The sequence below is a fragment of the Pelobates fuscus genome, chromosome 7, assembly GCF_036172605.1.
Source record: "Pelobates fuscus isolate aPelFus1 chromosome 7, aPelFus1.pri, whole genome shotgun sequence".
Taxonomy (NCBI): domain Eukaryota; kingdom Metazoa; phylum Chordata; class Amphibia; order Anura; family Pelobatidae; genus Pelobates; species Pelobates fuscus.
Window position 1 is genome coordinate 62,144,668 of NC_086323.1, and position 288,358 is coordinate 62,433,025.

General features: G+C 40.8%; 3 protein-coding genes across 4 annotated transcripts in view; 2 read left to right on the forward strand and 1 right to left on the reverse strand.

Annotated features, from left to right (window-relative positions):
• The first annotated feature begins 42,172 nt into the window (after nucleotides 1-42,172).
• Nucleotides 42,173-161,160, forward strand: SNX7 (sorting nexin 7). The gene is made up of 9 exons (XM_063428341.1): nucleotides 42,173-42,391; nucleotides 89,606-89,788; nucleotides 94,844-94,954; nucleotides 108,491-108,655; nucleotides 110,217-110,415; nucleotides 120,462-120,661; nucleotides 121,294-121,380; nucleotides 126,023-126,175; nucleotides 160,699-161,160. Exons 1-9 carry the CDS (start codon nucleotides 42,248-42,250, stop codon nucleotides 160,777-160,779), a joined length of 1,323 nt encoding a protein of 440 aa, XP_063284411.1. The 5' UTR covers nucleotides 42,173-42,247; the 3' UTR covers nucleotides 160,780-161,160.
• Nucleotides 161,161-200,090: 38,930 nt separating this feature from the next.
• Nucleotides 200,091-286,381, forward strand: LOC134569364 (uncharacterized). 2 transcript variants are annotated; one of them, XM_063428343.1, is made up of 5 exons: nucleotides 200,091-200,160; nucleotides 256,404-257,248; nucleotides 261,052-261,150; nucleotides 266,047-266,225; nucleotides 286,161-286,381. In XM_063428343.1, exons 2-5 carry the CDS (start codon nucleotides 256,640-256,642, stop codon nucleotides 286,168-286,170), a joined length of 897 nt encoding a protein of 298 aa, XP_063284413.1. In that variant the 5' UTR covers nucleotides 200,091-200,160; nucleotides 256,404-256,639; the 3' UTR covers nucleotides 286,171-286,381. The 2 variants fall into 2 exon arrangements, with proteins under 2 accessions (XP_063284413.1, XP_063284414.1); XM_063428344.1 differs by lacking the exon at nucleotides 261,052-261,150.
• A 417-nt stretch (nucleotides 286,382-286,798) lies between these two features.
• The window catches only part of PLPPR5 (phospholipid phosphatase related 5), a 269,888-nt gene continuing 268,328 nt past the window's right edge, over nucleotides 286,799-288,358 (reverse strand). Inside the window, exon 6 of the mRNA XM_063428342.1 lies at nucleotides 286,799-286,886. Coding sequence (XP_063284412.1) covers nucleotides 286,854-286,886 — 33 coding nt within the window. The 3' untranslated portion in view covers nucleotides 286,799-286,853. The remainder of the gene's footprint in view (nucleotides 286,887-288,358) is intronic.

The window sequence follows — 288,358 nt, forward strand, 5'->3', positions numbered from 1 at the left end:
CCTCTTCCAGCCGCGCCATGCGGTCCGCCATACCCTGCATGTCCGCTCTCATCAGTTGGAGGTCGGCCCGGATCGAGGCATGGAGGGCCGATGTGGCTTGGGTCAGATCAGCTCTGGTAGGCAGTGCTCTCAGCAGGGCCATCCAGTCTGCCGGCGGGTGTTCAGTGGGTTCTCCGCTCGCGTCGCCGACCTGGGAGTTCGGGCTCATGGATGAGGCCTCCGAGTACAGGAAGGCCTCAGCGGAGGCCTGGGAAGATGGGTCCGGCTGTGTGGTCATGTATTGCCTGACCGATGCCTGAATTGCAGGTGGGCGGGTGGCCGCTGGTTTGGGGGTACCCCCAGCCTTAGTGTGTTTCCCCATATTTGCGTTTGGGGCAGCTTTCTAGCGATTTGCAGGGCGAGTACGGAGGAGCTCAGAGATTAGGCAGCCATTCCGCTCCGCTGCTAGGCCACGCCCCCCATATTTTCTGTTTTTGTTCCAATGCATTTGCTTAGGCTCTCCCTAACCTAAAGGGCAATCCAGACATGGCCCTGTGCTTACTGTGCCTAGAGTGGCATCAGCTTCACTTCACTGATGAGGCCCAAAGAAGGCCACAATAACCATCAGGGGTTGCTGTTTCTTGAGCAGAGAGAACTTGCCAGCAATTTAGTTCTGGACAGCCCATATGGGTGGGGTCAGTCTGATATGCAAATTATATAGGTTCTCTTTGTAATGGCACAAGTAAGCAAAAACATTTTTGAGACCTGAGAGGGGACTGAGCGAAAAGCAAGCTACTGAGTTTCTCTAAGCTTTTGCCCATTCTCAGAGTTCTATTTTTTTTTCAATACATTTATTTGGGCTTTCCCTGAGCTAAAAGGGTAATCCAGACATGGACCACATGCTCACTGTACCTAGAGAGGTATCAGCTACACCTCACTGATGAGGTCCAAAGTAGGCTGAAACAATAACTCCCTTTTTTGTTTTTCTTATGTGGGATTGCCATATTTAAGGATACCAAATTAAGGAGTTATCTATTAAAAACATGCACATATAACCACAGATATACACATACACAATAACAGATATACACATACACATATAATCACAAAACTATACACACACACAATCACAGACATACACAGATACATACACACAATCACAGACATACACACAAATACACATAATCACAGACATACACAAACAAAATCACAGACCCATACACGCACATGTACAATCACAGATCTTTACACACAATCACAGACATAAACACACATAATTACAGACATATACAAACTCAATGACCGACCCACAAACGCACACATACAATAACAGACCTATACACACAATCACATACATACACACAATCACAGATATACAGACACAATCACAGACACACACTGTCAGGATTCCTCCCTATTCTCTCAGAATTCTTCCATGTTTGATTTCAGCCAGATTGGCGCTACCCATACGACTTCCGGGTGTCACGATTCCGGGAACCAAACACGCTAACACACACACAGAAAAGGTGCAGTACCGGACCTTAGAGTGGCCGGGCTAAGCACACAAAGAATAGTCAGGAGACAAGCCGAGTAAGGGGAACCAGAAGACAGAATAACGAGAAACAAGCCGAGGTCAAAGGGTAGGAGAAAGTCACAAAGTCGGATAAACAAGTCAGAGAGTACGTAACCAGAAACACAAGTTCAGTAGCAATACTAGCAAGCAAAGACCACGACAGGGCAGAGAGGAACAGGAAAGGTAAGTATTTAAATCCATAGGTTAATTCTGATTGGATAATTTCCAATCAGAATTAACAATCACACGCGGGAGATATCTAGACCTCCCACTGTGATTGAGGCACTGGGTTTAACGCTGGGTCAGGTGGCTGACCCTGGCGTTTAATAAAATGGGCGGTCTCCCAGCATGCAGCGTCATGTATGCTGCCGCTGGGGGACGTAGAGGAAGACGCGGGCGGCATCCGTGGCTGGGAGGATGCCGCCCGCCGACCGCACACCAGGAAGGGGACCGCGGACGGCTGGAGGGTGAGTGCCGTGAGCGGACTGCAGCCTCCCCTCGCAGCCGCCCGCGGTATCCTGACATTACCTCCCCTCGAAGACCGCCCGGAGGGCGGGAAGCAGAAGGCTTCAAAGGAAACCGGGCATGAAAGGAGCGGACCAAAGAGGGAACGTGCAAATCAGAGCTCGAAACCCAAGACCGCTCCTCAGGACCGTAACCTCTGCAATACACCAGATATTGCAGCCGACCCCTAGAAACATGAGAGTCGAGAAGGGCAGCCACTTCGTACACGTCACTAGAGACAGTGCGAGGGGAAATGGGCCGTCCGAGAGGACGAGAGAACCGGTTACACAGCAAGGGCTTCGAAAGCGAGATGTGAAACGTGTTCGGAATACGCATGGAAGGAGGCAAGTCCAGGGAGTAGGAAACGGGGTTAATCCTACGTAACACCTTGTAGGGACCAAGAAATCTGGGAGCAAACTTAATCGAGGAAACCTTGAGACGGAGGTTCCTGGAGGACAACCATACCCTATCACCCGGAGTATACGAAGGGGCCGCACCCCTACGGCGATCAGCAAACTTCTTCTGAGCAGCTGCTAAACGAGACAGCGCAATATGGACCTGATCCCACATCTTCCGCAAAGAGGCGAGGTGCTGGTCCAAGGCGGGCATTCCCTTGTCGGAGAACGCACCGGGAAGGACAGAAGGCCGAAATCCATAAGCAACCTCAAAAGGACTTAAGCCAGTAGGCGAATGAGACACCGTATTCCTGGCAAATTCAGCCCACAGAAGGAGGCGAGACCAGTCGTCCTGGTGTGCATTAGTGAAGCAGCGTAAATACAATTCCACAGACTGATTAGCACGTTCGGCTGCACCATTAGATTGCGGGTGATAGGAGGAAGTGAACGACAAGGAGACCCCCATCTCAGCACAAAAGCCCCTCCAAAACCGAGAGACAAATTGAGGGCCCCTGTCAGATACGATATCCTGAGGTACCCCATGCAAGTGAAACACTTCCTTGGCAAACACCTGAACAAGCTGAATCGCAAAAGGCAGTTTCCTAAGCGGAATAAAGTGCGCCATTTTAGAGAACCTATCCGTCACAGTCAATATCACTGTCTGACCATCAGAAGGAGGAAGGTCTACAATAAAATCCATGGATAAGTGGGTCCATGGTTTCTTGGGTACAGATAGAGGCATCAGTAGACCCTGGGGTCTCACATTAGGAGACTTACACTGCGTACAGACCCGACAGGCCTGTACAAAATCCACTACGTCTCGCTTAAGTGAAGGCCACCAGAACTGTTGAAGGAGGCCCTTATAAGTCTTGGTAACCCCGGATGACCAGCAGTTTTGGCGGTGTGAAATAAAGTTAACAACTTTTTTCTGTCATTTACTTTAACGTATAGTTTACCAACAGGCGTCTCAGAGGGTGCTAGGGTTTGGTATGTCTTAATATTATCAAGGAAAGGAGACGAAACAACCAAACGGGTAGCAGCTATTATCTTAGACGCAGGTACAATAGGTTCAGGAGTTGGGTTAACAAATTCTAAAGGTTCATACTGTCGAGAGATAGCGTCAGCTTTGGCATTACGGCAACCAGGTCTATAGGTAATAACGTATTGGAAGTGCGAAAGAAATAGAGACCATCTAGCCTGCCGGGCGGACAACCTTCTAGCATCAGCTATATAGGAGAGGTTCTTATGATCTGTTATAACCATAATTTTGTGTCTAGAACCCTCTAATAAGTACCTCCATTCCTTAAAAGCTAACACAATAGCTAATAGTTCCCTGTTCCCAACATCGTAATTCTTTTCTGGATCAGACAACCTTTTTGAAAAGTAACAACAGGGATGGAGGGGTTCGTCATATGATAACCTCTGTGACAGTACTGCTCCCACACCCAATTCAGAAGCATTTCGATAACAAAGGGAAGAGAAGAATTAGGGTGGTGTAGCACTGGAGCAGAGGCAAATGCCTTCTTGAGAGTTTCGAAGGCCTTAAGGGCTTCAGGAGTCCAAACCCTAGGGTGTAGACCTTTTTTAGTCAGCTTCGTTATAGGGGAGATAAGTGGTGAAAAGTTTTTTATAAATTTCCTATAATAGTTAGCAAATCCTATAAAACGCTGGATAGCCTTAAGTCCTTGGGGAAGTGGACAGGTGTCAGGATCGGGACAGGGATCCAACACGCAGAGTACAAAGAGTGGAAAGGTACGTATACCGGGCCTTAGAATGGCCGGACTAACGTACCGAGAGTAATAGAGAATAGTCAGAGACAAGCCAAGGTCGAGGGAACGAGAAGACAGATAAGCGAGAGACAAGCCGGGTCAAGGGATAACAGAGAAGCAGGGTAGTACAACAAGCCGAGACAAAACCAAATAGAGCAAACTAGAATACCAGAGCACTGAGTGACTAGACAAGCTAGAACCACGACAGGGCAATGAGCAGAAGAGAGAAGTAAGCTTAAATACCCTGGCTCTGGATGGTAAGCACGCCTCTGACAAGTACCGATTGGATATCGGACACTTGAGTGACAGGTCGCTCGTAATAGCGTCATGACGTCACGTATTGAGCGTCCTGCTAGAAAAGGACGTGGATTCCTCGCGGCCGGTGTTTAAGTGACTGGATGAACCGCGAGGAACGAAGGAAACAGCTCGCCTGGACGGACAAACCACCAAGTCTCTACCTCCCTTAGAGGTAGAGGCCTCAGGTACCCTGACAGTACCCCCCCTCTTAGATACGCCCACCGGGCGGAAGGAACCGGGGCGAGATGGGAAGCGGAGGTGAAATGCTCTGCGAAGGCGAGAAGCATGAACATCCTCCTGAGGTACCCAACTCCTCTCCTCAGGACCATATCCCCTCCAGTTGACCAGATATTGCAATTTTCCCCTTGAGATTCTGGAATCAATGATGGAGCTGACCTCGTACTCCTCCCGACCCTCCACCTGAACAGGGCGAGGCGAGGAGACCTTAGAGGAGAATTTGTTGCAAATAAGGGGTTTCAACAAGGATACATGAAAAGAGTTAGGAATGCGTAAGGCAGGTGGCAGAGCAAGGCGATACGCAACCGGATTGATGCGAGTGAGAACCCTGTAAGGACCTATGTAGCGAGGAGCAAATTTCATAGATGGGACTTTTAGGCGAATATTCTTAGTACTCAACCATACCCTATCCCCAGGAACAAAAACAGGAGCCGCTCTTCTATGTTTGTCAGCGTGTTTCTTGAACAACGAAGAACTATGTAACAGAATTTGTCGAGTCTGATCCCATAATTTCTTCAGTTTGGCGACATGATCATCAACCGACGGTATCCCCTGAGAAGAGGAAACCGAAGGAAAAATCGAAGGATGAAAGCCATAGTTCATGAAGAAAGGGCTAGAGCGAGTTGAATCACAAACAAGGTTATTGTGTGCGAACTCCGCCCAAGGAATCAGACCGACCCAATCGTCCTGGTGTTCGGAAACAAAGCAACGTAGATACTGTTCGATCTTTTGATTGGTACGTTCAGCAGCTCCGTTAGACTGAGGGTGATAGGCAGAGGAGAAGTTCAATTTGATGCCCATTTGAGAACAAAAGGATCTCCAGAAACGTGAGACAAATTGAGAACCTCTATCAGAAACAATCTCCGAAGGAATCCCATGTAGGCGAAAAACCTCTCTCGCAAAAATCTCCGCCAATTCAGGGGAAGTCGGAAGTTTGGGTAATGGCACGAAATGAGCCATCTTAGTAAATCTATCCACCACCGTGAGAATAACAGTCTGTCTCTTGGAAGCAGGTAAATCAACGATAAAGTCTATGGACAGACAGGCCCAAGGTTTCTCAGGAATGTCCAAGGGGTGTAACAGGCCACATGGAGATGCATGAGGTAGTTTAGTCTTGGCACAAGTCTCACAAGCTGCGACGAACTCCTCAATATCTTTTCGAAGTGAAGGCCACCAGAAATCCTTGGATATCAGAGAGTATGTCTTGCGAATACCAGGATGACCAGCTATTTTACTTTCGTGAAAACATTGTAAGAGCTCCAGTTGAAGTTCAGGAGGAACAAAGTTTCTTCCCTCAGGAGTGTCTCCGGGAGCTAGATGTTGTGACTTCAGGATCTGGTCAAGTAGCGGAGAATGAATTTTAAGACTGGTATTAGCAATAATATTGCATTTGGGTACAATGGAGGACAAAAGTGGTTCAACTGAAACAGAAGGCTTGAATTGGCGAGATAGCGCATCGGCTTTAGAATTCTTTGAGCCAGGTCTGTAAGTCAGAACGTAATTGAAATGAGTAAGAAACAACGACCAACGAGCCTGCCTGGACGACAAACGTTTGGCCTCTCCGATATAAGACAAGTTTTTGTGGTCTGTTAGAATGGTGACGGGATGTAAAGTACCTTCCAATAAATGTCTCCACTCTTTCAAAGCCTTGATAACCGCTAGTAATTCTCTGTCACCAATGTCATATCTGCTCTCAGTACCGGACAATTTTTTAGAGAAAAATCCACATGGATGTAATGGTTTATCAACACCCAACCTTTGAGATAAGACAGCACCTAAACCAGTCTCAGATGCGTCTACCTCAAGTAGAAAAGGCAGGGAAGTGTCGGGGTGAACTAAAATTGGAGCGGAAGCGAAAAGCTCCTTGAGAGTTTTGAACGCAAGAAGAGCTTCAGTAGTCCAATTCTTAGTATCAGCCCTCTGTTTGGTCATATTAGTGATAGGTGCGATAATTGAAGAATAGCCCTTAATAAAGCGCCTATAATAATTGGAAAAACCAATAAATCTCTGTACGGCTTTAAGACCTTTGGGTAAAGGCCACTCTAGAATGGACTGGAGTTTATCCGGATCCATCTTAAATCCCTCCCCAGAGATCACATAGCCGAGAAAGGTTACCTGGGTTTGATCAAAGCTACATTTCTCCAACTTGCAGTACAAGCCATGCTGGAGAAGCTTGTGCAAAACCCTCCTGACTTGCTTGTGATGAGTCTCAATCTCACTAGAATGTATAAGTATATCATCTAGGTATACAATGACGCAATCTTGCTGAAATTCCCTAAGGACCTCATTTATCAGATCCTGGAAAACAGCTGGAGCATTGCATAACCCAAAAGGCATAACTGTATATTCATAGTGGCCATAGCGAGTATTGAAAGCCGTCATCCACTCATGTCCCTGCTGGATTCTCACCAAGTTATATGCCCCTCTGAGGTCTAACTTGGTGAAAATTGTAGAGCCCTTCAAACGATCGAAGAGTTCGGTGATCAAGGGAATCGGGTAGGCATTTTTAATGGTTATCTTATTTAGGCCTCGATAATCAATGCAAGGTCTCAAAGAACCATCCTTCTTTTGAACAAAAAAAAATCCAGCCCCGGCAGGGGAGGAGGACCTCCTAATGAATCCCTTGTCTAAATTTTCGTGAATATACTCCTCTAGAACTGAGTTCTCTTTCGTAGATAATGGGTACACATGACCTCTGGGGGGCATGGTACCAGGGAGTAGGTTAATTTTGCAATCAAAGGACCTGTGTGGGGGTAAGGTATCGGCTTTCTTTTTGTCAAATACTGCCTTTAAATCTAGATACTGAGGCGGAATTTGTGTCTCTGTAGGATTGTCAGAGTTAGCCAATGTGTTGGTTAATCCGAGAGGTGAGACCTTCCGCAAGCATTTTCCTTGACAATTCTGTCCCCACGAAACTATCTCCCCTGACTCCCAATTAATAATAGGGTTATGTCTCCTCAACCAGGAGTACCCCAGGACTACGGGAATAGACGGAGAAGAAATGAGCAGTAAGGATATGTCCTCTCTATGTAGGATGCCAACAGTTAAGTTAATCGGTATGGTCTCATGGAAAATAACAGGCTCAAGTAACGGTCTACCATCAATGGCCTCAACAGCCAGTGGTGTCTCTTTTAACTGGGATGGAATAGCATGCTTGGCAGCAAAACCCTGATCTATAAAGCTCTCCGCAGCTCCAGAATCGATTAGTGCCATAGTCTTAACTACTTCTCCCACTTTAAAGAAACGGGTAACAGAAGCCTGAGCTCTTTGTAGTTGTGAATAGAGGACAAAGTAGAAACACCCAAGGCCTGTCCTCTAGAGAAACTTAGGTGCGAGCGTTTCCCGAACGATTGGGACAATTTAGGCGTAAATGACCTCTGACTCCACAATACATACATAAACCCTCCCTTCTCCTGTACTGTCTCTCCCTTTCTGTGAGATGAGTACTGCCTATCTGCATAGGTTCAGGAATACGTAAGTCCTCGAACTCAGAATTTTGAAAGGTAGGCGTTAATTTAAAGGAGGGTCTACGGGACCTATCTCGAGTGTTCTGCCTCTCTCTTAAGCGTTCATCAATACGAGATATAAAAGAAATTAAATCCTCCAAATTCTCAGGGAGTTCTCTAGTAGCGACCTCGTCAAGAATTACATCTGATAACCCATTCAGAAACACATCTATATAAGCCTGTTCGTTCCACTTAACTTCTGCCGCCAAGGATCTGAACTCTAGTGCATAATCCACAAGTGTTCGATTGTCCTGTCTAAGGCGCAACAGTAATCTAGCTGCATTGACCTTTCTACCGGGAGGGTCAAAAGTTCTTCGAAACGCAGCTACAAAGGTATTATAATTATAGACTAGTGGATTATCATTCTCCCATAAAGGATTGGCCCATCTCAGAGCTTTCTCAATGAGTAAAGTAATAATAAATCCAACCTTCGCTCTATCTGTAGGATAAGAGCGGGGTTGTAATTCAAAATGGATGCTAATCTGGTTCAGAAAGCCACGACACTTCTCCGGTGACCCGCCATAACGTACTGGTGGGGTAATACGGGAAGAAGCACCTACAGTGGCTACCTCTAGACCTGAGATTGCAGGAGAAATAGAAGGAGTACGTGTCTCCTCAGGTGGATTATTAGCACGAGACAATAGTGCCTGTAGTGCCAAAGCCATCTGATCCATTCTATGCTCCATGGCGTCAAACCTGGGATCCGAAGAACCAAGCTGACTGTTTGTACCTGCAGGATCCATTGGCCCTGTCGTAATGTCAGGATCGGGACAGGGATCCAACACGCAGAGTACAAAGAGTGGAAAGGTACGTATACCGGGCCTTAGAATGGCCGGACTAACGTACCGAGAGTAATAGAGAATAGTCAGAGACAAGCCAAGGTCGAGGGAACGAGAAGACAGATAAGCGAGAGACAAGCCGGGTCAAGGGATAACAGAGAAGCAGGGTAGTACAACAAGCCGAGACAAAACCAAATAGAGCAAACTAGAATACCAGAGCACTGAGTGACTAGACAAGCTAGAACCACGACAGGGCAATGAGCAGAAGAGAGAAGTAAGCTTAAATACCCTGGCTCTGGATGGTAAGCACGCCTCTGACAAGTACCGATTGGATATCGGACACTTGAGTGACAGGTCGCTCGTAATAGCGTCATGACGTCACGTATTGAGCGTCCTGCTAGAAAAGGACGTGGATTCCTCGCGGCCGGTGTTTAAGTGACTGGATGAACCGCGAGGAACGAAGGAAACAGCTCGCCTGGACGGACAAACCACCAAGTCTCTACCTCCCTTAGAGGTAGAGGCCTCAGGTACCCTGACACCAGGACAGTATGGCTTCCAATTTAGCAGGATCCATACTGAAACCCTGTTCAGAAATTATATATCCTAAGAATTGCACAGAGGTCTGATCGAACAAACATTTTTCTAACTTACAATAAAGTCCGTTCTGTAATAACTTTTTAAGCACCATCCTAACATGATTATGATGTGACTTCAAATCAGGAGAATATACAAGTATGTCGTCAAGGTACACCACAGCACAGACATGCAATAGATCCCTAAGGACATCATTTATTAGGTCCTGAAACACAGCAGGAGCATTACACAGTCCAAAAGGCATGACCAGATATTCGTAATGCCCACTACGCGTATTGAACACTGTCTTCCACTCGTCATTCTCCTTTATACGGACAAGGTTATAAGCCCCCCTGAGTTCTAATTTAGTGAAGTACGTAGAACCTTTAACACGATCAAATAACTCAGTGATGAGGGGGATAGGGTAGGCGTTTTTAATCGTTATATTATTCAGAGCCCTGTAGTCTATACATGGCCTTAAATCGCCCTCCTTCTTTGCCACAAAAAAGAAACCAGCACAAGCAGGAGAGGAGGACCTTCTAATAAAACCTTTACTTAAGGATTCCCGTATGTACTCCTCCATGACCTGGTTTTCTTTCTCAGAAAGAGGATAGACCTTACCCCTAGGAGGCATAGTACCCGGTAACAGGTTTATGGCACAGTCATAGTCACGATGTGGAGGTAGCTTATCTGCCTCCCTTTTTTCAAAAACAAATGCAAGGTCTGCATACACAGAAGGGACAGAAACAGAAAGTGGTTTAGCCGTGGGCACGTTGAGTAAACAAACAGGACGTACATGAGCCATACATTCTCATTGACAAGATCCCTCCCAGGAGAGTATATCTAAACAACCCCAATCAAGTACTGGGTTGAGTTTAACTAACCAGGGAAAAGCCAGAACGATGGAAGCAGTAGGGGAGTCAATTATTTGGAAGGTTAACCTTTCCTTGTGCAAAGCACCCACAGACATAACTATTTCTTGGGTTTCATGGGTCACCAGAGGTTTCTCAAGTGGTCTACCATCTATGGCCTCAACGGCCAAGGGTGTGGCCTTTGGGATCAAAGTCAAGGCTGCGGTTTTAGCAAAGTTCTCATCCATAAGGTTGTCTGCCGCACCTGAATCGATCAAGGCTTTGGTTGTTATAGTGGTTTTATTGACCAAAAGAGAAACAGTAATAAATGGTCTGGAGATGGACACATGAGGGGACAAAGTCATAACACCCGAGGCCGACCCCTCTCTAGGCCTTAGGTGCTGTAGTTTCCCTGTAATTTAGGGCAGGTATTACAGTGGTGCCCCCTCTTTCCACAATAAAGGCATAACCCCTCCCTTCTACGATACGCTCTTTCAGCCTCAGTTAACCCCGTAGCACCCAATTGCATGGGTTCGGGGGATGGTTGCCTAGGAGTGGGTAATGCTAGTAATGCAGTACTGGGTAGAGCAGGTGTAACACCCGTGTATCCATCCGTCTTTGACTACACCTCTCTCTAATACGGTTATCAATAAGAATTATATAGTCTATAACATCATCCAGAAGAACAGGCAATTCCCTGGATGCTATTTCATCCAGTATGTAAGCGGACAAACCCTCCTGAAAGGCTGTTACGAGGGCGTCATTATTCCAAACCACTTCAGCTGCTAGAGTGCGGAATTCGATAGTATAATCCGCTACAGATCTGTTACCCTGTCGGACCCTAAGCAGAGCTTTGCCAGCAGAGGCAACCCTACCGGGTTGATCAAACGTGCATTTGAAAGCTGTCAAAAAAATCTGCAAAGGACATAGGAGACGTATTCTCCCACATGGGGTTGGCCCATGCTAAAGCTCTCCCGGACAAGTGGTTTATCAAAAAGGCAGTTTTGGATCTGTCAGTGGGATAGGAACGTGGATTCATCACCAAATGGATATCAATTTGGTTGAGGAAACCACAACACAATGCCGGGTCACCACTGTAGCGCTGTGGTGGCGTCATATGAACTACATGAGCAGGAACGGGTACCGGAGTGGGAATGGGTTCGGGCACAGCAGCAGCAGCAGCCTCCTGAACGGCAGGTTGCAAGTGTGCAGTACGAGCCAGTATGGTTTGTAAAGCTTGAGCAAACTGATCCATATGGTGGTCTAAACCATCCATTCTAGCCTCCTGATTAACTAGGAGCTGTGGAGCGTCAGCAGGTTCCATTTTGGCCCTGTTGTAATGTCACGATTCCGGGAACCAAAGACGCTAACACACACACAGAAAAGGTGCAGTACCGGACCTTAGAGTGGCCGGGCTAAGCACACAAAGAATAGTCAGGAGACAAGCCGAGTAAGGGGAACCAGAAGACAGAATAACGAGAAACAAGCCGAGGTCAAAGGGTAGGAGAAAGTCACAAAGTCGGATAAACAAGCCAGAGAGTACGTAACCAGAAACGCAAGTTCAGTAGCAATACTAGCAAGCAAAGACCACAACAGGGCAGAGAGGAACAGGAAAGGTAAGTATTTAAATCCATAGGTTAATTCTGATTGGATCATTTCCAATCAGAATTAACAATCACACGTGGGAGATATCTAGACCTCGCACTGTGATTGAGGCACTGTGCCTTTAACGCCGGGTCAGGTGGCTGACCCCGGCGTTTAATAAAATGGGCGGTCTCCCAGCGTGCAGCATCATGTATGCTGCCGCTGGGGGACGTAGAGGTAGACGTGGGCGGCATCCGTGGCTGGGAGGATGCCGCCCGCCGACCGCACACCAGGAAGGGGACCGCGGACGGCTGGAGGGTGAGTGCCGCGAGCGGACTGCAGCCTCCCCTCGCAGCCGCCCGCGGGATCCTGACACCGGGTGCAAGATATGTTCTCCTCTTATTGAGCTTAACAATAGGTTCTTTACTGAAGCTATTTGGGAAGGATAAGGAAATTACTAACTTTGCTTCTGGGATTCCATTTGCATACTCTAATTGAAAGTCTCATAAGCCAACTACTTACTCTTCAATTGTCTTATTCAACATTATTTGGAGTCTAAAGGACTATAACCACTGTGAAACCAGGATCTACCTAATTACCAGATTTTGTTGTATTTTTTTTAAAAGGACTGTATTATTTCATACAACAGGAATCAACTCAGCTGCTCTGTCAAACATTATATTGAATTCTATGGACTGCATGGACTGCATTGCCAACTAAGCATTTCCTTATTTTGTATATGCTATATTCTTGTGATGCAATTTTGAAACAAGATTACAAACATTCATGCATTATTATTTCAAAACCTTATTGCTGTAGAAGTCTGCCGAAGTTAAATTTCTTTATTTAAATAAATTATATTTTCTTAAGGTGACAGCTTCAAATGTATTTGTTCAACTGCAGTTCCAAATATTTTTTTCAGAGAAGTATTACACACACATACAATTACAGACCTATACACACAATCACATACATACTCTCATACACACACACACATAATTATATATATATATATATATACACACAAAGACATACACATACATACACATAATCGTACACATAATCACAGACATACACAAACACAATTGCAGACCTCTAATATTGCAAGTTAGCATGGAAATCTCCCATGTTAAAATTAGTGTAGGACCCGCCGATATTGGGGTACTGTGACGTAGTGGTGAGCTTAACACATATGGTTATATGGAACTGAATCACCATATTTGTTTGCTAAGATAGGGGATTTTAAGTAGCCTTGTAAAATTGAAAACTGTATTTTTTGTTTTGTGTGTGCGCTTTTCCTTCAATTGTATTTTGTATAGATGTTGGTCTTTACGGCAGGACAATTGCTTAGAAATGCATGTTCTGGGTGTGCCCCCATTTCCCATTTTTTATCACAGACCCACACACATACAATCACAGACACACAATCACATATACACATAATTACTGGCATACACACAAAAAAAACACATTCACACACACATTTAGTAATTAAGAGATCCACCAAACCTCCCTATCTTGCTCTGGTAGCACTGGAGTGGATCCTCTCCCTGGTGACAAATGGCTGCTGCTGTGATGGGATCAGTCTGCTCTTCCTGCACAGGTCCCTCATACCAAAAATGTTAGAAAATGTCTCCCTCTGGATACTTTCAGGGTTATTTACTAAAGTGAGAATTCAAAGTGAATTTTAAATGTAATGCCAGAGTATCTAAATTGAAAGCATGGCTGACCTAAAGAATGTTTCTAGTTCGGTTACTTGACCTTAAACTTTAATTCACTTTTGATTCTCACTTTTGTAAAAATCCCTGTCTGTTTTGTGAAAACAAAGGAAATACTACAAAACATAAAAATTGTACAGTTTAAAAACAGTTATTTTATTCCCAACTGACTTCAAAAACAGAATAATGCAACAGAAGGCAAGAAAATGTCAATAAAGTAACTGCAAAAATGTCAGAAAAAAGGAATAAGGAAATGAGCACAGTGATAAAAAGAACAGTGCATTACTCTATAACTGCCAGCATCGTTGCGGCGGCATTCGCACACTAAGGGGAATGCCACCGATCTCCTACCTGTTAGGTCCTCGCCCTCTGGGTTCGCTCATACCCGGTGGGCACGTCTCGATCCGGCTGCATTCCCACATGGTAAAGGGAATGCCGCCAATCACTCACCAGTGGTGGCTCCTCCTCTCTCAGCGGCCGGGTCTATATCATTAAAGACGCCGGCCGCTGCAACTGTGTTTAACTTAAGGGTTTTCTCTTTAACCCTTAAAGGGCCAGATCATTAAAAATGATGAGGGTGTGTTACACACACACGCATGGTCACATGTTTCCCTACAGCTTATCAGGGAACATCTTAAGCTATTTAAACCTAGTTTGAACATTTCTCGGTGCTCTGTCGTGGTTTCCATATTGGTTATCCAAGAGCGCGTTCCTTGTTTTGATTTCTTGTGTCTTGACCTTGGCTTCCCTTCTGACTATCCGATCTCTGTATTCCTTGACCTTTGGCTTGGCTCCTGACTATTCTGATTTCTCCATTCCTTGACCTGTGGCTTGTGCATCGTTTGCGTTATTTCTAAGTCTTGTCCTTACCCCGTCTTGTGTCCTTTTGCCTTTATACGTTAAATCTGGCCATTCTAAGGCCCGGTAATACATCTTAGGTATTTTCTTATCATCTACTTAAGTTCTGCATGTTGGGCATCTACAGTAATCCTGACAATAACCTGGTTGAGATGGTTATGTCCAAAGGTGATAAATGTTTAGAAATAGAATCCAGATTCAGGAATTGCTACTATCCAAGAAGGCGTGAAAGTGGGAAGAGGCAACTGCTACCTGGTTCTTGGAGGTGGAGAGGCGACGGTAACACTACTACTACTTAAGAGGCAATTTATTCTCATGAGAAAGAATAAAACAACACCTGCAAAGCTGGGAACACCAGATGGATTGTAGTGTTCACCAGAAAATAAGTCAAATGGCTTATCCAGGCATGTGAACAGCTGATAAATAGGAGTAATACAAAACAAATAGCTAACACGTTTCTAAATGCAAAAGGTCTTCTTACATTAGCACTGTATCTATCACGAGGCTAGCAAGGCATTTGGACACTTTTCGAGATGGGCACCAAAAAACAACGCACACAAACGCCCACTCGGACACCTCTGCAACTTTAACTGGCTATTGATCCCACCTGAGATATACCCTGCAAGACTGCAACTGTAGCAGCCAATGAAGCCCGCTCGTGCCTTTTTCTGTGGGCAGCGCTACAGTTGGGACACAAAAATTTTACTGGTGCCTAGCAGCAGTGACTGAGGTTGCAATTGCGACAGCGCCCTCTCTGTTCCACCTGTCATGTTCTTTTTTTGCAAGAAATCTATACATTTGCTAGCAATTTAACTAGAACAATGTTTGGATAAGGATTTCATTTCACGTAATAAAAGTGACATGTCCTAAGCCCCCATTTCATCCTCTAACCCCCACTTCAGTTTCTAACCCCCACTACTGCTTCTAAATTCCCTCTTAAACCCCTAAAGCTTTACTACTACTCACAACTTCAATGTTCATAAAATTTAACTAATTGTATCGGTGCAAAATTATGCTAGAACAAATGTTTGATCAGAATTTGACATGACCAAATTGACCCGTAGGCAGAAATCTTTACAGTGAAGCAGTGTAATAGTACATGTGCCACACTTACATGCCAAAGGCCATTCCCTTTTTGCCCACTTGAAAACCTGGCAGTAATTTAGTTTCCTGTTTCTATCCCTAAGGACTCTGTTAATGGAAACACAGCCCACAAGTATTTTTTAAATTAGTGCCCTTCTCTGGCTACTGGCCCTATTAATATACTGAGGGACTACTGCTGAGGACAATTGTATACCCATGCAAACTATTTATTTACTTTCACATCTCCTTATATTTTGAAGAAAAAGACAAACACCGCTTGACATCTACTGGCTAGTAATGGGTCTAAGAAGCTCTTGTTTATGTTAAATATATTAATTGTACATATATTATTATATATAACTATATTTTTTAATTACCGTACTTATCAAATTTGTTAGTACAGCTACGCCTCAGCAGTTCAAAACCATTCTTCAAGGCACATCAACAAGGTTATTACCTAAAGTCCGAAGTCCGAATGCACCGTAGCGATGGGGAAAAACCATCCAGTATACAATAATGTCAGGATTGTGTAATCCTGAATTGGCCTGAATTTGGTCCAGATTTCAGCAAGACTGAATGTCTCTGGACAGCTGAAAATTGGACAGAATGAATTAAATCCCGGACAGGAGGCTTAAAAAAAAAAAAAGGATTAATAATGAAGAAGTTCGCCAGTACTTGCTAGCCAGCTTCCACATTAAAAAAAAGTGATATAAATAAACAAAAACCCTAGGGGGATCAAGAAGACCTACATATTACTATAATGGAGGTATTTTACCTCCATATGAATGAAGGGTGGTGGTCCTAATATTAAAAAATAGGGGGTAGGACTTAGTGTCCACACCCTTGCCCCCAACCATCGCCCATGGATAAGGACTCTAATATTATTAATATAATGAGAGGGCTTCAAGTCCCCCCCTGGCTCCCACCCATGGACTTCGGGTGGGGGCCCTAATAATAATAAGGGGAGCCTTGCATTGTGTAGGCAATAATAGCATGTCCTTACCCATGTGACTAGGCGTCCACAAGCCTCTAAATACCCCTAAAATAAATGAGTCCATACCTACCCCCTCAACACAATAAATGTAAAAAGGGGGCCGATAAATGTAAAACCTGTTTAAAATAAATTATAATAACCATCAGAAGTACCAAAGAAGGCCAAATAAAAATCCATAATAACTGACCGCAAAAGAGCTGAAAAGCGCTATTATAAAAAATAATCCCACCTACCTTTGCTGGGCGTAACTGCGGAGTAAAAGGGACCTACACCCACATGTGGTGGCACTGCCCCACAATTAAACTTTTTTGGACGGACAACCAAACACTGATATCCCAAATACTAAGCAGACTGGTAGACCTAAACCCTTGGACATTCCTGCTAGCCAAGCCCCTCGACAACTGGTCCAGAACAACAATTGCTCAACAAAACAGCACTGGCAGCCAGAAGGGCACTGGCCCAATCCTGGCTACGACCCACCCCCCCCCCCCATGACTATTGTACTCAATAAAATTAAAGAATGTCACCTCATGTATAAATTGACGGCGCAAATCAGAGGCTCCACAAAAACATTCACTGAGACATGGGAACCATGGGAAAACTACATTGACAAAACATAAAACAGATAACTGAACAAAGGACACAATACTCAAAAGATGAACAAGACAAATCCCCCTCCCCTTTTCCCCCACTCCCCCCCCCCCACCCCCTTACCACTAGGCCGGGACAACCGGTATTCTGGCCTACAGTTCAACACACTACAGCCACCAAGACAAGATGGCAATTTAAGCGTACTGTTACAATACGTTAACTATGTTTTTGGTTAATATTCCTTCTCTTCTGTTACTTCTATTTGTATTACCTATAAAACCACTGACAGGTGGAGATTTAGTACAAATGTCATACATGATAAGTAATAAGGACCACATGCACTATTTGACCCAAATGCACGTTTATTTTTTCAAACCATGCATAGGCTTTTGCATAAGCCGTACAACTGCGATATGTGATTTCCTCTGTCATTACAAAATAAAGAATTATATATATATATAAAAAAAAATAATCCATCTTCACCAATGGTGGAACTCTATGGTGAAAATGACACTCCTATGTACAGAGCCCGCAGGTCTCTTCTACTGAAGTGGACACCGAACAAGTTACCACTCTTGGGACATATTTATTTCCTATAGAAGATAAGTCTACCTAAGATTCTTTATTACTTTGAGACCCAGTCCATCCAAGTAGATTAAGGTGAGCTTCAAAGTTTTGGGGGCTCTATGTTATAGGGGGCCGGTGCAAGGATTCTTGCCGCCCTAGGCAGCAATCCATTTTGCCGCCCCCTCATAAAGGCAACTACATTCTCTCACATGTTTATTCACTAAATTCTGAATTGCAATGAACACACTGCGTAGAAACACTCATCCAGTATATGCATCCATATAAACACACTGCCTAATACATCCATCCACACAGACTGCCTATTACATACAATCAACCATAATGCACATTACATAAATCCTCACACACACACACCGCCCAATAAATACATTCATACACTCATACTGCCGAATGCATAGATCAATACACATGTACTGCCTAATGCATACATCAATAGACACATACTGCCTAATAAATATATCCACACACTCTTTTTCTATGTATTTGGTGCTGTTTAATTTGTAATAATATTGAGATTTAATTAATGTTACTACAAACATTTTTTTGGTTTAACATAGAATTCTATTAATATACATTTTAAATATAATTTAATATATAAGTATCTAATTACATGGTCACTCTGACATACATACACATTTTCACTAACACTTTCACTGACATGCAATGTCACCTACACATTCTCACTAACACACACTCTCACTGACATACACAGTGTCGCTTACACACTCACTGACATACTGTGCCAGTTACACACTTTCACTAACACAAACACTGACATACACAGTGTCACTCACACACTTTCACTAACACAAACACTGACATACAGTGTCACTTACACATTCACTGACATACACAGTGTCACTAACACACACACAATGACACTCACACACTATCACTGACTTTCACACAGCTTCACTTACACACACGCAATGACACTCACACACTATCACTGACATACACACAGCTTCACTTACACACACACAATGACACTTACACACTATCACTGACATACACACAGCTTCACTTACACACACACAATGCCACTCACACACTATCACTGACATTGTAATGCCTTAACTATGGTATCCTCTTACTTCCTGGTTCCACGGAGCCTAGCCACACCCCTGTATGACACGGTCTGCCTATTTAATCTGACTGCACCAGCTGATCAAGGCTGGATTATTGAACTACGTTCCTTACTCACAACCCGGCTACAACTTCGTTGTGAAAGCCTATGCTACCAGACCGGACTGAAAGACTCTGCAAAGTTCCCTTCACCTCTCCTCATCCACGACTAAAGATTAAACACTCTTCATACGCCTCTGAGGAGATCTCGGGAACCAGTGTTCTATGTGCCGGAAGCTAAGTAAAACCAATGTGATAAGAGTTGCATCTAAAAGCTGTTATTACCTGTCTCCAAAAGTCCTTCGGTAAAAACAATCCCGTTACAGCTAACTTCAACTCATACTTCATATCAGTTATCTGCATCTGTCTTGCTTCAGTTAAAGTATGGAACAGCTATTGTAATTACTTATCACCTAAACCGTTAACTCTACTAAGAGACTCCTTATTGATTCAGTGTCTGCAATTTACTATCGTTTACTCCTTAAAGCTACAGTGCCTGTAACTGTGGACTTCAGTTATCATTTACTACTTAAAGCTACAGTGCCTGTAATTGTGGACTTCAGTTATCGTTTACTACTTAAAGCTACAGTACCTGTAAATTGGAATTAAAGTCTTTACCTTTTACTTTCTTTAATAAATTTTCAAACTATACGAAATCTGCAGTTGTGTTCCTTCATAACAAATGTTTAGACGTGACAGAATAATCCAGCCATTGTAATGGATCCAGCAGATTTCGATTCTACTATAGCTACGCTGAATCAAAGAGTTAATGCACTAGCCCAAAGTGTGCAAGACCTGCAAGTTACTAATGAAAGACTTCTCACTTATATCAGAGATTTACAAACTCATACTCCTCATACTACTCTGCACTCGGCTAGTGATCCTGCTGTGTGTAACCCTGAAAAGTTCTATGGAGATCGTTCCAGATACAGGGAGTTCCTCAACTCTTGCAAACTTTTAATTGCTTTGAAACCTAGATCCTATCCTACAGAAAGAACTAAAGTTTGTTCGGTTATTTCCTTTCTAAGAGGTGAACCTATGTCATGGGCTCATTCCTTTCTGGAAAACGATGACCCCATTTTAGATTCACTGGATGAATTTTTTGAAGCCATGTCTCTTCTCTATGAAGATCCTAACAAACAAGCTACAGCTGATTTAACAATCAGAACACTACAGCAAAGAAATAGACCCGTTGAAGATTACATTGCTGAATTCAAAAGATGGGCTATAGAAACGCAATGGAATGACATCACATTGCGCAACCAATTTCGAATTGGTTTATCGGAAGCTGTAAAAGATGAATTATCTAGAACAGAACTCCCTACTAATTTGAACGCTCTAATTCGCCTATCAATCAGCATTGACAGAAGATTAAGAGAAAGAAATGCCGAAAAAGCCCTTTCACATTCAAAAGACCGCAAACCTTTCACTCCCTCAAAAGCTCCAGATAAGACTTCCATACCAAGTGAACCTATGGAAATAGGGATAATAAGAAGTCCCCTCACTCCTGAAGAGAAAAATCGAAGACGTCAATTAAACCTATGCATGTATTGTGCCTCTCAAGTTCATTTAGTCTCTGATTGTCCTTCATTGAAACGGATAAAAGGCAGAAGGCAGTCTCATGCCTCTTCCATCCTAAGTGTACTTCCCTCTACAGCAAATACTCAAATGTCCCCTATCGTTCTTGTATTACAGTGGGACAATAAAAGAATTATAACCAAGGCTGTTATCGATTCCGGTGCAAATGGAGTATTCATCGACTCAGCCTTTGTAACAAAGAATAAAATTCCTTGTGTTCGTAAAAGAACTTCTGTACCTGTTAAAGTGATTGACGGGTCCCTCATCTCATCGGGACCAATACTTCATGAATCCATCCCTCTAAAAGTAACCATCAATCATACTCATACGGAAAGTCTTATATTTGATGTCATCTCATCACCATTATTTCCTATTATATTAGGGATCAACTGGTTAAGGAACCACAACCCTCAAATCTCATGGTTTCCCTTCTCTCTTGCATTTGATTCTGATTATTGCAAGAAAACATGCTTGCAACGTATTCCAATTCTCCAGTCTACGAAAGAACCAGCTAAAACCTCATGTTGTTCTGACACCGAACTGGAGTCTCCTCCTCCTACAGTCATTGGAATCCTATCTTCTCTTATCGACGATGTTAAAGGTCTCAGTGAAGACGCTCTTGAACTTCCTAAATCAAGTAAATTATCCAAGAAAAACGGTCTCTACTATTTTAAAGACCGGATTTATGTACCTCCCTCTTTCAGAATTAAAGTACTTGAAATTATTCATGATTCTCCTCTGGCAGGTCATCCAGGTATGAAAAAGACCCTTGAATTGTCTAAAAGATACTATTGGTGGCCTCGTCAAGACCAAACTATTGAATCTTATGTCAATTCCTGTTCTGTATGCCGAAGATCCAAACATGTGTCATTGCTAAAGCCTTATCATCCTGACCCTTTCCAAAGAAATGTCACTACTTCTCCTGATCCCATATTGGTCCAGGGTGAAGAAGAATACGAAATTCAAAGTATACTGGATTCAAGGATCCATCGTGGCTCCTTACAATACCTCATCAGATGGAAAGGATATGGAGTTGATGAAGATACATGGGAAAACTCCTCTGTTGTTCATGCTAATAAATTGATTTCCAAATTTCACAAGCATAACCCTTCTAAGCCAACTCAATAGCACCCAGAGGTTGCTCATTAGTGAGGGGGTACTGTAATGCCTTAACTATGGTATCCTCTTACTTCCTGGTTCCACGGAGCCTAGCCACACCCCTGTATGACACGGTCTGCCTATTTAATCTGACTGCACCAGCTGATCAAGGCTGGATTATTGAACTACGTTCCTTACTCACAACCCGGCTACAACTTCGTTGTGAAAGCCTATGCTACCAGACCGGACTGAAAGACTCTGCAAAGTTCCCTTCACCTCTCCTCATCCACGACTAAAGATTAAACACTCTTCATACGCCTCTGAGGAGATCTCGGGAACCAGTGTTCTATGTGCCGGAAGCTAAGTAAAACCAATGTGATAAGAGTTGCATCTAAAAGCTGTTATTACCTGTCTCCAAAAGTCCTTCGGTAAAAACAATCCCGTTACAGCTAACTTCAACTCATACTTCATATCAGTTATCTGCATCTGTCTTGCTTCAGTTAAAGTATGGAACAGCTATTGTAATTACTTATCACCTAAACCGTTAACTCTACTAAGAGACTCCTTATTGATTCAGTGTCTGCAATTTACTATCGTTTACTCCTTAAAGCTACAGTGCCTGTAACTGTGGACTTCAGTTATCATTTACTACTTAAAGCTACAGTGCCTGTAATTGTGGACTTCAGTTATCGTTTACTACTTAAAGCTACAGTACCTGTAAATTGGAATTAAAGTCTTTACCTTTTACTTTCTTTAATAAATTTTCAAACTATACGAAATCTGCAGTTGTGTTCCTTCATAACAAATGTTTAGACGTGACAGACATACACACAGCTTCACTTACACACACACAATGACACTCACACACTATCACTGACATACACACAGCTTCACTTACACACACACACAATGACACTCACACACTATCACTGACACACACACAGCTTCACTTACACACACACAATGCCACTCACACACTATCACTGACACACACACACAATGACATTCACACACTATTACTGACATACACACAGCTTCACTTACACACACACAATGCCACTCACACACTATCACTGACATATACACAGCTTCACTTACACACACACAATGACATTCACACACTATCACTGACATACACACAGCTTCACTTACACACACACACACACACACACTCACTGACATACAGTGTCACTCACACATTCTCACTGACATGCACAGTGTCATTTACACAGTCACTTACACACACAGTATCACACACACACACTGTCACTCAAGCACAAACTCATACCACTTTACATATAGTCACAATGTATTTACACCCACAAACACAGCAATTCAATACACCCAGACCAATTTACCATCATGCACTCATTCTCATAATCAGTTCCACTTACCTTCAGATGGATCATTCATAAGTGCTGTGAATGGAGCAGAGGGGTCCAGCCTGCAGGTAGCTGGTGCTGTTCCTGGTGGGGGGAGCAAGAGAGCCGTGGCTATTTCCTGTTCCCCTCAGAGTGCTTCCGGTGTTCACAGGCAGGGGGCAGCCAGGATACTAAGTCATGTCCCGGCTTCCCCTGCCTGCTGGAAGCACAGAGCTCTGCTCGGGTGCTGGGGTTACAGCATACCCCTCTTTTCCGAGCAGGCAAGCAGCTGAATGGCTGCGCTGGGGGGTGGCTAAGAAGCCGCTCACCCAGCACAGCATGCCCAGACAGCAGCAGCAGGGCAGCCCACCAGAAAACCTCTGGGTGGGCACCCCCCAGAGGCCGGCGCCCCAAGCGAATGCCTTATTCGCCTTAATGGTAGCGCCGGCCCTGTTTATATTTTCTTTGGTCTGGGAACAGGATGAGACTTTCTGTGAATAATTATGTTCTTACCTGGGAAGCAAGGATAGCCTAGGTGTTCCCGACCTCTTTCTCTATTACCAAGCCTCCCAGTTTGCTCAGGTGGTAATAAAGAGTTTCCCTAGGGGAAGATATTGTTGGGTAGATATCAAGAATGCATTTGCTTGCTTTTCTGATCTGATATGTCTCCCATGGATTGCTAGTCTGCTTTTAATAACTTCCTACCAAATACTGTCCATACTTTTAATCTCTGAAAAAAGCAAACATTCTTAAATGTGTTGGTTTGACATTGTAGGGCTACCTGCTACCTCCAATTCTATATAACCTAAGTTCTGTGTTTTTATCCACCAGAGCCATCTTATTTTTGGCTGGTGGTGGGATTACAATATAATTACAATGGTAGATTCCCAGTGTGGTGGAATTTTGGGAAAAATACGGTCTCTCTCTCAGCGAACTGATTAATTTTACACAAATTATGAACTATCTAAGGAATAAACCTTCTATTCTTACTTTAGTGACTAGATTATGATACATTTAGGACATGTAAGATAGGACTTCTAGGCTTCACAACACTCTAGAGGTACATAATAAAATGTGACACCCATGGCAGGTTTTTCTTGCTTAACAGTATATCTATTGTTGGTCTTCCACTCTGAGCCCAATTAGTAAACTCATACAAAGAATAAAAATAAATAAAAAGATGGAATTTATAGCGTTTATTCAAAGTCTGTAGCAGCTTGGACTTCCCAGAGTCTTCAGCTCAAATAAAGATAGAACGATACGCAAAACAAGAGGACAAATAAATCAATATAAGGTGTAGTATTTTAAATGCTGTGATTATAAATAAAATAAAGGAAATGCACTTACAGTCTTCTGGAGCTTGAAGTCAGCAACAGATATATACGCTTGGACCGTGGATATACTGATCTTGGTCTTAATCTTATGTGGAAAGCTATCCTTAGTCTGTTCAGCAGCATGTGGTGGTCAGCCTCCATAGAAATGGTGTCTATCAATATGCTGTTTTATGACAGTGAAAGTTCACTGAGTATATAAAATGAAAATAAAAACATAAGATGGTACTCTCTGTACAGCTAAAAAAAAAAAAATAATAATAAAAGAAGGTATACTGACAAACAAAGAGCACAGTATGCTCAATCCTGTATAGCTTAGGTGGTATCTTCCCCACCTAGGAAACAGAAGTGTGAATCCTCTAGGTCAAACTCTTCAGAAATAAATAAAATAAGAAGGTTCAAATTCGATAAAAAAATAGTTTTAAATTATTTATTTATTTTGCCAATAAAGGTTAGATTAGATTTGAGTAAATACAGTATATGTGTATCCCATATACCTATACCTCAGCTCAAATGCAGGTCCTCAATAATGGAATTACAACAGTTTGTATATGTGCCTCCCACTTTTCAAGGGACCAAAAGTAATGGGACAATTGACTGCTCAGCTGTTCCATGGCCAGGTGTGTGTTATTCCCTCATTATCCTATTTACAAGGAGCAGATAAAAGGTCCAGAGTTAATTTCAAATGTGCTATTTGCATTTGGAACCTGTTGTTGTCAACTCTCAATATGAGATCCAAAGAGCTGTCACTATTAGTGAAGCAAGCCATCATTAGGCTGAAAAAAAAACAAAAAAAACCCATCAGCGAGATACAGGGCCGGATTAAGAGCACACTGGGACAATTATGATGGGCCTAATTACGGAATCTTATCGACCAAAAACATTAAAACAATCATACCTCCCAAGCGTCATGTTATCTGATGGAGATGGTGCTGGAGGGTAACTCATAGGATGCAGCTATAAGAAAACACATACTGTATGCTAATCTCTCTCTAATTTATATCTTTTATCTTTCAATTAAATCCATAACCCTTAACAGCAGTGTCCAGTGAAGCAGGCAGTCAATGGGCGGGGTAAAAGGGTGGCCACTGGTGCGAATCACGTGACCAGACCTGCCAAAAGGGGAGAACATGCCCAAAAAGGGGGCATGTCTGTCCAAAGAATTTGAAGGACAGCCTGGCATGAATGCATGTCAGGCTGCCCGCCAATCATGCAGGCTGTCCAACTAAGGGTATACTATGCAGGCAACACCCTGAGCTTGACATAAATGCGTCTAATGATGCGCTCACTCAATGCTTTCTAAGGACTGTCCCCTAGCACTCGCTGGTCCACTTGTTTCCTTACCTTCTTACTAGCAGGCAGAAGTTCCTGGTATATAGTCTGAGACAGATAAAAGGTGTATGTAGTGAGTGTAGATGAATGGGGACATGCCACAGTGTTAGAGAGACCAACGTCTGCATTACCTAAACTAATTTTATTGTCAGCCAGTCAACACAAGTTTTGTTCCCATACATCCCTCTTAAGCTTCCAAACTTAAAGGTACACTATAGTCACCAGAACAACTACAGCTTATTGTATTTGTTCTGGTTAGTAGAATCATTCCATTCAGGCCTTTTGCAGTAAACACTGTCTTTTCAGAGAAAATAACTCCACTGGTCACTTAGATGGCTGCTAGAGGTGCTTCCTGGGGCAGTACTGCCTAGTGTGCAGCACTGCCATTCAGTGTCTCCACCCTCGGTATGCAGACACTGAACTTTCCTCATAGAGATGCATTGATTCAATTTATCTTTATGTGGAGATGCTGATTGGCCAGGGCTATGACTTGTGCTGGCTCTGCCCCTGATCTGCCTAGTTGACAGTCTCAGACAATCCTATGGGGAAGTATTGTAATTTGCTCAGACCACCACTTCTGATGATGTCAGGAGACAGTCAGTTCAGAGGCAGAGCCAGCAGCGCAGACTTGAATACAAGTTATATTTTACTATACTTAGGGAGGCAAGAAGGGGGCAGGGTGGTGGTTTTAACATAATAGGGTCAGAAATACATGATTGTGTTCCTGACCCTATAGTGCTACTTTAAGCAAGAGTATGTGAAGAGTAGTTAAGGTTGCCACCTTTCTTGGAACAAAATATCAGCCTTAATCCTTTGTATAATCACAAGGAGTGACATCAGAGAAAATTCTGTAAAATCACCAACAAACTACTCACAGTTTTAATCTGCTGTATAGATGGATTGCTCCCAGTGTCTCAGTCTCGCAAGTCACCCAGTCTCTCAGTGTCCCTATGTATCACAGTGTCAGTGTCCCCATGTCGCCCAGTCCCCTAGTCTCCCAGTGTCTCAGTGTCCCCATTTCTCCCAGTGTCTCCCAGTGTCTCAGTGTGTCCCCATGTCACTAGGACACTGAGAGACATGGGGACACTGAGAGACCCGGGGACACTGGTAGACATGGGGACACAGATATTTAGGGAAACTGGAAGAAATGGGGACACAGACACTAGGGACACAGACACTGGGAGACATGGGGACATTGAAACATTTGGGGACACTAAGACACTAGGGATACAGAGACATGGGAACACAGACACTGGGAGACTATGGGATACTGGGAGACTAGGGGACACTGGCTGGGAGACAGACACTTGGGGACACTGGGAGACATGGGGACAGTTGTGGACATAGACATGGTGACACTAGGCACACAGAGACATGGGGACACTGAGACACTAGCGACACTGGATGGGGGACACTGGGAGAAACAGCATCCCCATGTGTCTCAGTGTCCCCAAGTGTCTCAGTGTTCCCAGGTCTCTCAGTGTCTGTGTCCCCATGTGTCTCCTAGTGCTTCAGTGTCCCCATATGTTCCCTAGTGTCTCAGTGTCCCCTAGTGTCTCAGTGTCCACATGTGTCCCCTAGTGTCTCAGTGTCCCCATGTGTCCCTGCTGCCTTTCCCCCCCATCCCTCACTTATCTGAGCTGTAGAGCTGCTGTCTGGACTCTGTGCTGTGTTGCTGGTCCCCACAGATCAGTGAGTAGTACAGAGAGGCAGGGATATGCATAGACATAAAATACTAGACGCCGCATTGACTGCTACTTCCTATTGGCGCTGATGAGCCGCGGGGCCGCCATCTTGGATCGGTCACAGTGTGATCTGCAGCATAGACATATATAGAATATATATGTCTATGATCTGCAGAGCAAGGTCCTCAAAGTAAACATGGTTAGTCTTAAAATCCACCTGGAGGGTGTATAGATCCAGTAGCATGATGTTTAATCCTGGGATATTAAATAAAATTAACTGACATTTGCTGCTTTAAGACCTCTGTGGTTATTTATGTTATCGACTAAGTTTACTCAATACATTGAAATTATTTGAATTTCCAGACTGAAACTATGCGTTGCATTTGGATTTAGGTTTGCTAAAATTATAAGTTTAGTGAACTAACCCCACAATCTATCATCTTAATATACATGTTTTAAAGTGGGACTGGATCTTTGCCTGATTTGTAATGTATTTACTTTTCACCTATTTTTAACCAATATGGATTTTGGAACTGTGCAAAATAAAATGTAGATATTTACAACTCTGTATTATTGTGAGCTCTGTCTTTTGCACTTTGAAGTCCGCATGGAGATAGCATAAAGAGAATAGGAGAACAAACAATCACATCACTATTTACTAAAGTGAGATTTGTCACTAAGGCAAAGTAAATTAAAAAAAATTAGGGACAGAAGTCCTAATATATAGACATATAATACCACACCTGGTGACCGGCCCAAAATGGCGCCCGCATTTCATGGCCCCCCGAGGTCAATGCGGCGTCTAGATATTATATGTCTATGGGGATATGCTGTAACTTCCTATCCCTGCCTCTCTCCACACACAGTGACCCCTACTGGCCGGTGCTGGTATTGCAGAGTAATCTCCACTTATTCTGAGAAAAATACCTGCATTTGTATTGCCAGTATTACTGCAATACCGGCACGGCCAGGCAGTCTCAAATACCGGCTGTGCCAGTAAAATACCAGTCAGGTGGCAAACATAAGAGTAGTGTGTGTGTGTAAAAAAAAAAAAAAAAAAATGAAAAAAAAAAATGAAAAAAAAAAAAAAATTTTTTTTTTCAATGGGCCTATTCCATGGGCCTGGGCCTGGAGCTGCAGCTCCATCAGCCCCTATGCTAATCCGGCCCTGGCGAGATAGCAAAAACATTTGGTGTGGACAAATCAACTGTTTGGAACATACTTAAAAAGAAAGAACGCACCGGTGAGCTCAGCAACACCAAGAGACCCGGAAGACCACGGAAAAAAACTGTGGTGAATGACCGAAGAATTCTTTCCCTGGTGAAGAAAACACCCTTCACAACAGTTGGCCAGATCAAGAACACTCTCCAGGAGGTAGGTGTATGTGTGTCAAAGTCAACAATCAAGAGAAGACTTCACCAGAGTGAATACAGAGGGTTCACCACAAGATGTAAACCATTGGTGAGCCTCAAAAACAGGAAAGAGTTTTTTAAGGGATAGAAGTGGAATGTTGTGCAATGGCCAAGTCAATCACCTGACCTGAATCCGATTGAGCATGCATTTCACTTGATGAAGACAAAACTGAAGGGAAAATGCCCCAAGAACAAGCAGGAACTGAAGACAGTTGCAGTAGAGGCCTGGCAGAGCATCACCAGGGATGAAACCCAGCGTCTGGTGATGTCTATGCGTTCCAGACTTCAGGCTGTAATTGACTGCAAAGGATTTGCAACCATGTATTAAAAAGTGAAAGTTTGATTTATGACTGTTAATCTGTCCCATTACTTTTGGTCCCTTAAAAGGTGGGAGGCACATATACAAACTGTTGTAATTCTTACACCGTTCACCTGATTTGGATGTAAATACCCTCAAATTAAAGCTGGAAGTCTGCAGTTAAAGCACACCTTGTTTGTTTTATTTCAATTGTGTTGGTGTATAGAGCCAAAACGATTAGAATTGTGTCGATGTCCCAATATTTATGGACTTGACTGTATATATTCAAATGGCCATTGGAATAAAACTAAAGAGCCTCCATTTTGTTTAAATGTACATGGGGATTTAGGCCAGAGCGCAGGTAACATTCTCTTTGTTTTTACTCCTGGCATCATAACCATGACACCAGGCTGTGATGGCTACAATGCTTGGAGTGTTCCCTAACAAATTAAATTTACATGACTTATTTCTAGGCATCTATTAACAGCAACAAATACATGAAATTTGTGATTTTGAAGTATTTGTGCTAGCAATACATCCCAAGTTTCAAATACATGATCTGCTATTTTTCTTCTTTAAAAAAATATATGCTGTAGCAAAGAGATTAAATATTCATAATGGAGATGCACAAAAACTGATTCAAATTGGAAAATGTAAGTTAATTTAAAAACTTGAAAATCCAAAAAGCTATCATTGTCTAATGTAAAAATATGTGTATTCATCAAAGAGAAAAATATGGGAACCTTGATCTCTGCTATGCATTTGAGTTATGAATATCATGGGTTTATTTCTTGCAAGTTGAAAATCTTGTAAAATAGCCATAGCCAGTATATATATATATAGATCTTCATGTCTGCATATTTTATATTGACAATTTGAAAACAGAAGCCTTCATCACTAGTTGTTCAATAAAAGCTTTAGATAGCTCATATTATTCATCTTGGAAGAGCTAATCATCTATAATGCAGGATACTTTCAAGGTTTTAAAAGCATTCCTTAATGTACAATTGATTTAATTCTGTAACCAGAATGTTCACAGTAACAATAGATGGTCACTGTGCTTCTCTTTTCCTCTGTGCCCCAAAATATTCAGCATTTCCTACAAACAGCGACATGAATGCCTATTGGTGACGTCTGTCTTTGTCCAGTAAACAGTGCGATGTGATAAGAGTTTACAATTCAGTATGTTTCCAACTTCATTTAAATGGCTTAAACCTTGAGAGTCAGTTTTCTGCACACTGTAACTCCTTCTATGTAGAATAGTCCCATCGACTCACCTGGATTCTATCATAAGGGATCGGTTTATCACAGGCAAATACATATACAGAATTATACACAGAAATAATTCATGCAATCAAATTCCCACTACTCTTGGGGACAGCTATTGCATTCATCAGCCTCAACATAAAACCCTAAAAAGTTATCTGCGCACTATCCCAAATCCTTATGCACATTTAAATAACATAGGTTTTTTTTTTTTTTTTTTTTTGTCAATCTTTGTTTTATTGTGCAAATCATGAACAAAACAAGCTTGCTGCGCCACGACAGCGGTACAAGCCCAATTTTAACATACATGAGATAACAGTGTCATGACATACAGATTTCTTGCACATTTTTTGTGAGTGTAAGTGAATACTTGGACGTTGAGTACGTCTACTGTAAATAAGCAAAAACTAGTTAACATATAGCAAACCCTCTCGCAAGATAGTTATCAGTCGCAAAACTAAAAACATTAAAAACTTAGGAATAAGCTAGTAACACCACTGGCATTAAGTTGTCGCGTTGACATATGGCAGTAAAACAGTGTGAGAATAACATTCGCAGGACACATAGCTATGACACATGATGAGTGTAGCTGGTTTGGCTGTGGGGGGCAATAGCTGCCAGCATATTATGGGTTACATAGAGTTAGGTTCTGAAGCATAATGATTCGCCGTGCATGGATGTTCATGAGAGTTATCCTATGTTGGTATGAGCTGTGTTGCGTTGTGTGGAAGCTCGGGGGAGCCATAGATAGATGGCGTGAGAGTGCTTTTGATTGTCGGTATTAGTGTGGGTGCTCCTGTAATATGTACAAAAATGTCAACAGTAATACGTTTTGTCTGGTTTAAGAGTAAAGTGAGTGTAGGAAGCAGTGCTGCTAAGATAGGATGGTCGGCCTAGTGTGATGGGTGATCTGTGATAGGCATAAGGGTCACAGCCTAGTGCTGCATAAGACCAGACCTGCAACGTTAGACCTTTATCTGCCGATGTCACCGTTTGGTGGCGCGTCGCAGCTGAAGCGGGTCCAGTGGAGGTGTGGTACTGCGTAGGAAGCCCCTATGCTGTAAGATAGTGTGCACTGTGTGTGTCAACATATGTGTAGGCATGGACTTATTAGGCACGTTCTGGTGAGGTTAGTGAAAAAAAAAAAAAAAAAAAAGAAAAACTAAAAGATTAAACTATTTCCGTAGTGTAAAATTAAAACTCGAAATCGTTTCAGCTGTAACATATATAGAGTCTCATGCAAATGGTCGACGGTGGGGGTATTGTATGTCCTAAAGTGAGTCCCATATTATCGAGCTCCAGTTCATGTAGTGGCTGCCACGTAAGGGTTTGCAGGGGATCGTCGAGGGACAAACTCCGGTGCGGCGGCTGCGTTCCTCCCTAGTGGGCGCGTGGATCCAGCCTTGTCTGTCGCTGTAGTGAGCGCGGTCGTGGGGAGGTTCAATAGTCCTAGTGCCTCCGTGGCCTCCTGAATGTTATGGACTATATGAAAGCTGCCTCCTCGGTCAATCTGAAGGGCGCGCCCTGGACCCCAGCGGTACCGGACTTGGTGTCGTCGTAGGAGGGATGTGAATGGGCCCAGGGATCTCCTCCACGCCAATGTCCCCCCTGATAGATCAGAGAAGAAGGATAGTGTCATCCCCTCAAAGGTAAGTGTCGGTTGGCCTCTAACTGCCGCCATAATTGCCTGCTTGTCACTGATGGACTGGAACCGGACTATGAGGTCCCCTGTGGCGGTTGGTGGGGCTCTCGCTGACTTTGGTAGGCGGAATATGCCATCGAGGGTGATTGCCTTGGCTGCTTTCGGGGTCACTAGCGTGGTAAGAAGCCTTCTGGCCAAATGTGGTAGTTCCGCCTCTGGGACGGAGTCCAGGACTCCCCTAAGTTTTAGGTTGTTACGGCGAAGTTTATCCTCTTGGGAGGCAAGTAGCTGCTCGTGGAGCAGGGTTTGCTGCTTCAGGCTATGTAATGCCGTTTGTAATTCTGCGATCTGTGTTGTGTGATTGTTGGCGGTGCCTTCCACAGCTCCCAGTCTGGTTGTGATGAGTTTAAAGTCCTCCCTAAGTAGGGCCACATCTGCAGCTATCTTTCTATGGTGGTCTGCCATGAGTTCCCCTAGGGCCTCCATAGTCACTGGGGTGGGTGCTTTCATGGGTGGCTGTGCCTGTACCAGCGCTTGTACCTGTATGGTCTCGGGCTGTGGGTGGTCCCCATCCTCTCCTTCAGAGGTCCCGTCCGAGAAATCAGAGCATCCGCCATGCATGGCCGCCATGTGCGCTCCGGTTGCGGCCTGTGCTTGCCGCCACATCGCCCCGATATCCATGCCTTGTCGTGGTTTTTCGGCTCTCGCCTTTTTCATTTTCCGACCCATTGAGGATGTGTGGGTCTCGGTGAGTATCTGGAGCGTATGTGGGTCGTATTTGCTCGTTTGTAGAAGGGGTTTGTCAGCTCGATTGTCGGGAGCCCCGCAACCATGCGACCGACCGCTTTGCCCGCTAAGCTCCGCCTCTACATAGGTTTTAGTATCACTGCAATGGCCATTAAAGTGTGACATCAAGGCAAACGTCTCAAGTGAATCCTGCTCTACCATTTCATCTTGCTACTTTCAGCTAAAATCTAAAATGAGAAAAAAGGGATATTTCTGAACCCCTAGAAACAAATGAACTCTTATTGGAGCAAACATGGGGCGGGCAGAAGCATTATTCTACCATCACTGTTGTTTTGTTAATTTAAATACCCTTTTTCCCTGCATTTCTTTGTTTTGTATACCACAGTTAGTTTCACGGAGTTTAGTAACGGGCTAGTCCTTGTGTCAAATAAAATATATTCCAGCCACGGTCATAGAAACATAGAATGTGACGGCAGATAAGAACCATTCGGCCCCTCTAGTCTGCACAATTTTTAAAATACTTTCATTAGTCCCTGGCCTTATCTTTTAACTTATAGCCTTATACCTATCCCACATATGCTTAATCTCCTGACCATGTCTAAATTAGAATCCATGAATCCAGAGGCCTATACAAATGTAACAGGGTGGCATACGTATCCACAAACAATGCCCTCTGCAGGTTATACACTCTCAAGCTGATCAATCAGGCAACTTATTAGCACCTTATACTCACTGACATATCATTTCCTTAACGCTCCTAATAGCCCTGACCCAGTATTCTGGGATTCTCTGGAGTCTACTGTCTGTTCCCTCAGTAGTCGGGTTGACTTTAATGCGATGCCATGTCCAGCGGTTGACAGAAACTCCTGACCAGGGATCCTCCATCCCAGGGCATGGGAGGACAGGATAAACAAATCAATTTACCCAACACACAGGTCTCATTGATGCTTGGAGGGCCCAACACTAGAGGCCGCTGTGCGGAGCAGGCCGAATGGCTGTCACAGGGAGCCCCCGGAGCAGCGTTTATTTAGCAAGGCAGAATAGGCACCTGCTTATCCCAGAGGGCAGGTGTCTACTCTGCAGCAATATACCAGGCTGGGGTGAGGAAGGAGGCAGGCAACGGTGAGAGAGCGCTGTCTGTGCTTATGATCTTCCTGCTCCTCCCTCGTGCGCGCTCTGTGGTGATGCCGGGAGCCGGAATATGACGTAATTTAGGCCCTGCATCACTAAACGGTGCGAGGGAGGAGAGAGGAAGAGCATGAAATCCACTGGACCCCGGGGAGAGGACCCAGAGGACTCATAAAGGTAGGAGCGACAAGCAATGCAATTAATTTGTGAGTGTGTGCATGCAAGACTGTGTAAGTGTGTCTGTCAATAAATGTGTCTGTCATTGAATGTGTATCTGTCAGTGTTTGTGTGTTTCAGCGAGTGTCTCTGTCAGTGTTTGTGTGTGTCAGCAAGCGTGTCTGTCAAGTAAGTGGTTGTCTGTCAGTGAATGTGTTTGTCTTTCAGTGAGTGTGTGTCTGTCTGTCAGTGAGTATGTGTGTGCCAGTGAATGTGTGTTTGTCAGGGTTTGTGTGTGTGTGTCATTGAGAGTGAGGGCCAGCATTTGGGGTGTGCAAGTTGTGCGGTCATGCAGGGCGCCATGACAATAGAGGCACCCGACGGCCAACACATCTCGCAAGTTGGGGACACCGGCATATTAAATTCAAACGATTCCCTGGTGGTCCACTGGTGCTCACCAGCAGTAGGTGCAGTCAGATCATATCCTCTCCCTCGTGGTTCAGGCGCTCAGTTATGAGTCTGACCAAAGGCTTAGAGATTCTCAGCCTGCGCTCTGGCAACATTGAAAGCCGGAGCCGCAAAGAAGTTGGTATTATGGTCAGAAACAGCAGGACGTGCGCTTCCTGCTCTTCAATACTGGACTGCCAGGGAACTTATATAGGACACCACTGGACCACCAGGGTCATTTCAGGGGGCATTTGTGACTAAGCACTAGAATGACGGGGGTGCTGCAGGGAAGAGTGTCACAGCTTGGAACACGGTAGGACTCAGGAGAATGAGTGGCTGCTTTAGCATGCAGCCTTAAAAACCTGCCAACCCTAGAAACTCCCCAAGTATGTGGCTGGAAAATGAGCTGCTGAGTATAGGTGGTGTTACACCAATACTCTGCTGAGTTACTACCTACCTACCCTGTCACATAACCACACCTGAACACTAAATCAGTTAAGCTATCAATCAACCTGCTATAAATAAGCAGTCTGTGTGTGACGCTGTACCTGCTATTGTTGACCTATTTATTTATGTGACTGTTTGTGATTTTATGTGTAAGTATGTGACTGAGTATGTTGTGTGTTTTTATGAATTATTGCAACTTTGTTAATGCGTGTATGTCTGTGAATGTTTTTTGGTGCGTCTGTTTCCATGATGACGTGTTTCTGTGATGGTGTGTGTTAATTCATGTCTGACAAGGTGATTCACTAAAACTATTCTTTCATCCACTTGGATAACCACTATAAATTCCTGACAATTCTCACTTTTGTAAATAAAATAGTATGTATGTATGTGACTGCGTATGTTGGTATGTGCCTATGCATGTGACAGTGTGTGTCTGTGTATGTATGTGAATGTGTGCATGTCTATGAATGTATTAGATATGATCTGTGGATTTATATGTATATGTATTAATGTGTATATGGGGTGCATACATCACTGTACATATACGGCAAACTGAAATAAGGAAAACTAATTTACATAGAAGCTTTGCATTTATAAATAATTTATACAAATGAGTTTCTAAAGATAATTGTTTAAGAGGGCGTCACCAAGTCTAGAGCCGTTACTGCACAGAATGGAAGCAGGAAAGAATGCCTGCCTTCCCAAAACTAGACACCCTCTTCTCCTCCTCCCTCATGACAGCAAGGACTGTGTGTAGGTGACACTGAGTAAATGTTGTAACTTATATTGTGTAAGTATGTGAGTGTGTGACCGATACAGTGTCCATATGACAGTGTGAATGTGTGTGTATTATATTGTTTGTGACTGTCTAGGTATGCATGGGGCAGTGTGTGTGTAATTGTGAGATTATGTATGTTGTGATTTAGAACGCTGAATGCTGGACTTCCATGTTTTGTGTATCACGTATATCTGGAGATGTGGTGACCTCCTTAGTTTGAGAACCACATTTTTTTTTGCCTTTTATATCATTCAAAAGAAATGGAATTATGTAACTAGAGTGCAGTCCCTTTTATTCAATATTGATGTGTTCAGTTTGTGATTATCGTTATTTCCATATGTATATGTGATTGCATGTCTAGCATGTAAATGTATTTATGTGGGGACAAACAAAGGGTTTAAAAGGGATTAAGAGACACACAAGAAATAACAGTGGGTTAAGAGACAAGACTGAAAAAGGAAATGAGACAAACAAGGTGGAAAGAAGGGATTTGGAGAGACATTAATGAAGAATCAGGAAAAACGTACCACAGGTCAAGGAGGTGTAAAGTAACACACAAACGTTTATTCTAATCTATTGGCATGGTAAGGACTAACGGTCTATTCCAAAACAGCTGGAATGGAACAAATGTGCAATTCATTTCTAGTGATGTCACGAACATAACATTTTTGGTTCGCGAACGGCGAACATGAACTTCCGCAAATGTTCGCGAACGGGCCAACCGGGCCAACCGCCATAGACTTCAATGGGCAGGTGATTTTTAAAACCCACAGGGACTCTTTCTGGCCACAATAGTGATGGAAAAGTTGTTTCAAGGGGACTAACACCTGGACTGTGGCATGCCGGAGGGGGATCCATGGCAAAACTCCCATAGAAAATTACATAGTTGATGCAGAGTCTCGTTTTAATCCATAAAGGGCATAAATCACCTAACATTCCTAAATTGTTTGGAATAACGTGCTTTAAAACATCAGGTATGATGTTGTATCGATCAGGTAGTATAAGGGTTACGCCCGCTTCACAGTGACAGACCAAACTCCCCGTTTAACGCACCGCAAACAACCGCAAACAGTCCATTTACACAACCGCAAACTCCCCATTTGCACATGTTTTAGTGCAAACTAGTCTAACTACTAATATAGTTGAAACATGCTACTTTTATTCATGCCAGACAACCATGCAGGCCAGACTAACAAACATGCCAGGGCCAATCATAGTTAACCACCTCAGATAGTAACATGGCTCCCTCTATATACAGAGTAACATGGCTCCCTCTATATACAGAATAGCATGGCTCCCTCTATATACAGAGTAACATGGCTCCCCTCTATATACCGTGTAAACATGGCTCCCTCTATATACAGTGTAAACATGGCTCCCTCTATATACAGAGTAACATGGCTCCTGAGCTGCGGGTGGGTGCCCTATAAAAGAATAATGGGGGGGGGACCTACTGTCCCCCCCCCCGCCCCCACCCCTGAGCTGCGGGTGGGGGCCCTAAACAACAATAAGGGGGGGGACCTACTGTCCCTCCCGGCCCCCACCCCTGACCGGCGGGTGGGGGCTCTAAATGAAAATCCTCCCCTCCCCCATCAAAGGTGACTAGGGGTCCCCAAGCCCCATGTCAAACACCCAAATAAAAAAGCCCCTACCTACCCCCCTCACCCTAAAATATAGTGAGGGGGAATAAAATTACTACCCTGTAAAGTAAAATTCAACTTACTATTCAACGTCTTCTTTTTTCTAAAATCTTCATTTTTCAGCCCCAAAAAAGGCCAAATAAAAAGCCATCATACCCGTCGAACTTAAAAATAAAATAAAAAACCCGAGCACAAAAAAAAAATTAATCCATTTTCACCCATGGAGGGCTCCGCGCAGGTATTAACATATACTATTGTTACAATTGTTACTTGAAAAGCATGAGGAATGCCTTTGGGGTACCACATGCTCATTTGTTATACCTCCATGCACTACAAAAATAAAGAATAAAAAAATAATAATAATAAAAAAATGTATGCAGCTTCCAAATGAATCTAAAATGGATGCTGTCCAGGAGGTGGGAGGGTCTGCTAGGGATGGTGTGCTGCTGATTGGCTGGAATGTGTCTGCTGACTGTGAGGTACAGGGTCAACGTTTACCCAATGATGACGAATAGGGGGCGAATCGAACCGCGCATGTGTTCGCCCGCCGTGGCGAACGCGAACACGCTATGTTCGCCAGGAACAATTCGCCAGCGAACCGTTCGGTACATCACTATTCATTTTTTTTCAGATCAGCTGTATTGTCCAAGATATATTGCTTTGGCTTAGATGTTGGCATACCTTTAGGTAGGGCAAGGAAAAGGGCCAGGAAGGGGTGCTGTGAGAATTTGTTTTGTCAGTGTGTGTGTGTCTGCCAATGAGCATTTTTAAATCAGTGAGAATGTGGGATTGAGAGAGTCTTTCAATGTGCGTGTGTGTGTGTGTGTGTCTGTCAGTAAGTGTGTATGTGTGTGTCTGTCATCATTTGTGTCTGTCAGTGAGTGTTTCAAATCAGTGAGATTGTGTATCTGTCATTGAGAGTCTGTATCTGCGTATTGTTTCTGTCAGTGTCTCTCAGTGAGAGTGTGTGACTGTCACTGAGTGTGTGTCTAGATGGAGAGGGGAAGTCATTGCAAAGGAGCAGGGGTTAGTAAGATGACCATGCCCACCTGGGGGCTCCCAATACAATTCTGCACCTAGGCATCTGTGACCCTAGAATCGGCCCTGGGAAGGTGCATTAGGTCCCATAATCCTCAAGGTGCAGCGGACCTAAAGACTTGACCAACTTGTCTAAGCAGTCTTGTGACTCCTTGGTATGAAACACTAAGATGGTTTGTGTGTCTTTTTTGTGTCTAAAATGCACACTCAAACATAAAAATGGAGAGTGTAACGGAACCGCTGGCACCCCGACCGGGTACCCTCCGCTGACGGATGCTCCTAGTGCTTTCCGAGGTCTCCAAGCACTCCACCAGACACCATAACCACTGTAGACTCCCACGAACCGCCGCAGCTTGGTTGGGGTCTCGCCACGCTACCCACTCTGGACCCAAGACCAGGGTCTAGCTTCCAGTAGATGGACCTCTCCGAATTCCAGAGAGCAGGCACAGGAACAACTCTTAGCAGAGCTCAGCGCTAATACCCTGGGGAGTATAGTGATTATAGCAATCCCCAGAGTGTAGTTCTCCAATCCCCCAAACATGAGCCGAAACTTCATGAAGGTACAAGATGATCTGAGGTGCTAGCACACCCAGTCTGGCTTTTATTACAGTTGTACACTTACAGGCCACACCCAGGGGGAGGCATAAAACAACCAATCACATACATGGTTCAGCCCACACATCCCCTCCCCTCAGATAACAGTAAACCCAATTATACAGTACACATTTTTAACCAAGTTCTGGATGTACCCCAAAACCAGGGGGTACACCTTTAAATCCAGCATCGCTGGATAGCCCTTATTCAGGGGGACAACATATTCAAAATTCAAGTCATTCGGATGAACGGTTCGGGAGATATGGGGTTCCAAAGATTTGACCGACCGCATGGGTAAAGTATCCGAAAACAGTTCCATGCATTTTGGCCCTGCGGTCGGTCACAAACAAGGGAATGAAAACAGACGAATTGCCTGTGTTATAGAGCCTGGAGAGGGTTTGAATGAATTCCCTTGTTTGTGGGGTTCTTTCTACCGAACGGCGGGTCATTCGGTAGTTTCTATACGAATTTCTGGAAGTATGGAGGTCTCAGCGGTGTTTGCCTAGTCAAGTGTCCGATTTTAGTTCCAGACACTCGACGGCAAAACACGGCTGTTCGGTAGTTTAAGATGGCCGCCGCCACGTGTTTGTTTCCCGAATGGCGGCCACCCAGAGGACAAAGAATACATTACACTGATTGCCAATTACCCGTTTGCAACATTGTTGAAAACTGTAATTGGAGGCACACTTATTCCTGGGTGGTCTGGTTGTTCGGTAGTTTCACTCAATATAATGAATGGAGTGATTCTACCGAACAATCAGATGAATACTGCATACAAATCACCCAGGTTAAACTTAACACATAAATACATATACAATATTACAGGCAGTACACTGGAATATGCTTCATAGTCTTAAAGGGACAGTAGTCCCAAAAGTCCCAATCTGTTCATAGATGATTTTAAATGGCCAGTAGCAGCCATATACAGTACAATATGCCCCAAATAACCCAGGGGCCATAGTCAGTAGGTAGGAGGCTCGCAAACAGGCTTCTCCAGGGCCCAGTGGCGAGGTTGGTTTCGTCACAGAGAGCGTTGTGACAGAGTATTTGGATAATATAGTAAATAGGGTACATAATTTGGCATGACTGTGGATATTTTGGCAGAGTGAGTTGATTCTTTCCAGGAAACGAACAGACGATAGAAAGCCAGAAGAAATGCTATGGAGGTTCCAGATAATCTTTGATGGTTTAAAAGAAGGGATAGACAATGGGGGGGGGGGGGGGGGGTATTTTGTGCGACAAATAAGAGAGTTGTAGAAGTTCTATTTCAAGAGACTCGGAATGCCAGACCAGCAGAAACTTTTAGTTTAATTCCATTGTTCAGAGGAACCTTAATGCGCTCATGTATCTTAGCCAAGAAATTAAAAATACAATTATTGATTAATGTGTTTTAATGGATGTCCATTTACAAATAAGAAATACTTAAGCAGTGAAGAAAAAGGAGGGGAGTTAACAAATAAAAGACTAGACATAAAGCAACAAAAGCCATTAATACATAGCTGAATTATAAATATTTTCCAATATAGTGGCCACTATACTCTTTCAGTTCTGTAAGGGAACGAAGATCCTAGGAAGAGGGTATGAGGGATGAGGAATTAAAATCTAAGCTTTCTACTGACTTTGTAAGAAAAAAACAGAATGTGATGAAAGTGAATCAAGGTTGAAATTCAAGTTTTCTTAATACCCTATACTCCCTGGATTTCAATGTAGGCCTGCCAATAGAGGATTACATTTAGTAGTGACTTTCGAATATTCGCAAGGGCATCCTTGGCTGAAGATAGGGTAATTCTCACATTCTTATAAAGGAAGGGCCTGATGCAAAACGAAATCAATCCTGGTGGAGATACGTTGGTGCTACTGTAGAACTCCAATCTAACGAAAGAGGACCATCTTTTGCCAGTACATCCTATATCTAGGAAAGGAAAAAAATAAATAAAAAAACCTTGACCTATAGCTTGAATAGAGTCTTTTACCATGAGGCAGCTATGAAAAAAACAGGCAACAAGAACAAAAAGTGATTCCCTTGGCTGTTACGCTTAAAGAGCTTATCCAAAAAGAGATGAATCCAATGAGAGACCATCTGGAAAAAGTAGAAAGTAAGTACCTATAGACTGTAAGCTCGTTTGAGCAGGGTCCTCGTCAACCTATTGTTCCTGTAAGTTTTTTTGTAATTGTCCTATTTATAGTTAAATCCCCCCCTCTCATGATATTGTACAGTGCTACGGAATCTGTTGGCGCTATATAAATGGCAATAATAATTATAATAATACCACTGAGAGGAGAGTCTGGCACCAGAGGAGGCAGGGATAACAGCAAGTGGACCCCAGGCAAGAAGTCAAACTGTTACTGAAATGTTTGACTTCTTACATTGGCTACTACAGTGATTAGTATGGTCCTTTAAACTCACATATACCACTCACGTACTAGTAAAAATGCCCTGCAACTCATAAAAAGTGATGTATGATTTATTGAATTATGCTCTCAAATTATATTTTACGTTCCTTAACCCAACAGGTAGCAAAGTTGGTCCCTAGACAGGATTATTTACTAAAGTGGGAATTGCACTGAATTCAAAGTGAATTTCAAGTTTCAGGTCAAAATAGCTGAAATTGACAAAATCCTCCTAGTCAAAAAAACAAAGAAATCTCCAACTTTGGCCTTAAATTTGAAAATCTCTTTAAATTACTTCTCAAAAACTTATGGAGTGATATGGCAGGTCTGGAGGATGCACAGCAGCAAATAATGGACAGACAAAGCGATGTTGTTAGAGACAAGATGTGAAGAGGTCCCTGAAGAGCATGGGTCCTTAAACTCCGGCCCCCCAGTTGTTTTCTGAACTACAACTCCCATTATTCTCTGGCTATGTAATTCAAAGAATCATGGGAGTTGTAGTTCAGCAACATCTGGGGGGGGGGGGGGGGGGGGTGGTGAAGTTTGAGGACCCATGCTGAAGAGTTTACAATCTAGGAATAATAATTGCATCTTTTAAAAATCAAATACTTATTTCAGGAACACAATTGCAGATTTGTAGCAAAAGCTATTAAAAAAAAAACAAACAAACAAAAAAACAACAACTATAAAATGCTTTCTTACTAACACATAGCTATGGCTTGTTGCTTAGCAACGAAATCTCCGAAGCAGGAATTTCCGGTCCTGCGCAGTGAGCCGCCTGATGCCAACCAATGGAATCTGGCCAGGGGCGGGAGGGAGAAGCCGTCCCCCTGTCAAGTCTACGGGGGCAGCTGGAGCACAGTCAGAGCTGGCGATGGAGCCACATCCCGGGACACCGAGTCTCTCAGTATCTCCGGGCTGTATCACCCCGGGGCAGAGCTCGCTGCTGCCCTCGCTCCCCCTGTCACCGGAAACCCTGCACTTTGATGAAGACGACGACCTGGAGGTGTTCAGCAAGGTAAGGGAAGGCGGGACACCACCAGGGCGAACTGATTACTGGAGGAAAGTTTACTAGAAACCAGGAGTCTGGATACCGGACGCGGCTGTGTGAATATACCAGAAATAAAGAGCTCTCCAGCTGGATGGACATCGTGGTCATACTTTCCATCCAGTGTCTGGCTGAGCTTCATGGGGAGTGCAGTTCGAACAACTCTGTGGAGTTTCAGAAGTTACATATTAACTGCTGTATGCAATTACCAGCTTCTAATGACAAAGTCCCTTTCCTAAAGTCCCCCTATTTATGTATTGGATAGCAAGCAATGCCACGTTGTTATAGGATGAGCTCATATTGAATCATACTTGGGATCTGCTCCCAGATTGTCCAGTTATTTATATATATATATATATATATATATATATATCTCAGAAAAGTGATTAGTGGTTTCTATATTTATTACTACAGATTGTATCACCCTTAGCTGTCAAATACTAATGGAACTGTCACAAGTTTAATGGACCTCTGTATCAAAGTTTGAAATGTCAGTAATTCATTAAAGTTTTGAGTTGTAAACTTTAGATCAAAATAGCCAAGTTGGAAATCTAGGTGATTTTCAGTTTTTTGTTTGTTTTTTTTTATTTTGGCCTTTTTGACTTCCTGATCATTCGGGATTTCAAGTAAGTTGTTTTTGGCCTGGAATCTTAAATTCCCTTTGAATATGTTGAATATCTGTCAAATTTACATTTTTATTTTGCAATAGGGATGTAAACAACACTGACATAAGCAGGAGGGCAGCTAAGGTTGGGCGTTTAGTGTTGTGTGAAGGTAAATACAATGTTAGAACATTGAGGGGAGGCTGTAAATGTTGGGTAAAGTTAGATTTTCAGTGGGCTCTGGGTTAACCCCTTAAGGACACATGACATGTGTGACATGTCATGATTCCCTTTTATTCCAGAAGTTTGGTCCTTAAGGGGTTAAAGCCTTCCAAATAATGTTTAAAGTTACCCAAGCAATTCTTATTGATGCTGCAGACTAAAACTTCCATGATTACCAGGCAGGTACTCTTTAACTCTAAGTCCCTGCAACCCTCCCAAATACTGTAATTTAAAATATGGGTACAAAGCTTTACCCAACCTGATTATGGTACTGGGTACAACAGACCTCTATTTTAATGCTTCATTATAAATTGTTCTACAATGTATCTGCTGTGGTTTTAATGTGGAAGAAGAGATGTGATTGAAAGGAAAAGGTAAAGGAACACTCCAAGCACCATAACAACTAAAACATGCAGTGTGTATTGGTTCCCCACCCCCATGGAAGTTGTCAAACTATTTGCTAACCCTTTGATTTCTTGCCAGGGGCCTTTCTCTGCTGGAGCCAAGCCTAGGACTGCAGAGCTCTACTATAAAAGAAAAGGGAAAAAAAAACTAACTAGGAGCTTCTGGCAATCACTGGTGGAAGTGTCTGGAGCCCAGCAGACCCTGAGCAAGAAACCATACTGTTGAAGGCGCCAGGGAACAACTGGAACCATTACCACTACATCATATTGTAGTGCTTGTGGTTCTTGGAGTGTTCCTTTAACAGTTTAAAAATAGAATCTTTATGCTGAAGGAAGATGTATATGTGAGGTGGTCACACTGTTAACATTGGCATCTGGTGTAGATCATAATTCCTTACATCTGGCAATGTGTAGGATGTTTTCTCTACGAGGTGGTTTTGAAGTTTCTTTGGTAAACTTGGCAACCAGTTCATTTTCAAAAAGGTGAGTGAAACTTTATAAGAACTTTAGAAGTCATTACTATTGATTGGATGAAAGGTTGGTATCAGGGCTACTTAACTCGATCAGTATGTCTCTTGTGGTACTAGGAAATATACTAAGAATTATTATTTAAAATAATAAATCATGTTTGCATGATTGTATTAAATTTTATTTATGTATTTTGCTGACCTATTGTAGGTAAATATATTCCATTTTATTTATGTATTTTGCTGACCTATTGTAGGTAAATATATTCCATTTTATTTATGTATTTTGCTGACTTATTGTAGGTAAATACATAAATAACATTTACTTTTTTTTTGTGGCCATTTTTCAATGATATTGACATGCAGTTAATTCAAATATGTCACAGATGCACCAGTCCCCCACGCAATGTATCTGTATCCTACACATTGACTTAATGGATTAATTAAAGCACCATAACGACTTAAGCGGTGGTGGCTGGAGTCTTTTTGTGCCGCGTTTCGATATCATTTGCTATTGGAGGTGTCGGGGAGGGGAAGACCCAGGTAAGAAGGAAAAGGGTTATGTCCATTACCAGGGAACGTGGCCATGCCATCATAACCACTACAGCAGGCTATAGTGATTTTGATGCTTGGATTAACTCTTTAAGGGCTCTAATAGACTGTAGTCCTTAAAATATGGTTTAGTTTATTTTTGTGTCATTAAAATTGGGTGTTCTATTTGACAATTAATTAAAACTATTATAAATGTCACTGATGAGTCACAAAATAACTACTTTATGTTTAAAAGCTTTCTTTGAAGCAAAACCAAAGTGCTACGAATGCAAAAGCTGTGTTGAAAGGGTTAAAAACGCTTTGTCACTTACCCGGTTCCATTGCCAATGTCGTGCTGGGTCGGGCAATGTAAAAGGGAGTGGGAGTGGGGCTAATGCTCATGTGTGGTGATGCTGGATGTGCAGCGTCATTTAGGCATCCAAAAGTTGCTAAACCACCTGGAAGTGCCTCTAGTGGCTGTCTGGTAGAGAGCCACTGGAGGTGGAGGTAATTATAATTGCAGGGTTAAACTGACCAGGGGCACTGCACCTAGATCATTTTAATGAGCTGAAGTGTTCTGGGTGCCTATGTGTCCCTTTTAAGCAAGAGATTTTGTTGTCGTTGATCACTTTACTTGGTGTTCATTATACACAATTACCATATGATCCTGCCAATACCACAGAAGAGTTTGATGCTACAGATTTTGATACATCTGTTTCTATATCATAGTCCTGATGGTTTCAATATTATAGCGGTTCTCATTGATGATATGCTTCTGGTATCATTGAACACAGTTGCAGGTACAGCTCATTATTTTTAGACAAAGTTTTGATTTATATTACAAGACAAAGACAAATGTTACAAGACAAGGGTTTGATTATGTTACAAGATATTATCGCACCCTATTAATTTTAAGGGCTGTTTAAAAAGTGCAGCAAGCAGAGTCTTTCATACAACCTTTATTTGAAAACCAATACAGCTCATTGCTATTGATTGTTGTTATATCCCTACTTTAGCAAATTATATTTAAGCATCTCCCTCTTTGTCTAATGCTGCATGTGGGAGAATGGCGAGAGAAGGGGGCTAAACACAGTGAGTTGACTATTGTGCTTACAAAGCAAATTACTCTATTGACTGGCATGTGAGTTAGGCATTGGAAAAACTGCTAACCTTGTTTAACTACTATACTGTGGCATAACTGGTTCACTGCCCCTTTATGTCATTGTTTATGCAGGCTTACCATTATTGAAATGTGCCTACATTTTACATCTCTTTTAAGCTTTTGTTTCCAATTTGAAAACACAATCACTAGTCTTTCTCCCTACCACCATTAAAAGCCATCATATTTAGATTGTACATTATTTATTATAATTATTTATACATGATTGAATTTCCAGCTCAGCCGAGTGTTGATGAGAATTAGCCAAAAGGTATCTCCCCAGCTGTGGCTGAATTTCAGGTACCGTTATCCTCAATCAGTATATGGTTTTAATGTAAACTTTCTTAGAGTCATGGGACTTGCAGTTAAAGCACAACTTGAACATGTCTTGTTCTGCTAGAACTTGATATGACTTTGAGAGCTATGGATTTCAAAGACGTTATAACTTTTTTGAGTTTTTTTGCATAGGACATCAGTGAACCTCTTAAATTAGTGATGACCCACATTAAAACCTGCTCAGTGGTGGAGAGATTCATGTCATACGTAGTTAGTAAAAATCTGTGGTTTGAAACCTTGCTAAAAAGAAAAATCTCAAGTGTGGTGGCATCTATAGAAACTGGTTCAGACATGTATATTTAAAATATACTTTAGATATTTTAAAAGGTCGTTTAAAAAAAAAAAAAATCAAGATCAGCTCAAACATATTTACTTGCAGTTTTGTATCGCATCTTTTAGATGCAAATAAAACTACTTTGTTGTCATAGCAGCAGAAAGAAAATTCTTAGATGCTTCGGTTTTTCTATGCATTTAAATCTGTTGTGTTTTAACATTTGATGTCACATGAGTTACACCAGAAATTTATTAAACTTGCTCAGCATTTGTAAACTCTTCGCTGTGCTACAGGGATGCACTCTTATTAGTACCGGTATATTATATCTAACTGGGAAAAGATGAAAATCCTAGATTTATGAGCCATTTCCAAATCAGAACATGCTATAGCAAGAAGGTAAATACTGTTGTTGTCCTTAAGGATTAAGTATTCCTGACACTACCGATCCCTCTGCCTCCCCCCTCCCTTGCACCCCTCCAACCCGGTAAATTAAAAACCCTTTATTTACTTACTTGAACCCAGGTCCCTCAACGCTGGGTCGAATTTCCGCCCCTTCCTCCGTCCCGCAACGTGCAGGGTTTAATGCGCATGCACAGCAAATCTGCCACTGGAGGTCCTCATGCAGAGCGTAAGGACATCCAGCGTCCGATAAAAGACCAAAAGTCCATTACGATTCCAGAAGCCCTCTAGTGGCATTGAGGGCAGACTTAGAGCTGTTTTACACTGCAGAACTTGGTGAAAAAGCGACACAGCACCCAGACCACTTCAATGAGCTGAAGTGGTCTGGGTGCCTACAGTGTCCCTTTTTAAAGAGAAACTATAGGCACCCAGCCCACTTCAGCTAATTGAAGTTGTCTGGGAGCAGTGTCCATGTCCCACCGGGTCCTGCAATGTAATTCAGGTTCTGACGATAACCCACATATAACTGAGGAATTATATTTTTCTACTGCACATTTAGACTGTATATTTGATTTACTGCACAGTTCTATTTAAAATATTTTTTTTTTGTTTTATAAATAAATGTTTGACTCAAGTGGAACAAGTGAGTCAACAAATATTTTTTAACATTTTGTTTTTCTTTAGACGTGCACTTTTTGCAGTGTATAATATACAATGCAGTTCTTTGTTTTGTATTTACCTCCCATGTTTTGAAAAGGACTTTTTTCTTTTTTTCTTCTTTGTTTGAATATGTGGATTGAATATATGTTGCTATTATAAAATAAAGGCAGGGCTGCCAAAGAAAGGATATCTTATCCCGCAGCATTGTGTACTTTGCCCTGGAATCTCTATTCTCTCTCTGTTCCAAAGATTGCCTCTATTACTGATGTGACCAGAAAAGGAAAGGGTTTCACCAACAGGACAGTGTTGAACAACACTGATTTTAATGTTTGCAAAGCAGTGAAGGCATATTGCAGTACATGAAGATATCTTTTAACTTGTAGTTAAAACTGCAAAGGCAGAGCTTATTTGATTGCAAATAGGGGGCATAAATAAGTGTGTGTGTATTTAAAAACTTTTTTCTATTATTATTATTATTATTATTATTATTATTATTATTATTATTATTGGAATTTCTAACTATATTGGCATGTGACACATCTATGAATGGGATGGCTTTGGTGTGTTCATGTGTAATCCCAATTTGTATGCATTGATGCATATGCATGAATACTGTGATCCTGATTAAATAGTAACTACTTGGAGAAGACAGTGCTTTACTGTTATCAGTGATCTCTCTGTGATAAGGTCAAGGGTTTGATACGTGACTCCACAAAAAAGCAATTGTTGCATTATGGAAGCAGTTTAAATATGTGTTTTAGTGTAAAAGTAGTTGTATACTGTGGCCTTTGGTTGTTTGAAAGGGATACTATAGTGCCAGGAATACAAAGCTGTATTCCTGGCACTACAGCTCCCCCTAGGTTTTCTATGAAGTTGTCTGGTAGACCGCCACTGCAGGCAGTCTTAGTGCTGCAATGTAAACATTTCAGTTTCTCTGGAACTAAGTGCGATAGGGACACTGTACCCAGACCACTTCAATGAGCTGAAGTGGTCTGGCTGCTTATAGTGTCCCTTTAACTAAGCAACATTGACTGTTCAGGGCAAGACCACTTTCTGTAGTAACAGAAATACTTGGAAGCAGGTGCATAACACATGACTATAAATAATTACGTGTCACTGGAAACCTATTTTACAGTATACAAATAGGCCACTGTATTGTTAGAAGCACACAAAGCATAAATATACACTAAATATAATTTCTAGAATAGTAAGGGCAAGCAGTGTCAATAGGCACTCAGTAAATCACTCTGTGTGATTCTCACCTCATTCGTATAAAGAGTTAATCAAAAATGTAAATGTTCGTGTTTCCATCAATATTTTACTTGTAAATGCATTGTATTCTTACTTAGTCATTAACTAAACTATGAATTGTAAACACACAACAAAGAAAAGGGAGTGTGGTCACTACAGTGACAAAAGAAGAATATATCAAATTCACCTAGTGCAGCAAAAGTGTAGAATGCTGCTATGGTTCATCAGCAGCAAAATGTAACCACAAAAACAGGCGTAACATAATGAGCAGCTCAGTAGATAAGGGTATTTGTACACTGAGGAAGGGACAGGGGTCCTTTCCACAGTTGCGGAAAAGGCCTTTGACCAGTTGGACTGGTGGTACATGCTTCTTACTGTACATACCATGAGAAATCAATACTCTGAAGTGGTTTTCAATGAAAGACGTTGTCAAAAAAATTATATATGTTGGAAGGCCACCTGACCTGAATTTGTGGGAGGAGTTCTGATCCTATATAAACCCAACCCCCCTACTTACCTTTGTCGTGCAAGCTGTTTGTCTTCTCCATAGCAACCAGCACTTCCGCTCCGTTGTTCCCGCCAAAGTCAGTCTCCAGCAAGCAGTCCCTCGCCAGCAGCTCCTGCCTCCATCTTCCGTGCCCGTCCACCGGCTTCTACCAGACTTCCCTACTCGCTACCCGGCTTCCGGTCATGAGACCGGCACGTTCGGCTATTTCCCACGTTCGGGCCTAAAAATGCGGGGACATTACTTACCTATTCGTGCAATCATGCTGTTCGTATACTTCGGCGTTCATGCGGCTTACTGCCGAACGCGGAATACACACGCTTTTGTTTTTCGTTGAAGTCAATTTACCGTAAATACATACTTACCCTACGTTCGTCTGTTCTTTCGTATGTTTGTACAGCCGAACACGTTCTAACGTCTTTTTCGTGCTACCTTTTCGTTAATTTACACGTTACAGCCTGCAGCTGATTATTCAATTGGCTTTCGTTTAAATCCTTTCGTATGTCCCATTTACCGAACGCAGGAGTTCTTTCTATTCTAGTACACGTGTTCATTAGTTTAACCGAACACAAGAGGCTGCAGTTTTTAAGTTTACTAATCCAGTTATGCCATTTACTTAAACCAAGCACTCACATTATTTTATCCTATATGATATTACGTTTTAGTATATGGCTCTTAAAGTCACCACTGGTTAAAATAATGTGTTTCACAATTCCCGTCCATGGTCACATAATTGTGGGACACCTATTTTCACAGGGTACGTTCTTAAAGGCACAGTTTGGCCACTTTTATTGCTATAAATTACGTATAAAATACACCTCCAGGCATTATTATCTAACACTGCGGGGCCTTAGTTTATTGTAATTTCACGAATGTATTAATCTTCTATGCATCTAAGGTCATTACGCTCATAGGTTAAGCCCATACGGTCCTTTGTCATAACAGGCCATTAACACGATTTAAAACCTCCGTTCCTTAAAAGACCTTACACTTAGACTGCATATGTTTTTAGCTTCTATTACTTTCCTCCAAACAGTCTTCAAGAAGTGGTTTCCTGTACCCTGTATTATTGTTTCAGGTAAGTAGGTTTACCAGTTCTTTTTCCCTTGAGGCCTCATTCAGCCTCCACGGCCTCATTCAGCCTCTCCACCTCCCAAAGTGGGTTCTAAACTTCAAACATACCAGGTCTGAGATTTCTCACTACGATTTGAACATCAATTACTCAAACCTACAGCATCTCGACACTAGTTATTTTAACCGTACATTTCTTGTCTATTGTTTCTACATTTCTTCACTCTGGCCTGTGTCATTCCCGGAGTTTCATTTTCAGGTATTGTAAATCTTACTCACTACAATTAATTTCTCCTCAAGGCCTCACTTCGTCTTCGTGTCATGTAAACATCACAAGTGTGGGAACCCCCGGGGGGCTTGTCTCTTCTTACGGACCCACGTTCAGGTCCCTCATCGTACACTGGTTCCTACGTTACATTTCATTACTACTCTTTATCCATACGTTTGACATTTTTACATTTGACATACCAGAGGCACGCTTCAGGCCCTCTAGCATCTACATTACCCTTAGGATATCTTCACCATACCCATTCCCTACGGAAGCAAGTATATATCGAAATCCTCCTGCGCATTGACCAAAGAAATAGGACTATACTCAAGGTTAAGTATATACATACGTTCCATTACACCATTCTAAGAGACAAGCCCCATCAGGCTAGTGAACTGGCATTGAGGGTTAGGCTCTGGCCTTAGCTATCATAAGTAATACAATGGTCCCGCGAGGTCTATACCCCCACCTCATACACGAAGGTTCAGCCCCACGAACAAATCATAGTTGGCTACCTCGCTCGCCCTTCTTTAGGGCTACAGCTTGGGCTTCCCAAGTCGCGGCCACACATTTTGAATCTCTTACGGTCACCAAGAGGCCAACATCCTGCCACCTCGTTCAAGTGGCCACAAAATTCCCTCGGCTTAAATCATAGGTAGAGCCTCTCTACGCCACTTAGCACTAGCAGGGCCTCACCTGTCACTCTGTTCTAGGTAAATTTTTCACCTCCGCATTCGTTAGCAGGCCAGTTTTATGAAGGTCTCATCCCCACCTTTACGACACCTTACTTATCCAAATCATTATTTCTTTTCAGAATGTCACGAGAATCCATCCCAATAATCTTTTTCTGTTGGTTGAAATACCCATATTCAGGTGTCCATCAGTCATCCACTATCTGGATAAATGTTTTAATTTAATGGGTTCCCAAACACCTAACAGTGTTCACACCACCACAGCCCCCCACCCCCTTTTTTTCACAACACTCTGGGTCCCTCTGTCACCAGGGAACAGTCTGTCCCTCTTCCAGGCTTGCTTTATGGGGCATAATATTGGTCTCCACTACTGTCCAAGCCAGTCTACCAGACGATCTGCCCCGCATTAGGAACGGATTCCTCCTGCTCCTCCGGAGTGTTGCGCACAATAGGAGGGGGCTTCAGTCCTGGTGTAGGTCCCTCAACTTTGTTGTGCGTATGATTATGCAGGGTTGGCCTCTTGTCCCTGGGCTACTAAAATTTGCCCCACGAGCTGCCAACACCTGCCTAACCATTCGGGCGATCCAGCCAGGGCAGTTTTACACATTGGAGTAGTTTTTCGGCCGCATGGATTAGGATCTCTTTGTTCATTCCCCCACTTTCAATACACTCACTTTAAATTCACTCAGACGCGGCAACACACACAGGGTTGGCAGCCTTTTTTTTATTTATTTATTTATTTTTTTTTTTTTAGCAACCACTCGTTAGGGATGCCTGGTCCACTGAGACGGATGCCTTGCCAGCCCACTGAGAGACCTCTACTTTGTTGTAGATCTACCCTTCCGTGGTGGCCTCCCTCACATGGGGTCATCTTTGGACCGGCAGGGCAGTTAAATGCTGCTCTGACAACTCCGCAGCCTGCGATTTCATTGGCAAGGGCAGTCATACTCGCCGCCACTGTGCCTGATTCGCGGGCTGATTTGGCAGGCAGAAACCCCTGAGTTCTTTCTAATCTACATTTTTCATTCCCGGTGTCCACTACACAGCCGCTGACACTTTTTCACGTTCTCACTTTAAGGTCTTCTTTCAGGCACTCCCTACGACCCCTACATACCATCCAGGATACCACCATTCCATGAGCTAATCTTGGACTAAGCACACAATTTCACCACGTACAGGTGAGCACGCTTCACGCAGTTTCACGACTACTCCATCACTCACGCCAGGGCCTTGTATATTGTACATGTCATGATTAGAGTTTGCTTGAATCAAGACTTTTGCAGTTAAAATATGATGGGTTTTTTTTTGGGGGGGGGGTTTGGGCCTCTTTCTCCAAACCTACAAATCAAGTATCTTACTTAACCTCCTATGCTGTCACTCCACGTAACATCTCCAAGTTCAACCACGCACTATCAATCCTAATCCACTACTTCACGTCTAAACCTTCTATTAAGGTGGAGCTACATCATGGCCTCCTTCACAGGTCTCTATCGCAAAATGCTGCATTACCAAGGCCTCAATCAGTGTAAAAGCTTCTGTAACGGCACCCCCAGGCAAAAAAGGGGTTAAAAGCCGTTTAGTAGATCTTCCCCTTCCAGAGAACACCAAACTCCTGAACTGGATACAAAATAGCACTCCACCTCCCGAACTGGAACCTCACTAATAGCTGCTAGCAGACGAACAGGAAAAGCAGACAATCAGCTTACACTCCTGGCAATCAGTCTCTAACAGCATACAGTAAATCCCCCTCCCCCCCCCCCCCCCCAAGAACGAGACAAGGCTCCTTGTTGAGGGTCAAGCAGTGGTCTGGTTTGTTATGGGCTACCCGCCCAGTATTTATGCAGGTCTCACACTTGGTGGACACTCCCCTAGGGGACCAAACGGGAGACTGTAAGAAAAGACAGACCGGTATCAATTTAGGACATACCGTCACAATACTTTCCCACAATGCATCCTGGCTTCCTCCCTTCTGCCCTGGAGATAATTGAGAAGTAATTCAATTATCTCTCAGGACAGAGACAAGACTCCATTATGCACATGGTGAGCACAAAGCATTAAAATACTGTAAAATACACAAAGTCACATGTTATACATAAAACACAGACATGTCACATATCCCCAGATAGCTGGGATCTGAGCGCACAAAACTACCGAATAGCGCTCAGATCCTATTCACACAGTTCAATTGCCATGGAGCCAAAGTCTTTAATTACACGAATAGGCTCCATGGCATAGCTATCTGGGTTAACACATTCACATAACAAAAGTACCGGATGAACCTGTGTTCGGTTCAATCGGTACGAATAAAAACCAGGAGGCGGACGGCTCAGCGGTGTTCGTGCAAATACGTGTCCGTTTTTAGATACATGGTGTAAGCGCTGAACACCGCTGGCCGCTCGGGACTTTTAAAATGGCCGCCACCACGTGTTCCGTAAACGAACAAAGACCACCCTGTATTCGTCAATTAAGCTGCGGTTAACCGCAGCTTCAGGGAGGTAAATTGGCGGCACACTTCAGCTCCCAGGTCGATAAAATCTACCGAACACCCCAGCAGAAAGGCATGAATAAGCCTTTCTGCAGGGAAAATAAAGTATTTTAACCCCTTAAGGACACATGACATGTCTGACACGTCATGATTCCCTTTTATTCCAGAAGTTTGGTCCTTAAGGGGTTAAAGTCTGGTCCATAGTCCAAAGGCAGCAGGCGGGCAACCAGGCTTCTCCAATGCAATGTGGCAAGATTGCTCTCGTCACAGCTCCTTACAAGCTTTCAGTACACACGCTGTGTAAACTTGCATGAAGTGACATGTACAATATACAAGGCCCTGGCGTAGCAAGTGTGTTAAAAAATTATAAGCTTAGTGTCATGTCTACAAATGCTCGCAGTTTAGGGAATAAGATCCATGAACTTGTGGCAATAATGGCAACTGATAGTGTAGACATGGTATAATGAGAAAAATGACTGGGACATAGCAATACCAGGGTACTCTTTATATAGAAAAGACAGGGAAGGCAGGAAAGGGGCCCTGTATGTGAAGGATAGCATAAAATCTAGCCTAATAAAAGTTAGTGAGGCGAACACAGAGTTCGTTTGGGTTATGTTAGAATTTGGTAATCACACAGTAACTCGTGTAGGTGTGATTTTATAGGCCCACAGGACAAATTGAAGAGTTAGATATTCTACTTGTTGAGGAAATGGCTAAAATGACAATGAAGGGGGAAGTTATCATCATGGGTGACTTTAATCTTCCTGATGTGAATTGGAAAACAAAAATAGCTGCTTGTGCCAGGAGCACACATATTCTAAACTCCCTACTGGGATTGTCTCTAAAACAAGTCGTTGAGGAGCCAACTCGTAAAGAGGCCATACTAGATTTAGTGTTAACAAATGGAGATTTGGTATCAGATATTACTGTAGGTGAAAGTTTAGGATCCAGTGATCATCAGTCAGTGTGGTTTAATATAAGAACAGTGACTGAGTCACACCACACAAAACCAAAAGTTTTAGACTTTAGAAAAACAGACTTTTCTAAAATTAGAATATGTGTAAAGGAGTCATTATCAGACTGGAGCAATTTAAATGGAGTCAAAGAGAAACGGGATTATTTAAAAGTTGCACTACTGATGGCAACAGAAAATTGCATTAGGCGTGTCTGTAAAAGCAAATAATTCAAGAAACCACTGTGGTACTCCACAGATGTGGCCAAAATAGTAAAAAACAAAAAGTTAGCATTTAGTAATTATAAGAAAACCCAGAGTGAGGAAGACAAAATGATCTATAAGATTAGACATAAAGAGGCTAAGCAAGTTATAAGAGCTTCCAAATCACACACAGAAGAGAAAATAGCACAGTCAGAAAAAAAGGGGCAAAACTTTTTTTAGATACATAAATGAGAAAAGAAAAGTAAAACAAGGATTAGTTAGATTAAAAACAAAAGAAGGAAGGTATGTAGAAGAGGATAAAGGTCTAGCTGACTGCCTCAATGAATATTTTTGTTCGGTATTTACAGATGAAAATGAAGGAAAGGGACCTCAGTTAAGAAAAAGGATAAATGAGTCATTTATTACACGTGAGTTTACAGAGGAAGAGGTTCTAGTTCAACTGTCAAAAGTAAAGACAAGTCAATGGGACCTGATGGAATACACCCAAAGCTATTAAAAGAGCTTAGTGGTGTACTAGTGTACACGTACATATATACGTGTGTGTGTGTGTATGTATGTATGTATATTACTATCAGTTTAACTAACTATTTCCGTCTACAGTATTCAATCCCTTTGCCGATTCTTCATAGTTTATGGTTTACTGAATGCCTCTGATAGATTTCTGACTGAAGAGAAGTACTAGGCAAAGTAAGAGAAAAATAAATTGGGTGCAAGATGATAATGAGAATAGACAAGAGCTCAGATAGCTTGTACATAGGTTGGTCGCCGATCTTGTGCTATTACAGAGAGAACCTGAACTATTTGCACATCAGAGTGATCCCACCAAAAAGGGCTGTACAAATCCAAAATTCCCCCTCTACAAGAGACGTATAGCAGACCCAGAAGATAATTTGCAGCCTTGTAAAGCATCAGCAATGTATAGTTGATACCTATCTAGGCTCAATGAGCAAGGGGTCAATTTCTTTATTTCCCTTATGGTACCCTTTTGGGCATCCCCAATTTTATAATATGCAAGTGCACATATATTATCCTTCTTATCCGTCTCCCACATTCAGTCTCCTAGTTCTTACAATTATTTTAGTATAAAATGATGTGTTCTTCAATTTTAAAGGGTAACTCTCTTGGTAGGGCTCATGTGCAACAGTGAAAACATAAACATTAGTGCAAATATGTTTTGGTAAGTAGTATAAGTAATAAGTGTGATTAAAAAAAAAAAAAATAGTATCCTGATTTGGTCTGCAGTTTTGTTCCTTTACCCCTTGTTGATAAGTATACACATCTAAACATGTTTTAGTTTTTTCTAAACATATTTCTAACATCACCCATTGGTTTTGTGTTTAGTTAGAAACACAGTCACCACCAGGATATTTGAGAAATTTATAAAACCTAGCGTTTATTTCATTTATAAGGTAATCACATACCGCTTTGACCACAGAACATACATTTAAAAAATGCCAAAGTCTAACAATAACAATGGCTCATTCTCTGCAAACATACCAGTTACTGGTGAACCAGGTCAGGGCATTCTTGTCATTATAATCATTACAGTGTGCTATAGAGGCAGTAACCTTTTAATCCTTGCATATCTTAAAAAAAAAAAAAAAAAAAACAACCTAAAAATACAAACCATAGTGTAGCTCTCAAGTGAGCTTGAACAGAAGTATATTTCTAAAGCATTTTTTATTGGGTGGTCAGTGACCAAAATATATAAATACATTGTTTGACTTCTTACGCTGAGGGCTTGCCAGAGCACTCCTGGAATTATAACCAGTTCAGTACCCTTAAGTGGATATGATGCTTGTAGTATTACTTTTAGTGAACTTTTTAAAAGTACTAGTTTCCCTTTTAATGAGATTACGTCTTCGTTGTGAATGCTAGTTTTGGTTCTTGACCTTTTGAATATTTTGCGTTTAATATAATTGTTATTAATTGCTACTATTTTATTTTCACTGTATATGTTTTTAATGTGCAATGTTGTATTGTAAATTTTCTCCAGGTCAACAAGATATAAATTCTAATCTAGAACTTTCAGCAACATTTTATACCTGGGATAGCTATATCATTTTGCTAATACTTTGCGAAGTTTAACTTACTTTAGCGTTTTATAACAACTAATTGTGTTTTGCTCACGTGGAATAACAATATTGCATTGGAAAATATATTTTCTTGCTTTCATTCAGTAGCTTTTACAGAAAAAAGCCAGAAGGTGGAGATATTGCACTTCTGGGCAGTGTTTTTCTGGCTATACTAGCCTATTTGGAAAATGTAAGGCATGACAAAACATTATAATAGTAAATCTTCCTATTCCTTTTAATGAGGAATATGTCTTCACAATATGACTGTTCATTATGGTAAACGTTAAAAACGGACAAATATAAATGCAAGTTCCTTGTTTTACGAAACTCCTAATTTTAGACATGAAATTAGTACATTATAAATCCTGTCTATAAAGTCATCACACTGACAAACAAGTAGACTGATATTTGTAGAAGGGATTGCCTTTGGAAACTAGATTCGCCGTAAAACCATGTAAAATGCTTCATTATCTGACTGTGTCTGACTATTTTATAGTGTAATTCAGCTGGAAATGGTATTTATAGATGGCATTAAAACTGTTTTCAATTGAATAACATATACGAACTGTGATCATCTTTAATTTTAATTTTGGTATCTCCTTTTTATTTATATTGCTATTCTCTTGGTAATTAGGGCACCATTTTCCAGTAGCAAATAATGTACTTAAAACACAATATTCTATTGGTGCTGTTTATTTTTAGTTGGAGAATATGCCTTTAATAATTAGAGAGTGTAAAAATATTTATAAAATGGCTAGTAAATATTAATGCAAAGAAAGATTGAATATTAAAGAGATTTTATTTGGAAGGGGGAAAAGCCTCGGATTAGCTTAGACCAATTAACGAACAACATAGGGCAAGGAGGGGTTAACTTCCCGAATATTATAAGTCATTATAAAGCCACTATTATATATCATACTCAGTTATTGGGCAACAAAGATTCTGAAAAAAATGGCTGGTTTGGACTAGAGACCCAATTATTACAAAGGAAGGAACTACTTAAATATCTTTGGCAACCCAAGAATATTGGAAAGGAAGTTAATACAATATTAAAACATTTATTTAATAAAAAATTTTGGGAATTTTTTTTGGCTTTATGGAGATAGAATTACTGGAAGCCCTAATACCTGACTTAAAAATAGATTCTTGGAAAGATCGGAATATTCAAATCCTGGATGATATAATAATAATAATAAGGGACAAAATGAAAGATGTTTTTTTAACTTTGTCTAAAGAATTTGGCCTTTCTCAAGTAGAGGCCTATCAGTATTTAAGAATAAAGTCTTTTGTAAGGAAATCTCTTGCCAAGGGCAATTAGTGGTCTTATAAAGTAAATTTTTGGAAGCGAAAGTCCCAGGAAAAATATGGCTAATTGTTATGCTCTGATAAGATCGACTCCAAAAGATATAATGTCTAAGCAAATAAAAAGATGGGAAAAGGAATGTAATTTAAAAATTGATCTCAAGATATGGGGTAATATGGTGTTAAAGCTAAAAAAAATATCCATAATACGATATTGTTTGAGACGCACTATAAAATATGTTATCGCTGGTATCTAGTGCCAAGTAGATTAAACAGAATTGACCATAATGAGTCTGACATTTGTTGGCAATGTGGGAGTGAAACTGGAAGCTTGATCCATATTTGGTGGAGCTGCAAATTAATTGAGAAACTATGGGATGAGGTTTTTAGAAGATTACCGTATATACTCGAGTATAAGCCGAGTTTTTCAGCCCATTTTTTGGGCTGAAAAACCCCAACTCGGCTTATACTCGAGTCAAGGTCTGTATTATGGCAATTTGCATTGCCATAATACAGACCGGGGGAGAGGGGGGCTGGCAGAGCTGTACTTACCTGTTCTGCAGCTCCTGTCAGCTCTCTCCTCCTCCGCGCCGTCCGTTCAGCACCTCGGTCAGCTCCCAGTGTAAGTCTCGCGAGAGCCGCGGCTCTCGCGAGACTTACAGTGTGAGCTGATAGAAGGAGCTGCACGGACGGCGCAGAGGAGGAGAGAGCTGACAGGAGCTGCAGAACAGGTAAGTACAGCTCTGCCAGCCCCCCTCTCCCCCCCACTGAACTGCCACTGGACCACCAGGGAAGGAGCCCCCCTCCCTGCCATGTATCAAGCAGGGAGGGGGGACGAAAAAAAAATAAAATAAGAAATAATAATAAAAAATAATAATAATAATAATAATAATAAAAAAAAAATAATAATAATAAAGTCTACAACTGGAGTGGGCGGAGTAACTGTTATTATTTATTTATATAGCACAGTAACTGTCAATGTTGTTGCCCAAAGTGCTTCACAGTTACATTAAAACATACAGTTATAAAAAAATGAGCAGGTGTAAAATGCTTTGTCTATGACATCACTTGCTGCTGCAGCCTGGCACAGGTCAGAGTATTTTTGCGGTTGCCATCTTCAAACGGTCATATTTCTAAAACTATAAATCCTACAGTGAAGAGCTTTATATTGTGAGAATCACAAGACCCAGACCTACATTTTGATGTATAGTATGTCTCTGAGATATTAACAATGAAGGCACAGTCGCAGTTTAGAAATTGCCCTTCAAATGTGAGCTTTGCAGAGTGGAGTTTCAATGAATGTCAATGGAAGGCGTGAGTTGCAAACAAATGGTCATATTGTGAAAACTATAAGGACTATGGCTTAGCCGTGGACATTTCTAGTGGCAGCAGGGATAGCTGAACGTTTTGATATAAGATTTGTGTAGGTGGGCCTGAAAATGAGGGAGTGGTGGCAGTTTAGAAATCATGTCCTGATTTTTCAGCTTTTGCCAGCTCCCACTCTAGCTTTGCCATTCATTCCTATGGGACAAATTTCGCCACAAGAACGACGATATTCCGTGAACCATTCGGCGAAACGTTCCACAAAGTAATAGCAATCCGATCGGGAACAATCTGCACGTTTTGGTATATTTTTGTCTATGTAGTGTAAAAACTGTGGGAGGAGTTAGGGTGGCAAATTTGGCTATAATAAGAATAATAAGAATAACTAGAAAAGCTACAATTTCTGGGGAAATTGTGTGAAGTGTTCTTGCCTCCATCAGTAGTCTACAACTAGAGTGGGCGGAGTAACTGTTAGTATTTATTTATATAGCACATTTAATTGCAATGTTGTTGCCCAAAGTGCTTCACAGTTACATTAAAACATACAGTTATAAAAAATTAGCAGGTGTAAAAGGCTTTGTCTATGACATCACTTGCTGCTGCAGCCTGGCACAGGTCAGAGTATTTTGGCGGTTGCCATCTTCAAACGGTCGTATTTTAAAAACTATAAATCCTACAGTGAAGAGCTTTATATTGTGAGAATCACAAGACCCAGACCTACATTTTGATGTATAGTATGTCTCTGAGATATTAACAATGAAGGCACAGTCGCAGTTTAGAAATTGCCCTTCAAATGTGAGCTTTGCAGAGTGGAGTTTCAATGAATGTCAATGGAAGGCGTGAGTTGCAAACAAATGGTCATATTGCGAAAACAATCAGGACTATGGCTTAGCCGTGGACATTTCTAGTGGCAGCAGGGATAGCTGAACGTTTTGATATTAGATTTGTGTAGGTGGGCCTGAAAATGAGGGAGTGGTGGCAGTTTAGAAATCATGTCCTGATTTTTCAGCTTTTGCCAGCTCCCACTCTAGCTTTGCCATTCATTCCTATGGGACAAATTTCGCCACAAGAACGACGATATTCCGTGAACCATTCGGCGAAACGTTCCACAAAGTAATAGCAATCCGATCGGGAACAATCTGCACGTTTTGGTATATTTTTGTCTATGTAGTGTAAAAACTGTGGGAGGAGTTAGGGTGGCAAATTTGGCTATAATAAGAATAATAAGAATAATAAACTAGAAAAGCTACAATTTCTGGGGAAATTGTGAAGTGTTCTTGCCTCCACCAGTAGTATACAACTGGAGTGGGCGGAGTAACTATTATTTATTTATATAGCACATTTAATTGCAACGTTGTTGCACAGTTACATTAAAACATACAGTTATAAAAACATTAGCAGGTGCAAATGGCCCTGTCTATGACATCACTTGCTGCTGCAGCCTGGCACAGGTCAGAGTATTTTGGCGGTTGCCATCTTCAAACGGTCGTATTTTAAAAACTATAAATCCTACAGTGAAGAGCTTTATATTGTGAGAATCACAAGACCCAGACCTACATTTTGATGTATAGTATGTCTCTGAGATATTAACAAGGAAGGCACAGTCGCAGTTTAGAAATTGCCCTTCAAATGTGAGCTTTGCAGAGTGGCGTTTCAATGAATGTCAATGGACTGCGTGAGTTGCAAACAAATGGTCATATTGCGAGAACAATCAGGACTATGGCTTAGCCGTGGACATTTTTAGTGGCAGCAGGGATAGCTGAACGTTTTGATATAAGATTTGTGTAGGTGGGCGTGAAAATGAGGGAGTGGTGGCAGTTTAGAAATCATGTCCTGATTTTTCAGCTTTTGCCAGCTCCCACTCTAGCTTTGCCATTCATTCCTATGGGACAAATTTCGCCAGAAGAACGACGATATTCCGAGAACCATTCTGTGAAACGTTCCACAAAGTAATAGCAATCCGATCGGGAACAATCTGCACGTTTTGGTATATTTTTGTCTATGTAGTGTAAAAACTGTGGGAGGAGTTAGGGTGGCAAATTTGGCTATAATAAGAATAATAAGAATAATAATAATAATATATATGTGAGATAACATTAAGTGGTCTTGCTATGCAAGAACACTTAATAATAATAATAATATATATGTGAGATAACATTAAGTGGTCTTGCTATGCAAGAACACTTAATAATAATAATAATATATATGTGAGATAACATTAAGTGGTCTTGCTATGCAAGAACACTTAATAATAATAATATATATGTGAGATAACATTAAGTGGTCTTGCTATGCAAGAACACTTAATAATAATAATATATATGTGAGATAACATTAAGTGGTCTTGCTATGCAAGAACACTTAATAATAATAATATATATGTGAGATAACATTAAGTGGTCTTGCTATGCAAGAACACTTAATAATTTAAAAAAAGGGGGTATAAGGACCACTGTGGGAGGGGGGTATAAGGACCACTGTGGGAGGGGGGGGGGGGGTATAAGGACCACTGTGGGAGGGGGGGGGTATAAGGACCACTGTGGGAGGGGGGGGGGTATAAGGACCACTATTGGAGGGAGGGGGTGGGATAATGACCACTATTGGAGGGAGGGGGTGGGATAATGACCACTATTGGAGGGAGGGGGTGGGATAAGGACCACTATGGGAGGGAGGGGGGGTATAAGGACCACTATGGGAGGGAGGGGGGGGATAAGGACCACTATTGGAGGGAGGGGGTGGGATAAGGACCACTATACCACTATGGAAGGGAGGGGGGGATAAGGACCACTATCGGAGGCAGGGGGGTGGGATAAGGACCACTATGGGAGGGAGGGGGGGGAGAAAAGGAACACTATGGGAGGAAGGGAGGGGGGGATAAGGACCACTATGGGAGGAAGGGAGGGGGGGATAAGGACCACTATGGGAGGGAGGGGGATAAGGACCACTATGGGAGGGAGGGGGATAAGGACCACTATGGGAGGGAGGGGGATAAGGACCACTATGGGAGGGAGGGGGGGGGTAAGGACCACTAGGGGAGGGAGGGGGGGATAAGGACCACTAGGGGAGGGGAGGGGGAAGTAAGGACCACTAGGGGAGGGGAGGGGGAAGTAAGGACCACTAGGGGAGGGGTGAGTCAGGACCACTGGGGGAGGGGGGTGAAGGAACACGGGGGTGGGGAGGTAAGCACCACTGAGGGAGGAGGGGGGGAGGTCAGGACATATGGGGGGGCAAATATCCTTGCACCGGCCCTGCACACACTGCATTCATACACTGCATTCATACACTGCATTCATACACTGCATTCATACACTGCATTCATACACTGCATTCATACACTGCATTCATACACTGCATTCATACACACACACACTGCATTCATACACACACACACTGCATTCATACACACACACACTGCATTCATACACACACACTCATTCATACACACACACTCATTCATACACACGCTGCACTCATTCATACACACGCTGCACTCATACACACACACACGCTGCACTCATACAGACACTGCACTCATACACACACGCTGCACTCATACACACACACACGCTGCACTCATACGCACACACTGCATTCATTATACACACACTGTAAATAAATATTCAATTAATATATTTTTTTTAGGATCTAATTTTATTTAGAAATTTACCAGTAGCTGCTGCATTTCCCACCCTAGTCTTATACTCGAGTCAATAAGTTTTCCCAGTTTTTTGGGGAAAAATTAGGGGCCTCGGCTTATATTCGGGTCGGCTTATACTCGAGTATATACGGTATATGAATGGGATAAAATTCTGATAGAACAATCTCCTATTACGACGCTTCTACATCTTCACTGGCCTGATTTACCATTATACCAACAATTTTTTATTCTACATTCTTTCATGGCAGTGAAGATGCTGATAGCGAGAAGATGGAAAAATACTGAAGTAATTGATTGTAAACATTGGGAGAAACAGCTTAAGTCTCAGATTAAGAATGAGGTATTTATAGGAGGAAAGATATTGTACAAAAATACGAGATGGGGGAAAAAAGTGTCTACAAATCATAGAAATTTAAGAGTAGTTTCATTAATTCACTTCTGATTTATGAAAAGTTTCTAGAGTAAGAAATATATAATATACCCTACGTATGCTGTATCCTAAACCCACTCTGTATGTCCTAAGAATTATGTATGGTAGAAGTAAGTGTAGAGATTGAATGTTTGGTATTTATTGTTGCTTCTGTACTTTTGTATGAGATATGTGTAACTTATTTTTTGTCTAAAATCAAAAAAAAGAAAAAAAAAATAATTTTTTATATATATATATATATTTTTTTTTAGTTTTTTTTTTTTTTTGTTTAGAGAGATATGTAGAACACTTCAGGCACCATATATGTAATGTGAGGTGCAGTAGTTATGGTCTCAGTTGTGCCCTAGTGTGCCTCTCCCCCCTCAGTGAAAATATTTAAACCTTTTTAGGCTACCTTGGGTCTGCCGAGGTTGCTTTTTCTGATTCCACTACTTCCCACAGAGAACCAGAAGCTCTTTGTGTGAGCTAAGCCTGATGATGCCTTGCTTTGCTCATTGGATGAAAATACCAAGCCAATAAGCTAAGCTGGCAAGTTACTAAAATAGTATAAAGACACAATTTATAACTGACATACCATACACTGATCAGCCACATCAGTAAAACAACTTGCCTGATAGAGTATAGGTCCCTCTCGTGCTGCCATAGCAGCTCTGATGCATAGAGGCATGAGCTCCACAAGAACTCTGAACATGTCCTCTGGTATCTAGACATTAGCAGCAGATAATTTAAATGGATGCCATAGGCACACAGACCACTTCATCCCATTGAATTGGTCTGGGGACAGTGTCCCTGTCCCCTTAACCCAGCAATGCAGTGTTAAGACTGCCACTAGAGGCCCTTCCTATTGTTTCATGGAGTTTCAATTTTTTGCATGATGTCCTCAAGTGTCTTCAAAATATCCACAGAAAAGCATTGATTCAATGCTTTCCTATAGGGATGACCTGATGAGTGTGGCACTCGCCACACATGCGCTTTCGGTTCCCTCTCGTGATGATATCGGAGGAAATGGAGCTAGCTCTGAGGTGGCGTAAGGTAAGTGAGGGGAAGAAAGGGTTCCTTTAAGTCCTGCAAGTTGCGAGGTGGACTCCCATGTATCAGATTTGTTGTTCCAGCACATCCCACAGATGCTCACCTTGAAATTTTTGTCCTGTTGCTCAAGCCAATCATGAAAAACGTTTGCAGTGTGGCAGGGTGATTATCACTACCATTTGGAAACACCATTTCCATAAAGGGCTGTACGTTAACTGACATGTACCACATACCTAGCTATTGTTGCAAAGTAATATCCACATAAATGCCAGAATTCAAAGTTCCCCAGCAGAACATTACCCACCGCAAAACACAGTCTCTGGCCGCCTGCCTTCTTCCCATAGTGCATCGTGCTGCCATATTTTCCCTTGATAAGTAAATGTGCACACACCTGACCATCCACCTTATCTAAAAGAAAACCTGGCTTATCAGACCAGGCCATCTTCTTTAAATGCTCCATTGTCCCTTTTTTTTTTTTTTTGGTATAAATTTATTTTACGCAGGTACAGTCATGAGATTACCGTAGGTACTGTCATGTGATTATTGTGGACATGCAAGTCCCCTGTATCAATAAGTTGTGACACGCTGATCATCAAGTCATGTTAAATGAGGAATATGCAAATCAAAGTGGGGGGGGGGGGGTTCATATGTGTGGATGGTCTAGGTGGTTGTGTACCAAAGGGCGTGCAGTTAATATGTGGTTTATTGTATGCCACTGGAGGTCAAGCAGTGTTGTGTGAGGTTGCAAATGTTTGACCACTGGGAGCTTGGGGATGTTTCCATAAAGGAACTGTATAGGAAAGATAATGCACTCCAGGGACTTCTAAGTTGAATGAATAAAACTTAGCTTTTATTAGAAGTCCCTGGAGTGCTATCTTGTACTTTTGGCTATATATATATATATATCTATATCTATATCTATATCTATATCTATATCTATATCTATATCTATATCTATATCTATATCTATATCTATATCTATATCTATATCTATATCTATATCTATATATATCGTAGCCTGTAATTGTGGGAGGGGTTACCCGGCTATAAAAGCTCAGGCCCCACGCTAGTTCAATACTGGAATAGCTGGGTTCATTCAGAACCTTTGTACTTCCGGTTCAAGCTCGCTCCCACGTGATCCGCGCCGGTCTGAGTGGAAACCCTGATCGATTTTGTCCCGGCGTCTTCCGTGCCCGGCTTCAAACGCTCCAGCCCGGCTTACTCCCGTGGTCCCCGGCAAACTCCCATCCTCCTCAGCCATACCCTCGGCGATTGCAGTACCCAGACATATACTTACCTACTCCAGGTTCCAGAACCGTGAGTCTCATCCACACCACTCTCAGCCAGACGCCTGGTGGACATTTTTACTGCACACACCTGTTCACTAATAACTTCGATTGTATACTTACCTTACCGCTCGGTACCTCATTCACCTTATCTTCCACCCGGGCACTTAACCTCCAACGCTGGCCGTTAACCGGCCACCCGGCAATAGTAACAAATCAGCATACTGTCAATCACAGGTCGGCTCACGAAGCCCCCTGGTGGAGGAATAGATAATACTCGGTTTACTTCCCCTATACACAACGGCGGCTCATAACGACCCCTGGTGGCAACACATCATATGACACAATGTTAAATGCATTATAAAAATATGTCTAATCCCATTCCCCTTGCTTTTCTTTCTGCTTCAGCACCAATCTAGAGTGTTACCATATCATGTTGATTACTCATTATATGTTTATGATAAAGGCTTATTTTAGGTTGTCCCACGTCACCAACACCTATTTACGTTACCTGTCATCTACACAGGTAGTTTCCAAAACCATTCCACGGTCACAGCTACACCTGAACCGTCTCAGCCTTACACCTGCCTTAAAAACACTTCGTCTTTGGGCACACGGTAAGAAATAACTTATCTAATACCAGGGGTTGTCCCGTACATTGTCAGGTTCTTCACATAAGATCCATGACTTAAACTCCTGACGTCCATCTCCTCAGGATTCACTCCCGGCCCATTCCAATCCTTTTCAACACCTACCCGGAAACTGGGAGCTTTCATCGGACTCCCATTCCTGGCCTATTTACAGGTAAAAGGTTTAGAATTTACGCTTCACTTTTCTTAAACCATATATTTATCTAAGAGGATACAAAGGATAACTTTTAGCTTCATCCTCCGATAACCCAACTGGCGTTCAAGCTATCTTCTAAAAGACAACTCCAGTATTTAAAGCATTACCAGGTAAAATAAAATAAAATATAATTAAAAAATAAACAATAAAATACAAAGATAAACAATTTTTATTTTCCATGCCGACCCACTTTTAGCAGGCCCTAACCATCTGTTTTTTTTTTTTCACAGGGAAAAATTAAATATCCTCCTAAAAATTTTCAATGTGGAAAACTCGTACAATAAACTAATAGGTATGGTCGCACGACTATTACTCCCCCCCCCTCCCCCCATCCAATAAATATCCATATATATACATAGGGCAGTCAACTGGTGACAACTAGGGTACAACCCCTAGCAAAAATATTGTAAATTAAACTATTCCTGGGAGGCCAACACCCATCCTCATCGGAGGTATACGCCCCTCGGTCCAACGCATAGATAGAGCCTCACAAGAACCAATCCTTGGTTGCCAGTTAGGGCCTCACCACTCACAGCCAACCTACTTTTTCTTGTTACAGTCACCGAGAGGCCAACGTTCCCGCCACTTCATTAATGTGGTCCCCGTCCAACCGGCCCTCTACATAGATAGAGCCTCTCTCGCCACTTGGCATTAGTAGGGCCTCACCTTCCTCGTAGAATAGATAATGTTTCGCCGGATTGGCATAGCTAGCACCAGTTGACTCAGGACCTAGAACCAGCCAGCCAGTACGCTCTCCGGTCATGGACCATCCCCAAGCTCGCGGCCGAATTACGTCGCATGGGGGTCCCGTTTCCTGCTACAGCCCGCAAAGCAGAACTTTACATATCTAATACGTGTACTCCCCAACCAGGAGTAGTTCTGCATTCGGAAAACTATAACGAGATCAAGGGTCTGATGTCTTCTCTCTTGGCCTCAATTACCACGATCAGCACTAGGCTGGATAAACTGGAAGCCCCTCAGACTGCGACAGTCACTCCGCCCATACCAATCCTCACTTCGGCTCTCCTCCCTCACGGTAATGACACCACCGTAAACCCAATACCAAGCACATCCACCCACATCATCACGCCTGCACATTTCGTACCCCCGACTATACGCAAAGACATTCTGGAAGGCAAGGACATAAACCTTGTATCTCTGCTGATTGCATCACAAGATGTTGTGGAGAACAAGGCTTATTGTTACGGTGATCTTTCGGTCGTGCTAAAAGCCAGAGATCCCAGGCTCAACCGGAAACTCACCATACCTGAATTCGTCCTAGCCTTCGGCCTCTACCGCAACGTAATCTGTTCCACCTCCCCTCACCGTAGGGAGGAATTGGACCTGTACATGCACAAGTTGGTGGACCTAGGACACAAGTATGGGGGTTTTTCCTTCTACGACTATCACAAATCTTTTTCGGCCAAGGCGGCAGCATCCATAACCCAATTCAACACTCATACCAACTGGAGTAACCTGGATACAGAACTTTTCTGCCGCCATTTTGCTGGCCAAAAACCTCCATCCTGTGCCCTGTGCGCCTCTATCTCACACTCCACCAACTTGTGCCCAGTCGATCCTAACCTTCCTACCACTAGTCGTGCTACCTTCGGTTCCGCCACTGCAGAACACAGAGGATTGAAGGACAAGTTGGGCGGACCCATAATTTACCTTGGGAAAACGCAGATCTGCAACAGCTTCAATTCAGGAAGTTGTGGATTTAGCTCTTGCAGACTGCTGCACGTCTGCTCAATTTGCTTCAGGGCACATGCAAAAACTATGTGCCCCAATCGTCTGTGCCCCAAACAATGACTAACCGAAGTTAGCATTGACAACCAGGTAGTCTACCTCCAGGCACACCCTTCCCCTCACTTAGTCGAATTTCTTATTAAAGGCTTCACTGAGGGTTTCCACACGGGTCTAGTCACACTTCCCACAGGTATTCTAGAATGTCCCAACTTACAGTCAGCTATCCTTGACCCAATCTCCACACTGTCACTACTCATGACCGAACTAACTAACGGGTTTGTCATAGGCCCCTTTGTTCATCCTCCTTTCGCCAGCTGGCGTACCAACCCCATAGGTATTGCCACTGGGAAATTCAACAATAAAAAAAGACTTATTTACGACTTGTCCGCTCCTCATTCATTAGCAACCCCCAGCATCAATTCATTGATACCTTCGGAAGAGTTTTCCCTGCAGTATACCACAGTAGACAATGCCATCCAGTCCATTCTTAGGGCAGGGGCGGGAGCCTGGTTGGGAAAAACCAATATTTCCAACGCATTTAAGCTCCTACCCATCCACCCGTCCCTGTGGCACGTGCACGGCATCAAATGGGAAAACAAATACTACTTTGCCACCCGCCTTACCTTTGGAGCAAAAAGTAGCCCAAAATTGTTCGACATATTTGCCAACACTCTATGCTGGCTACTCCTCAATATCACTCACTGTCCCGCAGTTCTACACTATCTGGACGACTTTCTTACGATAGAATCACCTCGATCCTCACCAGTTAGTCTCCAGAAGACCTTTGCCCTATTTACAACATTAGGGGTACCACTATCGCAAGCAAAGACAATAGACCCAACTACAAAACTGACGTTCTTGGGTATTCAACTAGACACCGTTACATTACAGGCTAGTCTTCCACGGGAGAAGGTGCAACATATCTTTGAGGTGGTAAAACATTTTCTGGTGAAGGACACGTGTACCAGGACAGACCTACGATCCTTACTGGGCACGTTGAACTTCGCCATGAAAATTATTCCTCAAGGTCGGGCGTTCATCTCGAGATTGTTGTGCCTTCTCCCGTTACTTAATACGGACTCCAGCACGATATCACTAGATACTCACGCTAGGGCAGACCTTCTGATGTGGCTACGGTTCCTAACTCATTGGAACGGGATAGCCATGTTCATCACTCCTTTATCAGATTCCTCACCCGTCATCTGGACCGATGCAGCAGCTCACACAGGGTTCGCAGCAATCTATCACAATGACTGGTTTAATGGTTCATGGCCAGCAGAAACCCTAGGTTTACCCTCATTTCCCACTACATCAGCCCTATTCGAGATCTATCCGATTGTGGCAGCCGCAAGAGTATGGGGACACTTATGGCGGGGGAAATCGGTAAAAAATGTTTTTCCGACAACAAACCAGCCTGTGACATAATAAACAAGGGTAGATCCTCATCACTCACCATCATGAAATTAATCCGAAGGCTAACTTGGTTAGCAGTGACACTACAATTCCACATTGCATGCATCCACATTCCAGGGAAAACCAACACAGCCGCTGACGCACTCTCGATTTGACTTACAGGTTTTCTTCAGGACACACCCCACAGCCAACTCCAGACCGGTCAGCACCCCTCCATTCCAAGACCTCATCCTGGACTAGAAAGACTGCTATTTCACAGCAGGTACCTAGCCGGAGCAGCCCTATCCACAAACACATCCCGTGCATATAATCGAGCATTTACCATATACACCAAATTCACGACAGACCATCAGATAACTGACACACACTCTTTAGATTCCATTATTGCATTTATTTCCTTCTGCCACCTTAACCTAAAATTATCATTGAACACTATTAAACTATACCTCTCGGGTATACAACTTCACATAATCAGTGCCTACCCTAGTTCTAAACCTTTTATGTCTTCCTATCCCGTGAAAAACATATTAAAAGGTATACTAAGATTAAACTTACCCACTACCTCTACTAGACTTCCGATAGATGGCCCCAAGTTTCGCGCACTCTCCAATATTTTGGATTCCAATCCTTTTGAAACCCATACCAACCTAGTTATCAAGACAGCGACCTACCTAGCTTTCTATGGGTTTTTACGTCCAAACGAGTTCACCACCAATAGTGTTTTTGGACAGCAGCAGATCCTCAACATCACAAATCTTCAGAAACACACAGATCACTATGTACTCACCTTAGGTCACACAAAAACTAATCAAACAGGCCCTCCTACCAAGATCTGCTATTATCCCACAGGCAATCAGTGGTGCCCTGTCGCAGTATTTGACACCTTTTTGGCTACTCTCACAGGTCTCAATCAAAACACCCCACTACTCGCATTACAAGGTTTACCCTTAACAACTGCCAAGTTCATTCAGTACGTTAGAACTCTGTTCATCCGTCTCGGCCTCAACCCTACAAGGTTTTCTGGTCACTCTTTCAGAATCGGAGCCGCTTCGGCAGCCTCTAGTCATAACGTACCCTCTCACATAATTAAAAGATTAGGCCGGTGGAAATCTGCGGTCTACGCCACTTACATTCCACAACCAGAAATTGAACTAAGATCAGCATTCAAAGGTCTTGCTATGTAACCTGTGTATAATAAAGTGATTTGTTTACTCCAACCTTTTTGCCCTCTTTTATTACAGGCCTACCCCATACGTCGGTTCCGGCACACCACAACCGACTCTATTCTGGTGTAATGATACTTACGGCTTATGTCCCCGACTACAAATAGAAAGGTGTAGCCTGTAATTGTGGGAGGGGTTACCCGGCTACAAAAGCTCAGGCCCCACGCTAGTTCAATACTGGAATAGCTGAGTTCATCCCTCCCACCACAACCCTCTATAACTATTCTTGGGTGGGCCCTCTTTTATTACAGGCCTACCCCATACGTCGGTTCCGGCACACCACAACCGACTCTACATATTCTGGTGTAATGATACTTACGGCTTATGTCCCCGACTACAAATATATATATATATATATATATATTATTATTATTATTATTATTATTATTATTATTATTATTATTATTATTATTATTATTGCCATTTATATAGCGCCAACAGATTCCGTAGCGCTTTACAATATTTTGAGAGGGGGGATGTAACAATAAATAAGACAATTACAAGAAAACTTACAGGAATAATAGGTTGAAGAGGACCCTGCTCAAATGAGCTTACAGTCTATAGGAGGTGGGGTATTAGAAACATTAGGATAGGAAATATCAAGTAGGAGTGAAGCAGAGCTGGAGGAGAGAGCAAAGCACTATCCCATAGGGACAGGTATGTAAGGGAGAGATTACTCTGGGAGGCCATACGCTTTCCTGAAGAGATGGGATTTAAGGCCCTTCTTAAATGATTGAAGACTAGGGGAGAGTCTGATGGCAGTAGGCAAGTTATTCCATAGGAGAGGAGCCGCCCGTGAGAAGTCCTGCAAGCGTGAGTTGGCCGTACGGGTGCGAGCAGCGGTCAGGAGGTGGTCGCGGGCAGAGCGGAGGGTACGAGGAGGGGCATACCTCTGGATCAGTGAAGAGATATAAGAGGGGCTGGAATTGTTCAGTGCTTTAAATGTATGGGTTAGCACTTTGAATTGACTCCTATAGGATACAGGGAGCCAATGTAAGGACTGGCAGAGGGGCGAGGTGTGAGAGGACCGACTGGATAGGAAAATCAGTCTAGCTGCAGCATTCATTACAGACTGTAGCGGGGCAGTACGGCTTTTGGGGAGACCAATCAGGAGAGGGTTACAGTAATCCATGCGGGAAATTACTAGAGCATGGACAAGCTCCTTGGTAGCATCTTGCGTAAGAAAGGGGCGGATGCGGGCTATGTTTTTGAGTTGGAACCTACAGGACTTGGCAACAAACTGGATGTGAGACTCAAAGGTGAGACCAGAGTCAAGTATGACGCCAAGACAGCGTGCTTGTAGGGATGGACTTATGTGGATATCACTGACTTGAAGGGAGAGTGAGAGAGGAGGATCAGTATTAGGAGGAGGAAAGACAAGGAGTTCAGTTTTAGAGAGGTTAAGTTATATATTCCGTAATGAAACTCCATACTGCGCGTGCCTGAGCTTCACTCAGTTCAACACATGCAGACAATGTCTGCCCAAGCCTCCTCTGAGTCCTGAGCATTCAGACATTAGAGCTTGCATATCACACACACATTTCCTCACCACATTATCGCCATTTAGATCTCCTATAGTGTCATATGTTTATTATAAATATAAATAGACAAACTCATAAATACCTATAGAGCTTTGTGTTATCTCTCTCTCTCTCTCTCTGCTGGAGGGGAAGGGGTTAAAACTGGTCAGGGATTAGGGAGGCTGGCTTACCAGGACGGGAGGAGAATGTATTACTTGCATTACAGGGGGAGGGAGAGGAACACATATGGGCTGTAGCCCTGTCTCTGCAGTGCAGTCTGTGCTGTAAGCACTCCTTACACTAGATAAGACATGCCTCTATTTTCATTGGCTGCAAAAGGTATATTTCTTTCAGGGACTGGAAATCAGAAACTTGTTGAAATGTGAGAGGGGGATGGCTAAGGCGGCTGGGTTACACTGCTGAAAACTGAGAAACATTTTAAAGAAGAGAAACTAACCACAGGTATTTTGAGTTTATTCGCTTTTTTTTTTTAATTTTTGTCTTTAGCTGCCTTGAGTGTCCCTTTTTAAGGGCTATCTACGCTTTCCCCATGAAACTCGGGAGTGGTAGTCTCCTCAGATGGGAGAGCATTTAGTAGAGGATGGATATTCTCCTAGCTGGCGGTTTAGGTTCGCCGCAGAAGGCTGAAAATTTGGTGAGGTCTCTCATTACTGTGTGTCTGAGGGGAATAGAGGTGAGAAACTTTTAGCTGGCTGTATCGAAAGCGATGCATGATGATGAGGGTTGGGGGATCGGCTATAGGTAATGCCGTCAGTGCTTTAACCTCCTCTGCTCTGATTGCATGGCGGATTTGGGGATGCTAAACTCCAAGCAAGTCTGGAAGACCCCAGCTTCCAGACTGGGTAAGAGGATTTGTTGTGGACTAGAGGTAGAAGGAGCGACGGAAGGAGGTGAGATTCAGTTTAAGGGCCTGGGAGTACCAAATCTGGAGAGTCGCCCTAACGAGCAGGTGTGGTGCAGCAAGCCTTCACCCCTGTCGGTTATCCAGCCACGGAAGAGTAGCGATCGGTCTGACAGCCAGGTATGTCTCAACATCCTGTAAAAAGCTTGATCACTCCCTGTTTGGACCATTCCACCATTCTTAAAGCGAGTGGGTCGGTAGTACAGCTTGAAATCTGGCAGGGCCTGGCCTCCACCGTCAAGGCAGTGTGAGGTTATCATGTTTGATGTGGGCCTTGAGTTTGTGCCATGCTAATCTCAAGATCATGGGAGCAGCGTGGTAAAAAATGCCTCTGGGATTGAGATGGACATGCTCTAGAGCAATTATATCAATCTGGACAAGATGTTCATTTTGGCAACCCCATACCCTGCCGAACCAAGCGAGGTGGAAATGTGGAATCTGGACCACTAGTCAAGATATTTGTGAAGTGTAGTCAATATTGGCAATCATCTGATATTAGGCATGTTAGATCTTTGGGAATTCAGGCGCCCAAGTACTTCAGGGAGGTGTCTGTTCATTGGAAGGTGAACTTTTTTCTAAGTGCCTGGGCTATGCGTTTTTGGAATAGAGACATTTAGGATTGTCGTTTTTGAATATTTGGGCTCCGAATTCTGACATGATGACCAATAGAGAAGTGTAACGGACCGTTTCAGCAGACAAGGGGTTAAAATCTGTTTAGGCGATATGCCCCTTTCTGAGAGACAGGCACAGCTACTGCAGAACACCAAACTCCCGAACTGGATACAAAATAGCACTCCAAACTGGAACCTCACAAATAGCTGCTAGCAGACGAACAGGAAAATCATACATCAGCTTACACTCCTAGCAATCAGTCTCCAACAGCATACAGTGAATCCCCCCCAAGAACGAGACAAGGCTCCGTGTTGAGGGTCAAGCATTGGTCTGTTTATTGAGGGCTACCTGCCCCTGTATTTATGCAGGTCTCCCACCTGGTGGACACTCCCCTAGGGGACCAAATGGAAGACTGTAACATAGACAGACATGTATCACATTTCCGACTTACAGAAGTAAAACATCCCCACAATGCATCCTGGCTTCCTCCCTTCTGCCCTGGAGATAATTGGAGAAGTAATCCAATTATCTCCCAGGGCAAAGACAAAACTCCATTACACATGTGGGGACACAAACACGGTAATCTGCTTTAAAATATATACAGTTACTTGTTACACATTAAATATGGACATGTTGCATATCCCCAGATAGCCCAGGTCTGAGTGCACATTATTAGGTGAATGGCACTCAGACCACCCGAATACATTTTAATTGCCATGGAGCCAAAGTCTTTAATTCCACGAACAGGCTCCATGGCAGGCTATCTGGGTACTTCCACATAGATTGCGATACAAATTCAAAGTCCCGAATAAGAACCAGGGGGCTGGAGGCTCAGCGTTGCCTGCACGCAAACGTGTCCGTTTATAGTGCAGGAAAGCCGGGCAGACCAGCGCTGGCTGCCCGGGGAGCTCCAGAACACCGCCATTGTGTGGCGGCTAAGTGTAACCGCGACCACCCAGTAACAATCAATTAAGCTGCGGTTAACCGCAGCTACTGGGTGGTCAATTGCCGGCACACGCTTGTTGGCTTCAGGGAGGTCAATAGGAGGCACACGCCAGCTTCTTGGTGGCCCATTAACAACGCCGGCCGGCTTCCCACGGCTCTGAGGAGGCTGAGAAGAAGCTGATTGTTCGGTAGATGGAATCTACCGACCGGCTGTGCAGAAAGGGAAAAATAAACCTTTCTGCACAGTAAAATTAACCCTTTAGCTGCCGGTCCATAATCCAGAGGCAGCAGACAGACAACCAGGCTCCTCCAATGCAATGTGGCGAGCTTGGTTTCGTCACAAGAAGATTTCATGTTTCCTTACGAAAAAACTGAATATCAGCAGCATACGCCAAGACCAAGTACCTGGCTTGTCCCGGGCTACTCTCTTGGGGATAAACCCCTCTTGTTCCGGTGGACAAGGTCCGGGAGATATTTCAGTATGCGCTGGGATAACATAATAGTGAACAGTTTGAGGTCGCAATTCAAGAGAGATCAAGCGGTAGTTCGCACATTGCTCAGAGTTCTTGCCCTTTTTTGGAAAATTTTGGCGGTCATGGTTTAGGATGGGATATTGGCCCCCTCTTTTATGGAGTTAAACGCTATCAATAGTGGGGGGTATCATTTATCTGTGAAATGTATATAGTATTGTATTGGCAGGCCATCAGGACCCGGGAATTTGCCGGTTTGGTTGTCTCTAGGACTAGGGCAAACTTCTCCTCCATTCCTCTATCGTGGCCAGCTTGAGGTGTTTTTGAAAGTGTCTTTCCAGTTAATGCTTTGGCTGAAAATTAGTCGTTTTGTCTGCACTGGGAGTTTTTGACTAGGGGAGGGTATAGAGGTCTGCGTAGAATTTCCGCAGTGCCTCTATTTCTTTGGATAGGTGTCGCAATTTCCCTTGCAGAGTTCAAATACTAAGGATGCATGTATTTATTTTTTTTGGCAATAATTTGCACCAACAATGCCCCGTGTTTGTTTGCATTGGTGTAAAAACATTATTTGGCACCGAGGAATGCCCGTTGGTAGGAAGCATTCAGCAAGGTCGAAAGTTGTCTCCTTAGATCGACTAGTGTGATGCAGCCAGAGTGCCATTGTCCAGTTCTGATGCTCATGTCCACAATGATATATTTGGAGGTGGACAGGGGTCATCATGGGCAGTCTGGCAGGTCTGCTGCTACGCAGTCCCCAGCATAGCAAACTATGATTTACTGTGTGCTTTTACACCCATCATGGCCAGCATTAAGTCGTATAGCAATTTAAGCTATCTTGGCTGTTCTAAGTGATTAAACCAGACAGGCTACCCTTCGCTCCCCATGTGCCTCAATGAGCAGGTTTCCTTCTTTGCATCACTTTTTTGTTGGGTACTAACCACTGCATACCATCAAGACCCCACAAGACTTGCCGTTTTTAAGATGCTCTGACCCAGTTGTTGAGCTGTCACTATTTGACATTTTTCAAAGTCACCCAGATCTTTTCGTTTGCCCTTTTTTTTTTTTTTTCCTCCTTCCAACATATAAATTTCAAGAACCGACTGTTCACTTGCTGTCTAATATATCCCACCCCTTAACAGGTGTCATAGTAACTATATAATCAATTGTAATCTATATAATAATGCACTACAGAAGAAATCAACCATGTACCATAAGGAGGAAAAACGTTCCTTACCCACATTCTTACTTGCACCAGAGAATTGCCAACCTATAAAGGATGTGGAAAGTGAAAGGCAGTAGTAGTCTCCGCTGTGATAGAAGCACTCTGGGCTGTGACTCCCAAGTTGGGGGAGTGGCTTCAACAGATCCCGGATGGGACATCTGAAATCGCTGTCCAGAAGAGTGTAGTTCTAGGAACAGTTACTGTGCAGAACCCTCAAACACCCAGGTCTCTGGTAGAGGACCTGAGAGAGAGGAATAAACATACCACCCAGGAGGGGTGAGAAAATAATAATATAAATATAAATATATATATATATATATATATATATATATATATATATATATATATATATATATATTTTTTTTTTTTTCAACAAGCAAGCAAAAAAATAAATGTCTAGAGGCAGTAGATAAAAAAAAAAATAGCATGGGTCACATTTGTGTCCCTAACTGCTTATATTGACCTATAAATCAGAATTGCTACCACAAAATACCAAAAAAAAAAATAACAACATTATTCTCTGTCCAACTCCAGCCACTTCTACTTTGTCCTTTGTCTTTCCAACTAACCTTGATCACCTGTGAAGGATGCACCTGCGTGTATTTGAGTTGTGGTTGGTATGGTTGTGTGGTTGCTTTGTTTCAGTCCCTTACATGTGCACACAAAGATGTAAATGTTTTATTGTTATTTTTTAACCATGATTTTTTTTATTTATTTTTTTGCGTTCAGATTGGTTGGTTGTTCTTAATAATGCCGCCTCACAATTTCAGTGGAACAGTCTTGATTTAGGTCCTGTCCTGCAGTCCCGACACAAAGGAACTGTCCCCATAAAAGTGTAGCACAAGCATAATATTAGATGTTCTTGCACTTCATTTAAGGCTCTAGGTTCCTGTAGAGAGCACTAGAACAGTACTCCCTACATTTCTTGCCCACATTTGTTAGGTTGATTTATCGGCAGCCAGGCATGCTTTCATGCCAGGCTGACCTCCCAGTAATTTGGGCAGGCCCGTCCCATTTGGGGGGTAAAAAAAATCTACTTGTCAATAGGACTAAAGTGGTAACCCAACGTACTTTTCTATCTTGACAATCTACTGGTGTGTGTGCGTGTGCGTGCGCGTGCGCGCGCACTGACTGTATGTGCTGGGTGTGTGTTTTGTGTGGTGGCTCTGTGTAATGTGACTGTTCTTATATGGTGTGTGCTGGCCGTCTAACGTGTTTGGATGTGGTGTGTGTTCACTGTATGTGGTGTGAGCTCTATTTTGCCTCACTCTCCTGACTCTGGAGGGTATCACAACAGACAAACACATTCATTTTACTTTAATAACACTTTAGTGTACTTGTACTTTTATCATTAAGAAATAGATTTTTGTAAGCGTAAAAAAAAATTCTGGCTCCTAGATTCCAAGCACATGTTCCTTTCGAAGTCCGAAGCAATATTGCCCTCATAATGAGCAAAGTTTCTGCAAGTTTACTTAACATACAAGTTCTCTTCATGTATACTTCTTTCTACAACTTTTTGTTATATTATGACTCACTCTATAGTGATTGATGGGTATTTTCTGTCATACCTCAAAACAGTGTAAAAGTGTGACAGCTGTGAAGATTTAATTAGTTAGAGATATACATTGCATTTTTAGATGTTTTTTGTGAAAGATTTCATTGCTGTTACTATGACAACATGCCACTTTGTATTTTAAAGGCTATATTACAGTGCAAAAACCTCTTCACTAAAACTGCTCAAAAATGAGATTGTAATTGGAGATCGATGTCATTGCACTGCTGTCACTGTTTGATTTTTAACGATAAGTTATGGAGATATATATATATAATTTTTATTTTTTTTATTTTAAATATTTTGCAAAGGAGGGGAGGGTTGTGCAGGTTTTGTGATAAAATGGAAAGGAAGTTCTTAGGTGCAGTCATAGAATTGAGATTTTGAGGCATAAATGCTGTCCCACAACAGTGCAGATTTTTTTTTTTCCCCACATATTCCTATTTGCATTAATATTTTTAAATATGTTGCCTCCAGATGTTCATATCCCAATACTCCTGATATGAGGAGTGTGAAGAAAATAGACTGAGTTTGGTATTTTCTCCTATGTTCAGGCTTTTTCTGCAGTATTTTGTGCATGTTGAATCTATTAGTTCGGTAGTTTAAAACTACCGAACACCGACCACCCTCCTGGCTCATTAACTTCAAAAGAACCATCTATTAAGCGCTCTCTGGGCGGCCGCTGTTCGTATAGCCGAATGCCACATGGAACAGAAAACGGCGGCCATCTTGTTTTCACGAAAGGAGGCAGCGGGACTTGGTCGTCGAGTGTCTGGAACTAAAATCGGACGCTCGACCTCCCGAACCACTGCTGAAACTACCGAACGCCTGCTTCCTTTAGTTGCCGAACAGCCAGGAGAACGCCATTCGGTAGTTTTGTTAATACGGACAAGGTGTCAGGGTACCTGTTGTCTCTACCTCAGAGGAGGTGAGATACTGAGAATTCCGTCCTCTCAGAAGAACTGACTCACTCGTTCCTCGCGGTCATTTCGGCCGTTTACACGCCGGACGCCTCTGATCCGCCTCCTTTTATGACGCGGCTCTAGTAGCCGACGTCATGACAATTAGCCGTTCCGACCTGTCAATCAGTCCTGAGCTCGAATCAGGACTCGTCGGGGGCGTGATCATCTATTTGGAACCAGGGTATATAATGAGGTTTTGTGTATTGGTTCATTTCCCTGTCGTGGTTCTAGCTAGTCTAGTCACTCAGCGCTCTTACCTCTATTTTGCTCTTTGGTTCTGATCCGGCTTGTTTATTCTACTCTGCTTACCCCTGTTACCCTTTTGACCCGGCTTGTCTCTCGTTTACCTGCTCTCTCGTTCCCTCTACCTCGGCTTGTCTCTAGACCATTCTTTGCTTACTCTTTACGTTAGTCCGGCCATTCTAAGGTCCGGTATACGTACCTACCACCTGTTTGTACTCTGCGTGTTGGATCCCTGTCCCGATCCTGACACAAGGGGAGCAATCGCTCCTATGAGCCAGGAGGATCCATTCGGGACTTTTATTCGTTTTATGCCTTTTTCTGAATTGACCGACCGCACACGCTGAATTTGGGAAACTGTTTTAGGCAGGGGCCTCGTGTATGGTCGGTAACTTGGGAAAATTGTGTGCCCTCTGCCTGGAGATAATTGGGTTATTTCTTAACTTATCTCAATATCTCCCAGGCAGAGAGAGGGCGGGGGTTACTGTAAATCTGTATGTTGATTAGTTATGGTCTTTGTTTACTGTGGGAGGTCCTCTTGCAGGAGGATTTCTTTTAAAAGCCAGTGTGGCATCAATAAAAGTTATTCCTGTTACACCCTTCATGAAGTCTAGGCTCATGGTTGGGGAATATTCTACTTGCTGGGGAGAATCATCTTGGAAGCTGCATTCATCTACACTATTCCTCTACCTCCTAACTGCAGTTATAATCACTTATGCTCAGCTATTGGGAAAGGAATAGAAGACTGCAGTACCATAACCACTGCAGGTCTTAAGGAGATTCTAGATTTGGTCATGTTCCTTTTTTGGAGACACCAAGTGCTTGTTTAAAAACCTTGTTACTTCTTTTTAGTGGCCAGCTGCTGCTCTCTTAAAATATCTGTTGCTACTCTTAGCATTTAGCGACTGGCTACCGACTGCAACATTTAACAGTGGTAACAAGGGAGTTACCGGCATCCGCTACTGAAAGCTGGTCCTTAAGGAGTGGCTGTCTACAATTTTTTTTTTTTTTTTATGACAGCTGCTTACAGCTACTTGGCAAATGCTTTCTAACTTTTTTACAACCTTGTTGTGACTTGTTATTGGTTGCCACTAACCCCCCAAAACTTTAGATCAGTATTTGTTCAAGTGTTAACTACCGTATATACTCTAGTATAAGCCGACCCGAATATAAGCGGAGGCCCCTAATTTTACCCCAAAAAACTGGGAAAACTTATCGACTAGGCTGGGAAATGCAGCAGCTTCTGGTAAATTTCTAAATAAAATTAGATCCTTAAAAAAATTATATAAAATATTTATTTACAGTGTGTGTATATAATGAATGCAGTGTGTGTGTGTGAGGGTGGGCATTTTTATTATTATTTTTTAATTATTATAATTTTAATATTTTTTTTGTTATATTAATATTTTTTCATTTTTTTTTTATTATTATTTTATTATTAAAATTTTTAGTTATTTTTTCATCCCCCCCTCCCTGCTTGTTAGCTGGCCAGGGATGGGGGCTCTCACTCCCTGGTGGTCCAGTGGTGTGCACTGTGTAGCAGGGGGGCTGGCAGGAAGCATTTACTTACCTCTCCTGCAGCTCCTGTCAGCTCCCTACTCCTCCGCGCCAGTCCGGTCAGCTCCCTCTGCAAGTCCCAGTGTAAGTCTCGCGGCCGCGCTATGACCCCGCGGCTCTCGCGAGGCTTACACTGGGACTTGCGGAGGGAGCTGACCGGACCGGCGCGGAGGAGAAGGGAGCTGACAGGAGCTGCAGGAGAGGTAAGTAAGAGCTTCCTGCCAGCCCCCAGTCTGTATTATGGCAATGTAAATTGCCATAATACAGACATTGACTAGAGTATAAGTCAAGTGGGGTTTTTCAGAACAATAAATGTGCTGAAAAACCCGACTTATACTCGAGTATATACGGTAATTGATAACCACTAAATCCCTTTTCATCCTATTGCAACAGAACGTCTTGTTCCCACCCTGTTGCCAAGTTTAAATTTTTTTTTTTTATACCAGCTAATTGGTACTAGCCGTTTATTAATAGTTACAGTGTGCACGCTCAGTGAGTGTTTTTGTGGTTTACTAATGTGGTTAGTATCTGTAGCGGAAGCTGTTACTGGCAATCAGCTACAGAAAGGTTGTAAACTTGGTGCCCCCCCACACGGCTCAGGTATTTTGAGGTAAGATTAATAAAATCTTTACTTTAAAATACTTTCTGAAGAAATAATCATTCTGAAAAGAAGCCTCCGTTTTATATTTTTTACAGATATGTCTAGTCCAGCCTATCCTGACATGGAAAAGGAGAAACTGACTACCCCCACGCCTAGAAAGGCTACGGTAAAATCCAAACATATATATATATATATATATATATATATATATATATATATATATATAGTTTGCAGCGAATGTGCAACTCCTCTTCCAGACGGATCTAGGAAGAAAATATGCTGTCAGTGTACTGCAAACTCCTTGGAAAGAGATAAGCAAAAGGATATGCAATCTTTCCTAACCTGGTTCCAAGAGAATTTGGCCCAGACCTTGGACACTATTAAAGAATCTAAAATGGTAGAAGCCCCCATTCAACAGAAGATCAATAAAAGAAGAACTTCTACATCTGAATCATCTTCGGGAGAATGTTCTTCCTCTATGGAATCAGAGGAATCAGGATCCTCATCAAGTGAACCAGTGGGGTTTTCTTCGAAGGCAATCCGAAAAAGAAGTTAATCTTACAATCCTACCTCAAGGATCAGAAAACCCCAAAGGAGGTTTTTCTGTGCAACAAAGCCTGGTTGATATAATATTTAGGGAATGGAAAAACCCGGAGAAGCGTGCCTTTATTTCCAGACACTTAAAGGATATCTTCAGGCTGGCTAGCGAAGTTATGTGGGAAGATCTCCCAAAAGTTGATGTTCAGGTGGCACAGATTGCTAAAAGAACCACTATCCCTATAGGGGAGACTGCAGCCTTAAAGAATCCTATGGATAAAAGAGCCGAAACCTCGTGTAGGCGGGCTTATCAGACGGCCGGTTTCCAATGCAAAGCTTTATTGGCAGGAGAAGCAGTAGCCAGAGCAAATGGCGTTTGGCTAAATTCAGTCCAGGAAAATTTATCTTCTGGCCAGGTTAATGATCTTAGTCACATGTTTCAGAACATGCATTTGGCAAATTAATTCCTTTTGGATATGTCAGTAGAAGTTCTTAAATTGGCATCCAGGATCATGGGTTTGTCTTCTGTGACAAGACGTACCTTATGGTTAACGTCTTGGTCGGCGGATAGAGCATCTAAATCAGTCCTTTGTGAACTACCACTGGAAAAATCTAAATTATTCGGCGCTCCTTTAGAGGAAATCATAAGACAAATGTCAGAAACCAAAAAGGCACTTCCTCAAGATAAGAAGTTCTCCTGGAGACCAGGGTACAGAAATTACCAATTCAAAAGTAGGAGATCTTTTCAAGAGAGACCACAATTTTTTTCAAAGGAAGGATAAAAGCCGGAAATTTGAACAAAGAAATGAGGTCAAAAGAACCTTCAGAGACAAAGGGAGACGTTTTTGACGCCAGAAGTGTGGGAGGAAGGCTCCAATATTTTTATCCAAAGGGGACACAAGATTATTTTTTTTTGAAGAAACCAAGAGCAAGGTTTCTACTATCAACATACCAGTCCGCAAAAAGATCTCTGGCTCTATATTATCAGACCATGCTGCTTCTACACAAAAGGGTTATAGAAAAAGTTCCACAAAAACAAGAATTTCGGGGAGTCTATTCAAGACTGTTTCTGGTTCCAAAACCGGACCGCTCCTTTCGTCCCATTCTGGATTTAAAGAAGATAAATCAGTTTATCCCCTATCACAGATTCCGTATGGAATCAATCGCATCGATTTTTCCTCTATTACAAAGAGGCGACCTTATGGTAAAAATAGACTTAAAGGATACGTATCTACATGTTACGATGGCAACCACTTCAAAGAAATATTTAAGATTTGCAATAAGAAGAGGAAGTTCCACCATTCATTTCCAGTTCAGGGCTCTGCCGTTCAGTCTGCCATCCGCTCCAAGGATATTTACAAAGATCCTGTCTCCTCTAACGGCTCATTTGAGGGAAAAGGGTATTTCAATCTTGAATCTAAAAAAATCAGTTTGCATTCCAACAAGAGTAATAGAGTTTCTCGGTTTCGAGATCAATTCAGTCTCCATGTCAATATTTCTTCCCAAACGGAAAAGGAGGAAGATCAGAAAAACGATTTCCAACCTCCAAAGGATGAGAAGTTGTTCCTTCAGAGAGGCCATGAGCGTTTTGGGACTTCTTACAGCCACCTTCCCGGCAGTCAAATGGGCAAGATCGGAGGTCAGATTATTACAGTGGAACATCCTGACTTCCTGGTCAAAAAAAGAGGAAGATCTAGATGAAAGATTCTTGTTTTCCCCTCAGGTGAAAACTCAACTAGATTGGTGGAAAACCTCAGAGTGCCTTTCAGGAGGTTTATCTTTTCAGCCAAAGGTCTGGCTGATAGTCACCACAAACGCTTCAAACTCAGGTTGTGGAGCCCACTTAGGCTCCACCATGTTCCAAGGAAAATGGTCATCAAGGGAAGCAGAGGATTCTACAAATTTCAGAGAATTATTGGCAGTTCTGTATGCTCTTCATCACCTCAGACCTTGGTTACTTCAAAGAGCGGTCAAGATCCAGTCAGACAATCGCACAGTAGTCTCTTATATCAATCGACAGGGAGGAACCAAAGCAAGAAAACTTTACAGTCTTTGTGCAGAAATTATGGAACGGGCACAAAGAAATCTGGAAGACATCACGGCAGTTTACATAAGAGGCAGCGACAATGTAATAGCCGACGATTTGAGCAGGGGGAAGTGGGACCAAAAGGAATGGTCTTTAAACCTAGACATATTCAGGATTTTGACTGAACAATTCGGAGTACCAGAAGTAGATTTGATGGCAAGAAAATCAAACAAGAAGGTTTACCACTTCGCCTCCCTATTCAGAACAGATCAACCCAGTTGGATAGACGCTCTATCAATAAAGTGGGATTTTCAACTGGCTTACATCTTTCCACCTCTGCCATTAATCCCAAAGGTCCTCCTCAAGATACGAACAGACAAGGCGAGGATATTGGCGATAATCCCTTATTGGCCAAACAGAGTCTGGTTTGCGGCACTAAAGAAGATGACTATCAACTATTGGGAGCTTCCCAGATCAAACTGTCTCATTGTGAACAGGAACCTGCCCTTGAAAGTACTAGAAATGTTCAGGTTGACAGCTTGGCTACTGCAAGGCTGATCCTTCGAAACAAAGGTTTGCAAGATGATAGAATAACAGTCTTACTCCACGCTACTAGAAGATCAACTTCTAGGATATACTTTAGGATTTGGTTCAAGTTTCTTCTCTGGTGTAAGGATTACCAGTTCCCGATATTACACCCATCCATAGATAACATTCTCCAGTTTTTGCAAGACTGCTTTGAAGCTGGCCTGGGAGTCTCAACTCTCAAAGTTCAAATATCAGCTTTGAATTTTAAGATTACAACTTTAAAAAGGAACACAACTTGTTTTACCAACAGCATACTGCTTTTTTTTTTTTTTTTTTTTTTTAAGCCGTATGCTGTTGGTGAAATGCGTGGTTTTACATTTTATAAATGTTATTTTATTATTGTATTCCATTTAAAGATATTAATTTCTTTAAACATCCTGGACCATCCTGTCACACTTGGAACTCCTGGACACAGTTCTCTTCGATGGGGCGTGTACCACCAACGCTTTCTAGAACAAGCAAAACTCTCTTTTTTGCTCTTAAGTAGAGATGTCCCGAACAGTTCGGGAACTATTCGCCGGCGAACATAGCTTGTTCGCGGTTGCCGCGGCGGGCGAACATATGCGATGTTTGGTCCGCCCCCTATACGTCATCATTGAGTAAACTTTGACCCTGTACCTCACAGTCAGCAGTCCCAGCCAATCAGCAGCAGACCCTCCCTCCCACCTCCATGACGAATAGGGGGCGGACCGAACATCGCATATGTTCGCCCACCGCGGCGACCACGAACAAGCTATGTTTGCCGGCGAATAGTTCCCGGCGAACTGTTCGGGACATCTCTACTCTTAAGCCATAAGCATTTTTTTTTTTCATCATTCATTTTACACAGTATGCGCTATATAGCTGTTTTCTGATTTTGCATATATCACGGACGAGACAGTGCATCACCTATATCCTCAGAGTGGGGATCATACCACTCCATGCTGTCAAAAATGAGCCATAGTTCTGGCCTCCATAAAATGTGAGTGCAACTCCTATGCTATCTCACTCCGTTATATTTAAATATTATAACATACTATACTATATAGGATCCCCTTCTATCTTTCATCTCATATAATTTGATTACCAGTCAAGATCATTTGAAGCACTACTATATGCTTAGGCAGGGATCACACCACTCGAGCAATCAAGAGGAGCTCTTTTAGCTCCACTGTTTGTAAGTGCAACTCTTCTTCTAATTCAAAACTTGTATTACCGGTGCATACTACACTTTATTGGTTTTCTTTGTTTTCCTGTCTCCTGGTGGATGAGAGTTTCCTGCCTGGTTGTTTAAGCTACCTTCCTGAAATTTCCAGTATCTCCTGAAGTGCTGAACTCTACTTTGTGGTTAGTTCTAATTGACAAAGGGCAGTCTGTGGATCCTTTTTTTTTTTCTTCTTCTTCTTATCCTGACAGCTTGGGGGTTTAAAATAAATACTGTGGCTGGCGGTCTATGCATTAAAGCTCTGCACTGCATGACACCATTGACTGTCCTGTGATCCTTAAGTGGTTTAAGCAGCCATGCTGTTTCCCTTTTGATTTTCATGTATGTCCTCTGTTTATTACACTTTCTCCCGTGCCACTTGACTTTGTATATATTTATGATCTATTCTTCCTTGTGCCATATGTCCATATCTGGATGCATCCATGTTCTCCTCTTCCCCTGATATCTGCTATTTGCCCCTTTTTTGTGTGAGTTTACTGATGCATTGTGGGTAAATCGGCATGGCATTTGAAACAGAACCTTGCTTTAAGCCAGGGGCAGGCAACCTTCGGCACTCCAGATGTTGTGTACTACTCTCCAATAATGTTCTTATGATCAGAATGGTGGCAAAGCATCAGGGTAGATGTAGTGTCAACCTGACTGCCATACGTAAAATACATCCCTGCTAAACATTTCAATACGAGAAGAGGAACAATCAAATTATAAATATTCTTCCAGATTTAAATTCAGCGACTACAAATATTTACCATGAAAAATATAATAAGTATGGCATTATTCCATCTTATATCTGTCAGAAAGTTGTGGAACATTATTTTGGATATGAAATGTGAAATATTCTCAATGCTATATAAAGGATTCACAGAGGAAATATGCTTAATGATGTACCCAGCTGAGAATTCATAAGCCATATGGAAAGGGAGGCTAGAAGCAAACTTTAAAACAAATTCCTCATTAGAATTCTTCTAATTAAAGCATTATTTTTTTACAGTTGGAGAATATTTTAAATGACCTAGAAATGCTTACATTAATTGCTATTTAAGTAAAAGAGGTAAACTTTAAAGGGACACTCCATGCGTAAACTTTAAAGGGACACTCCACACTCCATGCGCATGCGTATTAGGTCTCCTCGGCCGGTGGGCGGGATCAGTCTCGCCCACCGTCCGACGCAATGCAGAGGAGGAGCGCCGCGAAGGAGGAGACCGCGACGAGGGACATCGTCGCTGCCTCAGGTAAGTGACTGAAGGGGTTTTCACCCTTCAGTAACCGGGGATTGGGGGGTGGGAGGGAGAGGGACCCTCCAGTGCCAGGAAAACAGATTGTTTTCCTGGCACTGGAGATTCCCTTTAAATGTGGGTTTTATTTGAAATTCCATTGTTTTATGAACTTGGGCAATTTAGTTTCCTTGATGACCCTGGTCCAGATTTGCATATATAGTCCTGTAGCATCATGGGGCATTCAGATGCCAGATTTTGGCTATTGACAGGATTTATCAATATTGTGTTCTGGTATTCCGCATACGTAAGGATAGGAATGCCAGCTGGATTTCAGCCTGTTCAGGTACTACCATATTACTGAAATCAATTGATACCTTTGTCTCCCTGGTATTAGCAGGGACTTAACAACGTGTACACACAGTTTCAGCCATGTATTACAGCTCTTACTTTGAGTACTGCATACAGCTCATGTCAGTCTAGGGGCACTGAATATGGTCCCAGGACAGAGGGCAGAACCAGGTATCACTTGATACCTGGGATGCCATTCTGGGAGCAATGATTCCACCAGAATGTTCTCACCAGAAAGTTAAAGCCCAGTGTTTCTAGGCATAATGGAACAATTCTGATACATTTTAAACTGAGGCTGGTATAATATGGTTTTCATTAAAAAAATAATTCAGAAACTGCTCCAGATGCTGATAGTTTCTAATATAAACACTGTATAGATTATCTGTAATTTATGAGTTGGCAAAACAAATGTTTATTTATTAGTGCACTATCTCTGATAGAACTTGAGTTTCCAACCTCTACTCTTCTAATTGGCTATTACACCAGTAGACTAATTAGCTGATAATGCTGAATGAGCATGTTACAAAGATACAGGGCCATTTTTTCTAAAATCATAAAATGTAGATATGAGGAGGTGGGACAGAGACTGGAAATATGGGTGGGAGGCTGGCTATATGGCAGGAGTTATCTGTATCAATAAGTGCAGATCAATCCAGTAGTAGTTTGTAGCCCTGTTCTATTTTACAGTGCACTTGGCACTTATTAATTCTACAAGTTTCTATTGAACTTATGCCTGCATTTATTTTTTGTGCGGTAGGGGTTGGGCACAGCCAGATGACCAAGATCAAGAGACCTGTGGTATGCAAGACCTCCCAGACTTTGCGTGACCAAGTTTCAGTGTTGCTGCCTGCACCTGCTATTACTCCATTGTTGCCACTCTAAATATTACTGTTCGAATAAGCAATATCTATGTGGATCTAGTCACATTTTGCAGGACTTGTCTTTCATAGAACTGGTCACAAGGTGTCCTCATCATCAGTTTAAGTTACAAATTTGACTCATCCGGTCAACTTGATACACAAATTGCTTTCACAAATTGTGTTTTGTTAAGCTACTCATAACAGTTAAATTCGTTAATATTTATATTTGCCCTTCTCTACTACAATATCTTCATGTCTCTTACAAATGTATAATGCACAAAGAAAGAGGAATTTTAATTTTAGACACACTAACATGTTTAGCAAGCGTGTTAGTGCTGTGAGATCCAAAAGGAAGAAACAGTAGAGATATTACATTTATTTTTTTAAATCACTGTATCTAAAAGCAATTTTTATCCAGAAACCAATCAGACTAAACCTATTTATATAAATATACATGTGGGTGTGTGTGTGTAGTTGTGTGTTGCAGAGCCTACGTATAGCATTACATTTGCTAATTTTTGCTTATTTAAAATAAATTTATTTGTATTTTAACAATGCATTTGGTGCCTTTTTAATAAACTTGTTAAGTTTATGTAACAAACATAAAACCCTAAAAAATACTAGGGCACTTTAACTATGTAATTGAAAATGCTAAAAGTGCTGCTGCACAAACAATTTTATGCACTTTCAAACTTGCAATTTCCAGATAAAATGCATACATTGAATCACCATACAATAGTGTTGTGCTACTTTTTTTTAAAAAAAAACTCCAATGTATCTATTAAACTATGCACTTTTATGTATGAGCTTTTTAAAAAAATAAATAAAAAAAAAAGTAGTGCAACACTATTGCAGAGTGATTATTTTTCTGTAACAAGCACTTGATATCTGCTGCTTCAGATATAATGTTGTGATGAAAACATGTTAAGTGGTTCCCTGACATGTTGAATATCTTTTGTGCCAGTAGGATACAACATTGACTGATGGAAATTCATTCAGTCCTCTAATATTGACATCACCGTCGTCCATGACCAACCAGTACAAGTTTGAGGACGAGCCAGATGTCAAGGATATCTTCATTACAGTTGACGAACCAGAAAGCCACATCACAGCAATTGAAACCTTCATCACATACAGGATTGCTACAAAGGTGAGTGTATATATGACCATGTGCCCAGCATTATCTGATTATTCCCATTTTTATTTATGGTTCAATATAAAATAGCAGTGATTTGCATAAATAGTCGAGCCATTGGGTATGGTGGGCAATAAAGTGAATTCTGGTGAAGCAGAGTTAACAATATATAAACATTGACAAATATGTATGACAGATCTTGTCTTCTACTAAGTTAAAGTCCATTATTTGATTAAATATATATAATTGTTCCATGTATTTTCCATCAGTCCTATAATTTCTGCTAAGAGTATTTCTAGTGCAAAAGAAATAGTTTCAGCCTTTACTGCCTTCTGAATAGCACACGTAATGTCAACTAAATCAGTACATTGTATATTCAGTGTTTTGTTTACATTGATGGGAAAGCAGTTTCATTCTGCCACACACGTTTAAATTAACATTTTGATGGAAAACCAGCATAGTACATAAATCTATTTCATTCCTTTTATAAAAGGAGCCCTCTTGATTGTAATGGACCTAAAGGGCTACTCCAAGTATTGTGACTATTTCAATGTTTTGAGGTGGTCATGGTGATTGCAGTGTGTATGTGCAGCATTTCAGTGTGAAGCATTGTTCTACGCACATCCGCTTTCAGAACATTCGCTGTAGCATGGACTGTTACATGGCAGGGGCACCTCGGAGTGGTTTAAATCAGTCAGGTAAAGCTTCAAGGTGGTTCATAAAAACCGGAGAAAGAGAATGGTATGTACCTTTCTCAAGGCGTTTGTTTGAAAAAACACAGTAGGAAGGGGGCACAGAATGGGAACTGTGATACCACAAACGTAGTACCGTAATAAGCATGAAGAAAAGTATGTGTAGTCTGCAGAACAGTCAACACAGCCCTGTTCACCTAATAGTGAACATTTCTTAGCATGATATGTATGATAATTTAAACTGGTCATTTGGGATATCTCTTGGTGGACAGGAAATCATGGGATAATATTTGTCCACATAAACCAGGATGTGATGCTCCTGATTGATGGGTGGTTATTGCCTTCAACTCAAAGAAGATCAACTTGGCAATGTTTCAGCTGGCAACTTTTAAAATGAGTATCTTAGTTTTTTTTGTTTTTTTGTAATACATTATCTATAGAATTTGTTAAAATGTACAAAGTGTATATATATATTTTTTTTTTCTAAATCGCTTTGTAAATTATGATTTCTGTTCGCAGAATTGTTTACATGGCTTTAGTTAGACTTACAATTCCAAATCCGCACGATCTACCTTCTCTAATTTTTTATTTTTATTTTTTTGGGCATGCAGTGTTGGAAAGTTAAGAAAACTGGAAGTGCAGGGTTTATAAAAATAATTTCCTCCTTGTATCTTTTATTCAGAGCAAAGCCGTATTATGAATTGTTGGTAATCCCATATGTACTGCCTAAACCACTTCTTCATTGTCGACCACTTAGACTAAAAATACTGTTAAAACTGATAATCGTATTAGCAGACAGCATGTTATTAGAGGAATTACCTCCATTCATTAAAAGGTGTGGAATTAGAAGGTGCTTCAAACATTTTGAGACACTGGAGTTCAATGAAGGAATTACAGTATGTTGCCGAAGTGTTCCAATCCACAGCATTCCTGTCGTGTCCTAAACGTTGAAGCAGAAATATTTTATTTATAGATTTTCCTGTGTAGCTATGAATGTAATACTTTTCAGTAATGTGTGCAAAGTACTCTGACATTTCTACCAGTTAATTTTGCACATGTTCATTTCATTTATTACATTTGAAGTAGGATGTTATGTTAACAAAATGAAAATAAATATCTGGTGTTTTTATCCATATTTAAGTCTTTATTTTTCATAAATTAGAGACCATTTTTGAAACCAACTGTGTATTGTCTTCTAAATTTGTGTTTATATAGACATTCTACTAGAGTAGTGTTTCTCACCCTTTTATGGAGAACTACCCCTGCAGGTCTGAAAAAAATAATTCCTTAGTACCGCTGCCTCTATAAATTAAATTATATTGATTTTAAATTCCAAATTAAATGTGTAAACACTGATATTTAAGTTAATCACATTGGAGAGCAAGCCTGATTAAAGGTAGTAAATAATATCTTTAAAATAAAAATGAAGTTATGTGAATATTGTGTATGTAAGGAGAATGTGAGGATGTGAAAAATAGAATACAGACTTAATAGTTACACACACGCACACTTACACACAGGGTACTGACACACGCACACTTACACACAGGGTACTGACACACGCACACTTACACACAGGGTACTGACACACACACATTTACACACAGGTTACTGACACACACACACACATTTACACATTGACTGACATACATATTCTCTCTCACACACACTCACTCATCTATTTATTTTTTTCTTCTTTTTAAGTCCAATCAGCCTCTCTAGTTTTGGGAGAGCTGGAGTGGATTCTTTCCCTATATCATTCCGTGCTCTGCTCCGGACACCACACATTTGGGCAGAGGAGGCATCTGCCATCAGCTGGCCAGCTCTTGGCATATCTTCTGCTTGTGGTTTTAACGTCCCAGAGGTTGAGAACCTATGTACTAGAGGATATACACAGATGTAAATGTAAACCTCTTGCTCTTTAACCCCTTAAGGACACATGACATGTGTGACATGTCATGATTCCCTTTTATTCCAGAAGTTTGGTCCTTAAGGCGTTAAGGAAGATGCCAAACATATAAAGTGCTTAACTTATTTTCCTTTTTCTTGCCTCTTTTCCCAATAGAAATAATCACTTAAATTACTGTTGAAACGCCTTACCTGCTGTCAGACAGCTGGGGAGATTTTCTTCTGCTTTTATTAGCTCCACAGCCGGGGCGCTGAGCTAGGTCATGTCTGCTAATCATTCTCAATGAGCTGTACTACAGAGAAGTGTGAATTAAAACCGCATGTGGCAAGACCACAGAGGCTATTCTCTGAGGAGCCTCTGATTGGTCAGTTCAAAAACTGAAAGTTTTTGCTGGGGAAGAAGGGGGGGGGGGGCTTGCAATAGCTGCAGACACAAGATCTGCAGCTATTGCAAGCTCATTTTTTATATACCGTCAAAGGCAACTTGCAAAGAAAATCTTATTTCTATATATTTACTATATTGTTAAAGGGTGTGTATTTATATAATGTGTGTAAATAAACGTTTATGTATATTACTGTGGAGTTTTTTTATTCGAATCAGCAGCCTAAATTACTTCTGAAATGTCTTGAAGGACCCTTTCCCTGCCATTTTGACATTGAAGTTAAAGCAATTAAGTCACCCCTGCTTTATTATTTAAAGTAGCAGCTGTATAGTTGGCGTACAGTGATCTTGAAAAAAACCTTCCAATTACACATTTGCCTCCGATATTACCAAGTGTGAGGTTCAGCCTGCATCCCCATTCGTCTTAGTCTTCAATATGTAGAGCCGTGGTTGCAGTGTGGTTTGCATCAAATGTGGATATGCAGTCTGTGAGCACCTTCATCTCCTGTCAGAATAAGTACAGATCTGCCTATATGGAGGTCTGGTTAGCAGTTCTTGCCTCCTGCAGGTCATCTTAGTCAGGAGTGCTGTTCTGAGACTCACCCAGTCCACGCTCCAATAGGCCTGGTCTGTTTCATGTCTTGAAGGTGGCGAGTTGAGCAGGGACACCTCCGATGAGTGGTGTAGGCCTCAGTCAGCATAGGTTGCGTTGCCAGCTCCACCGGGGTGGTAACATATTGCTGCAGGGATGGTGTAATGGAACCCTTGTGGATATCTGGGGCTTTGTAGTGCCCAACTCTTTAGAATTCTTCCCTATATGAGGTGTCTTTGCTAGGAAACCAGGTAGCTGGAGACTTGGCATTAGCCTGGGATCAAGCAGCCATGTTTGGTGGCCAGACTACGCCTCTCTTTTTATAAATAAAGCCCCTGACATAATGCTCATGGGTGGACATATGGGGGGTCCCCTGTACGAAAAGGATCACAACATAGCATAATACAGTCTAAACAAAATAAAACACTATGCAGTGAAAAGTACACTCACAGAACAAATGGTAAATGGATAGCCCCTCTTCGTGCCTCTGGGGGCTATCCAATATATCCTCCTGATTGCGAACTCCTCACCACGTATAATGTGTAGGACTTAGGGTAGGTATCCAAAATTCTAATTATCTAAATTCAAAACCTAAAAAACATTCCTACGTGTTTCATACAACATTAGGCTTCCACAGGGACCAAAGACCATAAATAAAAATGATCACAAACAGAGATTAATAATTGTTTGTTCTTTTATTATATATATATATATATATATATATATATATATATATATATATATATATATATAAATATATATATATATTAATCACAGCAGAGATGTTACTACCGCAAAGTATTCTGGGTGGGCATATGCAAATTAGTTTAGCAAAGAATCACATTTTGCCTCATTCCATTTTAAACAAGGATTCCTTTGAGTCTGTGTTTGCTGTAAACAACCGCTTTGAAACACAACCTAGGGAAAGATGCAACGCCAGCGAACCACTCATGGACAGCTGTTTCACTGTTGATGCAAATCATGCTGATGATATATATTTTCTTGTTTGTAAATATTTTTATTGATATACTTGATAAATGAAAATTAAACAGAAATACAGTCAACTTCCCTTTAGTGGTAACAGATGTAGGTAGCTATTGTCTTGCAACTTTGTGAAAAAAAAAAATACTGTAAATATTTTTTTTTATTTAACATTTGCTCCTGAAGTGTATTTTTTTTTATTCAAGCTCTACCTGCTATTGTAAAATATAGGTTTGCTTCAGTGTGATTTATTTCATTATGCTCCATTCATCCAGTCCCAAATTTTATCCAAATAGTTGTAATCATGTTGTTGTCATGGTAACGCATTACTGCCTTGCTATAGGTGCTATTATTTTAAATTGTGTGAATGGTAGACCATGTACAGAATGGCATAAGTTCCTGCTTTGTGTCTCTATAACATGATTTTACCATATGGGGACTGCATAGAATGTTGTAAAATGTATTGCAGATATAGAGAAGCTAATTTTCTAATCTTGAATGTATTACTTTTTCAGACAACTCGAAGTGAATTTGACTCAAGTGAGTTTGAAGTCCGGAGACGCTATCAGGATTTCCTTTGGCTTAAAAGCAGACTTGAAGATGCCCACCCTTCGTTGATAATTCCTGTAAGTGTTTTAATTTTCATATATCATGTGTATTATGTATATAATATTTGTATTTCTTTATTATTTAAAGGGACAGTATAGTCACCTGAACAACTTCGGCTTAATGGGGTTGTTCAGGTGAGAACTATAGCTCCCTGCAGCCTTTCTCATGTAAACACTGTATTTTCTGAGAAAATACAGTGTTTACATTGAAAGCTAGGAACACCTCCAGTTGCAGTCACTCAGAGTGAACCAGAGGGACTTCGGAGTTGATGGAGGCATAATATGCCTCCATCCACTCAGATCTGCTGTGCACGAGCATCCTGTGTTTCAGTGTCTCCTCCCACTGCGTGCAGACACTGAACTTTCCTCATAGAGATTCATTGATTAAATTCAGCTCTATGAGGAGATGCTGATTGGCCAGGGCTGTGTTTGAATCATGCTGGCTCTGCCCCTGATCTGCTTCCTTGTCAGTCTCAGCCAATCCTATGGGGAAGCACTGTGATTGGATCAGGCTATCACATGTCAGCAGACTGCTTGATTTTCCTGAGTCTAACAGCATGCAGATTTGCAGCTTCTGGCTTGAATACAGTAAGATGTTTACTATATTTATGGAGGTGGGGGGGGGCTAGATGGTCGTGTTAACACTATATGGTCAGGAATACATGTAGTTGCACTGGTGACTATAGTGTCTCTTTAAATGCTACATTTTACCGCTTATGCCCTTGAGATGTTGAGTTTGATCTATGAACCAGAAAAAGAAAGTAAACATTTCCTACATAGAATCCTTCACTAAAGCACTCCATTATTATTTATTAGTATTATTATTATTATACTTTTATTTATAAACCGCTATGACATGCCACTGCACTGTCTATTGGTACAAATGGAAAAGTAAAAAAAAAAAAAAACATAGTACAAAAACTTGACAGTACTTCCCATCCTCAAAATCAATTAAACAAATGACATAATGTGCTCAACAAAAACTGTGCCCCGTGTGAAAGAGCCTTTATGAGTCCAAAGGGTGCGTCGGGCAATCTCTTTACCTTCACGTTTTTTCCATAGTTTTCGTTGAGCACATTAATTGTAATTTGTTTAACTTTGATTTTGAGGCTGTGTGGGCTTTTAAAGGCAGGTAAATTGGGTTTGCTGTTATTGCCAGTCCTCTAACACTTTTTGGCTAAAGTATAGTGTTTTACTAGTACCAGCATACTGTGTAACTAGGACTGGGATCATCCAGGATGCAGTTACCTGCGGACTCCCTTACCTTGTGTATCATTGTATACTATTATACTCCTTTACATTAACGCTCAGCTACTTTGCAACATTGTTATATTATATGAGTTTTTAATCCTATGAGCTATTTTACTTTGTAACGATTTCTATCTGGATATTACCAGAGGAGCTATCTCACAAGGCCCTGGTAAATTGCTCCTTTTGGGAAATAACGCTTTAGTTAAGTTTGGCAATTCTTTTGCTTTACAATTTACACTTGGTGTTTTTTTTTTTTTTGGGGGGGGGGGGGGAGTGGGGGGGGTTCTTATCTAGCAGCACATAGACTATGAGCTTTTTAATGTGTAGATTTTCAGAGTATCTCTTGTTTACATAACTTTTGAGTGTTTTAACATTTTCTCTTCTTCAAGTAAGACTAAGTTATAAAAATAACTTAGTGGTGTACTCGCAAAACTGTTTACTGCTTTATTTAACCAATCATTAACGGGAGTAGTCCAAGAAAGAAATTAGTGAATGTTCAATTCACAAAAAAGTTACTGTATATACTCGAGTATAAGCCGAGTTTTTCAGCACATTTTTGTGCTGAAAAACCCCAACTTGGCTTATACTCGAGTCAGTAGTCTGTATTATGGCAATTTGCATTGCCATAATACAGACAGGGGCTGTGGGGGCTGTGAGAGAGCGTTACTTACCTCTCCTGCAGCTCCTGTCAGCTCTCTCCTCCTCCGCGCCGTCCGTTCAGCACCTCGGTCAGCTCCCAGTGTAAGTCTCGCGAGAGCCGCGGCTCTCGCGAGACTTACACTGGGAGCTGACAGAGGGAGCTGCACAGACCGCGCCGAGGAGGAGAGAGCTGACAGGAGCTGCAGGAGAGGTAAGTAACGCTCTCTCACAGCCCCCACTGAACTGCCAATGCTGGACCACCAGGGAAGGAGAGCCCCCCTCCCTGCCATATATCAAGCAGGGAGGGGGGGACGAAAAAAATATATATTAATAATAATAATTAATAATTACATTAAATAATAATAAAATAATAATAATGAAATTAAATAAAAATAATACATAATAATACATTTTTTTTAAAATAATAAAAAAAAATTGCCCACCCCCACCAAGGCTCTGCACACACACTGCACTCATACACACACACACTGCACTCATACACACACACACTGCACTCATACACACACACACTGCACTCATACACACACACTGCACTCATACACACACACTGCACTCATACACACACACTGCACTCATACACACACACTGCACTCATACACACACACTGCACTCATACACACACACTGCACTCATACACACACACTGCACTCATACACACACACTGCACTCATACACACACACACTGCACTCATACACACACACACTGCACTCATACACACACACACTGCACTCATACACACACACACTGCACTCATACACACACACTGCACTCATACACACACACTGCACTCATACACACACACACTGCACTCATACACACACACTGCATTCATACACACGTATGAGTGTCGCGCGCGCGCGTATGAGTGTCGCGCGCGCGCGTATGAGTGTCGCGCGCGCGCGTATGAGTGTCGCGCGCGCGCGTATGAGTGTCGCGCGCGCGCGTATGAGTGTCGCGCGCGCGCGTATGAGTGTCGCGCGCGCATGAGTGTCGCGCGCGCGCGCATGAGTGTCGCGCGCGCGCGTATGAGTGTCGCGCGCGCGCGCGCGTATGAGTGTCGCGCGCGCGCGCGCGTATGAGTGTCGCGCGCGCGCGCGCGTATGAGTGTCGCGCGCGTGTATGAGTGTCGCGCGCGTGTATGAGTGTCGCGCGCGTGTATGAGTGTCGCGCGCGTGTATGAGTGTCGCGCGCGCGCGCGTGTATGAGTGTCGCGCGCGCGCGCGTGTATGAGTGTCGCGCGCGCGTGTATGAGTGTCGCGCGCGCGTGTATGAGTGTCGCGCGTGTATGAGTGTCGCGCGTGTATGAGTGTCGCGCGTGTATGAGTGTCGCGCGTGTATGAGTGTCGCGCGTGTATGAGTGTCGCGCGTGTATGAGTGTCGCGCGTGTATGAGTGTCGCGCGTGTATGAGTGTCGCGCGTGTATGAGTGTCGCGCGTGTATGAGTGTCGCGCGCGCGCGCGTGCGCGCGTGTATGAGTGCGCGCGCGCGACACTCATGCGCGCGCGCGCGCGCGCGACACTCATGCGCGCGCGCGCGCGCGCGACACTCATGCGCGCCGCGCGCGCGCGCGCGACACTCATGCGCGCGCGCGCGACACTCATGCGCGCGCGCGCGCGCGCGACACTCATGCGCGCGCGCGCGACACTCATGCGCGCGCGCGCGCGCGCCGCGACACTCATGCGCGCGCGCGCGACACTCATACTACGCGCGCGCGCGACACTCATACTACGCGCGCGCGCGACACTCATACTACGCGCGCGCGCGACACTCATACTACGCGCGCGCGCGACACTCATACTACGCGCGCGCGCGACACTCATACTACGCGCGCGCGCGACACTCATACTACGCGCGCGCGCGACACTCATACTACGCGCGCGCGCGACACTCATACTACGCGCGCGCGCGACACTCATACTACGCGCGCGCGCGACACTCATACTACGCGCGCGCGCGCGCGACACTCATACTACGCGCGCGCGCGACACTCATACTACGCGCGCGCGACACTCATACTACACACGCGCGACACTCATACTACACACGCGCGACACTCATACTACACACACACACACGCGCGACACTCATACTACACACACACACGCGCGACACTCATACTACACACACACACACGCGCGACACTCATACTACACACACACACACGCGCGACACTCATACTACACACACACACACACGCGCGACACTCATACTACACACACACACACGCGCGACACTCATACTACACACACACACACGCGCGACACTCATACTACACACACACACACACGCGCGCTGCATTCATACTACACACACACACACGCGCGCTGCATTCATACTACACACACACGCGCGCTGCATTCATTATACACACACGCGCTGCATTCATTATACACACACACTGCAAATAAATATTCAATTAATATATTTTTTTAGGATCTAATTTTATTTAGAAATTTACCAGTAGCTGCTGCATTTCCCACCCTAGTCTTATACTCGAGTCAATAAGTTTTCCCAGTTTTTTGGGGTAAAATTAGGGGCCTCGGCTTATATTCGGGACGGCTTATACTCGAGTATATACGGTAATAGGGAGAAGTCTGGCAACTATATAGATGAGTAACCCTTACTTCAGTAGTGGGAAAAGTAAATGAAACCATGTTAAAGGATAGGATTGTAGAACATCAAAAGTAACATGGATTTCTAGTCTAGATCAGAGACATGGGTTTACTTCATTGAGATCATGCCAAACTGATCTTACTGATTTCTTATTTTTAATTTTTTTTGTTTGGGTAACTAAAATATGTCGGGTTGGTGCAGTAGGCATTGCTTACTTAGATTTCAGTAAGGCTTTTGACACTGCCGCACATAGAAGGCTTATCAATAAACTGCAATCTTTAAGTTTGGATTCCAATATTGTTGAATAGGTAAGGCAGTGGCTGAGTGACAGGCAACAGAGGGTTGTAGTCAATGGAGTATATTTGAAGAAAGGTCTTGTTGCCAGGGGGTACCTCAAGGATCTGTGCTTGGACCCATTCTCTTTAATATGTTTATTAGTGATTTTGGTTTTAATTGTATGGTATGTCGTTTGCTGATGCAAAGATTTGTAACAGGGTTGTTGTTGTTCCAGGAGGGATAAGCCAAATGGCAAATGATTTAGGTAAACTAGAAAAATGTTCAGAGCTGTGGCAACTGACATTTAATGTGGATAAGTGCAAAATATGTCCTTAAGGGGTTAAGCTGTAATGACTCTGGTGTTGATTGCCCCTTGGGGGCATGTTTCTTTATGGTTTACATGTTAATTTCATTTTTTTTTTTTTTTTTCAAGTGTTTAGTTTTTATTGACAAATTTATCATAATAACAGACAATGGGGTACAGAAGGGAAGAAGGGGAAGGGTGAAGATGCAGTATGTACGTAACACATGGAAAGCAGACAGTGTCATTTTACAATTATACAGAGAAAATACAAATAAGTTAAGGACAAGTTGAGATCCCAATGCAGCAACATGCACCGCATATAATCTGATGCTTAGACTATGACTACGGAAGTAAGTAGTAGCGACATTTAGATATATCCAGTGTTGCATATATGAGGTATGTACATACCGTGAACTCAGTATATTGACGATTGACCATACTACTCATAATTATACAGAGTGCATTAAAACATATTCATGGTATATTGATGATACATACATTAACATCTTTTGTGGAGATATGATAACATCAGAGAGTGCAGTAGCCTGTTGCATGTGGGGACCAGTTGAGGTGCATTGTAACATATATGTGTGATACAAAAAGTGAATACAAAAAGAGAAGTCCTGCGCTCACTCCCATCACTCATGGGCGGTAGCAACGACTACAGTACAGTACCAGGAGTGATGGGAGTGAGCGCAGGACTTATCTTTTTGTATTTGTATTCACTTTTTGTATCACACAGCTATATTACAATGCTGCCGTCCATCCCATGTGTTCCCTATTAAAAAATAAAAATAAAAAAAAATCATTCACATGTAGATTATTTCAGATTATTTCCCCCAACTCTCAAAATAATAAAACCAACATAATTTGTCTATATTAAAGATAAATTCACATCTTGTTGAGATGTATGAGCAATTAAATCTAATGTGCCTTTATTGCAACTAGAACAATATTGTGTAAATTAGATGAAATTAATACATAGTTAATGTGAACAAAAATCAAAATAACAGGATAGCTATGAAAAGGAAGTGTGGTATGTAAGTTAAATAATTTTTATATGCTGTATTGGCCATAATTACAATATGATTTAGATCTCGATTAACAGCTATATTTTATTCTTATGACCCAGCAGTTAAGCGATCTTAAATTTATTGTCGTTTATGACAGAGAATATATTACAAAGTCTTCATTATAGGGAGACTAATTAATAATTACACGGTCTTCTGATTCCTGTGCAACTGCATAAACCTGTCACTTTTCCTTGCTGATGTGGTTTTTTTTGTTTGTTTTTTTTATCCGAGAATTATGAGAAAAAATAAAAACAAAATCTTATGTATAATCAATCATCGATGGAAGGTTGTCTAATAAAATGCACTTGTCATCAGAAACCAACTTTTGGATTTGTTCAGACATCCAAAGTAATCTAAACACTTACTTTGTGCTTGTATAACTGCCAAATTTAAAATCAATTTTCACACCTTGGCTTCCAGCCCTTTACAAGGAGTATTATTTAATAAAGCCTGAAAATTAAGACCATTTGTTAAAAAACAATTGTCTGTGTAAAATATATGTCTCATAACTTAATATTATGTTATATATTCTATTAGAATATTCAATAAACAAATAAAATCCTGTGTTTTGGCAGTTGAAGACAAAAATGTTGATGCACATGCAGTTTGGAGAAAAACATATACACTGAGGTTTAAAGAAATTAACAAGACTCACAAACTCACACACAAGTTCAGGCGCTACACATCAATAGTCATCATAGCTCGATGTATCAGGATATTGTGAGATGTTCTTAAAGGATCACTATAGTGTCAGGAAAACAAAGCGGTTTTCCTGACACTATAGTGCCCTGAGGGTGCCCCCACCTTCAGCGTCCCCCTCCCGTGGCGCTGAAGGGGTTAAAACACCTTCAGCAGCTTACCTTAATCCAGCGCCGGGATCCCTCGGCGCTGGTGACCTCTCTTCCCCGTCTGCTCCTTAGTGGAGCGGAATGCGCATGCGCGGCAAGTGCCGCGCGCTCGCATTCAATGAGTCCATAGGAAAGCATTTCTCAATGCTTTCCTATGGATGCAAAATTCCGGAAGAGAGCCACTAGAGGCTAGATTAACCCCAAATGTAAACCTAGCTGTTTCTCTGAATCTGCTATGTTTACATGTAAAGGGTTAAAACCTTAGGGACCTGGCACCCAGACTACTTCATTGAGCTTAAGTGGTCTGGGTGACTATCGTGTCCCTTTAAAAAAGCAGTGTCACGCAAAACGTACATTTCTCCTATTGTTTCCTTTTCTCCTCCGTTCTTCTTTTCTTCGTATCTGATCTATTTGTATTTAAAACATAAGGCAAAGTAGGAACTACTTTGTCTTATGTATGTTTTCTACGCTTGACTTACTTTCAATAAAGAGAGCGCTTAAGTCGGCTCCATGTCCTGTGTCAGCAAAAGTACTCTCCCTTCTCCTTGACTTAAGCCCCTCCTTGGGTCAAAAAGTCAAGCGTAGGAAAAATACAGAAGACAAAGTAGTTCCTACTTTGCCTTATGTTTTATAAAAGAACAGATTCTGAGAGAGGAAGAAACAATAGGAGAAAGAGATAAGTTTGGCGTGACCGTGCCGCTTTAACATCTTTAAGATAAGTGTTGTTAAAATCTGTTCAAATAAGTGTTGTAAGAGTCACCAAGTGATCTACATTTGCCTTAAGTAAATCGTGAAACATACACTTGGTAATAAGCACATGGTTAAAGGAGGTTCTTTTATCTCTGTATCCATCCAACTGTATAAGTAATGAGTAAGTTATACCATGTGCTACAATTTATTCTCCGTACAATGTATGTTATGAACTCTTGCCCATGCTCCATATACATATATACTAAACTATGATTCAGTCACGTGTGGTAAAAAAGAAAATGACATATTTTAATGAAAAATATACATAACACTGTACTTTATAAATGTGTGTTTCAATCTCTACAGTTACCTCCTTTCATCAGTTCAAATGCCTAGTAAAAATGACTGGGTATGCAGTAAATCTGAATGGCTGCAGGTTACTCATTCCTGCAATACATATCATTCATATTTTTCACAGTTCACCTGCAAGCTTATCTGGAAACTATCTAGCCCCAAAAAGTAATAAACCTACAAACTACGAATAATTTCAAGAGGAGGCACAAATATGTTCACACTACCACTGATCCATGATAGCTGAATATTTTATGCTGTAGATTGTTTCTATGAATTTAAAGTAAACCTTTTATGCAAAAATGTGGTGGTGGGGCTCTAAAAAGTATACTGCATCAATTCTATATTTTGTCTAGCAACTGTCTTGTAAATAATTGGTAATCCTCCCGCTCTGCAGCTCGATTTATCTGTGTATCTGCATGCGTGGCAGCGTTTGTCTGTACATCTGTATGTGTTTGATTATGTATATCTGTAATTGTGTCAGTGTCTGTATCTGAATGTGTGTATCCTTGTGTCTGTGTATGTGTGACAGTGTTTGTGTTGGTTTATCTGCATTTATGTCAGTGTGTATAACTGTCTATTCTATAAATAAAGGAAATGTAAACATTAGATGACTCTTTACAGGAAGTGTTTAAAAAGACTGTGTATGTTGCATGCAGGGAGGTGTGCCTAAGGCTATAAACAAAGGGATTTAACTCCTAAATGGCAGAGAATGAACAGTAAGACTACAGGGGCATGATCTATACACCAAAACTGTTTCATTAAGCCAAACTTGTTTTGATGACTATAGTGTCCCTTTAAGTTTACCATACTATACACATAGCTACATACTGGTACAGAAAGATCTTTCTCTTCTGATCTTACAATATTGTAAGAAATGGCTGCGAAAGACAATAGGTAAGGAAATTACATGGGATAAAGTCTGTTTGCTGAAGGCATTACATCTATGGCAATGGCTAATACTGGGATGGGAGAAATATTAGTGTATTATTACTAAAAGCATTTATATTTGTGTGCAGTGCTTTAAAATTATACAATAGGGGTGTGTACCAATAAATAATGGTCAGACAAAAATTGTGTTGACAGACATAATATGTGAAGAAGGCCCAGTGTAAAGCTTGGGGGAAATTGGAGAGTAAAGAATGTTTAAAGATCTGAAATATGGAGAAGAGACTGACTAAGCAAGGGATAAAATCCAGAAGTTACAAGAAGCATGGTAGAAGTCTTGGAGACAGGAGTGGGAGGAAGTAGCAAAAATAGAAGAAAGACACAAGTCCTAGATAGAAGAAAGGGTTGTGTGGGAATGTGTTTTTTTTTTTTTTTTTTTTTTTTTTTTGGGGGGGGGGGGGGGAGAAACAAAAAGATAAGGGAGATGCAGTGTTAGAGCTCAGTGTTCAAGACTTTGAATTTTTTTCTGAAACCCGGGAGCCAGTGTGCGGAGGTAGATGCTGAAAGTAGATAAGTTAATAGAGTCTAGCAAAAGATCATAATTTGGAGAAGGGATCAGTGAGAGAGGGAAGCTAAGGAAAAACATTATTGGTTAAAATTGTATCTATTAGACAAAATGGTACAGTTGTCCTTCCCTCTAAACCCACTTATAAACACTTAAAATAACATCAAGTATAAAAAAAAACAATACAGGAGAATGTTCAGGTACTTGCACGTATTTTATGGTGTTAAAATAACATTGCAGTTTTTCTGAAGTGTGATTTTATTTAAATTTTCTTCAATAATATTTCTCCATGCTCCCACCTTTTCTCTCCCTTTCTTCAAACCTATGTTCCCTTTTGCTCCAAAAATAGTACGCTCAGCCAGTCACTTGTTTCTAATGGTTCCTTTCTCTATTCAATATGGTGGCTGAGCAAAGATTAGAGAAAGGCACCCGGTGAGCTTCTTTAAACCACTCAAAAAATGATTTAACACCTCTACATTGAAAATAAGTAGTTTTGAGGGGAAAAAATATTGCCCTCAAATGTATTATTTTTATTTATTGTATAGCATACATGTTATGCATTATCAGTATAATATAGCTATCTTTTTAATTTGACACCTCCCTGGGACATCTTCTAGGTTCATATATACTGTAATATCACACGTCACATTTTAAAGGAAAATGTGAACGTTAAAATTTTGAACATGAGAATTTACTATGGGGCCCTACCATACTATTAAATAAAAAAAGAGAGAAAAATAATTTACCTCCATCCTTTCACTGTGCAATCCTCACCACAGCTTAGAGATACATTATTTCAGTACATCTTTTTGGAGAGAATTCAGCATCATCATGCTGAGTGTGAGGATGCCAAACATTGGAACAAAGCTTGCTGGACCATGGTAGGAAGTACCTCTAGTGACTGAGTGACAGGCACTAGAGATATCCTTAAAGGAACACTATAGTGTTAGGAATACAAGCTTTATCTCTTACTCTATAGAGTCCTTCTGCTCCCTGCAGCTCCCCCCCCCCCCCCCCCCCCGACCCCCTTCTCCAGGCCATGTAAAGGGTTAAATAGCCCTTTAAATACTTACTTCGGCACTGGGCCGCGTTCCTCCTTCTCTTCCAATGACTTCATCTAAAGTGCATGCCTGGCAAGTGCCACACGCATTAGGCAACAAGCACAGCCTGGTGACATCCAGCATTGTTTTGTAGGAAGCGCCTCTAGATGCAGTCTTAACACTACAATGAAAACATTGTAGCTTATCTAAAACTACATTGTTTTACATTGCATAGTTAAGGGAAAAGTGTCACTGCACCCAGGCCACTTCAATGAGATGAACTAATCTTGGTGTCTGTAGTGTCCCTTTCAGAAAAAAATGTAAATTCTGCCTTTCCAGAGAAACGTTTTTACAGGGTTGAAGCTGCAGAAACTTTTTATTACGCCAAAGCCATAACCTTAACCCCTTAAGGACACAACTTCTGGAATAAAAGGCAATCATGACGGACTATGTCCTTAAGGGGTTAAGCTGTAATGACTCTGGTGTTGATTGCCCCTTGGGGGCATGTTTCTTTATGGTTTACATGTTAATTTCATTTTTTTTTTTTTTTCAAGTGTTTAGTTTTTATTGACAAATTTATCATAATAACAGACAATGGGGTACAGAAGGGAAGAAGGGGAAGGGTGAAGATGCAGTATGTACGTAACACATGGAAAGCAGACAGTGTCATTTTACAATTATACAGAGAAAATACAAATAAGTTAAGGACAAGTTGAGATCCCAATGCAGCAACATGCACCGCATATAATCTGATGCTTAGACTATGACTACGGAAGTAAGTAGTAGCGACATTTAGATATATCCAGTGTTGCATATATGAGGTATGTACATACCGTGAACTCAGTATATTGACGATTGACCATACTACTCATAATTATACAGAGTGCATTAAAACATATTCATGGTATATTGATGATACATACATTAACATCTTTTGTGGAGATATGATAACATCAGAGAGTGCAGTAGCCTGTTGCATGTGGGGACCAGTTGAGGTGTATAGCATAGTGTGTCCGAGTCTACGCATCCTTTTGGTGTGTACGTCTATGAGAAGTCGCAATAGTATTATTATGTTATTATTATTATTATTGTTACTATTAATATTACTATTACTATTACCCCAAACGGAGATGAGGCGTGAGTGGGAGCCTTATGGGCAGCCGATGTAGCGGAGTAATAAAGTGGGGTTTTGAGTCCTAGGGTTTAGGAAATCTTAAATGAGTGGGCTCTCTTTTGTAATATGCCCGGGTGACTATGCTATGTGCATGTTATCCTAGTGTAGAGTGTCCACTCAGTAATTTGAAGCGGATTGGTTAGGGAGCGACTAACTTGGTGTAGGTTATGCTAAGCGTTTAAGTGACTCAAATAATTTCACAGTTTTAAACATGTCAATCCAAACAAGTGACCCCGGTGGAGCGCTACAATTAAATACACTTACCCCACTAGAATCTGGGGGAGGTGTATAATAAGATTCTTTAAAAATGAGACAGAGGTATATTGGGTAATGCCAAAACCCTCTCTGGATTCTTGACCAAATTGCCTCAATATAGAGACAGAATATCCTAGTGCAAAATTGCTGAGGTAGAGTATAAAGCCAGAATGCAGGTGAAAAATAATTGCTCACCTTTTGGGGAGCCAGTTATAGTGTATGTGCCTTTAAGGGGAGCATTTCCGTTCTTGTATAGCAGGAGCAGGAAGGATCCGCTGGGACTTGGAGTCACAATTATAATAAACGTTATTAATAAAAAAATAATCAACAGTAAAAATATCAAAGTGCTAGTGATACCAGTCCATCGTATTGGGTTGTCCTTTTTCTTTCTCCGAGACGCGTTTCGACGGATGTTTTTTTGTTTTTAATCGGGATGTGTGTTTCCTGTATGGTCTTTGTGTGCAGTCCTCCTCTGATTGACCGCCGCGCTCCTTTGGTGGCCAGTCATTGGGCTGACGATCGGGTGTGTGTATATTCACAGCTGTTGCTTGTGGTTAATTTATCCAAGCCTGGAAAGGATGTTCCGGACCAGACGCAGCGTCATGCGGGATCCGCTCACCTTGTGTCAATACATCGGGGATGTATCCACCGTACGTAATTTCCTGTGAAGTCCGTGTGGACATGTTTAGTGTGGGCAGTTCTCTTGTAGAATAAATATAATGGCATTCATCAACTGCTCTGGTAATCTCTCGCATGGACTACTGTAACTCTCTCCTAGTTGGTCTCCCCAAAAGCCAAGCTAAACTGCTACAATCGGTAATGAATGCTGCCACCAAGCTGATCTTTCTCACCCATCGCTCCTCCCATACCTCGCCCCTCTGTCGATACTTACACTGGCTTCCTGTATCGTATAAGTGTCAATTCAAAATATTAACCTTTGCCTATAAAGCTCTAACCAACTCTAGCCCCTCTTACATTTCTTCCCTAATTCATAAATACGTCCCTTCTTGGTCTCTCCGCTCTGCCGGTGACTTTCTCCTGTCCGCTGCTCGCACCCTTACTGCTAACTCGTGCTTGCAGGACTTCTTGTGGATGGCTCCCTTCTTTTGGAACAGCCTGCCTACCCCCATCAGACTCTCCCCAAGTCTTCAATTATTTAAGAAGTCCCTCAAAACACATCTGTTCAGAAATGCAAATGGACTCCCAGAGTAACTTATACTTATCCAAATCTGTTTCTCACTCTCCTAAAAGAGCCATACTCCACTCTCTCCTCCAGCTCTGCTACTTTTCCACCTTGCTTGGTGGCTGTCACCCTTGCTGCCCTGTTGTGTGTTTGTACCCCACCTCCTCTAGACTGTAAGCTCATTTGAGCAGGGACCTCATCTACCTATTGTTCCTGTGGCATTGTGTAATTGTCTAATTTATTGTAAATTTCCCCCTTTCATAACATTGTAAAGCGCTGCGGAATTAGTCGGCGCAATATGAATACCAATAATAATAAAATAAAAGTGTATTAGTGACTGCGGAATAATCTTTTATTTTTTTTTCTTCTTCTTCCTTTGTAGCCATTACCAGAAAAGTTCATCGTAAAAGGAATGGTAGAACGATTTAATGATGAATTCATTGAGACTCGCAGAAAAGCATTACATAAATTTTTGAATAGAATTGCTGATCATCCTACATTAACTTTTAATGAAGACTTCAAGATCTTCCTTACAGCTCAAGCATGGGTAAGAATTCTGTAATACTTTTAAAACTTTCTTCACATCTATCGGTAATTTGCAGTCCTTGAACAAGGCACATCTCATTTTGTCAAAGTGGTTCTATTTTATCATTTTAAATCTTTAAACACTTTTATGTAAGTAATTATTGTAAAAATATCAGTTCAGTAATTCAAATGTATTTTATCAGGATTGTTTTATAATGGTTTGAATTCTTAGTTGGGGTCAACTGTGTGCTGCACCCTGTCAAAATTACATCCAACAGAGATGTAGACACCATCTCTCTGTTATGAAAGCCAGAAGCTCCTGCTGAAGAGCTTCTATTTTCTCTACTGAACGAACTCTTCAGTACAGGGCTAGCTCATTGGCCAAGAACGTCAGCTGGTCGCTCTCAGCCAATAAGCTCTTGCAGAGCTCTTCCAGCTGCAAAAGTGTGGTGCCTGGCAGACCCCAAGTAATAGGTCAAACAGTTTTAAAATGTTTGATTACTTACATTAAGGAGTTTCCAGTGCAATACAGGCACCACAACCAATACAGTGTGCTGTAGCAGTTATGGTGCTTGGAGTGTTCCTTTTATATGTTTTATGAGCATGTGAAAACATTGTGTGATAAGGCTTTGCACATGTATGTGTTTTCTCACAATATTGATGTAAAGTAGCCTGTTTCAAGAGGTACATGAAAGTTAAATTATACGATAATTCATACAAACGTACATGCAGCCATCTTGTCGCTTATAAGATTATGAAAATTCCATGGGGGTGTCAACTTGCTTTTCCAACATATATACTAATCAACCACACTCCCTATACTACACATTTTACTGACACATCACTTTTCTCTATGGACTTTTATTGTTGGTATAACTTTAGATATCTTGGGGTCTTTGTTTCTGAGTCTTAAAGGGATCCTATAGTGCCAGGAAAACAAACCAGTTTTCCTCTCACTATAGGGTTAATAGGTTATTGCGCACGTGCATTAGACCTCCCCGTAGGAAAGCATTATTTAATTCTTTCCTATGGGGAAAATCTGATGCTGGAGGTCCATGAGGATATCCGTCAGATAGCAAAAGGTCGGTTTGGATTCCGGAAGCCCTCTAGTGACTTAGAGCTGCAATGTAAACTTCAAAGAGCTGAAGTAAGTGGCCTGGGTGCCTACAGTGTCCCTTTAAAAAGCTCAGTCTGAAATTCTACCACCTGTGTGGGTTTTGTATCACAAGCCAGGATTTTTTTTTACTTCCTTGTCAGTCATCGTTAAATTCTGAGATATCAAAATATGATGATCTGTCCCTGAACTCTTTAGTGTGACAAGCAACTGCATTCACAAAATATGATGATCTGTCCCTGAACTCTTTATTGTGACAAGCAACTGCATTCACACAATATGATGATCTGTCCCTGAACTCGTTATTGCGACAAGCAACTGCATTCACTAAATGATATGTAGTGCAAGATTAAATTACAAATGTGTTTTGAAGTAATCATTTATTTTGTCTGGAATGCAAAGGACGAAAGTGTTTCATATTACCATAAAACCTTTTTGATCTTTTTGTTTTCTATTGTTTTTCCGCTAGGAGCTAACGTCACACAAAAAACAAGGTCCTGGACTTTTCAGCAGGATGGGACAGACAATCAAGGCTGTTGCTTCTTCAGTAAGAGGGGTTAAAAACCGTCCAGATGAATTTACAGAATTAGTTGAATATGTGGATGCTTTCAGCCAAAAAATTAATGTTCTAGATAAAATAACCCAAAGAATTTATAAAGAAGAAAAAGGTATGCAGTTCATTTTGGATTAGACACAAAATTCATTAACTTGGTTTTTGAAACATAAAACAAATATTAATTTACGCCACTCTTATTATGAATTATATTTATATGGATCTATAAATAATAATTTACTCTTTGGAATAATTTATAGCCAATGTTCTTCAGTATAGTATCATTACATTGTGTTTATGAAATTTTAATCAAATATGTAAGGGCTGATCCAAAGTCCCTTCCTGGAAAAGAAGGCTACACATCACAAGATGTTGAGAGATAAACATTACAGAAGATGCTTATGTAAGTGTGCATGCACAATCTACAGCAGCATATCTGTAGTTTATAGATGGAATAATATTTAAGTTCAAAATTCTAGTGAGCGCTCTACTTAGTCAGGTAACCCCCGGGCTGTGCACTAATAAAGATTAGGGTGCTTAAGGTGGGGGAAAAAAAGTCTTGTTATCACATCAAGACCATGTACAGAAATAGAAACAGACCCACAGTTTACCAATTTATGCCAAAAGAACAAATCTTTATTGAATACAGTCAGTATGTTCAGCAATAAATACACAGTACAAAGTGCATTAACATAAAGTGCAAGAAAAAAGTGTATTCACCTCCATTAATAACGTGCAAATAAGGTTACCCATAAAAAGTATGAATATGCATACAGACCTAGGGCTGGAGATGAAGCTTCCCCAACATTTCAGCTACTACCTTTGTCTAGTGCAGGGGTAGTCAACCTGGTCCCTACTGCCCACTAGTGGGCGGTTTGGGATTTCAGGGCGCAGTGGCGTGTTCTGCAGAAAATGCCCAGAGGGCCTTGATGGCCGTGGACCAAGGTCGGTAGGGGAGATCCTTTCATCTCCCCTGCCGGCCCATGCAGAGCCAGCTTTGCTGTAGGCCCTCTCGGGCTGGTGAGGAGATCTGACCCGCTGGCACTTAGTTCCTGGTATGCTCTGTGTTCCTCCCGCGAGAAGGCTTGTAGGAGCGTTGCCACGTGTTACCATGGCAATGCTCTGATACAGTGCTGTGCTCGCAGGAGGACAGGAGAGTCAGCGGAAGAGCTGCAGGTTAAAGTGAACATGCCACCACTGGACCACCAGGGCTTGCAGCATTATGTCCCACCTCCATGGTAAACGGTAAGAAGGAGGGAGGGGGAGACATTAAGATAGATTTTCACATCTCGCCTACCTACACACAGCATAGACCCTATGCACCTCTCACACATACTTACCCCCCTTACACACCCCACAGACTGCCCCCTCACACGCACTCCACCCCTCACACGCACTCCACCCCTCACACGCACTCCACCCTTCACACACACTGCCCCCCTCGCGCGTGCACTGCACCTCTTACACACAGCACCCTTCACATACACGCACGCACTGCGTTCCTTACACACAGCACACACACGCACTGCACCCCTTGCACACATGCGCTACACCCCCTCATACGCACTGCACCCCTAACGCACAGCACCCCACAGACACACACAGAAAAAAGTAGAATAGAAAAAAAGGAAAAAAATAGATAAATTTAAGTGCATTTAAAAAAAAAAAATAAAAATCACACACTGCCCACCTCACAAATCGCAAATTTTAAAAATCACACACACTGCACCCCTCACCCACATAATGCACTCCTGTCAATATTAGAAACTATACTATTATAGACATAGAGGTCTGACACCTTTTACCTATTTTGTATGTTTAAGATAGTGTATTAAGGTGCTGTAACTTTTTGGCTCCATTCTTTTTTTTTTTTTCTCTCTATCTTCTTGTCATTAATTTCATTTCAGACATGATACAAATAACACATATAAGAGAGTTGTACATAAAGGCTTTACATTCACATATGCGTAATCAACTATTCTATTCATCTCCAGAACTCTCCTATATATGCCTTTAACTAAATATAGGCATCCAATAATACCCAATACCACATAGTGGAACAAACCTATACATAATTAATAACTTATCTGATAACCCCAACATCGCTTGAATTTATAAAGGTTCTACATCTGCATACATCACGTTAGTCATTCATGTAATAGCTTATAACACAACCCATAAAGATGATAGATATTTAAGTATACATATATACATGGTGCCCCATGAACAATGAATATTGCTCCTGACCCAAGTGACCGGGGGAACTATAGTTGCTACAGGTCATTCAGATGAACAAACAAATGTGGATATGCATATAAAATATACCAAACAAAGCACACTTAACATATTGATTTAAATTATACACAACAGAATTAGATCACCATTATATTGTGTTTGTATAGTATGAGAATCGTCATGGTCATGCTTTTTTAAATCGATGTCTACTCCCATCTCTATGTTCGTATCCCTATAAGTGGAAAAAAAAACTAAAATATTAAAGTCCTATATAAAAATACGTTCAGGCAGACAAAAATAGTTAACTCTCTGAAACACACAAAATCCTTGTGTCTCAGTAGAGTATACTGAACAGGAAGCCCATTGCGGCTCTACTAGCTGCTTCATAATTTGAAACAATTACCAAGATGATAGAATACATTATAAAAAAATAAAAAATACATTTTTTTTTTTTTTTCAATATATATTTTTTATTGGTTTTGTCAAATAATAACAGGGAATAACAGAAAAAAGAAAAAAGGATAGATAGTAGAGGTACATCCAAATTGTTAGATAAGTGCATACCTTGTCATGAATTATACATCATTGGGTAGAAGAGTACAAAGCACATACATACACGTTGATTAGGACTATCAATAACATTGGTTTTAACATTTCGCAGTTCATAGGATATCATACCCATAGTGTCTATGTACAAAACGCCTCTGATCACCCTTGTTACAGGTTGCGTGGAAGTGAGCGATCCTGTTTAAAATTATGTGCCTACTATTGTATATGGTCTTTTTGACACAGGGTGCATAGAATTACACTATGGTTGTGCGAATTCACAGGGAGGCAGTGTGCTTTAATTCTGTAAATGCTTGCTATCTGCTTGGATGTTAACTTAAGGTAGCGTTACGTACGTTTAATCATGTCATACATGGAGGGAAGAGGGGTGAATCTGGAAGGAGTGGGGGAGTAATGTAGGATTACCGTAGAGGTAATTGGTCCTGACCTTTAATGTGTATAGGCTATGAAAAACCTGCAATCTCTGCTCGTTGGGCCTATGAGATGTGCAAACGTTATGTCTGCTCACTTAATGTAGGAACCATAGAAAGATTCCCAGTTATACCAATTAGTGTTGAATTTAGTTGCGTTACCCTTTGTTGCCCAAACCTTTTCATGATTGTACGTGGAATCAACGTTGGCCAGCACTTCTAAAATATCTGGACAATGGGTGCTTTTCCAGTGTGCTGCGATGCGGGTCTTCGCGGCCACCAAGATATTGAGTACCGCATCCCTTGCTGGGATATCATACAGGTTGGGTATTAGGTGTAGAATATAGATGCTCGGTGTGAGAGGGAGTGAGAGTTTGCATAGCATGAATATCGAATTCTGTACGTGTTGCCAGAATGCTTGTATGTAGGTGCATTCCCAAAAGATGTGTTCTAGAGATCCTACTTCTTTGTTGCATCTCCAGCAAAGTGGGGATAAAGTAGTATAAATTTTGTATAATCTGGATGGGACCATATACCATCTCATGAGAATTTTAAAGTAGGCCTCCCATAGCGTGACACAATTGGAGGATTGTTTAGTGTATTTTATAGCCATTTCCCATTCCTCCAAAGTATATTCTATTCCTAGAATGTTTTCCCACTTAAGCATATATGGTAGTTTGTGTGATGCCTTAGGGTCTACCTGTGCTGTATAACATGTGGAGAGAAATTTCCACGAAGGGTGGAATTTCAATGTGGTATGCCATTTTTGTCCTAGCTTGCTGAATGATAGTGGATTCGTATATGATATCGATTTGGATAACAGAATATGTTTGACTCTTAGATATAGGAATATGTCCCGAGAGGGTAACTTGAACAGGGCCTGCAACTCTTGAAAGGGGCGGATACCATTTTTAGTGAACAGATGGTGGACGTGTGTGATACCCAGATCTGACCACCTTCGTGTGGGCAGATCAGGAGAGATCTGCGAGAGGGCTGAAAGAGGTGCAAGGTATAGTAGTTCCTCGGGGGGCCAGACTGATTTATTCCAATTCTTCCAAGAGTTTATCAGGAATATTGTGGCTGGTAATATAGCAGCTCGTGGAAGTGAGGATGAGGACCATAGCACATTCGCCAGAGAGGGGGTTTGGCTGCACGCTGATTTGAGATTGAGCCATAGGGGATTTGTCCTGCCTGTGAGTATGTCTAGGCTTTGTGCCAGAGTCGTTGCTCTGTAGTAGTGTTGGATATTTGGTATACTGAGACCTCCCTGAGTTAATGGGCGCCACATCGATTGGAAAGATACTCTTGGGGGCTTTTTTTTCCAAATATGAGCGTTAATGGCAGATTGAAAACGTTTGATGAGTTTATTAGGGAGAGCAATTGGAAGCGTTCTAAAGAGATATAAAATATGGGGTAGGATCATCGTTTTTACAGAGTTGATTTTCCCAAGCCATGACATATGAAGTTTGTCCCAAGTGCTCATCTGTTTGGTTATCACGGATAATACCTTTTCATGGTTTTCCTTGATAATGAGTGAATTTGATATGGTAATTCTAACTCCGAGGTAGGATAGTGACGTGGTTTTCCAATCAAATGGATAGCTATTTTTCAAGGTGCCTACTAATTGTGACGGTAGGTTGATAGGGAGTATTTGGGTCTTACTAATATTATTCTTGTAATAAGATATAGAGCCGTAGGATGATAAGACCTCGATTAGTCTTGGGATTGTGTTATTGGGGTTTGCCAGAAAAACTATGATATCATCTGCAAACAATGCGATTTTCTTTTCTCCTGCAGGAGTGGACAAACCGGGAAGTGACGGATCTAGTTTGATACGTTGTATCAGAGGTTCCAAACAGAGAATGAAGATCAGGGGCGACAGGGGGCACCCCTGCCTCGTTCCGTTGGTGATACAAAAACTTCTGGACGTGAACCCCGTATTAAAAACTTTAGCCGAGGGTGAGGCGTAAAGGGCTAATATAGTTTTTATGAAAGCCTTTGAGAGTCCAAAGGCTGACAGTGTTGCTTCCATATAATCCCAATTCAGGCGATCAAATGCCTTTTCGGCATCCAAGGCCATGAGGACCCCACTCTGCTTGCTATCGTTTGCCCAATCCACCATATCCATACAGTATCTGGTGTTATCGCCCACTTGTTTTCCTTGAACAAATCCGGCTTGTTCCTCTGAGACTAGGTTGGGCATAAGGGGTTTGAGCCTGTTCGCAATTAGCTTTGCATACAGTTTCACATCTGCATTTAGCAGAGATATGGGTCTTAGATTGCTGCAAATTGTTGGGGGCTTGTTTGGTTTTGGTAGCGTTATTATGTAAGCCTCCAGCATTTCCCGAGGGAACACACCAGAGTTTTTGATCGTATTAAACAGCTTAGTTATGTGAGGGGTAATTTGGGGCATCAGTTTTATATAATAGTAATTAGAGAGTCCATCCGGACCAGAAGCTTTGTGTTTGGGAATAGATCGTATGGCCTGAGCTATTTCATCTTCTGTGAACGGGGCGTCTAAAATTGTATTTTGTTCTATCGTGGTTTGTGGTAGTTTAATGTGTGAGAGATATGTAGATATCTCCAAGTTATTGGGTACGTGGGTTGTTTTATCATTTTTAAGATTATATAGCTCTTCATAGAATAGAGCCAGTTCATCTACAATATTGTGGGGGTTATATATTTTAACGCCATTTTTGGAGGTGATATATGGTATTTTGGTTTGTAGATAATTAGATTTTAGTTGGTTAGCCAGTAGTTTGCCTGCCTTATTGCCCATATGGTAGAATTTTTGTTTGGTTTTCATCACCTGTTTGGTATACAGTTGAGTTTGGATTTTCTGTATGTTATTTTGTATTTTGGTAATTTGGGTTGATACAGCTTTAGAGGGGGCTCGTTTGTTGGATTGTTCTAAATTATTAAGTTCCTGCCTTAGTGTTGTATCTATAGCCTGTCTTTGCTTTTTAGTGGCGGAACCTAATTTAATAAATTCACCTCTAATCACTGCCTTATGAGCTAGCCATTGGGTTTCGACGGAAGTGTCGTCGGTGGTGTTGAGGGCGAAATACTGGGATAATGTGGATGTTATCTTCTGCAGGTTTATGGGGTCGTCTAATAGGGATTCGTTTAGTCTCCATTTACCCCGGCCTGTCGTGGGGTAAGGTACTTTGAATGTGATGGTGATTGGGGCATGGTCCGACCATGTTCTTTGTCCCATTGACTGATCTAAAAGGTGGGGGAGAGTTGCTTTGTCTACAAGGCACATATCGATCCTCGAGTATGTCATATGTACTCGTGAAAAATATGTAAAGTCAGACATGGAGGGGAAGAGATTCCTCCATGTGTCATATAAGTCCTGACAATGTAGTAAATTGGAAAAAAGTTTTGCATTATGGGTAGTCAGTTTATTGGGTGGTTTATTGTTTTTACGTTTTATATCCAGTGATGGGTTGAGGATACAGTTGCAGTCGCCACAAATAAAAATGTGACCTTGTGACATGCGTTTTATTTTTTTAATTGTTCTATTCAGGAAAGAAAACTGCGCCTCATTCGGGGCATATATTGAGGCTACTGTCAGTGAAATGCCATTTAAATCACCTATTAGAATAAGCGCTCTGCCAGTCTTGTCTGCAAATTGTTTGTGTACCGTGAATATCCAGTCTTTATGGAAAATTATCGCTACTCCTTTAGATTTGTTCGGGGCGTTGGCATAGTAAGCCATGGGATATTTTGTGGATCGGATTTGGGAGGGTTTTTTTAAGCTAAAATCGGTTTCTTGGACGCATACAATTGCTGCATCGGAGTCATGCATAGTGTTTATGAGTTGTCTTCTTTTAAAGGGGCTGTTTAATCCTCTTGCGTTAATCGAGAGGACTTTCATTGTATTTTGCGTCATGGGTGAAAGTTATGGAGGACATTGATACAGGGATACCATGTAAACCAGATAGGTAGTCTACTGGACCCCCTGGCAATTATTATAAGGGATCTTGACGACATTGTATAAGCTAGCCTAGTGGTAGTTAGGGCCCACTTCCTATGCAGTTTGAATTGTGCAAGTTTACTGTCTGGACCTACGGGAAAGGGAGAGATACGGGTAGAAGAAAAAAAAGAAAAATAGTACGAACAAAAGTATTTACACACATCTTCCTGGGCTGGAAGAGATACAATGATCATCCTTGGGTGAGAGCTAGGATCCCCTCCAAGGGTGACAGAGGGAGGCTGAGAGCACCTCCCGACCTGAAGTGATAGCATAACAACATTGCATATCAAATAATGCACGAGAAGTAAACATAGTTAAGAACTTAAACACCATCTAATCTTGATTACATCTAGTAAGTCAGGGTGTTACTCCTGGTAACCATTTATATAACTATTGGATGTAGGGTGTGGTACTATGGCGGTAGCCAAATAAGCCTACACGTAATCTATTTAAGTGATACCTTCCGTATCATGGACTCTAATGGGGCGAGGGTTAACTTGGGCGCATAAACATTTTCAAAGGCCTTACATTTAAATCCTCTGTTGGTTTACCCACGAGAAAGAATTAAAATTGCATCAAATTAATGTGGGACATTAAGTAAAAGAGTGGCCGCAACATTCTGCTAGAGACTGGAATACATGCGGGAAAATAAATGGTTGAACATAAACATTTTGAAAAGACATCATATAGAGTGTACTCGGCCTATTGCAAGATACAATTATAACTAAATGTATACCAGGGCGACCTGCATGTCAGCACGAGCAGCAAGAGAGTTCAGGGAGCCTTGGTTGGAGATCTTGCCATTTGCCAATCTCCTTGGATTCTTCGGGGAGATGCTGGCTCGGCCGCAGTTTGATGGTTAGGTGAGCCATTCCAGAGGCCCCACGTGGTAATCATCTTCATGCCTTCCGCCGCGTTATTCGCAATATAGTTCCTGCCTTGTCGCCAGATAATCAACTTAGTGGGATATCCCCATCTGTACATCACCTTGTTGTTGCGAAGGGTTTTCGTGACTGTGATAAATTCTTTCCGTTTTTCCATCGTGGCCGCTGAGAGATCTGCAAATAAAGCGACCTGCTGATGTGGTTCAGGAAGCGTTTGAAGTTTTCTTGCCGCCATCAGTAAGGATTCTTTGTGCGCATAGTAGTGGAATCTTACTATAACGTCCCTCGGGACATCGGCAGGTAGACGTGAGGGCCTCGGTAGTCTGTGCATGCGGTCGTACGCCCATGCAGAGTCAGGCAGGTTTGGGACTAAGGCTTGACATATAGAAAGTATATGTGCTGGAAGGGCATCTTGGGGGATGTCGTCCGGGATGCCACGAAACCGTACGTTTTGCCTCCTTGACCTATCCTCCATATCGGCAAGCTTAGTTTTAAGAAACGTATTTTCTTCCGATAATTTCTGAAGTTTGTCGACTACCTCATTGTGGGCCCCACACAGTTCGTCGGTTTTATTCTCCAAGTGGCTAGTCCTGTCGCCAATGCTGGTTATTTCTTTTCTCAGGTCCCCGTTAATGCGGTGGAAATCCGCAGTGATCGTTGCTCTGAGCTCTTGCAGCATCCTATGCAGACTGCGTTCTGTTATGGGTGCCTCAGAATACTTGGAGGAGCTGGTCTCATAGTCGGACTGTCCGTCTGAAAAGTTAGAGGCCTCGTCGCCATCTTGAATTTCTCTGCGACGACCAGATTTTTTCAGTTTGGCTGTCTCGGACAGCTTCAATTGCTTCGAAGGAGACATCAAGAAACCCTGTCCCTTCTGGTGTAAGTAAATCACAGTATTAGGGCGCTTTCGTTGTTAGTCGCTGTGTAAAAGTCGCTTTTTGGTCGGGAAGACGGCGGAGCTCCTAATCCATGCGACTGCTCACACCGGAAGCTGGGCACGCCCCCCTAAAAAAAAAAAAAAATACATTTACTAGTTCTGGAAATAAATCCAAACATGCAAGTCCACTTATTCTGTGCATCAGAGAACCTACCAAATGGAACATTTAAAAATCTTCTGAAAACTTTAGACATGGTGAAAGTGGAGCGCTCTTGTTTGAATCTTTCTGTGGTTAGATTAGAGAGTTGTTGCAGTCTCTAGTCCTAGAAAGGCTGTAGGCAAAAAAGCTTGGGAACTTTCATCTCCAGAATTTAACCATTAAGTCTTTTATCTGTAATTTATACATGGATAAGAATGTGAAAATAGATTTTTATTTTGTAATTTTTTTTTTAGCTTGTGAAACTTTTTTTTTTTTATATCTAGTATGAGAAAAATATTTATTTTATAACTTTTTCCTTCTGAATAAAACTAGCAAACTCTCTCACACGCTGATGAAGGGCTACGCATAGTGGTTCATAGAAATGTAATGTTAACTGGTATGTACTCTTATTGCAGGTTTGAATCACATTATAGATTGGTTGTTTTTATCAGATATTTATAAAGCCATTGATAATTGAATCCTAAACAGACATACACGATTCTGCACTGCCCTCAAACCCCTTCTACTCCTCTGGGGCAGCAATGACTATAGTACACATCAGCCCCAATACATAAAAATAAACCAAAGAAAAAAGTTACTTGCACACTATCCCAAATCCCTATGCACATTTAAATAACAGGATGTTTTTTAGAATTACTCCTATGGCCATAAAATGTAAGCTCACCTGCCACATCAAGGCAAAACCTCTTAAGTGAGTCCTGCTCTAACAATTCTCTTGCTTCTTTAAGCTGAAAGGCAAATTCTCTAAGACAGGGTATTTTTCTTAAACTCCCCACCCCATGTACTTCATGTGTAGAGGTTTATAAAAATCTCTCCTTAGAGATTTTGCCTTTCACCTTAAATAAGTAAGGTGAGTTGTTAGTACAGGTGTGGCAGGTCAGCATACATTTTAATGGCCATTAAAGGGATATTAAAAAAAAAAAAAAAAACAATTAAATCATGTAATTGCACTGGCACCTAGTATTGTGTTCCTCTGTATTTCTTTCTAGATTATTATGAAGAAATGAAGGAATATGGGCCTATCCACACTCTGTGGTCAGCATCAGAAGAAGACCTCGTTGACCCCTTGAAAGGGGTGGCTGGGTGCATTGATAGGTGCTGCAAGGTCACCGAAACCCTGAATTCTAAACTCTCTGGAGAACTTATTCCTGTTATACATGAATATGTTCTATACAGTGAAACCCTCTCTGTAAGTAGAAGTCTTATAAATACAGTGCTTATACAATAATTCCTTTCCACTCATAATTCTTCCAATTGGATTTACAAGTATATTTGAAAAATATAGTTTTCCTCATCTGCTTGTAACAAAGATTTAATTTGCTAGTGCAGAATCTATGGTTATTATCGATCCTTACAGGTTTACTTACTACTTAGTGTGTGTGTGTGTGTGTGTGTGTGTGCTGTCCTGTCTTGTCCTAGTTGGTGGAGTTTTTTTGTTTTTCTGTAGATTTTAATTGGGTTGAAGCCCTTATTCTGGGATTGAAGATTTGTGACTGTCTCCATAACCCATCTCCCCAATTAAGGGGGATAATGCTCTGGTTCGTATTGTTTCTCAATGTTTGGTGGGACTTAGAAATATTTGTGTAATTGAAGTATGCCTCAGTTCAGTAATGGATGACAAGTAATGCTTGTGCAGAGTCAAAGTAATATTGTACTCCCCTACACTGTAACTTTTTCTAACTGCAGCTTACAAGTGTGATTCATTTTAGTCATTCTTCTGTTTAAACCTTCCAACGTAGGATACTCTGTTGAACTTGATCCAATGCTCGAGAAAAATAAGTTTTCATTTTTTTATTTTAATAAATTCTATTTTTCCTGAAGGGTGTCCTGAAGCGAAGAGATCTTATTCAGGCAGAACTTGATGCCAAAGTGGAAACATTGAATAACAAAAAAGTGGATAGAGAGATTGTAAGTACAGAATGTAATTTTGACTGTTTGCTTCCTCTATAATTGTTGTAAATATTAAAATGTAGATTTATGTGATTACAGTTTACTACTTCAAAGAGGGTCAGTAAAAATGTCATACTATTGATTTCATCACATCACAAATAAGGGATGGTCTGTTGTGTTAATACAAACTTTGTTATACCTATGGACATGATCCAGTAGTATTGGCGAAAATTTGTGCTTTGTTTTTTACTTTTTCTTTATTGCATTCATTATTTGTTAATGAATTATTTCTAATGTATTAAATATTGGTGGTATTTCAGTGCTAAAATGTTATGAATGCAGGAAAACTAGATCGTATTTTAGTGTTAAGTTACTGCGTGAATAATTATTCTACAGACACGCAGAGCAGATCAAGCACTTTTTTGATATTTAAATTTTTCGGAATAAAAGTGAATTTGATGTTTTTTGATCCCCATATCCCATGTTGTCGTCTTCCCTCTGTGAATACTAATCTTTCGTTTACACTTTCATTTTTGGAATTTGATGTTTGCTATTAGCTTGCTTGTTGGTTAAATATGTATTAATAAGCTATGTTCTCAAAGACCTTTTCTAGGTGTTCTCTAGGGATCATGCCTCTAGTTCACCTTTCCCTTTAAATTGCATTGTTTGTGAATATACGACTGATGATTTTAAAATGTATAACATCTTCAAAAGCCTACATATAACAATTATATGCAACCTGGAAAAAGGTCAGCAAAACGACTTTCTAATGTCCTTCTCTGTTCATTTTAACAGTAGGCAGTGCTGATATTATAATGAATATATGTGGGTATTATTTTATAAACTGCCAACATATTCCACATCTGTATGCCTACACATGTAAACACACAATCGTATAGAGTGGACGTTCTCTGCGACCCTGTAGTCACCGCTTGCAATGGGTACCTACCTGGCAGTGTGGCTTGTGATTTGCATTAGAACAGGATTGCATCAATTAGGCAGAGAGAAATTCTGTTATGCTCTTAATTCAATATATATAATAAAGATTAAAACACAGAGGACAGCTCTTGTCACACGTGCATGTGAATTTTCACTGGTTGTATATTTCCTGGCAACACAGCTACTGTAGAATGTAAGTCCTACCATTTTCTCTAATTACAGTGCACTGATCATGTTATGTTGGTGAATGTATCTGTGTATTATTCTCCATAATGCATGGTTGAACTGACTCCATAAATGAAGCACCAGGACGTGCATGTCCAAACCTGCATTAGATTAGTGAGTTATGGCCTCATCAAATTTTTTCCAGTCATACCCCTATGATACTGTAATGTGGCAAAAGAGGAGCTATGGACATATATAGAATGTGATTCTATCTCCTTAGCTCACACACCCGCCCACCCAGGTTCCCCCTAAATTTATAGCTCCTCCAGCTGTTTAAAATTCTCACTCACTTACCTCTTCATTCCCTCTATATCCTACCAATAGCTGCAACTCTGTTGCCTTATTTAGTCATCATTTCCAAATTTCCCCTGCTACCTCTTGTCTCAAATCCCCACGGTATCCTTTAGATTGTGCACTCTGTATAAAAGAGCTTAAATGGCAAGATTTCAGCTTACGGGCAGGGCCCTCTCTACCTTTTGTATTTGTGTGTGTGTATATTGAATGTTCTCCACTAATTGTACAGCGCTGCGGAATCTGTTGGCGCTTTATAAATACCCGTAATAAATAAATAAATCTCCCTTTATATAAAGAGGGGCAAAGATTCATTTGATTAAAAGGACACTATAATTGAACTTTAGCCCCAACTGTAATCATATAGTATCAAACACATGGTGATGGGTGCATCAGAGGAAAATAAGGCCATCTTATGCTTGTGGAGACATTCACTAACCGCTATATCCGGGATAGACCACCTTTGTCTTGAGGAATTCATCTCCCATAATGCTCTTACAGCTATCATGCTATCAAAGCATCAGGTAAGATGTAGTTCACAACATTTAGGGTGCCAGAGGTTGCCAACCCTTTAACAAGAACTTATATCTTTGCATCTCTCTGTGTGTGTGTCACTCTCTCTGTTTGTGCCCCTCTCAATCTCTTCCTCTGCTCATCTCACTCACTTGCTCTGTTTGCCTCTCATTCTTACGGTACCTCTCTCTGTATAGTTGTTGCTGTCACTACTTGTGTTTCTTTTTATACCTTTCTATCTCTGTTTCGTTTATCTATCTTTTGATTTATCTAGCTATCGCTAGTTATGTAGCTATTTAGATATTGCTTTGTGTCACTCATACGTGTATGGATTAGATATTTTGAGATCTATATACATAAACAGCATAACTTGGTATTGCTTGTACAAGATCTTGGTTTTAAATGATCATTTTGCAAATACTCAATCCTCAGAGAGCGAGAGTCCAGAAAAAAACAATTTACAAAAAACATGATCATTCAATCTGCCCAATTATAAAACAAATGCAGATGCCAACAGAATGTGCATGTTTTTATTCAGTGCCAATTTTGGGAGTTCCTGTATTGAAAACACAATCTGTGAAAGCAAATTTCAGGTTGTTATTGCCCCAAGGGATAGTCAGTGGCTTTGACTTTTTTTTTTATTATTTTTTTTTTTTTTTTTGGTATGCTGAGCAACAGATGGCTTTAATTCGGGAGAAGGAACTAAAAGCAGAACCTTTCTGTTTTGCTTTAGTGTGTTTTTGCAAAAGTCATTGGTTTCAACATACTTACAAAAATCTTTTTTTGAGAGGTAAAACCAGGAGTATTTGAATCTGACTGTAAAATGCACTTACTGTGGGAAAATTTTATTTATATATATATATATATATATATATATATATATATATATATATATATATATATATATATATATATATATATATATATAATATATATAATTTTTCCCACAGTAGGTGCATTTTACAGTATTATATATATAATATTACATTTTTGACTGCCGAACTCCATGAAAGAGAAGTATGGCTGTACATATATGTATAGGTCAATTGTCATTCTGACCTAAACTGGGCCTTACTCACAGCACCACTTTACTATAAACCTGTTATTTTATTACATAGTAGTTTGCCTAGAAAACATGCAGTTTTCTAGTGTCATGAGAACTGTGGTGCTAACTTTGGAATAGGAATCTATTAAGATTGGTGCACTAGAGCATGATGCTTGTAATGGAATTATCTCTTTAGATACACTGCCTAACACTGAGCACCATATATGAAGTAGATGCAACCCATGTTTAAGTAAAACATACGTTTTATTGAGATGTTTTAAAAACAAAAAGACAAAATAAAGCATACTAAGGGGGAGGGGGGAGGGGGGCACCTTAGGTGATTTCACCTGACCATTATGTGAATTGATAATGATACAGGTCGCTTCACTAGCAATGCGCCCTCAGGATCTCACTGGGATAATCAATAGATGAGTGTTGGTAGCCGGTAGGTTTTTAAAATCATTTAATTTACATTAAGTTGAGTTGGTGATATGTGTGTCCTTGTTCTTTAAACTGTGTTTTCATGAGCGAAAGTGAAGTCTGGTTTATAGAGAGAACCGCTTCTTCAAATATACGTTTGCTCATTTATTCTATTAAGAGGTTACAACTTTCATCTGCATCGGAAATAATGATGGCATGTTAGAGATGCTGTTTATCACTGAACTTGTTTGTTATACATAAATAAAACTGCAGTGCAAGCTATTGTATCCACTTATGCATGGCTCCTCACTTTTAAATTACCATAATATAAGTAGTATACATTTTACTACTTGTACGGAAAGGAAGAAAGAGACAAAAGAAGCAGAAATATCTACTTGTGGTGCAGCCATGATCCTTTTCCATTCCATCCAACCTTGAAAGAGTTACATAATCTCATTTTGGGCAAATGCCATTTAAATGTTTTTTTTAGCAAAGTGGTTTTATTTCCTATAGGAGTGTATCCAATAATTTGGGCACAGACCTTCTATTTTGCTCAGCACTGTTCTTCCCTGTCCTTAGAAAAAGTATAAGGGGTATTTTTTTTCTGTCCACAAAATACTTGGTAGCTATTGCACTAGAGCAGGTGTGGTCAGGAAATACATTAAAGGGACACTATAATCACCCAGACCACTTCAGCTCAATGAAGGGGTCTGGGTGCCAGGTCCCTCAGGTTTTAACCCTTCAAATGTAAACATAGCAGATGTAAACATAGGGTTAATCCAGCGTGCAGAACGTCCATAGGAAAGCATTGAGAAATGCTTTCCTATAGACCGTTTGAATGCGCGCGCTGCACTTTTACTCGGGAGCAGACGTCGGAGGGGGAGGAGAGGTCACCGGCGCTGGATTAAGGTAAGTGGCTGAAGAGGTTTTAACCCCTTCAGCGCCAAGGGAGGGGGACCCTGAGGGTGAGGGCACCCTTAGGGCACTATAGCGTCAGGAAAATGTTTGTTTTCCTGACACTAATGTGATCCTTTAACAGCTCTGGCAAAACTACAAATCCTATTGTAGTTCTGGGGTGCTACTTTTTGGCATCTTTCGCTCTAAAGTGTTCGTGAGAAAACTGGGTAGATTCGCATAGCTGAGCATTGATCACTTCTCACTATGAAGAAGGCTGCTCAGAGAAGGTGTTCACTTTCTGTTTAACTAAGCACTATATCTCATTTTCAGCTTAAGGAAGAGGTTGATAAACTCGAAGATAAAGTGGAATGTGCCAATAACGCTCTTAAGGCTGACTGGGAAAGATGGAAACAAAACATGCAGTGTGACCTCAAGCTGGCATTTACCAACATGGCTGACAGCAGGATAGACCATTATGAAGAGGTAAATGTCACACAGCTAATCTGCCGTTAAATGTGCATTGCTTGTTATCTTGCATTCCGAACACCAGCACAACCTTTTATTCATTTCATAGCTTTTAAAAACAAAACAAACCAGTTTTGCATCATGGGGTCTCCTCTCTCCTGTCTCCCGCTTCTAAAGTACTTCCAAATCAGTGAAGTGGTCATGGTGCTTAGAGTAACCCATTAAATACCAAAGCTCTAGTTGCTAGCAAACTGTAGCTCGTATGAACATCTGCTGGGTTTTTGAATACAAAGAAAATTACTTCATTAGAGGTAAGCAGACAGTGCGTATTTGAATGCGAAGAAAAAGGCATCGTTAGAGTTTACGGACAGACCAGAAAGTTAAGAATCTTATTACCTTTCTTTCTCTTTCTCTGTGATATATTTCTTTACTCTCCTTGGAGATAAAGAAGGAATGCTTGCATATTAAGAACAATGTGAGGTTATAATTACAGTTGGTGCATTCTATTTTCTTTATTTTTTTTTATTAATTTGCATTAGGATAAAAGTTTACATGTCACCAGGAAACCTAGCCGTTTTGTCTGGGAGTTGCAGTTCTGCCAACCACTTTCATACTCCTATTAAATCCCGTAACTCATTTGCACTGCTTCTTTGCTTTACATTGTAATTCATGTTGTCATGGCATGTAAATATCTGCAATTTTGGGCAGTAATGTTGTCCATGCTCAAAAGTGCTGTTGAAGCAAGTGTGTTTTTTACATTTACTGAAAACGGTAAATGGTACTAGAATTCAGTATATTTTAACCTTCATTTCCACAAGTGATATAAATGTCTTTTAAAGTTTTCTAGCTCAATTTTAAGTTTTGGTAAACATCATCAGTACCATATTACAGCGAGACTCCACAATCCGTAACCATTACTGCACTGTAGTGGTTATGGTGCTAGGAGTACACTGGTGCCCTCCTAACGTATGTAGTAAATTCTAGTTCTGAATACCTTTGTCTCTCTGGCAAATGGCAGAATTTGTCACCATTTCCTATCAACCATTGGTCTGTTGGGAACAGACGTTACATAGCTCACAGGCAGGATTATCTGTGAAAGGACTAGTAGCATCCTCCATAAATCCTGATTTGTACTCTTACGGAGGCTCCAGGATAAGTAGCCAACAAAGTATGGTGACCAGATGATGGACGGCATGAGGTAGGTATATTTCCCTTAGTCACCCCCACACAACTGGACATGTCACCTCGTAAGATGTTCTCAAAAAAATGCAAAGACCACACAAGTGACCGTACCACTTTAAGGCACATACTATGCTTTTTGGGTGTGAGTTAAAAATTAAATAAAATCAGGAAGGATCTCTTCTTGTAAAGGGAGGGATGTATGCTGATCCTTACACGAACGTCAGATGAGAAACGCTAACCTTGCAGGCCAGAATAAATGCAACATATTCTGCTTCCTCACTTGGATCTTATGAGATATACACTGATACAATGATTCCCCTAATGCAAAACCCATTTCCTCCAGTGAGTATATCTTTAAAAGTAACAAAAAAAGAAATCTGTAAAATAACATAATACTTGCTCTTCCAGTATTGGCAAATTAATCACTTATCTTCTACATATAGAAGTCAACTGGAAAAAAAGTGTAGATGAGTGATAAAGGAACTTTAGAGATCTACATCACAATGGAGAATTCTTAGCAGTTCTGATTCGCTTTAATCTATCATTAATTATGTCTAAACCTACCAAACATTTCTGCTATTTATCTGTAATAATATACAGTATTTAAATTGTCTCAGAATGCTATTACAGACAGTTTTTTTTTTTCCCCCATCCTTTCTTTTCGAAAAGCAGAGCCCACATTTTAATGTAAGATAAGATTGTCAGATCGCGTGCTTCACTTACTAAATACTTAATCAGAATGGGAGCTATTGATATAATAAACGCTTACCTTACCCTGCTGTGTATATAATTTGGACCTGTTCATTTTGTGTTAAATTCCTAATTACAAAGATCAAATATAATTAGAAATCTAAGAAACTGCTTTCATAAAAATTAACAAATGTTTTCTAGTGATATTATAATTGCATAAGGGCACACATAACCAAAGGTTATTGGCTCTTGTTCTCAAATTATTCTTTTTGAAATGTAATAATGGCAAAATCAGTTTACAGTGATATTTTTCCTTTCATGTGTCACTACAAAAACTTTGATGATGAAGTGGGTTAGGTGCCAATTCATTTTTTTGAATTATTAATTTAAAGCAAAATGAAAACTTGGTTGTTGTGTTTAGGTAATAATTGGCTATTTAGCACTCAAATGGCAAAACCACCTAAATAAGAAGTGTTAAAAAGTTTTGGCGGTCTACAACGTGTGTACATTTTTGTATTAAACACAGCACATTCTTCCAAATGTTCCTTCACGCTGTAGTTTGTTCACATCTGAGGTTTGGTATTTAAAGGATAACTGCAAGCACCATAACCACGTCAGCGGTGCCTGCAGGCTCTAAGTGCATCATTTGGCTATGAAAAGATGCACATACAAACTTTTACCCCTGTGCTGCTGGAATACAAAACTTTATTCAAAACACTATAGTGCACTCTGGCCTCCCTCGTGGGACACCAGTCGGCAACATGCCCCTCCCTACAACACCACTACAACTAGCAGGGAACGTGGCGTCAGCAACGAAAGATCAGACTAAGGGAAAATTTGGCCTCGGCACTGAAACAGCGGTGAGTTTTACTTTTTAGTATGTTTTTTTTTTAAAGCTTAAACTGTGTTTAATTAAAACATTATTTTGTTTGATGTTATTTTGTTTAACCCCATAAGGCAGTGGTTCTCAACCTAGGGGTCGCAACCCCTTTGGGGGTCGAATGACCCTTTCACAGGGGTCGCCTAACAGGGCTGGACATTACGGTTCGTTTCATCATGTTTCATGATGATGCTGGAGTGAGTCTCCTCCGCTCCGCCTTCTGACCTGGCAATCCGCATTCCGCAATGCCGATTACGTCATGACGCAACGTAACCCCCTGCATTCCCCGCCCTCGGTACCAAGAAGAAGAAAAGAGGATGAAAGAAGACTAGCTGCTGCTACAGGAAAGCTAGCAGAGCACAAGAGAGAAAAAGGTAAGCAAAACAGAGATAAGGGGAGAAGAGCAGAGGAAATGGGAAGGTTGAGCAAAGAAAAGATATATATTAGAGCAGCAGATTAGAGGAAGGAGAGCAGCAGGAGAGCAAATAAATTGGGAAGAAGAGACAACAAAATGGGACGGAAAGCAAAAAAAAGGGGAAGGGGAGCAGAGGAAGGAGAGCGAAGGGAAAGGGGGCAGAAGGAGAGCAAAGAAAAGGTAAATGAGAGCAAAAAGAAAAGGGGAAGGAGAGCAAAAAGAAAAGGGGAAGGAGAGCAAAAAGAAAAGGGGAAGGAGAGCAAAAAGAAAAGGGGAAGGAGAGCAAAAAGAAAAGGGGAAGGAGAGCAAAAAGAAAAGGGGAAGGAGAGCAAAAAGAAAAGGGGAAGGAGAGCAAAAAGAAAAGGGGAAGGAGAGCAAAAAGAAAAGGGGGAGGAGAGCAAAAAGAAAAGGGGGAGGAGAGCAAAAAGAAAAGGGGGAGGAGAGCAAAAAGAAAAGGGAAAGAGAGCAGTACCCCCAATTTTTCCACAGTAAAATGGTGGTATAGTATAGTATAAATACATATTGGTTTTGTGATTAATCACTATACTTTATGTTCAAAACAATGAAAATACATCCTGCATATCAGATATTTACATTACGATTCATAACAGTAGCAAAATTACAGTTATGAAGTAGCAACGAAAATAATTTTATGCTTGGGGGTCACCACAACATGAGGAACTGCATTAAAGGGTCGCGGCATTAGGAAGGTTGAGAACCACTGCCTTAAGGACCAAACTTCTGTAATAAAAGGGAATCATGACATGTCACACATGTCATGTGTCCTTAGGGGGTTAATCATAGCTATGGTGGGCTCACGTGGAAAGTGCTTTATTTTGATAAATGTGTATTCATCTTGGAAACAATTGGTTATACAAAGGCCTGGAAGTGAAGGGTAGTCCGAGCAAAGACGTTGCATAATTTCCAAAGTTCAGTTTTACAAGCAAATAAATCCTGCTGTGACCCTTAGCTGGACAGAGGAGTGCCAATATTTTTCTTAGGCAGGGGAATGTGTTTGGGCTTGCTGACAAATGTTTACAAGAAATGCTTAAGTGACCATATTCTCAAACGTTCACAAACCACATGAGAACTCTGTGGCTCTAATTGCAACATTGCATAAGATGACAGAAGTTTAAGGAAAGCTTATATATTTTTTTAGTTTTCTGTACTGTACCTTATGAAACTTTATGCCAAAAATGTTTTATCAAATAAAAACTGCATGGTGCAAACTATACCAATTGGACTGGTAGCAGTACAACAATACAAAAAGAATAAGGTCAGAGAGATTAAAATTAAGTTGTTGTTTTTTTTTTTTAAAGCAGACACTTAGCTTGAAGGGGGACACTAAGGCAGAGATTACATGCTTCCTCCTAGCCATACCAATTCATACTTGCAGTGGGCACTGTAAGTAGGTTGAAAGCGGTCAGCCGACACTCATTGCTGTTAACGATTCCTCTTTAATACAAGTAGCACAGAGGGACGGATTGCTGGGGACTCTAACTGTTAAAAACTGATTAAAGCAGCACTCTGGGCACCATAACAACTTCATCAGAGTAAAGTTGTTTTGGTGGCAGGAGTTCCCTGGTGCTTTCTCATCTTTAGAGGTTAAACAGTTGATGCACGGTTTACCTCAAAAGCCTGTGTTCCTGCCCTTTTCTTTGCTGAAGAGTTTTAAAATTGAAGTTTATGGCCTCTGATGCTGTTAGTCAATCAGTGACTGCCCATTTGGGGTAAAACCATTCGTTGACCTCCTTGCACCACAACAACTTAATTTCAATTATAAAAAGAGACAATAATAGGTGAATAAAAAATGGTAACTACAATGAAACTGGCAGCTACATACAGAAAAAGCGACTTGGCAAATACAAACTACAAATGCAAGATATTGTATTTGTGCACATACAATATCTTGAATTTACATGGACAATATAGGCAACAAAGCAATTTTAGTTTAATGCAGCAGGTTTAGTATAGATAATCTCACTGCTCAATTCTCTATGTAGGAGTAAAATCACTTTGATTATGCAGCCCTAGTCACACCTCTCTACATATTTTCCTAAACACTTTCTGTCTATAGAGATCTAATGTTGAAAGGGAATTCCGGACCCCTAAAGCACTATTAGCTTGCTGAAATGCTTTGTTTTAAAGGGACACTCCAGGCACCCAGACCACTTCTGCTCATTGGAGTGGTCTGGGTGCCAACTCCCACTACCCTTAACCCTGCAAGTGTAATTATTGCAGTTTTTTTATAAACTGCAATAATTACCTTGCAGGGTTAAGTCTCCCCTAGTGGCTGTCTACTAGACAGCCACTAGAGGGAACTTCCTGGTCCCTAGCACAGATTATCTGTGCTAGAGCGTCACTGGACGTCCTCACGCTGTGTGAGGACCTCCAGCGTCGCTCTATTCCCCATAGGGAAGCATTGAAATTCATTTTTAATGTTTTCCTATGGGGTGCGCCAATGCGCATGCGCGGCAATGCCGCGCATGCGCATTAGGTCTCCTCGGCCGGTGGGCGGGATCAGTCTCGCCCACCGGCCGACGGAGGAAGAAGGTGGAGCGGCGGGGGAGGAGCAGGCGGCGACGTGGGACATGTCGTTGCCTTAGGTAAGTGACTGAAGGGGTTTTCACCCCTTCAGCAACTGGGGATTGGGGGGTGGGAGGGAGAGTGACCCTCCAGTGCCAGGAAAACGGATTGTTTTCCTGGCACTGGCGTTTCCCTTTAAGCGTGTTTTTTTTTTTTTTTTTTGCATTGGGAGGTTTGTGATTGGGGAAAACCACAAAAAAGTGGAGGTAGAAGGGGAGGGGTGGCAAAGGAATGAGATCGGCAACTTTTAAAAACTGTTTTTGCAGATCCTAAGCTTATCTACCTCTTCAGAGTGAATGCATGCATCGATTGAGCTTGGAGACGCTCTTTAAACGCTCCTCTCAGGTGCACAACGAAGCATGGCCATTTGCCCACAGCGTACGTCTCTGATCCACTCTCTGACCATGGGAAGCAGATCCAAAAAATCCGGGTGGCTGGGGCATGGGAGCTAGGCACCAGAAGTCAGCACAGACTACACTGAACCCTGTGGAGAGCCTGCGGATGTGCAAACACAGCTGTCAGAAGCTTGGGAGTCTGGAAGTGCAAAGGCCCATGATTTGGGACTACAGCCTCCACTGGCACTGGCTGATGGCTTGGCTCCCTCCACGAAAGATGATCTCAATGTCCTAATTACAACCTCCAAAAAATTATGGAGGCAGATTTTGCTCTTTTCTTTTCTGGATGCAGATCCAGGCAAATCACATGTTAAAGTGTCGGAATAAAATGTAATGGATGTCCAGGCCACTGTTGCTTCTTTGAGTGATTCGGTCCAACAAATACGGCCTAACCACAATATTTATCCATACAAATTACATCCTACGAGTATTGGCTCCTTTGCAAACACGTGAAGATCCATTGCATCCCCACTGATTGTAATGACATGAAGGGGTGCTGCCTTGGAACAGCACTGTCACTTTAAATGTTGGAACCAATACAGCAGAAATAAGAAATAAATGCCAAGACCCAAATGAATAGGGTAAATCAAGATATATATATATATATATATATATATATATATATATGTGTGTGTGTATATTTACAGAGAACCAAAAGACAAAACAATATATAAACAATGCCACAAAATATATACAATAAATCAGAATAAGCACGAATCGTGCAGGCAACATATACTGGAACAGTCCTTTGGTATAAGGACAGGATTGTGCAGTTACCACCAGTAGCAGGTAGGGCACAGATCCAGAGTCACAAGACCAATATACTGACACCAGGAAGCAAGATCTGAAGCAGAATAAATGAACAAGGCTGCAGGGTCAGGATCACTGGTAATAAAGCAGCAGAGCACACGGAACCAGAACACAGGATCGGAGGGTACAGGAACGAAGGACCAGGAGGACACAGTAACGCAGGATCAGGAGGACACAGGAAGAAGACCAGGAGAACACAGGAACGAAGATCAGGAGGCGCAGGGCACAGGACCAAGGAACAGTATGCAGGATCAAGGAGCCAGGAGCCAGAAGCCAGAATCACAGGGTACCAGGAACCGGGGAAACAGGAGACAAGAGACAATGATCTGGCCAGGAGTGAGGGGAGAAACCAGAATATATAGGTGCTAAACAAGGGCCAGGTGAAGTGCTTAACGAAAAGAAATGAGAAACGGTGCCAAACAGAAACAGTGGTGAGCTTGAGTACTGCACGAGGGCATATTAACTAAGGAGTGTCGTGACACTGATCTACAGACAGATGAAATACCACACATTGTTGGAAGGCTGCTGGCCTCCATTCTGCCACCCGCAGTGGACAAGAAAATTACAATGGACTGGGTTTAGATTGTAGCAAGCAATGCCAAGATTTTGATCTTAACCACTAGAGAAGTTGTCCATCATTGCTCACTTTAAAAAAAATGTTTTTGTGTTTTATGTTCGGATGTTCTTATCGTATTCTATTTTTTCAACTTGCTTTTTTAACTGTCGTTAGATTAGAATGTATTTGATTGATTGTGTTTGTCATCGGTGAAAAAAATAGATCGTTTTGGACGTAGGCTGCCACCCGTTGGGGTAAAGTGTTTTTTGACGTGCTAGGATCACCTCTCCCCCTTGTAGCCCATTTGGTTAGGGGCTTCCTATTAATCAGCATTGCCATTTTAGTTATTCCGAGTGCCAGTGCTGCTTAAACCCCTGTACCAACTATCTTGCACTTAGTTGGCACTTTTGCTCCTGTATGTATATTGACTATGCATTTGCTGCTCCTTTATGTTATGTCTGACACCCTATTGGGCTTAGAGATGCATAAACCGGCATAACTATATTTCCTATCTTATATTAACCAAGCCAGGTGCCCTGGCGGTACCCCATTTGTCTCTCTCCTCGGGGGCTTATGAGTGTTTTCATCAAGTTATACAGAAAATTGTGCACATTCTCAGTCAAGCTTTCTCTTTTATTGTTCTGAAACAACTCTAACGTACCAATGCATTGACAATTGTTTCTGGAATATTTGCCATGCACTGCAAAAAAAAAAAGATTTTTTTAAAACATTTTTTTTATAAATACCCCCAATGCATTAATAAATTCATGCATGTTTTCATTGGGGTATATCCACTAAACAATGATTCTTAAATATTTTTATTTGGGCAGTGGATTGTCTTCTAAAAGTTCATTTAATATACAGTCTGTTTAATTTAGAAAGTCCTTTCACCTGCTCTGTTAATAACTTTCTAAACCATGCAGAATCCTCCTGTATGTGATTAATGTTCAATTTACAGAGCTGGAGCTAAAACCATCTATTCTAAAGTAAGTCAACATCTGAAAATGAAATCAATATTTTTGTTTTTATGTGGGCTGTGTGAGTCCCAGTCAGGGGAGGTGTGGTTAGGGCTGCATAAACAGAAATAAATGTGATTTAACTCCTAAATATTGGAGAATTGGGGAGTGAGACTGCATGGACATACCGGTGTGTGTGTGTGTGTGTGTGTATGTATATATATGTATGTATATATATGTATGTATATATATATATATATATATATATATATATATATATATATATATATATATATATATATATATATATATATTCAAGCTGCATCAATAGCTAAAGTTGTTTTGTTGGCTATAGTGGCCCTTTAAGTTGTTATGGTGCCCAAACTGGCCCTTTGATGCTGAATAACAGGACAGCGCCAGGGTACTCCACACGCTGTAACTACTTCAGTGATATGATGAGTTTCTACAACCTTTGTAGTCTTCTCTCCACTGGGGTTTCCACCCACTCTAAAGAGGCCGTTCCCTTGACTGTTCGATGAGCCAAATACAGTATTTCTGTGTAATCCTTGTGGAGCGCTGTCAAACACCCTGAGCTCCTTTAAAAAAAAAAAAAAAAAAAAAAGCACTGCTCTGGGCGACCACACTGAGAAAGCCTAGACTGGTGGTGCTTTTCATCAGAGTGAAGGACTTTCCCTGTTGGATTAATAGAAGTATGCTATTCTACTTCTGAATTACCTTTGTTTCTCTCTCTTAACCATGTCAGTATATGCCCTACAGAATATAATGTCAAAACCACATTTATAGAATACATCAGGACATATATTAAAGCAATAGGAGAACAACTACTTTAAATCTGCCCAGGTGGTCGCCCAGAGCAAAGCACTTGTTCTGTAAATCCAATTAGTATCACTGTTCCCCCAGTATATACATTAACCCATTCAGTACTGATAAAGAAGCCGATTCACTAATGCATCATCTATACAATGCAGGAATATACAGGCAGGACAATATTAAACTGTAACATTGGGAGCATACAGTGCATGCTTCATTCACTTACCAGTATAATATAAAGAAGCTTTTAATTTTGTTAAATATGTACCGGAAGATCTGTTTGCAAAGGATATGTGTTGCATATTGATTTCTTTTGAGAAATATACATTAAATTAACTGGATTGAGATTGATGAGAAGACGTGGGGCAAAATCAGTTTTTGTTTTTAAATGCTATTTATTGCAAATCTGAGGAATTGACATGTAGTCTCTCTCTCTCTCTCTCTCTCTCTCTCTCTCTCTCTATCTATCTATATATATATATATATATATATATATATATATATATTCATGTATAAATAGGTTATCATTTACATTCAGGTCCAAATATACCAGCCTTTCTTTTTCATACATTTTTACTGTTTTAATCAAAATAAGATTACGTGCACACGAAAACCAAGAATTTAATTACCTTTATAAATAAATTTGTTTTTTGGCTTCAGGGAAAAACCTGTCACATAAAATGTTTGGAGCAGATGAATCATACATAAGCTCACTCGGCATATTGTACTAGCAGAACTCCTATTATATTTATCTATAAGGAGAAATTGTGTTTTAAATAGGACTTTTCTTAGTTTAAGCAACATAATCAACCCGGCTTAATTTATTATTTGTCTAAAGTAGCCCTAAAGTGTTACTCTAAATCCCCAATCCGTCTAGAATCTGTTGGTACATCATTAATTGCATCCGACACACAAACATTTTTACTAAATGATATACAGACCCAGATGTGTTGTAGCCTAAAGGGAGAGCACAGCAACATACAAATATGTTTTAACTTCTCCAACCTTCTACATATAATGTGTTGATGTCAAGAACCCCTTCAAGAGCAAATGTCATTAATGTATTGTACAAAAAAAAATTGTGGTAAAATATATGTTTAGGTGAAGATATTATCTACATTCTCCGAGATGCATACGTCCCCAGATGTTAAATGAATAGACTGGAGAGACAATACTCCTTAGAATTTGGGTCCTCAAACTCTGGCACCCCAGATGTTGCTGAACTACAACTCCCATGATTCTATTTATGTGCCACCCTTAGCCTCTCTCATAACCATATGTACTATTACTCACAATGGGTGGCCAGTGATTTATTAATTTTTTACAATTTGTATATATTTTTTTTTTTTAAACTAGTACCATGCAGTCAATTGTGTAACCCTCACTATATAGGAGGAAAGCATTTTAATTTTTCTCTTTTTTTTTTTTTTTTGAAAGCACACATTTTGAACAAAGTTGCCATCAGTAACCATGTCTACAAAAAGTACAATATGCTCTATGCTAAGCCAATATTGCTTTTTCCAAGTTATACATTTTTAATTTCTGTGTTCACCAGTGCAGTTGCTCGTTATTGTATTTTACTGTGTACACTGCTCATTGATCGCACTTGATTTCTCATTTGATTGTTTTGTTTCACTCGATCCTGCTGGGCATGATAAACCAGTGCTAATCCTATTCAATCTAGGCTACGATTTGTGTGACAGAACAACAGAAAATTTAACTTCTTTAGTGATTATTCTATATATATATAATATATATAATATGTGTGTGTGTGTGTTTAAATATTTTACCAGGATGGATACATTAAGATTTCTCTTGTTTTCATGTATGTCCCGGGTAATACACACACACACACTTGGATCTGCTGATTGTAGGTGTGTGTAATTGTTTCTTATGAATGGTTACTGTTGCCATTGAGCGTCTACAAACAACTTTATATAGATCAATAGAAAATGTACTTTTTCCTTGCCCTAGTTTTCAAGCTTTCTATTGAATAGTTTTTTTTCACACTTGTTTACCAAGTTCTACAGGCTCTATGTTATAACCTTTTATTTTCCTTATATAGTCTTCTTACAGTAGCTTTTTCTGTGTATTAAAATCACATAATATCCTTTAATTACCGAAACCCAGATATGTTTTATGAACATATATTTCTTTACTTGCTTAATACCAACAAATAAAGTTAACCAACGCACATATAATTAATTTACAAATTGATCATAATGACGTCTTACACACGCACACACACTCTCGCTCTCTTTCCTGCTACATTGTGTAGTCCTCTTTCTTTGCTTAACATTCCCTATAAAATCGGAAACCAGAAAAATTAAGATATACAAAGCACAGTAGGCGATAAAGTAAAGCTTGATTAGATAAAGGTAAAACAATAGAACATTTACTCTCATAAATGCAAAGTCTTCAGTCAAAGTTTACATTAAAATAATTGTCTATTTTCTTTTCTTAATTTCCTTTCTTTATGCCCCCCCCCCCCCTGCATCTTACTGTCTTACTGATTATACCCCACCTCAATATGGATGCAGCCATTTTGTTCTCTTCTGCCCATGTGGGATTGACTTTACTGATGGTTTGTGGGTACATTTGACTGGCAGCTGAAACAGAACTTTGCTTACGCTCCTCCTATTGTCAGGTTTTGTCAACTTGACTTGCTATGTATAAGAAAAAGTACTTTTTCTTATGTATTTTATGAAAACTAGAGCAACCAGGAACAAAATGAAGAGATTTAAACACAGGAAGCTGATTAGAATTTGTTTTTATTTGTGGTGAGAGACACCTTAAGCACACATCATAATGCAAACGCAAACTTTTTTTGTGCTAGGTACAGCAACTTGGCAAATTGATTTAAATAAGTTTGAGTGAAAAAAATTTGAGAAAAAAGAAATGTGAAGACACCCCAAAAAACTTCATAAATAATATAGGAGGAAGAATGTCTAAAGTGGAAATTACTGACCTCTGTCTTTAACCCCTTCAGGACGGAGTCAATAGTACATGTTCTGATCAAAACAAAATGTAAACAAAAACTGGTATTTGCGCTATATGTCTGTTCACCCGTAATTCACCTCTTTCATATTAAGTGTACCCACACTTATTATATATCATTTTGTTCAGGAGAAACTGGGCTTTAATTTCTCATGAACTATTCATATTTGAAACATAATTTATTATGAATAAAATGTCAAAAACTGTGAGAAATTAAGATTTAAAAAAAAAAAAAATTGTAGACATTTTAGCTGTAAATGTCATAATACCGTTAGCTTTAACTGCAAAAAAACACATATTTGGATTTTATAGTAGCCACTTAGTCACAAACACTAACCAAAGTTAGCGTTCATATTTGTTTTTGTGTGAAAAAAGCAAAAAAACTAATATTTGTCCAGTGTTTGTGACTAAGTGGCTACTAAAAATGACTGGACATACCCCATTTGCAATACCTTGGGTTGTCTACTTTTTCAAATGGTATGCCATCATGGGGGTAATTCTCATTCCTGGGCTACCATACAGTGTCAAATGCAACGTAACCAATCTGGCAAATTTCAATGTAAAAAAAAATGAAGGGCAAGCCTTATATTTGACTCTCTAACTTTCCAAAACACCATAAAACCTGTACATAGTGGGTACTTACGTGTTGAATGATGAGAGTATGGCTTTCACCGGAGACGCGCTCCTGATTAGAGGCTGCGGACGCACTGATTTCCAGCAAGGCTGCCCCAGTAAGCTGTACCATTCTGTGCACACCCAGATCTTCTCCTTGCCTAGCGAGTGCCTTCTCTACCCTGCTCATGACTATACAGGTCAGTATGCGATACTCTGTTGGTGCTTACACTATGTAAGGTTTATCTGAACAATGAGATGACGTGGTCTGGGTGACTATAATGTTTCTTTAATTATTGAAGCTCAAATCAAGAAACCAAAAATTAAGATGTGACGTGGCTGATTTCAGTTAGTATATTATTAAAGTACACAGAATTTCCTCTATTTGTTTTGCCTGTTTAAATATATAGTGCAATTCTGTTGCAGCAAGTGACTATCTATGGAGCTTTGCTAACTCCACGTAATGCAGCCACACTCCTCAACTCTAAGGATAAACCTGCACTCCAATCTTACATGGCTGCAGGGACAGGCTGACAATCAGGGCCCCCAGAAAAACGTAGTTCTTAGGGCCCTCTTGTCCAATATACACACGTACAAGTATAAATAGTTGCTTTTTCACTAAGCGCGTAATATTGGAGAACTGATAATGGAACTAATATTTTAGGCCAAAATAAATGGGCTAAAAAATATCCGAGTTGTAAAATCGTTCTAATTTGGCCCACAATGTGCAATATTTTTATTTTTTTTGTCAGTTTTACAGTTTACTGAATAAACCGTGTGTGTGTATTATGTATATAGTGTAAAGGGAATGTGTATGAAAGCATGTTTGGCTGTGTGTATTGTGAGTGTAGGTACTTGTTTATGCAGGAATTGACACATTTGTTTGAAGTCTTAAAAGCCAGCTAAAAAAGTTAGGAGCCAGTTTTAAAAAATTAAAAAGGTTTAACTTTTCAACATGAAAAATGCAATTCTTAAAGGGACACTATAGTCACCAGCCTACCCCTGCAGGCTTTTTAATATAAACACTGCCTTTTCAGAAAAAAGGCAGTGTTTACATTGCTGCTTAGTGACCCCTCTAGTGACAGTCACTCAGACAGCCACCAGAGGGTGCTAGGTCACTGCTGCACAGTGTGTAGAACCCATGTTCAGCGTCTCCACGCTGTGAATGTTCCCCATAGAAATGCATTGATTCAATAAAACTCTGAGGAAATGCTGATTGGTACAGTGCAGTGTTTTGTATTTTATTTTATTTTTAAATTTAAATTTCTGGTTTCTCCATGGCAACTTCTAACTGCAACCCACATTTTTTTCCTTTCACCATATAACAGTAATTGCTTGATTTGTATGTGCTGCCCTTTAATATGGAGCTGTGTCCAGAAAACAGATTTGTTTTTGGTATCTGCCCACCCTTTTTTTTTTTTTTTTATTTAATTCCTTCTAATGCTTTTCCTTTCCTCCTCTTTCTTTTGGGCAGACTAGATGGGCCGAATGGTTCTTATTTGCCGTCACATTCTATGTTTCTATGTTACTGTTATGTTTGTGTTCAGTGAAGTCTCCCAAGTATAAGTGTTTCAAAACAGTAAAACATATAACAACAATATCGTCAGTAAAAGTGCCATTCGTGTGTGAAAAATGCAAACAAGTCACTTTTACTAACTATATCATCGTTGTAATAAAATTTATCATTTTGAAACACTAATATTTGTGTTCAGCGAAGTGTCCCGAGTAAAACAGTACCCCCCATGTACAGGTTTTATGGTGTCTTGGAAAGTTACAGGGTTAAATAAAGCATGTGCAAATTTAATTTTATGGCAGGACAGGAGGCTTCATATTTGCTTTACCTTCTTTACTGAAACCTCCAGCAGCAAAGAAACAGTTAACAGAACTTTTCAAAACAACCAATCAGAACAAAGCAACAGTAGTATAAAACCCCTAAGCAGGCTCTTCCACTTCCTCTTTCTTTGCTGCTGCCTCCAGGTGAGCACTCACCAACTCAGAGTTGTTTCTGCTCTGGGTTGTTTTTTTCTCCTACATGCTGCTTGCTTATTTGAACAGTCTGTTTAATCAGTCTATTTCATAGGTTTTGTTTAAGCAGCCTAATTGCTGGATTTATTTAGACAGGTTCTTGCTAAATTTATTTTAACAGTTTGTCTGCTGTGTTTATCTAGCCAGCCTGTTGCTGGGTTAGCTGGGCAGTTTACTCTGTGTTATTTCCTATACCACTCCATGCTATGTAGCTGCTGTACCACTTGTTAACATCTGTTGCTGTGTTTAAGCTACTTATATGATAGATTCTGGATACTGCTCACTGACTTATTGTTATTCTGGGTTACTTTATGCAGTTTTTTCTCACTCTGCTGTATGGGGACTGGATGTCCCTGCTTTGATGCTTTGACTGTGCCTGTACTCGGTTTCCCCTCCCTGGGTCCCCCTGCTGGGCTCTGTCGCCCATACCCTTTCTCCTTTATTCCCCACCTGCTCCCCGCGGCCCCTGGCCGCTTGCTGAGCAACTTTTTCAGCCGTGGCAGTGCCGCGCGAGCACCACGCGGTAGGCCGCACTAGTCCTTTTGTGGCTGCGGCGGCCATTTTGTTGGAGCCGCGGCAGCCATTTTGTTGGAGCCGCATGGGCTCCATGCATCACATACAGCCCGGTCTCACCCACCGAGCTGCCCTGCTGCCTGCTGACCATGTGGCCAGCCTTCCCTCTCCCTATACAAGGGGAGATAGCCCAATATTTCAGCTATCCCCCCCCCCCTACTTACTGTGCCTGTCTCACATGCTGCATATGTAACAGATCCCGAAAAGCAGGATCTGTCCCAGGCACTCTCACAGCTCACACTGCAGCTTACTATGATGTCTGATGCAATGTGACTAGGTTCTCTATCCTAGCAGTAAACTTGCCACACTTTTTGCTACTAAGGAGAATCTTAGATTTACTGAGTATTACTGCTCAAATAAATATCTTTGTTTAAAAATCATTGTGTAACAAGACTATGCCACATGTGATATATGCTACTCAAGCCTTTCTCTCAACAAACATTATATGGTCTGTTTTCAGCACCTACCGTGTTTCTCCGAAAATAAGACCGGGTCTTATATTAATTTTAGTCACACAAAACACACTAGGGCTTATTTTCAGGGTAGGGCTTATTTATTTACAGTACCGGTATGTACATTGAACCCCCCCCCTTTAATTAATCCACCCCCTCTAATTAATCCACCCCCCTTTAATAAATCCACCCCCTCTAATTAATCCACCCCCCTTTAATAAATCCACCCCCTCTAATTAATCCACCCCCCCCTTTAATTAATCCACCCCCCTCTTTAATAAATCCACCCCCTCTAATTAATCCACCCCCTTTAATTAATCCACCACCCCTTTAATTAATCCACCCCCCCCTTTAATTAATTCACCCTCCCTCTAATTAATTCACCCTCCCTCTAATTAATCCACCCCCTCTAATTAATCCACCACCCCTTTAATTAATCCATCACCCATTTAATTAATCCACCACCCATTTAATTAATCCACCACCCATTTAATTAATCCACCCTCCCTTTAATTAATTCACCCCCCTCTAATTAATCCACACACCCCCTCTAATTAATCCACACCCCCTCTAATTAATTCACCCCCCTCTAATGAATCCACACACCCCCTCTAATTAATCCACACCCCCCTCTAATTAATCCACCCCCCTCTAATTAATCCACCACCCCTTTAATTAATCCACCACCCCTTTAATTAATTCACCCCCCCCTTTAATTAATTCACCCCCCCTTTAATTAATTCACCCCCCCTTTAATTAATTCACCCCCCCTTTAATTAATTCACCCCCCCCCCTTTAATTAATTAAGTCCCAGACATAAAATACCGGTATCTACTCACAGTTCAAAGAGTCCGACCACTGGGTGCCTCACCGCCCGGAATGGATCCTTCCGCTGAAGATCCGTGAAGGCAGACTGACGGCGCTGCGCACGTCGTCATCACGCTGCGCACGTCGTCATCACGCTGCGCAATGCCGCGGCCCGCAACGCTCCTCCCCCTCCTCATAGAAGAAGGAAGTCCCGCCAAAGGTAAAATGCCTAGGTCTTATTTTCGGGGTAGGGCTTATATTGCAGCCCACCCCGAAAATTCGGCTAGGGCTTATTTTCGGGGTAGGTCCTATTTTCGGGGAAACACGGTAGCTCCCCTGCCAAGGTTTTGCTGCCCTTCCTGCAAGGGGCTTAAATTTTTCCACTATACATACTCTTCAAATGTATCCTAATATTATTATGCCTGCGTGGTCTGTAGCTGTGCATCAGCTTCTAGCTGTATGGACCCTTCTACCCCTCAGGGGGGCTAACCGACCCCACATACAGTCCTGTCATAACCGTAATGAGAGTGACCCCCTCTCGCTGACCGCACTACTGGGTGTACAGACCTCTATGATACCACTCTGAGGGTGACCCCCTCTTACCTACAGCTCTGCTGGATCTGCAATGCCCGGTTATGGTTATATGAGGGTGACCCCCTCCTGCCGTCTGCACTGCTGGACTGGCAATGTCTGGCTACTTTTATTATACGGCTAACCACTACGGCACTACTGTACCTACAGTGTCCGATTATGTTCAGACTGAGGGTGACCCCCTCCCCTGCTGGCCTATACTGCATAGTATGCTTGTGCTTGTTGGGTGACCCCCTCTTGCACACTGGGTGACCCCCAGCTGGCCGCACCAGGTATCACTCAGACAGTGTTACCTCTATGGCAGTTATGTAATCACGTCTGAAGGCCAACCACTACTGTACCTACAGTGTCCGATTATGTTCAGACTGAGGGTGACCCCCTCCTCTGCTGGCCTATACTGCATAGTATGCTTGTGCTTGTTGGGTGACCCCCTCTTGCACGCTGGGTGACCCCCAGCTGGCCGCACCAGGTATCACTCAGATAGTGTTACCTCTATGGCAGTTATGCAATCCCGTCTGAAGGCCAACCACTACGGCACTACTGTACCTACAGTGTCCGATTATGTTCAGACTGAGGGTGACCCCCTCCCCTGCTGGCCTATACTGCATAGTATGCTTGTGCTTGTTGGGTGACCCCCTCTTGCATGCTGGGTGACCCCCAGCTGGCCGCACCAGGTATCACTCAGACAGTGTTACCTCTATGGCAGTTATGTAATCACGTCTGAAGGCCAACCACTACGGCACTACTGTACCTACAGTGTCCGATTATGTTCAGACCGAGGGTGACCCCCTCCCCTGCTGGCCTATACTGCATAATATGCTTGTGCTTGTTGGGTGACCCCCTCTTGCACGCTGGGTGACCCCCAGCTGGCCTCACCAGGTATCACTCGAACAGTGTTCCTCTATGACAGTTATGCAATCACGACTAATGGACAAATCTCCCGTGCCCAGAAGGTCACTTGGCCTGTCCTCATGCCACCCCACTGACCTCACTGCCAGAAACCATCGGTACCCTACAGAGGACACTCCACCGGCCATTCTAGACGCTACACCGAGCACCCCTGGTACGCGTTGGCTAACGGATGGATTCATCTAGAGGATCAGTCTTCATGACGGAGTCCGGAAAGGTCCCCGCAGACACCTGATACAGGGTTTGCACTCTATCCGGGACTAACCACTGGATATCGACGACACGCGGACACAGATGTTTCCTCGGGACAAATGGCGCATTACAGCTTGGAAAGCGAAAAATACTAAATTCCCTTTTGGAATGTACCTATATGACTTCTAGGTATCGCCTAGTTGGTTTCTACCCCTGAGAACCGCAAAAAGGGGATCAAGGTTACAGAACCTTGGACCGTTCCATGAGCAATACGCATGACCAAAAGAGGCGTCCATTCCGAAGTTGCCATGCTGGGCGAAGTGTGCGGCGGAGTGGACTCCCGCCCCATCCCCATCCTACATGCTCCCAATGCATATGTCGCCTGTTGACACTTTGAGACGGAGGGCACTCATTCCCTCAGAGCTGCTCGGCGTGGATGATTGGTTCTCTCCCTCAACTGGACATGAGAGAAACCCACATGGATTTTGCCATCAACATAGACATATTGAATCTGACTCACTCCCAGTCAACCCAGTTTCTGGTCTTTCATAGGATATTCGGTCCAGACATGCTCCGCCACCCGAGGACCAAGATGTCCGTCTTCAAAGAAAATGCCAGGCATATGCTCTGCAACCTGCGGGTCACACTTAGGGGCCCAACCCGGTCGATTGACCAGTTGTTATTCGCCATCGAGGCCATACCTCCAGGATTCGGTACTATCAGCCGCTCCAACATGACGCTTTCTCGGGTCCTCGGCCTGGTATGGCCGAATCATGTGACCTTCGGACGAAGATCATCTAAAACTTAATTGATGACTCCGACCTAGGGGGACCTGGCCTACCTAGGAGTTTCGGACCCCAACCAACTTCGGCCTGGACTCTGGAGTTCAAAGGAGGAACCTCTTCACGCCAACTGCATGGAACTACCTGTAGCTTTCCCAGGGGAAGTAGTACTGCTCGCTACCTTCCGGCCTGGACCTATCACTGGTTGCCCACTTTGGACTGCAGTCGGATCTCACGTAGGATCGCTATCTATAGCGTCTGGACAAGTATTCGTCATTTGTGATCATGTCTGCGTGACGAGACACTCATGTGGCGGACGGCTTCATCCGACCATGGAGAGACCCCAATGATTGGTTGCCTCACCCTCCGGGGTCTCGAGTACTGGCATGATTAAATTCGGTGCGAACTGCAATACGGAGCGGTTCTCCAGCTGACTGCCGGACCCTCAGCAAGGCGAGGGACGCGTTTTCCAAGCTTGGTCTCCTTCGGGGCGTATGCATCCTGTTTACTTCCAGGATACTTCGAGCTTTGCTTCAGACCGAATTCCTGGGAGTGTCGTTTCGCCTGGCCACACCACTTCGGAGGAGTCCTCCGTGCTTTCCCCTTTTGCTGGAGTTTGCCATGGGAAGGCAATCTACGACTCCCTGTCTCCATGTCCTGTGTGGGGGATCCACAGGGGTAGCCTGCCATGACTGGTGTCTGGAGAGATGTTTGGGTCCCTATGGCTGTCCCCATTGTCTGGCTGAGTTGCCCTCTCAGGGTAGGATCGTATGGGGCCATTTACGTCCTATGTCAGCTAGAGGACGACTCATGTGCGTTTCCGCAAGATTCTGGCATTGGTAAGGATCTCGTGGTCTGCAGTCTACCAAGAGGAGTATACCTTACGGGAGCCCTATCTCTCGCTATTCCTCAAGTCTAGTGGTATCGTTTGTTCTGCATTTCCTTGAGGAATGACCTGATGACAAGGACTTGCCCTGCGCCAGTTTTTTCAGCTTACGGTTTTCCCCAGTACATCTTGTATTTCATGGCGTTCTGACGTCATGGTATCGACGTGGTGTCTTCTCCCTTCTTGCTGTTTAGTACATCGGTTTCTGCTCCACACATATTTCATTTCTATTCATCCTCTGTGTTGTACCCCTATTCTCCGGATAGGCCACGGCTCTGACAGGTTGTACCGGCCATGTAGATCCAGGATCTGGTTCTTTCCTCCGTCTACTCATGGACAGCTGTTGATTTCTGCGTACGGACGTTTTGAACTGTTTCTGCATTTTCTATACACCGCTGCTTGGTTTAGGGAATGGGCTTTTCCATTCTCCTTTTATTTCAGTCCTCTATGTCATATTGCTTCTGATTCTACTATTTGGGCGTTAAAATTGCAAATATGAAGCCTCCTGTCCTGCCATAAAATTAGGGATTATTCTAGCCTCGGTGAGGGAATAATCTAAATTTTATTAAAGACAGGAGGCGAATATTTCCCCCCCTTTTCTTATGTTCCCTCCCTGGATTTGGGTCTTATAATTAATTGGGGATATTGTTATTTTTTGTGAATGCATTGTTTTACATAATAAAGGTTATTTCTATTACTCGGTGATGATTGTCTGTGTGCATTTTTATTCATCATGTTTGTGTTGTAATTATGTTTCGTCAATGCCTTTTAGTTTAGGTACATACTAGATACTAGGTCTTCATAAGATCTGTAGACTTTGTTTATTCATCAGGTATTATGATGTGCAAGTGATATTGTATGGATATGACAGCTTGCCTTGACAGTTTACTTTCACGATGTTTTCCTTTTTCTTGCAGTGTAATTATTTTCTCTCTGGGCTTGACGATTATTTCTCTGGATGTGTCTGCTACAAGGTGGATTCGTTGGTTTCCTTGCTCTCCTGCTCGACCTCATCAAAGAAAGAGGAAGTGGAAGAGCCTGCTTAGGGGTTTTATACTACTGTTGCTTTGTTCTGATTGGTTGTTTTGAAAAGTTCTGTTAACTGTTTCTTTGCTGCTGGAGGTTTCAGTAAAGAAGGTAAAGCAAATATTCGCCTCCTGTCTTTAATAAAATTTAGATTATTCCCTCACCGAGGCTAGAATAATCCCTAATTCTCTGCACTTGCTGCCTGGATTGTCAGGCACGTCAATCAAATTGTAATTAATGAAATCACATAATTATGTTAAAATAATACTTAATCATACACGTAGAATTTATATATATATATATATATATATATATATATGTGTGTGTGTGTATGTATTTAAGTTCTATGTGTATATATGTATGTATTTAAGTTCTATGTGTATACTTATGTAGTTATTTATACAATTATATATATTTATCTATATATAACTATTTGCAGTTATTTGTATTTTATATATATATATATATATATATATATATATATATATATATAGAATGTCATTCTAAGTGTATTTTGTTACCAATATATATGTATTAATAACAAAATACCTATATGTATATGTAATTTATTTAAATGTAAAAAATATTATTTTATTGATTTACTATTTTAATTATACGTGTGTGTATATTTCTATGTGTATATATTCTAAGTGTATTTTAAGATTAATATATGTACTTATATTAACATTAAAATACATTACGTATGAAGTTACATATATATGATACATTTAATTTATTTTAAAACATGTTTAATCTTTTGACATTTCAGACAGTCCCCCTGCTGGCAGACCCACAGCCAGCTATAGGAAGCCATGTGATCGCTCTTTGAGAGCGATCACATGGCCCCCGGGGGCCTCATTTGCCGGGGGAGGGCTGCCTGGGCGGTCAGGCAGCCCTCCAGAGGAGGATCGCGGCAGAGGTGAGTACCTCCAAGCTCCTGGGGCTGAAAACCGTTACGACGTTCTATGCCGCCGCAACGGCTTTAAAGCCCATTTAATGCGGGACGGCATAGAACACCGTAACGGCGTTAAGGGTTTAATAAAAGCATGGCTTTTATTCCCAAACAGTGAGGTTTATATTACAGAAATGTAAAGCTGTGCTATAACATTTGAAGAAATATGTTGTATAGGCTTAAAAACTTTAAAACACTTTGTTGAATCTTGGGACTGACCTGCAGAACACATAAGATACAAGACACAGCCAGCTGAGGACTTTTTAGAGTACAATGCAAAATAGGATGTCCTTTGCAGACAAATTTTCACACTCCTACTTTGTGAGTTTACCCTTGTACATCACTTACTTTTTCCTTCTTCCTTTGTAACTTGGGGCTACACTCACTTGTCAACCATCGGTATTCTTAAAGTTCTCATTTACCTTTCTCCCTGATGTAGTTTTACGTAATTTTGTAATTTGCCCGTATCATTTATAAATATTTCTACCAGCCCTACTTTCTTTCTCAGGTTACATTTATTTTCAATCATCAATAAACATAAAATCTAAATGTATAATCTTTGTCCCCAATGTCATATTGCCCCACACACTACATTGAAGTGTTATGTAGGTTCCTTTCAAACCATAAATGGACTAGATTGCGCTATTCCTAATCTCCTCATTTTATAATTTTTTTTCCTTCCTTATGTCTTTCAAGACCAAGGTAGGAACATAAAATACCTAAAGAATTTAATGAGCTCTACGTGATCACATCTCCCAAACCCTACATTATCCACAAGCCCGTACAACATATGTATGTTAACTATTGCTTGCATGGGGTAGTATGGTGATTATAAGCTTGCAACAGTAATATCTAACATTAGGCACTCTGTCTGTTGAGGACTATGTTCCCAATGATACTGTAACTCCAAATGTTTAGCACAGCATTATGGATAAAACAGCTGGGCTGCCAATGGTTATAAATAACTGTTGTATACAATTAAAAGATTCTTTGTTACAGACTTAGAATTAAATCTAGACAGGCTCAGTGCAAGTGTTCATTGAATGTTCTCATTTCACTTACTGCGCTTGCAACCGTTCATTGCGTCTGAAATAACAATTTCCAGTTTTTTGTACTAAATTTAAAAACAGTAATTTTACTTACCGTAAATTCCTTTTTTCTTAGTATAGTGGCAGTACTTACAAGTGGGATGTTCCTTATGGTTCTGGACAAGAAGCTCCCCCTTCTTAGAATTTAATTGCTGTGCTCCGCCTGCTGCCTCCATATAAGCTGTAACCCAGAGTCACATACCAGTAATACAAAAGAACCAAATGGAGACTGAATAATGCAAAGTAATTTAATCTATATGAAAGAGGAGGGAAAGCCAGTACTGCCACTATACTAAGAAAAAAGGAATTTACGGTAAGTAAAATTACTGTTTTTCCCTTCGTATAGTGGCAGTACTTACAAGTGGGATATAGCAAGATCCCTGCACAAAAAAAAGGGTGGGAACTCAGCAGGCCACAGCTTGTAGCACCTTACGATGATGAGAATACGTCCAGCCTATAATGCTTGATAAAGGTATGTAAGGAAGACCAAGTAGCAGCTTTGCAGATGTCTTCAGGTGAGGCGGCTGCTTTTTCAGCCCAGGAGGTCGCCATAGCTCTAGTGGAATGAGCCTTTAACGGGAAACTAAGGGGAATCCCTTTGGATTGATAAGCCAACCTGATTGTATTTGTCAGCCATCTGGCCAAAGAGGGTCCTGAGACAGCACAACCCCTGTTAGTGCCTTGAAAGTATACAAATAGATGATCTGAGGATCTAAACCCCGGAGTCTTCTGAAGATAGATCTTCAGGGATCTTCTAACATCTAGGAGATGCCACTTTCTTTCCAGATCCGATGTAGGAGATTGACAAAAAGCCGGCAGGACAATAGGTTGGTTAATAGCAGCACTAGAAATAACCTTAGGCAAAAAAGAAGGCTTGGTGTGCAGGACCACCTTGTCTTGATGAAAAATGGTGAATTCCGGAGAGGAAGAGAGAGCTCGGATCTCACCTACTCTTCTAGCAGAGGTAATAGCCACCAGGAAAGCCATCTTGAAGGTAAGCGGCTTAATTGGAACCTCCAGTAATGGTTCAAACGGTGGTTCACAAAGGGCTTGAAGCACCAGAGACAGATCCCAAGTAGGGAAAGGTACTAACTTGGGAGGCCTCTTCAGCCTTATGGACTTAAGAAATCTTCATATAAGCAGGTTTGAGGCAATGTCACGAACCAGGAAGTGACTTAGAGCTGAAATCTGGCCTTTGAGCGTAGATACTCCCAGGCCGGCTTCAAACCCATCTTGCAAAAAATAAATAATTTCTGGGATAGAGGCTTTGGCCGGATCCAAACCTCGAAGTGAACACCAGGTTCTGAACTTCATCCAAACTCTGAAATAGATTTTCGAACTGGACAAGCGGACAGAAGACAGCAACACGTCACATTAAAGGTCAGAAAGACCATGACCTTGAAGGATCATCCTTGCAGCAACCATGCCGTCAGGTGAAACAACTCCAGGGTTTCCACGGGAAGTGTCACATTCTCCAATATTTGAGAAGAGACTGGGAGATTCCAACGTGAGATGTCATGTTTTCCACTTCTGAAAACCAACTTCTGTTCGGCCACAAGGGCAGGACTGTCAAAATTCTTGCCTTCTCCCATCTTATTTTTTTAACAATCCGTGGTATAAGAGCGATAGGAGGGAAAACATAAGCCATGTCGAAGTTCCAAGGGATCGATAGGCCGTCTAGGACATCTGGGTAATCTCCTGTATGGAGAGAAGCAAATCTTTGTACTTTTCTGTTTCTCCTTGTGGCCAATAAGTCTATCTCTGGCCTGCCGAAGCATGAAACCAGCTCCAAAACTTGGTTTGACAGTGCCCAGTCTGCCTGAGACCAATGGCTTCTGCTGAGGTCGTCTGCAATAATGTTTAGAGACCCTCTGATATGGGTAGCTGATATTGCGAGAATATTCGCCTCGGCCCAAGACATTATGCAGTAGCAGAGATCTTGTAGAGCTTTCACCTTCGTGCCTCCCTGGTGATTCAAATAAGCCACTGTAGTGGCGTTGTCCGACTGAATCCTCACTGACTGATTGGTGATGGCTGAACTGAAGGATACCAGTGCCTTCCAAACCACTTTTAATTCCCTGAAATTTGAGGAAGCGCCTGCCTCCACTCTGTCCCAAAGACCTTGATGGAACTGAGAACCTAGATGGGCGCCCCAACCGTCTGGGAGGCATCTGTGGTCATCGTAATCCACTGTTTCTGTGCAAACGATAGGCCCTTTGAGATGTCGCTTCTGTCTTTCCACCAGTTCAGTTGTCTTTTCACCCCTTCGGACAGTTGGAAGGAAGAGTCTAGATCTTCCGGTTTTCGTGTCCATTGGGAAAGAATGTCCCATTGTAATGGTTTTGATTCTGCCTTTGCCCAGGCTACAGCCGGGAATGCAGAAGTGAAAAGACCTAGTAATCTCATAGCATCCCTGATTGAGCTTAGGTTTTTTTGCAGCTTTGATACAGCTTTTAAAATCCTAATTTGTTTCACCATTGGTAGAAAAACAGAGAGGGACTGTGATTCTACCCGAAGACCCAAGAATTCTAGACTCCGTGACGGAGTCAACTTGGATTTTTCCAGGTTCAGGATCCAACCGTGATCTTTTAAAACCTTCTTTGCAATCTTGAGATGAAGATTTAGCAGTTGTCTTGATTGGGCTTTCAGGAACCAATCGTCCAGTTATGGAACAATTGAGATACCTTTCAGATGTTAAACTGCTGCTATGGGTGCCAGGATCTTCGTAAAAACTCGAGGAGCTGAGGACAGGCAAAAGGGAAGAGCCTTGAATTGTAAAGGGAGAATCCTTCGCTTTCTTGTTAGAACTGCAAACCTGAGAAACTTCCGGGAAGATTCTGAAACCGGTACATGGAGATAAGCATCTTTTAAATCTAACTTTGCCATGTAATCTCCCTTTTGTAAAATGTGTGTCACAGACAGAATACTTTCCATGCGGAACTTCTGGTACGGTATGCATGTGTTTACTTGTTTCAGGTCTAGGATCGGCTGAAAGGATCCATCTGGTTTTTGAACCAGGAAAAGGCGTGAGTAAATTCCCAACGCTTGGGTACCTTCTCTACCACATCTTTTCTTAAAAGAAGAAGAGCTTCTGTTAGGAGTGCCTCTGTTTTTACCCTTGAAGGATAGCTTGACAGTAGGAAGGATGGACGTGGTCTTGATGAAAACTTTATTCTGTAACCTTCTGAAACGGTTCTTGTAATCCACCCATTTGAAGTACTCTTTTTCCATTCGTGGGCGAAGAACCGAAGGCGTCCTCCCACTCTTTTGGCATCAAAACTTCCTCTTTTTGTCTTGCCTGTTGAATTTCTGTCTAGACCACTGCCTGTTTTTTCCACCATGTTTTTGAAACCTGTGAAACCGCCCTTGGTAACTAAAGGACCTCTGACCCTTGTACTGAAATCTTTTATATCCCTGGGTTCTTGATTCCAGAGGTAGGGCTTTCTTTGTTTCCGACATCTGTCTAATAATGTCTTCTAAAGGAGTACCAAAAAGTTTGTTCCTCTCAAAGGGTAATTCACATAAGGCTGCCTTAGACGCAGAATCAGCTGTCCATGTTCGTAGCCAAAGCGCTCTTCTAGCTACTGTCGACAAACCCATAATTCTTTCTGATAAACGAAGAAACTCATCAGAGGCATCCGAAAGGAATTCATTGGATAGTTTCAGTAGGAACATGAGATGGGAAGGATCTGTATATGATTTTCCCATAAGGGAATCTTCCAGGGCTTGTAGCCAAACGCTCTGAGCTCTGAGAACCGCTGAACCTGCAATTTCAGCTCTGCACTGATATCCTGCAGCCTGGAATATTCTTCTACATGAAGTTTCGGCTCGTTTGTCCATTGGGTCTTTGAGTCCTGAGACTTTGCCAATGGGTATAGTGGTTTTCTTTGATAGCTGGGCAATCTGAACATCCACTTTAGGAAGATCTTACCATTTTTCTTCAGACTGTAGCTTGAACAGCAGCTTAAAATGCTTAATATGCCGAACGGCGGCCACCCAGATACATATACAAAGTACTGATTGCACCAATTAACTTGCGGTTAGAAAAGTGTGAAAGCCTAATAAGGTACACACTTCTCTCTGGGGTGGTCTAATGGTTCGGTAGTTTTCATTCGTATGTAATACGGATGAAAACTACCGAACAATCATACGAATGCTACATACAATTTTAGTTATATAGAAAATAAACACACAAATTGCATTTTTAACATAACCTTTGAGGACAGCCCAATGCCATCCACTACAGTTCCTAGACACACTGTTGAAAGTATAGTTAGCAAGTTTGAAGTTGAAAGAACAGTGGTTACACAACCTGTACGGGGCAAAAATAGGAAGCTATCAATGGCTGCAACCAGATTTCTGAGAAGGCTGATTGTAAAAAAAAAAAAAACACTTGGGTGACCGCAAAAGACCTAAAACAAGACTTTGTGTTAACAGGCACTGAGTTGATGAAGTTAGTTGCAGCATGCAAACCCAGGAATATTACTGAACAGGAGGCCATTGCTCATGAGCAATGGGCTAAGATTCTTCAGAAACGCTGAAACCCCCTTAAAACCCCTTCAGTGACTTACCATAGTCCAGCGCTGCTTGAAATGCTGCATATCCAGAGATATTAGAACATATGTGCCAGGTGCTAGTTAAACCTCCGCACACATGACTTTGGCAGCTTGTCAAAGTCTGTTGTGTGAGTGTATTTATGGGGTGATAAATATTAAAAATATTTTCATAAAAATGATCAGAAAGTAATCATTTTTATTATATTAAAAATTGATATATTGCCACTGTTACTCTTGATTGATTTTAAAGAGTTACCCACTATTTTAACACTTATAGACGCTGGAACAATTCTTATTAGAGAATTTGTATTTCACATATCACAACGATTATAAAAAATATAATTTATTTTGGCAAATATGTATCATGCGTGGCAATAATATGTGAGTAGTTAGGTATAACATAAGTATACATAGGGCAACAGCTATGACATAGTTACAGATAGTTCAATAGCAACAGTTTTATCCACATTAATGCCATTTTCAACAAAATTACAGAAAACTTTAGCTTTGAAATTAGCAAGACATTCCTTAACACAGAACTTTTCACAGCATCACACAACAGTGCAGCTTACCGCAATAAAAACGTTTGCTGTCAGTTTAAATCACACTGAGTTAACTCACTCACTGCTGGCTACAATTCTCACAAGAAAAACACCTTTAATATTTCAATTAACAAATACAATATTTCTCACACAAGTATCAGTTAGAATATTCCTTCTATCCAGTAACTAAAAAAATAATGCACCCAATCAAATTATTACATTACAGATGATTAACTTTCCTGAATAAAGATTAACTATCCCCAAATTCAGATTAGTCAATATCTCTGGATAATAGCTTGATATGCTATACTTGGCAAATTACCAGTAAATAATTTGTTCATATATTTAGAACCCTATGTTTCCTCAGCTAATTTATTATTTCAAATTGATTTAATCAGATCAGCGTTTATCCAGATATATTTCTGCTTTTTGTAAAATATGTATTCATTTAAATGAAATTAAAAAAAAAACTGCAGATTTACCAGCTTTGTGGAAATAGGAAGTTATCACAGTTCTGATTATTTAGAATTCCAGAGTTTCAGTTGGAAAAGACAAGTGTTAGATTTTAGTTGGAAGAGATACAGTGAGTTAGATGTGTCCAGCTTTTGGTTAATGATCCAAAACCTCTTGTCTCCAGCTATCCTCAATTTTTAAGGAAGAGCTTCCCTTAACTTTCTTTACGTCACTAATTTAAAGTGACCAATAGAGCCAGGTGGGTGTATCATCTTCTATTGATTGTCATATAGACTTCGGTCAATAGATGGGATTAGGGGTTTATTGAATTTCGTGATGCATTTGATGTCAGTCTTTTTATCTTTAATGATGCATTTGTCACATGTCAGTCTTCAAAGGATTTTTGGTCCTTTTTAGCAGTCAGACAGTCTCCTTTTTGGGCCATAAAGTGTGATATTGACGCATCTGGCCTTTGTTTCACCTTCTCTTACAAAGGATTCTTGTAGCAAGCCATTAAATTTAAAAAGTAAAATTAATTACTTTAATATTATCTATTTTTTGTAATCCTGTGTATTTTTGTTTTGATTTACACTGTCTCATTGTGTGAAACTATGTGTATTAGTAATGTGACAGCATGTGATATATAAATGTTCTTTTACACACATTCAGTTAATAGTTTAATAATAATGAATTCTCTTCATTGGGACTCTATCCATGAATATCCAATATTATTAACATAGGTACTATTTATATATGGTTAATCATAACTATAGTTAGTCTATATGAATATATATGATTGATAGATATAGATATCTATCCTATATATTCTATATCTATCGATCATATATATTCATATAGACTAACTTTTATATATATATATATATATATATATATATATATATATATATATAATATCAGATGTCCCGCACTCAATTTTCCGGTCTTGTGCTTGCCTCGGTGCTGCCTCAGCCGTTAATATAAACAAATAGAAAGGAGTGCACTCGAGAGGACTTCTTAGAAAAATATATATATATATAATAAAAAATCTGGGCTGGGCTTTCTACCCCGCTTGTTGCAGACATATATTTTTGTAAGAAGAGCCTTATCTCTGGCCAATTTTACATTTGCCACATTGCTTTGCTCAGGGTTTGAATTAATAGAGTTACAGAGAAATAAAATGTCTGTCTTTGCATTCTTTGTTACCAAATGGAGTTGCATCTGCGAAGTGGTGACTAACAGTATACATTTTTAATTTCTATCTTAATACAAAATGTCTGCCAGTGAAATAAACTGACAATTGGCTGCACGCACTGCACTGCTGGCAACAGATGTAACAATCGTGTTCCTTGCAGACAGTGTGCCTGAAAGGGTAAGCTCGCTTTCCCTTTACCTCCCTTTGTGCAGTCCCTCCCACCTCATCCACTACTTGAGTTACACTTTTTATTTTAACGTCTCCCTCCCCCCATTCCCTATCCTTGCTTAGAATACTCAAATGCTCACAGGGGCACCAAAACCTTCCAGTCACAGGCTCTGTATGAGAAAAATGTGGTTGGGCTGTGCAAGACCCTTATTGACATTAGACAGCAGAGGGAGAACGGAGCTCGGAGCTTTGCCCGTCAATAGATTACAGGTAAGTTTGAAGTCCTCTTTTTTTGTTTTAAGCAATTAACTATTATCAATGTTAACCCAAAATATGGTAACTGGCACAAAGGGTTGGTGTAATAATTTAACAATTTTATTGCTTTTTGGGATGGCTTGCAAACTTTGTAGATCTGAAAAAGAATGCCTATTAAAAGCCAACCGACATGCAACAGTGTATCCCTTTAATTTTCTATTTTTTTTTTTTCTCTTCCCACTCTTTCTCTCTGCATAACCTATATTCCATGCTAAACATTTTCATTAGCTAGAGATTGGTATAGCAATTTCAAGTAGGGGCGATCTTCTAGATAAGTTTCAGGATGAAGACCAATGCTTAAAATGGCCATAGATCTTACCGTTATAATAAACTAAAAATATTAGGCGTGCTTTAAATTATTGCATTTTTATAGATACATTGTTCAGTGTTTCAAATACATCGCCACTTTAATGGAGACAGCATAGTTGAATTACAACACTGTTGTCTCTTGTATTTGTATAACTGATATTTCATAAAGTGCAATTTTATTCTATGGTTAGTCTACAGTTGTAAAGCAGGTGATTTCTACAGGCACTCCTCACTTACGACTTTGTTCTGTTCTTACGACTCCATCATTAAACTAATTGGTAGGTAAGTGAGGATGCGCTACTGAGCATACGCATCAGTGCAGGTCTATGTTCGGGAAAATTTCCCCGAACGTAGACAAGCAGAGCAGGGAATCCCTCAAATCTATGTTCGGGCAACATTCCCCACACATACATTAGATGGATTCCCTGCTCTGGTTCATTTTGTTATGTTCGGGGAAATTTACCTGAACGTAGACAAACGCACCAGAGCAGGGAATCCCTCTAATCTATGTTCGGGGAAAATTCCCAAACATAGACCAGCTCTCTAATGGAGAGCAGGTTGTAAGGCAGAGTGGTCATTAAACGTGTAAGTCGTAAAATGAAGACTACCTGTCTAATTTTAATTATATACTCATTTAGTGTTAGATGCTATGCTTTTGTGCTTTTATAATGTTAACAAAGAAAACTTGAGTTTTTTTTTTTCTTTTGATTTTGCATCTAAGCCAAAGCTGTTGCAACCAAAGAGCCAACATACAGGCAAGTCATAACTACTCGATGGGCAAAAAGAAAAAATAGAAACTCGCGTAATTTATCACATGGTAAATCTAACTTGGAAACAGAAAGTAAAAAAAGTACAGGTTATTACTAGAAATAATATGAATAGAGTAAGGAGCACAACCATACGTATTTATGTACAAGAAAAATCTTTATTAAATGGGTATATACTATAAGAATGTCTTTTTAAATTTTAAACCCAAGATGCAAAGTCATAATGCTATAACACATCTACCAGAAAAAATTCTGGACATATATGAGCGTACAATGCGTAATATATAGGTGAAAAAAAACTATAAGCAAAAAACTATAATGCTAGTATAGTCAAAACCCCCCAAAAAAGATACAACATATAAAAATAATACAAAAACCATACCAAATAAAGTGAGAAGCAGGGACAGAGTCAATCGAAAAGCCCCCAACGTTTCGGCAAGAAGCCTTTATCAAGGGACCCTCAGCATTTACTTATTTAGCTCCATTTTGGGGTTATTTTGCAGGTAAGTTGAGTGTGCCCACCTTGTTTCATTTGTATTACTAGAAATAAAGCAGTAGATGATTCAGGGTAAAGTTCTGCTCTAAACCAGTTATTCCATGTGAAATGCTCAATAGTACGTATGCACCAAATGAACAATGTCACGGGCGTCGTACCCCAACACGCAGGGAAGAGGAAACCCACAAAAGGTGGATCGGGTGGGTTACAATAAGCCTTAAATAGGCTTACCGAATTTCTGATAGGTCCACATCATTACTGCGATCCAAAACAGATTAGGAGCACAATGAGGAGAGTCCCCCTCAATGGAGGAGAGTCCCCCTAAATGTGCCCAGCGGCCGCTTGGAGCAGTCGGACCACGCGGCTTGTTGGAGGCAAGTAATGCCACAAGCAGTAAATTGAATAAAGGATAACTAATGTTTCTGGAGTTTACACAATTGAATAAAATATTATTTTTATGAAATGTTCTCTTTTCTTATAAATTTATATTAAGGATTTTGCAAATACTCTATAATCCAGTTCAGACAAGTCTGGGCAAACAACGCGAATGAAAAGAAACAGAAACATTGTTTTATTTCCCCTCTTATTGACTGTGTGTTTTCTCTTTGCTGACCCAAAGACGCAAAGAACATATTTTATAACAATGATTGAAGATCGTGGAGGCTCCCTGGTGCAAGATGAAAAGATTTCTGCATTTTATTTTTTACTTCTCATAAATATATATTTGTTAAATAGAGGGATAAGGAAACCTAATCCTAGAAAGTGACAATTCTGCTTTGAGATATTTAGCAAAGTACCTGTAAGATTGTGTTGCTTAAAATTAGAGCGAATATGTTTATCAAGGTGATAAATCTTCAGTATTATTCTCTAAATGGACATAAATTGGTATTTGAGAATTTTTTTTACTCCATTTACGATTATGGCCTCATCTCACACTCATACTCAGTGGAGTTCTGCATTTAACATCCTGCAGCAAATCCAACAGCCCTTACCGCTTCCCACCTGCCCACCCGGATTCCCCCTAAATATATAGCGTGCTCCTCCAGCTGTTTGAGATTTTCCCTCAATTACCTCTCCATTCTCTTTATATTTTACCAATAGCTGCTTCTCTAACTCTTTTAGCCATCACCACCAAATTTCCCATGCTTCCTCTTGTCTCAAATCCCCATTGTATGCTTTAGATTGTAAGCTCATGGGCTATCTAGCTGAGCACTTTGTATAAAAGAGCTCCAATGGCTCGTTATCAGCTTACTGGCAGGGTTCTCTCTACCTCTTGTATTTGTCTGTGTATATTGTACATTCTCCACTAATTTTACAGCGCTGCGGAATCTGTTGGCGCTTTATAAATACCAGTAATAAATAAATGTCAGATATGTCGGTATGTTTGTATTGAGTACAAACATGCTATTTATGCTTAGCGGTGTGAAATCCATAAAGTAGAATAGGGGTAGTTTTAACACATAGTTTTACCTTAACTACACAAGGCATGTATTCTCATTGAATTGTTTTTATAGCACCTGGAGTAATCTGGCACTGTCCCTCATTCAATATTAAACCTTTTTCCAGCAGTTAACACTAAATAAGCATCCCAGAACCTGGAAGTATTGCTAAGGCAGAGATTGCACACTTCCTTCATGTCATACCTAATCATACCAGCAATGGACAAAGTGATAGGTTGAAAGTGGGCAGCCACGCATTGCTGCTCAGAATAGCGCTTCCTCTTTAGCTCAAGTAGTACAGAGGGAATGAGCTGCTCTGGACTATTGTTTAGCATTAAAAGTTAAAAATGGTTTGACACTGAATGGAAGGATTGCTCCAAAAGACTCCAGACATTGTAATCACTTCCATTAAATGAAGCAGTGACAGTACCCACAGTCTTTTAAGCACATCTTTTAACCTGTCTTTTAAGCACATCTGGATTATGCATGAACTGACTACAATTACACAATATAGTATTTAAGTTATATTCCAGCATTATTCATAAATGCATTTATTTATGTATAATAGATCAAATAGTAAAACAAATCATAGTACCAACCTGAGATGTGCACGAGGGAGGGTGGGGGAGACAATTTGTTAATTTCGTTTCTGAAATTCGGACGCCCATTGTTCACTATTGTGATTGAATGAAGGTGACCATCACAAAGTTGCAAAGTACCAATTTAGGGAGTTGTATATCTATATATATATATCTCAAAATTTATTTTGAAGACTTTGCTCTCCTTTATCAAAACACATAGAACCAAAACAAATTGATTTGTTCCATTTTTGTGTTACGGCAATTTCTGAATAAATGCATCAGCCAAGATTCAGACAAAATTTGATTTTGTTCCAAAACAAATTGCACAACTCATGTACCAACAGTTCACCTGTATTCAAACCTGAATATCTGCAACTTATTGCAGTTTGGTTATGTTGAGTTGCCCCCCCCCCCTTTCCTCCCCTGTATAAAGAAGAGGGATATTTGTTTCCTAGTGTGTGCATTTTATCGAAATGTATAATTCTATATTATTAAGTTGAGTCACTTTTGTTTTCTCTTTTCCCTTGCAGTGCCTTGCCACTTGGGAAACCTTCCTTTCATCTCAGACAAGTGACCTGCAATTGGACACGAAGAGGGATGATCAATCCTGAATTGCTTCAAGCAACTCTTATGTTTTCCATGTTCATTAAATGTTTAACTGACCAAAGAAGTGCCCCTTTAAACAAGGACTGGAAATTTATGCATATCATGTTGGAACATAAATGTATTTGCAACCGAACAAACACTGCCAAAACAAATCCCATTTTTTTTCTTTTGTCTTCCATATCCATGAACCTCTATATGGACCATGGTTAAGATATAAAGTATGAAGATTTTTCTGCAAATTTTTGTATGCATGACGTGTCTTTGTAAATCATGGTTTTCTTTTGTTTTGGTTTTTTTCCTTGTAACTTTTGTATCTTGTGATTTGTTTTTAAATATTATTCAACATATACTGTTTTTAATGATGGTGTTTAATACAGTGCAATACAATGACCATAATTATGTGTCTCTTGTTTTTTTTTAAAGTCAAGTCTGTGTTTGTGGCAGTCACATCACTGGCCTCTTCCAAATGATATGTCTTGGTAAACACTGTTTATCTGTAAAGCAATGCTCACCTTGCCCAATGTTATATATTAATCCATAACTCACTTATGATAACGATAACACAGTCCTGTTACTGCAGAATGTCCAAAAACTGCTAAAGTACTGAAATACATTTTTCTCGCTGCAGAAAAGGTATCCAAACATTTTCTAATATGGCTTTTTTCCCCTTCTTACATCACATGAACTGATGTACAAGATACATAAATGTGCTTTTTTTTTTTTTTTTTTTTTTATATTATGTTCATTATTAAACGAAAATGGTAATGATCTATGTAAAATAATATAACCGGTAATGGTCACAAACAAATGTATATACATAACTAGAATACAGTGGCTGAGATGAAATAGGAGTTAAGTTAAGAGTTAATGTCATAGTGACAAATAGAAAACTTACCGTATATACTCGAGTATAAGCCAAGTTTTTCAGCACATTTTTTGTGCTGAAAAAACCCAACTCGGCTTATACTCGAGTCAGAGTCTGTATTATGGCAATTTGCATTGCCATAATACAGACAATGGGGGCTGTGGGGGCTGCAGAGAGATGTTACTTACCTTTCCTGCAGCTCCTGTCAGCTCTCTCCTCCTCCGCCGGTCCGTTCAGCTCTTCTGTCAGCTCACAGTGTAAATCTCGCGAGAGCCATTTACACTGGGAGCTGACCGAGGTGCTGAACGGACCGGCGGAGGAGGAGAGAGCTGGCAGGAGCTGAAGGAAAGGTAACATCTCTCTGCAGCCCCCACAGCCCCCTCCTACACAGTGCCCATCCACTGGACCACCAGGGAAGGAGAGCCCCCCTCCCTGGCCAGCTAGCAGGCAGGGAGGGGGGACAAAAAAATGTGTATATATATTAATAATAATAAAAAAATAAAAATAAAAAAATAAAATAAAAATAATAAAATAAAAAATAATAATGAAATAAAAAAATAATAATAATAAAAATGTAATGAAACAAAAAAAAAAAAAAAAAAAATGCCCACCCCCCACCAAGGCTCTGCATCACACTCTGCATTACACACACACATACACACACTGCATACACACACACACTGCACTCATACACACAGCATTCTCATATACACACTGTAAATAAATATTCAATTAATATAATTTTTTTAGGATCTAATTTTATTTAGAAATTTACCAGCAGCTGCTGCATTTCCCACCCTAGCCTTATACTCGAGTCAATAAGTTTTCTCAGTTTTTTGGGGTAAAATTAGGGGCCTCGGCTTATATTCGGGTCGGCTTATACTCGAGTATATACGGTATACTGATAGTATAATAAATATTTATAAAGGCATTCTAATGAGGTATACAATAAATTTCTATGTCTGTGAGAATTTTTTTCTGAGTGTTTTAAAACTGTTTGTAAATCAACAAAATTAAACATCTTATTACCATATTTTTTCCGTATATAAGACGACCTATATTTTTTCAGCCCAAAATTAACAAATAAATATTTTTTTTTATTTTTTTTTCAATTTGAATTTTATTGAAATTTGTTTGCATTAAACATCTGTTTTCATCATGTATAGAATATGTCAAATAGGTGAACAATATGTCAGATATGTCAAACCTTGGTACAATGGCACAGTTAACCTAGATGAACGATAGTACAATAGACATTTTATGATTCATTATGGGGTGGGTATACCGTATAAATAAGATACAGTGCCTGTGGGGTATAGGGTTTTGGAACGCACGGGTGGGATATGTATAGGGTCTCTGGTGGCAAGATTAAAGGGTTGTAGTCTCTAGTATATTTATGGCCTGTCGGATATCCTGCGGATCTGTTTAATATACAGTCCCCTGCTGGGTTGCGTGTGCTCTCCTGTAGTCTGGTGCGCTGTGTGCTCCCCTGTGGTCTGGTGCGCTGTCTTCGGTGGCACTTTGGTGTTTATGTGATCCTGTTGATCCTCTGACAACTTCAGGGCTCTCAGCAGTTTCTGCGGGTCGTCTGTGGAGGATAGGGTCAGAGTGTCTCTCCCACAAGGTACCACCAATGAGCCTCCCATGTCCCAGCGGTACTTGATGTTGTTGTCTCGCAGCCGTTTGGCCACTGGGCCTAGTTTCCTCTTTTCCGCGAGGACCTGGAATGGGAGGTCGCTGTAGATTGAGACTGGGTGTCCCTCCAGCTTTACCATGCCCAATTCCCTGGAGCTCTTCATTATTGCACTGCGTGCGGTGATGTCTCTGGTCACGGCGATGACATCCCTGGGTGCCGTTTCCGGGGCCGTCGCTGCCTTCCTGACTCTGAAGGTTGCTGATATGGATGGGGTATCTGGGCTATCCGTGATTCCCATAGAGGCTCTTATTTTCCTCACAGTTGGGAGCAGGGCTCCATCGCTTACCCCTTCTGGCACTCCTCTTAGGCGGACATTTCGCCGGCGGTGTCTGGAGTCTAGGCTGATCACTGTTTTCTGCAGTGATTGGACCTGCTTGGTGAGTTCCAGCATTTGTTCTTTAGTCTGGCTGTTTTGCAGGTCTCGCAAGGTCTCTCTCTCCTCCACCTCCTGTATTCTCTTGCGGATGCTGCAGACCTCGGTCTGAGTCTGCTGTATGTCAGCCTTCCAGATCTTCCTCATGGCCGTGAGTAGCCGTTTGATATCTCCCTTTGTGGAGGGAGAGGAGTCCTCTTCCGACTCTGTGGCTGAGGATGTGCCGCCCGGGTCCAGTGAGGCAGGGGATTCCCTCTCTGCTTCGGAGTCATCTGAGACCTCCGGGCTGAAATGAGGTTCGGGCGCCATTTTAGGTTGGGACGTTGGCGCGGGTCTCTGGAAGGACTGCCTGATATCTGGCTGACCTGCCTCCTCTGGCTTCTGGTGTTTTTTTTCATGGAGGGGTTAATTTTCATTTTTGGGCTGCCATACCGTCTCAAAGGCAACAGAGCCAGTCTGGCAAATAGCAATTTACAAAAATAGAAATTGGCAAATCTTATGTTTGACCCTGTAACTTTCCAAATCACCATAAAACCAATACTTGAAGGGGTACTGTTGTACTCATGAGAAATTACTGTACACAAATATGTGTGTTTTAGAGCAGTAAAATGTATTATACTGATAATATTGGTGAAATGGCAGTTTATTGAAAAAATGCAAATATATATATAAGCTAATTTTGGCCAGGTTTTCTGACTAAGTGGCTATTAAAAAAAAAGTGTATATACCCCATTTTAAATACCGTGAGTTGTCTACTTAAAATAAAATGTATGGTTTGATGGGGGCAAATTACATTGGCCAGCTTCAAAAATTTCACAAAAAGGAAATGGGTGCATGATGACCAGCTGTGAAAATTCCAAGTTGGAAAACAGGAAAGCGCACCCTCCAAATAATGTATTTTAGCCCCCAGAGAACTCTACACACCTATACATGGGTCATATCACTGTACTCAGGAGATGTTGCTAAATACATAATGGGGTGTTCTTTGGCAGTAACCCTTAAAGTTATCAGTACATGTATTCTTAAATTGCTATGTGTGTAAAAAAAAAAAAAATTTGGAATAGATTGGTGGTAAAATTGTTGCATGAAAAGAGTCAGAATACCCCACGTTTAATACCTTAGGTTGTCTTCTTTTAAAAAATATATATACTTGTGAAGGGTTATTCAGGGATTCCTGACAGATATCAGTGTTACAATGTAACTTGAGTTAATTTTTTATTTTATTTTAATGGCTTGGAAATAGCAAAGTGCTATTTGTACTTATTGCCCTATAACTTGCAAAAAAAAAAAAACTAAGAACATGTTAAGATTGGGCATTTCTAAACTTAGAAAACATTTCTAAACTTACAAAATTTAGAAACAGATTTTTGGCGTAAGATGTTGGGGATGAATGTTAGAAAAAGTAGTTTGTTTTTTTTTACATTTTTTACATCATATTTTGTAATATTATTTTATAGTAAATTATGATATAATGGAAATAATGGTATCTTTAGAAAGACCACTTAATGGCGAGAAAAACAGTATATAATATGTGTGGGTACAGTAAATGAGTAAGAGGAAAATTACAGCAAAACACAAACACAGCAGAAATGTAAAAAGAGCCGTGGTCCCAAGCGCTAAGACAATTGAAAAGTGGTCTTGTCACTAAGGGGTTAAAGAGCTATAATGAATGAAATGTGATAACTTCACTAAACTGTGATGAACTAATCTGCCAGTTGTAGCATAGGGTAAAAGTTTAAAGTCTACAAATTACAAACAGTCAAAATACGCCAAAAAGCATAGATTTGTCAGCCCACTGTTTATAGAACTGAATGCAATACATTTTCACCTACATAATAAAAAACAATGACTTGTAATAAATCTATCTGCTTTTATGTTTTTATATCTATAACACAGCAGGTAAAGTGACAAACTTTCACAAATCGTAAATGGAAAAGACAACTTTGTAAATATATTTTTGTTTTCATTATTCATTCTAAAAGGTTCCCACTGACGCCTTTGCTTCGCTACTTTACAGATCCATAACAATATCTGTTTTCATTGGGAATTGTTCATGACACAGGCTAGTAGGTAGCATTCAATAATAAATAAGCGCAAGCTCTAAAAGAATGTACAAAGTTGAAAATCATATTTCCAAGGATCTCTTGAAATAGATGGTGAATTAATAAAATATGGTGTTCTTCTGAACTGTAGACAAATAAAATATAAGCTATTTAAGGGGCTTAAGGAGGTAACCTGATGTTATCCATGTTGATTAATGACTTCTAAACTCTGGTAGAGCAGGTAACTTCTACTTCTACTTACACATTTTAATCAGGGTTTTTTTTTTTTTACCTCCGCCTTCCAATTGTGTTTGAGCACATAAAATTCAGAGTTGTATATCCAAGATCTTTAAGTCAATCTTGGCCCTCCCAACATTTTCAGTAGCAGTGTAGCATTATAATTAGTAAGCATATGCCTGAAACAGCCATATATTAAAGTTTTGAACTCACTAGTAGCATTTATAAACGCATTGTAAAATATTGTATTTCTATCAGCTTGCAAAATATTTTTTGATGGGAAGAAGAGCTTCCTCCATGTAGTTGGAGCTTTGATTAATAGAGAATATGGAAAGAGGGAGATGAAGCACTACTAAAATATATATATATATATATATTATTAATATTATTATTATGAATAGCTTCTATCAACCATTCTCTTAAAAAGATATGATTTTTCTGATCCCAATGTCTATCCTTTTGTTCCCGCCACCCCACCAGTGTAGTCCTTGATCAGCCATTTGTTTTTCCTAATTAATTACCAGGAATCATTATTGATGTATATTCCTAATATATACAAGGATTATGACCCTATGGAAGAAGTGTACCATAAATGTATTACTGCTTCAGTATATTGCATGTGAAAGCTGGTTAGTGTTAACAGATGCTAGCAATGTTTGAAAGCTCTAGTAGGCTATTAGCAAGTTATCATACACCTAGATATGTGATGGCAGTTCAGATGTTTGGGAATTAATCCCACAATGCTCAGTCATACACTTAGTGCATATGTTCTAGACTTAAATGGGCAATATAAGCACCACATCCGCTATGACTGAGAGTAAAGGGATAGGGTTATCTCCGTTATTTTAGCCTATCAAAGCCATTCAGGTCAGACGGAATTTATATAGGTAATGTAAAATGTTTATATTCCGCATTATCGAAGTGGAGGCAGAGGGGATGAGAAACAGGCTCGAGTAGAGAGCTTTGTTTTTGTCAAACATTTCACAGACAGTTGAGAAATAACCGTGGAAGATACTTAGAGGTTTGTTCTAAGAATCCCAAGGCATGCAGAATGGCAGTCTAAACTATACCGATACATTCTTGCTTGTGATCTTCCTGGGGGTTTTTTTTGTGCTGAAATACAAAGATTCTTCTTAAACCTCATTTGCTGTACTATTCCAGTTTCTTAAGGTGAAAATCACTAGTTTGCATTGCGTGTTAAGTAAAAAAAATCTGCAGTTTAGTCTCCTGACAATTGCTTTTTAGGCATAATAAATCCAATTGTCATGGCACTTCCATGAAGGCAAGCTGCTTATCAATTGCAGACAGAACTACACTGCATATTCACATAAATGAATGTGATGCTGCATTTCGTAAGGAAGCCTTTGCTTTAAGGCAATGTGATAAAACGTGATGTAGAAAATGTCAACCATGTATCAAATTCATCAGAATCAACCAGTGCAGAAGCAGAAAGCTATATTTTCAAGTAACACTTTTATAAATTACAATTTCTACATTCTGTCGGGTCACCATGCTTGAGTTCGCAACAAGAACAGAAGATATGAGAACTCTAACAATTGACAAATACTAAGCAAAACTCCGTAGCTCGCCCTTCTGTAACTCTCTGCCCAGGTCTCAAAATAGTTTTTGCTCACGTGTGCTATTACATAGTATGCCGGTACCATTGCACATCAAACTGATCCCACCCATAAGGGTAGTCCAGAACATAAATGCCAGCAAGTTCCCTCTGCACGAAAGATGCAGCAGATGCTAAAACCAACTCTTGCGTACATTTTGTAACTCATATTGACATTCCTTGGGGAATTTTATAATAGAAAAAACAGATATCTATCTTTATTTATTTGCTTCATTGTAGAATTTGTGGCATCATTAGCGGCTTCTGCTGTTAAACGAGTGTGACATACTGTGCAGAATAAGACAAATATTTCCGTAAACACTAGTTCGTTTATGATTTATCCATTTTGGCAGTTCTCCAAAGGACTTTTTTAAAGAACCTACCTGTCGGGTTTTAAATGCTATGTCAACGACTGTTTGAAATGTCCTTAATAAATTCCTACTATATTGTTAAATAATACAGGGAAAATTATAAAAGAGTGGCATTCCTTGCAAAGTTATGATTCTTAGGGAGTTATTTTAAGTACTAATAATTAAATATTGGAATAATGAACCGATCTTCAGTGTAACAAAATGGGAAAGGTTAATTATCTTTAAGTTTTCCGTAGCATGCCTAGTTTAAAGGAACCACTATACTTATTTTTAACCTTTGTTTATCCCTATGCTGTGGATGATGGGACCCGTTTAAAATAAAAAGAAAAGCCTTTAAACTTACCTTTTACCAACGCAGTGATAGTCGCCTCTCAACATCATCTCATACTGTGAAAAAATCGTTATTGATCATCTCAATCCAATGTTTCTTATAGAGAAGGATTGAAACCTTCAATCTTAACATTGACATTTCTTAGACCTGTGCACCAAAACCACTTCAATTCCCCTTTTAGGAAGGTGAGCTTGTTTGAGCTGTTGCATCACCCACACAAACTAATATGTAGAAAATACACATATTGACTCTGCACTCAACCCCCCACTAGTTTTGGGCAGCAGTCGTTTGTTTTTGATTGCTTTTGTGTTCTAGACCTATAACAGTGCAGCCACATAGCTCATGTGATCATTATTTATGATTAGTTAGTTTGTAAGGTTTCGTAAGAATACCTAATGCCTCCATACATTGTGAATAAATTTTGATTGCCATTACAGAAGCAAAAATGTTTTATTAAATATGCGTTGTGGAATGGGATTGTGCACAGGAAACTTTACTTGAGTTTTTCCAAACCAATATGCCTCTTTAATTCTATCTGAGTAACACTTTGTAATTGTATTATTCAGTTCTGCAGATTGCATTCTGTATTGGCCTATAACAGCCATCTTGCAAGAAATACAGGATAGCAAATCACAGGTATCCATTAAAGCACTCAAATGAGCTCTGACTGTCAAATCGTGTGCTGACATATTATCAGATGTGGCATTTAAATGTCATCGCTCAAAGTATCTCTAACCAGACTATAAGTTTTTGCAAGTAGCTCCGTGGGGAATTAACTGAACTTTTTATTCCAGATGTAATTTCTACAGTGATTTTTTTTTTATTTTTTCTACTGTTCTTTAATTTGTATTGGTAAATTCAGAAAATTTTGTTCTATTTCCACTTTGCAGGAAATTAATTCCTGTAATTTAATAAAAGATGACATTTGACAATTGGTCAGATTAAATGATATGTGGTTGTTATATAATATTCCATCAAACATAGAGTGCGATATCATAGATATAATTGATACACTTGATATTTTAAGATAAAAAGTTAGATGTTCTTTTTTTTGTGTGTGTGTTTTTTTTTTCTTCTCTCTCATTCTGTTTCTTTGCAATAATTTTCCCTCTCAACTTACAAAACTGTATTAAAAAGAGCAAGACTGGTGTGACTGGCTGAATCACTAGATGTGCATATACCTCTACCAATCTTAATCTAGGGGAAGTGGAGAAACAAAAATGAACATCTATTTAAAAGTGATTGCTTGTCTATTCAAAATGTACTCACAATTTATATAGGTAATGCACTAAGCAAAATATTTTCAAATAGTGAATAAAATAAAAAAAAAAAGATGTTTTAATACAAAAACCAAAATCCCATGGAGAGACACAGTTATATTTAAATAGCCAGGTGCAAACTATATAAACACTCCCTTAAATGTTTAAATATCCAAATATCTATATAATATAGAATGCACATTATAACAACTTAAATCTTACGAGGCAGAAACACAGGTCACCATCTCCCCCAATGTTTCGGCACCAACTGGTTGGTCATCAGCTGTACGAGGGCTTTATAAACAGACACATGGGAACAAGGATACAGGTACTCTTGATAAAGGCAACCAGTTAACATTGGGGTGACTTGGTGACTTGTGTTTCTGCCTTGGGGCTTGTAAGATTTTTTGGTATAGTACAATTGTATTATTGTTTGCCTCTATTTATGTTACTTTGTCTATTTTGGTTTTTGTTTGATATTGAGATTTTTTCTACTTAATAAAGTCATATCATACTTAATGATTTAAGTTGTTATAGTGTGCATTCTATATTATAAATGTACATTTGAATATGCTCAATGGAGGTTGAAAAAATTGTCTGAAGTTGTGGTACCCCTTGTTTAGAGCAGGGGTGGGCATTCCAGATGTGAACTATATCTTATCTGATACTCTGCCAGCTTTACGGCTGTAAGATCAATACGGGAGATGTAGTCCTCAACACCTGGAGTGCAAAAGTTGCCTACACCTGGTGTAGATTATCTCGTCAGGTTTTCAAATCTAGACCACCAGCAGACCTAGATTCTCTCTGCAGTGACACATATGAGTACTTAATGAAGGGAAAACTATTGCATATTTGCCTTTTAACAGCCATCTTATCTCTTTCTCTCTATATTTTTGCTTAATTTCATGACCTGAGTTATGGTGCATAATGGAGAAGTGGGTTTTCTTACTGTTTACTGTGTGAGCTTGCAAAGTAATAGCACCACTGAAACAATTTAACCACTCTTAATTATTGTTGTATTTCATTATAACATGTAAACTATTGCCATGTTTAACGTTTTAGATGTAACAGTACTGTATTGTAATTCATGTTATATTGTTCAGTGTTGTGTATCATAAAGAAACACAAACAGGTATTCCTGACCCTATAGTGTTAAAAACATAATCTGGCCTCCCCTTGCCCCAATAAATATAGAAAAATCTTACCTTTATTCAAGTCTGCTGGTGCTGGCTCTGACCCTGATCTACCTCCTTGGCTGACATCATCATCCCATAGGAAAGCATTTGATTGGCGGAGATTGTCAATTCTGAATATCTCACCCATGCAGGCGGGCCAGGGGATGAGCCAAAATGCTGCCCTTGCCAATCAGTATCTCCTGATTGAGATGGATAAAATCAATGCATCTCTATGAGGAAATATTTGCGTCTCCATGCAGTGGGTGGAGACACCTAATTGTCAGTGCTGCACAGTGTGTAGCACTGCCCCAGAAAGCATTTATGGTATTCATCTGAGGAGTGGCCACTTGAGGTGTCCATAGGCTGTAATCTAAACACTGCCTTTTCCCTGAAATAACAGTGTGCATAGCAAAAGCCTGCAGAGACTGATTATACTCACCAGAACAACTATATTGAGCTAGAATGTCCCTTAAACATTATATTGATAATTAATTGGATGTCAGACCCTACTAAGTAACTTATTCCATATGATTAAGAATGAATTATGTGGGGGGAGGATCATTTATATTCTTTCACATTCCCCTGTATTGCAAACCTGTCTGTTTTCAAGAACTAATTGTTTTTATTTTATTTTCTCCTCTTCTTACATTTCATTTCTTACTGTCCTCCTTCTCCTGATTCTATGCCACAGCAGTAAATAATCCATGGTTCAATCAGAATCTTATTTAGACAAAAAGGCTTTCAATGTTGCTATGGATGTGTGTGCAATTGGAAGCAATATAATTCGATCCTGCATATCAGTTCCCATTACTAACTCCCTAAGTGAATGTAACAAGTGATTCCACTGTTCTTTAGTGACTTGTTGACAGAAAGTTACCCAGCTGTATTTTTTTCTTTCTTTAAAAAAAAAAAAAAAGTGTAACTCGAGATTTCTGTAAAACCTGCTCTGTTTTCGACACTTCCTAAAGCTAATTGTGTCACTGGATCGCATTATATGGGCCCTGAAACATTTTGCAGCATGAATTGTCTAAATGGCTAAATATATTTGACTCTTGACAAAGAGCATTGGAGCCAGAATTCAACTGCTGAAAGTGAAAAACTCCCAGCAACACATCATTAATGCACATTCATTAAAAGTATAGATTTGTAGTATGTGGGCCTTAGAATTCTGTTCTATTAAGAAAGGACTGAGAAAGCAAGCCCTCTGGGAAGCTGTACCAGTAGGATAGTGGAGCTAAGCACAACTTTTTGATCTAAGTGGATATTGAAGGCAGACCGGTATGAAGAGTGAATCAGAAGTCAGATTCCATATAATTACCCTTCCACTCCTAGGACTTTATCACCTCCACAGAAACTGCCCTTTGTTATACTTCCAGCTTCTATTCCATAATCTCCATTGATAATTTGAATTATTACATTCTATTCTGTGATATGCTCTGATATACTCCTTTGGCTGTTAACGAATATTCACATGTAGTAACATCAAGACCTGAAGAAATTGTGCTGTCACTCTCAATGCAGGAACAGAGTATATTTTGTGGGTGTTGTCAACTCTGAAGGATCAAGAGGTATGGACAACTTCCTATATAAAAATCCATTGTTAAACTGTTTTCAGTCGGTTTCACACTGAGAGAGTACCTGGGCTCTTGTGCTTTACTGAGAGGCAGGGCTGTGAATATCCTCCAAGAAATTATAATTTTTTGTTAGGCTATTCAAAAATGGTTTAACACAAAATAGGGACTCCAGGAACCATGCCACTCCAATTAGATGACATGGTTATGGTGCCTAGAGCGTTCATTTACGAGTTCAAGGCCCAAAGAGAGAGAGAGCAAGCTCAGGTGTTAGTGTAAAATGGAAGAAGGTTGCCTGATCTGATGAATCACATTTTCGCTTACATCAGATGTATGGCCGAGTGCGTGTGTATCATTAATTAGGGAAGAGATAGCAGCAGGATGCTCTATGGCAAAAGGGCAGGCAATATTCTGCTTGGAAACCCTGGGCTGTGGCATTCATCTGCATGTCACTTTGACACATACCACCTACCTAGAGGTTGTCGAAGATCACGTACACCCATTCATGGCAATGGTGTTCCCTGATTTCAGTGGCTTCTTTCAACAGGATAATGCACCTTGCCACACTGCAAAAAATATTCAAGAATGTTTTGAGGAACATGACAAAGAGTTCAAGGTGTTACCTTGGCTTCCAAATTACCCAGATCTCAATACAATTGAGCATCCGTGGGACGTGCTAAAACAACAAATTTGATCAATGGAGGCCCCACCTCGTAACTTGCATGATTTTAAGCTGCTAATGTCTTGTGCGAAATACCACAGGACACATTTAAAGGTCTTTTGGGGCCCATGTCTTGATGCATTAGAGCTGTTTTAGCAGCACTAGCTATACAATATTTGACAGGTGGTTTTAATGTTATTGCTGACCAGTGTATGCTGACCAGTGGCGTACATACCGGGGTCGCGTCTGCGACCGGGCCCGGCCCACCAGGGGGCCCGGCCGCCCTGCGACCCAGGTATGTACCCACAGGGCCAGCCTCTTCTGCTGGGGGGCCCAGGAGCCGGCCACCTCCGGGCCCCCCGAGGCTGGCCCTGCTGTCACCCGGCTGGCTGGCTGGCAGGCGCGCGAGGGAGCACTGTCCCCTGGGTGCTCCCTCTTCAGCTCCCTCGCGCACCGCACTGAAACCGGAGCCGGAAGATGACGTCATCTTCCGGCTCCGGCATCAGTACGCGGCGCGCGAGGGAGCTGAAGAGGGAGCACCCAGGGGACAGTGCTCCCTCGCGCGCCTGCCAGCCAGCCGGGTGACAGCAGGACCAGCAACACCACTGGACCCCAGGGAATCCCCCCAGCTCTCCCACAGGTAAGGAGGCTGGGGGGATTAAATTTAAAACAAAAAAAAACAAAAACGTGTGATTGTGTTAGTGAGTGTGTTAGTGAGTGTGTTAGTGTGAGTGATTATGTTAGTGAGTGTGTTAGTGTGAGTGTGTTAGTGAGTGTGTTAGTGTGAGTGATTGTGTTAGTGTGAGTGATTGTGTTAGTGAGTGTGTTAGTGTTAGTGAGTGTGTTAGTGTGAGTGTTAGTGAGTGTGTTAGTGTTAGTGAGTGTGTTAGTGTGAGTGTGTTAGTGTGAGTGTGTTAGTGTGAGTGTGTGTGTGTTAGTGAGTGTGTTAGTGTTAGTGTGAGTGTGTGTGTGTGTGTTAGTGAGTGTGTGTGTGTTAGTGTTAGTGAGTGTGTTAGTGAGTATGTTAGTGTGTGTGTGTGTGTTAGTGTGTGTGTTAGTGTGAGTGTGTGTGTGTGTTAGTGAGTGTGTGTGTGTGTGTTAGTGAGTGTGTGTTAGTGAGTGTGTTAGTGTGTGTGTCTGTTACTGAGTATGTTTGTGTGCGTCTGTCTGTCAGTAAATGCGTGAGTCTGTTCATGAGAGTGTGTGTGTGTGTGTGTGTCTAAAGCACTTACCTTTCTCCAGCGCCGGGCTCCCTTGGCGCTGGGGATCTCTCCGTCCCGATCCGCCTCTCAGCTACGAATGCACATGTGTGGCAAGAGCCACGCGCGCATTCAAACCGCCCATAGGAAAGCATTACTCAATGCTTTCCTATGGACGCTCAGCGTCTTCTCACTGTGATTTTCACAGTGAGAATCGCAGAAAATCCTCTAGCGGCTGTCAATGAGACAGCCACTAGAGGCTGGATTAACCCTCAGTGAAACATAGCAGTTTCTCTGAACTGCTATGTTTTCAGCTGCAGGGTTAAAACTAGAGAGACCTGGCACCCAGACCACTTCATTAGCTGATTTGATCTGGGTGTCTGTAGTGGTCCTTTAAGTGTATGTGTTTATGCATGCACTGGCGTACATACCGCGGTCGCACGGGTCGCAGCCCTGCTACCAGGTGCCCGCCGCCATGTGTTGCGGCCCCAGCCCGCGCAGAGTAAGCGCGGGGGGGGGGGGGGCCACGGACCAGTTTTCGCACCGGGGCCCCATGGGTTGTGTGTACGCCACTGATGCTGACTATTATATCACACGCTTAACTGCCCCCACATTCATTGTTGCATTTGTTTTTATTTCTCTAAAACTGTTTCTCTTCAATGAACCTTCTACCCCACAGCATACTTTAAACAGGATTGTTGATCAACTTTGACATGGTTTGCAGAGCTGTAATTGATATGTCAAATTAAATACCACTTTTACACACAATATTCACTCACTCATCATTTCAGAAATGCTGCATTATCTGCCTTACTGTATCATGGACCATATTTAATAAAAAAAATAATTAATCAAACAGATGCGTTGCAGTCTCAACTCCCTTAGGATAATAGATACAAAAAACAAGGAGCCAATACCAGAAACTCGAATAAGAGCACAAGGGTTAGATAACAGGATGTGACAACATAACAGAAGTGGCAACAGTCTTCTCTATGTGACTTTTTCAAAGCAATGATGGTACTTATCAGTTCTCTCGCTGCAGCACTTATATAGCAAGTATAAAATATAAAAAAGTGTAGAGGATTAGCGCCACTCTAAAAAGACACTGGTGAGAATATTATAATCAACAGAAGATGCCTTAAATAAGTCTACAATAGATAAATACACTTAAACAATGGGCTAGAGTGAGAGATCTAAAATACAAATAAATCTAAAATAAGATAAATAAAATAATAAAATATTAAATGTATGTCCAAAATAGAGAGTCCAATAAAAGATGATGGTATATACTTTCCAGAGGAGCAATCACAAACTTGTTCAAGGAAAACTTTCTTGTTGGGATATCAAGTGCAGTATGTCCAGAAAATATAAAAATAAGAATAAAAGTAAATATGGTCCTAATCACGTTTTTGAGAGCTTTAAACCAGCTCTAGTATGAAAGTGGTACAAGCCCCACTTATATGATACGTGAAGAATAGTTACAATGATGTGTGGACCAATAAAAAAAAAAAAAAAAACAACAGTAGTGCTCACTGTAAAAAAACAACCAGAAAAATAAATAAGAGAATATTACACTGCTCTATGGATAGGGCGCAAGTGGAATAATCCCCACCTAAGGATTTATTGAGTAGTTCTTGCTGGGAGTAAAATCAGGATACCAGGCAATAAAAGAATAATAACGGAGTAAAACGAGTAATGTAAATACCTTTATTCACACAGTAGTAAAATAAATTAAAAGTCCACAATGCGTTTTGCCTATAAGTGTACATAGTATTAACCTGGCATGTGTGGGTTTATATAGGGTCCAAACAATCAGCAAATTGAAAATGGTGTCTTATTTGACCTTTGTCCCTAAAATGAAGTCACATGACATGTTTCAGAGGTCAAAGGACATATTATCAGGAAGTAGATAAAATAAAAACGATAAAAGCAATGTTCTCAGCAAGCAAAAGTTCGAGCTGGAAAAACTGCTCAGTGGGCCTATGCACTAGCAGAATATGCCCAAACCTTGAGGGCCGCTCGATCCATATAGCTATTTGTCTGCTCTGGTAAATGTGTGTAATATCTTATTTATTCTTCTGGTTGATTTTATACAGTGAGCACTATTGTTGTTTATTTTTAATTATTGGTCCAAACATCATTGAAACCATTCTTCACATATCCTATAAGTGGGGATTGTACCACTGTACGCCTTTCATATTAGAGCTGGTTTAAATCAATAATTGTTTTTGGCCCCCCTATTGCAAGGGTGGGCAAAAGGTAGATCCCTATCTGTCGTGCAACTCCAACAATGCTTTGACAGTTGGAGCTCAAACATTTGCCCATGCTTGCAGGGTTCTATGTAGCACTGAGCAGTGTTTGTGTGTTTGAATGTAAGCATGTTTTTGTATGGTGTATGTTTGTATGAATGTAGGGTTGTTTTGTATGTGGTGTTGGCGTTTGAATGCATTCTTGGCTGGTCCTACTCTAGCAGCCACATGCTTGCCTGCCAAGAATGGGGTACATTGACGTTATGGCAGGCTTATGCAATATATGATCATATAGTGTAGCTAAACCCCTGTTATTTTTTACCAAGGTGAGGTGTTAAATAAAACTATTACAATTTGTAAGATTTTAAATCATTATTTAGTGAATAAGTGAGTGTACTGGAATGTGTATTTTGTATGGTCTACATATATATATATATATATATATATATATATATATGTATATAATTTTGGTGTTTAACACAGAGGTATGTTTGTATGTAGTGTTAGCATTTAGCATTTCAATGCAGCAGTGTGTTTGTATGTAGTGTTGAAGTTTGAATGCAGGGGTATATTTGTGTGTAGTGTTGGCATTTGAATGCTGAGATGTATGCCCAAATACACATGCACTACTACACACACATACTGATACACATGCACATTGTGATACACACCCTGAAACACATGCAAATGCACATACACACACACACTGACACACATGCAGTACAGACATACCGACACACATACAGACAAACAGATACACAACCTGACACACACGCAGATACACAGACAAACACTGGCACACACACAGATACTCTGACACACACACCAACACACATGCAGATAAACTGACTACATACAGATACACACAATGACAACATACAGATACACACACACACACATACAAATACACATATACTGTCACACATAATTACACACAGACACATATACTGACAGACATACGGACACAGATACAAACACTGACAGACATACTGACACCCACATTGACACACACTGACAAACTGATACACACACAGAAACACGCTGACAAACATACTGACACAGACAGAGATACTGACACACAGTGACAGACATACTGACACACACACATACAGACATACTGACGCACAGATACATTCTGACAGAGATACTGACACACACACAGATGTGAAAAATTTACATTTGGAAAATCACCCTCTAGTTTCCTACCTCCATGCTGGGAGGTGGCTTGGAGTCCAATGTGGTGCCTGAGGTTGTTGGGAGTAAGGATCAGACTCCCAAGCCATCTTCCTCACTGCCTCCTCCTCCTTCCTCATGTGCGGCTCTTCGTTTTATCTGGGAGGAAGTCACTCACGGCAGTCACTTCCTCCCAGTGCTGCTGGAAAGCAAGGGGGCCCGGTCGCGCTGTTAAAGGGACACAGCACCCAACCGGACCCTTGCTGATACAAGCTCACTGGGTGGCTGTAAGTGCATGGGCCCCCGGTTGCATCGGCGGGCCTGTGGGCATGGGCCTCTGCAGGGGGGGCAAGAGGGGGCACGTTTTAGTGTGAGAATACACTGCAATACCGGTGACTGCCAGTAGGTGGAGCTGTGAATGGAGAAAGGCAGGGATAGGAAGCTACAGCTTATCCCTACTTCTCTCTCATGACTGAAACCACAGGGAAGCAGCACAGAGTGCAGCCAGCACACTCCCTTCCTGCAGAGGCAGCCTACAGATCAGATTTCAGATCAGTTAAGTGAGGGATGGAGGGGCAGTCTACAGATCAGGTAAGTGAGGGATGGTAGGGCAGACTACAGATCAGGTAAGTGAGGGGTATGGGGGGGGGGCAAGGAAGGTAAAGTAGAAGGAGCAGAAATTAGCAGAAAGGTTCTGCAAGGGGTAGGAGGGGTCAGCAAGGAATAGGAAGGGGCAGCAAGGAGCAGGAGGGGTCAGAAAGGAGCAGGAAGGGTCTGCAAGGAGAAAGAGGGGTCAGCAAGGAGTAGGAAGAGGCAGCAAGGAGCAGGAAGGGTCTGCAAGCAGCAGGAAGGGGCAGAAAGGGGCAGAAAGAATCAGAAGGAGCACAAAGGTAAAGTAGGAGAAGGACCAGAAAGGGGCAGCAAGGAGCAGGAAGGGACAGAAGGAGTACAAAGGTAAAGGAGTAGAAAAAATAGGAAGGCGCAAAAAGGGGCAGCAAAGAGCAGAAAGGAGAAGGGACAAAGGTAAAGTAGGAGAAGGAGCAGAAAGGAGAAGGAACAGAAATGAGCAGGAAGGGAAATCAAGTAGCAGAAAGGGTCAACGATGATCTGGAAGGGGCAGGAGAAGCACACAGGTAAAGTAGGAAAAGGAACAGAAATGAGCAGCAAGAAGCAGGAAGGGGCAGCAATGAGCAGAAAGGGTCTGCAAGGAGCAGGAAGGGTCTGCAAGAAGCAGGAGGGCGCAGCAAAGAGCAGGAAGGGCCTGCAAGGAGAAGGAAGGGTCTGCAGGGAGCAGAGAAGGGATCAGAAATAGAAAGGAGCAGAAGGGCGCAAAATAAGCAGAAAGTAGCAGAAAGGTAAAGGAGCAGGAGGAGCCAAGGAGGAGAGAAGACCGTGTCAGAAGAAAAAGAAGATTGTGTCAAATGAAGGAGAAGAAAATGAGCAGGGAGGACAAGTGAAGTGATCCCTCCACTTCATTCTGGACACCACATCATAAGGCGTTGGTACCAGGGCCGGATTAACATAGTGGCTGATGGAGCTGCAGCTCCAGGCCCAGGCCCATGGAATAGGCCCATTTAAAAAAAAAAAAAAAAATTTTTTTTTTTTTTTTTTTTTTTTTTACACACTACTCTTAGGTTTGCCACCAGACTGGTATTTTACTGGCACAGCCGGTATTTGAGGCTGTCTGGCCATGCCGGTATTGCAGTAATACCAGCAATACAAATGCAGGTAATTTTCTCAGAATAAATGGAGATTACTCTGCAATACCAGCACCAACTACTAGGGGTCGCTGTGTGTGGAGAGAGGCAGGTATAGGAAGTTACAGCATATCCCTGCCTCTCTCTACTACTCACTGATCCATGAGGGAGCAGCAACACAGCACAGAGTCCAGACATCAGCTCTACAGTAAGTGAGGGATGGGGGCAAAGATAGTGTCAGGGTTTCTTTGCTGTTTTAAACAGCAACCCTTTTCTGTTTCAGTGATTGAGTTTCAGTTGCAATTACTATCAGCTCCTTCTGCTTGTTGCCACGGTTACTCACCTGTGAGTAGTAATCAACCCTGCTGCTAATCAGTTCTGCCTATTTAAGCAGCTAAGCCCAGAACCTCCTTGCCCTTGCGTGGTTTCCTGTTTCCCAGAAGTCTCCTTGTTCCTGTGTTTCCTGTTTGCTCCTGGTTCCTGACTCCGGCCTTGTTCCTGACTCCGCTGCTCTCCGTGCTCCTGATCCTGGCTTGTCTGACTACCCGCTCTGGTGACTGACCCCTGCTTGATTCCTGGACTTTGCTTTTGTTTATTATTTGTTATTTATTAATAAAGGTGTGTTTGCATCTACTTCTGTCTCTGTCTGGTTCCTGGTCCCTGACATTACGCAAGGGCCATTAATACAGATGGCACAGGCAAGACACCTATATCTAACCTGCTTACCCAGTGGGACCAGCAGAACCACCATTTGGACCAGTATGCCCATCTGGATCCAGTACCCGGCCAGCCTGTGATTGCGGCCGCCTCTGCCTCACTTCCTGTTCTAGCACCGGTTGTAGCCTCCAAACCTGTAGCGGCTAGAGAAATGACTGGGTCTGTCCCGCTCCCTCAGTATTTTGGGGGCAACCCAGCTCAGTGCAGAGAATTTATAAATCAAGTTAAAGGATACCTTAAAATCCTGCCCCAGGCATTTCCTACAGACAGTGACAAAGTTCACTTCATGATTTCTTTGCTGTCTGGAAAGGCCCTAGCTTGGGCAAAACCTCTCTGGGAGGCAGAGAGGCCTATTATTTACAATTACCCTGAATTTGTTGCGTCCTTTAAAAGGGTTTTTGATATTCCAGCTCGCTCCACCCCTACTGCCGAACTACTCATGCCTAATGCTCAGGGCACAAAAACTATTGTCGAGTATGCCAGTGAATTCCGTACCATGGCAGCAGAGGGTGACTGGAACAACGAGACTCTTGTGGCTGCCTTTGCACAGGGTCTCTCCGATGTGTTTAAAAATGAGATTGCAGCCAGAGAGTTACCTAAAGATCTCGAGGAACTGATCTCATTTGTCACCCTCATTGACATCAGACTCCGAGAGAGATCCTCATCCAGGGAGCGCCGGCGGAGGCCTCCTGTATATTTGGCACCAAGCTTTTCTTGCCCACCCAAACCTCCCTCACCTCCTATGCCTCCTGGGCCTGAGTCCTCTGTCTGTGTGGAGCCAAGGCGGTTAGGCTTCTCACGCCTCTCGGTCGAGGAGAGAGCCTTTAGGAGGAGGGAGGGCCTGTGCCTATACTGCGGACACCACGGTCACATGTTAAAGTTTTGCCCGATCCGTCCGGCAAAGGGTCCGCACCCAAGATACTGTCAGGGGCAGATCTTGGGTGGTCTTTCTGCAGACCCAGAGATATGTGTGGGCAAACCCTTGGTGCCTATTATCCTCTCCTGGCCTGATTCATCCATTGAGACCCGGGCATTTCTTGATTCTGGGGCCGCAGGCTTGTTTATAGATTGTGCATTTGCAGCAAAGCACTCTATACCCTTACAGTCTCGCAACTTCCCACTAGCCTTCGAAGCCATCGATGGCAGACCAATACAGCCAACCCACGTGACCCAAGAAACCGTGCCCATATCTCTGGCTGTAGGGGCTCTACATCATGAGACGATCCAATTCCAGGTCATTTCCTCTCCATATTACCAGGTTGTTTTGGGATACCCTTGGTTACAGAAGCATAACCCCACAATTGATTGGCGCAAAGCTGAGATATTATCATGGTCCCAGCAATGCACATTGTCCTGTCTCCAGAAACCGGTCAAAGTTTTGGGCGCATGTTCTTCCTCTTCCTTACCCGCTGAGTACCAAGAATTCCAAGATGTATTTGACAAGGGTCAAGCCAGCGTTCTGCCACCACACCGTCCGTATGACTGTGGTATCGAACTCCAACCGGGTACCAATCCTCCCCGGGGCCGGATTTTCCCACTGTCTGTAGCAGAGAATCGAGCCATGGAGGAGTATGTTACCGATGCACTGTCTAAGGGTTTTATTCGGAAGTCATCTTCTCCTGCCGGGGCCGGCTTTTTCTTTGTAAAGAAAAAAAGATGGCGAGTTGAGACCCTGTATCGACTATAGGGGTCTCAATCGCATTACTATTAAGAATGCCTACCCCATTCCATTAATCACGGAGTTATTTGACCGCCTCAAGGGAGCAACGGTCTTCACCAAACTTGATCTGAGAGGGGCATATAATCTCGTCCGGATAAAAGAGGACCACGAATGGAAAACCGCATTTAACACCAGGAGCGGCCATTACGAATACCTAGTAATGCCCTTTGGTCTTTGCAATGCTCCGGCGGTTTTCCAAGAATTTATAAATGATGTCCTGCGAGATATGCTGCAGCAATGCGTGGTGGTTTATCTTGATGATATTCTGATCCATTCCACATCTCTCGAGAACCATCACGCAGACGTTTCTACAGAGACTTAGAGAGAATAATCTGTTCTGCAAATTGGAGAAATGTGAGTTTCACTGCAAACAGGTCACATTCTTGGGATATGTTATCTCAGATGCTGGATTCTCTATGGATCCGGAGAAACTTTCGGCTGTACTAAAATGGCCTCGACCTACGGGTCTTCGCTCTATACAACGTTTTCTGGGCTTCGCCAATTATTATCGGAAGTTCATACCCAACTTTTCTTCCTTGGTTAAACCTCTCACGGACATGACCAGGAGAGATGCTGATCCACAGCATTGGTCACAGGAAGCCATTACTGCCTTTGAGTCTCTCAAAGTCGCCTTTGCTGCTGCTCCTATACTGGCACACCCTAACCCTGCCTTACCATTCATTCTTGAGGTCGATGCGTCTGAGACAGGAGTGGGCGCCCTCCTGTCTCAACGTCCTAACCCAGAGAGCTCCAGGCATCCGTGCGGGTATTTCTCGAGGAAATTGAACCCGGCGGAATGCAATTACCAGATTGGTGATAGAGAACTTCTAGCCATAATTTTAGCTCTCAAAGAATGGAGGCACCTTCTTGAGGGTACTTCAGTGCCAATCCTCATACTCACAGACCACAAGAATCTAACATATCTTTCGGAAGCTAAGCGACTTTCCCCCCGGCAAGCTAGATGGGCTCTCTTCCTATCAAGATTCAATTATGTGGTTTCTTACTTGCCCGGTACAAAAAACATTCGGGCTGATGCCTTGTCTCGACAGTTCTCCCCTCCATCTAGAGAGGAGATAACCCCTACTCCTGTGATTCCTCTGGACCATATACTGGCAACCATCCGTACTAACCTCACCTCACCCCTAGGCGAGGAGATTCTGGCTGCACAAAGTAATGCTCCTCCAGAGAAACCTAATGGCCGTTGTTTTGTACCTATTAACCTCCGTACGAAACTATTGAGTACATACCACGACCCCAAAGCAGCTGGACATCCAGGCAAAAACCAGTTAATCTGGTCCGTATCCCGGCAATTTTGGTGGCCTGGTCTCCGTTCGGATGTCACCGCTTTTGTAGCTGCCTGTCCTGTGTGCGCTCAAAATAAAACCCCACGACGCCCTCCAGTGGGTCTCCTGCAAACCATACCTAATGGTGAACGACCCTGGACCCACTTGTCCATGGATTTTATCTTAGATCTTCCGGTCTCCCGTGGCAATACAGTCGTTCTCATGGTTGTTGACCGATTCTCGAAGATGTCGCATTGCATTCCCTTGAAAAAACTACCAACTTCCCAGGAACTTGCAACAATTTTTGGTCGGGAGATCTTTCGTTTGCATGGGTTACCCAAAGTGATAGTCTCAGATAGGGGTAGCCAGTTCGTGTCCAGATTTTGGAGAGCTTTTTGTAAGCAAATGGGAATTCAGCTTTCCTTCTCCTCGGCCTACCACCCGCAATCCAATGGTGCAGCGGAACGAGCTAACCAAACACTGGAACAGTTTCTGCGTTGCTACATTTCTGACCACCAGAACAACTGGTCTGATCTGCTACCCTGGGCGGAGTTTGCCCACAATAGTGCGATTAATGCCTCCTCCCGGCTATCCCCATTCCTGGCAAACTATGGGTTTCAACCGTCCATGTTGCCTGATACGTTCTTGCCACAGGAGATACCGGCATTGGAGGAACATCTCAGGGAACTCCGTTCCACTTGGGTGCAGGTCCAGAGTTCTTTGCAACGCGCAATGCAGAACTACAAACTCCAGGCCGACCGCAGACGCCTTCCTGCACCTACCTATCAGGTCGGAGAGAGGGTCTGGCTGTCTTCCCGCAACCTACGCCTCCGTGTTCCCTCACAAAAACTGGCACCCCGATACGTTGGGCCATTTCGTATACTTCGAAGGGTTAACCCTGTAGCTTACGCACTTGACCTTCCTGCTAACATGCGCATCTCAAATGTTTTCCATGTTTCCCTCTTGAAACCGTTGGTTTGTAATCGCTACACCACCTCAGTGCCACGTCCACGTCCTGTTCTGATTGACAATCATGAGGAATATGAAATACGCAGCATCATTGACTCACGGGTCTTCAGAGGACAGATCCAATACTTGGTGCACTGGAAAGGATACGGTCCAGAGGAACGCTCCTGGGTTCCTGCCTCTGATGTCCATGCACCATCCCTCCTTCGTTCATATCACGCCCGCTTCCCCATGAAGCCCGGACCCACCAACAGAGATGGGGGGAGTCGTTGAGGGGGAGGTACTGTCAGGGTTTCTTTGCTGTTTTAAACAGCAACCCTTTTCTGTTTCAGTGATTGAGTTTCAGTTGCAATTACTATCAGCTCCTTCTGCTTGTTGCCACGGTTACTCACCTGTGAGTAGTAATCAACCCTGCTGCTAATCAGTTCTGCCTATTTAAGCAGCTAAGCCCAGAACCTCAGATAGTAGGGACACATGGGGACACTGAGACACTAGGGGACACATGGGGACACTGAGACACTAGGGGACACTAAGGGACATATGGGGACACTCAGACACTAGGGGACACAGACACTAGGGTACACTGAGACACTAGGACATATGGGGACACAGACACTGGGAGACCTGGGAACACAGACACTTGGGGACACTGGAAAACATGGGTACACTGAGACACTAGGGTACACTGGGGACACATGGGGATGCTGAGACACATGGGGACGCTGTGAGACATAGGGACATTGGGAGACACTGAGACATTGGGACACGGAGACACTATGTCCCCATTTCTCCCAGTGTCCCCATGTCCCCCAGCCAGTGTCTCTGGTGTCTCAGTGTCCCCAAGTCTCCCAGTGTCTGTGTCCCATGTCTCTCAGTGTGCCTAGTGTCCCCATGTGTCCCTATATGTCCCAGTGTCCCCATATCTATGTCCACAACTGTCCCCATGTCTCCCAGTGTCCCCAAGTGTCTGTCTCCTAGCCAGTGTCCCCTAGTCTCCCAGTGTCCCCTAGTCTCCCAGTGTCTGTGTTCCCATGTCTCTGTGTCCCTAGTGTCTTAGTGTCCCCAAATGTTTCAGTGTCCCCATGTCTCTCAGTGCCCCCAAGTGTCTGTCTCCCACCCAGTGTCCCCTAGTCTCCCAGTGTCTGTGTTCCCATGTCTCTGTGTCCCTAGTGTCTTAGTGTCCCCAAATATTGCAGTGTCCCCATGTCTCCCAGTGTCTGTGTGCCTAGTGTCCCCATGTCTCCCAGTGTCCCTATATGTCCCAGTGTCCCCATGTCTATGTCCACAACTGTCCCCATGTCTCCCAGTGTCCCCAAGTGTCTGTCTCCCAGCCAGTGTCCCCTAGTCTCCCAGTGTCTGTGTTTCCATGTCTCTGTGTCCCTAGTGTCTTAGTGTCCCAAAATGTTTCAGTGTCCCCATGTCTCAGTGTCTGTGTCCCTAGTGTCTCAGTGTCCCCATTTCTCCCAGTTTCCCTAAATGTCTCAGTGTCCCCATGTCTCCCAGTGTCCCCATGTCTCCCAGTGTCCCCATGTCTGTGTGTCCCCATGTCTCTCAGTGTCCCCGGGTCTCACTGTGTCCCCAGTATCCTAGTGACATGGGGACACACTGAGACATTGGGACACTGGGAGAAATGGGGACACTGAGACACTGGGAGACTAGGGGACTGGGCGACATGGGGACACTGACACTGTGATACATAGGGACACTGAGACACTGGGTGACTAGCGAGACTGAGACACTGGGAGACAGGGAGACATTGGGAGCAATCCATCTATACAGCAGAATCAAACTGTGAGTAGTTTGTTGGTGATTTTACAGAATTTTCTCTGATGTCACTCCTTGTGATTATACAAATGATTAAGGCTGGTATTTTTTCCAAAGAAAGGTGGCAACCCTAACTACTCTTCACATATTCTTGCTTAAATGAGCACTACAGGGTCAGGAACACAATCATGTATTTCTGACCCTATTATGTTAAAACCACCACCCTGGCCCCTTCTTGCCTCCCTAAGTATAGTAAAATATAACTTGTATTCAAGTCTGCAGCTACTGGCTCTGCCTCTGAACTGACTGTCTGCTGACATCATCAGAAGTGGTGGTCTAAGCAAATTACAATACTTGCCCATAGGATTGGCTGAGACTGTTAACTAGGCAGATCAGGGGCAGAGCCAGCACAAGTCCAACATAGCCCTGGCCAATCAGCATCTCCTCATAAAGATAAATTGAATCAATGCATCTCTATGAGGAAAGTTCAGCGTCTGCATGCAGAGGGGGGAGACACTGAATGGCAGTGCTGCACACTAGGCAGTACTGCCACAGGAAGGACCTCTAGCAGCCATCTAAGGAGTGGCCAGTGGAGTTATTTTCTCTGAAAAGACAGTGTTTACTGCAAAAGGCCTGAATGGAATGATTCTACTTACCAGAACAAATACAATAAGCTGGCGTTGTTCAGGTGACTATAGTGTCCCTTTAAGTTTGGAAGCTTAAGAGGGATGTATGGGAAAAAAAACCTGTGTGGACTGGCTGACAATAAAATTAGTTTAGGTAATGCAGACGCTGGTCTCTCTAACACTGTGGTATGTCCCCTCCTTTCTTCTACACTCACTACATACACATTTTCTATGTCTCAGACTGTATACCAGGAACTTCTGCCTGCTAGTAAGAAGATAAGGAGACAAGTGGACCAGCGAGTGCTAGGGGACAGTCCTTAGAAAGCATGGAGTGAGTGCATCATTAGACGCATTTATGTCAAGCTCAGAATGCTGCCTGCATAGTATGCCCTTAGTTGGACAGCCTGCAGGATTGGCGGGCAGCCTGACATGCATTCATGCCAGGCTGTCCTTCAAATTCTTTGGACAGACATGCCCCCTTTTTGGGCATGTTCTCCCCTTTTGGCAGGTCTGGTGACGTGATTCGCACCAGTGGCCCACCCTTTTACCCCGCCCATTGACTTCCTGCTTCACTGGACACTGCTGTTAGGGGGTATGGATTTACTTGAAAGATGAAAGCATAAATTAGAGAGAGATTAGCATAGCGTATGTGTTTTCTTATAGCTGCATCCTATGAGTTTCCCTCCAACACCATCTCCATCAGATACATGATGCTTGGGAGGTATGACCGTTTTAGTGTTTTTGGTCAATAAGGTTCTGTAAATAGGCCCATCATAATTGTCAGCACCAGGCCCACTGGGCTCTTAATCCGGCCCTGGTTGGTACCTGGGCCTAGCAGGGAAACTTTGGACCTTCTCATCTCTCCAGGTAAAAAAAAAAAAATCAGTGTTAATGTGTTTTTATTTACTGAGTGTCAGGAAACATAGAGGGCCGCTGGGTAGGGGTGCCGCTGATTGGCTAGAGGGTCAGCTGCCACTCTAAGCCAATCAGTAGCTCCCCATTCATAAAAACATAAAACATTTTTATGAACTGGGAACTAGCGATTGGCTTAGAGCGTCAGCTGACCACTCTAGCCAATCAGCGGCACCCATGTCTGACGTCAATCTGCACTTCCTGACACTCGGTTTCAGAAGCCGAATACCACTGAGCGACCTGGAGATCTGGAGCTGGAGGAAGCCTTTGGGGTTTAACCATTTGAGAGCGGTTTCACTCCTTAAAGAAAAGAGAGCACTCCTTAAAGAAAAGAAAAGAGGGCCTCCTTGCATCATAGCATGTTCATTTAGACGTCCCCTTATCCCTTTGTTATTACATTCCTTCTGTCCAATGCAGAAGAGTTTGAATGCTGCTCTGCTAGGATATGACCAGTGCAGGAGCAGAGTAGTTTTTTTAATCTAGATTTTCTTCACTGCCTGCTGTTGTAAAGCAATGCCATACTAAATCTACCCTGTACTTACATGAGGATGGGATTAATGTTTATATTTGTTCATGACAGAGTTGATCTGATGACCACAGCATATAACTCGATGATTACTGGAAGGACTTTCTGCCACCCCCACTCGGGAAAAACTTTTAACATCAGACATCGCATCATCGCACCACTACACAAATACCGCATCACATGCCCATGTGGCTTTGTATATATCGGGAAAACCTCTAATGACCTAAGAGAAAGAATGCTCAGCGATACATATCGCCCTAAACATCCGTTCTGCCAACACTCCAGTGGCATGACATTTCTTGGATGCTGGGCACTCTTTACCGATGTTACGCTTCATGGGCATTGACCATGTCCCATTATCCCCTAAAGGTGGTAACAGAGATCACAACTTTTGAGAAGGGAGGCATACTGGATTTATACCTCGGGGACACTAGCCCCACACGGACTGAATTAGAAAAAATCCTTTATATTGTTTCCTTCCCAGATGCCAATTGATTAGAACTAATTTCCCCGTGAACCTCAGCTTGCCCACTGTATCTTATGTATCTCTTGTAGCATTTCATCTCCATGTGTTTCATTTGTATTGCTATATTGTTTGCTACATAACATTTTTATGCAATACTCGTATAATTTACATTGCAATCAATCATGCCTGTTAATGTGAGATTCCTCCTTCTTTTCATGACTGGAACAATCACTGAATTAGGTTATTTGATCATTTCTGTTCTCACATAACTATCACCCCACTTCTCTCTGTCGAGCCAGTCTTCTTTTTATCTAGTCTCCACTTATCATACGTTATAGAGCTAATTGTTTCTTTGATTGGTCACATGGTTAAATTTGGTATGATGATGTCATCTCTGACATCCCCAGTCTTGCTCTCACCTGTTCACCCTCCAATTATCTCACAGCTTGTCTATATATAGCCGCTATCTGGCACTTAGCACTTGTCTTGAGAAAAGTGCAGGAGGACTGAAACATTGATGTTTATTTGTGCTCAATAAATGCATTTCTACTTTACTACTACAGTCTCAAGAGTGCAATCACCTTCTTTCCTTTCTCACACACCTATATACACGTTTTTTTAACTGCCCTCCTATTTTTGTCCCTGACCCCTCATGTGCCCCAATGAATATGAATCCTGGAGACGCCACTGGCTGTCATGGCACCTTTGCCTTTAGGAAATACCACAATTTATGCTGTAAAATTCTCTTTCTATCTATCTTGAACAAACTATTCATACATTAATCATAAAATGTTAAATTCAACCTTCAAATTGCATGGGAATAAAAGGTACTTTTTGTTTGACACAAAACAAAAAAAAAAATCAATTTCCCGGGAAACTATCATAGTTTATTGAGATGAAATACAAAGTCAAATAGTGAGCAAATTGTTAGATTGGTAATATACTTGAAAAGAAAATACTGTGTTCATGAAGTTGCTAATAACAACATACTTTCTTGGCCGTGAGGTAATCTGGAGGTATTTTTTTTCAATACAATATAATAGGCAGTCTTCTTGTCTAGTTCTAAATGACTGAATGGATTATTGCACCATGGCAAATGACACATATAAATGTGCTTCACAATTAACTTAAGTAAACAGTAGTCACAGAAACATGACAACAAAGTCAGTTTTTCCAATGAATGCTTGCTAATTCACTTAACCTTGTGCCCTACAAGTAAAAGTCTGTAAGACACAGTAGTACAGTTAAATGTCTGCTAGTAAATCATCAAAAAAACAAAGATAACTACAGTTAAAGTTTTTTGTTTTAGGCCTTTAATGAAAACATCTGTTTGCGAGAGCAGCAAAGATGATTCTAAGGCAGTGATGGTCAATCTTTGCAGATATTATATCAAATAATTATTTAAATTTACAGGTCTGTTTATAAATAGGAATTTACACTAATTTTAAATTTGCATTTCCCCACACTTTCCAGTTTCCAGTTCCAGTTAAATTTTCATTTCCCCCAATGTCTCAGTTTTGGATAACCTTTTTAAATGATTTAATCATTTCGGAGAAACTTTTCTTGTAAAAAAAAAATAAAAAATATAAAAATATTAAAAAATATATATATATTTAAATATAATTTTTATATTTTTCATAATACAAATACAATCATTGTATCATGTGTATATATCAGTGGTTTCAAAACTTTTTAGTTTCAAGGCGCCTTTAATATTTCAATATTTTTCCAACGCACCCCAAGTCAAACTTTCTAGGTTGTATATCTGTACAGTAGTGAACATAAAATTTTCCGTTTGCAAACGGCGAACGCGAACTTCCGCAAATGTTCGCGAACGGGTGAACCGGGCGAACCGCCATAGACTTCAATAGGCAGGCGAATTTTAAAACCCACAGGTTTCAAGGGGACTAACACCTGGACTGTGGCATGCCGGAGGGTGATCCATGGCAAAACTCCCATGGAAAATTACTTAGTTGATGCAGAGTCTGGTTTTAATCCATAAAGGGCATAAATCACCTAACATACCTAAATTGTTTGGAATAACGTGCTTTAAAACATCAGGTATGATGTTGTATCGATCAGATAGTGTAAGGGTTACGCCCGCTTCACAGTGACAGACCAAACTCCCGTTTAACGCACCACAAACAACCGCAAACAGTCCATTTGCACAAACGCAAACTCCCCATTTGCACAAGGTAGGATACCAAGCTAGCCTTGTATAATAATGTATAATAAACACAGGTTACTGGCTATGGGAGGATAATGTATAATATACACAGGTTACTGTCTATGGGGGGGATAATGTATAATAAGCACAGGTTACTGGCTATGGGAGGATAATGTATAATAAACACAGGTTACTGGCTATGGGAGGGATAATGTATAATAAACACAGGTTACTGGCTATGGGGGGATAATGTATAATAAACGCAGGTTACTGGCTATGGGGGGGATAATGTATAATAAGCACAGGTTACTGGCTATGGGAGGATAATGTATAATAAACACAGGTTACTGGCTATGGGGGGGATAATGTATAATAAGCACAGGTTACTGGCTATGGGAGGATAATGTATAATAAACACAGGTTACTGGCTATGGGGGGATAATGTATAATAAGCACAGGTTACTGGCTATGGGGGGATAATGTATAATAAACACAGGTTACAGGTTGTTGGGGGATAATGTATAATAAACACAGGTTACTGGCTATGGGGGAGATAATGTATAATAAGCACAGGTTACTGGCTATGGGGGGGTAATGTATAATAAACACAGGTTACTGGCTATGGGAGGATAATGTATAATAAACACAGGTTACTGGCTATGGGAGGATAATGTATAATAAACACAGGTTACTGGCTATGGGAGGATAATGTATAATAAACACAGGTTACTGGCTATGGGGGATAATGTATAATAAACACATGTTACTGGCTATGGGGGGATATTGTATAACACACACAGGTTACTGGCTATGGGAGGGATAATGTATAATAAACACAGGTTACTGGCTATGGGGGGATAATGTATAATAAGCACAGGTTACTGGCTATGGGAGGATAATGTATAATAAACACAGGTTACTGGCTATGGGGGGATAATGTATAATAAGCACAGGTTACTGGTTGTTGGGGGATAATGTATAATAAACACAGGTTACTGGCTATGGGGGAGATAATGTATAATAAGCACAGGTTACTGGCTATGGGGGGATAATGTATAATAAACACAGGTTACTGGCTATGGGAGGATAATGTATAATAAACACAGGTTACTGGCTATGGGAGGATAATGTATAATAAACACAGGTTACTGGCTATGGGAGGGTAATGTATAATAAACACAGGTTACTGGCTATGGGAGGATAATGTATAATAAACACAGGTTACTGGCTATGGGGGATAATGTATAATAAACACAGGTTACTGGCTATGGGGGATAATGTATAATAAACACAGGTTACTGGCTATGGGGGGATATTGTATAACACACACAGGTTACTGGCTATGGGAGGGATAATGTATAATAAACACCGGTTACTGGCTATGGGGGGGATAATGTATAATAAGCACAGGTTACTGGCTATGGGAGGATAATGTATAATAAACACAGGTTACTGGCTATGGGGGGATAATGTATAATAAGCACAGGTTACTGGTTGTTGGGGGATAATGTATAATAAACACAGGTTACTGGCTATGGGGGAGATAATGTATAATAAGCACAGGTTACTGGCTATGGGGGGATAATGTATAATAAACACAGGTTACTGGCTATGGGAGGATAATGTATAATAAACACAGGTTACTGGCTATGGGAGGATAATGTATAATAAACACAGGTTACTGGCTATGGGGGATAATGTATAATAAACACAGGTTACTGGCTATGGGGGGATATTGTATAACACACACAGGTTACTGGCTATGGGAGGGATAATGTATAATAAACACCGGTTACTGGCTATGGGGGGGGTTAATGTATAATAAACACAGGTTACTGGCTATGGGAGGATAATGTATAATAAACACAGGTTACTGGCTATGGGAGGATAATGTATAATAAACACAGGTTACTGGCTATGGGGAGGATAATGCATAATAAACACAGGTTACTGGCTATGGGAGGGATAATGTATAATAAACACAGGTTACTGGCTATGGGGGGATAATGTATAATAAACGCAGGTTACTGGCTATGGGGGGGATAATGTATAATAAACACAGGTTACTGGCTATGGGGGGGGTAATGTATAATAAACACAGGTTACTGGCTATGGGAGGATAATGTATAATAAACACAGGTTACTGGCTATGGGAGGATAATGTATAATAAACACAGGTTACTGGCTATGGGGAGGATAATGCATAATAAACACAGGTTACTGGCTATGGGAGGATAATGTATAATAAACACAGGTTACTGGCTATGGGGGATAATGTATAATAAACACAGGTTACTGGCTATGGGGGATATTGTATAATAAACACAGGTTACTGGCTATGGGAGGGATAATGTATAATAAACACCGGTTACTGGCTATGGGGGGGGGGGGGGGGTAATGTATAATAAACACAGGTTACTGGCTATGGGAGGATAATACAAATACAAAAAGAGAAGTCCTGCGCTTAAGCAGCAAGGACTACAACACACATCAGCCCCAATATATAGTAAAAACCAAAGAAAAGAAAATGTTACTTGCGCTTTTTCCTTAATCCCTATGTATATTTAGACAAATGGAGGTCATTTAGTTGCTCCAATGGCCATTGGAGGGATGCCCGCCTGCCAACGTCAAGGCAGACCCCCCCTAAGCGGGTCCTAACACTGACCCTTCAGCCTGCTTCCTTGAGCTTCTGGCAAAGATATCTCTAATGAGACAGAAAGGGGTATTTTTTATATACACCCCTTTACTTATTAACCCTTAATAGGGAACACATGGGATAGGTAGCAGCATTGTAACCAGGCTGTGTGATACAAAGTAAATACAAATACAAAAAGAGAAGTCCTGCGCTTAAGCAGCAAGGACTACAACACACATCAGCCCCAATATATAGTAAAAACCAAAGAAAAGAAAATGTTACTTGCGCTTTTTCCTTAATCCCTATGTATATTTAGACAAATGGAGGTCATTTAGTTGCTCCAATGGCCATTGGAGGGATGCCCGCCTGCCAACGTCAAGGCAGACCCCCCTTAAGCGGGTCCTAACACTGACCCTTCAGCCTGCTTCCTTGAGCTTCTGGCAAAGATATCTCTAATGAGACAGAAAGGGGTATTTTTTATATACACCCCTTTACTTATTAACCCTTAATAGGGAACACATGGGATGGGTAGCAGCATTGTAACCAGGCTGTGTGATACAAAGTAAAAACAAATACAAAAAGAGAAGTCCTGCGCTTAAGCAGCAAGGACTACAACACACATCAGCCCCAATATATAGTAAAAACCAAAGAAAAGAAAATATTACTTGCGCTTTTTCCTTAATCCCTATGTATATTTAGACAAATGGAGGTCATTTAGTTGCTCCAATGGCCATTGGAGGGATGCCCGCCTGCCAACGTCAAGGCAGACCCCCCCTAAGCGGGTCCTAACACTGACCCTTCAGCCTGCTTCCTTGAGCTTCTGGCAAAGATATCTCTAATGAGACAGAAAGGGGTATTTTTATATACACCCCTTTACTTATTAACCCTTAATAGGGAACACATGGGATGGGTAGCAGCATTGTAACCAGGCTGTGTGATACAAAGTAAATACAAATACAAAAAGAGAAGTCCTGCGCTTAAGCAGCAAGGACTACAACACACATCAGCCCCAATATATAGTAAAAACCAAAGAAAAGAAAATGTTACTTGCGCTTTTTCCTTAATCCCTATGTATATTTAGACAAATGGAGGTCATTTAGTTGCTCCAATGGCCATTGGAGGGATGCCCGCCTGCCAACGTCAAGGCAGACCCCCCCTAAGCGGGTCCTAACACTGACCCTTCAGCCTGCTTCCTTGAGCTTCTGGCAAAGATATCTCTAATGAGACAGAAAGGGGTATTTTTTATATACACCCCTTTACTTATTAACCCTTAATAGGGAACACATGGGATGGGTAGCAGCATTGTAACCAGGCTGTGTGATACAAAGTAAATACAAATACAAAAAGAGAAGTCCTGCGCTTAAGCAGCAAGGACTACAACACACATCAGCCCCAATATATAGTAAAAACCAAAGAAAAGAAAATGTTACTTGCGCTTTTTCCTTAATCCCTATGTATATTTAGACAAATGGAGGTCATTTAGTTGCTCCAATGGCCATTGGAGGGATGCCCGCCTGCCAACGTCAAGGCAGACCCCCCCCTAAGCGGGTCCTAACACTGACCCTTCAGCCTGCTTCCTTGAGCTTCTGGCAAAGATATCTCTAATGAGACAGAAAGGGGTATTTTTTATATACACCCCTTTACTTATTAACCCTTAATAGGGAACACATGGGATGGGTAGCAGCATTGTAACCAGGCTGTGTGATACAAAGTAAATACAAATACAAAAAGAGAAGTCCTGCGCTTAAGCAGCAAGGACTACAACACACATCAGCCCCAATATATAGTAAAAACCAAAGAAAAGAAAATGTTACTTGCGCTTTTTCCTTAATCCCTATGTATATTTAGACAAATGGAGGTCATTTAGTTGCTCCAATGGCCATTGGAGGGATGCCCGCCTGCCAACGTCAAGGCAGACCCCCCCTAAGCGGGTCCTAACACTGACCCTTCAGCCTGCTTCCTTGAGCTTCTGGCAAAGATATCTCTAATGAGACAGAAAGGGGTATTTTTTATATACACCCCTTTACTTATTAACCCTTAATAGGGAACACATGGGATGGGTAGCAGCATTGTAACCAGGCTGTGTGATACAAAGTAAAAACAAATACAAAAAGAGAAGTCCTGCGCTTAAGCAGCAAGGACTACAACACACATCAGCCCCAATATATAGTAAAAACCAAAGAAAAGAAAATATTACTTGCGCTTTTTCCTTAATCCCTATGTATATTTAGACAAATGGAGGTCATTTAGTTGCTCCAATGGCCATTGGAGGGATGCCCGCCTGCCAACGTCAAGGCAGACCCCCCCTAAGCGGGTCCTAACACTGACCCTTCAGCCTGCTTCCTTGAGCTTCTGGCAAAGATATCTCTAATGAGACAGAAAGGGGTATTTTTTATATACACCCCTTTACTTATTAACCCTTAATAGGGAACACATGGGATGGGTAGCAGCATTGTAACCAGGCTGTGTGATACAAAGTAAATACAAATACAAAAAGAGAAGTCCTGCGCTTAAGCAGCAAGGACTACAACACACATCAGCCCCAATATATAGTAAAAACCAAAGAAAAGAAAATGTTACTTGCGCTTTTTCCTTAATCCCTATGTATATTTAGTCAAATGGAGGTCATTTAGTTGCTCCAATGGCCATTGGAGGGATGCCCGCCTGCCAACGTCAAGGCAGACCCCCCCTAAGCGTGTCCTAACACTGACCCTTCAGCCTGCTTCCTTGAGCTTCTGGCAAAGATATCTCTAATGAGACAGAAAGGGGTATTTTTTATATACACCCCTTTACTTATTAACCCTTAATAGGGAACACATGGGATGGGTAGCAGCATTGTAACCAGGCTGTGTGATACAAAGTAAATACAAATACAAAAAGAGAAGTCCTGCGCTTAAGCAGCAAGGACTACAACACACATCAGCCCCAATATATAGTAAAAACCAAAGAAAAGAAAATGTTACTTGCGCTTTTTCCTTAATCCCTATGTATATTTAGACAAATGAAGGTCATTTAGTTGCTCCAATGGCCATTGGAGGGATGCCCGCCTGCCAACGTCAAGGCAGACCCCCCCCTAAGCGGGTCCTAACACTGACCCTTCAGCCTGCTTCCTTGAGCTTCTGGCAAAGATATCTCTAATGAGACAGAAAGGGGTATTTTTTATATACACCCCTTTACTTATTAACCCTTAATAGGGAACACATGGGATGGGTAGCAGCATTGTAACCAGGCTGTGTGATACAAAGTAAATACAAATACAAAAAGAGAAGTCCTGCGCTTAAGCAGCAAGGACTACAACACACATCAGCCCCAATATATAGTAAAAACCAAAGAAAAGAAAATGTTACTTGCGCTTTTTCCTTAATCCCTATGTATATTTAGACAAATGGACTTCTCTTTTTGTATTTGTATTTACTTTGTATCACACAGCCTGGTTACAATGCTGCTACCCATCCCATGTGTTCCCTATTAAGGGTTAATAAGTAAAGGGGTGTATATAAAAAATACCCCTTTCTGTCTCATTAGAGATATCTTTGCCAGAAGCTCAAGGAAGCAGGCTGAAGGGTCAGTGTTAGGACCCGCTTAGGGGGGGTCTGCCTTGACGTTGGCAGGCGGGCATCCCTCCAATGGCCATTGGAGCAACTAAATGACCTCCATTTGTCTAAATATACATAGGGATTAAGGGAAAAAGCGCAAGTAACATTTTCTTTTCTTTGGTTTTTACTATATATTGGGGCTGATGTGTGTTGTAGTCCTTGCTGCTTAAGCGCAGGACTTCTCTTTTTGTATTTGTATTTACTTTGTATCACACAGCCTGGTTACAATGCTGCTACCCATCCCATGTGTTCCCTATTAAGGGTTAATAAGTAAAGGGGTGTATATAAAAAATACCCCTTTCTGTCTCATTAGAGAAATCTTTGCCAGAAGCTCAAGGAAGCAGGCTGAAGGGTCAGTGTTAGGACCCGCTTAGGGGGGGTCTGCCTTGACGTTGGCAGGCGGGCATCCCTCCAATGGCCATTGGAGCAACTAAATGACCTCCATTTGTCTAAATATACATAGGGATTAAGGAAAAAGCGCAAGTAACATTTTCTTTTCTTTGGTTTTTACTATATATTGGGGCTGATGTGTGTTGTAGTCCTTGCTGCTTAAGCGCAGGACTTCTCTTTTTGTATTTGTATTTACTTTGTATCACACAGCCTGGTTACAATGCTGCTACCCATCCCATGTGTTCCCTATTAAGGGTTAATAAGTAAAGGGGTGTATATAAAAAATACCCCTTTCTGTCTCATTAGAGATATCTTTGCCAGAAGCTCAAGGAAGCAGGCTGAAGGGTCAGTGTTAGGACCCGCTTAGGGGGGGTCTGCCTTGACGTTGGCAGGCGGGCATCCCTCCAATGGCCATTGGAGCAACTAAATGACCTCCATTTGTCTAAATATACATAGGGATTAAGGAAAAAGCGCAAGTAACATTTTCTTTTCTTTGGTTTTTACTATATATTGGGGCTTATGTGTGTTGTAGTCCTTGCTGCTTAAGCGCAGGACTTCTCTTTTTGTATTTGTATTTACTTTGTATCACACAGCCTGGTTACAATGCTGCTACCCATCCCATGTGTTCCCTATTAAGGGTTAATAAGTAAAGGGGTGTATATAAAAAATACCCCTTTCTGTCTCATTAGAGATATCTTTGCCAGAAGCTCAAGGAAGCAGGCTGAAGGGTCAGTGTTAGGACCCGCTTAGGGGGGGGTCTGCCTTGACGTTGGCAGGCGGGCATCCCTCCAATGGCCATTGGAGCAACTAAATGACCTCCATTTGTCTAAATATACATAGGGATTAAGGAAAAAGCGCAAGTAACATTTTCTTTTCTATGGGAGGATAATGTATAATAAACACAGGTTACTGGCTATGGGAGGATAATGTATAATAAACACAGGTTACTGGCTATGGGAGGATAATGTATAATAAACACAGGTTACTGGCTATGGGGGATAATGTATAATAAACACAGGTTACTGGCTATGGGAGGATAATGTATAATAAACACAGGTTACTGGCTATGGGAGGATAATGTATAATAAACACAGGTTACTTGCTATGGAGGATAATGTATAATAAACACAAACACACGAAAAAAAAAAAGAATGCAGCTTCCGAATTAATCTAAATTGTATGCTGTCTAGGAGGTGGGAGGGTCTGGGAGGGAGGGTCTGCTGCTGATTGGCTGGAATGTGTTTGCATACTGTGAGGTACAGGGTCAAAGTTTACTCAATGATGACGAATAGGGGGCGGACCGAACATCGCATATGTTCGCCGTCTGTGACGAAAGCGAACAAGCTTTGTTCGCCAGGAACTATTCGCCAGCGAACCGTTCGGGACATCACTACTGTACAGCACTGCGGTAATTACTGGTGCTATAGTGTAATATACAGTGTTGGTGTTTGAAGGGGTGCTTGTATATAGTTATTGTGTTTTAATTCAGGGGTCTGTTTGTGTGTAATGTTTGCGTTTAATTGCAGGGGTGTGTCTGAATGTAATTTTCACTTTTAAATGCGGATGTACATTTATGAGAAGTATTTGTGTTTTAATAAAGGTGTGTGTTTGTATATTTTTGGGGGGTTTGAATGCAGGGGTGTGTTTGTATGTAATATTTGTGTTAGATTGCAGGAGTGTGCTTGTATGTTGTGCTGGTGTTTGACCGGATGTATACACACACACTACCACATACATGCACACAAACGTACACAGATATTTATGCACATTAGCACACAGATACATATAAATACACCGACACATACACACAAATTCATATAGACACCAACACACATGTAGATACACACCGACATATACACACATGCACCCTGACACACACAAACATTGATACATGCACACATCATGACACAGATACACACACTGACATAAAAAACACACACCCTGACACACAGATGCACATACACAGACACACACAGTGACACAGAAGCACACTGACATATAAATGCACACAGATGCACACCCTGACACACACACACTCATATATACACATACTCACACTTACACACATACACACACTCACTCACACACATAAACACACTCGCACTCACACACACTCATACACATACACACTCGTACACACACTTGCACACACACACACGTGCACACACCCATACACACACACAGTCATACTCACACTCATACACATACACACACACACACAATATTTATTTATATCTCCAGCTACCTTCCTGTTGTCTTACCTTATGTGTCCAGGAGGGTGGCTTTGAGTCCTGCTGGCTGGTGTGAGTTTGGAAAAGCTCCTGCAGTGCTTCTTTCCTCTCATGGCTGCCTCCCTGCGCGATGATGGGAGGAAGTGACAGGTTGTCACTTCCTCCTAGCTGGCCGACATTGCAGGTGCCCAGTCGCGGCACCCGACCGGGCCCCTGCTCAGCAGTAGATTTTCACCGGTGCTATAATCATATAATCATAGCACCGTGGAAACATTCCGCGGCACCCTTGTGTGCACAAAGTTTGGAAACCACTGGTATATATAATAGATTTTTCTCAAACCTCTTTTTTTCTACTTCTTCAGCCTCACCAACCCTTCATTCACACTTTTCATTACTTGTTAATTATTCTAAAATTGAATGATGGGGGAATATCAAGCTAACAAGCAACCTTGCATAGGAATTTAAAGTTTAAGGTACTACTTTCAACTGTTTCTTTAAAGTTTGTAATCTCTGTACATATCTAAATAAAAATTAATCGCCCAAAACAGTGATATATGTGTGTACTTAAAAACACAGATTCTGATTGCACAAGGAATTATTTATCTTACATCTCCATCAACAGCTAAACACAATGAAAAGCCTTGTTAACCTGACTTTGTTTACCTACTTTGCAAGGTTCCTTTTCGAGTGAGGAAAGCTTTCATCATAAATGCTTAGCTACCAATTCAAGTGTTTCCTGGCTATAAAGACAGTAAGGGATCACCACTGCAGGTCTGTGTTTCAGAGGATTCAAATCAACATAGAGACCATGCAAAAACTCAAAGAAAACATGCAAAAATCCCAGAAGAGAATAGCTAAACAGCCAACAAGCAGGTACAGTTTGTTCTGCTTTTAAGAATCTGTACATTTACATTTTCTTGATAATTTATGATTCCTGAAATAGAATATTTCAACCAGTACAGCTATACATTGTGTATTTTTAATAGTTGTAGCTAATAAAATTGCCAAATAATTAGGGTCTGTAGTTGCTGTGATATACTTCAGGTGGGCATGTATCATACTTTGCCAATGGAATGTAATAAAGATTAATGAACAGCGCACACATTAAAATAATTTTTGAAATTTTATAAGACTACTTCAAATCACATATTTCAGCAAACAAATATGGGGATTCAGTTCCACCATATGGCCATATACTTCACAATAACCCAATATCAGTGGTACTACACTAATGCCAAAAAATAATGCTAGTGCCAAACAAGCTGAAGTGTATTTTAATCATCAATTGTAAGCACATTTAATAATCTGTTATAAGTGCAAATATATATAATGCAAAATGAATGTGATCAATTCAAAATACAAAAGCAATGTCAAAACTAAACAATTAAAGTGATAGTGCTTTTAAATATATACTCACAATTATATATCTGCTCTATGGGATTTGGAAAGCGTATTAAATCGAGTCAAATGTCTCTCGGTTTTGACTGTGATGCACTAGCAATAAAGCAGATGGCGTGGGGTAGGTTCACCCAATTGCAGAAATGTTCTAAAATTATGCCAGTAACATATCAGGTGGGTGAAAGGCAGGATTGAACAAGATCCCTGTTCTATTGTAGGCAAAGAGGTGAGTACTAAATGTACAGATCCTAAGACATTTAAATACATAATTGATCGCTAAGGTGAACCTGTCATGATAGGTTAGTTTTAAAGCACAGACTATCCCAATTTTTATACAAATTAATATAGATCTTTATTCTACATTCCATTATATTCTCTATTCTATTCTATCATATTCTCTAGAAGTCTTTAAAACAGGCTGCTTGGGAAGCACGTACAATAGAAAGCATAGAACCATCACTCCAAGTAAAGTATGATGCTTCCAGTAGGTCTGCAATTTGTTTGTCTGTTCTAATTTAGTTAAACAATGCCAGTGTTTCAAATACACCATATTTGCTTGATTACAAGAGGACCCTGATTATAAGACAACCCCCCTGTTTTTGCCAGACACATACTGACCCATGCAGAGGGGTGTAGTGTGTGTGTGTGCATGTGTGAGTGGTGCAGAGTGTGTCTCTGTCAGGTTTGCAGAGTGTGTGAGGGATACAGTGTGTATGTTTGAGGGGTGCAGTGTATGTGTGTGCATGTGAGGAATGCAGAGTGTGTGTCTTTGAGGAGTACAGTGTGTGTGAGGGGTACAAAGTGTGTGTGTGTGTGTGTGAGGGGTGCAGAATGAGTGTGTGTGTGTGTGTGGTAAAATGACTGTGAGAGGTGTAGGGTGTGTTTTTAAAGGGTACAGTGACTGTGAGAGGTGCAGAGCGTGTGTGTGGGGGTGGCGGTATATGTGTGCGGTGGGGGGGTGCAGATGGGTGCAGTGTGTGTGTGATGGGTGCAGAATGTTTGGTGGTGCAAAGTATATTATGTGAGGGTGGATGAGAAAGGAGCAATTATATTTTTAATAAAAAAAATTAAAAAAGAGAGAGAGAAATACAAAACATTATATCCCCCCCTCCTTTTTCCTTACCATTGCCCAGGGAAGGGACACACACAATCTCTGGTGGTCCAGCGGTGCTCAGAAACTATGGTATGCAGCTCCTCATGCTGCAGGCTGAGTACTCTTCTCTCACAAGCTCTGGCTATGTGCCGTGTCAGAGCATTTTCGTGGTTAACTACGACAACACACAGCTGCCTGCGCTCATAAGAGGTCTATTCAGCCTCTCCTCAATAAAGTGCCAGGGGGCAGGTGAGGGAGAGCTGTGATCTCCCCTCCAGCCTGAGAAGACGGACAGCGAGGCTGGCACTGCGTGGGCCGGCAATGGTGATACTTTGATATCCCCTGTCGGCCTTGACCCATGGCCATCATGGGCCACTGTGCATTTGCCCGGTTTGCCCAATGGCCAGTTCAGGCCTCAAATGCCATGAGGTGACAGCATTGGCGGTGTTTGATGACTAATTTGTTCAAGGTGAAAGAGAAGAAAGATTTACATGAACATGACAACAGATACAGTTTCCGCCTCACATTTAAAGAAATGGAATGAGAATATGGACAACAACACTGCCAAGCTTGTCTAAAAGGATTTCAATCAAATCTAATAATACGTTCTGACATTGTTATATATTCTTCTTATTGTGATTGTTACAGTTTTTACGTTTGTTTTATGCAGTATGTAGTGACTCACACGCTATCTGAGGTCTGATTATAAGACCACCTCGATTATAAAAAGAGGTCATTTTTTCAGAAGTTTTTTTTATCTTATAATCAAGCTTGTCTTATAATCAAGCAAATACGATTTACAGTCAGGATTCAATCACAGTCATGACAACAAATACATGTATTCTAACAGCTGTTTAGATTGTGAGACTAATTTGTAGCTGTTTAGATTTGTGAGACTAATTTTAAGTAGATCAAATGCCATTTTGGTTTGAGTTAGACATAAATATATTGCTTGCGGAAAAAGAAAAACAATGGTAGTTTACTTTTTGCAAATGTATGCACTGCTCTTATATGAGGTAAATTGTTTCCTGATTGAGTGTATTGGATAAGAGATGTGCTCCTTTTAACTTAAACAAATTACTAATAAAAATAGATCAAACAGAATCTGGTATACTATCATCTTGCATGTGGGAGGAAGATTGCATACTGAAGTCTGACACCCTATAGTTACAAGTCAAGAGCAAATCTAATCAGCGTGTGTTTGCTACATGTGTTTGAGGCAATGGGCAGATACAAACATAATAATTTAATGCAGAAAGTCAGCACAGATTCAATTATGCTGAGCATACATTCTAATCGTTTTTAACCCCACCCTAATTCTACCAACCAGTCTGATTTTACTAGAGAGAGAGTGTGTGTGTGAGCATGTGTGTCCCCGCACGTGTCTAGAAATGAAAAGGATAAACTAATTAAACAATGGCTAAGAAATGTGGAAGGGGTAACCCATATGCTTCAAAATAGAAAGAAAGAGAAAAAATTGATTATTAGTAAATTATCACATGAAAAATAAAACGTGACTTTTTTTTAAATCTTAATATTAAAATGGGAAATATAAAAGTCCAAAGTCAGTGTGTAAGCTTGCAGCCAAATCCCATAGAGGAGTTTTTTTTTGTCCTTTTCTATAGGGATAATACATCCAAAGTTTCTTGGGAACCGTATAGATATACAAAATAAAGCAAAGACGAAAGCCAATAGTGCAATATGTTTCCATATTTTGTGGTACTTTTGAAGGGCAAGTCTTTTATGGTCCTACTCACGTTTTATAAAGCTAAGACCAGCTCTAGTATGATGGGTGTACAGTGGTATAATCCCCTCTTGTAGGATGCGTGTATTAGTGTAGTTAGCAGCGCAATTTTCACAGCAGCATATGGATCATGAGCGAAAAAATTACAACAATAGTGCTCGCTGTGTGCACTAAACCAGGAGCAATAAATACAAATAAATGTACTCACATTTAATTGAGCAGACACACTGCTCAATGAAGACGTGAGTGGTATAATCCCCACCTGGGATTCTTTGATGAGATCCTCTCTGGAGCGATGAACAGGATACCAGGCAGAAATAAAAAAGCAAGAAAAAAGAAAATGGCACAATCACAGCATAAAAGTAGCCAAAATCACTTTATTCAAAAGCATTTGGAATGTTCCAGTCTAATATTTTTAACTAAAGTGTTGGGGAGAACAAAACAATGAATTCCTATCTTCTTCTCCTCTTCACAAATTCAAGAGACTATCCATAATTAGATTATTTTTACAGACTTCTACACAATTCTTGTTAGGGCCTAGAGATAATAAAATTATTTTAGTACAGAAAACGCAACCTTAGTTTTGCATCATATTTCTTGAGCCACTGTAACTCTGAGCCATTTAAAAAAGTGCCACAGCATTGCTGCATCATGCTATTTTATTACTTCTGGGAAGCTTAAACCTCCCTGGTTTATATCTCTTTGCAGTATTTTAAAGCTAATTCTCAGTTTCTTCCCTGCCCATTTCGGAAGGATATTGCACCTCACTTCAGCCTTCCCCATTATGAAATCTATGAATGATTCCATGTCTGCAAAATTTCAGATGTCTGGAAAAGTAGTTTTTCAAAATTTGTTTTAAGTAATTTTCTGTGTTTGTTGTAATTTTTATGGCCAAATATGTGGTCTCTTTTTGAACCCACAAAAAATAATTAGCCTTTAAAATCTGCGTTTCCTCTGCAGGGATGTTAAATAACATAGCACAACCTTAATCTGTAATTTGATACTTGCCCATGCCGTTCAATCTCTGATTGCAAATGTCCTAACGAGTCCATGGACTCTGCAAGGGTTGAAACTATGTAATCTGCATAGAGGCACAATTTTCCTTCCTTTAGTTCCTATAAGCAACCTTGAATAAGGTTGTGTTCTCTGATTGTTTGAGCCAAAGGCTCTAAAGTAAGTATGTAAAGAAGGGGCGATAAAGGAAACCCTTGTCATGTGCCATTTTTTTTAACCAGGAACAAGTAGAGGATATGCGCCAACAATCTTAGCCGAGAGAGAAACCTACAGAGCCATTATATAATCTAATATCTTTCCACAGAATCCAAACTTTCTCAAAATGGCTACCATAAACCCCCAGTTGACCCTCACTACCCATTAGTAATTTAAAATATCCCACCTGAGGTTTAGGGTATTTACCAGATAATTTCAGATTTGTAGCCAAAATATCTTTTAGCAAGTTTTTTTCTAAAATGTGAAATTACTTTGAGTTCTCAAACATTCATGTTTAAATTAATAATCATTTAACTGTTCCTTCTAATGACTTGATCTAGAGAAAAGGTTTGGATGTCATAGAAAGCTGCCAGACAATTGGGTTAACAGAAGAGATGATTACTTTTTGGTAATAGTGGACGTAAGATTACCTTATAGAATTATTTCCCATGAGAAAGTATGTAGAAGGGTTCAACACTTTCTATCACAAATCAGGAACAAATACATTTAATTTGAGAAGGTATTCAGCTCATTTTAACTAATAATTATTTCTGGTACGATAGCAGTTTTTATCTTCAAGTATGTGGGACGACGGTGGGGACCAGGTTTGCACTCAAGTATGCTGAATTTTTTATGGATGATTGAGAGGACCAATTTATTTATTACCTTTATGACTGGGTGGATCACCTGGTCCCGTATAGCCATTACATTTTTTTTTATACAGAAAGGTACAGAAGAAAATGTTTAAAACAGTTTGGTCTCCAATGATTGGGGTATATATTCATTATTGTTAATTTTTGTAGGGAATCAGTACGTTTTTTTAAGTTTTAACATTTTTATAGAAAACAATCAGGAAGATGTCGTTTTATCCAATCATCTGATTGAAAGGCATACCTAAGTCTCAATTCTTTTGAGAGAAAAGGAATTGTACTGATAAATCAATGTATATGGGATAAGCATGCAAATAAATGAAAGATTTTAAAGCATAAGGTTATAACTACAGTTAAATCAAGTTTTAAGTATACAGAAAAAATAATTAGGAGAGTACAAGGAAAAATAAAAGGGACATTTTAACAATAATGTACCAATCCGATGTGATTTTACTCAAAATAGTCATTAGTTAAAGAAAATTATTAATAAACATTGGACACTACTAAAGATCAGATGCAGCATGATATTGTACCAGAGAAACCCAAATGATATTTAGATTGGTGCCAAATTTAAAACAAAAGTTGTTAAAAAGAAAAACATAATTCTATATTAGATGGAAGTAGAGGCTGGCAATAAAAAGTCACATTAGGTTCTTTAAAATCCCCTACAAACAAACAGGAAAGAGTTTACACTAAGGGATCTAATTACCTACCACTCCACGGATATAATCTATTTATTAATATGCCCATGTGGCTTAAAGTATGTGGGACATACCAAAAGACTACTACACGTTAGTATAGAAGACCCTACAAGAAACATCAGAAGGCCCTATGAGGGACTTAGTGTGTCACAACACTTGGGTTGCAAAAGGGTTGACATTTTTGAGCATTCATCAAATTATTGGTAACTGGAGGGGAGGTGATACAGCTAAGCAACTAGGCAGGGCAGAGAAGAGCACTCGATTTTTAACTTGAATACCTTGCAACCTGGTGGATTGAACATTAGTTTTTAGTGATGTCGCGAACATAAAATTTTCGGTTCGCGAACGCGAACTGCCGTAAATATTCGCGAACCGGGTGAACCGCCATTGACTTCAATGGGCAGGCGAATTTTAAAACCCACAGGGACTCTTTCTGGCCACAATAGTGATGGAAAAGTTGTTTCAAGGGGACTAACACCTGGACTGTGGCATGCCGGAGGGGGATCCATGGCAAAACTCCCATGGAAAATTACACAGTTGATGCAGAGCCTGGTTTTAATCCATAAAGGGCATAAATCACCTAACATTCCTAAATCACAATGGATATGGATTGACACCTGACATATGACATATTGACACCTTGACATATGGATTGACACCTGTCCTCAGAGACCCTGATACACACTGACACAGAGCAGAATAGGGACTGTTCCCCCTGCATAGGATCACTTGGCAGATATGGATTGGCACCTCTCCTCAGGGACCCTGATACACACTGACACAGAGCAGAATAGGGACTGTCCCCCCTACATAGGGTCACTTGGCAGATATGGATTGACACCTGTCCTCGGGGAACCTGATACACCCTGACACAGAGCAGAATAGGGACTGTTCCCCCTACATAGGGTCACTTGGCAGATATGGATTGACACCTATCCTAAGGATCCCTGATACACACTGACACAGAGCAGAATAGGGACTGTTCCCCCTACATAGGGTCACTTGGCAGATATGGATTGACACCTGTCCTCAGGGACCCTGATACACACTGACAGAGCAGAATAGAGACTGTTCCCCCTACATGGGGTCACTTGGCAGATATGGACTGACACCTGTCCTCAGAGACCCTGATACACACTGACACAGAGCAGAATAGGGACTGTTCCCCCTACATAGGGTCACTTGGCAGATATGTATTGACACCTGTCCTCAGAGACCCTGATACACACTGACACAGAGCAGAATAGGGACTGTTCCCCCTACATAGGGTCACTTGGCAGATATGGATTTACACCTGTCCTCAGGGACCCTGATACACACTGACACAGAGCAGAATAGGGACTGTTCCCCCTACATAGGGTCACTTGGCAGATATGTATTGACACCTGTCCTCAGAGACCCTGATACACACTGACACAGAGCAGAATAGGGACTGTTCCTCCACATAGGGTCAGTTGGCAGATATGGATTGACACCTGTCCTCAGAGACCCTGATACACACTGACACAGAGCAGAATAGGGAATATTCACTAAATGCCAAACATTGTTATATTCAGTAAATAAGGATAAGGGGGGACCTACTGTCCCCCCCCAGGACCCCACCCCTGCGCGGTGGGTGGGGGCCATAAATCACAATGGGGGGACCTACTGTCCTCCCGCCCGCCCCCACCCGTGAGCGGTGGGTGGGGGCAATAAAAATAATGGGGGGGTTGGACCTACTGTATGATGTTTTATCGATCAGGTAGTGTAAGGGTTACGCCCGCTTCACAGTGACAGACCAAACTCCCCGTTTAACGCACCGCAAACAACCGCAAACAGTCCATTTGCACAACCGCAAACTCCCCATTTGCACAAGGTTGGATACCAAGCTAGCCATGTCAATTCCTTGTCCTCACTGATGTCATTGAAGGTCTTTTCCTCCACCCAGCCACGTACAACACCAAGGGTCCCCGAAAGGTGACAACCACCCCCCTGGGATGCCTGCTGTGTTTGGTCTTCCACCTCCTCAAAGCCACCTTCCTCCTCTGACTCCTCTTCTTCAGACTCCTCTCTCTGCGTTGCCTCACTCTGCGTTATTATAAGGTGTGTTAAGTAGTACTATTCTTATCAGTTTAATCCCTGTTACGAGTAGAGGACTATTTCCTTGTTTCGCCAAACCCCTTCAAAGATGGAAAAAGTATGAGGTATGAGTGGAAGAAACGAGGAAATGTGGTCAGGTGGTGGTGCCAGCCCCACCGAGGGCTTGTACCCAGGTATGCTAATAAACTGAAAAAAGAAAAAAATCTCCCAAGAAGGAGATCTAAAACTGGCATAGGAAAAGGTTAGACAACTATAATAAAGTGATACCTACAAATCCTAGTGAGCATAGGTGTATAATAGAGGGAGAAAGGGAAAGCAGAGTAATGCTTCCTAATACCGTGGTTAGTACCCTTTGTTAAAGTAAATTGAGTAATGGACAAAAGTCTTTATTGTATCATTTATGAATAACAAAGGGATACTATACTCATTCCCATATAGTGGCTAATTGTGTAATAATGGTAATACTATTACCTATTATACAATATTGCCAGGGGCAAGGAAATTCCCTCTAAATAGATGGGTATAGGCAGAGAGTATGGAGACCAGAGTGATGCTGTCATAAAAAGTGTCAATAAGGTGATATAAAGTTAAATGTATCACAGACACACAGCCACCCTTTCTCTTAGCTAGTTTCCAGAAATGCTGGATAGGTAGAAGGGCTATAAAGACTCAGAGAGGTCTAAGAAGAATCCTCTAAACTAGCCCTAATCTCCTTAAACACCTTCAAGGGTGTTCTGAGCTAAAGCTCAATCTAAACGTTTAGATGACTGCCTCATTTCCCATCTCAGATGCTAGCTAGGAATAACACTGTGCAAGACAAAGAGTGGGTCTAAGTGCCCATAGTGCAGTAAAGTGTCCCTAGTGAAGTGAAAAAGAGAATAACGAGCTGGCGCCCAAGGGAATAAAGAGCTGGAGTCCTATCAGGGGACGTGTATATGGCATCGATTTTAGGAACCGGGAGATGGAAAAAGATGCTTGGTCGGTCCTCCTACTTCACATTTGGGGCACTGCGCGTGCAATCTAATGTGCCACCAGATAGGAGTGGTGTGTTAAGTAGTACTATTCCTTTCAGTTTAATCCCTGTTATGTGCCTTTTTTTTGGTTAGGTTTTTGAAGTCACAGTGCAGCACCAGAGGCCCGAAAAATTAGGCATGTACACATGCCTGAAAAATTAGGTATTTTTGCAGCCGCTGCTGTAGCAGTGGACAGAAAAAATGATGTTTGTTTCCCAGGCAGAAAGTGCCCTAAAACATTGCAGCTTGAACCCTAGTTGGTGGCAGATAAGTCACGCAAGTCAACCGGCATTCAGAGATAAAATACAGCAGCGTGTGGACCATTTTTAGCCCAAGGCAGCTCATCTCATCAGGCCTTTTTTAGTCGAATGTATCGCCCACTGTAAGTCCCTTCGGGATCCATTCCTCATTCATCTTAATAAAGGTGAGGTAATCTAGACTTTTTTGACCTAGGCGACTTCTCTTCTCAGTGACAATACCTCCTGCTGCACTAAAGGTCCTTTCTGACAGGACACTTGAAGCGGGGCAGGCCAGAAGTTCTATCGCAAATTGGGATAGCTCAGGCCACAGGTCAAGCCTGCACACCCAGTAGTGAAGGGGTTCATCGCTCCTCAGAGTGTTGATATCTGCAGTTAAGGCGAGGTAGTCTGCTACCTGTCGGTTGAGTCGTTCTCTGAGGGTGGATCCCGAAGGGCTGTGGCGATGCGTAGGACTTAAAAAGCTCCGCATGTCCTCCATCAACAACACTTCTTTAAAGCGTCCTGTCCTTGCCGGTGTGGTCCTGGGAGGAGGAGGATTACTTTCACCTCTTCCCCTGTTAGATTCCCATTGTGCTGTGACATCACCCTTTATACGCTGTGCAAAGCATACTTTTTAATTTATTTAGCAAATGCTGCATCCTTTCCGACTTCTTGTAATTTGGTAACATTTCAGGCACTTTCTGCTTATACCGTGGGTCTAGTAGCGTGGACACCCAGTACAGGTCGTTCTCCTTCAGCCTTTTTTTTTTTTTTTTTTTTCAATACCTCTTTATTCAAAAAAGTTTTCACATTTTATATTACAATACAATTCGAAACATACATACATTACACACATACATATTGCATATTGCCCCAAATGCTGTAAATAGATCCTACTATATAAAAAGAATGCATTCATTAAGGTGCAACAAGCCATCCCCCACATAGACACAAAAAAAAAAAAAAAAAAAAAAAACCAATAAAGGAAAAAAAAAAAAAAAAAATTAACTGAGGAAGTCGTTATTATGTTATATACCCAAAGTCTGTGGAAATATGATAGGGAGTATATCCCTAGAAGATAACCACAGACTGAAAAAGCTATTGTCCATACAGGTATATCTACTGAATGATTTGGGCAACTCCTTCAGACCCCCGTCCCCTCCCCCGGCACATGAAAAATTTATAAGTTGCCATATAGTAGGGAACAGGTGTTTAACCAAAGTAAATACCAGTCTCTTTTTTTTGAGGCCAGTGACCAGGTATTAAGAATATCATTTTCCATTGTTAATTGAAGTTTAACTTGTTTAATTAGAGAGGCCTTCTGAAAAGGCTCGGAAGATTTCCATTGTCTTGCAATGGTAACTTTGGCTGCAATAAAGCAGTGAGTAGCTAAACATCTGTATTTACTTGATTTGAAAGGCCAATTCAGATGCAGGAGGGCCGAGGCTGGATTTTTGTTTATATCATTAAACGAAGCCTCATTCATTGATATTTCCGAAAAGATATTGAAGGTCCAGGCCCATAATGGCTTAAGTGCTGGGCAATACCACCAAATATGAATATATGTGCCTGAATAGGTGCCACATCTCCAGCAAGTTGAGTCTTGAGAAGTGTACATTTTAGCCAACCTTGTTGGGGTATAATACCACCTATATAAAAGCTTAAAGTGGCACTCAATCAGGTTCAATCCATGAACAAATTTGTTTACCCAAATTAAGGAGGAAAACCAGTCGTTTGGGGAGATCGCTAGATTAAGTTCCTTTTCCCATATTTTAACCAGTCTATGCGGGAAGGGATCTAAGCCTTTAAGTAGCGAGTTGGCAACCGAGATAATCTTGGGTACAGTTTGAAAAGAGAATAGAGTTTGCAGCTCTTTGACACATGGGAATGTAGATTGAACAACATGTTTCTGAATATAGTGTTTGATACGAAAGTAAGTAAATATTTCTTTAGATGGAATATGCAAATTATCTACTAACTGTTGAAAGGGTAAAATATTATCACCCTGCATAATATCCGCTATGGTTAAAGTGTCCTTATTAGGCCAGTGTCTCAATGATAAATCTTCTACATTAGCTTCTAATATATTTAATTTGCAGGTTCTAAGGATTCGATTGGTTAAACCCAAGATTTTCTTAATTTCTGTCCATATTTCCAAAGTGTGGGCCAGCGATATTGGGGAGTACGGTAGCACTCTCGAGAGCTTACCAGTATCTGACCAGATATAGGAATAAAGACTAGAAGCGTGTATAGCTTCGGATTCCATTTTATACCAGGGTTCAGTAAAAAATTGTGGTTCTTGTAAAATGTAAATGTGTCGTATAATGTTCGCATGATAAAGATTTATGATATTTGGGAAGTTTAGCCCTCCCTGGGACAGTTTTCTTGAGATATTTTTTTGACTTATTCTAGGCTTTTTATTGTTCCAGATGAATTTATTAATAGCCGATTGGATCATTAAAAGCCAACTTTTAGGGATTTTGAGAGGGACCATTGAAAACAGATACAGCCATTTCGGTAAAATATAGGAATTAATAATATTGATTCTACCTGTCCATAAGGTCTCGAGGTTTTTCCATTTTTTTAAATTTTGATTCATATCTTTCATTAAGTGCATTACATTCCTCTCCATTATATGAGAGGCATTTGCTGGAAAACTAAGACCCAGATAATTAATTTCTGTGTCAGTCCAAATAAACTGGTATTTTTGGGATAGTGTTTCAACCTGTGTCGAAGATAAATTGATGGTTAAAGCTGTGGATTTAGATACATTTAACTTGAAATTAGAAATATTAGAAAATGTATCTATTTCTTTCATGAGTGCGACTAATGATTCCTCCGGAGATATAAGAATAACCAGGGCATCGTCAGCGTATAGTGCAATCTTTATCTCCTGAGTTTTAGTGGGGACCCCCTTAATTAAATGGTTGTTTCTAATGTTAACCGCAAAAGGTTCGAGAGAAAGAATATATAAAATCGGTGACAGGGGACACCCCTGTCTTGTTCCGTTTTTAAGATCGAACCAGGACGAAGTAATATTGGGACCTACAGTTCTGGCCGAGGGGGAAGAGTACAGTACCATAATTGCAGTATATATCCAACCTTTAAAGCCGTATGCCTTAAGTAGTTCTCTAAGGTAGTCCCACCCGACCCTGTCAAACGCTTTTTCTGCGTCCAGGGACAGGGCCAGGAGGGGCTCCTTATGGTCTTTTGCTGAACCGATAACATCTATAAGCTTTCGAGTATTATTTGATGCCCATCTTCCGGGGATGAACCCTATTTGATCTGGGTGGATCAGTTTTGTAATGACCGTTTTCAATCTCTGAGCAATAATGGCGGAATATATTTTCATATCTACATTGATTAATGCGATCGGTCTGTAGTTTCTTGGGTCCCTACTATCTTTTCCAGATTTTAAAATTGGGACGATATTTGATTGTAATAATTCCTTAGGTATGGCCTCATTTTCTGCGAGTTGATTAAACATTTCCATAAGAGGTTTTAAAAGATAGGATTTCATATATTTGTAATATAAGTTTGAAAAACCATCAGGACCAGGGGTTTTATTTGTAGCTAATCTCTCAATTTGAAATTGTACTTCTTCGGTTGAAATCTTTCTATTTAAATTGGTCAAATCCTGGGCAGAAATTCTCGGCAATTGGGAATTTAATAAATATTCCTTGATGTCTTTGGTTTCTGGGGATAGCCTTAGATTGTAAAGGTCTTGGTAAAACTGGTTAAACTTTTGTCCAATCTCAGATGGAGTGGAGTATACAATGTGGTCAACCACCAGCTTTTCTACCCTGTTTTTTGCTTGTTGGTTGCGTAATCTCCTAGTTAAACCTTTACTCGCTCTATTACCCGAGACGTAATGATTTAATTTTAGTTTATATATATTTTGCTTAATTTTTTCCTCTTCTTTTAAGTTAATTTGAGTTTGTAAAACTTTTAATTGGGTTCTCAACTCCGGAGAAGATTTTAATTTATTCTTTTTAGAGCATGAGTAGAATTCGATATATAAGTCAGGCAGTATTGTGCCGTTCTTTTTCTTAAGAAAGTGGTCTATTTTAATTAGATAGCCCCTCATTACCGATTTATGCGTGCACCAATTTATTAACGGAGAGGTATCTCCCGGGTCGTTTTCTGCCCAAAAATATTTCAATAATTTGGTAAGGTCCTCCCTATTACTAGGGTCTTTTAAAATGTTATCATTTAGTCTCCAAGTATTACGATGTAGAGGGGGAGAATCCCCGAGATCAAATAGGACGAAACTATGATCTGACCAAGTGTTTTCCCTTAGATTAATATGGTTAAAGAGCGGGATGGTGTTGGCATTTGTTAAGCAAAAATCTATCCGGGAGTAAGTACCATACACCCCGGATAGATGGGAAAAATCTTTTTCAGAAGGGTGTAATAGTCTCCACATATCGTATAGATTATATTGTTTACAAATATTATTCAATTTTTTTGCTTGTTTGATAGCTCCTTTGTTGTTTGATAAGGGAGATAAAAAAGTTCTATCCATAGCTGGATCACTAACACAGTTAAAGTCCCCGGCAATGATCAAATGTCCCCTGCAGATTTTATCAACTTTGTCCATTATCAGGGAAAATTTGGTCATTGGGTCGACATTAGGTAAATAGACATTAACCAGAGTAAAAACTCTATCTTCAATCTTACATAATAGAATAATGAACCTCGCTTCTAAATCCAATTCAATATGGAGAATATCCAAGTTAATATCTTTTCTGAATATAATTGCCACACCTCTTTTTTTTTTTTCTGTTAGTGAGGCCTGAATCACCGTTGCAAAATTTTCTCCACCCCAAGTTTGTTTAGTGTCTTTAAGCCAGTGCGTTTCTTGTAGAAACGCTACCTGTATGTTTAGTTTCATCAACGAATCATACAGTCTGTGCCTTTTCTTATTTGTATTAAGCCCCTGGACATTCAGGGATAAAAAGTTCAACATAGAAATACATATAGACAATATTTTTTGACTTCCTGAAGAAAACAAAACCAAAAATAACTTGTCACACTATCATTTAAATAAAAAAAAGAAATACGACACCCAACATGTATACCATCTGATGGAGGGCACTGAATAAGCCCCCCATCTACATTCAACCGTTTAGGTAAAAACCTAATGCTATTGTAGTCATTGGAAGCCATATAGGTACAATGAAAATCGAGTAGCATAGCTACACAAGAGGAGAGCCCTGAACCATGCCTGAGTTAGAAACCAGCCCCTGAATTGCCCTCCCTTTGTTGTGTTGCTTCTCTCCCATTATATAGCAGGGGGAGGGAGACCATGAGAGGGAAAGAGAGAGAAAAAAAAAAAATAAATAAATAAATAAATATCCCCAAATTTTTATTTAATTTATAAATATCTTAATTAGTCTATCATTATTTATACATAGTGCACACAATAAGAATATTTTGTGTGTAAACGTTAATTGCTAGTGACTTGAGCTTGTGGAGAAATTAGTGAATTTGTGGTGAATTATCTCACTTGGGACAGCTCCCTAGTGTTAGCTTTTAAAGTGTTAATTGTTTAGCAGCAGTTTTACATAAGACCTATAAAGTGATAGTGAATTTAGTTAGGCATGGGTATCCTTCTAATAATACAAGACCTATAGGATACCTATGGTGACTAATTTATATTTTTAATACATTAATACATTATGCAATATGTGAGCGCAAAAAGTGATATCCTATGTTATTTCCCCCTTTTCTTTCCCTTTTTCTTCCCCTTCTCTCTTCCTTCCCCCTTCCGGGTGGTTTTACCCACGAATATAGAATAAGGACAAATAAAAAAAAAAAAAAAAAAAAAAGGCAGAGCATTCTTTTATCTATCAATACCTTAATCTCAATGCCTATAATATATGTCTAATTTGTTCTTGCAATTGCTATATAATATGTTACATTTGTATATACATTCACAAATATGTAATATATACCACCGCCTAGGGCATTGAGAACAGCATTACCTGTCTTTTTTTTTTTTTTTTTTTTTTGCTTTTTGTTACCCCCTTTTTTGACATATTAATTAAATCAAATAAGATTTACTTTAGTACATGTAAAATAATATTGGAGTTATTTACACATGGATATCCATCTAGTGGGGGACGCCCAGGTAGTGTCTACATTTTCAAAGAGTAAGATAATTAGTATATTTATAGAGGCCCAATGAAAACAAGTGAATGTTGCTTTTTCATATGTTAACTTGTTAAAAAGAAAAAAAAAAAAAAAAAATTGCCTTAATTAATATAATTTTCAAATACCCTCCCTTCCCTCTCTCTCTCTCATCACATTTCTCTTAATCCACTTTCTGACCACCCAAGGGCGTTTATCCCCCTATATTATACGATTATAAATCTACAGCAATAATTTATTGTTTTTGAGCCAATCTATTAGAGATGCATTGGTCTCAAATATTTCTCTCTTGCCTTCAAAGGAAAGGCTGAGTTTTAGAGGGAAAAGCCACTTGTATTTTATATTGTGGCTTCTCAGAGATCGAGTGGCAAAGCTGAATGTTTTTCGTTTTGTTCTAGTTTCGAAGGATAAGTCCTGAAATACTTTGACTTTCTGAAAAGGACCTTCAGAGACTGGGTTGGTTCTTGCAAGTTTCAGGATGGTTTCTTTGAAGTCAAATGAAAAAAAACATGCTATAATGTCTCGAGGAGAATCATTTTGAATAACTTGTGGTTTGAATGTCCTATGGCATCTTTCTATTATCAAATCTGAAGATTTAAAGGGGACACCCAATATAATTAAGTACTCCGTCACGGATTGCTTAACATCCTCTTGACTGCCTTTTTCTGGAATATCTCTAAAGCGTAGATTTTTCCGTCTAGAGCGATCTTCTAAATCAGATAATTTGTTTTGAAGATTTAGAATGTCCCGCTGAGTTTTATCGTGATCTTCTGTTAAATTTTTTACTTGGGAGTCTAGTTGTTTGAGATGGTCTTCAAAAGTTTCCATTTTTGCTGCGAGAACTTTTATTTCAGTTTTAATATCCAGTTTGATTTCTGCGGCAGTTGAAGCCAATTCCGTTTTGAACTCATCCAGGTTGGTCTTTAAACTAGTTTGGAGCAAGGAAATGGTTATTAACTCTTTATCAGGATTACTTATTGGTCCTGGATCCAAAGTTTCCAAGGTCACATCCATCTCATTTAATCTATGTTTGGAGTTCTTATGTTGCTGGGGGGAAAAATATGTTGTGAGTGATTTATCCTGAGATTTATCTTGGGAGAGGTCTTTTTTGTCTTTCCTAGAAGAGAGTTTGGTTTCATGTGTTTTTTTCGTAGCCATGTTATAGCAATTCACAGCTTATGGAGCGAACAAGCCCACCAATCAATCTTTATTCAGTCTTTAGTCCGACTTGCTTAGATCTTCCTTAAGTCTTTTCCGTTTTCTTTTAGTTTTTCTTTTGCTTGTCTTTTACTTTCTCTTACTTTCTCTTCCTCCCTGCTACCTGCAACCTTCTGTGAAGTTTTTTTTTTTTTTTTTCCCCCCCTTTTCCAGCACTGCTCCCCTCCTCTCGTCCTTTCTTTAAGAATCTTTTTAAATATATTGTCGAATTTGCCTGATATCTATACTGTGGTCAGGGTTCTTTCAGCCTTTGCCTCTTGTTGCACGGTAATTGGTGCCTCAGCCACAGCCAGAAAGAGAAAAAAAAAATAAAAAACAAATACAAAACCTGTGTGCTTATAGCGATATCATGTCTCTCTTGTTTTTTATATTTTTTTATTTTTTTTTTATTATATATATTTTCTCCTTTTTTTTTTCTATTTTTTATATATTTTTCCTTTTTTTTTTGTTTTTGCCCGTATTTTCCTTTTGCCTTTTTTACTTATTGAGCTGGATTAAGCTCAGAGTATAGAGAGTTCAGGGTATAACTGTCAGCACTTTTGGGTTTACACTCAATATCAGGCAATTAAAGTATGCGTTTGTACTCGCTGCTACGGAGTGCAGAAACAGTTTAAAGGTTTCAAGTATATAAAGTTCTACTTCACCGTATTATTCCCAGCGTATGTACAATAGGGATACATAGTTTACTTCCAGCAAGACTTCAGAACGACAACCAAGTGGACACAAAACGAAGTATGTTTTAGAGAGACAGCACTCCGAGTCTTGAGCTGAGGCTGATGACACACAGTTTTCGGCGGTTATCGTTGGCACTATTGTTCGGTTCTGCTTCCGTTCCGACACCAAAGGCCAGCGTGGGGACACTCCTTGAGGGGAAAATATACAGGTTGTATGATCGATCTCTTGCACAGCGCGGGAGAGTTTTCAGGCGCGGCTACCTCGGCGAGGCATGGCGGGCTCCCCTCCTACTCCGTCATCACGGCGAACGCACGCACTCACGCCCACACGTCATGACGCTCCTCCTTCAGCCTTTTTATACGAGGGTCCCTCAACAGGCAGGACAGCATGAAAGACCCCATTTGCACAAGGTTGGATGCCGAGCTACTCATTTCCCGTTCCTCCTCCTCAGTGATCTCAATTAAGGTAGGTTCTTCCCCCCAGCCACGTACAACACCACGGGTACCAGATAGGTGACAACGAGCACCCTGGGATGCCTGTTGTGGTTGGTCTTCCTCCTCCTCCTCAAAGCCACATTCCTCCTCTTCCAGTGTTGCTGCAGGTCCAGCAAGCAATGCTGATAAGGCTTTTTCTGCTGGTGATGGTGACCACAACTCTTCCTCTTCCTCTTCACGCTCATCTACAGCCTGATCCAGCACTCTTCGCAGGGCACGCTCCAGGAAGAAAACAAATGGTATGATGTTGCTGATGGTGCCTTCGGTGCGACTGACTAGGTTTGTCACCTCCTCAAAAGGACGCATGAGCCTACAGGCATTGTGCATGAGCATCCAGTAACGTGGTAAAAAAATTCCCAGCTCCCCAGAGGCTGTCCTAGCACCCCGGTCATACAAATATTCATTAACGGCTTTTTCTTGTTGGAGCAGGCAGTCAAACATTAGGAGTGTTGAATTCCAACGTGTCAGGCTGTCGCAAATCAAGCGCCTCACTGGCATGTTGTTTCGCCACTGGATATCTGCAAAGTGAGCCATGGCCGTGTAGGAACGCCTGAAATGGCCACACACCTTCCTGGCCTGCTTCAGGATGTCCTGTAAGCCTGTGTACTTATGCACAAAGCGTTGTACGATCAGATTACACACATGTGCCATGCACGGCACGTGTCAACTTGCCCAACTTCAATGCCGCCAACAAATTTGTTCCGTTGTCACAAACCACTTTGCCAATCTCCAGTTGCTGCGGAGTCAGACACTTTTCCACCTGTGCGTTCAGGGCGGACAGGAGTGCTTGTCCGGTGTGACTCTCTGCTTTCAAGCAAGTCAAACCCAAGACGGCGTGACACTGCCGTATCCGGGATGTGGAATAGTACCTGGGGAGCTGGGGGGGGGGTGCTCAGTCGAGGAGGTTATGGAAGAGGATGGAGTAGGAGGAGTAGCGGAGGTGGCAGCAGGCCTGCCTGCAAGTTGTGGCGGTTTCACCAACTCCTCTGCAGAGCCACGCATTCCATTCTTGGCAGCCGTCAGCAGGTTTACCCAATGCGCAGTGTAGGTGATATACCTGCCCTGACCATGCTTTGCAGACCAGGTATCAGTGGTCAGATGGACCCTTGCCCCAACACTGTGTGCCAGACATGCCATTACTTCATTCTGCACAATCGAGTACAGGTTGGGGATTGCCTTTTGTGAAAATAAATTTCATCCAGGTACCTTCCACTGCGGTGTCCCAATAGGTACAAATTTTTTGAACGCCTCAGACTCCATCAGCTTGTATGGTAAAAGCTGGCGGGCTAATAGTTCAGACAAGCCAGCTGTCAGACGCTGGGCAAGGGGGTGACTTTCTGACATTGGCTTCTTACTCTCAAACATGTCCTTGACAGACACCTGACTGTGGGCAGATGAGCGGGAACTGCTCAAGGCGAGAGACGGAGTGGCGGATGGTTGAGAGGGGGCAAGGAGGACAGCAGTGGTTGCGCATCACTCATTTCTTCAAACGGATGTGTAAATAACTCCTCTGACAGATAAAGTGAAGTGGCTGTGGTGCTAGTGTTGGTGGTGGCAGCAGGCGGGTGAGTGGTAGGAGGATGGTGCATCAAGCTAAGGGGATGAGGATGGTGCGCCGAAGCGAAGCTGGAGGAGGATGGTGCGTCAAGGTTCTGAGCGGAAGCTGTAGAAGATTGGGTGTCCTGTGTTAGCCAGTCAACTATGTCCTCAGAACTTTTCGAGTTTAGGGTACGTGGCCTCTGAACACTGGGCATTATTCTAGGGCCAAAGGGAATCACAGCACCACGACCACGACGGCCCCTGCGGGGTGGCCTGCCTCTGCCTGTCATTTTTTTTTTTCAATTAGTGGTACTATGCGTGCAAGCTACTGTGAGACCAGATATGAGTGGCACTGTGCAGTGGCAGAGGTTGGCAGAGTACACGCTGTTGGCCTGACACACAGACGCTTGCAGACAACTAACTGCTATTCAATCTATAACAGTGAAAAAAAAAATTGTTTTTAAATGCACGCTATTGTGACACCAGATATGAGTGGCACTGTGCACTGGCAGAGGTTGGCAGAGTAGACGCTGTAGGCTTGACACACACGCTTGAAGACAACTAACTGCTATTCAATCTATAACAGTGAAAAAAAAATTGTTTTTAAATGCACGCTATTGTGACACCAGATATGAGTGGCACTGTGCACTGGCAGAGGTTGGCAGAGTAGACGCTGTAGGCTTGACACACACGCTTGCAGACAACTAAATGCTATTCAATCTATTACAGTGAAAAAAATGTTTTTGTTTTTAAATGCAAGCTATTGTGACACCAGATATGAGTGGTGGCACTGGGCAAGTGGGCACAGTATCCACTGTGAACATGACACAGAAGCTGGCAGGCAGGCAACTGCAATTAGATTACACAGGGAAAAAAAGCAGAGTGATGTTCTAGCCCTTACAGCAGAGATCAGATGAGTCCTTCAGGACTGTAGTGGACACTAAATACACTAGCCTAGCTATCCATTTCCCTATCAAATGAGCAGCAGCTACACTTTCCCTCCTCTATCTAAGAATGCAGCTTCAAAATGAATCTAAAATGGATGATGTACAGGAGGTGGGAGGGTCTGGAAGGGAGGGTCTGCTGCTGATTGGCTGGAATGTGTCTGCTGACTGTGAGGCACAGGGTCAAAGTTTACTCAATGATGACGAATAGGGGGCGGATCGAACCGCTCATATGTTCGCCCGCCGTGGCGAACGCGAACACGCTATGTTCGCCAGGAACTATTCGCCAGCGAACCGTTCGGTACATCACTATTAGTTTTGAGTTGTTTTCTATAAAAATAAATTTTCCTTTTTTTTTCCCAATCTTTTTTCTCTCTCTCTGTCTGTGGCGTGAAACTCAAGTTGGCATTTAAATTTTATCTATATTAAAATTTAATTTATAACTAATGGCTTTATAATTTAGAATTTTAATACTAATAATTTTTTTCTCACTTTATCCTTATCAAGTGCAACAAAATACCTATTTAGTAGATAAAATAGGACCCCTTTTTAATTTTATATGATAATCTTATTGTATATAATGAGTTTTGCTTTCTAAATTGGTTTGGATTTTCATAATTTCAACATAGATGTCCCATTTATAAAATTACAATTGTATGGAGAGCATCACGTGACAGTTGAGCCGCACATTTTGGGCTCCTATTAATGTGAGTGTGGCTACCCCAATATCCTGCACATGTCACTTTTTTAGTACCATATGCACTATATGTGTTTTATTCATTTATTTTTCATGTTGTATCATATTATCGAGTCTTCTGCACATTTACATTTCATTAGTAGTAATGCAACCCCCTGCACGGGAATTTATTCTTAGCACTCCACTGTTGTATATAAGTTTAGCACATATTACCACCTGTTTTTATAGAAATTTTTAGGTGAGGGAAAAAAGGGATCCCATCACAAGTGTTGCTTGTCAAATAACTATTGTCTAATTTGCATGTTGATCCAATTTTAACACAATAACTCCCTAGGTATAAAAATGCTCGCAGTTTAGATAACAAGATCCATGAACTTGTGGCAATAATGGCAACTGAGAATGTAGATTTAGTGTCTATAACTGAGACATGGTATAATGAGAAAAATGACTGGGACATACAAATACCAGGGTACTCTTTAGATAGAAAAGACAGAGAGGGGTGGCCCTGCATGTTAAGGATAGAATAAAATCTAACCTAATACAAGTTAATGAGGACATCATAGAGTCAGTTTGGGTTACGTTAGAGTTTGGTAATTGCAGAGTAACTGGTGTAGGTGTGATTTATAGGCCCCCTTGGACAAATAGAAGAGTTAGATAATCTTCAAGTTCTCATCACAAAGTTATCTTGTGCCAATTCTCAAGAAATGTACTATAGGCCAGTAAGCTTTACTTCAGTAGTGGGGAAAGTGATGGAAACCATGTTAAAGAATAGGATTGTTGAACATCTAAAATCACATGGATTTCAAGATCAGAGACAACATGGGTTTACTTCAGGGAGATCACGCCAAACTAATCTTATTGCTTTTTTTTTTTATTGGGTTACTAAAATAATAGATCAGGGTGGTGCAATAGACATTGCTTACCTAGATTTAAGTATGGCTTTTGACACTGTCCAAGATAGAATGCTTTTCAATGAACTGCAATCTTTAAGCTATAAATTTGGGTTCCAATATTTTTTAATTGGTTAAGCAGTGGCTGAGTGACAGGCAACAGAGAGTATATTTGAAGCAAGGTATCAGGGATCTGTACTTGGACCCATTATCTTCAATATTTTTATTAGTGATATTGCAGAAAATCTTGGTGGTAAAGTATGACTTTTTTTTACAAAAGGGTTGCAACAGGGTTGATGTTCCAGGAGGGATAAGCCAAATGGCAAATGATTTAGGTAAACTAGAAAAAATGGTAACTGAAATTTAATGTAGACAAATGCAAGATAATGCATCTTGGATGTAAAAACCCAAGGGCAGAGTATAGATTTTTTGATAGAGTCCTAACCTCAACATCTGAGGAAATGGATTTAGCGGTAATTATTTCTGATGAATTAAAAGTAGGAAGACAATGTAATAGAGCAGCAGGAAATGCTAATAGAATGCTTGGTTGTATAGGAAGCAGTATTAGCAGTAGAAAAAATGAAGTACTCATGCCATTGTACTGAGCGCTGATGAGTCCTCACATGGAGTGGAGTATTGTATGCAGTAGGATATTTATACTTTGTAGAGAGTTCAGAGAATGGCTACTTAACTGGTCCATGAAACACAAAAAACAGGTTGCACTAAATACTGTGTGTATCAAGTCCAAATCTTTAAAAGATCCTGGCTTGGATACGTCCAGGCTTCAGTTGGTGATAAGTATATGTAATAAAACAGAAAATAACCAGTAATAGTGCAGATAAGCAGATACTTAGTGTAGGGCACACAACAAGGATATGTGGGATCACACTCACATCTGCTATAGCTATAGACCAGCTCTGAGTATAATCCCCACTGATGGATATGTAGCTCATTAGAGGTAAGCCTCACAGCATCCAGAGGAATATTAAATAGTAAAACATAATAAGCAAACAATAGTGCTGACTGAGTAAAACCAAAAACAGATACAAATATAAATGGTAATTTACTCACATCTTGTAGAGCAGTTGGTTGGTATGATCCCCACTAAGGATATAATGTTGAGTAGAGTCTCCTGAGGGCAATGCTTGCCAAGGATTGGATGTAGAATAGAGAAGATACTTAAGGAGTTTTTAAATGTGCCAGGAACAATAAAAATAAGACAAAGCATAAAAAGTATAATAAATGGTCTTGCACTATAAAATAGGTGCAAGCCAAATAAACTTTAATGCTTAAAAACAATATTAAAACACACACAACGCATTTTGCCAAACAAGGGTCTTCTTCAAGTGTACGTAAAAACTGGTTCATGGACTGCACGGTAAAACTTAGATGAGACGTGGGGATATGATAGAAATATTTAAATAAATAAAGGGAATAAACACAGTAAAGGAGGTGAATATATTTAAAAGAAGAAAAAGTACCACAACAAGAGGACGTAGTCCTAAATGAGAGGGGTAAATGCTAAATAATAATATCAGGATGCTTTACACTACTGAGAGTGTAGTGGATGCATGGAATAGCCTTCCAGCTGAAGTGGTAGAGGTTAACACAGTAACGGAGTTTAAGCATGCGTGGGATAGGCATAAGGCTATCCTAGATATTAGATAAGGCCAGAGACTAATGAAAGTATTTAGAAAACTAGTCAGACTAGATGGGCCGAATGGTTCTTATCTGCCGTCTAATTCTATGTTTCTATACAGCTGAGAGGAGAAATGGAACAACGTTTCTAGTTTTGACCCTGATTGCCAAGTGTGCCCTGGCTGAACTCTAGATTTAAAATGAAATGGAGCATCACATAAGAAAAAGTTGACACAGACATTAGGTGATTTTTGGTCAAAGCTTCATTCAATGGTGTAATTCCCAAAGAAGATGTGAGGATTTTCCCTTTAAGCTCCATCTCACAACACTCATAGATAGCTGCCTAGCATGAACCTCCAGGACAAAAGATTTTGCTTTAAAAAAATAAAATAAAAAATAACATCCTTCCATTATCCACACTTGGGGATATCACATTTATCATAGAATATCACTACAAACTTTGAACACAACTGCATGTTTGATATTTCTGTTAAGGTGTAAAAGTCATATTTGGAGTGTCTGATTGCATACAAATTGCAAACCTAGTCTGGGATCTAGCTATGATTAAATGATTTGCTTTATAAAATGCAAATATTTGTAAATATATTTGCTATATTTGTGTGGAGTGTTAGTGAGTGCATGTGAATGATTGGTGTACTTGTGTAGAGTGCTAGTATATGCGTTTAGTGGTGTATTTTAAAGAGTGCCAGTGTGTGCACGCAGGAGCAAATTTGTAGGAAGTTTTAGTGTGCATGTGTTAGTATTTCGTGTGCATTTATAGTTTTTTTTTTCACAGTGTTTCCAATTTACATCTTCCCCTTTATCTCTCCATGCCCCTCTATTCATTTATCTCCCCCTCATATGTGTTCCTCTCCACCTTTCACCAGTTATGCCCTTCTCTTCATAATCCTCCCTTTCTCCACTTTTTCCCTTTTCTCGTTCCACCCTTCCCTTACATGTTTCCCTCTTCTTTCCTCTATTCCTCTCTTCTTTGTCTCCATCCTTCACTCGGAAACCATTTCTCTCTTTTTATTAAATGACCTGTTCCACTCTTTTACCCTGCTTTTACAATTGCTCTCTTTTCTCCCCTCACCCTTCACGTGTGTCCTCTAATCTTCCCTTCCAATCACCTGTTCTCCTCATATGTCCACCCCTCCCTAGTTGTTCACTTCTAGTCTTACCTCTTTCCTCTGTATCTCTCTTCTAATCCACCCCCTTGGATAGTGGTGTGGGGGCTTTAGCAGTAACAGCAGGCAGCTGGAGGTTCAGGAGGTCACGCTGTTATGGTGCTGACTTTAACTCTGCGCATTCTCCTGCAGTTCCTTCAGCTACCTGCAGGGGAGAGAGGACCAGCAATTGCGGGTTCCAGTCAAGAAGGGGAAAGAGCTATTCTCTTTATTGCCTGAGCATTACTTCTGTACCATCAATGATACAAGGTTTCAGCACAGTCGCCCCACTCCCATGTGCTGCCCTGAGGTTTAGTTTTCGGTGGCTTTAACATGACAGTACAAAACAGGGTTTATGGAGGAGACTCTGTAAATAATGTGCCACAGGCAATCTATTATGCAAGATGACATCTGTTCATAACTGCCTTGTCAACCTATGATTGATAGAAAATGGTGGCAGAAAATCAGTTTTTTACAAAGTATTGACAAATATGGAAAAATACATGGGACAAAGCAGTTCCTGCTGTGCCTTGTGTATATTTTATGATTAGGTTGGAATTTTGAAGAAAGAGAGCTTTTAATAATAATTCTTATGTTTATGAAATGCTCAGAAGTGTCAGAACTAGGGTGTAGCATAGGAATATCTATAGTTTAGCTGATAATAAGGTTAAAAATACAATCTGTCAAAAGGGTTATATTATGTACGCAATATAGTCCTAAATGCGATGACTTACTCAGAGTGAAAGCCTTAGGTAGCAAGCTAAATACAGCTGCATTTTGAAATATAATCATACACCTATGTGCCTTATATCCAAAATGTTAGCTGGCAGCATAATGAGTTGGTGGTATACAGCCTAAAATATATAGCATTTGGCAGGCTTGTCAGCTAATGTACTGACATCAATTACTTGAAACAGCCTTCCATGGTAACGTGAAGTTAGCCACACAAACTGAACTGCAAGTGCATACGTTAAATATTTACAAATAAAGAGACACAGTAAGTACCATAACAACTGTTCTTTATCGCGTGTTAAGAATAAAGGCGATAACTCTGTAACACCAAACTATCAAGACTTTTCACTAAATTGTGAAATATTGTAAATTCTAAATTAAGTCCATATTGTATACTAAAATAGTCAAATGTGACATCTCCTTTAAAAAGCCCTGTTTATCTCCTACTGATCATTGCACAATATCTTATGTGATTTGCAACCAATATATAGATGTGTCGACATGGGCTTAACAAAGTGAAAAAATTAGTGTACCAAATTAACACATGTATTGTCACTCAAAGTACATGACAAACATACATTAACAAAACACATTTTTGTGTGAGAACATCTGTATGAAATATGTGTTTATCAATGTTTTTTTTTGGTTGACAAGTCAAAGAAGAATATTTTAGGCACAAAATTAAGTTATTAGGATGGGTTATTATTAAGTTATTTAAGTTACAGCACACAACCCTCTGCCTCTTCCCCATTGTCACTGCACCAATAGGTACAGTGTTCCCTAGACATCTCCCCTCAGTTGAACCCAACAGTTACATGCAAGCTCATTCAACTCTACAAAACATGAGGTTGCATAATTGCTGTTTTACATTGTTGCCTGGTTGATTATTATTACATCATTGGGAACTATGGGATTGGGATAGGGTGTTGCCAGTGAAGTATCTTGTGTCGACAGCAGGCCTATAATAGGCAAGCCTGTCCAGATAGGGTACAGGCCCGTTTACAGAAGGAGCATGTCAACATGGCATCAATCACACCAGCCTGACAGACAGCCTCAAATACAGAAGACAGGCACTGCTGAAGTTATATCTGCATGGTCCTCGTTCCTGGTGTCTCTGGACCCGAGACACCAGGAAACATAAATTAAACTGCCAAACAGAACCCTAAGGAAGGAACTGTGGGAGCGTTGGAGGCATGTTCTTATTTTGGTTAATGAAATAAAACACACATGACAGGTGACATTTGCATGTGTTTCCTGGATATGCACAGTGCTCCCAATGTAATAATTGGGGTCCAGGGTTAGCTTAGAAAACTCATATTCATATTTGGATCTCAGAAGACACTGAAGATTTGCTGCAAATTATTAACACTGGATCTTTTTATGTATTTGTTTCATTTATTGTTTGTACTGTCTTCCACTTTATTTCATTATGTCTATAATGTACTAAAAGAAAAATTGGGGCATGCTCCAACCTGGAGCTGTTCATTAATCCTGGAATGCTGGTTTAAGAAGGTAGAAGAAGGGGCTATGGATCTTGTTTGTTGTTTGTAAACTTTTAGTTCAGTATAATGATGGCAAGTATAATGATGGCAGAATTTCAGAAGGATTGTTCAACAATGCAGTCCAGACAACATAAGATAATATTTTTGTGACCGTTGACACATAATTTCATTGTGTCAACTATAATGTTCAGATCCCCAGCTTTTGGCCGGTGGAGATATACATTTATGGAAATTTTCTACATAAAGATCAGGCATCATGTCAAATGTCTCTGAAATATTTCCAGTAAAAATTTGACCATGATATTAAATTCAGAGATGAGCTATGTAATAAAGGCAATTACATTGTTTTTGAACAGGACGTTGGATTTGTTGACATGATAAAATAGGTCTACATGAAAAAGATATGATGATTGTGTAGAAACATTTCACAATTAAGTTGGGCACTTTCTCTTTTAATCAAGTTGTTAGTTGTGCAGATGAAGAAAGGTTTTTCCAAAAGAATGGAGGAAATAGATATTTACAGAGGAGGGATATTTTTTAGATTTTTCATCAAAGCAATCATAATCTCATTGAAAACAAGCAAGCAGATAATAATTTTACATTCTGTAACCTGCATAGGAGATAGGATTATATTGTCGTACTAGCACCAGAGGTTTCTCTTTATTCTTTTATTCATGTCTAGTGATGTCGCGTACATAACATTTTCTGTTCGCGAATGGCGAACGCGAACTTCCGCAAATGTTCGCGAACGGGCGAACCGGGCGAACCGCCATAGACTTCAATAGGCAGGCGAATTTTAAAACCCACAGGGACTCTTTCTGGCCACAATAGTGATGGAAAAGTTGTTTCAAGGGGGCCAACACCTGGACTGTAGCATGCCGGAGGGGGATCCATGGCAAAACTCCCATGGAAAACTACATAGTTGATGCAGAGTCTGGTTTTAATCCATAAAGGGCATAAATCATCTAACATTCCTAAATTCTTTGGAATAACGTGCTTAAAAACATCAGGTATGATGTTGTATTGATCAGGTAGTGTAAGGGTTACGCCCGCTTCACAGTGACAGACCAAACCCCCCATTTAACGCACAGCAAACAACCCCAAACAGTCCATTTGCACAACCGCAAACTCCCCATTTGCACAAGGTTGGATACCAAGCTAGCCATGTCCCATTCCTTGTCCTCACTGATGACAACATCATCATCATCACACCGTACATCCATGTGTGTAATGCTGCCTGACTGAGACATATCCCTGTTATCTACATCCTCTGGCAATAATGGTTGCGCATCACTCATTTCTTCCAACTGATGTGTAAATAACTCCTCTGACAGATCAAGTGAAGCAGCTGTAGTGCTAGTGTTGGTGGTGGCGGCAGGCGGGCGAGTGGTAACTTGAGAGGTGCCCGAAGCTAAGCTGGAGGAGGATGGTGCGTCAAGGCTCCGAGCGGAAGCTATAGAAGATTGGGTGTCCTGAGTTATCAAGTCAACTATGTCCTCAGAACTTTTCGAGTTCAGGGTACGTGGCCTCTGAACACTAGGCATTATTCTAGGGCCAAAGGATTCACAGCACCACGACCACGACAGCCCCTGCGGGGTGGCCTGCCTCTGCCTGTCATTTTTTTTTTCGATTAGTGGTATTAAGCGTGCAAGCTACTGTGACAACAGATATGAGTGGCACTATGCACTGGCAGAAGTTGGCAGAGTAGATGCTGTAGGCCTGACACACACGTTTGCAGGCAACTAACTGCTATTCAATCTATTACAGTCAAAAAAATTTTTTTTTTTAAATGTACACTACTGTTACACCAGATATGAGTTGCACTGGTGTGACACTGTGCCCTGGCAGGCCCTGAAATGCACACGTGTGAAGGAAACTGACTGCTATTATATTACAGTCAAAAAAGTTTTTTGTTTTTTTTTTAAATGCAAGCTATTGTGACACCAGATATGAGTGGTGGCACTGGGCAAGTGGGCACAGTATACGCCTTGAGCCTGACACACACGCTGGCAGGCAGGCAACTGCAATTAGATTACACAGAAAAAAAAAAGCAGACTGATGTTCTAGTCCTAAAAAGGGCTTTTTGGGGTGCTGTCCTTACAGCAGAGATCAGATGAGTCCTTCAGGACTGTAGTGGACACTGAATACACTAGCCTAGCTATCGATTTCCCTATTAAATCAGCAGCAGCTACACTGTCCCTCCTCTCACTAAGAATGCAGCTTCCGGGGGGCGGGGCCTAGCTGTCATGGAGGAAAGACGCACTTCGTGTGAGCTCCCTCAATATCTCACTTTAAGCAGCTATCAACAAGCGAATTTCACCCCAGAAGGGGATGACCCAGCAATGTTGCTCCTACCTGACCGACCCGACATGCTTAATAGCGGTCAGCAACTCGACAGAGTCTTACTTACCTCCGCGTGGCAAGTGTGGCCTGGTGCTCACCGGGCGGGAGAGGTTGCCGATCTCACGATCCTGGGATGCCCAGGAGCAGCTACTTCCCGGCAGGAGCTCCGTTACCCCCCCCCTCGGACCGGTGGGGGTTATCCCGGTCCACCCATGAGAGGCTGTCTGGAGCTAATGGACGCACAGAGCAGAGCCGCCCAGGCTGACATACTCATCTGCGACTCTCCCAATATGGCGGCAGCCGCGTGTCCTCCTGGTACCAGCAAAGCATGGCAGGATATTGAGTCTAAGCTGGACAGACTCTTTAATCAATTTTGGAAGCAAATAACAAGCAGGAAGCCCCAACAAGCTCCACCACAGCCCCAACAAGCTCCACCACAGCTAAGCGAAGCAGTCCCCATTAAAATCCACCAAAGCAAAAGGCGTCGAAGACGGGACCGGAGACACAAACAGAAATGCAGAGCCTGCCCCACATCAAGCACTAGCCTCCACCTTAAGCCACCACAATCCCACACCGGATGTGAAGCACCACCGGGACAGATCCGACCACCCAACAAAATAAGCTTCCACCACCTCAAGCTGCGAACCCGACATTCAGCCAGAGACTTGCCTTTGTTGTTCCAGGTATCAGGGACTCCCAGGGTCTGCACCTGGCACCCAGAAGGGATCGGATGAGCACAAGCAGTAAACAGCAGCCTGCCAAGCATGTCCCACTATAGCCGATCCTCCACACCATGCCTTTGATCACATGAACTGCTCTCTGCACATTAACTAATCGTAAGGTAGCAAGCGTTTAAACATGTCATTATTTCACCTCCTAAAGAGTTTATTGTCGTAGTTCCTTACATGCCTTTACTTTAACCGTTCATGTATTATGTTATTCACTAGTCTCATCTCATGGGGCGACTCACACTTGATTTATAACTAGTGGTGGAGCTGCTGATATAAATACACAGATGATAACGTGCAAGCTACACCCTAAACATGACAGCCATCTTTCACAACAATGTACTGCTATATACTCATACCCTCAGTGCAACTAGCCATGATATACGCACGTTCAGCCTAGCATGCTCAAATATAACACACTTCTGTCTAAAAAAAAAAAAAAGAATGCAGCTTCCGAATGAATCTAAAATGGATGCTGTCCTGGAGATGGGAGGGTCTGGAAGGGAGGGTCTGCTGCTGATTGGCTGGAATGTGTCTGCTGACTGTCAGGTACAGGGTCAAAGTTTACTCAATGATGACGAATAGGGGGCGAACCGCACATCGCATATGTTCGCCACCTCCGGCGAACGCCAACAAGCTATGTTCGCCAGGAACTATTCGCCAGCGAACCGTTCGGGACATCTCTATTCATGTCTTTTAATTCAAGGAATTCCATTGACAGCGCTCAGGTACACATAGGGTTAAGCTAGCATTTCAAGCTTATTGAAGATCCCCCTGAAATTCTCCAATCCAGTTAATGTGGTCTAAAATGTGAAATTCTATTTGATTTCCAGATAATTCACACTTTACTTAACTCTATCGGTCTATACCGTGATATTTTAGAGATTTGTATTTGTTAAAACATAGCCTACATCACACAAGAGTCTCCTCAATTGTGTTACAGTGGACTTCATCGATCCTCCACCCTCCCGATATCACCTTTTCTTTTCCTATCTTGCCCTCTACTGCTCATCGCACTCCTGAGTCTTTTGGTGTTTTCTTCATTCTTATTTTCTGCACTATGCACAGTCCCATTTATCTGCATTTTCTATGAAAGTCAGCCTTCTCCTACCCTCTCTCCCTACCCTCTCAATGCTTTTTGTTCATTACTTATTGTTTTTCCTGTTCAATCTCTCTCTCTCTCTCTCTCTCTCTCTCCGTTTCACCAGTGTAAGTGCAGGAAAGCAGAGGATAAAAAGATTCTCTGAAATGTACCCAAGGTTCCAACAATATATTTCATCCCTGGCTTCACAGTCAATTGTTCCACCTCTTTTTTTAGATGTTCGGTGAATCAGTACTGAAAAAGATGTAAAACAATCTCTGGATGAAAGCCATGGTTTAATATGCAAAAACGGTTCCAACCAAGATATCATAAGCGGGAAGAAAATAATACTTTCTTGAATCCTGTTTTAATTGATTCAACTACATACAGATTCATGTGCTAAGGCTGAGGTTGCTCTGTTATTAAATACAAATGGTTTAGTTGCCATGGGAATAGGAAAGTCTCTCTTTATCACAACGGTTGGCATGGTTCTGTTAGAAAATGATCTTGCCAAGTGTTATGTCTACTATAAGCTAAACCAACCTGTAACGTACACCAAGGGATTGGATTTAACTACCTGAAGATGATTGAATTGCTTCTGAATAAAATAAATTTGATCAAAAAAAAAAAAAAAATTTGTAAAAACTGACAAAATATGAATATCACCTATGAGAGATAAAGATGCACATAGATATCAACGAGAGAGAGCCATACACTCTGCTCAAAATCAGTGTGTGGAAGCCATTTCATCTCTCCTCATTAAAATGGAGGAAGCTGCCACTCGGGAGTGTACATGTATGTCTTAGTTCTGCCTGAGATTAGCCCCCATCCACCCCCCCCTGATTGCATGGAGGCGGTCCCTACATTATTACTTGTTAATTATGAGGAATAATTGCTTGGATGACTTCGCCATCCATGCATTATTGAGCTTGAAAACATAATCTGCCCATTGTAATATATATGTTATAATAGGATGGGCAGTTAATTCCCCATAAAGCATGTTTTTAATCAGCTGAGTGTCCTTAGAGATCTGTTTTGCTTCCCCTAAGTATAACTTACAAATGCTGCCCTAGGCTGCCATTTACAGTCCAATACAGCCCCAAAACATTATCCCCCTCCACCAAACTTTACAGAAGGTACTATGCATTCCTGTACGTAGCGTTTTTCTGTCATCCGCCAAACCAAGTTGTTAAATCTGCTAACAGTATTTAATCTGTAGACAGGAGAGGCAGATAACAAGGCATATCTTGCTCTGTCTTTATGTAGTTACGGAACAGTAGCCATCTTGATCAGCTATCTCACTCAGCAGTATTGATCCTGGATAACCCCCACCAGATGGGGGAGGCCTTAGATAGTAGTTGTTGTCTGGTGACTGCAAACTATGCTTTCAGTTTGGCTACTCTGGCTTTAAAGCACCAAAACAACTTTAGTTTATTTGAAGCAGTTTTGGTGTATAGAACATGCCCCTGCAATCTTACTGCTCAGTTATCTGCCATTTAAGAGTTAAATCACTTTGCTTATGGAGCCACATCACAGCTCCCTTCATGTGACCTACCTTGTCTCCATATACATTTCCTATTTAAACTTCCTTTATTGCACATTCTGTTTAATTTAGACATGCATATCTCCTGATCTGCTAGAGCTTGCATGGATTCCTGTGTGTGATTAATTGAATAAGTTAATTTAACACAGCAGGAAATAAAAACATCTAAAGTAAGCACATGGTGCTGTTACATATGGCTGAAAATGAAAACTTTCCTTTTTTTCATACAGGCTGTATGCGTCCCAGCCATGGGAGATGTGGCTAAGGCTGCATAAACAGAAACAAAGTGACAACTCATAAATGCAAAGAATTGAGCAGTTAGAATGCCAAGGTATGATCCTTACATTAAAACTGCTTCATTAACGGTACACTATAGGCATCGAGACCAGGGCCAGTGCAAGGCGTTTTGGCTACATAGGTGAAGATTTATTTGCCTTTCCCCCCCAAGAAATGCATCTTCACCTGTGTGTCCCTTAATCCCCCTCTTGAATTTCATACTGCCTTTTGTGTATCCCTTTCTCCCCTTCCCCATCTCATGTCTTTTTGTTTCCCCTAGTCCCTTTGTGTGTCACTTCCCCAACACCCTGTGTCTTTCTCCCCACATCCCCTCTTACATAGTTACATAGTTACATAGCTGAAAAGAGACTTGCGTCCATCAAGTTCAGCATTCCTACATATGTTTTTGCTGTTGATCCAAAAGAAGGCAAATAACCCAGTCTGAAACGCTTTCAATTTTGCAACAAACTAGAAAAAAATCCTTCTTGACCCTAAAAGCAGATATGTCCTTGGATCAAGCAGCTATTTCCCCACTAATTAGATGATATCCCTGTATGGTATAACCCTGTTTATTGATTGATTTCCAGATAATGGTTTGTACTGGCCCCGAATATATTTGTACAATGTCATCATATCTGCTCTGAGGCGCCATTTTTTCAAACTAAAGAGATTTACATTTTTTAACCTTTCTTCATAACTAAAGTGCTCCATTTCTTTTATCAATTTTGTAGCTTGCCTCTGCACTTTTTCTAGTGCCATGATATCCTTCTTTAGAACAGGTGCCCAAAATTGCACAGCATATTCAAGGTGTGATCTTACCAGCGATTTATAAAGAGGCAAAATTATATTTTCATCCTGAGAATTTATGCCCCTATTTATACATGACAAAACCTTACTGGCCTTAGCAACTGCAGATGACATTGCATATTGCTGCCTAATTTGTTGTCTATAACAATTCCCAAATCCTTCTCGTGTGTGGATATCCCAAATTCACTACTATTTAGGGTGTAAGTTGCTTCAGCATTCTTGACCCTGAAGTGCATAACTTTGCATTTCTCTACATTAAATTTAATTTGACATTTTAGTGTCCAGTCCCCCAATCTATCTGAATCCCTCTGCAGCAAAGTAATATCCTGCTCACATTTTATCACTTTACAAAGTCTTGTGTCATCTGCAAACACTAAAACATGGCTTCCAATGCCTATTTCAAGATCATTTATCAATATGTTAAATAGAAGCGGTCCCAAAACAGAACCCTGAGGGACACCACTTACCACTTTTGTTCAGCTTGAAAATTTACCATTAATGACAACTCGTTGTACTCTATCCTTAAGTCAATGTTCTACCCAAGAACAAGAATATTCATCTAGACCAATTTCTTTAGTGTGAAGACTAACCAAATGCCTTGGCAAAATCCAAGTAGATCACATCCACTGCAACACCATGATCTATACTTCTACTTACTTCTTTGTAGAATGCAATCAGGTTAGTTTGGCATGACCTATGTTTCATAAAACCATGCTGATTATTGCTAATAGCAAAGTTCTTCCTAATGAATTCCTGAATATTATCCCTTAAAAGCCCTTCAAATATTTTCCCAGTCACAGAAGTTAAGCTCACAGGTCCATAATTTTCAGTCAAGAATTTTGAACCCTTTTTAAATATAGGAACGACATCTGCCTTACTCCAATCAAAATACAAGACAACAGGAATATTTGGGATACGGCTGAGAAATCTATAATTGAAAAACAAAAGTGTACATAGTGTAAATCTACATTAAATAATTAGTAAGTGATCATGAAATGCACTCACGAGATGTAGATGAAAAGATAGCGTTTCTAAGGTGCCTCCCCCGATGGTGATGGGGGGCTGATGAATCTTGAAAGATTTAATACAGAGGTTCACTTATTTCCCACTTAGGTCCTTAAGTACTCGTGGGTGAATACCGTCAGGCCACAGAGCTTTATTTACATAAAGTTTCTTTGACTGCTGTAGCACCATGTCTCGAGTCATCCAATAACAAGTTATCTGCAAGTTTTTTGCAGAAATCATTTGCGTGGGATCCTTGTTAATATATACTGAAGAAAAATAGTTATTTAAAATGTCTGCCTTTTCCAGGTCTTAATTAAATAACAGACCCATCTCTGTTTCCAGTGTACCTACACTTTCATTTTTTGTTTTTTTTTAGAATTGATGTACTTGAAAAATATTTTGGGGTTGGTTTTGCATTCTTTGGCTATCCATTTCTCATTTCCTAGTTTAGCTACATGAATTGCCTTTTTACAAGCATTATTAGCTTCCTTATATCTTATATAGGATGCCTATGATTTGTCTGATTTAAAGGGACACTCCAGGCACACAGGCCACTTCTGCCCATTGGAGTGGTCTGGGTGCCAACTCCCACTACTCTTAACCCTGCAAGGTAATTATTGCAGTTTTTATAAACTGCAATAATTGCCTTGCAGGGTTAACTCCACCTCTAGTGGCTGTCTACTAGACAGCCACTAGAGGGAACTTCCTGCTCTATAGCACAGAAAACCTGTGCTAGAGCGTCGCTGGACATCCTCACACTGTGTGAGGACCTCCAGCATCGCTCAAATCCCTATAGGAAAGCATTGAAATCGTTTTCAATGCTTTCCTATGGGGAGACCTAATGCGCATGCACGGCATTGCCGCGCATGCGAATTAGGTCTCCTCGGCCGGTGGGCGGGATCAGTCTCGCCTACTGCCCGACGGAGACAGAAGGAGGAGCGGTGGCGGAGGAGGAGACAGCGACGAGGGACATCGTCGCTGCCTCAGGTAAGTAACTGAAGGGGTTTTCACTCCTTCAGTAACCGGGGATTGGTGGGTGGGAGGGAGAGGGAACCTTCATTGCCAGGAAAACAGATTGTTTTCCTGGCACTGGAGATTACCTTTAATTGCTTTAAATGCTTTTTTCTTTTTTTAATCTCTTGTTTTACTTCTCTCCTAAGCCACATTGGTTTCAATTTGTTTCTTCGTCTCTTTGTCCACCACAGCCCACATCTGTCTATTTTACCCATTCCCCAGCCAGTGTATGTATTTTTTTCCCCTTCTCCAACCTCTCTGTCATTTTGTACCCCCCAACCCCTCTTTGTCTTTCTCCCCTTTCTTGCACCTCTATATGCATCCTTCCCCCCAGCACCTTGTCTCTTTCTTCCCTAGCCTCTCTATGTATCTTTGTGTGTGTCCCAGTCCTTCCATGTGTGTCCCTCAGCCCTCCCATGTGTCTCATTTCCCCAGCCCCTCAATTCATATGTCTTAGTCCATAAATATGTCCCAGACAAAGGCGTAATTTTGTCGTTGAAATGCACCAAGGGCACATCGGGCTCCTTTGCTTCACATTTATTTCACTTATGATTTGAGCACATTTTGATTCACTGGATTGGCTGCTGATGGGGTAACTCCTTGGGAAAAATTGAGGGAGATTAGAGGGTCACCCCTATTAATAATCACCCTGTTACTGAGAGAAAGGGTAAATGGAACTTGCTGGGGCAGTCTATCTAAACGACTTTCTAGTCCTTCTTACTTATCCTCATATCTGGAGTATGCATTAATTAAATAATATTGTAGCAGATTCTCATAGCGGTCTTTTTAGTCAAATAATTGATATCTGGACATCTAGTCTTATATCAGGCAGGATTTATTGTAAGCAACTTTGGATGCATATATTATCTAAATATCTGTTGGGGCTCGGTCTCTACCTCTTTAGTGGAGAATCTGCTATTCTAAATATTATTGTGGTTATACATTGCACACAAGTGGGTTGTTTTATAATTTTTTTACTCAACCATTTCCACCTGGTATATAAGAGCGGTCTCTAGTGGTGTTTTTTTCAAATAAATGTAAAATCCATTTTTGTGAGACCTTTTGTCTGTCTCTTTGTGGCATCAGGGGATATCCCTGTCTAAGACCCTGGCATATTGCTCCTTCTTTGAAATGGTTGTTTTTTATGTACCTTCTAAAATATTAGCCCAGTCTTTAATCCCCATTATGCACCACAGCCTTAATGGCTTTTTAATGTGCATATATACTGCCTCTTACTCTAATTTTCCTAATCGTTGTATTTTCTAATAAAGTTGTTATATTATTTATTGGAGGGATCTCCATCTTTGGACTCATATACCCTTTTCGGACCTATTTGTCTATTTTGTAATCACATTACATACAGATCAGAATACATGAGAGCTTGGTCTCTAGCGCATATGTATTTAAAAGGTAGGCAGCCACTACACCCAAACCAGAGCCTCTCAACCAGGTGCAATAAAATGTGCAAACAGGTAAAAAGAGGGGAAAGAGCCTTGGTGTATTTCTTGAGTTAGAGGTGTTTCCAGAAGTAGTAGAATATGTGGAGACAGAAAATATAGCAAAATATAGAAAATTGTACTCACAGTTTGTAGAGCTAGGATAGCTCTATCTAGTTGCGCCTGATGCGTATAATCCCCACCTAAGGATATGTGGTGTCTTCTTAAAGTGCCGTAGTGCAAAGAATCTTCAACTGTATACAGCACGTCTGGATGATATCAGCCCTGCCTTATGGGCTTACTGGTTTGTTTGTAAGTATTTCATATATGCAAAACACAGAATGAAATATTTACTGCTCACTGATGCAAATATATGTTTGATTAAAAAAATGTGCTCCATACTCGTGAGAAGTACTCACAAGCATGGAGCAAATTAGGGTATTGCTCACTACATATTGCTCAGGTATTTTCCCCACCAAAGGAATATGTGGTCCCAGGCTCCGCAAGCAATCAGGATGAAGTCCAATAAAGTTTAAAATATTAATCTTTATTAGATTTGCTAGTTTATAAAACAATAAAAACAATAGAAAATAGTAAGATGCACTTAACATGTTTCACCTATCCAATGGCTATATTCAAAAATGGCTTTAGAAATAGCTATTGGATAGATGAAATAACCGGTAAGTAGATCACCGGTTTTAACCCTGGCAGCACTGGCCCAGTCAGTCAACTAGATGGTGACTAGGGCACTATAACATTAAACATATTTAATATTTATATTCCTAACGCTATAAACTAATGGTTTTCTGGTGGAGAATCCCTTAACAAAAATGTCAGTCTAGTGAATATTTAGAATGTTTGTGGTATGTTTGTGACAGGGATAGGCATAAAAATATGTCTAATTGAAAGCAATAATTTTCTGTTTTGGAAAAGAAAGCAGTGTAGATTTTATTTTAAAGATTTTTTTTTTTTTTTTTTTTAAGAACGAATTGAGGGACTTTTACTACAAAAAAAGCACTTGGATGTGGCTGACAGTTATGCCGATCCTAACTGAATGGAACATAAGATGAGATTTATAGATCATTGTCTACGATATTATATTTTTTGATTTTGCTTTAGCTACATACTCAATTTATATGGGGTTGGTAAGGCAAGGTAAAGTAAGCAGGGGAAATAAAAGTCATTGAAGAATTGTAATCAATAAACACAAGGTGACTTTCACACACTATGTGACTATAAAGTAAAAAGTTGCAGATGCAGACAGCTCTAAAATCACCTCCAGCTGGTGACTTCCTAATTCTGCATTCTGTTTTGGGTATTAGTGCCTTAAAGGAACATCCTAAGGTTAAAAATTAATATATTTAATTTGGACCTTTGTATGTTCCGTTCTTTTTTCTTTAGTTTTAGAATGCGCCCTTTAAAAAAAAAACAACAAAAAAACGTTATACTTAAGTGGACACGAATTAGCAGCATTCATCATTCTGGGTGTGATAAGTCTGAAGTTGAAGATCATCAAAAATGTATTTAATAAGGCAGCACCAATAGAGGCTAATACTGACAGGCACTATAGGCATGGTTTAGGCAACATTCATACATTGCCGTTTCTAAGGAAATAGAAATGTTTTACATTGCCAGGGAAAATGCACTAAACCAGAATAGAATTCCAAGTTATAAGTAGTTGCCATGGGACCTCATTAATGCAATGCCAACAATACAGCTGTAATGCAATATTTTAGGAGTCCAGAAATTCTTACACATCCAACAATATAGGTTAGAAATCAATCCATCAGGGTTATTCACTAACGTGAGTATTCAGAGGCGATTTAAAGTGAATTTCAAACTTAAGGCCAGAGTAGTTGAATTGCAAGAATAGGTGACATATAGAATGTTTCCAGTTCATTTATATTGACTTTAAATTTGAAATGATCTTTGTATTCACTTTGAATTCACATTTTAGTGCACTTAAAGGACCACTATAGTACCAGGAAAACACACTTGTTTTCCTGGCACAATAGTGCCCTGAGGGTGCCCCCAACCTCATGGCCCTCCTCCTGCCAGGCTGAAGTTGGAGGAAGGGGGCTCCCTCGGCGCTGGGGACTCTTTTCCTCCTTTGTACGTCACTGACTGAATGCGCATGCGCGGCAAGAGCCGCGCGTGCATTCAGTCAGTCCATAGGAAAGCATTCTCAATGCTTTCCTATGGACACTGGCGTCTTCTCACTGTGAAAATCACAGTGAGAAGCGCAGAAGCGCCTCTAGCGGCTGTCAATGAGACAGCCACTAGAGGCTGGATTAACTCATATTTAAACATAGCAGTTTCTCTGAAACTGCTATGTTTACAGCAGGCAGGGTTAATCCTAGATGGACCTGGCACACAGACCACTTCATTAAGCTGAAGTGGTCTGGGTGTCTATAGTGGTCCTTTAATGTGTGCTTTAGTGCATGTGTGGAGCCTTGAGTTAGTAGCTGGTTAGAGACCTGAAGCAGTTCACATTTATAAAAAAAAGGAGGCAAAGAATGGGAAGGGGATGCGCTATGCAGTGAATAGCAGGCAAATAGATTATAACAGGTAGTGGCACAAAAAAGTTATCAATAGACACAAAGCACATACAAACACAATAGTCAGATATAATGAAACCAGCTTTGTCTTTCAAATTCATGACCAAATGTAACAAGTGAGAAAAAAATACAGTATACTACTGTAAACACATGGTAAAATAGAATAAAATGCACTCATGGTATATGAATCATCTCAGAACTCTCAAACATGCACCTGTGCAGGAAAATCCTGGCCAATTGATAAAGGGATCAGGTGTAAGAGTACTGCTAGAAGACTGTTGTATCATAAAAAAAGAAAACACAAACAGAAGAGTAGTCTGTCGTAAATAGAATAGAGTAAGAGGGTTATTCAGTAAAGAGTGAATTGTCAGGAACTTAATGGGAATTTCACATTTAAGGCCAAAATAGGAAAACTGTAAAAAAAATCCCGATCAGCTGTGCTTTCAGTTTGTCGACTTTGGCCTTAAAGTGGTTCTGTCACCCCCTCCCTTTAATACAAGTATTTCATGAAAATATTTTTTTTAAAATACTCTCATTGACTGTGTTGGAATTTCACTAAAATTCCAACTCAGTCAAGAGATATACTAAGAAAAGTTTGGGACTACGATGCCTTAGAATTTTTCCTCCATTTGATCTTGACAAAAATATATCATCAAGCCTTGTCAAGACCTCAGCTGTCACTAGTGACGGCTCAAGGAAAAAAGCTCTGTCTATGGAGACTCCTGCAATTTCGTGGGATCCCTATAGACCTCAATGTGGAACTTAGTCTAAAGCTGACTCTTAGCAGCTGAAGAGTGGAAGAGCATGGTGGTAGCCACCATTGTTCAAGGAAGTATAACTCAAAAGCCTAGAGCCAATCCTAGGGGGGTGCAGACCACTTAGGTGCTCTGTAATTAGGCAGGGTGTGCAGCACTTGACTCTGCCCCCTTAGGTAGACCCTGTCCCCCCTCATCAAGCTCTGTCCCCACATGCTTGGCGCCTGGTGGCAAAGGGCATGGTGTCTAATAAGAGGGTCAGGATCTACCTGCAGGGGCGGAGCCAACACAGCACACCACGTCTTTCTACAGAGGACTTGGGTGTTCTTCATCCCCCCCACACCCCCTGTATCAGCATCCTTGGGCCACTGGACAGACAACAGTGATGCACATTATGCACAAAGACACCAGATCGCTAGAGAGCTGCTTTAAATGTGAAATTCTCTTTGGATTTCTAACAGTTCTTATTTTATTGAATAACCATGTCAATGTTTTATGTTATTTCATTAAAATCATGTGATAGGATAGCTCAGTTTTCCAGTGTAGGATGAGGTAAAATTCCAGTTAATGAATATAGTCTTATTTGTGTTTTTAAGATGAATCTCCCCAAAAAGTATCTAGTTCCCAGTTTCAGCAGATGGTATATGTAAGGGGGGAGAAAGCAATATATAATTATAAGCTGTATTTTCTATATCCTTATTAATTTCCCATAGGAGGAGATATCTGAGCAAGGGAAACTGAAAAGTTCCGAGGATGGTAATAGACTTGCATTACTTGTCTATCGCTCCACAGGTATAAAACCCAAGGCTTAATACTGGTATACTGGCAGTTCAACATGAATTAATGTATCATCCTAGAATTTAGATGACACTATAATATAAGGATAAGGATTAATTTAAAATCCCAGTATATGAGGATTCCATTTCAAAGCACTTGGTGGATTGTGTAATATCTCAGCCTCTTATCACTGGTGATGAGCATACAAATCTGATTAATAGAAAAAACAAAGCTTTAATTATAAAGAAACGCATTCCAAAAATTGACGGAGACAGTATCTTCTTCTGCATACTGCTGTGAGAGTGACAAGATTTTCAATGCTTCGTATAGACATATCTCCGCACGATTTTAAATGTTTCAGTATTACATGTGTGCCCAATACATTCACACACCACAGACATCTTCAACTAGAAAAGAGAGACACAAATAGTTCCTCCAAAAAGCGAGAGATGCTAATTTTGTGAAATCAACACTTTATCCAGATGATGTTTTCTAGAGCAATGGTACCCAATCCAAGTCTTTAAAGGGGCACTTCACTGCCCAACTCCAACAAAACTCAAAATCACTGCTTAGTAGATATACCTCTAATGAACATCATGCATGCATTTAATTGTGCATTTTGGTGTGGGTATATATAATAACAGTTTGCAAAAGCTGAAGATATCTTGTCTGTTGCCTTTGCAATCTCTCCACTTCTCCACCCCAGACATTCTGTGGCTGTCCAGTCACATACTTTCCTGTGTTTCACTCATTTGTATGTAGAGTTGGCTGGCAGTTATAGGAACAGCATCTATCTAGTCCTGATGATAACCATGTCAATACCTTTTGATTACGCTAGGCTACATATCCCCAATTCCTCTTGTCCAGACAACAGCAACAAAAACTGATCCAATTAAACCAGTGTTCTATTTGGAGTGCAGCAAATATAACCTGTCCTAGCCACAAGACAAAAGGGATACGTATATAGGCTTAAAATTACATTGTGCATTTTATTCTCAATTCCATATGCTTTCAGAACCTTCAAACGGAAAAAAGCAGTTAACCCTGTCGAAAGCCTTTTCCGCATTTAATGCGATGAAAGTCAAAGTTATTTTTCTGTTTTTATTTTCAATAACCTGCTGACTTTGTCTCCACCTTTATTTGTTATAAATCCTGATTGGTGTTGATGCATTAATCTTGGGATAACATTTTTCAACCTATCCACCAGGATCTTGGAGAATATCTTGACATAAGAGTTAAGCAGTGAGATGGGTCTGTAATTTGAATAAAAAATTAGATCCTTTTCTGATTTAAAAAGGGGTATTATTAAGTTGTATAGCATCTCCTTTGGAAATTAATTCTGATCTCTTATTTAATTAAATAATTTACATAACAGGGGGATATCTATTATTTTAATGTTTTATAAAAGGATGCTGTGAGGCCATCTGGGCCTGGAGCTTTCCCTGTTTAGAGAAATCTTATAGCTTGTGCAACTTCTCTTTTGGTTATGGGGGAATTAAATATACAGATACTCTTCACTTACTGACCTGGTTCCGTTCCGGTCTTAAAACTAATTGGTCAGTAAGTGAGGATACATACAGGTCTATGTTCGGGGAAATTTCCCTGCACATAGACAAGTGCAGCAGAGCAGGAAATCCCTCAAATCTGTGTTCCCTGATGAAAATTCCCTGAACATAGACCAGGCAGGGAACCCCTCTAATCTATGTTCGGTGAAAATTCCCAGACTATAGACCAACTCTCTAACGTGGGGAATCCCTTGAATCCCCACACTAGAGAGCTGGTCTAAGTGCGAGCCTTCGTAACAGGTAGGTCGTAAAGTGAGGACTACCTGTAGTGCTTTCTTCTACTTCTACCTTTGGAAGCTTGCTTTCATGTAGAAAAGTATCTATTCTTTCTGCTGATATTCGTAAATCAGGTAAATTATATTGAGATTTATAATAAGACTCAACAGCTTTTCCAATGTCTAATTCTTTTTCAATAAGTGAGTATGGGATGTGAGTATTTCTTCTGCTAAATATTTCCAATGTGACATTGTATACATATCTAGTATGGCTTTCTGGATGAGTTATCAAAACACACATCATTACTGTGACTGTGTTTGGGGTAGAAATTTTGTCTCTGTAACATTATTTTTTTTTAAATTGTCCTCTGAATAAAAATGGTAGATATTTTTTATTTATTTCTCATGTACATGTCACATGTGCAAGATCGTGTGAGATGCGGAAATTTGCAGTCACATAAATGCAATAGATCATGTTTGGTGCATTTGTACGTAATTATTATGACATTGTTATTACAACTTCACTTTGAGAGCAAAACATTTGAAATCCTAATGAAATGGAGCAATCAAACCGAGAGATAATGTTACTCTCTATGTAATTATGCAGCATCTCCACACAATGATACGCAATGATAATGTACTAAACTTAGGGATATAATTTGTAAAGCAAAATTATTTTTATTCTGGGACACAGGTGTGCCCATTTGGTACGATCAATCATATTACATTTTTCTGCTAATTGTTCCAAATTTAGTATATTGCTTGATAATCACTTTGGCTGGGCTAGATAAAAGCAACATATTTTGCTATTTTAGGATAATAGATTTTTTTTGTGATTGGATTTTTTAATTAATGCAGTGCTGAAATGATAATATAACTTATCTGTATTTCAATGTCCTTATATCTAAATTATGTCTTATCTTAATTACAATTAACAGATATGAACAGGAATATCTGTACCAGGGATGGGAGTGTTCTTGTGTACAAGATGATGGTATGTTTTGTTACTGATAATTTATTTTTAATTATAATATTTTACATTAGAAAAAAAAGAGTACAAGACATTTTCAGGATAAATATTTTTAAGTGTGTACTTTGAAATGTGCAGATGACCTTTGGGTGTAAATGCTGCTTTACTTTCTGTGAACAGATTTGTATTATTCAGAATTAGATTTTTTTATGGTAACATTTATCATGAATCCTTAATTCACAATATGTAGGGGTGTTGCTGAAGGAAGGGGCTGACAGTGACTGGAACCCCGAGATGGGTCCTGAGAAACCCCAGGTCTAATTTTAGCACAGTTTCATTGTTAGCCCTGATTCCCCTGTACAACTAAAATAGAAAATATCACCTTTAATTATATCATTTGTGACAGTGTTACTTTAAAACACCAACACCATATTTCGAGATAATTATTTAGGGCGTATTACTCTAGGTGCAGAATATTCATGTATTAGAGTGAAGGGACAATATGCATTTTGGCTTGGATTAATACAGCAGGTCTGGAGTTTATAGATATAAGTTCATGTAATGTTCTGAATTCAATCGAAGATCTGGTTCTACAATTTGATTTTCTGAACACAATATGAGTTAAACTCAGGACATGGTAAATGGCTTGTTTTAGGAGAGGCTTATGTCAATATATTTGAAAGGGATGACCTACCTTTGGCTGATACCTCTGTTCTTTTTGTCACCTTGTAATGCCATTCATAGATCTGAGTTGTGGGGTGAGCTGACAGATTAGCAAAATTTAGGTCAGTTTAAAAGACATTTTTTAATTGGACAGACCAAAAGTTAATTATTCCATCACTAGATAATATTGTTTTTCAAATAAACTCCTTGAAGGTCCAGACTAGACCTCTATATAGTATGCTAGTGTAGCGATAATGATGCTTACCAGTGTAACCAAAATTTGGGTTATAGACGCAATGCACCCGGACTCTCTGGCTATGTATTACTAACCCAAAATTTAGCTAGCAAACTCAGCCAAATTATTATTTTAAAACATGGAAGACATTGACATTGCTTGAGCAGAAGAGAACCTTCCACGTTTGCATTAGTCAATCAGGGATCCACACCTCATGTGCTTTGCGGACCGATAGTTTTGGTCAAACTTCTTAAAAATACTTTGAGAAGAATTAGGTTAGAGTGCCCTTGACCTTCTGACACCTTAAACACTTTGCCAGCTCTGCATGTAGTAAGTAGTTGACTATTAGAATTTCCGAAAATGCCAATTTATATTTTGTTGCTCCACAGCCATAGAAAAATCTTGCAATATGTATTCACTAAATTACAGAATGATTATAAATCAAAAACAAAAATACTAAATTTAGCTTAAAATGCCAGAGTTTAAAAAATAATGTATTGGATCATTTTACCCTCTCATATACATCGGATTAAATTTTGCAGTTAGGTTTCCTGCTTACCAACATTTACTGTTTTGGTAAACAGTCAATAACCTGTGAAGACAGAGTACACTAAATATCCAACTCATTATTCACAAAATTCTCGAGCTTCCCTACCGGTTCTCTGTGCTTTAATTAACACATAGATAATTAAAAGATCTGAAGGTTCTGCCAAACATGACTGTAAAACCCAGCTTTATAATTCAAGATAAAAACCCAACAAGAACAGGACAGCAATAAACAACACAGCTAAATGATTAAGATAGAATGACAACAGATAGAGTAATAGAAAAAAAGTCATATATAGACTCGAGTATATATATATATAGTTTATATAGCTGGGACTGACAATGTGGTTGCTAAGAACTGTGAAATAGAGAAAAGCCAAGGATAACAACTTGGGGGAGAAATACGATAGAAAGCTGGAAACACTAATGTATTGCTAGGCAACAATAATGAAATCTATAATTGCATTTCATGATTCTACAGTGCTACTTGACTGTTAATACATTCTCTATATCCAAAACATGAAGTGCCAAGAATCATTATTTTCAAGCCGTAAAATTATCCTAACAAGTGTCTTTTTCTGACAATAGAACTTTTAATATAATATACTGTGTATATTATATATATTATATTTCTTAAAATCCCTGAAATATTCTTTAGGGTTTTGTTTTTTTGCTCCTATAAAGAGAGGGTATATTAATATATATAAAAAAACACCTTATCTTACCTGTTCTCATTATACGGTTAGGATTAGACCATATAAATAAATTGTTACTATAACACATCTTTTTAATTGCTTTATCACTGTATTTGTTAATATACTATTTATAAAAGGCATTATAATAGGATCCAATGCTGCAGAGACGGGAATGCCAAAGCCATTGTATGCAAAGATAATGACAAGCTTTTAACCATAACAATAAAAGTCAGGTGAAAATAATTGGCTTAGGAGAGAGAAATAAAAAAAGATGAAGCTAAAAAGGACATCAAGGAGGGGTTGGAGGAGAACAGGCGAGAGAAGGACTTCTCTATGGGACAGAGTAACCAGGTGTCTCATGAATAAAGGTATATACAGTTACTTAGCGTGGGTTTACACAGCAAGCTCAAATACCTAGGTGAAATCCCCCAAATCACACAAGCAATACTGGAGTATATTCTCTAGGAGAGACATAGTTCTATATTCGCTTACAACTATACCAGGGGCTACCTGCATACTCCAGTCATAGGGAGAATGCAGTCATATGAGATGTCATCTTATCTCTGATGATACAGGCTACTTTGTCCAAAACACGGTACATCCAGTATCTTATGTAACACTTTAGAGATAGGGGCGTTACTTACGTCTGTTTTGTAAAACCTCTACCAAAGCTCTTTTGGCAGCCAGTGAAAGTTTAGTTATTAAATTAATTTCATGTCTGTTAAATGTTTCACTTGGCCAAAAGTGAAGAAAATATATTGGAGGTCCAGAAGTTCAAATCAAGTTTTGAATTGACTTACAGAATTGCATCCCTTTTGGGCTATGCTACCATATTTGGATAGAAGTTCTACAGAATACATTGATGGCAGTGGCCCCCAAATTAGAAAGAAGACCTGTGAATGTCAAATAAATATGGGGGAATTGACAAAACTTGATTGCAGAAGGTCAGGCTTTTGTCAAATTTTGTCAAGCATAGGAAAAATACAAACTAGTTGACAATTTGTTTTATAATCCCTTTTGATTGTGTTGTAATTTCAGTCATTCTCCAACGCAGTTAATGTGAGTATTTCATAAAGATTTTCTCTTTATGAAATATTGTTTTTTTGGGGGTGGGGTGGGGTGGGCTGGGGAGGGGGTGACAGAGCGGCTATGAAGAGGTTGGATGGTTAGGACCAGATATAGAAGCAGTTCAAGAAACACTTACCTTCTAGGCATGAAAATAGAGGTCATAGGATGACCAATTCTTCTATTCTACTTGGCAGGGACCATGTCTCAAGAAAGTTGTAGAAGTTAATTGTATACAATGTTTTTTTGGCCTGTTGGCCACATAGGAAAGCATTGACTCGATGCTTTCCTATTGGGTTTTAGAAGGTGCTGGAGATTCTAATGCAAAGCATGAAAATGCCCATAGTCGTTTCACAGAGCTAAACTCTGTGAAACAGCAGAAAGCACCTCTAGTGGCTGTCTGATACGCTGCACCCAGACTACTTTAATGAGATGATATAGTGTCCCTTTAAGTGTGAATTGCTAGGAGTACAAAGTAGATTGAAAGGGAATTTAAAATTTTAGGCAAATATAAATAACTTTGGCTATTGTGTACTAAAACTTAAAATTCTCCAAGAATTCACAATAATTCACATTTAAGGTTATAACACTGTAAATCTTGGTAGGATAGTAAAAGCGCAAAGTGAAAAGATTCATTCATGTAGACAAGTGTCATGCAAGCTTTTGTAAACTACATTTTCTATAATGCTTAGTCAGCCATTTGAATTCTATGCATTGTATATAACAGCTAGACTGTCATAGGTTAGACATGATTGATGTAGATCCCTATATGTCAATCTCCAATCTCCATCTAGATTTTTTTTTTCAACCTGGTTTGGTATAAAGACCATTATATGGAAAACATCAAGGAAGTGTAGATAACGTTTTCTGACAGTTCTCTGACCCCAAATCCTCAAAATATCCCGAGAAAGTAGGAACAATTAAATAAAGAGTATGTTGATTTTAAACTTCATCCACCATTTACAGTTTAGTGAATGGAATATACAATGTGCCAAATATTAAGGTTCAAATCATTTGTTTGACATGTGCTAAATAGACAATGCTAGGTGAAATTTTTTCTAAGCAATGGAATCACAGATCTAAAAAAATATTATAAAGTAATGATGATGAATCATAGTACATTGGTTAAATAAAATGCTCAAGGCCTGGAATGCAGTAACATAGGCACATTAAGTCACATTATTAAAACTAAATAGCATCAAAATGAAAAAACAAAAACAAAAAAAACAATTGTTTGTGAAATATGGAGTGGAGTAATTGTTGAATTCAATAGCGTATAGGTCCAAAGGTTTTAGGTAAGATGACTACACTGGCAATTTATCTGTTATTAAGTAAGCATTTGACATTCTTTTATTAAAGGACCACTATAGTGCCAGGAAAACATACTCGTTTTCCTGGCACTATAGTGCCCTGAGGGTGCCCCCACCCACGCTGGCTTTTGGAGGAGCCTGTTTGCCAGCCTTCTACACTGTGACCATGGCCCCTGTGATAAATCCTGGTTAAAACCACTGTTTGTGCCTTTTGGATTTATAACAGGTAAACTTCGAACTCTCAAAGCGACACTTCGAACTCCCGAAGCGGTTCATAGCGGCACTTCGAACTCCCGAACAACCGCATGAACCGGTGACCACCCTGGAGCTTGTTAACACCTATTAACAACTTAGAATGTTTCTCACTGCAGTGTTCTAATTGTTCGTCTGGGTTGCCGCAATCCCTATGGACAGCCACGAGGTGGCGGCCATCTTGTCCGCATGAACGCAGGCAGCGAGCGGTGTTTTGGCATGAATCTCATGGAACTAAAATCAGATACAGAGACTCCCGAACACCACTAGACTTCCATGGTCACCTGCTTTAGGTTCTATTCAATTTAGAAGGGCACTGTTTGGTGAGATCATTCATCTGGATGAGGGGAACAAGCTCCAGGCTTAAGACTATTGACTCTGTTTGGTAGTTTGCTCGTTTTCAAGCTACCGAACTAGACCGACCACAAGCCCTGATTGTCTGGAACTATATTGGGCATAGAAGTCAAATAAATTACTTCCATAGAATTCCTGAACCCCAGAGCTGATCTGGGTGATTTTTTAATATGTTGGACACCCAGATCAGGGCTATCAGGGGATGTGATATTTGTGGGGGATATTATGTGTTATTGGGGTACTTTTTTTTTCTGCCTGGAGATAATTGGGGTAATACAGTATCTGACTCAATTATCTCCCAGGCATAGGGGAGGGATTGTGTGCTGTGTGTGGGAGTGTTATGCCTTGTAACCTTATTGTTATTGGTCTGTGACATTGTGGGCTGGGGGGGGGGGGAGACAATGAGTCCCCCCATTGTAACTTAAGTGCCCCCACCCACCATGCATGGGTGGTGGCTGGGTGGTGGATCACAGCTCCCCCTATTGTAACTTAAGGGCTAGGTCCCCTGTTTAGTTTAGTGGCCCCTACTCTTGGTGCACAAGTGGGGTTTCGTGGGGTGGGACTTGGTCCCCCTTTAATTATATTTATAGGTGCCCCACTAAGTAGTGGGGGGTGTTTTTTACAACAGTGAGCAGCCACTGGCTGCTCACTGTTTAGTAGACATGTCCCTACTCACAGGATAGCGAGTAGGGGCAGAGGTCTTACTGATACTAAATAATATTGACTTAGTATTAGTAAATTTGGCTGAAAGACCAATTTAGGTTTTTCAGCCTTTTAGTAGATAGCTCCCTGATACCTTGGGAATTAGGGAGCTATCTACTCACGACACAAATAGGATCAGAGTTTTATTCATTCGAATGGACAAACTGTTCTCATTCTGTTATGACGAAATTCAGTGTTTCACCAGCATTCGACACCAAATGAAACAGCCAGAAGAACGTGAGAACTGTGGGAAAATTATTTTGACCACAAGAAGTGGAGCGAACTTAGCTCCTCCCCTGGGTCAAAGATGGTCAAGCTTAGGAAAAATACATAAGACAAAATAGTCCCTACTTTGTCTTATGTTTTTAAGAAAACTAGAGCAGACAGGAAGAAATGAAAAAAACAAAACAATACTATCACCACAATCACATGTGTATAGTGTGAAATAAGTACGCAATATACTTATCAGGTAAATCAAGTGGACAACCTCCCAAGGATCACTTCCCAGGTAGTGATCTTTAGACCAGAATACAAGCAAAACACATATGGGATACGGCTGTGGAATCTAAAAAGAACATAGACAAAACATAGAGTAATACAATTTTAACAAATAATGTGCGCTGTACAAAAATGCACTCACAAGATGTAGACATATTATGCGCTCAAACAATGCCTTCCCCGATGTAATTGGGGGCTATGGATCCCTCTCCTCTGTCTGCGTGATAGCAGGAAATCATGACTCCTGATGGTAGTATAAAATAGTGTATTTTATTATAAATCAAATAAATGTGGTAAAACAGCAGTTGTTGTGGTCTTACGCGTTTTGTCCCACACTTGGAACTTACTCAGAGACCATAAAATCAGAGTAAATTACAGATGGTTATACAAAGATAACAGCCTAACAATTTCCACCCCAGTGTCCCTTTAAATAGGGCTAATCCCTGAGTTTATTGGTGGACATTGTTTCTCTTCTGTGGTCCTACTGGTTCCCTTCTTGCACTGGATCACCTGTAGATCTTCAAAGAATTACCTCACATGTCTTGGCTGGTAATTAGACATCTGCTGAAAACCGGAACCAGAAGTGCGTTCCACTAAACAATTCCGCGTTCCATTCGCTGAGTGATGTGAGCCACAAAGACCAAGACAGCTGTATATGTGCCATAGAGTTCGCAGATGTAGTGTGCGACCTCTAGTGGTCGCCAAAGATATTGCAAGATTTAACAATGGTATTAGTAAAATGAAACAGCAAGTATTTGATCTGCTAAAGAGAAGGGTTGTTAATACCTTGGATGATCATTACTCAGAACCCTCAATATGAATTAAAGTGCAAGGAAATGAACTTATATCATGTGATTATTGCATACCATAAATAATAATTTTTATTTTATTAATTATATCTCTAGTTCTCTTTTTTCTTTTTTTGACATAATTCAATCAAAGATTAATTCTTTAAAGTGACCGTGAATATATTAAAGTGAAAATGTGCAATAATTGATGAATGTCAATTGTTCTTTCGCATGTTTTAAACAATAATTATTGAAATAAATTAACATAATCTAATCTAACCACAGATACCTATTTTTATAATACATGACTGTATACCCAGTCGTGAAATAGCAAATAATTACATTTGATGTCCCTAATTTAAAGATAGCCCAAAACAATTTATATTTCTATTTTTCTTTTTTCCAGATATGTTAAGGTGAATAGGTACATTAAACCATAAATACCTGATATTTCAATTATATTCAAAATAGCTACACAATTATATATTATAGTAGTGAGCATGTATGAAAACAATACAGTACATGAATTTAATCTAATGAGTATTTTGAAAATAATTGAAATATTAGGTACTGTATTTATGGTTTTATGTACCTGTTCACCTTAACATATCTGGTGTTACTCTTAATAAATAATTATATGATTAAAACCATTGTAGCAAAAGAAAAATTGAAATATATAAATTGTTTTGGGCTATCTTTAAATTAGGGACATCAAATGTAATTATCTACTATTTCACGACTGGGTATACAGTCATGTATTGTAAAAATAGGTATCTGTGGTTACATTAGATTATTTTAATTTATTTCAATAATTATTGTTTAGAAGATGAGAAAGAACAATTGACATTCATCAATTATTACACATATTCACTTTAATATAGTCACTGTCAATTTAAAGAATTAATCTTTGATTACATGATGTCAAAAAACAAAAAAAACTAAACTAGAGATATACGTAAAAGAAAAATAATTATTTATTTATCCATGGTATTAACAACCCTTCTCTTTAGCAGATCAAATACTTGTTCTTTCGTTTTATTAATACCATTGTTAAATCTTGCAATATCTATGGCGACCACTAGAGGTCGCACACTACATCTGTGAACTCTATGGCACATTTACAGCCATCTTAATCCCCGTGGCTCACATCATTCAGCGAATGGAACGCGGAAGTGTTTAATGGAGAGCACTTCCGGTTCCGGTTTTCAGCAGATATCTAATTACCAGCCGAGACATGTGAGATAATTATTTGAAGATCTACACGTGATCCAGTGCAGGATGGGAACCAGTAGGACCACAGAGGGGAAACAACACCCCCTGAACCACCAATGAACTCAGGGATTAGCCCTATTTAAAGGGACTCTGGGGTGGGAATTGTTAGTCTGTTATCTTTGTATAACCATCTGTAATTTACTTTGATTTTATGGTTTCTGAGGAAGTTCCAAGTGTGGGTCGAAACACGTAAGACCACAACTACTGTTGTTTTACCAATTTTATTTGATTTATAATAAAAGCCGCTATTTTATACTCATCCAGAGTCCTGATTTCCTGCTATCCTGCAGACAGAGGAGAGGGATCCATAGCCCCCTAATTACATCGGGGTAAGCACCCTTTTAGCGCATAATACGTCTACATTTTGTGTACATTTTTTCTACAGCACACATTATTTGTTAAAATTGTATTACGCTATGTTTTGTCTATGTTCTCTTTAGATTCCACATCCGTATCCCATATGTGTTTTGCTTGTATTCAGGAAGAAATAAAGAACAGATCCTGAGAGAGGAAGGGAAGAGGAAGCGATTGAGGAAAGGTAATTTGAAAATGTTTGCTATAATTTTTCAACTTCCCTAACTTAATCCAATATATTCTGTTTCCTTTTACAGACAAACGGACAGAGATAGATAGATAGATAGATAGATAGATAAGGGAATTATGTACCATTGTAGAAGTAGTTAGTGGAAACAATAGTATTGTGATAACTTTTTTTTTTAAACTGCCTACAGGGGATTATAGCTTGATTTATCATACTAATCTGTTACAGAAATTGGCCTATTAATTTACATCTTTATTAAAGAATTAGCACAGCCTTTGCTTTGAAGTTTAATTACTCGTCTAAATGTTTGAAGGAAATCATCAATCTTCTCTGCTGTTCAGAGATAGAGCTATGTGTTTTTCCCTTGATTGTGTTAGTCTACAAGAAATTACACTGTATTGTAATGTTTCTTCTAAAATAGGCACAACATGAATGCAAATCAAAATGTTTCTGAAATAATGAAACAAAGCATATTTCAGTAATCTGAGGACGCTTGATACATTTTAATCTGTACCACGGATGTAAATTTATGTTTCTTTATTTCGAATTAAAAATTACATGATCCTAAAACAAAACAATACATTTTCTCAAATAAAGAGAATTTTATATATATTGTTATATTTTTTTATTATATAATGTATACTTATTTTAAAATTACATTGACCTATGAGTCCACAACTGCAAGTTTACCATATTTTCCAGCAAAGAGAAGGCATACAGTAAAGTATCCATTCTGTCTTGAGAACTTTCTATAGGAAAATGTACTAAAGTGAATAAAGATAATGGTATTGAGAATATTAGGGTAAAGAGACTGATAAGCATTCTGGAGAATATGTCACTCTTTAGATATAAGGAAGTTAGACCTGAAGAAAAGGCTGACATGTTCAAGACCAATGGGATTCTAAAGAATGTTCTTACTTGAGCACAGAAAAAACACCTTGTATGATGGGATTGGGTTGTTTTTTTCTGACTCATGATCCATCCACTGTGTTCAAAACACTCTTGCTATTTGATTGGGTTACATCTCATTCAATTGTCAAATGAATGATATGTCATTCAGATTATGGCAAGTATGTATACCTCCTTTCCTCAGCTGGGCAATAAGAGTTTTTTATGAATGCCCATGGTGCCATATTCAGAGGCGTAACTATAAACCACGGGCCCTGGTGCAAAAATTGCCCTGCCCCCCCCCCCCCGTATATCTACCAATGCAAACAGATACACATGCAGACACACACATAGACATACACACACATACAGAGACACACACAGACATACATACACACACACACAGACATATACACACAGAGACACACACACAGACAGACACACACACACACACACATACATACAGACACGCAGACAGACAGACACACACAAATACATACAGACACACAGACAGACATACACAGACACACAGACAGAGAGACACATACATACATACAGACAGACAGACACACACAGACATACGCTCATACATACAGACACACAGACAGACATGATATAGATCCAATTTGATCTTTGTTATATTCAGGGGAATCCAAATTGTATCAAGTGCACTTGGAGAAGCGTGAATAAGACACCAGACACCTGTTGGTTATCAAAATAAGCCTCTGACCTTTATTTTATCAGTTTGTGCTTTTATACATTAAAAAGTAAGTGCTTACGTGCAAATACTCATAAAACAGTAGTAGGAAGGGAGTGAACAGATGAAGGGAGTTCCGATAAGACATAGGGATAAACATCATCAGACTGATTTAGGAGAAAACAGACTGATTTAGGAGAGAAAGCTCAGGTGGGGGCTATCTGCTCCCGGAACTAGACATATATGGTCTTAAGTGTAATTTTAAGATTAAGCATTTCCTGAGTCCAAGTTAGGCAATTTTAATATAGGCTATCTAATATGACACCTATAAGCTTGAACCTTGGAATCAAGGTAAATTATTTCACAATACACATACATACAGACTAGAGATGTCCCGAACAGTTCGCCGGGAACTATTCGCCGGCGAACATAGCTTGTTCGCGGTCGCCGCGGCGGGCAAACATATGCGATGTTCGGTCTGCCCCCTATTCGTCATCATTGAGTAAACTTTGACCCTGTACCTCACAGTCAGCACACACATTCCAGCCAATCAGCAGCAGGCCCTCCCTCCCAGACCCTCCCACCTCCATGACGAATAGGGGGCGGACCGAACTTCGCATATGTTCGCCCACCGCAGCGACCGCGAACAAGCTATGTTCGCCGGCGAACAGTTCCCGGCGAACTGTTCGGGACATCTCTAATACAGACACATAGACAGACATACACACACAGTCATAAAGACAAAGAGACCCTAAGCGGGTCCTAACACTGGCTGAAGGGTCAGTGTTAGGACCCGCTTAGGCGGGTCTGCCTTGACGTTGGCAGGCGGGCATTCCCTCCAATGGCCATTGGAGCAACTAAATGACCTCCATTTGTCTAAATATACATAGGGATTAAGGAGAGAGCGCAGGTAACTTTTTTTTCCTTTGGTTTTTACTATATATTGGGGCTGATGTGTACTGTAGTCCTTGCTGTCAGCCCAGTAGTGATGGGAGTGAGCGCAGGACTTCTGTTTTTGTATTTTTATTCAGCAACTGCCACAAGGTGTCAATGTTTCAGTTCTTGTGCAGAACTTTCATCAGGATAAGGTGCATTACATAAACCAAGAACTATATAACAAACAGATACAAATTAAATTGATACATTGTATTGTATACAGGTGTAGCTTACCCCTATCCCAGAGTGGTCCCCATGGTGATCGCCCAAAAAATTGCGGGTAAAACTGACCCTAGTAAGTATATTCAGCAGCTGAGTTGTGCTGCTGTCTGACCTTGCGTTCCAGCGGTTGCCGAAACCGTCGGCTGGAACGCAGCCAGGTTGTTGATATGTTGCTAAAGCAACGTGCCGATCGAGTCTGGCTGGGCGGAGGGACTTGCTATGTGGGAGGGGAAGAGGCTGGCGATCGGAGCTAATCCCGATCTGTGAAATAGCCTCCTACAAAGAGTTGCCAAATTAGTTATCACAGGAAGAGTGAAACTATGCACAGTAAATGGAAAACATGGAACTGGGTGTTGTTTAAGGAAGGGGCTGCATATATATAGATATATATATATATAATTTGTGATATATATGTACATATATATATATATATATATATATATATATATAGTATGAAACAATATAATACATATGGAATATTGTGTCTATTTCTAAAATCGTCATTAATTAATCTATTAATTATAGAGTAATTGACTACATTAATGTTTTTGCAAATCTGTTTAACAACATGTATTTTGTTTTATTTCTACATGATATCCAAGAAGAAACCATCACATTTTATTCATCTGGGTGGAGATGCAAATATCTTGATAAAAACAGTATTGTAATATCACCTGCTTTATATCTCAAGACAATCGAATCCCAGCGTAAGGCAAATCAGCATTTTCCTTCCAGCTATATAGTTGACGTTAATTTGAATGGAATCTCCAGCAAACAAACAGAAGGCAAATGTAAAGTATCCACTGTGTCTTCAGAACCTTCTACAGTAAAATGTACAACAATGAATAAAGATAAAATTAATGGAACGGAGAATGGTAGAATAAAGAGACTCATTAGCATTATGGAGAATAATTCACCCTGTAGAGATAAGGAAGTTAGACCTGAAAAAAAGACTAACATACCAAAAGACCAATATGATTCTAAAGAAAATGTGAGTAAAGATATTGTTCCCCGTTTGTGTGCTGTGCACATCAATAAAAAAAATTGTTGTCTTGGGGATGTTAAACGTGAGGATAAAAGTGCTGATTTGATTGAAAATTATAAAGATGCAATAGCAAAACTAAAACACCCAAAAACATGGCAACCATCACCAAATTCATCTGAAAGTCTGGTGAAAGCTTCCTTGCATGGTAATATTCAGAAGTGCATCTTACAACTTCATAATTCAAATACGAAACAACTGACCAATCTCATTACATGTGGACTCAAAAGCTCCATTATTGAAAGAAACAGTGGTGGTAAGAGATGTTTTGAAGGAGAGAATCCATGTTTAAATTCAGAACATAGTCAGACGCATATTGCCACCAGCCCAGAAACTTCAGTGACCAGAACATGCAAAGCAGAAAAGGAGAAATTTGAGTGGAGTCAGACCACACAAGAATTGTCAAAGGTGGGTATAAGTGTTTGAAATAATAAGTGGTTTGTGCTTATGTGTATGTTAAACATTAAACTCCTCAAACATTTTTTCAAGTTAGTGCATCCAAATTCATGTCCGTGTGTGTCTTTCTGTCCATCTATGCGTATGGCTGTCTGTCTATGTATCTATCTTTCCCTAAACTCGAAAAGTCAACTAACACTAATATCATATGGAAATACATGGAGTTCTTATGTCAGCCCAAAGCTCTGAAATTATAATTAAAATGTAATTCTCATGTTGCAACATTCATGCTATTTTAATTTTTTTTTACCATATTAATATCTAATAATTGTGGTATAATTCATGAATTATAACTAACATAAGAAGGTAAATGACAACATTAAATACATTTAGAGTAGGAGAATTCGGTGTCTAATTGCGTGTTATAGGATTAATTATTTCTAAAACTTTGGCTTATTAACCTTACATAGCTGCCACACAGATTTTTTGTAATAATTTAATTAAGCATTTAAATTTCAGGCCACAAGGAATTAAACTACACTATGATTACTTTAGGTATTCATTTGTGATTTAACTTTGAATTATATAAAATTGTTAAGGATCAAATACAATAATAATAATACATATGAAAATAATAATATAAAAAAATACCAATTTTCATGTGCATTTTCTTTTTCCAAATAACACACACGATATGATTACTTGTATACTGATGTAAATTATAATTCAGAACAAGGAGTTGTGTTTATTCACCTGGGGCATGTTGCAAATTAGGTAAGTAAATTACTATACCCAGATATATTCTTTGTGTACAGAGTTATATTTATGTGGAACATGGTTATTCAGATGCCTCTAATAAAAGAGAGAAAAGAGACAGCAGATTAAATAGATGCAATGTTTTCACATGTTTTATGCAGATTGGATTCCTTATTGGGCTCCTGTGTGAATGCATGCAGACTATAAATACTAAATCTAATGCCAATTCCAACACATTGCAAATGTTTCTTGATATTTTCCCAGTTGGTCTGACAAATGTTACCTAGATTTCATATGGTCTATTCTGCATATGCATATGTGGCCTGCAATGTGAAATAGTTGATCAACACATCTATTATTAAAATTTTATTTTTTTAATTCTATTCTAAAAAATATTACTGCAAATGTAATGTTTGACATGCTGTTTATTGAAGTCATGCACATAGATGTATCTTGCTAGAAAATACAAGCCAAGTCCCCTGTACAGCCACGAGACTATACATTTTTCTCATAGTATTCTATTACATTGAATTCATCTAACTATCTTAGGACCAATGATGGTCAAGATCATTTAAACATTTGAATTTCCATGATGACTTAGGTACTGGAAAGATGCGGTTGTCAAGATGACGAAGAATATTAAAGGGATACTCTAAGCAACAAAACCAGAACATCTTAATGTAGTGGTTTGAGCATCTTTGCAGTCCCTTTTCTTCAGTAATGTAAAACCTTGCCGTTTCTGAGAAATGGAGATGTTTGCATTTGGCTGAGGAAATGATTCGAGGCTGTAAAACTGAGGCACTTTCTGCTTAATGCCATCAATTTTGGAGGCCTTTGTGTTCAGGGTCATTGCACAAAGCATTATGATGTAGAATGTGGCTACATTGTAGAATGTGGCTACATTTAGAAGTATTAGAGAGAGTCCTTCTCTATGAGAAGCATTTAATTGGTTGAGCATGCCAGCTGCTCCACCAATTAAATGTAAAAGCATCTTATTGGATTAGAGATAATCATGATTGATAGGAGGCGAATTAGCAGCTGCATTGAGACTATCTGCCTCTTACAGATAAACCTAATAGCTTCTTCTTGTAATTTTTTTTCACACAAATAGGAGACCTTGAATCTAAAATACATTTATTTATTTTTAACATTACAATGATCATTTAATTTTCTAAAAGGGTTGAGTTAGCCAGTACCCACTAATTTCCAAGTTGGACTTTGTGGACTTCTGTTTGCAAACTTAATTTTGGTAAAGGTTTGGCTGCTCTTGCAAATTTATTTTCACTTGGTCACAATCCAAAAATGTCTGAATCATTTTCTGGTAACAATACCACCAGAGTTTAATCACATGATCGAACATTGGAAGTTATCTCCTGTCTTCTCTGTTCCATCATATTAGATTGACAACTAATCTAATACACTTTCATCCTGGGCATTTTGAGAGCCATGGATAGCACTTTAAAACACCCACCTACAAAAAGCCATTTTAGATGCATGTGGGAATGGTATTGCCCATCCACATGACTGTTATAATAATTTGATAACTTTTAAGAGACATGTAATACCAAAGCAAGCATTCATGAAATGCATTGGAAAGCTGTGAATGCAAACAAGCTAACATTATTAGTTGCTTATTGGTAGCTGTCAACATGCATTAAATGGAGTTATATTCCTTGGTAAAAACTAAAACTGATACTTAGTAAGCTAACAAATCTTAGCCCTAGTTTTATAAATATAGTTAATTATCCCCCAGGTATCAGCCTGCACTCAAACCCAAGGTCTTTTAATCTCAGTTAATTGGTCTTTTCATTCAATCTTATTCTGTTAGGTGCCAAGGTACTTTCCCGCAGCTCATGTGCCGTAACCCACCCTAAATGACACATACTCCACTGTTGTCATCTGTGGGTCAAAGTCTGCTCATGAAGTAATTAATTTTCACTTGCTGTAGCAGGTATTCAATGTAGTAGGAACAAGGAACTCCAGCAGAGTTATATGTAGGAAACTGCCGTTATTAAAGATATATTAAAAGCAAATTAAGGTCCTATGTGTTTTTCTCCCATTAGGGATTTTCTTAGGGGTTGACAAAAAAAACAAATACACTTATGCAGGAACGGGATCAACAAATTACTGTACACCAGTTAGACACCCCAGGGCTGTCTCAGGGCCTCACCCTAATTATAAAATTAGAAAAAAGTCAATGTTCCTTATCACAGGAATAGGTGCGACCTGGAATTATCAAAGTATCCTATGCTGTGGGAAACGTGGCAAAGACGTATATATAAATCGGACTGGAGAGGATCTCTATCAGAATACATCAAATTCCAAGATAAAATTACTTACTGTGAGACTAGCCTTATAAGGCTACTCCTAAACCTAACCACAAATTTAGGAAGTATATTAGAATATCAGCTCTATGCTTAAAATTTGCAAAAAAGGACTATATTAACTAAGCCTATTTTTAGCAATATTGTCGACAAATCAATGCTGTTGATATACTCCCAAATATATTGCTCAAAAAGTCTACTATTCGCTCAGTAGTGAGGAGGCTAAACAGATCTCTATAAATTAAGTGTTACAATGTTCTTATTCGTATTCCTGATTTAGATTAAAGGTATCAGTTTGCCCTTATGATGAGGTTATTGAATCTCATACATAGGCTATGCAGACAGTTCCATCATACTTAATGTGTTCCAAAATTCATTATAAAGGGATAGGAGGATAAGAGAATAATATAAATAATCATGTTTAAACTAGTGAAAAACAAACTGTGAACTAATGTACCCATGCCAATATAAATGAAAAGACAGAGAAAGTCTATGCGCATTTCGGTGCAGCCTTGTGTGCACCTTCGTCAGGAATAAACGTTTAACTTTCACGGGCGGGTGGGGTCACCTGAATAAAAAGTAAACGGTTTCTGTAAATTTTAATATATATTTTTGTAAAGCAGGTCATGATGCCGATGTTACAATAAACAGCTGTAGATATTCTGTTAACACGATTAAATGTATTACCACAATTAAAAGTATTAATGTATTTTAACCTACTTATTTTTGTTGTAGGATGTTTGGGGTTTTCCTGCTTTTCATCCAAACCCTTTGAAAACACCCTTTCATTTAAATGTTTCTTATTCTTCAAGAACTCATACTAGGAGTGGTAAGGTATGATATTTGTAAAGCCAAATCATACAGAGACAGAATCCAAGACAACAGGGTGAAATACTGAGAGACACGAAATAAATACTTAGGTCTTGGTTTAATATTGTTGGATAATTTTTAAATTGATTCAATATTTCTGGATGAATATTTAAAATTATGTAATATAAAAAAATTATAATAATTTTGTAACATTTTGATAGTTTTATCTAAAGCCTGCAGGAGCATACTGTGTGAGAATCAAGTTCAATTTACAAAGCAGGGGATAAAAACTTCTAAAGCAAGTTAGCATCTGATTGAAAATAAAACCACTTTTTAAATGCAGACGGTGTGAGTCAAAGCAAGGGAAGGTGTGGTGAGGTTTGCTTAAACAGAAACAAAAGTGATTTAACTTTTTATCATAGAATGCTTTTAAAGGAAATTAAAACATGGTAACAGATTTATTTAAATAAGTCTTTACCTTGCCATTGTGTTCAAAAAGCATATTAAATACTTAAGAGGTAAATGTTCTTAATGTTTCATTATTTCATATGACATTAAGCCTCCCTTTCATAGATTAGAACCAGATAGAAAAAAGTTTAGTCCACCAGCTTGTTGTTCATCATTACACTGCCAGTCACACTACAGTATTATTATTATTTTATTATTTATATAGCGCCATCAAATTCCGTAGCGCTGTACAATGGGTGGCCCTGCTCCATGAGCTTAAATTCTAGAGGGAGTGGGGTATAGTGACACAGAGGGTAAAAGTAGGGGTACGAAGTAGGTTGTTAGAAAAGTATTAATCGAGGGCTTAGTAGGTAATTTTTGACAGTTGCAGGAGAGGAGTCATGGAGGGAGCGGGATGAAAACCTGCTAATAGTGATGTCCCGAACGGTTCACTGGCGAATAGTTCCTGGCGAACATCGCGTGTTCGCGTTCGCCACGGACGGCGAACATATGTAATGTTCGGTCCGCCCCCTATTACTATTTAAAAAAAAAAAAAAAAAAGGGTCCCCCCTCCCTGAGCGGGTGGGGGCCCTAAAGTAAAAAAAAGTGGGGAGGACCTATTGTCCTCCCCCTGGCCCCCACCCCTGAGCGGTGGGTGGGGGCCCTAAACACAAATTGGGGGGGGACCTAATGTCCTCCCCCTGGCCCCCACCCCTGAGCGGTTGGTGGGGGCCCTAAATACAAATGAGGGGGGGACCTATTGTAAATAAATATCCATAATAACCGACGCAATAAAAAAAAAAAACTAGCGCAAAAAAAATAATCCATCTTCACCCGGCGAGGGCTCCCCGCAGACTGAGCTCTGCAGGGCGGGGCAAGGCTTATAAAGCCCTGCCCCGCCCTGCAATTAGGCTCAGAGCACTCTGATTGGTGGGTTTGAAATCCACCAATCAGAGTGCTCTGTGTCATTTTACACAGCGTGGGAAAGTTCTGTGGAATTTTCCCACCCTGTGTAATTTGACTCATAACACTCTGATTGGTGGATTAAGTACGGGGGAATATTCACTAAGTACCAAACATTGTTATACAGGGGAATATTCACTAAATGCCAAACATTGTTATATAGGGGAATATTCACTAAATACCAAACATTGCTATATAGGGGAATATTCACTAAATGCCAAACATTGTTATACAGGGGAATATTCACTAAATACTAAACATTGTTATACAGGGGAATATTCACTAAATGCCAAACATTGTTATACAGGGGAATATTCACTAAATACCAAACATTGTTATACAGGGGAATATTCACTAAATACCAAACATTGTTATATAGGGGAATATTCACTAAATGCCAAACATTGTTATACAGGGGAATATTCACTAAATACCAAACATTGTTATTTAGGGGAATATTCACTAAATACCAAACATTGTTATACAGGGGAATATTCACTAAATGCCAAACATTGTTATATAGGGGAATATTCACTAAATACCAAACATTGTTATACAGGGGAATATTCACTAACTACCAAACATTGTTATACAGGGGAATATTCACTAAATCCCAAACATTGTTATACAGGGGAATATTCACTAAATACCAAACATTGTTATACAGGGGAATATTCACTAAATGCCAAACATTGTTATACAGGGGAATATTCACTAAATACCAAACATTGTTATACAGGGGAATATTCACTAAATACCAAACATTGTTATACAGGGGAATATTCACTAAATGCCAAACATTGTTATACAGGGGAATATTCACTAAATACCAAACATTGTTATATAGGGGAATATTCACTAAATGCCAAACATTGCTATATAGGGGAATATTCACTAAATGCCAAACATTGTTATACAGGGGAATATTCACTAAATGCCAAACATTGTTACAAAGGGGAATAGTCACTAAATTCCAAACATTGTTATATAGGGGAATATTCACTAAATGCCAAACATTGTTATACAGGGGAATATATAGGGGAATATTCACTAAATACCAAACATTGTTATACAATTGTTATACAATGGCTGGTTTAAGCCAATCAGAGTGCTCTTTGTCATTTTACACAGCGTGGGGAAATTCCAAAGAACTTTCCTACGCCGTGTAAAATGACACAAAGCACTCTGATTGGGTGGCTTGAAATCCATCCAATCACAGTGCTCTGTGTAATTTTACACAGCGTGGAAAATCCCACAGAACTTTCCCACGCTGTGTAAAATGACACAGAGCACTGTGATTGGATGGCTTGAAAGAAGTTTCCCACGCTGTGTAAAATGACAAAGAGCACTCTGATTGGCTTAAACCCACCAATCAGAGTGTTCTTAGCCTAATTTCAAGGCGGGGCAAGGCTTTATAAGACTTCACCCGCCCTGCGTAGCTCAGTCTGCATGGAGCCCTGCATGGGTGAAGATGGATTATTTTTTTGCACTCGGGTTTTTTTTTTTTTGACGGGTTTTTTATTTTATTTTAAGTTCGTCGGGTATGATGGCTTTTTATTTGCCCTTTTTTGGGGGCTGAAAAATGAAGATTTTAGAAAAAAGAAGACGTCAAATGGTCAGTTTCATTTTTTTTACAGGTTAGTTATTTTATTCCCCCCTCACTATTTTTAGGGTGAGGGGGGTAGGTAGGGGATAGGTTGTATTTGGGTGGGGGGGGTGACTAGGGGCTTGGGACCCTTAGTCACCTTGATTGGGGGGGGTTAATTTAGGGCCCCCACCCGCCGCTCAGGGGTGGGGGCCGGGGGGAGGACAGTAGGTCCCCCCTCTCTTTATTTAGGGCCCCCACCCACCGCTCAGGGGTGGGAGCCGGGGGGACAGTAGGTCCCCCCCTTATTGTTTTTTAGGGCCCTCACCCACCGCTCAGGGGTGGGGGCTGGGGGGGTAGGTACCCCCCACCATTATTATCTAGGGCCCCCACCCACTGCTCAGGGGTGGGGGCCAGGGGGAGGACAGTAGGTCCCCCCCTCTCTTTTTTTAGGGCCCCCACCCACCGCTCAGGGGTGGGGGCCTGGGGGGACAGTAGGTCCCCCCTTATTGTTTTTTTAGGGCCCCCACCCACCGCTCAGGGGTGGGGGCCGGGGGAGGACGGTAGGTCCCCCCCACCATTATTATCTATGGCTCCGACCCACTGCTCAGAGGTGGGGGCCGGGGGGTGGACAGTAGGTCCCCCCCTCTCTTTATTTAGGGCCCCCACCCACCGCTCAGGGGTGGGGGCCTTTAGGGCTTTTTTGTGGGTTTTAAAATTCGCCTGCCTATTGAAGTCTATGGCGGTTCGCCGGGTTCGCCCGCTTGCGGAAGTTCGCGTTCACTGTTCGCGAACCAAAAATGTTATGTTCGCGACATCACTACCTGCTAACAGTTTAATTGATATGCTTTCTTGAAGAAGTGAGTTTTCACTGATTTTTTGAATGAGTGGAGACTGGGTGAAATTCTTATGGAGAAGGGAAGGGAGTTCCACAGAAGAGGTACAGCCCTGGAAAAGTCTTGGAGGCGAGCGTTAGAGGTGGGAGTACAGACAGAGGATATACGTAGGTCTTTGGCAGAGCGTAGGGGCCTCGACGGGACATACTTGTGTATTAGGGAGGATAGGTAGGTTGGAGCAGCATTATGTAGGGACTTGTAAGCAAGCACCAGAATTTTAAATTGAGCCCTATATCTAAATGGAAGCCAATGCAGTATGAATTTTCATGGTATTAGTCTTTTACCCCTACATAAACCTAATAATTAAGGTACAGAATAGACTTGAGCATGACAAGAAAATTTGTCTCAGCCAGATCATTTTTCCATAAAATAAACATTTTGGGTAAGCCTGAATTTCAGCCATACATCATTTCGGTACTGAAAGAATGACTTGGGAACTCAACCAAACGGGAGTGATAATGGACCAATCAGTGTACTGAAAAATGTATACATAATAGGATATTAGAATATAATATAATAGAGTATTATGTATACATTTTGCAGTGATAGGAGCATTTACCTGCTATTTGGTTTACAGATCAAGAGAGAAATAGTAGTCAATAGAGGGAAAAAGAGGAGAAGCAGTAAAAAGAAAATCTATATTTATATATTTTTACTGCTCTTTCTTGTTCCCCCTCTATTGGTCACTTATCACTTGATCTGTGATTAAATGAACATTTAATGACTGTCCCCTAGCTTTTTTGTCCTATCAATAATATCTTTTTTTTAGCGACTTTGGCAATACTCAGAATCTCAAGCCGAAATAAACACTCTTGCCTAGAAATTCGACTGATCACAATATAGGGCTAAATTCTGACAAATCTCCACGTTGAGTACAGAATGTATATTACTATTGGGTTGTCAGTATATTTAATACATTGTTTTATCACATAGACATGAGATATGGTATATTAAATTTGGAATGGAAACATTACAAATATTGAAACTGTCCTTATATTTATTATGCTGTATTCTATTTTGTATATAAAGAGAAATCTGTCAGCATCAAGACATATCATTTCTCCCCAAAGCCATATGAGAGATGTATATGAAAAAAGAAATGATCTACTACCTGCTGGAAGTCAAGTTACCCTGGGGCTAATGCTAAACACTATACAACAAAGACTCAAACCCAACCATATCAGTGTCATATTTGGACAAACACACAGGTAAGAGTTATTTGAAACATTCATTATCTAGCAGGTTGGATTGTACAACATGTGAATAATTATAGCTGGGCTATGTCTCTCTCTCTCTCTCTCTTGGACACACAGGAACAGAGGGGTTGAGGGCCCTGCTCAATGAGCTTACATGCTAGAGGGAGTGGGGTAAAATGACACAAAAGGTAAGGATAGTATTAGACTAGTGACAGTTGCAGAAGAGGAATCAGTTGGGAGCTATTAAGAGTTTAATTGATACGCTTTTATGAAGAAGTGGGTTTTTAATGATTTTTTGAAGGAGTGGAGACTGAGTGAGCATCTAACGGAGGAGGGAAGCGAGTTCCACAGGAACGGTGCAGCCCTCGAGAAGTCTTGAAGGCGAGCATCAGAGGTGGGAGTATGGACAGAAGATAGACGTAAGTCTTTAGCAGATCGTAACGGGCCTAGACGGGTCATACTTGTGTATAAGGGAGGATAGATAGGTGGGAGCAGCATTATGTAGACATTTGAAAGCAAGAACCAGAATTTTAAATTGAACTCTATATTTTATAGGAAGCCGATGTAGGGACTGACAGAAGGGTGAGGCATGGGAGGTGCGGGCGGACAGGATGATGAGCCTCGCCGCCGCATTCATTATGGACTGTAACGGCGCAGGTTGGGAGCACGTAAGACCACTGAGAAGCGGATTACAGTAGTCAAGGCGAGAAAGTACAGTGGAATGGACCAACACCTTATTTGCATCTGGCGTTAAGTAGGGGCAGATGCGCGCAATGTTTTTGAGATGGAAATGACAGGATTTGGCGATAGAGTGAACATGAGGCTTGAAGGAGAGGTCGGAGTCAAAGAGAACACCTAGGCAGCGAGCCTGTGTGGTGGAGCTGATGGTAGCACCATTGACTTGGAGGGAGACAGACACAGGAGTAACAACACTTGAGGGAGGAAAGACCAGAATTTCAGTTTTGGTCAAGTTTAGTTTAAGGAAGTGGGCAGCCATCCAGTTAGAAACAGCAGATAGGCAGTCAGAGGCACTAGTCAAGAGGGACGGGGAGAGATCAGGAGAGGACAGGTAGATTTGCGTGTCATCTGCATAGAAATGATATTGGAAGCCAAAGGAGCTAATGAGTTTACCAAGGGAGGCAGTATAGATGGAGAACAGTAGGGGACCAAGGACTGAACCTTGAGGGACACCAACAGAGAGGAGTTGGGGAGAAGAAGCAGAGCCAGAGAAAGAAACACTGAAAGAGCGCTGGGAGAGGTAGGAGGAGCACCAGGAGAGAGCAATATCTTGTAGACCGATATTGCTAAGGATGAGAAGAAGCTGTTGATGATCAACAGTGTCAAAAGCCTCAGACAGGTCAAGGAGAATTAGGATAGAGTAGTGACCACGAGATTTTGCAGCGAGTAGATCATTGGATACTTTGGTCAGTGCTGTTTCCACAGAGTGCTTTGCGCGGAAACCAGACTGAAGCGGGTCTAGCAGAGAGTTTGATTCGAGGAAGTCTGTCAATCTCGCATACACAATTCTTTCAAGGATCTTGGATGCAAAAGGCAGTAGCGAGATAGGATGATAGTTGGATGGGGAATTAGGGTCAAGATTGGGCTTCTTTAGAATTGGGGTTACAGTTGCATGTTTGAAGGGCGATGGAAATATACCATAGGAGAGAGAGAGATTTGTGTGCTGACATCAGATGTCTCATATTCTAGAATGTAATAGGCACGAGCTACTGTTTATGGAGACATGCTGCACATACAGACTCCAGGCACCATGACCACTTCAAATCACTGAGGTGGTCTTGGTGCTAGAAGTAACCCTTAAAACATTTCAGTTTTTATCTGGAAATTATTAAGATTCAGAAATGGCAGCATATATTAATTGGTTGGAATGGAAAAGAAGTCTGGAGGAGAAAAATGTATTTTTTAGGTGGATATTTATTACAAGAGCTCTCAAATATATGGATGGGAATTTTACCTACTTCAAAGGGTATTTAAGAATTTTGAATGTGTAAGATGCAGGCAATTTTCAACCCACATGTACATAATTCAGTAAAACCTAAACGATTTATTCGGACTCATTAATGCCAAATCGTAAGAAAAAAATGCAGAGTAAAAAAAAAATGTTTGACAGATAATATTACTCATAATTATACAAGAATAAGTGGGTAACTAAGATCAAATGTGCTTGTGCTGTGACTTCTGGTAATTCAATTAAAGTCCTGTAGCTTGCTGCATTCCATGTAAGTACACAATTGCAAAAGTGGAGTGGGTTATTAAATTGTCTGGATCTTCAGTCTGTGACTTCAGTTCTAGCATCTTAATTGAAACAGAGAACTTCATTACTTTTGATAGAACTTGGAGCACTTCAGGCTGTATGTTTGAAACTGTAACAGCATAATTGGGCTACATTCATTGTCTTCTCTGTTTTCTTAGGGTTTTAAGGTATTTAATAAATCTGGTATTTCCTAGGTAAAATCGTGTTTGAACAGATTTAAGTAATTTCACAATATAAACATTACAGAGCAATGAGATTTAAATGAGAAACAATTTTGACTTCACTTCTGTGTAGGAGTTATGGAGTTGATGGCTTGACGAAGACTGCCAGGCAGCCGAAGGGTTGCTCATGTACGGTTTCAATAAAGGGAATTTTCAACATTTATACAAATGCTGCACTACTTTTGTATATTTTATTTGTTAATTCCTGTGTGGGTGAAACTAGTATGAGTTTGTTTTTTATTATAAAGGATTCATGCAGATTATAGCTAAACCTGGGAAAATCATTGTTATTCATTTGGAATGCCCTGATTCTATAATCAGATCAAAATTGAATAAACGTGAAATAATTTTTCTGCTTGAAACACTGCACATACAGAGCTACTTGCACTTTTGTGCTAGTGGATAGTTACGTCCCCAGCACATGTGACTTTGGCAGCCCGGAACAGCCTAATCCTATTGTCCATTCTGGGCATAGTTTACCTCTTCAACATCAACACACAGTGCAAGCTGGCAACAGGTGTAAGCTTGTCTCCCCAGTCCCTTTGCGTATCTCGTTCTACTCAAAACCCCTTTGTGTGTCATTTTTTCCTCTCTTCTGCCCCTCTGAGTGTCTTTTTTTCTCTTTCCCATACCTCTGTGTGTCTCTTTCTTCCCAGCACCTTTGTGGGTCTCTTTCTCCCTTCCCAGCCCTACTGTGTGACTCTTTGACCCCCAGCACCTATGTGTCTCTTTGAGGTCCCTCAGCTGCTGTGTGTCTCTTTGTGCCCCCTCCACAGCCCCAGTGTGTTTGCTCGTGTCCCTTCAGCCCTCTTGGTACATCTATGTCCCCCCTAGCCCTGATGTGTGTCTTTGTGGTCACCCAGCCCCTGTGCATTCCTTTGTTTCCCCCAGCCCTACTGTGCACCTCTTTATACCCCCAGCTGCCGGTTGTCTCTTTGTCCTCTCAGTCCCTGTGTGGCTCTTTGTGCCCCTCCAGTCCCAATGTGTGTCTTTGTGCCCCTTCAGCTCTTGTGCGTCTTTTTATGCCCTTTAATCCATCTGTGCAACTCTGTGTCCCTCCCCAACCCTTTTTGTGTGTCTTTGTGCCCTCCTAGCCCCTATGTGTGTCTTTATCACCCCCTCCCCCCCCCTGCCTACTCTCCTGTGCTGGCTCACCTCCCATCATGTAGCGTGGCTGAGCAGAAAGCCTGACATTAAACTGTTCAGCATAGGAATTGGGTAATACTTTAGTGGTGCTGAAAGGGATAATGAGTTGTTCTATTGCTAACACTGTGGGCATGAAATCCAAGCTTTAAAAATGTCTAACTATTTGCCAGCAAATAGTATATGGTGGTGGGCCTCCACCTCCTAGTCAGCTGCCATATTAAAAAGTAAAAACACATTCACATAGGGTTCAATATGATACGCATTTTATTATAAGGAGGTGTGAAACCTTGGTTATGCTCAAACCCTCCATATCATGGATGGGGGCATATTTGCCAAACTGTTACTAAAACTAGTGACTTGACAGTCACTAAAAAGCCCCCTATTTATTGTTTGAAATCTGCCTGGATGCCTGGAACCTAAACTTTTTGGGATTTTAATGCAAAAAGCAATGATTATAAACTAGACACCGAATGCATCTTGATGAATGGTTGAGTCAGAATAGCTGATTGGCTTTAGTAAAAATGAATATTGCCAATCCAGTTGGAATTTGGTGATTTTCCCCACATTTTGTCCAATTGGACAAAATATTGTGTTTAACCCCTTAAGGATGGCGTGCGTGCTATGCCAACCATTCGGGACCCGGCTCTAAATGCCGACCCCGCTGTCCTATGTACTTACCCGGTTGTGGTGGGGGGACTCACCTGGCATCCCAGGGAGTCCCCTTGCTGCCGTTCCGGCCCTCCTGGCCCATGTGAGCGCATGGTCCTTGCAAGGACCTCACGATCACATGGACGGCATAGCCGTCCACAGCAGTGCCAGAAGGGGGAGTGCCTGGAATAACAGGTACTCCCCCTGCTGCCTGTAAAATTAAAATAAATTAAAATAAATTAAAATAAATAAACTAAAATTATATATACTTAGATCATATATACACATTATTACACATTATTAAGCAGAGCACCATTTTCATGCAATATGGGGAAGAAAAGGGATCTCTCTGCTGCCGAAAAGAGTGAAATAGTTCAATGCCTTGGACGAGGTATGAAAACATTAGATATTTCACAGAAAACGTAAGCGTGATCATTGCACTATTAAGAGATTTGTGGCTGATTCAGAGCACAGACGGGTTTGTGCAGATAAAGGCACATTGAGGAAGATTTCTGCCAGATCCATGCATCGGATCAAGAGAGCAGCTGCTAAAATACCATTACATAGCAGCAAACAGATATTTGAAGCTGCTAGTGCTTCTGGAGTCCCACGGACATCAAGGTGTAGAGTCCTCCAGAGTCTTGCAACTGTGCATAAACCTTCAATTCGGCCACCACTAACCAATGCTCACAAGCAAAACGGCTGCATTGGGCAGAAAAATACATGAAGACTAATTTACAAACAGTCCTGTTCACTGATGAGTGCGGTGCAACCCCGGATGGTCCAGATGGATGGAGTAGTGGATGGTTGGTGGACGGCCACCCTGTTCCAACAAGACTGCGACGTCAGCAAGGCGGTGGTGGTGTCATGTTTTGGGCCTGGAATCATGGGAAGAGAGCTGGTCGGCCCATTTAGGGTCCCCAAAGGTGTAAAGATGACCTCTGCAAAGTATGTGGAGTTTCTGACTGACCACTTTCTTCCCTGGTACAGAAGGAAGAACTATGCTTTCCGTAATAAAATCATCTTCATGCATGACAATGCACCATCTCATGCTGCAAAGAATACCTCTGCATCAATGACTGCTATGGGGATAAAAGGAGAGAAAGTCATGGTGTGGCCTCCATTCTCCCCTGACCTCAATCCTATTGAGAACCTTTGGAGCATCCTCAATCAAAAGATCTATGAGGGTGGGAGGCAGTTTACATCCAAACAGCAGCTCTGGGAGGCTATTCTGACACCTTGCAAACAAATTCAAGCAGAAACTGTCCAAAAACTCACAAGTTCAATGGAAGCAAGACTTGTGAAGCTCTTACAAGAGCTTAGTAGTGATATAGCAAGAGAGTATGACTAGCATAGCAATCCCTTGTAGCAGATTGCCCCAATAAGAGACAGCACTCCAAATTGAGGGTGAAGTAGAACTGAAGTTTTAAAGAAACACTGCTTTTATGCACATTTTACACACATAGTACTGCCCACAGGGTTTTGAAGAACAACTAATCAAACACGTAACATATAGTAAAACACTCCCATTCATTCCCACAAAATCCTCCCCTCTGCCTGTGATATAATTACTGAACACAATGGGTTAATGTAATTATCACAGGCAGGAAAAATATACTTTTTGCACGTATACTGTAACTTTAAAACTATACATTCAATCTTCAAGAAAAATCACATATTCTTATTCAGCATACTTCAAATTTGAACACTCTCAAAAATCATACAAATCCCTCCAGTAGATAAAAAGTTAGACGGAAGTCCTTTGTGACCGACCGCAAGCACATTTTCCTGCCCAAAACAGTTCCATAGATTTGGGCTGTGCGGTCGGTCAATTTCACACTGAAAAAAATGACATGCGTTCGAATCGCCAAACGGGACTTAGTCTCTGTGGCTGAAAACTCAGAGGAGGAGAAGGTAAGGGTCAGCGGTGTTCGGCTAAATGTGTAGCCGATTTCAGTTCCATGAATTTGGCTGCACACACCGCTGACGCGTTCGCCTGAATATAGATGGCCGCCGCCATGTGTTCGTTTGTATGAATTATATATATATATATATATATATATATTATAAAATAAATATATATATATATATATTAGAAAATAAATAAATATGCAAATACGTAAAAAATAACAATACAAATAATAAATAAATAAATAAATATATATGTGTAATTTTGTTCTAACTGTATTTTGATATTAATATATGTTGATATCAAAATACATGTGCACTCGAATTACTTTTAAATTCAAGTAAGTGATTTATTTAAGCAAATGAATGCATATAAAGTCGACGTTTCAGTCCAGACGGACTTTTATCAAGACAATTTTCCATAGTGCAGCAACCGTTTAAATATACAACTATTGAAGTGTGATTGGGGAGTGAAAAAATGAAACCGAGGTTCTGTGATGTCACTAATGACGTGTAAGGATTCAAAAAACGTAATATGGTACTATTAACCCCTGCAAGAGGAGTTAATTACAGGTGAGTAGATAGAAGTGAATAGACTTTAAATTACACATATATATGTATATAAGTGTACCTACATATAGGCATATATACAAGGAACTATATACAAGCCACAGAAAGTCCAGAGAAACCTGGGCCCGCTGGAATATAATAGTATAAACCAAGTGTATGTAAATAAGGTCATATAATTGAAAAAATGATATATATATCTTTTTACATATCTATCTATATATACATATATGCACATGTGTATATATATATATATATATATATATATATATATATAAATATATAATAATTCTATGTGTATATTTATATAATAATTTTACAGAATTAGGTCATTTTATTAATTACAATTTGTGGGAAATGCCTGATAACCCAGGCTGAAAGGCCAGGAAATTTAATTTGCTAGCACTATATTTAACCCTGTAACTTTCCAAAACACCATGAAACCTGTACATGGGGGGTACTGTTGTACTGGGAAGACTTTTCTGAACACAAATACTAGTGTTTCAAAACAGTAAAATGTATTACAACTATGATACTGTCAGTGAAAGTTAATTTGTTTGCATTTTTCCCACACAAATGGCACTTACACTGATGATATAATTGTTGTGATACGTTTTACTTTTTTGAAATATTTGTGTTCAGTGAAGTACCCCTCATGTACAGGTTTTATGGTGTTTTCAAAAGTTTCAGAGTCATATATAAGGCTTGCGTTTCAGTTTTTCACATTGAAATTCGCCATATTGGTTACGTTGCCTTTGAGACTGTATGGTAGCCCAGGATTGAGAATTACCCCCATGATGGCATGCCATTTGCAATAGTACACAACCCGAAGTATTGCAACAACGGGGTGTCCAGTCTTTTTTAGTAGTCACTTAGTCCCCTGAATAAAATGATATATAATAAGTGTGGGTGCACTTAATAGGAAATAGGTGAATTACGGTTGAACAGACATATAAGGCAAATTAAATTTTTTGTTTACGTTTTGTTTTGATCACAATGTGTACATTTGGCTCAGTCTTTAAGGGGTTAATAAATAGACCTGTAGATTAAATATTTTAACATCAGGTAAGAGCCACCGAGCTCATGCAGTCTGCTCATTGCCTACCTTTAAAAGCTTTGTCTTAGCTGTTTTTTTGCTCAGAGCAGGGGTGGTTTTTCAGAAAGTAATTTACTCTCTTTACTTTCTATTCCACCCATTGTCGAACACTACATCTATAAGGTGGACATCTTCCTGCAAAGTACTGCAGAGCTATCAGATTCTATCATAACAATCCCTATTCTACTATGTTAACCTATTAAGTACTGATAATAGGACTTGTTTTCATGACCGTCACATCCTTGCAGATCCAATGCCAACATGGAAAGTTCTACTCAGTATCAGCAGCTCAGCTGAACGATACTGTTACTGAATAAACAGGATAGGGGGCTTTAAAGACTAAGTTTCAATAGCAGAGATTGGTCCTTAACGGGTTACATTTTTATTTGAAAGCATCTATCATGCTCTGAGCAATAGGCATCTAGGAGGATCAGTCTCTGAAGCAGTGTGTTTAGTCATTTGCATTTAATGCAAAGTACAGGAGGACCCTGACTCGTATGTTTAATATCTCCTCAGGGTAGTTCAAGGACTACACAAAACTCCCGTTACTCTCGTTTGGTTGATTTTCCAGGAAAAGTAGGTTAAAAAAGTTCATGCCTTATCTTTTAATAGTGAGCGTTCACATATATGTCAGCATTAAGCATTTTGCAAGTTGTCAAGTGTAGCATCCAATTTGTACATAGAAGTTAATTTGTGCCTCTATACAAGTATGCACGCACATTCGCATTATGCTTGCTCTCCCATTCTATGATACAAAAGTAGGAACATTCATTGTACACTATGAACTTGCCATGGAGACAAAATGAGAAATGTTTTGACCTTCCTGACTTTGCTGCATAAAGATTTATCCATTTCAAAATAGCAAAATATAATGGTTATATGAGAATAAAAACAAGCCTTGAATAAAAATGTGGCAGAATGTAATAATTTATTATATAACTCTACTTTCATGTCCTATTCATAATATACATTGCTAGGAACACATCTTTTATGTATACCCAGCTGTTTTATCCATATGTCTTACTCATTTTTGAATTAAGGAAACATCAAGCATAAAAAAGGTGATTTGATAGAATGTGAATAAAAATGTAAGGCATATGTTTGTTAATGCTCGTAAATGTAACCTCATAATGAAATTGTAATAATGTTTTAATGGGTATTTTTTTTATATATATATAATATTCAGATCTGGAACTCGTGGGAAAAAAAGGCAATTAAAAATTTGTCAACCAACCATCTGTTCTATTTTAAAGCTCTTTATCACGCAGGACTTTCACAGTAAATGTTTGAAGGTTGTTGGTAGGATTGTATGTATAGTTTAACATCCACGGCTTTGAAAATGTCTTCACATTAAACCTAAAAATTAATGTTTTATGGATTCCAACACCATTTAAAGAGATGAACAAAAAAGAATAGGTGATTGCTGTCAGGGTACCTGTAGTCTCTACCCCTGAGACGGGTAGAGACTTAGACGTTTTTCCATCCAGACGGCATGATTCTTCCGTTCCTCGCGGTCCCCTCGCGCATGTAAACGCCGGCCGCGAGAGAACTATGCCTTTTTGTAACGTGACGCTCAATAGTCGACGTCATGACGCTATTCTAGCCCGACCTGTCAGTCAAATCCCGGACACGAATCAGGTCTCGGCGGAGGCGTGATTAGTCTCTAGAACCAGGGTATTTAAGGGAGCTCTCAGCATTTGCTCATTGCCCTGTCGTGGTTCTAGCCAGCCTAGTCACACAGTGCTCTTGTATTCTCTTGTCTTTTGGTTCTGACCCGGCTTTGTTATTACTTACCTGTCTTCTCTGTTATCCTTGACCCGGCTTGTCTCTCGCTTACCTGTCTTCTCGTTCCCTCAACCTCGGCTTGTCCCTGACCATTCTATACGTAGTATTACGTTAAGTCCGGCCATTCTAAGGTCCGGTATACGTATCTGCTACTCTTTGTACTCTGCGTGTTGGATCCCTGTCCCGATCCTGACATTACGACAGGATTCCTTTTTACTTAAATTAAATATAATATTCCCTCCTCTCCAATGTGTTTGGACTTGCTGTATTGCCATAAATTCTAATTTGTTAGGGTTTGAGTTATGTTTGGCTAAAAAATGATTAGATACACTATGGTTAACAAAGCCATTTCTTATATTTCTAACGTGTTCATATAGCCTTGTCTTAAGAGGTCTAGAGGTTTTGCCTATATATTGTAGGCCGCAGGTACATTGCAATAAATATATAACATTTCTAGACTCGCATGTAATAAAGGAATTAATATTGTACCTTTTTTTAGTTATATTGGAAACAAACTTGTCTTTCTTTTTTGTGCCTACTTTGGTATTCTTACAGGCGTAACAATTCCCGCAGTGCTAAAAACCCTTAGTTGTCTTAGACCAGTTACTTAAAAAAATATTACTATTTCCTTCCTGTTTATCTACATAATTTGAAGTTAAAATCTGCTTAAAATTTTTAGCGCCTCTGAAGATAAATTTAGGATTATCGCAGATCGTGATCTTGCTTTAAAATATTCCAATTTTTATTTATGATCCCTTTTAATGACCCTATATTACTACAATAATCGAAGATCAACGGAATTTGTTTGATTTGTATATTTTGATCCTTCTTTTTATAATTAAGTAGTTGAGGTCTGTCTACATTACTTACTTTATCTATATCTTTCAAAAGTTTTTCTTTACTATATCCCTTTTGTAAAAATTGCTGTTTTAAAATTGACGACTGTACAATAAAATCTGCGTGGTCTGAACAATTTCTTTTAAGTCTTAAAAATTGACCCTTAGGGATATTCTGAAGCCATGGGTCATAGTGGCAGCTACTGGTTTCTATAAAGCTATTTACGTCCACTTGTTTAAAAAAAGTTCGGGTCTTCATCCCTTTTGTTGGTGCTAAGAACGGAAAGACAAATCACGAATCAAACTAACCTATTTGGCCATTGTCTTTGTCATTTGTTTCATGATTTGGCGGTTTAGAGTTATGGAATTTGGAAGATCTGCCAAAATTCTAATGAATTGAAAGTAGTTTGAAACAGAATGCACAAGTCTATCTGCTATTCAGTATTTGAATACAACCATAATACGGTCTTCTAAAATGAATGGGACTCACTAGCAGTAGTGGTAGATGTCTCTTCGTTTTCTTGGGTTTTCTCTATACTCTGCTGCTCATCAAAGTATTTTACAGTTAATGTTCCAGGAGGGATAAGCCAATGGAAAATGATTTAGAAAAATTAGAAAAATGGTCAGAGCTGGAGCAACTGACATTTAATGTGGATAAGTGCAAGATAATGCTCCTTGGACGTAAAAACCCAAGGGCAGAGTATAGGATATTTGATACCCTACTAAATAAATAAAGGGAATTAACACAGTAAAGGAGGAGACTATATTTAAAAGAAGAACTACCACAACTAGAGGACATAGTTTTAAATTAGAGGGGCAAAGGTTTAAAAATAATTTCCAGAAGTATTACTTTACTGAAAGGGTATTGGATGCATGGAATAGCCTTCCAGCTGAAGTGGTAGAGGTTAACACAGTGAGGGAGTTTAAGCATGCGTGGCATAGGCATAAGGCTATCCTAGACTTAAGATAAGGCCAGGGACTAATTCAAAGTATTTTGAAATATTGGGCAGACTAGATGGGCCAAATGGTTCTTATCTGCCATCACATTCTATGTTTCTATGTTACAGGGGTGTCTTCCTAGATGGGTATAGTTTTAGGTTTTCCTAGTTACATGTAGTTCCTTGTTCAATATCTAAGATATCATGTAAGCCTCCAAGTCCGGATGGACCAAATCTCCTTTCCCCTGCACCCCTCTAATTGCATAAAGAGACAACACATTTAGTATATTAGGCCTACAAGGAAGCATTATGATAACAAAATAAGAACATGCTTTATTTATTTATAATCTCGACCACTTGAGGCATTGCTATTAAAAAAGGTTGACTTACCCTAAGTGCTAATATCCATCTAGGATGTTCTGAACGTGAAGTATCACTTTAAGTAAAACACTTTATATGATTACACTACATAAAGTATATCTGTATCATATTTACTATGTATATATATATATAAAACAAAATAATTATCAACAATATAACAATATAGACTATTATTCTTATGCAGCACAACTTATTGATGCATATTGCAGTTACTATAAGTATACAAACAGTTCATTGTTGTTTGTACCCGTCTATGATTACTGGGTATTTCTCTCTATATGCCTGTTGTGATATGCTTTTAGCTTTATATTTTATATATAACCATCTCTGCAAAGTGACTTTTCCTTATCCATTTATCCATTTGTTCTTGCCCCTTTGTTCTTGATTTTATCTTGTTCTTTTGTTCTTTGTATTGCTTTGTTCTTCTTTGCAACAATTTCTTGCTTCCTCTGTAAATTTCTTACTTTCTTTGCATCTAATATAGTGCCCATGTTGATGCCACATTTTCCTCTGTGTACTCTTGTTACTTCCTTCTCCATTGTTGTTTTTCCTAGTCTCCTCTACTTGTCTATTGGTCATCTTTCCCTGTGCAATTTGTTACAATTTAACTCAGTATGCCATTTTTTTCTTGTCATGATTATCTGGAAGCATTTCTACTATTAGTGCAACCTCTTTACCCCAAATATCCATTTGGTGGCATTTATCCTATATGTGCATCGTTTTTACCCTCAGTTCACATTGTTCCCTGTTATACATATGTTCTGCTCAGTTGCCCAATGTTTTGATCTTGTGGATTATTTTGTCACATTTTCCCTGGATTCTGATGCCTCTCCATTTGTATGTTTCTTTTCTTTGCCTCCCCATATCCATTTCCCCAGCAAAAAATTACAATGTCAATATTCATCAATCCCATATGATCTACACCCCATGGGAAATTAAGTTTATACCAACATAACCATGTGTGCTTCCTCTGTAGATCACCCTTAAACAGACAACCAGCAGTGCTAGGATGTATGTTAAATGTGCAAAGAGCTATCAGTAGTATCTGGAAAGAGGGAGGGAGGCGTGAAGGAAAGTATTGTAAGGGGGGCTTGCAACCATTAAATACAAAAAGATAGATATGTGTCCAAATCTCACGGGATGTGAGAACGGAACACACATAGGTCAGAATGGTACCCAAAATATAATATTAGAAAAATGAAAATAATAGAGTCTCAAAAAAGAAAATGAGACTCAAAACTGGTTTTAAACAGAGTACAGGAAACTCTCTTAATACATATTGTGACTCAGGAAATCAGCACTGGGTACTGGTAGTAAAAATTGCCCATATAATAAATCACATACTGGTTCCAAAAAATGCAGAAAAAATAAAAAATACTTTATTGTAATGTATAAAAAAGCACTATGTATGGAACAATCCAACTTGTGACTCAAAATTGGTATAGATAAATATACCAAGGTCAATAGGGGAGATAGAAAGACTTAATAAAGCACTGGCATAAAAAATGGGACAGGGTTAATAGCCATAATACAAGTAAATCAAAGGAGGCTACCAGTAGGGATATATATAAGACTGAATCCGCCCTATTGCTCCGAGATGAAACACCTTCAAGGATGTTCTATGTCCCTAGTAGTTTATAACGAGAACTCAACAGTCATCAGAGAATGCTTGGAAAACAGCAGTAAAAAGGACAGTGCAGATCCAGAGTTAAATCCCTATTGCTCCTACGCCAAACACCTTCAAGGGTGTTCTATACTGTCCCTGAAGAAAAATGAAAATGAGAGAGGCTCTCTACCAGTTATCCCCTAGACCACATAACTCAATGCTGAAGAAAAAATCAGGGACAGTATAGAACACCTTTGAAGGTGTTTGGCGTAGGAGCAATAGGGATTTAACTCTGGATCTGCACTGTCCTTTTTACTAATAAGCAGTGGTGTATCCTGGTTTTGTGCTGCCCTAGGCAGGACAAAACTCAGGCGCCCCCCCTCCCCCCGCGCCACCCCCACCCAACCTTTCCCCCCGCCCCGCATTCTAAATACACACACACACATTCACTGACAGATACGCATACACTAGCTATCAGAAACACACACTCGCTAACAGAAACACACACACACAGTAACAGACACACTCACACACTAACAGACACACACTAACAGACACACACTCACTCACTAGCAGACACAAACTAGCAGACACACACACTCACAGGCAAACACACACTAACAGACACACACACTAACAGACACACACACTAACAGACACACACACTAACAGACACAGACACACTAACAGACACAGACAGAAACACTAACAGACACAAACACTAACAGACACAAACACTGACACACACACTAACAGACACACACACACTAACAGACACAGACAGAAACACTAACAGACACAAACACTAACAGACACACACACACTGACACACACACACTAACAGACACACACACTAACAGACACAGACACACACTCACCCACCCACATTAACACATTTTTTTAAATTTATTTTTAACAAATTTTTTTAACACATTTTTTTAAAATTTATTTTTAACACATTTTTTTAAAATTTATTTTTAACACATTTTTTTTTTTTTTATTTAAACCCCCCCCCCCCAGCCTCCTTACCTTTGGGAATGCTGGGGAGGGGGGGTGTCTCTTCCTCCCTGGTGGTCCAGTGGCTGCTGGGCGATCGGGCGGCACTGCCTGGCTGGCTGGCTGGCTGGCGGGTGGGCGAGCACTTCCCCTGAGCTGTCTGCTCAGCTCCCTCGCCAGCCGCAGAGTGAGGCTGGGAGCCGGAATATGACGTCATATTCCGGCTCCGCCTCCCAGCCTCACTCTGCGGCTGGCGAGGGAGCTGAGCAGACAGCTCAGGGGAAGTGCTCCCTCGCCGGCCGCCCGCCCGCCCGCCAGGCAGTGCCGCCCGATCGCCCAGCAGCCCGCCGGCATGTCTGTTAGCCGAAAGGCTACGGCCAAATCCAGACACTTAAGCCCCCCTGCCTCCAGAACCGTTACGACTAGTGTGAATATACCCACCCATGACAGCGTGCCTATGTCAAGCAAGAGAGCCTTTCCGCGCCAGGCAGATTGGGCACGGCACTGGAAATGTCCCAGAGCACATGTAGAGAGCGACTCCGACTCAGAAATCGGGTCTTGTGAGGAGGCTGAAGCTGAGTGACTCCAATGGTGAAACTGGTGGGCAGGACACTGACCCCTTTGCCCCTGCCCTATCAGGGTTAGTAATGAGTGGCTCTCGCAGCGACTCCCCCGCTACCGCGGGTTCCACCCTCATGGATCCATCTGGGGAACTATGTTTGACCCGGATGCTCTACATCATCCGAGGTCGGCAGAATGGCTACCAGCCGCCCATGTAGCAAAATACCTCAAGAACTGGGTACGGCACCCCCTTAGTAAGGCGGCGCTCAACAAACTCAGGGCAGAATGTCCTAGACCCCTGATTCCAAGTAAAGTCTGTGAGACCCCAATTGTTGACCCTAAAATGACACAGTTTCTTTCCAAAATGGGTTGGAATCCCCGTAAGGGATTGGATTCCGCATTAAAGTCCTGTCAGGACAAACACCTTGACATTTTTGGTCCTTTGGATAAATTATTTGACCTGGCTGAACTAGCCAGAGCTGACAACAGGCAGGTTGACCCGGAGGAACTCCGCGGCTGGGTACAGAGGGCCATCTGCATTGCAGGCAGTGTGAACACATCCCTGTCCATAGAGAGGCGTAATGCCATCATCTTTAGAATTGAGCCCAAATTGGCTAACCTCGCCCTCACGGAGGCGGGCAAAGATGCCCAGGGCCTGTTATTCGGAGAATCCTTCATTAAGGATCTGGGGCGCTTTGTGGGTGCTTTCACAGCCCTGGACAAGGCCCAATCCTCTATGAAGAGGGTATTTCAGGGACGGGTCTCTACCAGGGCCGGCAGATTCAGGGGCCGTCTGTCCGCCGGTCAAACTACCACGCCCGTGGATCGGGACGGGGCTCCTACAACCAGAGACCACCCTATCAGGAGACGAGACGCCAGTCCCCTTTCTTCCCCTCTCGCGGAAGACCATGGCGCTCCAGAGGCTTCCGTGGGAACCCCGGTTCCAGGCGCCCTTACGGTAAGCTTACATCTACCTCAGCCTTTTTCCAATATCTGTGTAGGGGGCAGACTCCGTCATTTTTTCCATGCCTGGTCAGACATCACCTCCGACGCCTGGGTTCTATCCACAGTGAGGGGGTTTCACATAGAACTGGTAGACACCCCGTGTCATATTCCTCCCCCTCACCCTATTATACTGTCAAGGGCGGACTGCGCTTTAATAGACGAGGAGCTATCGGCCCTCCTCACAAAGGGAGCGATAGAACGGGCCCCGATGTCCTCCACAGGTGTTCTCAGCAACATCTTCCTTGTGGAGAAGAAAGGCGGCCAGATGTGCCCAGTTATCAACCTTCGGGCCCTAAACACCCTAGTGCGCTACCGCCACTTCAAGATGGAGGGCAATCACCTCCTGCGGGACTTACTCCTACGGGGAGACTGGATGGCGAAATTAGACCTCAAAGATGCTTACTTAATGGTCCCTGTGATGAAGCATCCATGGACTTGCTACGCTACCTCTGGAAAGGCGACACTTGGTGATTCACATGCCTCCCCTTCGGGCTCTCGTCAGCTCCATGGTGCTTCACCAAATTGATGCGCCCTGCCATGGCTTAGCTGCGCAGCTGAGGAGTACGACTGATAGTCTATTTGGACGACATCCTCCTCATGGCACAGGACCGTGTGGTCCTCCTGAAACACCTACAGTGGACAATGGATCTACTCTCTCGCTTGGGTTTCCTCCTCAATTGGGAAAAATCCTGCCTATCCCCTTCCCGATGCATGGAGTTCCTCGGGTTCACGGTGGACTCGGAAGCGGAATCCCTCAGCCTCCCTCCGGCCAAAATACGCTCCATCCGCAAGGAACTATGCCGCACCCTTGCGCGCCCCCAGCTGTCGCTGCGGCACCTGGCACGACTTATTGGCCTACTGGCCTCCTCAATCCAGGCTGTGTTCCCAGCCCCTCTACATTATCGTGCCCTCCCCGGTCTCCACAATACCCATGTGGATTGGAGCTCTCGCTATCTGTCAGACAGCAGTGACTGGAAATTGGATGTAGGGGCGTTCTCCACTATCTCGTCCCTCTGTGGTTCTTTTGCCATCGACCTCTTCGCCTCCACGCTGCGACAGCTGTCGGACAAATTGGTTTCCCTGTTCTGCCTCATTTCGTGCAAACGGGTCTTGGATGTACGGGCTCTGGACTACGATGCCAGGTCTTTCACCCCGGACGGTGTGACATCTAACATCTCCAGACGGACTAAGACAGCCATACGCTCAGTCTCGTATCCGAGCTTTCCAACTACCCCGCTGTTATGCCCAGTGGCCTGTCTGAGAGAATACGAACATCGAACAAAGGCCCATCGGTCGGCATCGTGCCCTCAGCTCTTTCTCTTGATTCGTCGACCCTTTGCCCCGGTATCAAGCACTACCTTGGCTCGTTGGGTGAAATGGATAATGTCCCTGGCTGGTGTGGATACATACATCTTTTGCGCTCACTCCACGCGTAGGGCATCGGCCACATCTATGGCATCTTCAGGAGCGCGCTTGGAAGACCTGATGAGGATGGCGGACTGGTCCAGAGAATCCACCTTCAGGGAAATCTACTTTAGGCCTCCGCCTCATGTTTTCTCTTCGGTTATTGCTCAGCTTTAAACTAGCAATATGAGCCTCCGTGTCTTGACTTAAATTTACATGATTTTGCTATTACATGCCGAAAAGTCATGATTTTATGAAAGACACGGACGCCACCCTATACATTGTTTTTCTATCTTTGTTTTCCCCCTCTGTTGTTGTTATATCCCTGGTCGGTGAGTATTGCATTGTGCTCCGCATTTCATGACCTGCTATGTGCATCTGTACTACTGATGTTATGTATGCCTGGGGGGTTCTTAATCTGGCATTATGAACACTATGTTGTCTTTGATTTCCAATGTCTCGTATCTTGGCATGCGCAATTGGTTTAAGTACCAATTTAACGTTTGGGCTCCTGTTCTTATGCTTTCACAGGTTGATTCTGCGCTTTTGACGCTGTTCAGAGATTCTCACTTCTTCCCAAGACTTCACCACGTTGGCTGGAGATCTTTGGTTGGTGCTGTGATGGACTCCCTTTCGTTGACAATTCGTCACTTATCATTGGTTTAGTTCCAGTTCGCAGATGGTTCCTGACAGTATCCGGCTGGACTTCAGGACGTTTTACCCTTCGCTGTTCTGGACTGTTCTCCGGTTCCTGTTGACTGGTTCGGTGTTGCATCTCCAAAGAAAGAGGAATTGTGTGGGGAGGTGCTGCCTATTATACTGGGACTTGGTGTGGGAGTGGTCTATCACTATGGTTACCATTTTTTCTTACGGTTTATATTCTTTGCTGCTATTGGTGGACAGTAAAGAAAGGGTTAAGCAATACGCGCCTCCGTGTCTTTCATAAAATCATGACTTTTCGTCATGTAATAGCAAAATCATGTAATTATCTATTTATGGGGTAGGCAAACTTCAGCACTTCAGATGTGGACTATATCTCCCCTGATGCTTTGCCAGCATTATGACTGTAAGTGCTTTATGGGAGATTTAGTCCACAACATCTGGAGAGCCAAAGGTTACCTACCCCTGGTCTATCCAAAACATTTAAAAAATGAGGTGCCTCCTGCAGCCATGCTTTTTGATGTGAGTATTTCAATCGTCTGATTAATGTGAATAATATCAGCATTACTAGAATAATAGGGGCAGCCAATTAGTCTGCAATTCGTTATTATTAGTTAATTAAGCTAATTCTGTTTTTGTATCTGTGCTGTGTATATATAAAAATAGATACAGGGATCTGTTCTCTATCAATCATCTCACACTCAATTTACTAAAGACATTTTTACAGATGTTATTCCCAGGATATAAAATGGCTCCTCTCTGTGGGCTTATTCTGGTAATTTTTTCGTTATGACTGTCCTTTACCAAATTTGAATTTTTAACTAAGAAAACAGTGATAGAAACCTTTCAATTGATGAAGGGAAAGCCAAGAGGCTTTACTCGTATGTATTAAAATCTTCCCTTCTACTTTAGCTATAATGGGATCCCAGCCTGAAATGTAATATCCGCACCAACTTGCACTGTGTAACCATGTTCCCAGCTGTTTGTGCTCATTGCAGTAACAGTTTCAGAAAGTTTGAAGATGTGTTTCAGTGGGACATCTCTGCTGTTTTTGTAAGGACTGGGCTTTTAAGGCTTTTAGGGCCTTGGGATACACTTTTACCATCATCTAAATGGAATGTGAGGCTCACAGTGATACAATTGATCTAATCAGAATTGAAGGCAAAGAAGAGGCCTGCACTACAGCTCCAACACTTAACAACATTCCATGCCATTGCCACAGATTGGGCAATAAATGTGGCCATCATAATGAATGGGAGAGCTTTCATATTTACACTCTTGTATTTGATGCATGTTGATGCATGGGCATTGGCTTCCTTAACTGTCTGGCTTTTTTTAATTACATGCAATATCAGAAGACAGTCCAAAGAAGAAAACAGATTCAATATTCATACAATGACATATATTCCCTGTATTGACCCTTTAAATTACTAAACAGCAAAGTGAAAGAATGTGCTTACATTTTGAGTCATTTTTACTTACAAAAAGTAAAAAGCAGAAGCAAGTTGGAGATATATTTTGGAAATATTAAAATTGTTTTCCAATAAGGCAACATTCCTAAATCATATATTTTATATCAGCTGGTTATAGCAGTGGGGAGGTCACTGCCTTAGAACTGTGAAACTTAGGTTAGAATCCCACTTAGTGTCCCTGGGAAAGACACCTCATGATATTTAACCAACTACCTCAAACGCTCATAGTAGATTGTACGCTTGTTTGAGCAGGGTCTTCTTTAGCTCAAAATGTCCCTTTTCTTTAGTTGTAAAGCTCAGCAAGGTATGTTGGTGCTATTTAAATATAATAATATATATATTTTACTATCTTTATATAGATGGATTTTATTATTTAATAAATCAATATAAAACTAAATGTGGTTGCTACTTAAAATAGTAATATATTTTCTGTTCTTTTTCATAGATTCGTGTAAACGTCAAAATGAATAAATAAGGACCTACTTTTGTCTTTTCAATCAACACAACAATATTCCAAATAAATAAATTTTTAATTATGATACATTAATTATTACAGTAGAAATTTGCATTTTCCCTTCAAAACATAAGCACCAGTCTTGATTTAACATAAAGTAAAAATCATATTGAAATATATAGCAAAATACCATGTGCAAACAGTATCAGCACATAACATAAATAAGTTTATATTTCTAAGTTTTGTTCTTTGTACATACTAAATTGTCCTAAATGGAGTTTATGTCATGCTGAATTTGATTAAAACAACCTGTGAATGATATAGAAATCTCAAAACTGAAAATTAGAAGTTTTATAGAAGACTGTACATGGATCATTAACAGCTGTGAGGACCAAAAATTGTGGGGATTGTACATACTGACTAGTGCACATTTTCATTTTTGTTTATTTATTTAATTTTTTTTACACGTCTTTAATGGTTTTCTGAAAAAAGTAAGGAAAACAAGATATAATTACAAAACAACCGTCAGATGTGAACAATATTTTTGATACTGTAAAAATCATTAAATAGACCGGATACTGGAGTTTGCACTTCCAGCTCTTTTTTTAAATATGTCTCGGTTGAGATGAGTGGACTGTGAAGAGGGAGGACGTCCAGTGCAGAGAGAAGGCATCATTTTCGACATCATGTGACCTCGGCAAACGCAGTGATGTGGTTCTAAAATAGTGAGAAAAAAAAAGAGAAAAAAAATTACATTTCAAAGTCAGTCTTTCTCTATAAATAATAACAAAATGATATATTATAAAATGTAAACTATGTTAATGGAAGAAATAAAAAGAAAATTAAAACAATAAAAGCAGTTTGGAGTGCAATGCAATATAAGGCTATAATACTGTATTAATTACCAATTGCAATTTACTTAAATATATTTCTACCATTCTATTGAGGTTTTATTAAACGTTTGCCTTTTTTATTTTACATTGTCCATTTTTTCAGAAAGCTGAGTAGTGCTTTTGCTGGTTGAAAAATCAGTTTGAAGACCAGAAAAACCCAACACCGTAATAACATTGGTACTGATCATAATGGGTTCATATGAAAGCAGGCAATAAATCTAAACCATGTCAGGCAATCTACATCTCTCGTAGTTAAATATTCTGCTGATAGTCATGTGGTTGGAATTATATGCTTTTAGTACAAACATCTCTCATTTGAGCTTCTTCTTGCCATGTACTGAAGAAAGACTATGAGATCCAGTATGTAATGCCGTGTCTTCCAGTCTTTTCAACAGCAACCTCTGGTTCCCCAAATGGTTAATATATATTTTTTAAAAGATGAAGATACTAATTCATAGAGATGTACAATTTTAAAGAAATTCAATATGTATGATTATATTATCTGCTATTTCAAATGTCTCAGTCCATACACTTAGTAGGTAATACCTACTCAACACCAGATCATTCCACAGAATAGCTAAAAGTCTTCTATATGGACAGTTAGGGGCAAATATAATCTAATTTGTTAATTTAAGGCACGTATGGCTGCATAGTAAACACATCAGCATCCTGAATTTAAACAGGATCTTAGGTAGGTTCATCATCTTTTTTTAGTATTGAGGCTAGCAAGCCAGTACAGCCTCACATTGTTCCATTGCTGGGTATGTGTTTTACAGGTTTAAAGTTGAGATCGAAGATGGTTGCAAGGGTGGGACCGATTTTGACCCCCAGATATGTGATAACTGTGGTCCTCCATTCAAAGTCATATGATTGTTGCAGTAGTTGTGTGACATGGTTGGGAAGGTTTACAGGTAGGGCTTGGGTTTTGCTTTGATTGAGTTTATAATACAAAACAGCCCCATATTGCTGTAATAGTTGTAGTAGTGCTGGTACTGAAACAGTTGGGTCTCTCGGTGTTTTAGTGAGTGGATGAAGAGTAATGGTGACAGGGGGCACCCCGGGGTGGTGCCATTCGTAATATAAAGTGGTTTAGAGATAAACCCTGAATTGTCTACTTTGCCTTGTAGATCATTGTACAAGGCCATTATTCCTGTGATGAAAGCTTAGGGAAAGCCAAATTTGATAAGTACTTGTGTGATGTATTTAACTTGGACTATTAAATAAAAAATATTAGCAAAAAAATTTTTTGACTGCAACAGAACCTACGCATATGTTTGAATGCATTTGCTTATATTT

Bases quoted from the DNA above. Each gene is read 5' to 3' on its own strand.
- LOC134569364 (XM_063428343.1), top strand. From the start codon at position 256,640: ATGAATAAAGATAAAATTAATGGAACGGAGAATGGTAGAATAAAGAGA. The intron at 257,249-261,051 runs GTGGGTATAAGT...TTTTTGTTGTAG, and splicing joins CCACACAAGAATTGTCAAAG to GATGTTTGGGGTTTTCCTGC. The intron at 261,151-266,046 runs GTATGATATTTG...TTGTATATAAAG, and splicing joins CTCATACTAGGAGTGGTAAG to AGAAATCTGTCAGCATCAAG.
- SNX7 (XM_063428341.1), top strand. From the start codon at position 42,248: ATGGAGCCACATCCCGGGACACCGAGTCTCTCAGTATCTCCGGGCTGT. The intron at 120,662-121,293 runs GTAAGTAGAAGT...TTTTTCCTGAAG, and splicing joins TATACAGTGAAACCCTCTCT to GGTGTCCTGAAGCGAAGAGA. The intron at 126,176-160,698 runs GTAAATGTCACA...TTTCCCTTGCAG, and splicing joins GGATAGACCATTATGAAGAG to TGCCTTGCCACTTGGGAAAC.